This window comes from Elephas maximus, chromosome 16 (assembly GCF_024166365.1).
Source record: "Elephas maximus indicus isolate mEleMax1 chromosome 16, mEleMax1 primary haplotype, whole genome shotgun sequence".
Lineage (NCBI taxonomy): Eukaryota > Metazoa > Chordata > Mammalia > Proboscidea > Elephantidae > Elephas > Elephas maximus.
This window is the reverse complement of record NC_064834.1, coordinates 12,520,194-12,756,484: the sequence shown is the minus strand read 5'-3', so window position 1 is coordinate 12,756,484 and position 236,291 is coordinate 12,520,194. Positions and strand designations below refer to the sequence as shown.

The following is a 236,291-nucleotide window of genomic DNA, read 5'->3' as shown; positions in this document are numbered from 1 at the left end:
CTTATTAACGTCTCTCTCTTTGAAATATCTAAATGAACTAGAACAAGCTACTGAAGATGCTAAATAGAAGAGGTAGGGAGAGACTCTGAGGAAACCCAAACTGCAGCTTATTTGTTTTTTTTTATCAGTAATGTAGCTCAAAAGTAGCCAAGCGGATGGCCAGAGCTTTCCCTGTGTTTTGTTTCACTGGGCTGAGCCTTTGAATGCCAAGATTTAATCTAGAGAGGTTTGTGTTTTTAAAAACTAACAACCAAGTAATAAAACACCTATAAAAGGGGGTTTATAATGGAAACTGTGACAGTTTTGAGTGTAGTGTTACAACTCTCTGCTCCCCTTCTCCTATCCTTTCATCCATCTCTGTGCCCTTTGTCTTTGCTCGTTTCTCACCTTGCTGCCAAGAAGCATATACATGGGGGGGGGGGCCTCACACCCCAAAGTAGCAGAGCATTTTTTAAAGAGTGAAGTGTGTATTCGGTCTTCTGCCTTTGCTGACAGGGCCAGGCTGCTTGTTTTGTTTGTTTGTCTGAGATAAGAACTGAGATAAGTTGCTCTAACAAAGTACCCACCTAGTTTGCACAGTGGTTTCTAATGGGGGGTTGAAGATGCTGCTGCTGCTGCGAAGTGTCCGTGGCATGCAGATACAGAAGTCAACCAGGGCAGGGAGCCTGGGGCCTCCTCTCCCTGGTACCCTGCACCACCCCACCAGGGCCCAAGATCGCCCTGACTTCAGACGCAGACTTCAGTCAACAGGTGGTTTTCCACCCAGGCCACCATGCCTGAAACTTGGTTATTCTTTTTTAAAGCCATAGTTCTCCTCCTCCTCCTGAAGAAATGGCGCTTGGGAAGGGAAACTTCGTGCTCAAACTCTGTAGGAGCCATTTCTTGAGCTTATCTTTCATAATTTCTTTCGTCTCCCCTGCCTGCCTCCCACCCATCTCAGGGAAGAACGAGAGACGATCTCTTCAGAGTCCGGAGGGCGCTGGGAGGCATGTGGGCAGCGTCAGGGTGGCCTCGCCTGGGCGGCCAGAGGAGCCCCCAGTCTCCCTCATCTGGGCCTCAGGAACTCGGGGGGCCCAGGGGAAGCCTGGAAAGCCGAACTTCGCCATCAGCTTTCCTTCGAGCACTGGCTGGAGGAGACGGGGGAAGGGCCCCCCAGCCGTCTCCCCTCTTCCCCCCAGCACCTCTACCATCTGCTGCAACGCCCAAGAGAGCACTCAGGACGCAGCTCGGAGCTCGCCAGCTCCTCGCAGGCCGGGGCGCCCGGGAGGGGGCATCTTGAGGGGCAGCTCCCCCCTCCAGCCCGCGCCTGACATCCCCACTCCCACCCGAGGATGCCGCCGCCGTGCCCTGTCCGCAGTCGCTGAATGTCACTGCTCCCTCTTCCTCCTGGTCAGGGTAGACAGCCCTCGAAGCGCCCTCCATCCCCAAACTGCCGCGCTCACCCGAGGGCGTAAGGCCCGGGTAGAGGGCGAAGTTTGGGGCCCACGGCGGCGGGAGGGGGGCGCGCTGGCGAGGACCGCACCTCTGTCCCAGGCCCGGCGGGGACACTCCCCTCCCCAAACGGCCCAGGCGTCCCCATCCTCCCGCGGACACCGGCATCCCCGCCCTCCCCCGAGGGTGGCAAGCGGAGCCCCCCAGGGCGGAGGCAGGTACCCCCGGGGCGGAGACTGGGGCGGGCGGGGTCCGGGCTGCGCCCCCGGCCGGGCCGGGCGGGCTAGCGGGCGGCGCGGGGGGAGCGGGGCTGGGCGGCGCTGCCTCGGGCTCTGTGCGCTGCAGCCCGGAGCCGAGGAGGAGGAGGAGGCGGAGGAGGAGAAGGAGGCGGCGGCGGTGGGTCCCGGGCGGGGGGAGCGCGGCGCTGCGGACCCGGGCGGCTGGCAAAGGACGAGGCGGAGGCTGAGGAAGGCAGCGGGGAGACCCGGGCTGCAGCAACAAAGGGCAGCAAGCGATTGGCCCGGCTGCAGGCGAGGTTAGCCGGGGACCCGGGTGGCCGGAGGCAGCGGCGAACGGTGCACGTGCTTGCAGACACGGGCGAGTGTGGAGCTGGGGGGTGCACGCCCGGCGGCTAGGGGCTTGCTCCCCCTCGGGATGGGATGGCGAGGAGGCTGCAGCGACATCGTTCTGCCTGCACCCGGCCTGGGGCTTGCAGGGCAAGGGTGTGTGTGGGGGGAAGGATGCGAACCAGGGGGCGGGCGAGTAGTCGCCCGGGACGGGACGGGAGAGAGGGTGGAGGAGGGGGCGGGATGGAACGCTCCGGGCGGCGCGCCCGTCCGCGCGCTCCACCGCGGGAGCTGGAGACTGAGAACCTCGAATTTTAACTTCGCGTGCCCGCCCGCGCGCGCCCGCCCGCGCCCACCCCTAAATCCTGCGGCCGCCGCCAGCGATCAGCTCTCACACAAACTTTAGCTGCGGGCTAGGGGGAGTGAGGTGAGTGGGGGAGGGGAGAGGGAGAAGGACCTCTGATTGGCGTTGTCTCTAGCCAATAAGGCCAAGCGCCTATCCTGCGAGTCGACCCAATCCATTCCTAGCGGCGGAGGGGGCAGGTAGGTGGAAGCAGAGGTGGCGCGGTGCCTGGGAGAGAGAAAAAGAGCTGGACCAATAGGTGCCCGGGAGGGGCGGGCCCAGCGCTCTGTTGATTGGTACTGGCAGTGGACCCTCCCCCGGGGTGGTTCCGGAGGGGGATGATGGGTCGAGGGGTGTGTCTATACGGAGGCAAGATGACCGGCAGGAACGTGCCCCAATGGGCTACAGAGTGGTTAGTGAGTGGGTGACGGACAGACCCATAGGCCAACGGGTGGCCTCAGGTGTCTGCGGTCTCGTCCAATGGAGCAGCGCCGGGGCGGGGCCGCGGCTCGGGTTTAATGAAACTCCATTGGGCTGTAATCAGTGTCATGTCGGATTCATGTCAACGACAACAACAGGGGGACACAAAATGGCGGCGGCTTAGTTCCTACCCCTGGCGGCGGCGGCAGCGGTGGCGGAGGCGACGGCACGTCCTCCAGGCGGCAGCCGCGGCTTTTTTCTCAGGCAGCGGCAACCCCCCGGCAGGCGCGGTGGCGGTGGCGCGCGGCCAGGTCTGTCGCCCGCCCCCCGCGCGTTCCCAAGGGGAGGAGACTGGGCGGGAGGGGGCAGGAAGGGGGGGGATCGGGGGCTTCTGACGCCCCTCCCACAGGCCTCTGCGCGAGGGTCACCGCGGGGCCGCTCGGGGTCAGGCTGCCCCTGAGCGTGACGGTAGGGGGCGGGGGAAAGGGAGGAGGAATAGGCTCCGCCCCCCAGTGGGCCCTCCAGGGCGAAGGGGCGTGGCTCGAGGGCGCAGGGGGCGGGGCGAGATCGGGGTGGGGGCGGGGTCCGGGTAATCGGAAGGCGGGGGCTTGGAGGGGACTTCTGAGTGTGAGTGAACTGGTAGGAGTCATGGGGGTCTGGCGAGTGTTTGGGGAGCACTGGTGAGGGGTGAAAGGAAGGGGAAACTGGAGGTGTGGAAGCAGGTGCTGAAGGGAAAGTAGAGAGGGGTGCAGTTTTGGAGATGTGGAACAGGGACCGAGGGGTATGTGAGGGCAGGTGAAATGATGCAGAAGGGTGAGATTGTAGTTATCTTGGGCAGAGTAAGGATGGACTTGGGTGTGGTGGATGTAAAGTTGAGAAAGGAATGCAGAGTAGATTATGGGTGGGGGAAGTATCGACCCTTGTGAGGAGCAGGTAGGATTGCTTTGGTGGAATAAAACCAAACCCATTGCTGTGGAGTACATTCTGACTTATAGCGACCTTATAGGATAGGGTAGAACTGCCCCATACGGTTTCCAAGGAGCACCTGGTGGATTCAAGCTACTGACCTTTAGGTTAGCTGCTGTAGCTCTTAATTACTATGCCACCAGGGTTTCCATTTAGTGGAATGCGCACGTTGAAATGGAAAGGAGGTTTGCTGGCTTTGGAGCATATGGAGCATAAAACAAACATGGGAGGATGGGACGATTGTGATAGGGAGAGTCTCCAAAAGATATGAAGAAAAGTGCAGGAAGGCAAGGGGGGCTATTTAGAACTTGCAGAAAATCTCGTGGGGATTGGGGATTCAGGGGTTGGGAAAAGGCAGCAGATGTGAAGAAAGATGGGCAACAGGCCTGGGTGAATGTGATTTGGTGGACTGTGCCTGGAGTGAAGATGGGGCAAAGAAGGGTGTTGGTTTGGGAGACAGGCTTGTTTGATAGGCTGGATTTCCTGGGCAATACTTGAACCTGAGACTTGAAGGTGGGGCAGAAGTGGAGCACGGTGTCCCAGGAAGAAGCATGTACACCACTTTGGGAAAGGACATTGGATATTTTTGCATTCACAAGTACTTTGGTATAGTCAGAGTGTGGGGAGTGGTGGGAGATGAAGCTGCAACGGCAGGGGAGGGGCTAGATTACAAATGGCCTCCTATGCTTGGTAAAGGAGTTTAAACCCGACAGCTCAGAGAGGGTGTTGAGATATGATAAAGAGAGTATTAGGCGAGGATTATGAAGGGGTAATGATGAAGAATTACAGTTGTGGGAAATGGGAAAAGGGAGCCAATGAACCAAGTATGTTTGGGGCAGAGGTACCACGAAATTCAAGGTGAACAGCATATGAAGACGCTTCCGTATATGGATGGAGGTGGGAGCAGCAACTAAGAATTAGTTGTGTTGGGGTAGGCCTAGTTCTGTGGTTCTCCAAAGAAGAATGTTTTTGAGGACTGCCTCTGTGTCTTCTACATCCTAGATTTTCTGGGATAGCTCTGAAATAAAAGCACTGCATTCTTTTGTTAATCATAAGTTTATAACACATGTATCAAAATGAATTGGGACAGTACTTTTATGTTTTTAAGAAGGAAAGGATAATTTTGTGTATTTCAAAAAGGGTAAGGTTCTTACCTGGGACCTTCTACTTAGGGTTGAAGGTTGGGAGGTGAAGTGATGGTTAGGGAAAAAAAAAAAAAAGATTTTGATATTAAAGGAGGAATATCCTAAGACATCGTGATTCCAGGGAATGACATGGTCAGTACAAGTTTTGCCAGTTCGCCATACCCAGGCCTCTGAGTAGAGTGGATGTTACGTCATTGCCATTATATTTTATGTTTAACACATACACTGCTTGTGAAGCTCAGGTGCAAACTGTCAGATGTGAGGCAGGGCATGGGAGGCAGTATGGGGGAGTGTTGGAAGCTGGTTGAGGAAGTTTGATAAATAGTTTCACTGTGCTTTAGAAACTCATGGATTTTTACATACCAGAAGACTTAACTGGCCCGGCTCTACTATATGCCATTCTTAACAGGCAACTTTCTCAGTTTCTGAAGTAGTTCTGTACAGTATAGCCTTCAGTTTTGCATGTGCAGACACATACTTGCATTTGTATAAAGTGAGAGAAAACGAACTTGTTTTTTGATGGTAAGGATGTGTGAGCTATAGTAATCAGTCTTTGCTTACAGAATGGTAAATGAAACATGGTTGGGAGAAGTAGGATGAAGTGGTATTTTGTCTCTGTAATAACCTTATTTACATTCCCAACTCACCACCCACCCGCTGCTGTCAAGTTGATTCCGACTCATAGTGACCCTATAGAACAGAGTAGAACTGCCCCATAGGGTTTCCGACTCATAGCGACCCTGTAGGACAGAGTAGAACTGCCCCATGGGGTTTCAAAGGTGGTAAATCTTTATGGAAGCAGACTGCCACTTCTTTCTCCTGTGGGGCGGCTGGTGTATTCAAACTGCTGACCTTTTGGTTAGCAGCTGAGCACTTAATCAGTGTACCACCAGGGCTCCTCCCACATTTCCAAAGGTATGTGTATATAAGCATCTTTTTATAGGACTCCCACAGTCTTTTGATAGGTGTGTACCGGTAGACCCGAGAAAGAGAATATACCATAATTTTGTATCGTCTGTTCTGCTGTTGCTGGATATTTGAGTGGTTTCCAGTTTGGAACAATTATGAACAAAGCTGCTATGAGCATTTCTGTACGTGGTCATCTGGTGCACATGTGCGCAAATTTCTCTAATGTGTATGCCTAGGAATGGAGTTGCTGGTTCAGAGGCAGGGTGACTATCCTGGTTTATGCCTGTTATCCCAGTAGACTTTATATAATCCTTTAATTCTCGAAAGTGTCTGAGTTTGGGTAATAAGTTGTGCGGTTGCCCTTGTCGTAGGATGTGCTTTTCTTCAACTTAACTAGGTGCCAGTCAAGCTGTTTTTCAAAGTTTCGTACCAGGTTCCCTCCCTCCAGTGTTATGAGAGTTCCCATTGCTTCTTGTCCTCTCCAATCCTCAGTCTTGTTAGTTTTTAGGATTTTAGCCAGTCTGGAATATTTTTTATTTACCTGATTGAACAGTTGTTCACATATTTATTGGCCATTTGGAATTTCCCATTTGTGAAGCTCTTGTTCAAGTCGTCCCTCTCACCCCCTCCGACCCGCTTTTTAAAATCGGGCTGTGTCTTCATGACTATCCCCAAGTCCTTTACTTACTCTGGACACATGTTCTTTGTCATGTGTGTATGTTGCCGGTGCTTTCTTTATTCTGTGGCTTGCCTTTTCACTCTCTTTATGGTGTCTTTTAATGAACAGAAGTTCTCAGTTTTCATGGAGCCAATTTATTGGTCTTTCTTTATAGTTAGTGCTTTTTGTGTCTTGCTTTAAGAATCTTTTCCTTCCCTGAGGTCACGAAGATATTCTATTATGCAGTATTAGCTTCTAAAAGCTTTATTGACCTTAGAAGATGTATGAGTAAAATACACTCTTCTTGACCCTGACCATGTCATTACAAATTTATTTTGCTTTATTTCTCTTCTATTCTCTGTCTTGAATTTTTACTTGTCTACCACTATAACTAAGAGCTAGGTGTTGACTTCCCCTGTCTCTTTGGAGAAAATGGCCATATAGCTAGAAGTTCAGTTAAATTAGATTTTACAGGTCTCCAGCTGATTGTACTGCCCTTTTTCCTTTAATGAGCTAGTATTTTTATTGTATTTCTGCTCTGTGCCTGCCATCATCCTTGGCTCTTTGCATATTTGTTATCTCAATTATTCTTAATACTTCTGTAAAACAGGTGTATTCTCATTGTTACAGATGAGAAAACTGAGACTTAGATTGAGTAATATGTCCAGGATCCCATAGGTTAGATAGCTGGCAAAGTGGGGACTTGACCCCTGAACTCCATATATTTCCCAGGGTGGCACACCTATGTATCGAATAAGATTTCAGAAGCCTATTCTTTGATAATATCCGAAACCAATGAGAATAATTTTCTTGCTTTTAATGTAACACGTAGTCCTAATTAAAGCACATGTAGCTAACTCTTTTCAAAGTGGTAAGATGATCAACCTTTCTGTGTATGTTAGAGTACTTAGAGTTGGAGTGACCAGTAGACCTTAAAGGGTCTTTGAATGGGCTTTAGATGTTTTGTAAACCCCTGAAACTGTGTGCAAATGTGTATATGTACATGTATTCATTTTTTAAATAGGTCCGTACTTTTCTTGAGATTCTCAGAGGGGAATCCTATTTTATTTCCAGGCTATATCTGGATATATGGTCTGAAGACTTTTTGTAATAAAGCCAACACAGAATTCTGAAACGATCTGTATTTTCAAAATAACCTTTTAGAAGTTGAGATGTTAGATTTGTTTCTTAATACATTGTCCCCAGTCTTTGTTAAAAACTGACTAAAGCTAATTTGTGATTAGGCAGAAATCTAGGATTGCATAGAAATTTTTAAATGCCAAGAAAAGATACTTCAAATTTAGTTGATTATTTCCTAAGTGAAAGTGCTTAGTTATATCATCATTATTAATCAGTGTGCCCTGACTCCAAAGGCCCCATGACTTCAAATGACTTTTCATCTTGTGTCTAAAACCCTCTGTTTTACAAGGGATCAGATTTCCTGTGAGGTTCCTGACAGTGTGATTAAATTTTAGAGAGTGAAACTATTGAGCACTTCAGTGCAGGGATGACTACGCAAACCTAATTCCTGGGCTTCACCAGGAGCTTTGGGACATGTCGCTGCTCATTTATGATGATGATGTTGAAACTAATCTTTGCTAGGGATTATGGAAGCCATAATAGTTTATGGATGGTTCAGTTATTGTTTGTTCAGGCAGATTTACACAATTATAGTTTAATGACATAACAAGGATATTGTCAACTAGGAAAGCATGACATGAAAAATTAAACTTCCAATTAATATAATATGTATTAGTTGAAATGATAATTTTCATGGTGATTTAGCCTCTTACAAATCCTTGGAAAACATTATTAGCTTATGAATTGAAAACTCTCTATGTTAATGAGTAGTGAGAAAGAACTTAGTATTACTCTAAAAAGATGAGGAATTAAATATCCAAACTAACATTCAGTGAGTGCCTACTCCAGGTTCGCTGCTGAGTTAACTCCTAAATTGAACAAGATTGAGCTGTGGAGAGATGAAATGCTGGTTGCTTCTGTTTACTCCCTCAAACACCCTTCCAGCACATACTGATTAGATACTATTGCCAGAACGATTAAAACTTTCAACAAAATTATGTGTGTGTGTTTGCACTCCACTATCCTCTATCCACTTACATTGTGTCACCTACTCCTGCAGTGGCTTCCTGTTACTTTATCTGTCATGTTCACACTCCTCAGCCCGGCTTTTGCTGTGTCGAATTTATTTTGTATCCCTTTTCCACACATACTTTTTAGAGGCAAGCACGAGGACTCGCTGTCCCTTTTGTTTGACGCCCATTCTTAACTTCTGTGCCTTCTCCTAGATTCCCTTCATTCATTGACTGATATATTCATTTAACCAATAGACATTGAACCCAGGTTGTGGTCCTGTGAAATTTGGGACATACGAAGATGAATCAAGCATGAATCCTGTTCTAATATTTTTATAGTCTAGTAAGGGAGATGAGGTCAGTACATAAATAAACATAATAGAAAGTGAGAAGTGAATGCTGAAATAGGAAGAAAGCTGAAGTTTTTTGTTAGACAAATAGATTTGGAAGTTCTGAGAGGGTGTCCTTTGCACCGGGCCATGAGGGATTTGGCAGAGCGACGGGACAGTTACCCAACATCTACATGGCCTTCCCAGGTACAGTATAAGTCTCATCCATCCTAGGGGTGTTCTGTGCTTCTGCAGTTCATGTGGTTTCAGCAAGGTATAATGCACAGTTTTCAGATGGCTTTTCTGTAATCAGAGGAACCCTTGCTTTGAAGTGAATTTTATGGGGAAGCCCAATATGTAAAACAGTTAAAGTGGTGCAAGGGGTTAGGACAGCCTTAGAGTGTAGCCCACAAGGGGCAGCAGCAGGTGGTCCCTGAGGGACTTTATCACAAAGGATTGAAAGCGACTGGAGGGGGAGGAAAGAGCCTGGGCTCTGGCATCTGAGTTGGAATCCTTCGCGCTAGGTCTCTGAGGCCTGGCCACGTCGAGCCGGTTTTCCTGTTGTAAAATGGGGCAACAGTGCTACCTTATGGGGTTGCTTTACAGTTTTCTGACAGTCTGTAGAAAGTACCTGACCCATAGTAGGTGTCAGAAAATGGTTTGTTGTTGTTGGTTGCCATGGAGTTGACTCCAACTCTTGGCGACCTTTTGTAAAACAACAAAACATTGCCCGGTCCTGTGCCATTTTCATGATTGTTGATATGTTTGCAGTCACTAGAAAAGGGCATAATGTTTGGTAGAGGGTCAGCGAAAATGAGGAAGACCCTCGATGAGATGAATTGACAGAAAGTGGTAGTTAGTTTTACCATAAATTAGTGCTTTGTTATTTCTTAATTGCTTCTTATGTGTTCTGTCTCTCCAACTTAGTAGGAAAATTGGTGCTCACACTTGTTTTGTATTCCCCACAAGCACCTACTACAGGGCTGTGTGCACAGAACATCGTCTCGCTAAATATTTGTTGGCTGTTCTTTGATTAGTATTTATAACCTCAACTCCCAGTTCACATGTTTTGGGCCTCAAGCATTGATTTTAGGGGAAGTAGATGCATCCAGGAGTTGAAAGTTAACAAATATCACCATATGGATGATGTTTGATGTTGTCAGACAACAGATATTTGTTAACTGAGGGTGCTATTTTGAGCACTGCCAGTGTCTGTGCTGGGGGCTTATAAAAGAAAAAGTCAGAGTCCCTTCCCATAAGCTGCTGATGTTCTTTTTGGGAAGGCACTGTTAAGGTTTGTGCATCCCTAAACCCTAACAGAGGGGAGAGGAAGGCTGTCCAGTTGCTTAGTTGTTTTGTGCAGCTTTACAGTGGGCTTTCAGAAAATCCAGGCACTTCTAAGAGTAAGAGCTAAAAATAACTGTTGGTAAGTAAAACTCAGGATGACCAAAGAGTAAACTCTATTATTAATCTTTATTTTCCTAACACTATTTTTAGCTCATCCATGATCTCATGACTCCAGTGTTATGACATTGATTTTGAAACCACACATAGCTTTAGTAAAAGCTTGGAGAAGGCTTCACGTAATATTTATTATCTGGGATATTTTGACTCTTCTCATGCTGACATGAATATTTCTGAATAGTGTTGATATTTATATAATACTAATGAAGCCTAAAGTTCTGTGTTGGACTAAGCATTTCCCTAGATCTGTTTAGAATACTTTGTAATGAATGATGTAAATAGTGTTTTATTATAAGACTGTGTAATACAACCATGTAATTTACCAATATTATTTTGTAGTCTAAAAATAAAATGATTCAAATCTTTAGAAAATAGCATGATTTAGCATGAGTCCCTGAATTAATTTAGAATGATTCTCTTTTTTTAATAGCCTTTTGGTCCAACTTTCAAGTTTTTATGCAAAAAAAAAAAGAAGTGAACTATTTTAGCATTTTAACTTGTGATAGTCTGTCTTACTACATGTGAAATAAATCTCAGCGCTCTCAAAAAGAGAATGATGTGGATAATTCTGAATCTGGGGGAGAAAAGCATTTCTATTTGGCTTTTGAATGAATGATGCATTTTTTTCTTGTGGATTGGTCTTTCTATTTAGATACTGCTTAGACTAAAATAATTGGTTTTCAATCTATTAGTTTATACCAGTTTACACTGGGGCCAGTGGGATGTCAGAAACCACCCAGCCCAAGATTAAAAAATTTGCAGTGGATAATATACAAAGTGGATAATATCTGTGTGTTTAGTGGAGAATTGGCTACAGATAAGAGACTTCTGATTTTGTTCCTGTCCTAGCTGTACTTTCTGTTTTTTTTAAAACACTGTGATTCTGCTTGTTGCAAAGAGCTGCTGAGTTACATCTGCTTCTGCCTAATTAACTCTGTTGGTTGGTGTCAGATGAGAGCTAATTTTGAGATTAAATTGAGGAGTGGGGTGTGTGTCTATGGCCGGGGGAAGGGAGAGGGAGCCTGTAAGGTTGCTTAGTTGTTTTGTTTGAGATCAAAATGTGGCTATTCGCAGTTGTCACTTTTAAATTTATTTTTTGCCTTTGAAGTAAAAATGATCACTACTGTCCTAATATGTTGCCCGGGAAAACACACACTTACTATGGTAGAAACTGGTACACCCACCTTTTAAGTGAGGTTATTGACTATATCTTGATAGTCCAATCAGCACTTAGGTGCCAGGAAACCTTTGGGATGAATAGTGACTACTACCCAGGAAAGGTAGTGCTGACCTTAAAACAACTTTTGACTCTTTTCTTACACCTGCCTCCTGGATAGTAGAGTAATAGTGGGATTTTTTTTTTTTTTTTTCATGATGGAAGCCTTTTTTAGGACTCTGTCACAAACCTGATTTTTAAAAATTGGCAGAAAGGTCTGGCATTAGGGAAGAGAGAAGTTTATTTCTTTAGACACTTTCCTTGGGACTTACATTTCTTGTCCTGCAATCTGAGTTCATAAACACCCTTCAGTGGTCTAAGTTACTGTATCACCCAATCAGTGATATACTAATAAACTGCTTGAAGCTGTTTGTATTGAGTTGTTGTGGAGATCCGTAGATGGTTGCTGCGTTGAAGGGATGTCCTTATGCCCGAATTAACGTTTACTTTTCTTCTTTTAGCAGATTTGCCGGAAGACCTGGACAATCTTCAGTTTTATCATGGACTGTTAAAACGTTTGGAGTTTCAATTCTGGTATTTTCCCTTTTTTATTTTATTTTTAAGAAATAAAGTATCTTACTGAAATGTGTTGGTAATGAATATGAACTGTGATTCTGATTGTGGGTGAGGATTGTGGTAAAAGCTTGTCATGAAGGTGTGTTTTGGGAATTTATCAGCTATGAAATGCGCTTTGTCTTAATATATGTTCATTGGCTTGTGTAACCAGCATGCCTGAAAGCAACTTTGCCGTACTGGGTACTCTTCTGTGACCTCTTCCCTTGCTTCCTGCAGTTGTATTTTGTGCAGTTAAATTAAATTAGTTGTGATTCATCCTGAATAAATGATGAAAGATGAAATAATTACTTGGACACAGTGAAATGTCTTCTAATGAAATTTTGCCCCAAACCATTTTACTTTGGAAAGATCAATTTCCTGTTCTAAACTTACTAACACAAGAATGATTCCTGTGTTCTAGCCTGAAAGTGGCTGTACTGTGAAAGCCAGTGAGTTCATTCCTAAACACACCGTGTTCCAAGTCTAACATTTTTGTCAATGATTTATATAATGACACAAAAGGGAGTGCTTATTAGATTTGCAGATGACATAGATGACAAAGTCAAAATTCAAAACAATCTTTTAACAGGTTGGAAGATAGACACAAACCAACAAGGTGAAATTGAACTGTAATAAATCTAAAATCCAAGCATTTAGAGTTACCCAAGGAAGGGGATAGAAAGACTCAGCTTGACAGCATTTTTGAAATAAAATCTGGAGTTTTTGTTGACTGCATGCTCAGCAGGAGCCACTTGTGTGGCGGAGCTGTTAAGAAAGTTCACGTAACCTTGGGTTGCATTTGTAACTGGATAATGCCTCAAATGCCAGATTTTAAGATGGGCATTATTCAGATTGGTGAGCAACCAAGGGAAGGTGGTACTCAGCAACCATGCGATAGGTGGAAGGGTTACGAAGGTCAGATATGAATGGTCTAAGGTAGAGCTGGAGGTAGAGTGGGATCTGGTTGTTAAGTGGTTTTTGAAAAAAGCTTGTTGGTTCAAATATTTGAAGGCTGTCATATTGACAGAATAGTAAGAATTTCTTGGGACTATTTCAGGGGAACTACGACTAGAGTGGGTAGAAGTAATGGGGAAGCAGATTTTGGCCCCTGTAACCAAGAAATATGTTATGGTTAGAGCTGTTCAGCAGTGGTGTGAGCAGCCTCAGAAAGTGTCAAGTTCGCGACCACTGGAAGTATAAGTAGAGACACAATGGCCCATCTCATGGGGGATATTGAATAAGGGATCTTTTACTGGGTTTCTAGAGGTAGGGTTGGATGACCTCTAAAGTCCCCTTCAGCCTCAAATTTCTCAACCTGAGGGGGGAAAATGGAGTGAATGTACAGTTGACTGATCCCAAAGAGGACGGTCCTTTTTCAGCTGCCTCTTTCAAGCTGTTTGAACAAATATGGTCCAGTGGCCCAATTCTCTTTCAGCAACACGACAGTATTTTTTTTTTTTTTTTAAACTCTAGCTTCTTTGAGAGCAAATTTTATTTTATTCAGTATATCTTTTGAGGAAAGATATAATTTTTGTCCTCTAGGTACAGTCTATCTAAATAAATAATCAGAGGTACCTTTAATTTTGTAATTTATTAGACATTTTCCAAATTGTGGGCATTGCATTTGATGGAAATGATGACAGCAATTATATGTTGAGTAATTTAATCCTTTCAACAGTCCTGTGAGGGATATACTATTATTGCCTACAAGTAAAGTGTCTGAAGCTTATTAAGTCACTTAACCAAGACATTGGCACAGCTGGGATTTGAACCCACTTTGGTCTGACTGCAGAGGCAGTACTAGCTAGAGCAGGCTAGTTCAGGAAAGAAGACTGCTGGACTTAGATTTAGAATAATGGCGTTTGAGCCTTGAGTCTACTACTATTACTTTGGGTGAGTTATATCTTTCCCCAAGCCTCAGCTTACCTACAGTTATCCTGAAGATTAAATGACAAAGGCTATGAACACACTTTATAAACATTAAACCATAAATGAGTTAAGATGTGGATATTATTAGTGGAGAGCAAGATTAAGGAGCCCTGGTGGCGCAGTGGTTAAGAGCTCAGCTGCTAACTAAAAGATCGGTAGTTGAAATCCACCAGCTGCAACTTGGAAACCCTATGGGGCAGTTCTACTCTGTCCTATAGGATTGCTATGAGTTGGAAGTGACTTGATGGCACATAACAGCAACAACAACAAGATTAGAGCTCAGGTCTGGCACCACTGCCAGGTCAGGGCGCTTTCTGCAGGTGCTCTTTGCAGATGTACTCAAGGCCACATTGGAGCTCTGGGATGATTTTTGTGTACACCAGGAGGCTTTCAACAATACCTCTGTCCATCTGGAATCAGATTTTTATGAGTCTGTCTTGTATGGAGCTGTTTCATGAGCTAACTGGGTATTAAGATACTAGAACGCTACATTATTTAAAGGTGAAGGGTTATGTTACTGTATGAGTTTCAGTTTTCTAAACTGTGGGTTAGAGGGTGTCAAGGTTGGGAGGATATGATTCCATAGAGGTGGCTGGATGGGAAATTTTTTTATGTGTGAGGCTTGGGAAATGCAGTACTTAGCTGAAATAGAAGAATGGGGCTTATTAGTCTTTTCTTTTTGAAGTTTAAGATTTCTTGAAGAAAGTTTAATATATTTCCACCGGAATTTTTATGCCATAAAATTATTCTTTGATGTTTACTTTACATATTTGTGATAGTCATATCTTGAACCACTTTCATGTAAGTTTATTTTAATAATGGTGATTCATTAAATATATAACTTAAATGTGGTTTTTCAGTGTTCATGAATCACTTCATATAACAACAAGTGAGAAATCCTAAAATAAAATAAATCCTTCTCAGACTGTGTCCCAGTTTCTGGTTGGAAAATAAGAGTTACTAAGGCCGTGTTACGCAATACCTTCTTGTTGCCTCCGTGGTCATTTCAGGGGGAATTTTTTCTTGCTAGAGTTGCATCTGAAAAAGTAATACTAAAGAATCTTTTAATTTATTTAAAAAAATTCCATTATTAAGAGCCATTCTCCCCTCCCTTTTTTATCCTTCAAGGTCTTGACTTCCTAGTTAAAGATGTTCTTCGCCCGAATGCAGTCGTTCCTGTTGGTAAAATAAGACGACTATCAACATTGCCTGTTTGTCCCCTTTTTAATCTCTTAAGGATGGATGTTTATAAGATGTTGTTTGATGTGGTCTGGAATGCTCTGTCCATTTATTGAATCATAAATGACTTTTAAATGTGCAAGTTCTGTTAAATACAAGGAGAATCTCTATGGGTAACTTTTGTATTGAAGAAGTCATTTGTCAACCATGGTAAAACTTGCAAACCCACTTTATACAGAGTGGATTCTTGAAGCTATACAGAAAATAAAAAAGCAAAAGCAGAGGCCCTCTGAAGAGCGAATCTGCCATGCAGTCAGCACTTCCCATGGGTTGGATAAGAAGACAGTCTCTGAACAGCTGGAGCTCAGTGTTCAGGATGGCTCCGTTCTCAAAGTCACCAACAAAGGCCTTGCCTCCTATAAGGACCCAGACAATCCTGGGCGCTTTTCATCAGTTAAACCAGGCACTTTTCCTAAGTCAACCAAGGGGTCTAGAGGATCATGCAGTGATCTCCGCAATGTGGATTGGAATAAGCTTTTAAAGAGAGCGATTGAAGGACTTGAGGAACCAAATGGCTCCTCCCTGAAGAACATAGAGAAGTATCTCAGAAGTCAAAGTGATCTCACAAGCACCACCAACAACCCAGCCTTTCAGCAGCGGTTGCGACTAGGGGCCAAACGTGCTGTGAACAATGGGAGGTTGCTGAAAGACGGACCGCAGTACAGGGTCAATTATGGTAGCTTAGATGGCAAAGGGGCACCCAAGTATCCCAGTGCTTTCCCATCCTCACTCCCACCCGTCAGCCTTCTACCCCATGAGAAAGACCAGGTAAGTGAAGAGGGAATGTTAAAACATTCTAAATATTGGCCATGTGACTTTTACAGTTTCAGTTAAATTCATTTTTGAGTAAAGTTTGATAAAATCAGAAGTTTTGCATTTGGGGCAAGCTTTTATATTCTAAAATATGTATATCGTTTTACCGTAGAAATTGTTCTACCTTGCTTTACAACTTATTGGTTGTCTAAGAGTTTCATGTGACGATTGTGTTAATGTGATGAGTAAGCTGTAATTGCTAATTGCTAAGTGCTTGAAGGAACCAGGATGGGTAACTTTAATCCTCCTTCCTCAAGCCAGGATCTTATGTATTTCAAAAATCTTAAGACAAGCCATTGTATATCCTTTTCTTCGTTATTTCAGAGAAAAGGCATCTATAGACTTATTTTAATGCCGATAACCTGTGCATTCCTAGAATTGTTTTAATACGTGACCTAAATCCCCTCCTGTTTTAAAGTCATTTATTATTGTCCAGTCCTTAGTGGGTATAATTTGTTGCTGTCGAGTCAATTCCAACTGATAGTTGACCCTATAGGACAGAGTAGAACTGTCCCGTGGGGTTTCCAAGGAGTGGCTGGTGGATTTGAACTGCCAACCTTTTGATTAGCAGCCGAATGCCTAGCCACTGCGCCACCGGGGCTCTTCAGTGGGTGTAGCTGAATGTTTATTCTGTCTCATACGGTATCTTATATGCTTTGATTTCTGTGGGCCTTATGTTAAATTTATGGTCAAATTCTCCTTAAGTTATTGTTACAATTTTAAGTCTTTGGTTGAGTAGGGATTTTCCTTTGTTTTATTTCAAATCTATTGTAGTTATCTCCCAAAACTAAAACCGGACTAGAGCAACAGCAGATTGTTTATAATTCAGGCCCTCCAGCTTATGGGCCTCTTGTCTGCCCTTTAGGTGATATTTGATAGTCATTAATTTTGCATCTCATAAACCATTAACCAAAGTTGATAGAAAAGATGGTTGTATTCATTAACTGCATTTTTAGAAATGATTGAAACAGGTGTTGGGTTTGTTTTTCTCTTTATGGTTACCATGAACCCTGGAGACAGATCCTGTTTCCCTCAATGCTTTATCTGATAGGGAGCCCAGCTCTAGAAACTGGGCAGGACCAGATGGTTTTCTTTTCCATGGACTAATCTAAAGCCTAGCACTTATTTCTTAATCATATTTTTGCTTTGTTAGTCTTCCTCAACATTTATTTTATCCTTTCATGGTAGTCGTATTTGTGTAACCAACCCCCAATTCCTTGTAAGAGAATGTGAGCATAAAGAAAGAAGTAAGTAAATCTCTGAAATTTTTTCATAATTACTCATTAAAAAAAAAATACATAAAGTCACTCAAATCCTAATTCCTGTGCCTGACACAGCCACATGAAGTACCTTTGTTTCCCGTTAAATATTTTTATAAAAGATTATACCAGAAGGAAACTCCTTAAAGGACTGTAGAGCCATTTCTTAATGGATTGGGATGTCTTTGTTTTTAAAATATATACATTGTTCTAAGGTATTTTAAGATTTTATAATTACCAGGCACATGGACTAATTCAGGTAGCTTTAGGCAATTTAATGTTATGTTTTGATAATTTTATGATCCAGGGATTTTTTTTTTAACTCATGATCAAGGTGTCATAAATTTTCCGCAGCTCCTTTCCTATCCTTTCCTTTAACCTTGCCCATCATTGCTTAACATATTTTTTTCATGCAGCATCTGTACAGAAGTATTTTTAGTCTAAAGGAAAATTCGTGTCTGAAAGTGTCTAGGATTGAGAACGGTAATTTATTGCTTAGCACGCAATTGTTCTTGCCCTTGTAATGATGCTGATCTTCAGATTATCCAATTAGCATTATCATGTAACAAGGAAAGCTGAGAAAGATATCCTAGAATTTTTCCTTTTTCTTGATGAGATATGAAGATTAGTTGTATTGAGTAATCATAATAATAATCTAAGCTTAAAAAAGAACAAATAAAAATAAGTATCTGATCAAGTCGGTTTAATTTGGCAGCATGTTTTTTTATGGTATATTTTATAATAGAATTTTTCCTTGAAAAATGTAATAAAAACTACATCCTAATATATTGCCGTTTGAGATAAAAAGTGGTAAATGGTTTGAAACCATGTAAATTTGCTAAGTAAATGTAATAGAAATTCTTAAACTGAGATCCATGAATGAGATTGGAGAGGTAGCCCGCAAATGCCCTCATATGGAATGTAAAGTTATGTGTGTATCCACGTGTTTTTCTAGGATCAGGGCTTAGAGCCTTTATTAGATTTTCAAAGGGACCCAAAATATCAAATAGTCTCTGTAAACATTTTTGTATGTGGAAAATATTTTGAGTTTCTTATACTAAAACCATAATATGGTAATTGTTGGCCTTCGATTATTACTTGCATCAACTGCTAAAGTTGGATTGTGTACAGATTGGTTGTACTATGTGCTCATGGTCCCCAACTCAGAATGAAATGCTACCTGGTCCTGTACCATACCCATGATCAATTGGAGATTGGAACGTTGTGATCCATAGGGTTTTCACTGGTTGATTGTCGGAAGTAGATTGTCATGTCTTTCTTCTTAGTCTGCCTTTATCTAGAAGCTCCACTGAAACCTGTTCAGCATCATAGCAACACACAAGCCTCCACTGATAGACGAGTAGTGGCTGCATGTGCGGCGCCCCGGCCAGGAATCAAACCCACATCTTCCCCATGGGAGACAAGAATTCCACCATTGAATCATCAGTGCCTCCATGGTTGTACTGTAGTTGCGTTTATATAAGACTTTTCCTAGATTATCATCATTCTTGGTGTGCTAGAAATCATAGAGTTTGGATTGTGGGAAGAAATTTATGATATAGTTGGAAATGTCTATTCAGAGATGGAGTGATCTCAATTATAGTTTAGTAAACTAATGTTTTTCATAGACGCTATTCTTCTGGTTACCTTTGCAAAGCAGTTACACTTGTAAATAGTAAAACAGTAACTAACGTTTTTTCTAAATTGTGCCTTAAGTGAAAGTTTATAGCTCAAGTTAGTTTCTCATACAAAAATTTATATACACGTTGTTATATAACTCTAGTTCTCTCTCTGTAATGTGACAGCACACTCCTTTCTACCCCAATTTCCCATGTCCATTCAAGCAGTTCCTGTCCCTGTCTGCCTTCTCATCTCGCCTCTGGACAGGAACTGCCCATTTAGTCTCGTGTATCTACTTGAACTAAGAAGCACACTCTTCATGAGTATCATTTTATGTCTTGCAGTCCAGTCTAGTTTTTGAAGAGTTGGCTTCGGGAATGGTTTTAGTTCTGGGCGAACAGAGAGTCCGGGGTCGTGTCTTCTGGGGTTCCTCCAGTCTCAGTCAGACCACTAAGTATGGTCTTTTTACTAGAATTTGAGTTCTGTACCCAGCTTTTCTTCTGCTCCATCAGGGACTCTCCGTTGTGTTCCCTGTCGGGGCAGTCATTGTTGGTAGCTAGACACCATCTAGTTCTGGTCTGAGGCAGATGGAATATCTGGTTTATGTGGCCCTTTCTGTCTCTTGGGCTAATAGTTTCCCTGTGTCTTTGGTGTTCTTCATTCTCCTTTGCTCCAGGTAGGTTGGGACCAATTGATGCATCTTAGATGAGCGCTTGCTAGCTTTTAAGACACCACTCACCAAAGTGGGATGCGGAACATTTTCTTAATAAACTTTGTTATGCCGTTTGACCTAGTTGTCCCCTGAAACCATGGTCCCCAGACCCCCACCCCTGTTACTCTGTCCCTCGAAGTGTTTGGTTGTATTCAGGAAACTTCTTAGCTTTTGGTTTAGTCCAGGTGTGCTGACTTCCCCTGTATTGTGTGTTGTCCTTCCCTTCACCTAAGATAATTCTTGTCTGCTATCTAGTAGTGAATACCTTCCTCCCTTCATCCCTCTACACCCTCATAACCATCAAAGAATGTTTTGTTCTGTGTTTAAACCTTTTCTGAAAATAGTTCTTAAAATAGTGGTCTCATACAGTATTTGTCCTTTTGTGACTAATTTTACTCAGCATAATGCCTTCCAGATTCATCCATGTTATGTTTCACGGATTCATCATTGTTCTTCATTGTTGCATAGTATTCCATTGTGTGACTATACCATAATTTGTTTATCTATTCGACCACCGATGGGCACCTAGGTCGTTTCCATCTTTTTCTTTTGTGAAGAGTGCTGCAGTTATTATGGGTGTGCATATATCTGTTCATGTGAGGGCTCTTATTTCTCTAGGATACATTCCAAGGAGTGGGATTGCTGAATCATATGGTACTTCTTTTTCTAGCTTTTTAAAGAAGAGTCAAATCAATTTCCAAAGTGGTTGTGCCGTTTTACATTCCTACCATTCCCACCAGCAGTGTATTAGCATTCCAGTCTCTCCACAGCTTTTCCAACGTTTATTACTTTGTGTTTTTTGGATTAATACCAGCCCTGCTGGGTTCCATCTCGTTGTAGTTTTGATTTGTATTTCTCTAATGGCTAATGATCATGAGCACATCCTCATGTATCTCTTAGCCGCCTGAATGTCTTCTTTGGTGAAGTGCCTGTTCCTATCCTTTGCTCGTTTTTTAATTCGATTATTTGTCTTTTTGTTGTTGAGGCTTTGCAGTATCTTGTAGATTTTAGAGATTATACCCTGATCACATGCATCATAGCCAAAAATTTTCCCCAGTCTGTAGGCTGTCTTTTTACTGTTTTGGTAAAGCCTTTTGATGAGCATAAGTGTTTGATTTTTAGGAGCTCCCAGTTATCTAGTTTCTCTTCTGGTGTTTGTACATTGTTAGTAATGTTTTGTATTCTGAATAACTAACATTTCTTAAGTGTTAAATGCTGGCCCTATTCCAAGTGCTTTATATTTATTATCTTCTTCTTGGCTCCTCACAGTTTACAGATGAAAAACTGAGGCTCATAATTAATTTCTCCAAGGTCACTTACAGAGCTGGGGGGTGGGAAGTCAAGATTCTAACCCAGACAGTCTGACTCCAGAGCTCTTTACCACTGGACTGTATACCGGTCAGCAGTGGTGGCTTTTTATTAACAGTAAAAGTATCTCTTCTAGTTCCTCAAATGGTTAGAAGCAGCTTTTTCCCAAAAATAGATTTCTAGCATTTTAAATTTGGTAGTTGCAATGAGCTTATTACAGTTTTTAAAGCAGATGCTATTTATAATATTAGCAATATGGGAAAGCAGTAGGGAAAGTAGTAAATCTGTGTCTAATTAGATTTAATATCATCATCATTCCTATGCACGACTGCTAGGAGGAACACAATGCGAGTTAAAATGGAAGGGCTCCTGCCTTTCTGAGATGTAATTGCACATCTTGTGATAGTCTAGAATTCAAATTGGGTATTACCACATGGGCTCTTTAGCATAACTTTTTTGTATTTATTTAAGAAAGCTCTCTTTGGTGAGGTGATGTGGAAATGAATTAAGCCATTGAAGATAAAACTTTATCTTTGTCTTGGTGAAGAAACTCCTTAAGGATAGTATTAGTGTTTCTCATTAAAAGTGGTAAAGCTCAATTAGGTCAGATTATGAGGACTTTGGAAAGTCAAATATTCTGAGAGACTTCAATTATCACCGCACAGTTTGTAGCATTAAGATTCCATTTGGGCTTTTCATTTTTATAAAATCAGTTCAGTTTTTAACAGATTCCTTGGTATTTTACTTTATTGAGAATATCTTCCTAAAATTTATTAAGTGTCAAATCTTAGTATGTTTTCAGTGCAGTATATAATATGGCAACTCTCATTCTAGGCAGCTGTAGTTGGAAGATGGAATACTTACAATACCAAGTAGGGCTTTTGATGTTTTTCTCTTGAAGAAATGAAATAACTGTTAGAAGTTTATGAAAGCCTTCAAACATAATTACAAAAGCAATGATACTGTCAAAAAGAAAAACGTAAGGATGATTTTAAAAAAGAGCACAGATGATAAAAAGTGGGTCTGAAGAGACAAAATTATGATTAAAAAATTACCGTCTGGGGTTGTTCAGTTGTTTACCATATTTTTTGCAAATAACATGCCCATGTAAATAATGTTTCCACACATATAACATGCAGCATAGTGTGCTTACAAAAATAGGGTGTGGGGGTGTGTGTGAGAGAGAGAGAGAGCAAGGGGATTGCGCAGTTGGCAAAAAAATGTATAATGTGCACGTTATTTGCATAAAATATGGTATTCTATTTGCTGCTCCCCTCCTTTTAGGGGGATATTTTGTTAGAGTGTTGGTAATGTTAACAGTCTGAAATATCACCATAAATAGAAGATAAACGTACATCCTACATTAATTACTTGTGTTCTGTAAATGCCATAAATTAGAGAACTTTATATTTAGCTTTTCCTTTCTTCAGTTTTCTCCACTCTGTCCTCTCCTCCTCTTCAGTCCCACTGTCACTGCCCCAGAGCAGACCCTCCTCATCTCTCGCTGGGACTTTTTCCAATTGCCTGTACTTTGTGAAGGACCATTCACTAGTCCATATTGTTCTTTGATGTGGCAGACTTCCAGAAGTCTCTCAGCCATGGGGGAATTGTTCATAGTCTCAGACTACTCTGGATCTTTTTGGCAGAAATGTGTGTATTTTTTATCTGCTAATTATAGAGAGTCTGAACACCCTCCTCTCTGTTGACCTTCTTAGTTTTCCTTTGAATTGGTGTCCTTTGTATTGCAGATGTCACATTTCTCAAAGAGTACTTGGCTATGTCTATTCAACTGAATGTTGAATAAAGCCCTAAATAACCTTGCTTTTTACAGCTTTGCAAAACAGACTCTTCAAAATAACCTGAATTTTAGAATTGGTATAGATAAAGGTCAATTTCAGAATGACTGAACTCAGACACTGAGAAACCTGTTATAATGTGAAAGACTAGATGGATCAATGCTTGCTGTTCCAGGGTCAGGGAAGGATAAAAATTGTAGTTCATGTTGTTCCTATAATTAAGCTTCAGAAGTTCTTCAGAATAGCAGAGTATCTGAAGACTACTTTTGTGAGCAGATAGTACCAGTTGTTGAGGCATTGTTGAGAGACCACTTCGATTGTCTCAAACTAGTTAGTTGGATCAAGGGAAAGATAAAATGAAGAGTGAAAGAGTCTTGTTTTATTGCGCTCTGAGCTTTTATCAAGGTGGAACTTGTCTAGACTTCTAATGAAATAGGCCTCAGGTAAACTAGAAACATTATGTCAGAGAATTTTTGAGTGTTAAACATTCTTTTTAACTGTTTGGATCTTAGATGTACTCGGTACTATAAGCTGCCTTTCCTACAACACGTGATCCTGTCCTGAATGAGCTAGAGATTAGGCTATTTTTTGATTTCCTAATGATAGTTTTTTCCAAGTGATAAAGCTGCTAAGGGTGTGGTTTCTTGACTAGTTTTGGATATTTTCAGCAGCTTTCATGAATTTACTGTTGTATTCCATATACCCATTTGGCTTATTGTGACAACGTTTGTTATACTTTCAGCGCTAAGAAAATCTGTAATTTATAGCTTTGAAGTTATTCAGCAATTAGGTGCCGTTTGCTGATTTATTCTGATTGTCTTAAATGGCAAAGATTTTATTCATCCTTCCCCTTAAAATTTTATTTAATAAGTGGTAAATCTTTGTTTCTTGGAATGAAGGTCTGTGTTCTTCTTACGTGTTTTGTCTTAGTTATTCCTAGTGTATGAGGAAACGTGATTGGATTTTATCACTGCAGTAGCAAATTTCAGAGATTCAAATAGTGAGATTCATGATTTCTGCACTGTTTATAACCTTCATTTTCTTGGCCTGTACCGTAAACTGCAGATTTGATGAAACTGCTCTTTTCTAGTCACAACAACATTTAAAATGTGAATCCTCCCAGGTACTTTGATCTCTTCAATCTATTAATGTGTCCAAGTACATAAACATCAATTAGCTCACCAACTTAAAGTTAGCAAATGAGTCAGCCATGTGACTTGTTTGTGACATTTCAAGTTAGCAGGGCCACGAGGGAAATATGTTTTTATTTGAGTGTGGGTGCTCTTATCTGAGTGTCTTAGGGTGGTGACGGAGAATTTATACATAGAGTTGGAGTCTTGGCAATGCCCATTGTGAAATGCTAAGTGCTTCTGTTTGAGACGGGACTACTTTTCCAAAGAAGTGTCCAGTAGTTGCAAGCCACATTTTTATTGCTCTTCCTTTAAAAAGTCAACCGTTCATTGAATGAAAAGCAGAATTTTAATGAAGAGTATAAACTTTTTTCTTTTTTTTAGTGAAAGGTAATATTTGAAAAATCTGCAAAATGTGTGATATAGACGAAGTTCTAGAGTGAATGATAATAGATTTAAATGGTAAGGCTGGTCTCCACAAAGATACAAAATTAATACCAATCAGTGGTCTAAGCAGAATCCAGGAAGGATTTGTGTTAATTTGACAAGTGAGTTTAGAATTCTTTAGCTGCCATTTTGTAGAAACCAACTTTGTTCATACATCCTTTCTCTAATTTGCTTCACTTTTGATCTTTAATAAATCAGCTGCAATTTTGTTTCATTAACAAACTTAACTGGTTAACAGATGTTTGCTTTGGCTTGATCGTATCCTTTCTATTAGAAACAGCATAGGCATACATAGAAACCATGCTGGGCCTTTTCCTGTCTGCCCCTAGACAGGCGTTTCAGAAGAGGAACTTCATTTTATTTACAAGTTCAATTTTGTTCCTCTGCACCATTATACTAGGTATAAAACATTTTAGTTCTTGTTCCCCCATCAGGGAGATTGTTGTTAATCTTTCATTTCATAGTCCGTCCGTCATAGCATTGCAGCATCTCAGGGAAAGAAGTTATTGCAGAAGAGGTAATTGAGATATCATGACTCTTCGACAGTTCAAGGGAGGGAATGGGACTAACCTGGTGAATGTAGATAGTTTCTTCCATCGTCTTTGATGTCAGTAAGCTGCCATATGGAAAGCAATGAGGCCTACAGGAAGGAGGTGAGCCTTGGCCTGGGCTGTCTGTGAGACCCAGAATGATGTGGGCTAGCAGCCAGAGGCAGCGATTTGTTTCTGCTGTAGTTGCTGATGCTGCCAGCCCTGCTTTTTGTGCGTGGTTTCCTGCCATGCTGGTGACCCTCTCAGATCATAAATGGGAATGATGAAGTTAAGAAGCACAGGGTAAAGATTATATGGAGTAAGAGAAACAATAGGGCAGAAAAGAATGCAGAAACTAAAATTCAGTATTAAGGATATCAAAAGATGATTCCTATTTGATATTTGACCAGCCTTTTTCCACCAATGGTATTTGACTATCATGTAGAAGCTTCTACTTCAAAACCCAACTCTAGCTATTGAGCCTTGAGGTGTGACTAAAGCAGCAAAAAATAGAATCAGCTGGTGAAGACTGTGGGCTGTTTGAAGAACATCAGCTGTTTCAGTTCAACTGCTGGCAATTTGTGAGGAAACCCTCGGGAAGGTAGGCAGCGGAGGGCACAATGAAGGCATTTCCCTCCTAACTTGGTAATTTGCAAAATTGTATTATTTCAGAAAAGTGGAGAGGACAATGAACCTTGTATTTCTTTCACTTGGATTCATCGGTTATTAACATATTACCACATTTGTTCTTTTTGTCTTTCCCTGTGTATGTATATATGTGTGTTTGCATATATATGTGTTTATATGTGTCTGTAAACGTAGCTGGAGCCCTGGTGGTGCGTGGTTAAGAGCTCAGGCTGCTAACCAAAAGGTCGGCAGTTTGAATCCACTAGTTGCTCCTTGGAAACCCTATGGGGGCAGTTTCTACTCTGTCCTATAGGCTTGCTATGTACATACATGCACATACATATGTACACATTTATTTTTTTGCCAAACTAATTGAAAATAAATGGCAGACATTATGACAAGAACATTCTTCTAAATAACCGCAGTACCATATCTCATTCAAGAAATTCAGCGGTGAAATAAGAGTGTTCAGACAGTCATCTTCCTCCAGATGTTCCCAGAATGTCATTTATAACTTTTGATTTGTGGCCCAGGACCCAGTCAAGGATCATGCATTGCATTTGGTTGTCATGTCTGCTTGAAAAGAGAACAGTGTTCTTTTTTCTGCTTCTCATGATATTGACATTTTGGAAGAGTCTAGGCCAGTTGTTTTGTAGAACTGGTATTTGATTGTGTCCTCATAATTAGATTCAGGCTAAACACTTTTGACAAGAATACTGCATGGTGATGTTGTGCAATTCCTCTTGTGTCATATCAGGAGATACATAATTTCAGGTTGTCTCATTACTGGTGGTGCTTATTTGATCAGTTGGTTAAGGTGGCATCTGCCACCTTTTCACTTTTGTAATCAATAAGTAATACTTTGAGACCACATGAATAACCTTTCATCCAGTCCCTGTTAGTTTGCTATATCTACTGTAACAAATTACCACAAAAAGTTTAGTGGCTTAAAACACAAAGTTATTATCTTACAGTTCTGTAGATCAGAAATCCAACATGGGTCTCACTGGGTTAAAATCAAGGTGTTGGTGCAGGACTGTGTTCCTTTCTGGAAGGTCTAGGGGAGAATTTGTTTCCAAGCCTTTTCCAGCCTTTAGAGGCTGCCCACATTCCTTGGCTTACTTCTCCCTTCCTCCATCTTCAAAGCCGTCTCTCTGACTGTTCTCCCATAGTCATATCTCCCTCTAACCACAGCTGGGAAAGGTTCACAGCTTTTTCTTCTTGTACTTTAAGTGAAAGTTTACAATTCAAGTCAGTTTCTCATACAAAAACTTATGCACACATTGTTATATGACCCTAGTTGCTCTCCCTATATTGTGACATAACACTCCTCTCTACCCTGTATTTTCCGTGTCTATTCAACCAGTTCCTGTCCCACTCTGCCTTCTTGTCTTGCTTCCTGGACAGGAGCTGCCCACATAGTCTTATGTGTCTACTTGAGCTAGGAAGCATGCTCCTCACCAGTATCATTTTATGTCCAGTCTGATCTTTGAAGAGTTGGCTTCGGGAATGGTTTTAGTTTTGGGCTAACAGAGAGTCTGGGGGCCATGACCCCTGGGGTCCCTCCAGCCTCAGTCAGACCATTAAGTCTGGTCTTTCTACTAGAATTTGAGATCCGCACCCCAATTTTCTCCTGCTCCATCAGGGATTCTTGTTGTGTTCCCTGTCAGGGCAGTTATTAGTGGTAACCAGGTACCATCTAGTTCTTCTGGTCTCAGGCTGATGGAGTCTCTGGTTTATGTGGCCCTTTCTGCATCTTGGGCTAATATTTTCCTTGTGTTATTGGTGTTCTTCGTTCTCCTTTGTTCCTGGTGAGTTGAGACCAATTGATGCATATTAGATGATCGCTTACTAGCTTTTAAAATCCTAGACACCACTCACCAAAGTGGGGTGCAGAACATTTTCTTAATAAACTTTGTTATGCCACTTGACCTTGATGTCCCCTGAAACCATGGTCCCCAGACTCCCATCCCTACTACTCTGTCCCTTGAAGTGTTTGGTTGTATTCAGGAAACTTCTTAGCTTTTGGTTTAGTCCAGTTATGCTGACTTCCCCTGTATTGTGTGTTGTCCTTCCCTTCACCTAAGATAATTCTTGTCTACTATCTAGTTAATGAGTACATCCTCCTTTCCTTCCCACCCTTGTAACCATCAAAGAATGTTTTCTTCTGTGTTTAAACCTTTTCTTGAGTTCTTATAATAGTGGTCTCATACTTGTCCTTTTGCAACTAATTTCACTGAGCATAATGCCTTCCAGATTCACCCATGTTATGAGATGTTTCATGGATTCATGGTTGTTCTTTATTGTTGTGTAATATTCCATTGTAGGAATATACCATAATTTGTTTATCCATTCATCCATTGATAGACACCTTGATTGTTTGCATCTTTTTGGTATTGTAAACAGTGCTGCAGTGAACATGGGTGTGTGTGTATCTATTCACGTGAGGGCTCTTATTTCTCTAGGATATATTCCAAGGAGTGGGATTGCTGGATCTTACGGTAGTTCTATTTCTAGCTTTTTAAGGAAGCACCAAATCGATTTCCAAAGTGGTTGTACCATTTTACGTTCACACCAGCAGTGTATCCAGTCTCTCCACAACCTCTCCAACATTTATTTTGTGTTTTTTGGGTTAATGCTAGCCTCGCTGGGGTGAGATGGTATCCCATTGTAGTTTTGATTTGCATTTCTCTAATGGCTAATGATCATGAGCATTTCCTTATGTATCCGTTAGCTGCCTGAATGTCTTCTTAGGTGAAGTGCCTGTTCATATCTTCTGCCCATTTTTTAATTGAGTTATTTATCTTTTTGTGGTTGAGTTTTTACAGTATCTTGTAGATTTTAGAGATGAGATGCTGCTCGAATTTGTCATAGGAAAAATGTTTTCCCAGTCCGTAGGTTGTCTTTTTACTCTTTTGGTGAAGTCTTTTGATGAGCATAAGTGTTTGATTTTTAGGAACTCCCGGTTGTCTAGTTTCTGTTCTGGTGTTTGTACATTGTTAATAATGTTTTGTGTCCTGTATATGCCGTGTATTAGGGCTCCTAGAATTGTCCCTATTTTTTCTTCTATGATCTTTATCGTTTTAGATTTTGTATTTAGGTCTTTGATCCATTTTGAGTTAGTTTTTGGGCATGGTGTGAGGTATGGGCCTTGTTTCATTTTTTTTGCAGACGGATATCCAGTTATGCCAACACCATTTGTTAAAGAGGTTGTCTGTTCCCCAATTAATGGATTTTGGGCCTTTGTCAAATATCAGCTGCTCATAAGTGGATGAATTTTCTTTTCCACTGGACTGTGTATCTGTTGTACCAGTACCAGGCTGTTTTACTACTGTGGCGGTATAATAGGTTCTCAAATCAGGTAGTATGAGGCCTCCCACTTTGTTCTTCTTTTTCAGTAATGCTTGACTATTGGGGCCTCTTCCCTTTCCATATAAAGTTGGTGATTTGTTTCTCCATCTCTTTAGAAAATGCCATTGGAATTTAGATGGGGATTGTGTTATATCTGTAGATTGCTATGGGTAAAACAGACATTTTCACAACTTGAGTCTTTCTATCCATGAGCAAGGTACATTTTCCCACTTATGTAGTTCTGTTGCAGTAGTGTCTTGTAGTTTTCTTTGTATAGGTCTTTTACGTCTTTGGTTAGAGTTATTCCTAAGTATTTTACCTTCTTGGGGGCTATTGTAAATGGTGTTGATTTGGTGATTTCCTCTTCGATGTTCTCTTTGTTGGTATAGAGGAATCCAACTGATTTTTGTATGTTTATCTTGTATCCTGATAATTTACTGAAATCTTCTATTAGTTCCAGTAGTTTTCTTGTGGATTCTTTTGGGTTTTCTGTGTATAAGTTCATAGCATCTGCAAAAGGAGATACTTTTACCTCTTCCTTACCAATTTCCATGCCCTTTATTTCTTTTTCTTACCTAATTGCTCTGGGTAGGACCTTCTAGCACAATGCTGAATAAGAGTGGTGATAAAGGACATTCTTGCCTGGCTCCCTGTTCTCAAGGGGAATGCTTTCAGGCTCTCTCCATTTAGGATGATGTTGGCTGGTGGTTTTGTATAAATGCCCTTTATTATGTTGAGGAATTTCCCTTCTATTCCTATTTTGCCAAGAGTTTTTATCAGGAATGGGTGTTGGACTTTGTCAAATGCCTTTTCTGCATCAATGGATAAGAACATGTGGTTCTCATCTTTTGTTTTATTCATGTGATGAATTACATTGCTTGTTTTTCTAATGTCAAACCATCCCTGCATACCTGGTATGCATCCCATTTGGTCATGATAAATTATTTTTTTGATACATTGTTGAGTTCTATTGGCTAGAATTTTGTTGAGGATTTTTGTGTCTAAGTTCATGAGAAATATTTGTCTGTAAGTTTCTTTTTTTGTGGTGTCTTTACCTGGTTTTGGTATCAGGGTTATGCTGGCTTCAAAGAATGAGTTTGGGATTATTCCATCCTTTTCCATGCTCTGAAATACCTTTAGTAGTAGTGGTGGTAACTCCTCTCTGAAAGCTTGTAGAATTCTCCAGTGAAGCCTCCAGGGCTAGGGCTTTTTGGGGGGGAGTTTTTAAATTACCTTTTTGGTCTCTTCTAGGTTTATTTAGTTGTTCTATCTCTGTGTTAGTTTAGGTAGGTAGTGTGTTTCTAGAAATTTGTCCATTATTTCTGGGTTTTCAAATTTTTTGGAGTACAGTTTTTCATAGTATTCTTTTATGATTCTTTTAATTTCAGTTGGATCTTTTGTGTTATCATCCATTTCATTTCTTATTTGGGTTATTTGCTTCCTCTCCTGTTTTTCTCCTATTTCATTTAATTCTGTTCTCATTTTTATTGTTTGCTTTCTTCTGGTACCTGAGGGCTTCTTTTGCGGCTTTCTTTCTATTTGTTCAAGTTGTAGGGATAATTCTTTGATTTTGGCCTTTCTTCATTTTGGCTGTGTGCATTTATTTCTATAAATTTACCTCAGAGCACTGCTTTTGCTGTATTCCCAAAGGTTCTGGTAGAATGTGTTTTCATTCTCATTTGACTCTATGAATTTTTTTATTACGTCCTTAATTTTTCCCATAACCCAGTAGTTTTTGAGTAAGTTCAGTTTTCATGTGTTTGATTTTTTTCCCTTGTTTTTTCTGTTATTGATTTCTACTTTTATGGCTTTATGGTCAGAAAAGATGCTTTGTAGTTTTTCGATGCCTTGGGTTCTGTTAAGGCTTGGTTTATGGACAAATACATGGTCTATTCTGGAAAATGTTCCATGTGTCTTGGAAAATAAAGTATACTTGGTTGCTGTTGGGTGGAGTGTTCTGTACATGTCTGTGAGGTCAAGTTGGTTGATTGTGGCATTTAGAGCTTACGTGTCTTTAGTGAGCTTTCTGGATGTTCTGCCCTTCACCAAAAGTGGTCTGTTGACTACTATTATTGTGGAGCTATTTCTCTTTTCAGTGCTGTTAGAGTTTGTTTTATGTATTTTGGAGCCCTGTCGTTGGGCGCCTAAATATTTATTATGGTTTTATCTTCCTGGTATACCAAAAAAAACCCAAAGCCACTGCCATTGAGTCGATTCCAACTCATAGCGACCGTATAGGACAGAGTAGAACTGCCCGATAGAGTTTCCAAGGAGCGCCTAGTAGATTTGAACTGCCGACCTCTTGGTTAGCAGCCATAGCACTTAACCACTACGCCACCAGGGTTTCCAGATATTGATCCTTTAATCATTATATAGTGTCCTTCCTTATCCTTTGTGGTGGATTTAACTTTGAAGTCTATTTTGTCAGAAATTAATGTTGCCGCTCTTGCTCTTTTTTGATTGTTGTTTTCTTGATATGTATTTTTTCCATCTTTTGAATTTTAGTTTGTGTCTTTAAGATGTGTCTCTTATAGGCAGCATGTAGATGGATCGTGTTTTTTATGCATTCTTTCCACTCTCTGTCCCTTTATTGGTGGATTTAGTCCTTTTGCATTCGACGTAATTATTGATATATACGAGTTTAGTGCTGTCATTTTGATTTTTTTTTTTGTTTGTTTGTTTTGTTGATAGTTTCTTTGTTCCACTTAATTTTCTGTGCCGAGTCATTTTTCTTTATGTATTTTCTTTTCATCTTTTTCATTGTTGCTTTTGTATTTGCCAAGTCTTTATGTTTTTCTTGTTTTTTATTTTGATGTGAAGGATTGTTAGTTTTCTTTGTGGTTACGTTAATATTTGCCCCTATTTTTCTAAGTTTAAACCAATCTTTCGTTTCTTTATATTGCCTTGACTTCCTCTCCATATGAAAGATCTACGAGTACATTTCTTAATCCCTGTTTTTGTTTTAATGTTTTTATCTTTTACATAACGACATATCTTTTTCCCTGTTTTGAATGTTTTGGCTTTGGTTTATTTTTGTGATTTCCCTATCTGGGTTGATGTCTGGTTGCTCTGTCCTGTATTCTAGCCTTGGGTTGTTATCTGATGTTGTTGATTTTTTAGGAGGACACCCTTTAGTATTTCTTGTAATTTTTTTTAGTTTTTGCAAATTCCCTAAACTTCTGTTTATCTGGAAATGCTGTAATTTCACCATCATATTTGAGAAACAGTTTTGCTGGATATATGATTTTTGGCTGGCAATTTTTTTCCCTTCAGTGCTTTACATAAGTCACTCCATTGCTGTCTTGATTGCAGGGTTTCTGCTGACTAGTCCAAGCTTATTCTTATTGACTCTCCTTTGTAGGTGATTTTTCGTTTATCCCTAGCCACTCTTAAAATTCTCTCATTATTTTTGGTTTTGGCAAGTTTGATTATAATATGTCTTGGTGACTTTCTTTTGGGAGCAACCTTTTGTGGGGTTCATTGAGCATCTTGGGTAGATACCGTCTCATCTTTCACTATATCAGGGAAATTTTCTGCCAACAAATCTTCAACAGTTTTCTCTGTATTTTCTGGTATCCCTCCATTCTGGTACTCCAGCCACTCATAGGTTATTCCTCTGATAGAGTCCCATGTAATTATTGGGGTTTCTTCATTTTTTAAAAAATCCTTTTATCTGCTTTTTCCTCAAATATGTTGGTGTCAAGTGCTTTATCTTCAGTCTCGCTAATTCTGACTTCCATTGCCTCAGTTGTGCTCCTATATGTTTCTATTGAGTTGTCTAATTCTGAAATTTTATTGTTAATCTTCTGAATTTCTGTTTGCTGTCCCTCTATGGGTTCTTGTAGCCTCTTCAATTTGTCATTATGCTCTTCTCTAATCTTCTTAAGTTCCTCTAATGCTTTGTCTGTGTGTTCCTTGGCTAGTTCTGCATTTTGCCTGATCCCTTGAAGAGCTCTGTGTATTAATCTTTTGTATTCTACCTCTGGTAATTCCAGGAAGTTCTCTTCATCTAGAAGATTTTTTGATTCTTTGTTTTGGGAGCTTGCTGAAGCCATCATGGTCTGCTTCTTTATGTGATTTGATATTGACTGTTGTCTCCGAGTCAGCAATAAGTTATTGTATTTATTTTATGTTTGCTTACTGTGTCCTGGTGGCATAGTGGTTAAGTGCTATGGCTGCTAACCAAGAGGTCGGCAGTTCGGATCTGCCAGGCGCTCCTTGGAAACTCTAATGGGCAGTTCTACTCCGTCCTATAGGGTCGCCATGGGTCGGAATCGACTAGAAGGCAGTGGGTTTGGTTTTGATTTACCGTGTCCTGGCTTCTTGTTTTGATATGCCCAAATAGGCTGCTTGTGCGAGCCAGTTTATTGGTACCTTTGAAGCTCTATGTCCTGTCACCAGGTGATTAGAGCAGTTATTAGGTATATGAGCCTAGGAGTCTATTTGTTGTATGGATTCAACTGAGATGTTTAGGTAGTCGGTTACCAAGTATGTGGTGCAGGCTGTCACCTACAGTCTTAGATGAGCAGGGGTGATTCGTGTAGGCACAGGTATCTGGCTGCAGTAGGAGGTCACGCATTGAGCAAGGCAGGGGGACTGACAGCCGCCCCTGAGTGTGAAGAAAGCAGGTCCCTGTTGCCTAGAGTGTGTAGGTGGGTGAGTTTTACAGCCAGAATATGGCACCGAATGCTGTTGGTTGTAAAGACTAGGAGGCACCACTTACCCTTGTACCCCTGTCGTGGGTGGCTAGGTGGAGCCACCAGTCCTCAGGCCCCTGATGTTGGTAGGTGAGGACCCTGCCTAATAGGCAGAGCGGTGTCACACGTCATGAACTTGCCTCTCTACCATATAGCGGAAACAGTTGAAATTAGACTTCAGGTATATACCCTGTTGTACTGTGCTAATGAGGGCCTACACTGTTGAAATGGGCCCACACAGGTCTACGCAGGGGTGAAAAGTTTTCAAAGTATGTGGACCCTTTATGCCTGTGCCTAGGTAAAAGAGCTATTTTCTGCTCTGAGTTCCTGGCTTAGGGGAGCTGGCAGATTGTTTTTTCCCATTTGTTAATTCCTTCCTTCTCTAAGGCGGGGATAATGGCTCAGGGTGTGTGACAGGTCCTACTTCCTGCCCAGGGAAAGTGGCTGTCACTGAAGCTGGCTCAGGACCAGTGCAGAGGGGGAGAGGGAGGGGTCAGGTAAATGGGTGCGAGTTTCTTTGCAAAGGGGTGTTTTTTGGTCCGCACGGTAGATTAAATGCGTGTTCTTTTGCTCAGAGTGCAGCTTTTTGCTGATTCTTTAGGCGTGAGTGGACTCTCCGTGGCTGTCTCTCCTGATGTGTAGAATGTGTCCCAAACGCTACTGCTTGTCTCACCACGCTTGAGCCAGTGGATCTGGCCTGTGGGGTGCTGGTTCCCGCTGGGCCAGGTCTGGCAATGCCTCGCTGCTTTTAAACTATCTCTACCTCCCCCTTCCGCTCAGTCTGATTCCTCAACTTTGCCTTTAATGTTCAGGGCTCCCAAATTGCTATATATTATTGATTCACTTGTTTTTTTTGGGTCTTCGTTGTAAGAGGGACCCCAGGAAGCGTCTGACTGCTTCTCCATCTTGGCCTCGCCTCCAGGTTCTCAGCTTTTAAAGGATTCCTGAAATTAGATTGAGATTATATACACATTAAATGCTTAGGATATGACCTGTTACATAATAAGCACGAAGTGTTTAATATTAATATCTTCTTGCATGTTTTCTATAGCTCCAAGATAATCCAAGATAATTTCGCCACCTCTCTCTCCTCAGTCACATCTGTAAGGTAACATATTCACAGATTCTGGGGATTAAGAAGTGGACATTGGTTTCAGCATACTTGCCTACATCAATTTTTGCATTGGGAGTTCAAACCTTTGAAGATTTTGGGGCTATGGTGTGTAACATGGTCTAAGTCTAGAAAGGAGTGAATCACAATTCATGGGAGTAATTAATGTTAGCTGTTTTAAGGCTGGGAGTGAATAGCCCTGAGTTCTAGGTCTGATTGCATATCCTGAATTATTTCCAGGAGGTGGAATGGGCTGCCTCCTGCTTTCACTTAGTGTCCCTTTACTCACAAGTGAAGAACTGAAGAATGAATTTGGCAGTGATAGCTTTAGATTTTTTTAAAAAACAATAGGAATTTGGATATTCAAAATGTTTTTTGAAAAGTGCATTTAAAGTTGTAGAGAAGGGTCTTTCATTTAAGTGCCCACAGAGGGCACAAAAATATGTAAAGCAATTTATTAAGGTAGGCTTTTTGGTGACATTTTAAAGACCAAGTAACATCTGAAGAATTTTATGTCTGTTGTTTAAATTAGAATCCTCAATTAGAGAACTCTAAACAAGCTGAAAAAGAAACTGACTTTTTTAAAAAAGAAAAACAGACTTGCAGGTTTATGTATATTCTTCAGTTCTTAGTAAAAACTCAGAAAAATAGCATCAAATCAAGATTCACAAAGGCAGCTAACCTCTAGAATCCTTCACATTCCTTCATTTCACAATGTTTTAGCAGAATCTTTGGCAGTAGCTGCAGTGAGTTATAGTGCCTTGGAAATACTGATGGTTCCAGTTGTTAAAGAACAAATGTTTAGTTATCAGCCTATAAATGTGCTCTCTAGAGCTGATAATCTTCACACCTGATGAGCTCTGACCCTCTGTAAACCTTCGAACTTATCTCATTTTCTACCAGCCACCAAAATATAACAAGATGCCAACAATTACATCCTCACAAAGCATTTACACCAACTGAAAAAATCACCTCTTTCTTAGAAAATTGTGTAGTATCTTGATTTCAATTTAACATGCCATGTTTGTTAGCAATAAATTTTGCTAGCTTATGAACACAGCCTGCAGGCAGTTTGGAGAGCACTGATCAGGTGCAAATTGTATGCATTTTTCTACCTTCTAAAAAATTTCAGAGCAAAATGAATTAAAATAGTTTTCATAGAGAACACTGCTTTTTAAGTCACTTTTAAAACCTGACGTAGTGCAGCACCATGTGTATTTACAGAAAGTGCCTTGATTCTCCTGAAATCCATGGTTTGTGTCTGTGACTAAGTTCCCCATTTAGTCTCTGAGATGTAACAGAAGCAGAAGGACAAGGTTAAAACATTTACTTGTGCCTCGGAAGGCGTGCGTATAAGCAGTTGATATTAGAGTTGAAGGAGCTATAGAAAACATGCAAGAAGATATTAATATTAAACACTTCGTGCTTATTATGTAACAGGTCATATCCTAAGCATTTAATGTGTATATAATTTTACGAGAACCCTGAGAGATAGGTACTTTTATTAACTGATTTTTACAGATGAAGAAACAAGCTAGAGATGGTAACTTGCCCAAGAGGACACATTCAGGAAGTATTAGAGCTGATGTTTGATGTAGCACACAGGCTGGAGGACAGCCACTTCACCACCTGTCATGTGTTTGGATGAAGTCAAACATATGTATCTATTGAATTCTTATAATGGGTAAACTACTGTTCTAGGCATGACGGAAGTTACCAGTGATAAACCATGTTCAAAGGTAACTCAGATTAGCACTTGAAACATGCTATGTCATGCTTCTGTGGACTCCTCCTCAACTGCCCAGTGGAGGGGTTTTTGTTTTCAGAGGAATTAAAAATTCCTTTTTTAAAGGAATGAGTTGTAACAGCCAACATTTATATAGTGCTTGGGGCCCTGGTGGCATAGTAGTTAAGAGCTAGGCTGCTAACCAAAAGGTCGACAGTTAGAATCCACCAGCCGCTCCTTGGAAACCCTGTGGGGCAGTTCTACTCTGTCCTGTAGGGTCACTATGAGTCAGAATAAACTCGACAGCAACAGGTTTGGGTTTTTTTTTTGCTGTTGTTCTATGAGGCAGGCACTACTATAAGTGCTTTTCATGTAGTAACCTGTCCATGAAATAGTACTGTTTTTCATTCTTCACAAGTAAGGAAGCTGAGGCACATGAGGTTAAAGGACTTGCCCAAGGTCATATAGCTATTATGTGCTAGAGCCAGGATTCAAACCCAGGCATCCTGGCTGCAGAGTCTATGCACTTAGCCATTAGACTACATTGCCTTTCATTTTTCTCTTTAAAAAGAAGCTTCTTTTAAAAAGAAGGCATCTAAAAGAGTTTCATGCTAGGTTTTTATACTATGGGCCTCTAAGTGTCTTTTTAGTGTCTATAATAGAAATCACTAAAAAAACTGTTAAAATTTATAGTGTGACATTATTTAAGGTAGCTTTTCCCAAACTATGTTCTGAGGAAAAAGGAAGTACTCTTCAAGGTGTTAATAATGTTAATAATGCTCTGAGATTTAAAGTCCCTGAAAAGTTCGGAAATTTAACTTGATGAATCCAGTCAGCCAAGATGATTTGCTGTGGGCCCCTCCCCTCTCCTCTTCCTTTTTTCTCACAGTCCCAACTTTGTGTAGCTCCTACTCATTCTTTAAGACTCAGCTCAGGCATTGCCTTCTCTCAGAAACTTCTTGTGACCTTTCTCTTTGTCATCTTCACATTCATCTTACAGCCTTGTTCATGGCTCCTGCCAAGTGATGTTCATGCATTTGCCTTCCCCAGTTGACTGAATCCTTGAGGATAGGGACCTTGCTCTATTTATCTTTGTACCTTCACACTGTGCCTAATTCTCAGAATAGGCTCAATCAGTGCTTTCTAAATGTTGGGCCTAAAAGATTAGATTTGAGTAAATTTTTTGGTTTTACTCAATTAATACAGGATTATCTTTCATTTACATTTATGGATTATGGACAAATCAGTTTGAGACAATTTCCTCCCAGGGCCTCCAGCTGTTAGCTGGGTTTAACTTTTCTTTTGCCTCCCTGTCACAGGAAAATTAACAAGGAAATTAGAAGTGAACTTGAATATGGGTTGGATTTACAGGAGAGCTTTTTGCACTTTGAAGAGTATTTGAATTGTATTAAATGTATTTTACCTTGTTATGATATTTATATATTCTGGTTAAAAATCTCTTTTCAGATATAGGTTTGCAAAAATTTTCTCCTGTTCTGTGGGTTGTCTTTTTACTTTCTTAATGATGTCTTTTGAAGCACAAAACTTTAATTTTGATAAGTCCAGTTTATGTATTTTTTTTCTTTTGTTGCTTTTGCTTTTGGTATCGTATCTAAAAAGACTGCCTATTTCAAGACCATGGAAGTTTATTCCATTGTTTTCTTCTAAAAGTTTTATCATTTCAGTTCTTACATTTAGGTCTGTGATCCTTTTTGAGTTACTTTTTGCATATGGTGTGTGATGGAGACCATGCTTTTTTAATTTTTCACATATGGATATCTAGTCCCAGCACCATTGTTGAAAAGATTAATAATATTTTCCAATTGAATTATCTTGATTAAAAAAAAAAGAAAAAAACTTTTCTTTCTTTCTTTCTTTTTTTTATCTTGATACTCTTGTCAAAATTCAATTGACTGTAAATATGAGGGTTTATTTCTGGGCTCTTAATTATTTTCTATGGATCTGTATGTCTGTATTCGGAAGCCCTGGTGGTACAGCGGTTAAGAGCTATGGCTGCTAACCAAAAGGTTGGCAGTTATGAATCTGCCAGACACTCCTTGGAAACCCTGTGGGGCAGTTCTGCTTTGTCCTATAGGGTCGCTATGAGTTGGAATTGACTCGATGGCAGTGAGTTTTTTGTTTTTCGGGTTATATGTCTGTATTTATGCCAGTATCATAACTGTCTTGATTACTATAGTTTTGAGTAAGTTTTGATATTGGGAAGTGTTGAGCTCTCCAACTTTGCTCTCCTTTTTTCAAGATTGTTTGGGTCCCTTATATTTCTATATAAATTTTAGGATGAGTTTGTCAATTTCTGCCAAAAACGTATCTGGGATTTTGATAGCGATTATGTTGAATCTCCTGATCAATGTGAGGAATGTTGCCATTTTAACAGTGTGAAAACTGACTTCATGAATGTGAGATGTCTTTCCATTTGTCTTTAACTTCTTAAAATAATGTTCATTGTACAAATCTTTCACTTATTATTTTGTTAACTTGATTACTAGGAATTTTATTCTTCTTATGCTATTGTAAATAGAATTATTTTCTTGATTTGATTTTTGGATTGTTCATTGCTGATTTTTGTATATTGGTTTTGTGTATATTAATTCTAACCGCTTTTTTGTGGATTTCTTATAATTTTCTATGTAGAAGATCATGTCATCTGCAAATAGAGATAGTTTTACTTCTTCCTTTCCAATTTGTATGCCCTTTATTTCTTTTTCATTTCTAATTGCCCTGGCTAGAGCCTTCGATATAATGTTGAATAGAAAAGTAGGGAGAACAGACATTCTTGTCTTGTTCTTGTCTGATCTTAGGGGGAAGCATTCAGTCTTTCACCATTAAGTATGATGTTAGCTGTGGGTTTTTTGCATATGGCCTTTAATTAAGTTGAGGAAGTTCCCTTCTGTTTATTGAGTGTTTTTATCATGAAAGGGTGTTGGATTTTGTGAAATGCCTTTTCTGTGTTTATTGAGATGATAATGTGGTTTTTGTCCTATGTTTTATCTAACATGGTGTGCTACATTGATTGATTTTCGTATGTTGCAACAGCCTCGCATTCCTAGGACAAATCTACTCGGTCATGAAGTATCATCCTTTTTATATGTTGCTGGCTTCAGTTTGCACGTGTTGTGTTGAGGATTTTTGCATCTATAGTCATAAAGGAAGGAGCCCTGGTGGTACAAACGGTTAAGCGCATAGCTGCTAACCAAAAGGTTGGCAGTTTGAACCCACCCAGCAGTGCTGCAAGAGAAAGACCTGGCAATTTTCTTCCATAAAGATTACAGCCAAGTGAACCTGATGGAGCAGTTCTACTCTGTCACATGCCATTACTATGAGTCAAAAACTACTCGAGGGGACCTAACAACAACAGTCATAAGGGATCTGGATCTGTAGCTTTCTTTTCTTCTGATATCTTTCTCTGGTTATGGTGTTAGGGTAATACTGGCCTCGTAGAATGAATTGGGAAGTGTTCCTTCCTCTTCTATTTCTTAGAAGACTGTTTGAAGGGTTAGCGTTAATTCTTTCTTGAACATTTGGTAGAAACCTCCAGTAAAGCCATCTGGTCTTGGGCTTTTCTTTGTGGGAAGTTTTTGATTACGAATTTAATTTTTTTACTTGTCGTAGATCTCTTTAGATTTTCTCTTTTGAATGGATTTCAGTAGGTCCCGAGGTTATATAAATTGTGCTTGATTGCTAACCTAGAGATTGGTGGTTCGAACCCACACTGCAGTACTGTGGAAGAGAAAGCCTGGTGATGTGCTTCTTTTAAGCTTACAGCCAAGAAAACCCTGTGGAGCAGTTCTACGCTGGAACACATGGGGTTGCCATGAGTTGAAATCAACTTGATGGCAACTAATAATAACAACAACAGATTTTCTATTTTTGAGTTGGTTACAGTAGCTTTTATCTGCCTAGGAATTTGTCCAGTTCATCTAGATTATCTAATTTTTTGGTTTTCAGTTGTTCATAGTATTCCCTTATAATCCTTTTGATTTCTATTAGTTTGGTCCTAATGCCCCTTCTTTCACTCCTGTTTTAGTAATTTGAGTTGTCCCTCGTTTTTCCCTCCCCTCTGTCAGTCTAGCTAATGGTTGATTAATTTTGTTGATCTTTTCACAGAACCAAGTTTTGGTTTTGTTGATTTTTCTAGTCTCTGTTTTATTTATTTTCACTCTAATCTTTATTATTTCATTCTTTCTGCTTGCTTTGGGTTTAGTTTATTCTTTTTTTCCTAGTTTGTTTAAGGGAACATTTGGAGCCCTGGTGGCACAATGGTTAAAGGTCGGCACTTCAAATCCACCAGCCTCTCCTTGGAAACCCTCTCAGGCAGTTCTACTCTGTTCTGTAGAGTTCCTATGAGTTGGAATCAACTTGAGGGCAACAGGTTTGAGTTTTTTTTTTTTTTAAAGTGAAAGGTAGGTTATTGATTTGAGATCTTTCTTTTTAAATATAGGCATTTATAGCTATAAATTTCCTTCTAAGTACTGCTTTAGCTGCATTCTATAAGTTTAGTATATTGCATTTTTGTTTCCTTTCATTTCAAAGTATTTTTCAGTTTTTTCTTCAACCACTGGTTATTTAGGAGTGTGTTGTGTGATTTCCACATAATTTTGGTTACTAATAGCATGATACATCTTTTTCCATCCTTTACTTTCAACCTACTTATGTCTTTGAATCTTAAGTATTTCTCTTGTAGACAATATATAGTTGGATTTTTAAAATCCATTCTGCCAATCTCTGTCTTTTGATTGGTGTGTTTAGACCATTTCAGTTAACGTAATTACTAATAAGCCAGAATTTATATCCGCCTTTTGCTGTTTGTTTTCTGTATGTTCAATGTCTTGTTTCTTCATTCTTCAGTTACTGTTTACTGTTGTGTTTTATATATATATATATATATATTTTCTAGTATACCATTTTACATCTCTTATTTCTTTTACTATATAGTTTTGAGTTGTTTTCAGTTAGCATCTTAACTTAAAACAGTCTGGTTTATATTAATACCAGTGTAATTTCGATAGTGTATGAAAACTTTGCTCCATTTCCTTTCCACTTATTTGTGTAATTATTGTTGAATTGCAAATTACATCTTTATGCAGTATAAGCTCATCAATACAGTTTTATATAATTAGTGCTTTATGCAGTTGTTTTTTAAATCAGATAAGAGAATTAAAGCGTTACAAACAAAAATACATTTGTACGGTCTTTTACATATATCTGTGTAGTTACCTTTACTGGCGTTTTTTATTTCTTCATTTGGATTTGAATAACTGTCTAGCGTCCTTTCATTTCAGCCTGAAGCACTCTCTTCAGTATTTCATGTAGAGCAGGCATTGCCAGCAGTAAATTCTCTCTGTTCTTATTCATCTGGGACAATCTTAATTTCTCCTTCCTTTTTGAAAAATAGTTTACCTGGATATAGAATTTTTGATTGGCAGCCTTTTTCTTTCAGCACTTTAAGCATAGCTTCTCAGATTCTTCTAGCTTCCATGATATCTGATATAAGTTAGATGTTAAACCTATTGAGTGTCCCTTGAATGTGATGAGTTACTTTTCTCTTGCTGCTTTCAAAATTCTCTCTTTGTGTTGCTTTTGACAGTTTGATAATGATGTACTTAGGTGTGGATGTCTTTGAATTTATTCTGTATTTCATCAAATTTGGAAAATTTTTGGCCATTATTTCTTCAATAATCTCTCTTTCCGGAACTCCTACCCTATGTTAGCACACTTGATGGTGGCCCATAGGTCTCTGAGGCTCTTTGTTTTTTGTCATTCTTTTTTCTTTCTGTTCTTCAAACTTTATAATCTCAATTGACTAAGTTCACTGATTCTTTCTTTTGCTAGCTCAGATCTGCTGATGTGCTCCTGTAGTGAAATTTTCATTTGAGTTATTGTACTTTTCAACACCAGAATTTCTGTTTGGTTCCTTTTTACAATTTGTATCTCTATTAATATTAATCTGCTTGGTGAGAAAGGAGCCCTGCTGGTACAGTGGTTAAGAGCTTGGCTGCTAACCAAAAGGCTGGTGGTTCAAACCCACCGGCAGCTCCACAGAGAAAGATGTGGTAGTCTGTTTCCACAAAGATTACAGCCTTGGAAACCCTGTGGGGCAGCTCTGTTATGTCCTATAGAGTTGCTGTGAATTGGAATCTAGTCGACAGCAGTGGGTTTAGTTTTTTTGTTTACTTGGTGAGACAGCGCTCTCATTACTCTTTCTGTTTCTTTAGATATAGTTTGTTTTAGCTATTTGAAAGAATTTTTATAGCTAATTTAGTAACTGTCTAGTAAGTTCGACATTTGGGCCTCCTCAAGGACATTTTTTTTTTTTTTTCCCTGTATACGGTCCATACTTTCCTGTTTCTTTGCATATCTTAAAATTTTTTGTTGAAATGTAGACATTTTAAATAATATAATGTGTCACTTCTGGAAATCAGATGATCTCTTTCCCCAGGGTTTGTTGTTGTGGTTGATTGTTCAGTGACTTTCCTGGGATAATTCCGTAAAGGTGTGGGTAGCCTCTGAAGTTGGGTCATTTAGCCTAACTGTCAGCTAATCACTGGAAAGATATTTCCTTGAATGCCTTGAACCAGTATCTTCTGGCCTTTGCTGAGGGGGGCTGTGCCTTTGTGTTGGTCATGTTTTCATTGCTCTGGCAGGTAGTTTACAGCTCTGCTTTAGCCTTCACTTTCTGCGTGTGCAGAGCTAAAGGCCAGCCAGAGGAGAGATCTTAGAACTTTCTCAGGTCTTTCCTGGACTTGCACACAGACCTATATATCACTTTCTAGATTCCCAGGAATATATTGGAGCTTTTCAAAGCCTTGTGGACATCTCATTCCGTAGTTTTTCCTTTTAAATTTTTTGGTAAGCCTTTTGTTAGCCCCAGTTGGTATCACTGCCTGAAGCAGCTGTGATTTTAAACATTTCCTGCTGATTATTTCCCGCAAATGCCTTACAGATAAGGCTGTTAACACAGAGCAAGTTCAGGTCAAATAAAGACAAGCGTTGAGAATGAAGCTTTTCTAGGGAGCTGCCAGGCGGGTGAAATAGTGACATTTTAATGAGAATATGGCTTTTTGGGGAGCTCTGAGCACATTTTATTGTTCCAGTGGCTACTAACCAAAAAAAACCTATTGCTGTCGAGTTGATTCTGACTCATAGGATTTCCAAAGAGTGACTGGTGGATTCGAACTGTCAACCGTTTGATTAGCAACTGAGCTCTTAACCACTGCACCACCAGGGCTCTACCATGGTTGCAGAGTGGTTGGTTTTCAAGGCTACTGTAGAACTGGGTACAGGGGATGGGAATAGGGCAAGTTAAAATGCGAAGATTCACCTGCTTTTCTTGAATAAGCACTCCTTGGATTGTTGTACAATTTTTGTTAATTTTCAGAGTTCTGAACGAATTGACTTTGACAATTTTTTTGCCAGTGTTCTTGCTGTTTTTATGGAAGAATGTATTTTTGGAGGTCCTTACTCTGTCATTCTGGAAGTGCTTCTTGATATAATGTTTAAATGTCACTTTTCTGCACAAAGTTCTGAAAATATAGTATCTTTTTGGTGACCTTTGATAATACGACTGTTTACACTGGAGTCCTGATATTGAGTTTTTTTTTTTAATAAATATAGTTTTATAAAGACAGGTGAAAAAGTGATTTTGTGTCTAAGACATGCCTATCCAGTATGAAAGGTAGGTTAAATTTTAATATTATTTTTTATTAAAATGCTTTTACAAATGCAAATCATACAATTGGATAATTGAAATACTGATATTTTGATATTAATTTTTAAAAGCAAGAAAGCCTTAAAAAGAATCTTGGATGTTTTTTCTTTTGAAATGCAGCTCTTGAATATACCCAATTGTGTACAGGTAGTTCCTGACTTACGATATATTCGAGTTACAACGACCTGCACTGTGACCGTCCATCTTATTGTTAGGAATATGTACTACATACATTGTTGCAGTGTGTAATTTGCTGGTGTCATATCTCTAAGTTTGTATGTAATGTTTCCAACTGCCAAAGACAAATAAAGATTGGATTTGTAATAATAAAAGGCAATAATAATGAAAAAAAAAAAAGTAAATGAGTTATTCGACTTATGTCAGAACCAACTTATGATGGAGTCATTGGAACAGAACCCTGTCATAAGTTGGGGACTACCTGTATATGCCATACAATACCGTGTATGCTTTTTAAAGGTAGAACTTTGATTTGTTAGATGTTTTTGTCACCTGAGATACCTTCTTAAAAGGGGAGAATATTTTGTATGGTTAAAATTTTATGGACAATGATAAAATATATTAATTATTATAAGTGCTTATGGAAAACCATTTATTTGGGAAAAGGGAACTATAATAAATTCATCATCATTAATATCACTGAATTCTGAAAGTAAGAAAGTAACATGACACAAATCTTTTATTTTTTAAATTTAATAAAATATCGGTCCAGCCTTCATGCATATTACAATTCAGAAAAGTTAACTACAAGCCCTGTTTTAATGATTTTGCAAGGAACGGTTTTGTGTAAGACCAACAAGAACTTGCTACTTTAGGGTGGCTGTTGTATAGTGGAGAGAAGACTGACCGAAGGTTTAGAGACCTGGCTTCCAGGGTTGATGGAGCTAGTGAGCATACTTTGCTCGTATGTGAAGGGAATGATTGGGCTTTCATGTCTCCTTCTCCTGGCTCTGAATTTCTGTGGCTATAATCCTGAGTGTAGTTTGAGTCCCTGCAGTACTGTTTAGTATTGTTAGTTGCATTTTCTTTAAATGATGTTTGGACATAGTGAGCTTGGGCTTTTGGGAGCACAATCCAATTTAAAAAAACTGAATTAAAAAAGTTAATAATACAATGCTTGTATTTTGAAAGGATTCTTTTCTTTACAAATAAAATTGTTAGGAGAGTTTCTCCACTATCACCTTCCCCCATTTGATGTTCTTTTTTTTTTTTTTTTTAATTAAACTGATATTTTTTAAAACATTTATTTTGCATGATACAAAATTCCAGAGTTACCAAAGATATATAGTGAAAAATAAGCTGTCCTTGTCCCACAGGCACCCAGTTCCTTTCCCCAGAGGCAACCACTGTCACCAGCTTGTTATGTATTTTCCCGAAGATATTTTGTGCATATGTATACCTTTTAATTATATGAATGACAAATTGTTTTTTTCATTCAATAAAATATCTATCTTGGAGATCAGTCTGTAACATTATGTATAAAGAGATGCTTCCTTTCTGGTGAATGGGTATGTCTTCTGCTGTGGTGAGCAGTGCTGCAGTGAATATCCTTACATGAATGTTAGCAGCTATCTACACATCTATACGATGTGTTTTGTTTCCAGGTTAAAGGGCCAGGTTAGAGGCTATGTGCAATTTAAGTTTAGTTCCACGCCCCCATGCAAATTGATCCTTTATTTCTTTTGTGCCTTCTAGGTTTTGTTTCATGCATTGACCTTCTCTTTTGCAAGATAATAAAAAAGTTTCTTCATATTTTCTTCTAATATTTTTATGTTTTTGTTTTTTACTATTGAATTTTTGATCCATCTGGAATTCATTTTGCTCTAAGGAGTGGGATGAGACTCCAACTTTATACTTTTGGTATTTTTATTCTTCTTGAAAAAGTTCTAATAAATGAAAAGAAAATCCCAAACAGACTCCCCGAGTCTCAGTTATCTGTAAAATGGGAGTAAGAATATATTCTTCATAGGGCTGTCATTGTTGTTAATAGTTGCTGTCAAGTTGATGTTCAACTCATGGAAGCCCCATATATGCAGAATAGAACTACTCCGTAGGGTTTTCAAGGCCTGTCTTCTGAGACACCTCTGGGTAGGTTTGAACTTCTAGCCTTTTGGCTTAGTAGTCCAGTGCTTAACTGTTTGTACCACCCCAGGGACTGTTAATTAGGATGTAATGAGATTATGCATTTAAGCAGCTTAGCACAATACCTATTCAGTGAAAGAGATGAAGTAGATATTTTGAACATGTACCAGCTCTGGAATTTGTAATGAAGAACACAAAACTTTATGGTCTGACAGTGATCTTTGATTTGCTCAGCCTTCTTCCTAGCCCTGTAAAAAAAGGGAAGGTCTTAAATGTTTCCTTTTGTGTAGTTTAATAGCAGAATTCTTATTTCTTTTTCTTTATTATTTAGATTGTTTTTCCCCACCCCCTCGAACTATTGGTTAGTTCAGTGTTTTTTCAAACTACAATGTACCTCCATCACAATTTTGCCAGTTTCATATACTGTATATTAATTATTTTCATAATATATTCTTTCTGATTGCCTCACTAAAGAGGTGTATCAACTAGATACCATGTAGGAACCTTGATTGGGTCTATACCAGCAGAAGAAGAAGGAAAAAAGGCAACAAACTACAAATTAATTTTTGGGGATAATGGAATAAACTTGAATTTGAATCAGATATTAGGGGAAATTATAGCATTAATGGAAACCCTGGTGGTGTAACGGTTAAGTGCTATGGCTGCTAACCAAAAGGTGGGCAGTTCGAATGCCCTAGGTGCTCCTTGGAAACCCTGTGGGGCAGTTCTACTCTGTGCTATAGGGTTGCTGTGAGTCGGAATCGACTCAACGGCAACTGGTTTATAGCATTAATGTTAGTTTTCTTCAGTATGATAATGGCATTTTGGTTATCTAGGGTAATGTCTTTATTCTTTTGAGTTAGATGCCTTCTGAAGTATTTAATGATAAAGTGTCATGATGTTTTCAGTTTACTTTCAAATGATTCAGAAACGACAAAAATATATATGTATTAAATATGTGTATATGTGTGTATAGATAGATACGGTGTTGTGTGCCATTGAGTTGCTTCTGACTCAAAGCAACCCTATAGGACAGAGTAGAACTGCCCCATAGGGTTTCCAGGGAATGACTGGTGGATTTGAACTGCCGACCTTTTGGTTAGCAGCCTGAGTTCTTAACCAGTGTGCCACCAGGGCTCCGTAGATAGATATAGGAATCAATAAAGATATCAGGCAAAAATGTTAACCGTTGGTGAATCTAGGTGAAGTGTATATAAGTGTTCATTGTATTACTCCTTCAACTTTTCTGTAGGCTTGAAATTTTTTTCAAAACGTAAAGTTGGAAAGTAACGTTAAGTAGAATACTCGTTACAATTAAATTGCCTCACTTTCTTTAATAGATTTACTGAAAAATGAAACTGTAGCATTATTTTAAGTGAAAAACAACCATTCCTTGCCATAAATAGAAGGTAACTGTAAAAGTTATAATAAAACAGCTTTATTAAAAGGAGTTGGATAGTCTTGCCTGCCAAGGCTCTAAGCCTGAGGTCTGCTTTCTCACAGGAAGATTAGTAAGCGTTAGAGAGGTGTTAAAGACATATTAGCACCAAGCTGAGACTTTCTTCTTGATTTAATGAAGAGGGTATGAAAGAAAATTCAAAAGGGAAACAGCTTTCTCCCTTGTGTGGTTCAGATCAACTCAAATCATCTCAAGCCTCACCTTAAAGCACCTTGAGTACCACTAGGGATGGAATTCCGTACTCACATATATATTTTGTACCTTCTATATTGAATTACCATAGTTACTATTATTTGGTAGTTTTCATAGCTACAGATACATATTTAGCTGAGCGATGGCCTGGCTTAGGGCAGGCGTCTGATATTGCAGTCTAAATTATTGGTTTCTTGCTTTGTAAATTGCTCCTGTAGCTGTGTTTTTGCAATTTTGTTTTGTCTTTCTTTTTTTTTTCCTGCCCCATTGTTCCCGCTATTTGGAAGGCACTAGGTTATTTTGCTTCTTGAACAATGGAAGGATCCAGATCGTGTCTGTCTCATATTTTGTTATCCCAGTACAAGACTCAATTGAATAAAACATATTATCCATCTGGCCTAGAAATCTCAGTGGCACTCAAAATAACTTACTAACAAGTTGTTGGATCATGGTATCTTGAGATTTTCTGAAAGTTCAGCTTCTTTTTAGCTGTTGCTAAGAGAGAAATTTCATTGACATGAGGGACACGAGGACTTGTCCGCATGCTGCCAGTTGTTTTACAGGCATTTGGCTCTGCCGCCTCGCAGATGGTTAGACTCTGGGAGGTGGGGAAATGTGTGCTGATTATCTTATTGAATTAAGGTAACCTTTTGTCGTTCATTGAATTCTGCAGACCAGTTGGTCAGTGAGCAGCTGCTCTGTGTGGCTTGGTTTGGGTTTTGAAGTACACAAGAGACTATCTTAAAGAGTGGTCAGTCTAACCCAGGTATTCAACAAAGCAGTACTGAAAGCCTTCTTCGTCTCTTGGCACTATTTCCTGTTCTGATGGGAGTGCGTGAACAAAAATGTTTCTACTTTTTGCTCAGTTAATGAAATGATTAAAGCAGTGGTATATTGAATGTGTAGCTGAATGCTTGAGAATCTTTTACCTAATGTTTTAAGTTGAGGAAAGAACATTTTTATACCTTTGATGGCTGATCAGTCAGAAGTATTCTAATTCTATGGCAGAGTCTGTGTTTGAAGATACATGACAAACTAAGAGGTTTGCTGTAGTTCTAGTTTATTTTCACAGATTTTCTGAAAACTAAATGCATGCCTTAATGATATCATCTGCTGGCAAATTCCAGCTGTATAATTTTTGTTTGCAGGGTTAATTTGTTTTAAATCTGCTCATATTTTTACATGATTTTTTTTTTTCTCAGACTTCTGGAAGCTGTTCAGGAAGGCCTTGCTTTTAATAAAAGGGTTCTTAATTGTTTTTAATAAATTGGCTCATTTCTCCTTTAGGGGGATTTTTCTTGGATGAGCTTTTTGGGTTTGCTCAGGGGACTGGTTAGGTGGTCTTAGAGAAAATGACCGTAGACCCTTAGTTGATTTGGTCATTGTCAGACAAAAATCATTTAACAGTGACTGATGAGGATCCGTCTGATTTCTGTAGTTTAGTCTCCTGTTGAGCCCTGGAGACTTTTTTGATTCAAAGCCCATATTTTCATTTGGGTTTCTATGCTAGTAATTATCATAATATCTGCCACTACTTATTAAGCATATATTTTGTGCTAGGCACTGGACTGACCCTTTACATATGTTTTTCATTTAATCCTTACAGCAACTTTATGAGGCAGGTCTTAATATTAGCTTCCTCTTAGAGATGATAAAACAGTCTCCCAGGGAAGTTAAGTAACTCATCCAGTGTCAAAAAGCTAATTAGTGGCCGGGTCACATTGGAGCCCAGGCTGCTCAGACCCCAGGGCCCACGTGCTGTTTGTCCTGCTGCTGCTGAGTTAAGATCAGCCTTGGTGCTGAGCCACAGTTTAGCAGTAAAACTTAAGAGCAAACTAAAAATTCCCAGGTTCTCTTTTAGGGCCTCATATCCTATGTCTATTCTTCTCTTACTAATGTAAGAATAATATGACAACATTAATGGAACATTTTGAAGGGTAGAATACTGTCTATAATCTGACTACCCTAGCATAGCTATTTTGTTTTTCCTCATTCTCTTCCAGGTGTGTCTGTATGCATGTCCTTCTATACAACCATTGTCAAAGTATTTCTGTGGCTATGTAGTCTGCTTTTTAAAATATGAAATATTGTTTCATAAGTATTTTCCATTTTAAATATCACTCTTTAAAGACTTTCTTATTAGCAGTCTATGATTTGTTTTTAACATTATTTATTTTTATTAATTTATTTTTAATATTTATTGGCCTGATTATTCTCTAACCTCTGTTGTCCCCTCTAGATGGAAAAGCTCCATGAAGACAGGGACTTAACTGTTTCCTTACCTGTGTTGAATAAATGCAAGTGGCTGTGTTATTTATTAATTAAAAGTAACTCTCTGCTTCTAGTAAAAAGACCAGACTTAATGGTCTGAGACTGGAGGGACTTCCGAAGACACGGCCCCTGGGCTCTCTGTAGCCCGGAACTGAAACCATTCCCGAAGCCGGTTCTTCAGACAAAGATTAGACTGGACTATACATAAAATGATACTCCTGAAGAGACTGCTTCTTAGCTCAGACAGATACATTAGACTAAACGGGCAGCACCCATCCGGAGGCGAGATGAGAAGGCAAAGAAGGACAGGAGTTGGTTGAATGGACACAGGAAATCTGGGGTGGAAAGGAGGAGTATGCTGTCACATTATAGGGAGAGCAACTAGGGTCACGTAACAATGTGTGTATAAATTTTTATATGAGAAACTAACTTGAACTGTAAACTTTCATTCAAAGTACAATTGAAAAAAAAAAAAAACCAACTCCCCGCTTGTGTTATTGCATCGCTCAGAAGCAGTTGGACAGATTTTCACCAGACTTGGAGGGTTTTTGAGGGTGTGTTTAGGGTGACCTGGAGGCGTAGGTCATGTATTTTGTGGTCCTGTGTCAGAGGAAGCATACAGAGATTTCAAACCGGAGACCTAAATTGAAAGTCGGAAGGGGCGCCTATTGGAATTGCAGACCTTGGGTTGCATTTTAGAGCTGAGTAACTTCTCGCCGGGCTACTGCCTGACTTGATGCAGGATGAGCGGCAACAAGGATCTCTTTATTTAACAATGGCCTATGAATCTCCCAAGCAGATACTTGCTAATGGCAAACAGATCCATTTGAAAGTCTTTTCATTTTGCTTGTTTAAACATAAATTGTCTATTCATTTTTATTGTGTTTTTCTAATTTTCTAATATTTTTATTGTGCTTTAGATGAAGGTTTACAGAACAAATTAATTTCTCACTAAACGATTAATATACATATTGTTTTGTAACATTGGTTGCCAACCTCACGACGTGTCAACACTCTCCCCTTCTCGACCTTGGGTTCCTGATTTCCGTTCATCTAGCTTTTCTGTCCCCTCCTGCCTTCTTCTTATCCTTGCCTCTGGGCTGGTGTGCCCATTTAGTCTCATATACATGGTTGAGCTATGTTTATTATTGTTTGTCTTATGGGCATGTCTAATCTTTGGCTGAAGAGTGAACCTCAGGAGTAACTTCAGTACTGAGTTAAAGTGGTGTCCGGGGGCCATACTCTCAGGGTTTCTCCAATCTCTGTCAGACCTGTAAGTCTGGTCTTTTTTTGAGAGTTAGAATTTTGTTCTAGATTTTTCTCCAGCTCTGTCCAGGGCCCTTTACTGGGATCTCTGTCAGAGCAGTCTGTGATGGTAGCCATAGCCGGGCACCATCTAGTTGTGCTGGACTCAGTCTGGTGGAGGTTGTGGTAGGTGTTTTGTGTATTAATTGTGGAATCAGTAGAGACCAATAGTTATATCTTAGATGGGCACTCATAAGCTTTTAAGACCCCAGACGCTACTCACCAAAGAAGGATATAGAACATTTTCTTTATAAACTATATTATGCCAGTTGAAGTAGATGTCCCCCAAGACCGTGGTCCCCACAGCCCTCAGCCTCACTAATTCAGTCCCTCAGGGAATTTAGATGTGTCAATGAAGCTTCCATTACCTTGCCTTAGTCAAGTTGTGCTGACTTGCCCAGTCTTGTGTACTGTCTTGCCCTTCACTAAAGTTACCACTTATCTATTGTCCAGTTAATGTTTTTACCTCCCCAGTCTTCATCTCCATCAAAGATTGTTTCTTTCTGTGTGTAAACCTTTTCGTGAGTTTTTGTAGTAGTGGTCTCATATAGTATTTGTCCTTTTGTGATTGATTTATTTCACTCAGTATAATGTCCTTCAGATTCATTCATGTTGTGAGATGTTTTGCAGATTCATCATTGTTCTTTATTGCATAGTATTCATTGTGTGAATGTACCATTGTTTGCCCGTTAGGTTGTTTCCATCTTTTTGCTATTGTGAATAATGCCGCAGTGAACGTGGGTGTGCATATGTCTATTCATGTGATGGCTCTTAGTCCTCTAGGATATATTCTTAGCAGTGGAATTGTTGGATCATATGGTATTTCTATTTCTAGTTTTTTAAAGAAGTGCCATATAGTTTTCTAAAATGATTGTACCATTTTGCACTCCTACCAGCAGTGCATAAGAGTTCTAATCTCCCTGCAACCTCTCCAGCATTTCTTTTCTTTTTTTTTGATGCTGCCAGTAATGTAGGAGTGACATGGTATCTCATTGTAGTTTTGATTTGCATTTCTCTAATGGCTAGTGATTGGGAGCATTTCTTCATGTGTCTCTTAGCCATCTGAATATTTTCTTTGGTGTCTCTTCTAATTTTTATTGTAATTTTTCTTCTGTGAAACACTTGTGAGTTAATGAAACTAAGCAGTGTAAATGTTTGGACAATAAAATAAGTGATCGTTGTTACTGTTAGGTGCTGTCGAGTCAGATCCGACTCATAGCAACTGTACTGTGCACAACAGAATGAAACACTGCCCCGTCCTGCACCATCCTCACAATTGTTGCTATGCTTGAGCCCATTGTTGCAGGCACTGTGTCAGTCCATCTCGTTGAGGGTCTTCCTCTTTTTCGCTGACCCTCTGCTTTATCAAGCATGATGTCCTTCTCCAGGGACTGATCCCTCCTGATAAATGTCCGAAGTATGTGAGACGTAGCCCCGCCATCCTTACTTCTAAGGAGCATTCTGGTTGTACTTCTCCCAAGACAGATTTGTTCGTTCTTTTGGCAGTCCATGGCATATTCCGTATTCTTCGCTAACACCACAATTCAAAGGCGTCAATTCTTCTTCGGATTTCCTTATTCATTGTCCAGCTTTCGTATGCATATGAGGCGACTGAAAACAACATGGCTTGGGTCAGGCACACCTTAGTCCTCAAGGTGACATCTTTGCTTTTTGACACTTTAAAGATATCTCTTGCAGCCATTTGCCTAATGCAACGCGTCTTTTGATTTCTTGACTGCTGCTTCCATGGGTGTTGATCGTGGATCCAAGTATACTGAAATCCGTGACAGCCTCAGTCTATTCTCCATTTATCATGATGTTGCTTATTGGTCCAGTTGTGAGAATTTTTGTTTTCTTTATGTTGAGATGTAATCCATACTGAAGGCTGTGGTCTTTGGTTTTCATCAGTAAGTACTTTAAGTCCTCTTGACTTTCAGCAAGCAACCTTGTGTCTTCTGCATAATGCAGGTTGTTAATGAGTCTTTCTTCAACCCTGTTGGCTTGTTCTTGTGAGTTAATGAAACCAATTAAGCAATGTAAATGTTTGGACAATAAAATAAGTGATTACCAAAATCAAACCAAACCCAGTTGATTCCGACTCATAGCGACACTATGGGACAGAGTAGAACTGCCCTATAGAGTTTCCAAGGAGCGCCTGGCGGATTCAAACTGCCGACCCTTTGGTTCACAGCCGTAGCACTTAACCACTACACCACCAGGGTTTCCAAATAAGTGATTATGATCTATCAATTTCTGACGATAGAATTTAGTTAAAAGAGGAGACCGTGTGTATGTATTATACGTAACCCTGTGGGATATGTAGTGATTATTAGGAAACTCTAAAGTAAATCAGAGACGATATTATAGGTGTGTGAGAAAGCCAACTGCCTCGTATTATAAAGATCTTATCCAGATAATCTGTAGATGTGTGCAGACAGAAGGAAATGGAGAGAGTCCAATAAAAACAAAAGGCTTTTTCACTCTGTGACATTTAAAAACTAGTTGTTTTTAAACTAGGAATAGGAGACTCTGTGGAAACTGGAGTTGGAATTGTCCTGCTTACTCCTTGCCCTACTTCTCTAGGCTTTGCTCTGTGTACTCTCTGCCACTGGAGCCTCTTGTTTTTCCTGTAGGCCGAGCCCTCCCCGCCAGCCCTGAGAAGGGATTTTTCCCAAAGCCCGTTCCTCTCTCCTTGCTATCCCATGTCTACTTGCTCTGTGTAGCAGAATGTTTGCCAAGTAACCCCATGCTCTGGAACGTGTGCTGGACATTAAACCGACAGTTAGGCATGCCTCCTGCCCTGGAGATGCTAACACAAACCATGTATGTCCAGCCACAGCCAGAACCAGCAGCCCAAGAAGAAGACTACCAGTAATGGCAGTTAGCTGAGGTTGTACTCCTCATGTACCACATGGCCTTCCCTTCCTGGCTGACCTCCTGCTCTTCTTTGAAGGTCTCCCAGCCTCTGGTAATTTCTTCTCCCCTGAGCTGCTTGCTGCCGCATTTCTTGTCTATCTTGTTCGTTGATACTGTCTGCAGCTCTTCAGTTCTGCCAGCTTGATGTTCTTGGTTGGCTGTACCTTCATGGAGGTAGAGACTGTTTCTTAAACTTATTTTTATCACCATTATGCTTTATAGATACTTGGGACATACTTAATGCTATTTTTAAAAGATGACAGAATCTTAGAGTCAAAAAGGACCTTGAGAGCCATGTAGTTGAGCCTGTGCTTGAACTGCTTCTGCAGCATCCTCGCAAGTGGTCGTGCAGCCTCCGCTCTGGCTGTGCGAGGATGGGAGCCCCGGTGCCGAGGAGCGGCCTCCGCTCTGGCTGTGCGAGGATGGGAGCCCCGGTGCCGAGGAGCGGCCTCCGCTCTGGCTGTGCGAGGATGGGAGCCCCGGTGCCGAGGAGCGGCCTCCGCTCTGGCTGTGCGAGGATGGGAGCCCCGGTGCCGAGGAGCGGCCTCCGCTCTGGCTGTGCGAGGATGGGAGCCCCGGTGCCGAGGAGCGGCCTCCGCTCTGGCTGTGCGAGGATGGGAACCCCGGTGCCGAGGAGCAGCTTCTTTACCTGTGCTGTCAGGGGGAACCTTACACAGGGGTGTCATTTCCATGGCCACTTTTTTGTTGTTTGTGTATTCATTAAATCTTTCAAAAATACTTATTGAGTGCCTACACTGTTCTCAGTGACACCCTACTTTCGTTGAATTTATATCCTAGTGGGAGAGGTGACCATAAGCAAGTCAACCACTTATCAGATCGTGATAAGTGACAGGAAAGAAGTCAAGTGCAAAGACAGAGAGAGTAACCAAATGTGGCTTTACACATGGTGCTCTGGAAAGCCCCGGGGGAGAAACAGAAGGATGGAAAGGGGCTCTCCGAGGACTCAGGGAGGGGTGGGCCGAAGCTGAGGAAACATTAAAATAAGGTCCCTGAGGTGGGAAAGTTCTGTACTTGTGTTCGAGGAAGAGAAAGGTCGCTATTGTGGCTATAGCAGAAAGAACCAGGGAAAAGCAGTGGAGGATTTAAAGTTGGGAAACAATGTGATCTGTGTTTTTAAAATCAGTGAGAGAACATGACAACTAAATGAGATGCGTGATCTTGGATTAGGAAAAAAAAAAAATGAAATAAAGGACTATAAAGCCCCGGGGTGATGCACATGGTTAATGTGCTCAGCTGCAAACCCAGCTGCTAACCTAAAGGTTGGCAGTGAATCCACCCACAGGTGTGTCTCAGAAAAAAAGGCCCGGCTATCTACTTCTGAGAGATCACAGCCATTGAAAACCTTATGGAACACTGTTTTACTCTGACACACGTGGTCACCATGAGTTGGATAAAGGACCATGTTGGGAAAATTGGCAAAATTTGAATATGGACCGAATACTAAATAATAGTATTGCTGTTTTTGTTGTTGTGGGCTGTCGAGTCAGTTCTGACTCATAGTGACACTGTAGGACAGAGGACAGCTGCCCCATAGGGTTTCCTATGCTGTAATCTTTACAGAAGCAGATCACCAAGTCTTTTCTCCCTTGGATTGGAGCTGCTAGTGGGTGTGAACCTTGGACAGGATCTTTCTGTTAGCAGCTGAGCGCTTAATCATTGTGCCACCAGGGCCCCTCAAATAATAGTATTATACCAATGTTAACTTTTTCTTTTTCCTTTTGAGTTTTTTTTTTTTTTTTTTTTTAATTGTGCTTCAGGTGAAGGTTTATGGAGCAAATATACACATAGTGTTTTGTGATGTTGGTTCCCAACCCCATGACGTGTCAACCCTCTCTCCTTCTCGACCTTGGGTTCCCCGTTACCGGCTTTCCTGTCCCCTCCTGCCTTCTCATCCTTGCCCCTGGGCTGGTTTGCCCATTTGGTCTCATTTTGTTTTATGGGCCCGTCTAATCTTTGGCTGAAGGGTGAATCTCAGGAGTGACTTCAGTACTGAATTAAAAGGGTGTCCAGGGGCCATACTCTCAGGATTTCTCCAGTCTGTCAGACTCGTAAGTCTGGTCTTTTTTTGAGTTAGAATTTTGTTCTGCATTTTCTCTCCAGCTCTGTCCGGCATCCTCTATTGTGATCTCTGTCAGAGCAGTCGGTGGTGGTAGCTTGCACCATCTAGTAGTGCTGGACTCAGTCTGGTGCCAGTGTTAAATTTCGTGAATTTGATGACCTGTTGGGGTTATGAAGAGAACGTCCTTGTTCTTAAGAGAAGTATAGGGTCTGGTCTTTGCAACTTACTCTCAAATTGTTCAGAAAAATAATACAAAAGTGGCAAATCGTTAAGGTCATACGGGTTTTGATTGTAATATTCTTACAACTTTTCTGTAGGTTTGAATTTTTTTCCAGAATAAAACTTTTTTTCTTAAGGTCATTTGAGGCTGCTGTGTGGGGGATGAGCGGTGGAGCAGAGGAGAGGCAGGCAGGCCTGGGAGCAGGCTGTGGGGATGATATTGGCATGGACTGGGGTGCGACAGTGGGGCCGAGAGAAAAGGGCAGAGGTGAAATATGTTTTGGAGGTGAGACTGATGGAAGTTGCGGATGGATTGGATGTGGTGGCCAAGGGGAAGAGAGGGAGGTAGATGTTGCTGCTTGGGAACACCCTGATGTTTGCAGACTGAGTTCCATTAGGATCTTCCCCTTCCCAAGGTGCTTTCGGCTCCTCTCTCTTCTGCCACCCTGTGAATAGTTAAAGCCCAAAACCAAACCACGGCTGTCAAGTTGATTCCGACTCCTAGCGACCCCATAGGGTTTCCAAAGCTGTAAACCTCTGCAGGAGCAGCCTGCCACATCTTTCTCCCACGGAGCTTCTGGTTGTTTCAAATTGCCGACCTTTCAGTTAGCAGTCGATCGCTTTAACCACTGCACCACCAGGGATCCTGGATAACTAAAATAAAAACTTGAGATCAGTGTTATTCAAACTGAGCTGCTTCCATTAGTTGACTCTGAAATCATTGTAGTGGGTTGCTATGAGCATTAAGAAGAAACAGAACAAAAAATACCGTAGCTTGTCTCGTGTAGAAAGGCTAAGTAATGTTTCTTAGAACTTGTGTTTTCATATGTATGTATGTATTTCCTAGGTCATGATGTAAAATGTATTTCTTTTGAGTTGCCATCATACAGGGTTATTGTAAAGAAACATTTTGTTGTTACAGAGGTCCTGTGGTCCCCATGGAAATAAGAAAGCAAAAGACAAACTCACTTGTGTGGCTACTGTTGCCTGTCCTGCGTTGTTTATTTCTTCAGTGATTAATGGGCTCTAAGTCAGTGTTTTCTTTAGTTGACTTCATAGTCACCCTCCTCTCACAGTCATGTAGTCAATAAATATTTATTAAGTGCCTGCTGTGTGCCAGGCGGGGCTCTAGGCCCTGGGGCAATAGCATTGAGCAGGACAGACGTGACCCTAAAGGAGCATATGTTTAAACATGTTATCAAATAAAACCCCAAGATTCCTTTAGTTCTATTAAGTGATAGGTGCCCTAAGGAGACTTAGTAGGAATGGTCTGGGAGGGTTTCCCTGAGAAGGTGACATTTGAGTTTAGACCTGAGTGAAACTGAGGATGCAGCCTTGCCTCAGAAAAGAGTGCCCTAAGCAGAAGCAGCAGCCCGGGCAACCTTGAGCAGAAAGCAGGCCAAGGGTGTTGGAGGTACAGAAAGACAGCCTGTGTAACTGTAGTGAGGGATCCAGGGAGAGTGGAAGGAGGAGGAGTTCAGATTTCGGATATAGTATGGAGATAAAGGAAACTCTGGTGGCATAGTGGTTAAGTGCTTTGGCTGTTAACCAAGAGGTCGGCGGTTAGAATCCGCCAGGCTCTCCTTGGAAACTGTATGGGGCAGTTCTGCTCTGTCCTGTAGAGTGGCTATGAGTCAGAATCAACTTGACAGCGGTGGATTTTTTGGGGTATGGAGATAAAGCTAACAGGACCTAATAATGGATTGGGTATAGGGTATGGAAGGAAGGTATGAATGTGGTGGATAGTGCTATTTACTGAGAGAAGGCTGGGCAGTGATGTAGAAATGTGATCTGAGAGTAAAAGAAATTAGTAGTTTTGTCCTGGCTTTAAGTTTGAGAGGCCTGCTGGACATCCAAGTGGAGACACAGGGTAGTTAGTTGAATATTCTTTTTCTCTGTGAAGAGGTTTGGATTGGAGATACAAATTTGATAGTCATAAGTTTATAGCTGGAAAGTGTCTCAGAAGAGCCAGTGGCTGTCAGACCCAGTAAAAAAGGGAGTGTCAGTGAAAAAGGAGGAAATCCATGCAGAAGGGGTGGTTGCTACCGTTAGAGCGGACTCACTCTATTTGAGCATGGACCTGCCACCTACTGGTGGGGTGACCTTAGGAAGTGACTTAACTTGAGAGGTTACTTTTCTATGTAAAGTCTATATATTTTATTTTTTGATACACTGGGGATAATAGTACTCATTTCACAGAGCTGTTAGGTAAATTTAATTAATATACATAAAGTGCTTAGAACAATCCCTGACAAATAATAAGAGCCCAGTAAATGTTAGCTGTCCTGGTGGTGGTTATTATAAGGAATAAATTCAAGCTTATAGTCTAGATTCCAAGTTAATGTAGAGTAGTAGTAGTGCTGGCTGTTCATCTGACCCTATAGGGCAGAGTAGAACTGCCCCACAGAGTTTCCAACAAGCACCTGGCGGATTCGAACTGCTGACCTTTTGGTTAACAGCCATAGCACTTAACCACTGCACCACCAGGGTTTCCCATCTGTATGTGCTGTGTGATAATCAGTTTTATTTAGCCAGTTCTCCAGAGGAGCATATTAAAACAACCTTGAACAATGCGGGAATCTTGTTACTAGATTACCATTAAATGGTAATATCAAGTCACCCTAAAATCAAAGTAATGGAAATTTGTATTTCTTTTTCTCACACATTTAATTTGCTGTTTCTTGATCACACATCAGCCTTTCTTATTCTCAGAGTCAAGGGGGGATATTAACTTTACTAGGCTGCTGCGTGTTCACACAAATTATCGTCTAAAGGAGCTTCTTAGATTTTATAAATGAAATCTGTTTTCATTCCCAGGAGGAATTTGTTAAACCAGTAAAGTTATAAAGTTCTAAATTCTATTTTCTGTTCCTTTCTAGTGTGCACCATTTTATTCATCTCTAGTAAACATACAACCTCAAGCATCCTACAAGGCAAATAGATTCCTTCTTAATTAGAAACTCTATACACAGAATTTTATCATCATGAAATTTATAAACCAAGAAGGGAACAAATATTTACACTTGCAACTTAATGTCAACATTGGCCACTATTTGAAGATCTCTGAAAATATAAATGTAACTCCCATTTTCTTTTTACCATGGCTGAAGAAAAATACGTTTCAGCTTCCTAGGAGCACATCTGCTGTGTTATGTAGGGAATGTGGAAGACACATAAAAGGGTTGTTTCTTTTTGACTGGCATTACTTTTTTTCACACAGACTTTTTTAAAGGGTTATCTTCACTTTATTTATTTTAATACTATTTCTAAGACATCTCCAAGTAAGTGCTAAGGCAAACTTTTATTTTGAGGAGTTATTGCTTTGGTAGTTACCATGCAGAATTATTTCTCAATTTAAGTAGACCGTATATTCCAAAGCCAAAATTAAGCCAACCTCAAGGGTTTCTGGGAGCGAAATAATGAAGAGCTGAGGTTTTGTGTGTCCACGTAGGTAGTCTAATGCTTGACAAAGAACACTTTTAAAGATGTTTAAATATGCAGTGGTTTAAAAATCCCCGTTGAAAATAAAAAGCTTATTACCCAGCAATTTCACTCTTAGGTATATACTCAAGAGACTTGAAAATAGCGACACAGACATATGTACACCAATGTTCATTGCAGCACGTTTCACAATGGCCAAGAGGTAGAAACAACCCACGTGCCCATCAGCAGGTAAATGGGTAAGTAAAAGGCGGTACGCATATACAATGGAATATTGCTTCCCATGACGGGAAATGGAGATCCTGATAATGCTACAGCATGGATGACCTTGAAAACATGCTGAGTGAAATAAGTCAGTTACAAAAGGACAAATATTGTAAGACCCCATTAATATGAAAGGTGCCCTGGTGGCGCAACCCTTACGTGTGTGGCTGCTGACTGACAGGTTTGTGGTTCGAACCCATCGGTCACTGCAGGAGAACAAACCTGGCAACCTGCCCCTATAACTATTACAGGCTAGGAGACCCCGTGGGCAGTTCTGCTGTGTCATACAGGGCGCTGTGAGGTGGAACTGACTGGAAGGCACACAACAACAACAAAAACAAGCAGAGATGGGGGGGAGAGGGAAATGACTGTTCAAGAAGATGTGAGTTTCTGTTTCTGGTGATAGTTTTACAGCGTGATTGATGTAATTGGTCTCACTGAATAGTATACACAAAAAATGTTGAATTGGTAAATGTTGTATTTGTATTTTTACAATAATAAAAAAGTGCATTGAAATAAGTTAGAAAAGGGGGTTTGTCAAGATTTGGGAGATAGGCGTTGAACTTCTTCAAGCCTTTACTGAAGTTTTGGTGCTGCAGAAAGTGGCTGTGCCTAATTTCAGCTGCTTGAATGATGGTTGTGCGATGCCAACATGCAAAAATGATTTGAAGTCATTTAGGTTATTGAGATTTGTTTAATAGACTGATCTATTTTCAAAACATCAAAAACAATTAAGGTGAAAGAACAGACAGATAAGCCCTATGTCTACAATGAGTAATTTAGTCCTTTTTTTCTCTTTTTCAGTATTTTGTTGTGTTTACGGTGAAAGTTTACACAGCAAATTAGATCCCCATTTATTAGTTTCTATACAAATTGTTCAGTGACATTGGTTACATTTTTTACAATGTGTCAGCATTCTCATTATTTCCGTTTAGTTTTTCCATTCCCAGTAATCTAGTTTCCCTACCCTCCTTACTTTCTCATCTTTGCTTTAGAGTAAATATTGACTATTTGGTGTCATATAGATCTTTTTTTTTTTTTTTTAAAGAGGCACAGTACTCCTGCCTAATATTTTTTAATTCGTGAGCCAATTGATTACTTAGCTGAAAGGTGACCTCTGGGAGTAGTTTTGGTTCAAAGATTAAAGGGTTATCTCAAGGCAGTAGTCTCGGGGGGTCCTGTAGTCTCAATCGGTCCAGTAAGTCTGGAGTTTTTAAGGTTCTGAGTTCTGTTCTACATTTTCACCATTCTATCAGGAACCATCTATTGTGTCCCTGATCAGAAAGGTCAGCAGTGGTAGCCGGGCACTGCCTAGTTCTTCTGGCTTAGTAATTTAGTTTTAAACACCCTAGAAGCTAAGGACAAAAGAGAAGGATGTTGGGTTACGAAGTTCTCATTGTCAGATAAGAAAGCATAGCAGTTTGAGGAGAGAGAATTTTTTCCCCGGTTTTCTTGAACTTTAAGGGTAAGTTTTTTTTTAGATTCTTATTCACAGATAATCAACAATGAGTAATAGCATGAAAATCTTTCCTCCCACTTTTATCTTTTCTCCTCCCCCAAAGGAAAATACTTGGTTGTAAAAATAATGCATGCTGGTTGTAATAAAAAGAAAAATTTCAAACAAGTCAGAAAAGAAGATATCGAAATGAAGTATCCCTGAATAATAGTAGCCCCTGTCTAAGTAGATGTTTCTCAGCCCACAGAAAGGAATGGCGTCGGATCACAACTCAGGAGAGACATTTTTTCATAAGGAGCTATGATGATACAGGTCCCTGGGTGGCACAACTGGCATGCTCTTGGCTGCTAACCAAAAAGATTGGCAGTCTGAACTCACCCAGTGGCACTGCTGAAGGAAGGCGTGGCAATCTGCTTCTGTAAAGATTACAGCCAAGAAGACCCTACGGAGCTGTTCTACTCTGTAACACATGGGGTCACCATGTGTCAGAATCAGCTTGAGGGTAGCGGGTTTCTTTGTTTTGGTTTGATGATACTTAGTTTAGCAAACATTTATCAGACGCCAGTATTTCGTTCCTTTTAATTGCCAAATGATATTCCATTGTATGGATATACCATATCTTGTGTACCAATTCATCTGTGGATGGACTTGAATTGTTTCCATTTTATGGTTGTATGAGTAATGCCGCTATGAACATTCATGTACAAGTTTTCGTGTGGACATATGTTTCATTTCTCTTGGGTGTATACATAGGACTGGAATTGCTAGGTCTTCAGGTAAATATCACCCTCATTCTTTAAGAATACTGTGTAGCTTTGATACGTCTTGTTAGTTTTGTAATCTGACTCTTGCTGGACAGAGTTATTTTTCCAAGATTTGGGGGGCATGTGCATCAGAGTTGCCCCGTTGAGTCCACCTCAGCTGTAGGGTTAAAGTGGGGCTTAACCGAGCTAGCTTGTATGAAGTGAGGTGCTAATCCAGATCCTGCATTACTACTCAGTAGTGGCAGCTCCCCTGTCCATAGCCTCTGCCCTTTGCTTTCCCTCCAGCTTCAGATGCCCCAGACCTGTTCTCTGCCACCTTTCCCTCTGTCAAAACACAAGAATCTGACATCTGTGACACTTTCTGATACTTACTGATTATACGAAAACAGTTGTATGTTATCTCACGCAGAATTTACATGTTAAGCCCCCATGTTTCCAGCATTCCACTAGCTGGCACAGCACATGGGTCCAAGTGTGGAGGTTTAGACACCAGAGACCCTTCTGTCACACCAAGCTTACTTTTTAGGCTGACTGTTGTTGTAGGGTAAAAAAAAAAAATCACAAAGTTTAGTAAGGCAAAAAGAAAGTTTTATTTGGCATGTATTCAAAAACGCAAAGGTGGGAAGCGGACAAGCATGTTGCTAGAGCCATGTCTGCCCAAGTCCAAGGAGGTATTACAGGGTAAACAAGAATGGGAAAACGGACAAGCATGCTGCCACAGCCATGTCTGCCCAAGTCCAAAGAAAGTTACAGAGTCATCAGTATGATATTGACATTACAAAATGGGCAAAACCATTGAAAGCTTCACCTTTTCACAGATTGGCTAGAAATTGTGATCTTACATTTTGAATTGTCTTTCTTAATGGTAGTTCGACTCCACCAGGTGCTCCTTGGAAACTCTATGGGGCAGTTCTACTCTGTCCTGTAGGGTCGGTATGAGTCAGAATCAACTCGATGGCAGTGGGTTTTGGTTTGTTTTTAACGATCATTGGTGCAGGTTTCAGTAACCGTCTGGAGGATCTTCCTTGGCCCAACAAATTTCTATTCACTACATGTTCATAGAAAAAGATAAGAATGGAAAGTCTTTCGTGTTCTGGCTTATGTGAAAGGTTCCCTAAAAGATATTTTCCAAGATTATCTTAACTATTGACTTTATACCTCAGGGTCCAGTTGATGTGTCCTTGTGAGCCCAGCTCCAGCTGGGTCACATTCTCTACGCTCAAGGACAGAGAATAATGATTCCAATATTATTTCCTAAATCACTGTCATAGATTGAATTATGTCCTCCCAAAAATGTGTGTATCAATTTGGCTGGGCCATGATGTCCAGCGTTGTGTAGTTCTCCCCCATTTTGTGATTGTAATTTTATGTTAAAGAAGATTAGGGTGGGGATTGGAACACCTTTACCCAGGTTATATTCCTGATCTAAAGTAAAGGGAGTTTCCCTGGGGTGTGGCCTGTGCCACCTTTTTATCTCTCAACAGACAAAAAGGAAAGGGAAGCAAGCATAGAGTTGGGGACCTCCTACCACCAAGAAAGAAGCACCCACTGGGAGCAGAGAACGTCCTTTGGATCTGGGGTTCCTGTGCAGAGAAGCTCCTAGTCCAGGGGAATATTGACAAGAAGGCCCTTTCTCCGGAGCCCAGAGAGAGAGAGAGCCTTCCACTGGAGCTGATGCCCTGAATTGGGACTTCTAGCCTATTAGAGTGTGAGAAAATAAATTTCTCTTTGTTAAAGCCATCCTCTGTGGTATTTCTCTTATAGCAGCACTAGATGACTAAGACATTGACCTTGACAAAAAAAAAAAAAACCCAAACCCATTGCCGTCAAGTCCATTCTGACTCATAGCGACCCTGTAGATCAGAGTAGAGCTGTTCCATAGAGTTTCCAAGGAGTGCCTGGTGGGTTTGAACTGCCAACCTTTTGGTTAGCAGCTATAGTAGCACTTAACCACTATGCCACCAGGGTTTCCACTGAACTTGAAGGCACCCTTAATGTAGACCCTTTATCAGTGACATGGAATGGAAGAAGAGGCTCAGGGAGAATCTTTTCTACCTGAAATTGAGACTTGATTCGATGTTCCTGGAGCCTGGCCTTTGTCCCTTTTTCAAGACTTTCCCTGCTGTTCCCCCTTGCCTGCTTGAACTGAGATCCCTCTTATTTCTCTTCTTTTTGTTAATATTAATCTGGCCCACTGCCTCTTTTCCTTAGCCTCATCCTAAAACCGTCTAATGCATATTTTGTATTTTCCATGCTTGACTTCTAGTTAATATTTAATGATAATTTCATTCTGCAGCCAATCCTCTTAATCTGATACTCTGAAACTCATTCTTGTGCCACTCACTTCTGGCCTCTGATAATTAAGTTTTCTGAAAAAGAAGTGTGACGTTGGGACATATTCTTTTTATTACTAAAGGCATTCCTGTATGTGAGACTAACACCGCACATCTCTAACAAGTTGTTCCACCTCATGAATACTAATGTCATTTACAAAGAAACCTTTCTTTGTTAAAGACTTTTTTTTTACATGGGCCACATGTTCCCAGATCTATTTCATAGTAATTTGTGGTTTTTTAGGCATGTCAATAGAGATGTAGCCAGCATGCTTGGATTCTGACTGTTAGATAAATATTTGTAAGATTGCTTAGTTTTTAAAATTGGCTTTGTTTAAAAAGTCGACTTCTTCCTTAATGTCTTAGCAAAGAAATTTTTAAATTAAAAAATTTAGAAGTATTAAAAAGACCTGATAAATTCTAGTTAAAATATTTTGTTTTGCCTTTTAAACATTTTTATGAGGGTTTAAATGTTAATACTTTTTTGGTTCACATACTTTCTTCTGAATTTTAAGAAACCTCTTTCAGAATCAGTAACATGCTTATAAATGTATTTTTTTTCCTCAGTTCATTTTTTTCCCTAAATTTTATTTTCTTGTTGAGAATATATACAACAAAATATACACCAACTCAGCCATTTCTACATGTACGGTTCAGTGACGTCGGTTACAGTCTTCGAGCTGTGCACTAGTCTCACTCACCTTTTCTGAGTTGTTCTTCCCTCATTAACATAGAATCATTGCCCCTAAGGTTCCTGACTAACCTTCCAAGTTCCTGTTGTCAATTTGATCCCACATAGTTTTTAAAAGAGTGCAGTGCTCAAGTCAGACCTTTTTCACTATTTAGGCTAACTATTGTGTGGTTTTAAGAAGACTTCACGGGATATTTTTGGCTTAAGGTTTAAAGATTATCTCAGGGCAGTAGTTTCAGGGGTTCGTCCATCCTTCATGGCTCCAGAATGTCTAGAGTCCATGAGAATTTGAAATTCTGTTCTGCGTTTTCCCCCTTTTCATCAGGATTCTTTTATAGAATATCTTAGTTATCTAGTGCTGCTGTAACAGAAATACCACAAGTGGATGGCATTAACAAACAAGTTTATTCTTTCATAGTCTAGTAAGCTAGAAGTTCGAATTCAGGGTGCCAGCTCCAGGAAAAGGCTTTCTCTCTCTGTCAGCTCTGAGGGAAAGTCCTTGTCATCAATCTTTCCTGGCTGAGGAGCTTCTCAGCCCCGGGACCCCAGGTCCAAAGGATGGGCTATTCTCCTGGCTCTTGTTTCTTGGTGGTATGAGGTCCCCATGTCTCTCTGCTTGCTCCTGTCTTTAATATCTCAAAAGAGATTGGCTTAAGACACAATCTAATCTTGTAGATTGAGTTCTGCCTCATTAACATAACTACCACTAATCCTATCTCATCAGCATCGTAGAGATAGGATTTATAATGTTTAGGAAAATCACACCAGATGACAAAATGGTGGACAATCACACAATACTGGGAATCATGTCCTAGCCATATTGACACACATTTGCGGGGGTGGGGGCGGGGGGTACACAGTTCAACCCATGACAGAATCTTTGATCAAAATGTTCAGTAATACTAGCTGGGAACCATTCAGTTCTTCTGGTTTCATGGCAAAGGAGGCAGGTGTTCATGGAGGCAATTAGCCACACATTCCATATCCTATTCCTGACTCTTCCGCTTCCTAGGTTGTACCAGGTGTTCATAATATGCCTTTGATTACCATATGGGATTAAAAAAAAAATTAAAAAACTAGCTAAATAAAAATTCCATGAATGATAGTGTGCAAATGGTAATGTATTCCTTATCATTTATATGCTATTGGGAGTGTGACTCATGCACTAATGTTTTCTCTTGAATTCCTGAGAGTTTATAAAAAGATTATAAACAGTTGGCAATGGATTTGAAATATTGAATGTATAAAAAAGAAGGAGAAAAAAAACTTCCTTATTTGTTCTCTTACCTTGATGGAATTTTTACCACTTCCAAAATTTTTCGGTAAGTCAAGATCAGTGTCTGAGATCAGTATGGTTCTGCCCTCTGTGGTCTGAGGGTTTTCTCTCTTGTCACTGAACGTGTATATTCCCAAAGAAGGAAATACAGTTTGATTTCATGATGATAAACAGCTTTCGAAGGGCAATGGTGTCAAGTGTAAAACAACGATCATTGTTTTAGGACTGTGAGATGGTTTGGAGGGGAAAGAGTAAGATAAAAGTTAAAGTTGGTGACACCAAGGTTGTAATTGTTAGTTGCCCCCAACATCTTCTGTCCTACTGGCAGTATTTCAGGGATGTATTTCCTTTGACCTTTAGTAGGAAGTCAGAGGCTTTAGGGATCAGCAGAAAACTCAGCCTGCAGAGTCAGCTGAGAGCCATTTGTGATCTGGTTGAATGGTCCTTTAGGTAGAAGCACACCTCAGTAAGAACTGGTGAATGAACCTGGGTAATTAAAGCTCCGTTTATTGTACAGTGTAGTGGCCAGCCCAGTGGGAAAGTCACAGATACATACTTAGAGATGCATAGAATTCAGACCTGATGCAGTATTTTCTACAATTAGTTTTCCCCCTTACCTTGACACTGTTGAATGACTTGTTATCTTCTACCCCTAGGCTGCTTCTGTCCATCACTATCCCCCTCTGTTTTGATTTTTTTTCATTGTGCACTTATGATCTCTCTAATTGCTTTAGTGTGGGGAAAAGGCGGGGAGAAAACTTTTCTGTTGTGATGCTGGAGTTTTGCTGTCTGAGACTTACTCACGTACTGTTGAATCAGGGTCTTGATATTCCTAGAAGCCTACAAAAGCCATAGAATATCCTTTTTCTCAAACTTCCTTATGTGTGTTTTTTTTCTGTTAAGCAATGTTGGCATTTAGTGGAGATGGGAGAGAGAAAGAAACCCTGGTGGCGTAGTGGTTGAGTACTACAGCTGCTAACCAAGAGATCGGCAGTTCGAATCTACCGGGCACTCCTTGAAAACTCTATGGGGTGGTTCTACTCTGTCCTGTAGGGTCACTATGAGTCGGAAGTGACTAGACTGCAGTGGGTTTGTTTGTTTTTTTGGTTTGGGAGAGAGAAAGATAGCCCACATAGACATTTCCTTTGTTCTAATTTACATACTCACTTAACATATTCATGGACACCTCTGCCTAACTTCAATTTCTGAACTCTTAGAAGACTTAGGCATTTTTGTTTCATATGCGTACATTTTTAAATACCTGTGTTGAAAATTTTCTAGGTGTTTGCACACTCTGCTCAGCCTAGGACATTAAGGGCTTTATAAAAATTGTTCCCTAAATGACAGTTAACCAGAAGTTTTATCTGTTCAGAGAGCAGATTCATGCATCTCCAAGTATGCGTTGCCCTCTGCATAGAATGTTAATTTTGGCAACTGGAGATAGATGAGACTTACGTTGTATTTAAAATTTTCATTGTGATGAGATAAATATATTATTATAAAGGCTTTACTTATCAACGAGAGTGTTTCCTTCTGTTGTTTTAATTAAAGGAGCAGTGATATTTTTAATTTAACTGTGGCACGTTGATGATGTGATATTTACTGGCTGCAAGCTAAGAGTTCTTTGGGTTTTTTGAGATGTACAGTGTATCTAGGGCAGCATTGTCTGAAAGGACTTTCTATGATGATGAAATGTTCTGTGTCTGCGCTGTCCAGTATGGTAACCACTAGCCACCATGTGGATGTTGAGCACTTAAAAAAAAATGTTGTTAATGGAGCCCTGGTGGCCTAGCGGTTAAGAGCTCTGTTGCTAACCAAAAGACTGGCAGTTCAGATCCCCCAGCTGCTCCTTGGAAACCCTATAGGGCACTTCTACTTTGTCCTTCAGGGTTGCTAGGAGTTGAAATCGACTCGATGGCAACAGATTACCGGTTTTTAATGAGACTGAGAAATTAAATTTTTAATTTTTTTTAAATAGTAAATTTAAATGGCTGCATGTGATTATTGGCTACCGTATTGGACAGCGCAGATCTAGAACATGTAGAAAGTCTCCATTTAGCATAATGCATCCTAGGGCTGTCAAGTTTCCTTGTTTTTGGTTGGAAAGCTGATAAGGGATAGTACTGTTGTTAGACCTAAGGAGAGACTTCCTTATAAAGACTCAAGTGAAATGAACTTCTTTGAGAAAATCCCCAAACCAAAACCAAACCCACTGCTCTTGAATTGATTCTGACTTACAGCAACCCTATGGGGCAGAGTAGAACTGCCCCGTAGGGTTTCCAAGGCTGTAAATCTTTATGGAAGCAGACTGCCACATCTTTCTACTGTGGAGTGGCTGGTGGGTTCAAACCGTAAAACTTTCTATTAGCAGCCGAGAGCTTTAACCACCGCGTCACCAGGGCTCCTTCAGGGCTTCTTTGAGAAAAAGGCAAGTATTAATTCCAAAAACAATTACAATATAATTAACAACAAATATTTAGAAAATATTTTCTACATATATAGAACTGTATGTAGTGGAGGACTCAGAGGTGAGTGTAACTTAGGTGGTCCCCTTAAGGAGCTTCCTATTTGAGTCTTGCTCAAGAGGCTTTGGTAGGCCAAGCGGGAGGTTCTTCTGGAGCATAGAATGCCAAGTGACATATTATCAAGCTGTGAATACTAGGATTTGGCTTTAGTGCTTTGTAGAAGATTGGGGCTATAATGCAGGAGGCAGATCCATTTATATCAGGGGACATTAAGATGCCCAGTAATTCTGGGGCTTGGCATGCAAGACTGATTTCGGGAGGTTTGAAGAGGGGACTGGGATTCCCCCAGGTGTGCCATGAGAGAAGTTTTGCAGAGTTCCAGGTATGTCGGAGCTGGAGCAGGCCCTTCGGGTCATCACCTGCTTCTCGGAGGTAGACTTTCCTGGCTCTGGGAAGGTGGAGGCAGAGGTACCTGGATATGGATCCTTACCCCCTCCCCCCACTTCCCCTCAGCCAGGTGAGGAGGAATTGTTGATGATGCTGAGTTTGTTTCAACAACCAGTAGTGTTTAATATATATAAATATTCCCTTAAACAAAAGTACAGAGATTGTTAGGTAAACCAGTATATGAAAAGGCTATAGAAAGAATGCAGCCCTGCCTGAATTCAGTGCTATAGTTGGTTGCACTCTTAGCTGGAAACTCAGAGGTAAAGGAAAAGCCACAGAAAAATAGGCTACTCCTGTTCCTGCTCTATGCAGCCACCTTACTTGCCCAGTAAGTTCTGGATTCTTGTCTAAGTATTTCAGGAACTTAATGTAGCAAAGGGGTGTGTGTTCCCATTAGTCTGTGACTCACTGAATGCTGCTTGGAGTTGGGGAACTTGGGACCTAATTGTCCCGAACCCTCTTTCCTGCAGTTGGGTAAGTCATGAGAACCTGAAGTGTGAAGCTCAGACAGATGGGGTCTGGAGGTTGTAAGAGAGGGAGACTGCGTAAGCAGTGCGGAGCTAGACGCAGAGGAGTTACTGAACCGATCTCACAGTGCAGATGTGGAGGGAGAAGAGCCAGCCCTTTCCCCTCAGCTCTCTGGGGACAGGGGGCTGTGTTATGTAGACCATGCCTTGGCAGCTGGGCCTGTCAGAGCAGGGTCTAGTCAGCAGAGTGCTCTGGGATATGTTTTTGCCAGGCCAGGGATGCACTTCCACAGGCAGTCGGTTATGTCCGAGCCTAAGGGCAAAGGGGACAGTTGGTAGTCTTTTCATAAGGTATGCAGGCTCTCTTCTGGCCCAGGAACTCAGCCATGGGTAGCAGGTGCATGCCTCTTCCAGTAGCCGGTCTTGGTCTCTGGTCTTGGGCCACGACGTCATGCTGGCCCAGTTGGTATAACAAAGACTAGAATGGATTAGGCTTCTGCCTCAGACATTAAGGAAGGGAATTGACTAGTTCTTCCTGAGTTAATAATGCCCACTAGTACTGGCTGGCACCTGCCCCACCTAGAGTGGGGGTCAGGATAGCTGTGTGGAAATTCCCTGGTGTGTGGGTAGTGGGGGTCATATCTCATATCCCTCCAAGCACTGCCAGGCCTGAGCTCAGTGGAGTTTGCAAAGAATGGGTTACATATAAGAGAAAATATTACCTATATGTAAGTCTGAAACCTAGTGGTGCAGTGGTTAAGAGCTCAGCTGTTAATCAAAGGTTTGAATCCACCAGCCTGCCCTTGGGAACCCTATGGGGCAGTTCTACTCTGTCCCATAGGGTAGCCATTAGTCAGAATCAACTGACGGGAATGGGTTTTTTTTTTTGGTATATATGTTATCTTGGCTATAGATAGAAAAAAAGTGAGTAAAATTTGACTATTTAAAGATTTGAAATGCCTGTACCACCAAAGACAAAAACCACAAATAAAATGAAAAGACATAACAGACTGGGAGGAAATAGGCCATATATAACAGACAAGAGATAAATATAGGGAACATAAAAACCTTCTACATTAGCTGGTGAAGCTGCTTCTGTACAACCAAAAACCGTATGGGGTTGGTTTCTTGGTTTGGTGGTTTAAGGTCATGATTTCATGGGTCATCCCAGTTAAATTGGTGTAATAACATGCTTAGTGCCTCTGTTGTACCTCCTTTTTGTGACCCCAGTACAACAGAACGAAATGCTGCCTGGTTCTGCGCAATCCTCACAGTCGTTGCTGTATTTGAGTCCATTGTTGCAGCCACTGTGTCTGTCTGTCTTATTGAGGGTCTTCCTCTTTTTTGCTGACCCTGTACTTTACCAAGCATGATGTCCTTTTCCAGGAACTGGTACCTCCTGATAACATGTCCAAAGTATGTGAGACGAAGTCTTGCCATCCTCACTTCTAAGGAGCATTCTGGTTGTGGTTCTAAGACAGATTTGTTTGTTCTTCTGGGAGTCTATGGTGTAGTCAATATTCTTCACCAACACCATGATTCAAAGACATCAGTTCTTCAATCTTCTTTATTCATTGTCCAGCTTTTGCTTGCATATGAGATGACTGAAAATACCATGGCTTGGGTCAGGCACACCTAAAAGCTTTACTCTATCCATGTCATTAAAGTCAACTCTACTTTTGAGGAAACAGCTCTTTCCCAGTCGTATTTTGAGTGCCTTCCGACCTGAGGGACTCATCTTCTGCCACTGTATGAGATAGTGTTATGCTGGACAGTGTTCTGCTATTCCTAAGGTTTTCACTGGCCAGTTTTTTTTAGAACTAGATCACCATGTCCTTCTTCGCCTGTCTTAGCCTGAAAGCTCTACTGAAACCTGTCCGCCATGGGTAATCTTGCTGGTATCTGAAATACCAGTGGCATAGCTTCCAGCTTCACAGTAACACACAAGCCACCACAGTAGGACAAACTAGCAGATGAATGGTAGATGCAAGTTTAGATTCAATGAAATATGATATGTAAATGCAATGATAAAAGACTCCAAGGAGGTACTGGGATAGAATTGAGGAGATGTCAGTGGAGACTTGACTTCATCTGTATTTGAATTTATTTTTTTTTTTCAGTGAAAATGTACTCACTTATTGGATGGCACAAATGATTAAACACTTGTTTCCTAGCTGAAAGGTTGGCGGTTTGAACCCACTTAGAGGTGCCTTAGAAGACAGGCCTGGCAGTTAGCTTCTGAAAGGCCACAGCCTTGAAAACCCTATGGAGCAGTTCTACTCTGCACAAATGGGGTTGTCATAAGTCAGAACTGACTTGACAGGAACAGCATACATGCGTGTGCGCACACACACACACGCACATTTTTAGAGGAGATAGGGTTGCCTGGATGTCTATCTCATCTGAACTATTTCTCTACATCTGCTAGCAGCTTGGTACTCAACTTCGTCCAAGAACTTTAAGGCTGTGTAACTGAGAAGGTTGTTCAACTCAATTAAGAAGTTAAGTAGCTGTGAAGACCCAGTGAGAGAGAATTGAGAGCTGAAGTCCAAAACAAGGGGAAGCTGGACTCCAGAGCCCAGGGCCAGTTGTTCTGCTGTTAGCTTTACTGTCTGTATGAAGAGGGTCAGTTCTTAGCCTGCAAAGTGGCACCAGGTTAGCTGGGCGTCATTAATGTAGGGTTCACCTTCTGTGATCTAGTTGCCTGGAGCAAGCCTGGTGGGTGCTCTACCAGTCACTGGATAAGGGGATTGCATGGTGAGGCAGAAAGTAGGTCAAACCAAGGAACATTACCTAATGCCTTTGAAAGAAAAATGTGTTGTCTGGGTAGAGAAAGAACAAAGCCTGAGTGGGGAAGAGCCAAATAAGAAGGCATGACAAGGCAGGGAGGAGATGACCTGCTGTACATTAGAGGCTGGGTCTACTCTGCTGCCGGTGGCCTGTCCAGGGAATCCTTGTGTGTAAACCGGGCATGGTGTGGGTGTTTCTCCGTAAGTAAGAGCTCACTATGAAGATAAACGTGGGGAGTTTAGTTGTGATGCTATGAACAAAAATAACTGAGAAAAGATAGAGAGTGTAGCTTATTGTAAGAGGACAGCCAGGGTCGTGGGAAAAAGAAAACACCCCCTGGGAAATCAGGGAAGTCTTCTTGGCAAAGGTGGCATTTGGGGTGGTCATTGAATGAAAGGTAGAATTCGGACGTGTGTGTTTTTTTCGGACGTGTGATTTTAAGGAGGATGTGGGCAGCAAGGAAGGAGGGTAAAGGAAAGGACCTCTGTGCGCAAAGGCACAAAGGGTTAATAGGAGGAACTGTGAATTTTCTTGCAGAACAAGTATATAAAAGGGAAACAGTAGGAAGAAAGATTGATACGATAGGCTAGGACCAGATCATGAAGAGCTGAGAATGCTGGGTTTAGGTTTGAACTTGATCCAGTAGGGCAGCAGTTTTCAGTAGGCTCGTGTGTTGGTTGTCAAGTCTTTTCGTACCATCATTTGTTTGATTTTTTAACATAGTACATACTCCAAGTTTATTTTCTAAAGATTTTATAATATGTGTTTAAATCTTGTGTTAAAGGTATGTAGAACGCTGATTTTTTGCATGTAAGCGATCGCATTACCAAACTACACTCATGCTACAAATCTTTGTTTTTGCTATATGCCTCTCAGCATTTGCAAACAACCACTTCTCTTTCAGAGGAGATCATAGGAGATCCTAGTATTTATCCCCATTCAAGAAAGACAAACAGAGGTGAAATTGAATATGAAAGGTTTACTGGACAAGATTAGTGGGAGATGAAAATGGGTGAACGTTGTTTGGGGAAAGCTGTGATCCTTGTTACTTTTTGCTCTAGTACAATTTGGAACAGTCTCTTTTTTCCTGGCAGTTCCTTACAAGCTTTTCTTTTAAACCTGGCCACCTATCCATTGCCAGCTCAGCCTTGATGTTAGCTGGTGCCGCTGCTTGGAATGTTGCCTTTGGCAGGAGGCCACCAGTTACCTTTCTGTATTCTGGTTTTGGCTCCCCAGGTACCTTGCTGAGATGAGAGGACCTCAGGAATCTGAAATTTGGAGGGGTCAGTTTTGGATAAGGAAATGAGGTAGCAACTCTTGCTTTATCTGCCACGATGCAGTTTATCCGCCACGATGCAGTTTATCCTCTTGTTTTTCCTTAATAGGTATAAGGAGTTGAACTAAATGGTTTTTTCATCTGTGTCTGTGATGCTTCAAAAAAATAATAATCTTACTCACGTGTCACAACATGTTTATCATTTAGCAAGTAGATATTTTAACAGACAGCAATTTACAAATTTAAACGTGACAGTTAACATCATCTGACATTAAAAAAATAATCTGCAAGCTTTGTCATCAGAATTGTGTTAATGATTTGAGCCCTTCTGGGGACTTGCGTTTTTTGTTGACTTTGACTGATAATCTCAGATTATGGTAATGATCAGAGCTGTTTCCATAAATTATTTTTTAGTCAGTACAATAGTGGCATGTAATGTGGCCTGGCAGAAAAAAATACGGTTTTTCATAGCTAGTGTTATTTTGACTCATACTCTGAGTTCTTTAGAGAAGAAGATAGGGACCATTTGTAACAGATGTTTGCTGTTCACTTTAGGCCACCCGTTGGTGGGTGGTGTAGTAGGTTACCTTCTACTTTGGAAGCCAGAGCAGGTCACACAGACATTTCCTGTTCTTTCCTTCAGGAGTTACAGAGGTGGGCTCAGCCTGTTGACTACTTCCATCTTAGAGTTTGAATCTGGAGAAAGTGATACAAATGCAGGGACAGTTAGTGGCGGTAGAATTACTAAAACTACTAAGATTTCCTTTATGTACGCTCTCATGTTAATACAAGTGGATCTTGCCCTCACTTTTATACATTTTGCACTGATACATCTAACTACCTTTTGTGTAAATAATCAGAGCTTTGAGTGTTGGCTGACAGACAGTTAAAGCTATTGTGTAGTGACCCTGCCTGCCAACCAAGAGTTTGGGTTCAGCAGTTTTGACAACTTTTTCTGTATAGCTTATTCGTGCAATAATTTAAATATTTAGTAGAGTCGAATTTAAAATTGTCTTCTGAGGAATCTTAAAACTTTTGTGGAGTTTTCTTGGAAGCCTGATAACAAAGTACCTCAGTTCTGAGCTTAGCGGGATACAGCTCTTATGATTTTCTGTATGTTACCATGAAGTTGTAAGTATGTTAAATGAGAGTTTACCTGTTGTCTAAAGTTTTGGCTAAGGTCCCAAAGCTGAAGCCAATAGGTGGTAAGTACCCACACAGTCTGAAGAAAGGTTCTAGAAGCATCCATTGCAGGGCTTGCTAAGAAGTGATTAAATGGGTCCAGCACCTATTAGCCCCACACCCTGCCACCATAACTCAACCTGTGTAAGAGAAGACTGGAAGTTGATTCCATGCAAGGAACTCTCAGTGAAAGAGAGTGCTTGTCCTAAGAAGTGGGGTCTCCCCTCTCTTTACTTCCTCTCCTCCCAATCATTTGAGAGAGACCCCAAGAGAATAACTCAGAGATTGGGGTTGATTGTAAGATTGGAGATTGACATCTTTCTGAGCTGCAGAATCACCAGCCAGGTGAAAAACATGTAAAATTGTTCACTAAGTAAGCACAAGTAAGCCTGCACTTACCTTGCTTACTGGGTTGTCCATCTCTGACAGCGATTGTAAATGTGAAAAGAAGCTTTGATTCTGTAGGAAGGTGCTGTGGGGGTAGGAGAGAGAAAGATACCAGCCATACCTAGAAGCAGAATCTTTTTATATATATAGTAATTTTATTTTTTTATTTTTATTGTGCTTTAGGTAAAAGTTTACAGCTCAAAAATTTATATGCATATTGTTATGTGACACTACTTGCAATCGCTATAATGTGGTAGCACACTCCCCCTTTCAACCCCGGGTTTTCCGTGTCCATCCAACCAGCTCCTGTCCCTTCCTGCCTTCTCATCCTGCCTCCAGATAGGAACTGCCCTTTTGGTCTTGTGTATCTGCTTGAACTAAGAAACACACTCTTCACTAGTATTATTTTATGTTTTATGGTCCAGTCTAATCTTTGTCTGAAGAGTGGGCTTCAGGAATGGTTTTAGTTCTGAGTTACCAGAGTGTCTGGGGGCCATGGCTTCAGGGGTTCTTCCAGTCTCAGTCAGACCATTGAGTCTAGCCTTTTTATGTGAATTTGAATTCTGCTCCACACTTTTCTCTTGATCCACTAGGGTCTCTCTTGTTGTGTTCCCTGTCAGGGCAGTCAGTGGTGGTAACCAGGCACCATCTAGTTCTTCTGGTCTCAGGCTGATAGAGTCTCTGGTTTCTGTGGTCCTTTTGTCTCTTGGGCTAATATTTTCCTTGTGTCTTTGATGTTCTTCATTCTTGTTTGCTCCGAGTGGGTTGGGGCCGATTAACGATGGGTGCTTGCAAACTTTTAAGACCCCAGACGTGACTCACCAAAGTGGGATGCAGAACATTTTCTTAATAAACTTTGTTATACCAGCTGATTTAGATACCCCCCGAAACCATGGCAGAATCTTTGATGTGGTGAAAAAATGTGAAATTATTCACTACTGATGATCATCTGGCAAGGAAAGTAAGCACTGTGCTTACTTTGCCTACTGAAAAATCTGTCCCTGCCTGTCCCCCACCCCTGTAAGCTCCTGGGTCACCCCAGCATCTTGTCTTTTTATTCCTTTATTCTTGTGGCCTACCACAGTATCTAACTTAAAATGTTTGTATACTTTAAATTATTATGAGTAGAAAGAGCAAATACCTTTTTAGAAGTAACAGGATTATTTTTAATTTTACCAATTTTGCTCCCAAATATCCTTTCTCTTCTAATTTTATCTGGTAAGATTTTGGCAGCTAATTGTAGATTTTGTGAACTTACATTGGGTTGCCTTTGTGTTCTGTTATAAAAGCAATAATTAGAGGAAATGATCCTTTTGAAAGGTTGTTTAATGAATTCTGCTTCTTTTAAATGTACTGCTTTAAATCTCATTTCAAGTAAACTGTGTTAATACCCAAATTATTTTGCTGTAGATCAGTATTGAGCCAAAGTATTATGATGATTAATTTCTTTCTGTTAATTCCCTGTAGTCTTTTCTATCTCTCTCTCTCTGTGTATCAACAACCAAAAAAGAATTTATTGACTTTACATTTAGTATAGTTTACTCTGCTTGATTACATCGTTCAAGTGTGAATTCGTGTGTGTTATAAGATTGTGCTGTATTAGAATTCTATTTTCTGTTAAGCAAATTGCCTTGTGTTTTATTAACTACTGGTGTTTAAATTTAATGGTTTAAGATTTCAGAAAGGCTTTTCATAAAGCATTCAAAAGCTTTTATTATAATCCTGCAGACTAACCCTCTGGTTTCCTTACATCCTGCTCCACCCATGAAGCAAACACAGGCATAGGCACACACTCTAGCACACACCCCAGTGAACCCTGCTTCATCCCCTACCCCCTACCCCACCAGGACAGGAAATGTCTGCCCTAGGAATAATCTGAATTGTATACCTAGAGTAGTGCTGTTTTCTGCATAGGGAAGAATGCATTGGTGTACCCAGAAAGTAGCCCAAATCCTATAGCTATTTGTAGCAACTTTTCCTCTCCATTACCTGCAGCCAGTAGGCACACCTCTTATCCCTCAGTCCCATTAAGTTGTTTAGTTCCTTTTACTAGCATTACATCTTGTGGAAAGGGAAAATACAGTTTAAGTCACGATGACTAGGAGACTTTTTTTTCTTTACCTCCTAACAAGGCGTGTTGCTTGCATCCTACAGAATATATAAAGATGAGTCATGTCTCTTTAGTGTCTTAGCGGTAAACTTCATCCAAGAAGGAGTTGATTTTTAAATGATTTCAACTTACATCATGATTTCTTAAAAAAAAATTTTATTTCTTTGCTGTTGAGAATATACACAGCAAAACATACATACACCAATTCAACCCTTTCTACGTGTATAATTCAGTGACGGTATATTCTTTCAGTTGTGCAAACCATTCTCACCCTCCTTTTCTGCATTGTTCCCCCTCCATTAACATAAACTTACTGCCTCCTAAGGTTCCTATCTAATGTTTCAAGTTCCTATTGTCAGTTTGATCCCATATAGATGGTTCTTTAAAAAAGCATAATGCTCAAGGCAGATTTTTTTTTTTTTTTTACTAGTTAAGCTAAATTGTGGTTTTAAGAAGATTTCAGGGAATATTTTTGGTTTAAGTTTTACAGATTATTTCAGGAGAGTAGTTTCGTGGGCTCATCCAGCCCCCTTGGCTCCACAAAGTCTGCAGTACATGAGAACTTGAAATTCTGTTCTGCATTTTTCCCCTTTTGATCAGGTTACTTCAATAGAATCTTTGATCAGAATGTTCAGTAATGGTAGCCATGGCAAAGGAGGTAGTTGTTCATGGAGGCAGTTAACCACACATTCCATACCCTCTTCCTATTCCTGAATTTCCATCCTCTTCTATTGTTCCAGGCAAATAGACAACAATTGTCATGCCTTGGATGGCCACTTGCAAGCTTTTAAGACCCCAAACACTACACAACGAACTAGGAGGTAGAACAGAAGCACTAAACATGTTATTAGGCCAATTAACGGGGATGACCTAATATGACCTCAAACCTCCAAACCAAGGAACAAAATCCCATGAGGTGTTTGGTTGTATATAAGCAACCTCAGCAGCTACTGTTTTTTTTTTTTTTGTCATTGTTGTAAATATGTCTGTCACACAACTTTTGCCAGTTCATTTTTACAGGTGTACACCTTATTGACAGCACTTAAAATAACTCGCTGTGCAACCCTACCCTTAATGTGATTTTTCCATCACTATTAACCCTATTTTTCCCACTCCCTCCCAGCCTTGGTTACTACTGATAAACATTGGTCTCTATATATTTGCCATTTGTTGTCTTTTCTATAAGTGAGGTCATACAGTATTTGTCTTTTTGTGACTTATTTCACTCAGCATAATGTGTTCAAGTTCCATCTGTATTGTAGCATGTGTCAAGACTTCATTTGTTCTATAGCTGAGTAGTATTCCATTGTATGTATGTACCACATTTTGTTTATCCATTCATCTGTCGATGGGCATTTAGGTTGTTTCCACCTTTTGGCTACTGTGAATAGTGCTGCAATGAGCATTGGTATATAAGTATCCTTTTAAGTCTTTGCTTTGAAGTCTTGAGTATGTTATCTAGGAGTGGAATTTCTGGGTCACATGGTAGTTCTATTTTTAGTTTTTTTTAGGAACTACCGCTTGTATTACACAACGGCTGTACCATTTTACATTCCCACCAGCAATGGGTGTAAGGATTTCAGTTTTCCCACATTCTCGACATTTGTTGTGTGTGTGTATGTGTGTGTGTATATATATATATATAAACAAACATATATACTATATTCTGACTCATAGGTTTATTAATATATATATATAAGTAAATATGTATATATATATTTAGCCATTCTAGTGGGAGTGAAATGACATCTTCTTGTGGTTTTGATTCGCATCTCTCTGATGGCTAATGACGCTGAGCATCTTTTCATGTGTTTGGTGGCCATTTGAATGCCCTCTTTGGGGAAGTGTGTATTCAGATCCTTTGTCCATTTTATGATTGAGTTATTTGTCTTTTTGTTATTGTCAAAGTTTTATAAGTGTCAGCTTTTCTGTTAAAAACCACATCTTAACTTTAAATAAAATTTAAATATATATTCATCATAGTTTACATTCAGTAAATGAACACTATAAACCTATCAACAGGAACCTATGTTGCTTTTTTGAATTATTTTCTTGGCTCCAGAAATTGAAAAACTTGGGGGCTATTTTATTTCTTAAAACTTGAAAAGTCGTAGGAAATTATTAATTTCATAGCAGGTATTTTTAACATGTTAAATCAGGATGTTAACCTTATCAAGAATAACAAACATACACCTAAGTAATTTTGTTCAAGAAAACGCAACAGGCTGTTAGAAATATATGCTGGATTTTTTTTTTGTCAACAATAAATCTATATATTTGTTCAGTAAAAAAGAACAACACAACAAAGTGCTTTAATCTTGTTGTTAGGTGATGATTTCGATTCATAGTGACCCAGTGTGACAGTAGAACTGCCTCATAGGGTTTCCTGGGCTGTAATCCTTACCATGTCTTCCTCCTGTGGAGCCGCCGGTAGGTTTAAACTGCCAACCTTTCAGTTAGCAGCCAAATGCTTAACCATCGTGCCACCAGTGCTGCTTTTAATCTTCTTAACAATATGAAATGCATTTGTAAAAAACGTAAAACTGCCTAGCATGGCTCATCAGTGAGATGTGATACAAAGCTTCCTTGTTCTTCATTTCACTGGAGGCAGTGTTGTGATGAGAAGAATGTGGGTTTTGGATTTATCTGGTTCTTGTATCAGATTGTAACTTCTTAAAATTAACCTGTTTGGGCCTTGTATTTACATTTATAAAATTGAAAGTGAGTTAAATAAGATCATGTTTGCAAGTAATACATGATAGTAACTAATTCATTTTTGAGACAATAACTCATATTTGTGTAGTGCTTTCAGATGATACTGGTGTTTTTTTTTAAAAAACCTCATGGTGGCAGGGGGTGGGGGGGCCTGCACTGCCCTCTTAAACAATGGGTAAGGTAGCCATTACTCTTATTGTGCAGCTAAGCAAACAGGCTCATGAGAGGTTTCATGCCTTGCCTGTCCTTTTCACGTGGCCAGTGACAGAGCAAGCATTCCAGCCTGGAAGTCTCCTGGCTCCATGTCCCATGGTTTTCCCACCAGAATGCTGTTTAATACCGTGCTGGGGCAAAAAAGCAGTATAAAAACAGTTCTCTGCTTATACTTACCTTTATTTTCCAACGTAGTTATATCGGGGGTGGGGGGTGGGGGGGGACGAGGAACCTTTGATTTTACATCTCCCAAATCATTATTTAAAGTCAGTGAATCCAAAGGGGGTCGGGGGGGAGAGCGGGAACTCTTTTCCATATATTTCTGAAAGGAACTGCTCTTTCTATGAAAAATTGGATATCACTATTCTAAATGAATTTTTAAAACTCCACCATCCAACGAAGAGTTCTTGAATAATTCTCCTTAGCCTGAAGTGTGTAATTGTTGGCGTGTGTTCTGTGGCTCAAGGTCTGTGCACTGTAGTCAACCCTTTGGTAACGAAGTTTAGGCTGTACTCCTGAGTAGGTGAGTGACCTATACTGTCCAGTTAAACATCTTTTGTCTTGAAAAGAAAACTGAATATATGAGGTATGGCAGTAACTGCAATGAAACAGCTTCCACAGGTAACACATCAATACCAACATCATTATTTTTGGTCAGATATTACATAACCAGAATTTATTATCCCTACCCTAGTCTAGGAAGCCCTGGTGGCGTAGTGGTTAAGAGCTATAGCTGCTAACCAAGAGGTCGGCAGTTTGAATCCACTAGGCGCTCCTTGGAAGCTCTTTGGGGCAGTTCTACTCTGTCCTATAGGGCCGCTATGAGTCAGAATCGACTTGATGGCAGTGGGTTTGGTTTTTTGGTTTTATGCTAGTCTGTAGCTCTCTGGGTGATACACATGGTTAATGTGCTCAGCTACTGACTGAGAGGTTGCTGGTTTGAGTTCACCGAGAGAGGCCTCAGAAGAAAGCCTTGGTGACTCTGAAAAATCAGCCACTGAAAATACTGAGGAACACAGTTCTATTCTGACACACATGAGATTGCCGTGAGTCAGAACTGAACTTGATAACATCTGTTTTTGTTTTATTTTTGATTCTATTCTGCATTGAACTAATTAAAAATATCTTAGATTTCAGCAGCCTTTATATTGTTTTAAATATATAGCAACAATAGATTTAATAATTTAATTAATTACACATTCGGAATAGTAAGAAAGCAGTACAAGATAAATTTGCTCGGTAATGTTATGTAGTCTAGAAATTCTGTAGAATTTAAGGGAGAGATCGCTAGGATTCTTAGAGGAAGTGTGATTTTAGCTGCACCTTGGGTCAGAACAGCTATTCTTTATTGCTTTATTGCTAATATCTAAACACAGATAATGTTAAAAGTAATTAATGTCAGACTTATCTAGAGACATAGAATGTTTAAAAGAGAAAGTACTTTTAACAGAATATAGTTAACCTGAAGAATAGTCCCGTTGTCAGTTAAATTGTTAAGGGGTAGGTTTTGATTACAAATAGAATAGGATTTGCTATTCTAACCTGATGTGTTCAGAGAGAGCCTTAACACACCCATCCTTAACTTTGAAGCGATATATTAGGTGACAACTTTACTACCTTTAATAGTTATACTTCCAGAAAACAATACCAGCTCTCTCTTGGCAGCAATGATGTGATTGGTGTTTTGACGTTTTCAGTTCAGCAGGGTGCCTTTGACTCATCTCACAGTCGGATTTCTAGTTGTGCTTGTAAACTCCTGAGGGAGTTTTTTACAATCGGAGCATGTTGTGAATCCTGTTTGTGCACTGCTGTACAGATAAATCGAAATTAGGCTGTTTCACCTGCTTCTCTTTTCCTTTTCCCTTCTGTAGGCATAACTGAGTTTATGTAATAACAATAACTAAACTTTATTATGCTTATTTTATGCCAGGCTTTGTTCTAAGCAATTTATATGTATTAACTCATTAGTTCTCATAAAAATTCTGTAAAATAAGTATTATTACTATTATTTTTATTCCCACTTTGCAGATGGGGAAACTGAGGCACAGAGATGTTAAGTCACTTGCTTGAAGTCACACAGCTAGTAAGTGGCTAGTAAGGCTAACTCCAGAGTCTGCTTTTAACCTGTAAGCTGCCTCTCACAAGATCATGAGATACTTTTGAAATTATGAGAATATTTTATTATTTAGGGAGAAAAGGTATTACATTTGATCCAGTTATCACAACTCTTTAAATACCACTCTTTCCAGTGTTGTCCACCATTGGTTTGTATTATAATCATAGTCTACATGTAATTTGTATTCTTGTTTTTTATTTAATACTATATTAAAAATGCTATCTGTGTTTCTTCATAATCTTCATAACTATACTTTAAAGTGAACTGCATAGCTTACCATTTGGTAACTGTACCAGATTTACTAACCATTCCTCTGTAGGCATACTCTTCGGTGTACTGATTGTTGCCGTCAGTTATATTAATCAGGTTGCTTTTGATTGCAAGTAATAGTGACTCAACTCCAAACAGCTTAAAGAAAACTGGGAATTTTTTGTTCTGTAGTGGGAACGAGTAGAGGTAGATCAGACTCAGTTGGCTCTAGTTGCCCAGAGGATGTGGTCAGGGCTGTTTCTCTGTGTCTTGAGCTCTGCTCCCTCTCTATACTAGCTCGTTTTACATCTTGGCTCTCTTCTTGAGATTGGAGAAATGGCTGCCCACACATTCTGCCAGATTAGCAATTCCAGCCCCAAAGGTATCTTCTCTCCCAACACTTACATAGAAACAGCCTACCTGAGGCACAGGCCTACGCTTTAGACCAGCCACTGTCACCAGAGGCGTGGGACTGTGGTTTGAAGGATGTGCCCAGCTGTGTGGCACTGTGACTGACAGCTCTCCAGGATGGGGAGTGGAAGAGGGGTTCTCCAGAGGAAAGGGGCGATGCCCCAGAAGACGAGAAGGGGTGGGAAATGTGCCAGCGACCACAGATGGTAGCTACCACAGTCATGACATAGACAGTATTGCACAGCGATTAAAAACTGTTCACTGGATACAAGTGTGGAGGGTTCAACAGAGAGAAGACCTTTAAGGAATTCTAGACTGTTCTTCCAGGTGTCATTCCCTGGTATAGGAGTTTTCAAAGCAGCAAATCTTCACCTCTACTTTCACCTAATACACTGTGAAAGCATGTGCACTATGTCCCAAGTATTGTGCTTTCGAAAGGGCTTGTGTGTCCCTTTTATATTTTATAGTTGTGCTTTTGTAAGTTAAACGATATAATCACCATGGCCATCTATTTGGATGTGACAGCCCTCCATTTATAAAATAATTACTGTTGAGTCAAAATTTTTGCTCAATGTGTGCTATCAGGTTACTTATCAAAGCCAACTGAATGAATGATGAAAAGGTTCTGATCAAAAGCAGCTGACTTAACTTCATGGAGGTTTTCGTCTTTTAATTTAAAATGTGTCTATGTCTAACTGATTATCTCTCACATTTTCTAAAGAAATATTGATGTCCTGTAAAGTCTGTGGTGACCTCACTTCTGGCTGTGCGGGCAGGCTTCACTGCAGGCCTCTGAAGCATTGATATTCCTGTAACCTTTGAGGCAAGATGTGTGTATAGTGTATTAATGAGCTGGTTGAAATGATGTACAGTAATTTCATCCTTGGGTAAAAACAGATGTGAAAGATTCTGTTTTAATATTTAATCAGGCTCAAAGCCTCTGTTGGCTTGTTTAAGTTGACCTGACAGCATTATACCTGGAAACACTTTGAATTAAACTCTGAGCGCTTGACCTTGTTCAAACAGTTGTAATTTAATAAGCCTGCTGTCTTGGTGAAGATAGCGTGGCTAATAGGCAAATCCTTTTCAGGCTGGCATTGCTCTGTTTGTGAGTGTTGGGGGTGGGGAGATGCGGAGATTCCCACCAGCTTTTGGGAGGAACTGGGTTGTGAAGAACTCAAAAAATCTAAATTGAGAATTTGTCTTAGAGAAGACTTCTAAAAACTTGTCTTTTTAAAAATTTCTAGCCTTATGAAAGTAATTTTTTTTTTAAGTGTTAGGGTGATTTTAGTTGAAAGCAGTTGATGATAATTTGTTAAAAGAGGGGCTGGGAAATTCTCAGGGATGAAAGAAGCCCTGAAAGGACTGTATGCTTCCCTTCTTCCTTCTACCCACCCACCTGTCTATCCACCTCTCCTTCCCTCCCTCCCCTTCCCATACTCCTCACACCTGTTCCTACCTCTCCCTGTCTTTGCCTTCTCTGCACATTGCCTGCTCTGTTCTTTGCTCTCTTCTGTTGGCTTCCTCATTCTCTATTTCATCTCTTTCCTCTATAGCTTCTGTTTACTGGTCATGTATACCCATCATTTCAGTTCTTTCATGTCATCAGTTTGCGTTGGCCCTTATTAGTCTCAACTCTCTTGGGTCCTTTTGGCTCTAGCTCCTGCTATTAACAAGTTTGTTTCCTCCTTCAGATTCCAGATAGTGGGATCTGATAGGCTCTATTGATCTTTTTGTGCCATGTGAAAATTGCCTTGTGCTTTCTATAACAGGGGACTGTGGACAGTGCAGTTTTTGACTTGAAAGAAAGGTTGGTTGGATTAAATGCCATGGCTTACCCAGTGTAAATGCTTATGTATATTTTTTCTGGTTATAAAAGTGCTGCATGTCTATAGGAAAAATGCAAAAATAACAAAATTAATAAAAAAACAAATTTCCTATAATCCCACTATTCAAATAGCCACCCACTTTGATATAGTTCTTCCAGTAGTTTTTTGATTTATTTCTTCTAGTAGTTTTTTTGCATATAAAAATTATATATGCATTAAACACCTAAAAAATTAGAATCATAGTGATAATATTTTAAAGATCTTCATATCTACTTGTCACCAGTGGCATATGTAGGAACACTCTGGCTGTGAGACCTCTATTGAAAGCAGTGTAATTTGGTGTGAATATTTTATTAATTCTTGGCCTTTGGACTAATATTAAGTATGGTACTGTTAATCCTTTTATATTATCTTCTCTTTGACCTGCATTGTTTATCAACTTGTTTGAGAGGGGTTAACTTACATACATTTCCATTTTTCACAGTGCTTAACATAGTGCCTCATACTGAGTAGGTGTTCAGTAAACATTTGATTGGTCTATGCTTTTTGTTTAATTTTTATGAAACAATTGCTGTGAGTGCTCAAAATATATTGATAAAGTTCTGGCTCAGACGAAATAAAAGGCAGCAATATGCAGAGCTAAGGATATAGGAAACCCACCCCCACTGCCTTCAAGTTGATTGACTCATAACGACCCCACAGGGTTTCCAAGGCTGTAAATCTCAATGGAAGCAGACTGCTACATCTTTCTCCCATGGAGTTACTGGTGGTTTCAAACTGCTGACCTTTTGGTTAGCAATCAGTTGCTTTAACCATTGTGCCACCAGGCCTCCTTAAGGATGTGGGAAAGCAAAAGGGAAATATAGCCTAACTGCTTTGACACTAATGGGTATTTTGACAGTGTGTGAGGCGAATGAGGACGTGTTTCCTGTAGGAAGCTGGCTGCTGCTTCTCTCTCAAGAGCCTTCCCAGGGTGACATTCACTGTCTTGTTGAATTTGCCATGGTCCAGTTTTTTTTTTTTTAGTGTGGTAGGAAAAATTCTAAGAATGACCCCCAATTATCCTCACCCTTTGTATCATTCTCTCCACTTTGAGTGTGGGAGGAACCTATGAATGTGATGAGATACCACTCCTGAGATCATATTATGCTGGTAGTGTAGTGGTTAAGAGCTTGGCTGCTAACCAAAAGGTTGGCAGTTTGAATCTACCAGCCACTCCTTGGAAATCATATGGGGCAGTTCTACTCTGTCCTATAGTGTCACTGTGAGTTGAAATCGACTTAATGGCAATGGGTTTGGTTTTTTTAGTTTATATGGCAAAAGGGAGATATCCAGGTGGGCCTAATCCAGCCACATGAGCCCTATTAAAAACAGAGTTCTCCCTGGCTAGTGTGAAGAAAGAGTGATTCGAAGCATGAAAAGAATTCGTCGTGCTGTTGCTGGCTTTGAAAGATCATGTACCAAGGAGTCAGGTAGCTTCTAGAAACAGTGCAGCCCCCAGCTGGCAGCCAGTAGGAAACCAGGACCTCAGTCCTACAATCACAAGTAACTGAATTCTGCCAACAACTTGAATGAGCTTGGAAGTGAATTCTTCCCCAGAGACTCCAGATAAGAGCCGAGCCTGGCCAACTCCTTGATTTCGGCCTGTGAGGCCCTAAGTAGAGAACCCAATTGAGCCTGCCTGGGTTTTTGACCTACAGAATGATGAGCTAATAAATGGGTATTGTTTTAAGGCACTAAGTTTGTGGCAGTTTGTTACAAAGCAGTAGAAAACTAAACATCCAGGGCCTGCCTGATTCTTATCAGATTTTAACCAGATTTTCTCTGGATATCAAGGGTTGAACTTTCTCTCAAGGGCTGACTCACATTAACCTAATGAAAAAGCCTGATGTGTGAAGGCAAGAGGCCTGTATATTTGCCTGAGATGTAATTGTCCCAGGACTGAGGTACTCGGTTTGAATGGTCAGTGCATTATTTCCCTGGAGACAGGCCTGTGCGGGAAGCCAAGCTTGCATTAGTGAGCATGGCATCTGCAGCTTTTTATGGCATCAGACACCCGTCTAACAACAGGGATGGCCTTTCCTATGCCCTGGACAGTGTGTCTAGATGGCACTGCCAGATTAGCCGAAGACTGGCTGTGTTCATTTTCATTGCTACATAACAATTTAGTGGCTTAAAACAACACAAATTTATTATCTCACAGTTTTCCATGGGTCAGGAGTACAGGCACGGATTATCTGGGTCCTCTGCTCACGGTCTCACCAGGCTGAAGTCAAGGCTATCTCATCTAAAGGTTGGAGTGATCTTCTAAGCTTTCTGGTTATTGGCAGAATTTGTTCCTTGTGCTTGTAGGGCTGAAGCCCTCCACTCCAAGAGGCTGCCCTGCCACATGGCCCTCTCTACATCATGGCATTTTCTTCTTCAAGACCAACTGGAGAATCTTTCTCATACTTCCAGTCTTTCCAATCTTTAACCCCTTTAAAAGCCACCCACTTGGTTAATTCACACCCACTCAGGATGATCTCCCTTTCCATTGACTCAACATCAAATGTTTGGGATCCTGACCACATCTGAAAACTCCCTTTACCTTTGTCATATGACATAACCTAACCATGGGAGTGAAATCATATTCACAGTCCTGCCCACACCCAGGGAGGAGGGAATTTATACAGGATGTGTATGTGGGGGACTGGAATCTTGAGGGTCATCTTAGAATTCTGCCTACCACCTCACCTTAGTCTCTGCATCCATTGTCGACTAAGCACTGTTCTGTCTGACACCTTCTTTCTTTAGCTGTGTTAATACATCCAGTCTTTGGAAGCCCAGGCTTTGAAGCCATTTTACATCCCTAAAGTGATTACATAGTTCTGCCCACATTCAGAATGTGTTAGTTTTAAAGTTTAAATTTGTGAAGACAATTTTATTTCCCGTATCTTTCCCCCTTTAGTATCCAGGCGTGGTGATGAGGGGGGAGTGTTTTCACTGTAGTTTCCAGGGTCCTGACAGTGGTGTCCTCTGTGGTTTTATGGTCTAAGGATTTTAGATTTTTATAGAATTTCTGTCCTCACTGGAATTTTGAGGATTATAACTTAACCGTTCTACTTAATAGGTAGAGAAACTGAGGAGAGGAAATGAGTTGTTTGCACACTTAAATTATTAACCAATGAAGACATGTATTCTTTTTATTTATATCCTGCGTATTCTCAATACAGTGCTTCCAATAAAAGGTATGGAAAAAAAAAAAAAAAACCCATTGCCGTCAAGTCGATTCTGACTCCTAGCGACCCTATAGGACAGAGTAGAACTGCCCCATAGAGTTTCCAAGGAGCGCCTGCCGGATTTAGTCTAAAATTAAGGCAATTTAAGAAAAAAAAAAAATTTTATGGGAATTTGGGTAGTCTGTAAGCAAAAGCTTGCAGTGTCTTCGTGAGGTAGATTTTTATGGTTGTCTGTCCATGGTGAGAGATCATTGCCTCAGGCCACAGAGGCCAAGGATGTGGCAGAGTAAACCTGCTCCGCTCTCTAAGGAAAATGTCAAGAAATGGGCAATGAATTAGTAAGTGAGAAGTGTTGTCCATGCTATAGGCAGTCAGTTGTTGATTGACTGATGGAAAAGGTAGGAGGTAGGCTAATGGAAGACGACGTTCAAACTCAGCTGTTAACTCTCTCAGCTGAGTTGAACTGGAGATTTTTTGCTGTCTTCTGCTCATTTTCCTTGGATAGTAGTAGCCTCTGAGTTAAACATGCACACTTGAAACAACCTCATTCCCCCATTTAACTCAGGCTCCCTGAGTCTCTGTTTTCCTGTCTGTAAAATGAGGGTTAAAAGAGAGTCCCTATAAAGCACGGCATACGATGCTGAGCGCTAGCGGTGGTCCAAGGGGAAGAGGGCTGTGGTGGGAGCTGTCAGCCCCAGCAGGGAGGAGTTAGAATTGTTTAGAATTGTCATTGTTGCGGGGTGATAATAAAAAGCAGACTGACTTTTAGTCAGTTTATTATTGTTTTTTAAAATGTGTCTCCTTATTGCCCGTACCCTGGGTACACTCCTCCCACCCACCCTTGAAAAGCTACTGCCTTGCACATATGTGCTCAGAGGTATGTGCTGTTACCGCTCTTCTCACCTTTGAGCTGAGGTATATACTTTCATACAGAGGAAATGCTGAGTGAATATGGTCAATAACATCCATGATTGAGGATTATACAGAAAAACTGCCTTAATAAAATAACAGGACCTTTTTAGCATGATTTGTAAACCATTAAGTGTTGTAAAATCTCACTTGAAAAATAGAGAAAAGGAAGCAACAACTGGTTGATCAAAGAATGTAGGGTTTTTGCTCTGCCTGATTCCTAACCATCGTGATATTTCAGACATGTACGTGAAATTACCCTTTCACTTACTTGATTCAGTCTTCCGTTTCATCTATGAACTGTACTTTAAAGACTGAAGGGAACAAACCTATTAGTGTGAACTCGAGCTTGGCAATCAAACGCTCCACAGTCTTGGCCTCAGCCTACTTGTCCTGACTCTCTGTTCCAGCCAAGTTATTACCATCTCCTGCTCCTGCTCTGGAAGGCCCTCCATTGTGACTGCCCCAGACCTGGCCGTCCTCAACCTACTCGGTTATAGTTTGAATCACTTTAGCTCAGTGAAGCTTTCCTTTGTAGAATCCCTTCCCTCCACTCAGCAGTGTGAAATTCTGCCTTCAGATTTATGGCACTTGCTTATGTGGCTCATTCCATTGTTGCAGCCTGCAGATGCTGGTTGAGATTCCACTGTGATCAAGGCACCATGATCTCTAGGTTCTCCAGAAGGTGGGCGGTGAATGGCAGAAAAGTTCATTTTCTTGCTGTCCTGAATTTCTCTTGTCCCATTCTCTCTTCAGGATACATTCCTTTCACATCTCCCTGTCTTCTTTTACTACAGACTGAACCAAACTAAACCCACCAGAATTTGCTTAGACTAACTGGGCAAGAACTTTCAGAACATTTTAGAAGGATCCTAGAGATGCCCCAGTACAGAAATCTCTTGAGAGGGAGTTAATCCCATTTCAGGACTGCGTGGAGACCTCCTCCTCACAGCCAGTTCTCGATTTGACTGCCCTTGTTTGTCAAAGGAACATCCTTCTTTTGAGCCTTAAAATTTCCGTTCATTCTGGCAGTCTGCAGTGTAGTCCCACCAAATAAGCCAGAGGCATTCGCCTCATGACAGCTTTTCTAAAGCAAAACACTGCACTAGTTACTCGTTTGAACCTTATAAAACTGCTGATATTTGACTGGTTTTGACCTGTAAAAAGAGCAGTTTCACATGGGCCAACCTAATGTATGTAAACTGATTCTCTGCTTTTCCAGTTTAAATATTCTAGTTTACATAGCCTCCTATCAGTTAAATCTTCAATGTAAGTTCTTGGTTCCTTTTTTTCTGTTGTATTTTTTTTTTTTTAGTTTTATATAGGCCCCAGGAACTTGGCCCACAGCAGCTCAGACACTGCCTTGGCTCCTCTTCCCCCAGGTCAACTGCGAATCGTTCCCCAGCTTCTCTCCTTTTTGGACTTGGAACAAAGATTTCTTAATCACAACTTCCCCAGGTATATATATGTGAAGAAGTTGTGGAAGGGGGAACACAAGTTATGGAGACATGAGAAATCCAGAAAGTAATAGTAAGAGATGGTCGTCTTGGCCTTATATAATGTGAATGAGACCAGGCCTGTTCCTACAATCAGTTTTTTTAGAGTTTACCACCTTGGTTATGTAAAGAATTTTGTCCCTGTCTAGCTCTCTATTGACTGGATATCAGGCTGAATTACTCAGATTTGGGTTAACATACAGTGAGACTGGATAATCTTTCTACTTGATGCACAAGCCCCCAGCTCAGCTCCTCTGCTTTGTGGCCGTGTGCTTCTTTCCCTTAGCTTTCTTGCAGTCTGCATGGATACTGACCTTCTGGGTGGTGAGGGGGTTCTGTGGCCAAAGATTCCTTTTCACCTAAGTTAGGACAAGCTCGGGTCAAATTTCCTTCTCCTAAGTTCCTTGTGCATATTTTATAATGCTAAGTGCTTTTTACCTGTTTCATGAGAAATTTTGTGGAGCATTTCTAGTATTTCTAGGATAAGGAGAATGCCCAGATTCCAGGCCCCACCCCAAACCACATAGATCTCAAACCACTTTAAGGGAGTAGGTGAGCATGCTTCTGTGCTTAACTGCCTCTTCTTTCCCCTAAAATTCTTGCTACTTTTCCTTTTGCTTTATTGAGGTCATTTAACACGGTGAGCAGAATGGGTCAAAGGACAGACTCCTGTGCGGTAGTTTTTCATTCAGTTAATGAATTTACCTTTCTTTAAAATAATTTTTCTACCCACCATAATTACAGCAGAAAAGGAATTTGCTTGCCATTTTAAGATCTCAATACTCCTTTGTCTGTGGCATTTTCTGTGTCTCATTGTCAGATCACCTCGTCAGAGGAGAAACGAACTTAGTTACTGAGATTTAGTGCTTAGGCTTGGCTTCTAGAGATTACTTCACTTCTAGGTACCCCAGAATAATCTAATATTTTTTCTGTAGGTTTTGCCGAAGGTAATTGCAGTATTTTCTTGTCTGTAATTTCCTGCGTTTATCTTCCTTTGCCTTTTTTTAAATGTACTTCTTTATTTGCCCATATTGAGTCTTCTGGCTCCTCTCCCACTCTCCTTGACTTTTCAAACGTAATGGTCTGTGTGTAGATCTGCAACTTCAACAATAAGCCCTCTGGGGTTGGAGAGAAAATTTGTCTTGGCCTGCAAATTTGAACTTGTCTAAAACATCTCACCACTCATCTTTTATGGAAGAAGACATAGGATAGATGCATGTATACATACACAGATGCTACGAGCTCTCTTACCATTCCATTCCGGATCTTAGCCTTGAGGCATTTATCTTGTCTGGTCTACCCTTGCCGTTTTCAAGATCCTTCTCTGTGACTCTTGATAGAGAAGAATATTTTCTGTATTTTTCTTCTTTCTTCTATTTAAAAATATATTTTGAGATTGGGTGGTTTATTTTGTAAAACGTCTTTCATCCACAATCCTCAAAGTAACTTTAGCATTCTTCCTTCAGTGTAACTATCTGTCTTTGATTTCTTTGGGTAGCTTGGGAAGTATGATATGAATGAGGATATTTGATAAACAGTGTTTGCATTCTTCTGGATTTCGTACTCTTAAATGACCACATATTTGTGTGTCTGATTCTGTGTGTTGTGTGCGTGCGTGTGTGTGTGCACACATGAATGCACGCCTGCCCAAGAACTTATTTTTAAAAAATTGATTGAACATAGTTTCTTTACCGTCTTCACTCACTTAGACTTTAGTTTACCTGCTGTTTTTATAGTTTTTGTGCCATTTTTATAGAAACTATGTCATTGGTTCCTTTGGTACATCTGTCTTCTCATCATGATTTTTAAAAATTATTTTGTAATTTTTGAGATTCTTATATTCATTTCAAGCTATCTTTTCTCAATATTTTGGTACATGTTTCACATTAACTGTGCATTATGTTCATAATCTGGAAAAAAAACCAATAAGCTTGATTAAATTTTTTATAGCAGATTCTGTACTTTTCCGATATTATACCTTATGCCTTTCTACATTAGAAAGGACCTCTAGACTGGTTACCCTCTAAGCATTTCTTCAGCAGCTATCAAGCTCAATCTGCAAATATTCTAAAATCTGGACTGTTCAAACCCATTGCTGTTGAGTCGATTCCAACTCATAGTAACCCTATAGGACAGAGTAGAACTGCCCCATAGGGTTTCTAAAGAGTGACTGGTGGATTTGAACTACTCACCTTTTGGTTAGCAGCCGCACCACTGTGCCACCAGGGCTGTTAGGGAGTATTACCTGACTGTCTTGCATAAGTGTGATAGTTGAAGGTTAGGGGTTTAGGGTTGGAGGAGAAATTCCAACTCTGCAATAGATTTTCTAATAAACAGTTGTTCAGATACATAACTTCCTGTCTTATACATCTATATGGAGAGAGATTCAGCCATGTCTCTTGTATTTAATTCTCAGCCTGTGTTGTAGAAAAGCCAATTGCCATTGAGTCAATTCCAACTCATGTGTGCCAAAGTAAAACTGTGTTCCATAGGTTTTCAATGACCAATTTTTCAGAAATAGATCGTCAGGCCTTTCTTCTGAGGTACTTCTAGGTGGTCTTGAACCTCCAACCTTTCAGTTAGGAGCTGAGCATGTTAACTGTTTGTACCACCCAAGGATTCCTGTATTATGGAAGGGTTATTTATTATGTGAGCATTTTGCTTTTTTCCTGAATCTCCCTCTTTGTTCAACATCACTTTTAACAGCTGTGAATGCAGTTCATATGAGCAGCCGTATCTAGTTTTCAGGCTGTTGGAATTCCAAGTACAAAGAATAAGGTGATACATTGCCCTGTATTTTGTATACATGTTGGGACACTTTCCTTCATTTCTTTTTCCATGGCATTGCCTAACTACCATCAAGTTCAGTTAATGACCCACGTGGATTTAGTGCTGTACCTGATGTCCAAGTCTCTGTGACGGAGCAGAGGGGTAGTGTTACTGTGCTGGCGTGGCAGGCTCTTTCTAACTTGGTTCCCCAGCATCGGGCCCGGGAGAGCCAGCAGCTGGAGTAGCCGTCTGCTTTTGACAGCAGAGTGTCCTTATTGCTATTGATTGGGTTGTTCAGTCGAGTGTGAAAAATGAATCTAACTGTAAATGGTAGTTATATGATAATCCTGGAGATAAGTAAGTGTCAAGTGAAGTATTACTTGAATCTGGGGTCTGAAGGGGGAGAAGGGGGTGTGTGTAGTTGGCAGGGAGGGTTGTTATAACAAGCTATTCAGTGTAGTTATTTTGTATGCTCAGCAGCTCTGCAGATACCTTTTGTTAAGGATCTAAAGTTAAACATCCCCCTAGTAAACTTGGAAATAGATTTTTAAATACTATTTAAAAGTTCACTGCCTTCGAAGGATTGAATTAGACTTGGATTTTACTAAAGAAGTCTGTCGTCTGACTTTAGTCAAGCAACAACTTGTATTTTAGAAATTTGCCTTTTTGTGAACGCGCAAAGGTGAAAGAAGCTTGTATTCCCAAGGCCCTCTACAGATGTGCTCCGTGGAGGCTCAAAGGGACCAGCAGGGGACACCCCGGGCTCCCCCAGCGGAGAACTGTGGCCCTTGCCTGTGTCTCCTGCTTATCCACCACTCAGGCCAGTACAGTAGACCTGTCGTCAAGCCTAGCATGAGCCTTGAGTGTTAGTTATTTAGCACATCTGTGGCATTGTGTTTGCAGTATACCACTTGTGGTTTATTACTGTTTTAAATTATAATTGGTGAATCCAGAAATTAAAAATCCTGTGACAGAAAACAGATATTCTTCTCATAAAAAAGTGAGAACATTCCATGTCATTTATTATTTAAGTGAATTCTTTTTAAATTGTTCTGTGGGTAGTTTTCAGTATAAGTTTTTCGATATTAGGTGCTTGTTACTAATTTGGATTTGGTTAATTCAGTATTTGTTACTTGTAATTCTTATTTCCTGCAAAGGTTAAGGCAGTTTGTTTCTTCTGGAAAACTTTAGGAACTTATGAGTAAGGGACTTCAGCCAAACTTGGTAACTTTTTGAAGCAGCTGGCTCAAGAAATTAGGAATTTCTTTAATAATGAGCCATCTTTTTTTTTTGAAGCCAACAATTTAAAAGGCCTGCATAGTTAAGATGTGATTTCAATGTACACTTAGTACAAGTTGATACTTTTTACTGTTGACACAGTCTGGTCTGTATTCAAAGTCTAGTTTATAAAGTTTCCTTAAGAGCAAAGAAAAAAATCTTTTACGAATACAGATTTTTATTAAAACATGTTCTTATTATGGCAAAAGAATGTGGTTATTCACAGTGCTAATCATAATGATAAACTATTATTGTATATAGCTTCAGAGAATTAGTTATTTAAAGTAAATTTCTGTGTGTTTTTGAAGATCATCCTGTAGACTGATAAATGCAAGTTCTAGCCCTTCCTACTAAAAATTCTAGTATTTCTATTTTTCCTCGCTTTCTGAATATGCTGTGTTCCATGGAATTTCCACATCTTCCTTCGTGTAAGGTGCACCATCTGCCAGGAACCCCATTCTTAGCCTTTGTCTAGCTGACTCCCACCTATCCTTTAGATCTCAGTATAAATGTAATGCAAATCTGGGAGACCTTATATATCTTTATTGACTGCACTGAACATAGACATACTTGCAAACATATTGAATTTGCACGTCTCACGTAATTTATTTGCTTGGCTTTGCTTTTAATTATACGTGATATGTGCATACATAAATTCATCCTTGGTAAAACTTTAGATAGTATAGTTAGGGCCATGATTCCTTTGAACTCTCCCATTATTTATTTACGTTATGTGTCTGAGCACTTTGTATAAACACTGAACATTTCTTTGTGATGTTTGCATCCTAGCATTGATTATTTGATGAAATAAACCCAGCAAACACTCTTTAAAAATTTTTGTATTTTTAGATAATTTTAGACTTGTAGAAAAACTGCAAAAATAGTATTGAGTTAATATATACCTTTTACCCAGCTTCCCCTAATGTTAACCACTTACATAACCATTGTGTAATTATTAAAACCAGGAAATTAATAAGTATAATACTATTAACTAAACTGCAGCCCATATTTGAATTTCATCAGTTTTTTACCTAAAGTTATTTTTTCCATCTCTGGATCCAGTCCAGAATCTCACATTGCCTTTAGTTGTTCTTTCTTGTTAGTCTCCTTTTATCTGTGATAGTTCTTTTATTCTTTGTTTTTCATGACCTTAGGGAACAGTTTTGGGCACTTACTATATGCCAGGCACTAAGATAAGGAACCCTGGTTAAGCATTTGGCTGCTAACCATAAGGCTAAAAGGTTGAGGGTTCAAAACCACCAGCTGCTGCTCTGCAAGAGACAGATGTGGCAGTCGGCTTCCATAAAGATTACAGCCTAGAAAACCCTATGGGGGCAGTTCTACTCTGTCATTTAGGGTCAATATGAGTCGGAATCAACTCGATGGGAACAGGTGTAGTTTGGTTTAGGCACTAAGATTGGTGCTTGGAGGTAGGGACATAAAAGGATGGATAAGACATGGCCATTACCTTCTAGGTCTAATGAGATAGGCCAACATGTAGACAAGTACTGTCAACGCAATGTAGTACCTTCTGTAAAAGACCTTTGTACTAGCTGAATAGAGAAGAGAGTGTTACTAACACACGAGGTGACAGCGTTGAGGTGGGCTTTTCAGAAGAAAGGACATTTCACCTGGGCCTTTGGAGAAGTGAGATGGAAGAGGAGGATATTGTGGACAGGGGCAGCGGTATTTGGCACAGAAGCATGTGTTTGCTGACTGACAGTCCTCGTGAGAGGAATCGACCATGGAGTGTGTGGAGAGCATAGTGAGAGATGGAACTAGAAAGGTAGTTAAGAACCACCTTTTTTTTTTTTTTATTGCTTCTTAACAAATAAATCTTCCTATTTGTGGGGTAAGTTTTGACATTTTAATTTCAAGTTAACCATACTCATAAGCATTTGATTTATAATCACAGTTTCTAATTTTAGAATGTACAACATTGAGATTTTATTGTCTTTTTGGAGGAACAAAGGGAACAAATAATTGTGTTCAGTTGTTATAGTAGCATCAAATATCTTTTAAATTCTATTAATAATAACAATAAGGATGTGAATTCATTTTATAATATCTGTTGAGCACCATTATGTGCCAGACGCTGTTTTAGATGGGGAGATACAGCAGCAGAGAAAACAGGGAAGAAACTCTGCTCTTGTTCTAATACATTTTAGAGGTGCTAGCTAGTTGTAATGAATTTGTGCTAACATGACAGTCCAGTTCAGGAAGCATTTGTTGATGCCTCGCATGTGCAATGCATTGTATCTGGGTGCTAAGGGGATACAAGATAATGATAAATATGTGATTGGGTCTTGAAGGAGGAAAAGAATTTAAATAAGGAGGAAAGCTATTCCAAGTAGAGAGAAAAGAATGAGCAAAAGTCAGGAGCTCTGACAATACATGGTATGTGCAAGAATTGGTGAGAATTTTGTGAGCTAGGCTGTGAGGACTGTGAAAACTGAGGTTTGAAAATTGATAAGAATATAAAATTCAAACTATCTGAAGTTTGGACTTTATTCTTTTGGGATAGGGGAGCAACAAAATCCTTCCATTTTTTAAAAATGGTACCTTTACTCATAATAATGGTTAAAAATTGACTGAGTACTTACCATGTTCCAGGGACTGTTCTAAACATATTTTGTACTTGTTAACCCTGCTAATCCTTTCAAAAAGTCTACAAGGTAGATACTACTATTATTGCCTCTTTACAAACAAGAAAACTAAGACACAGGTTAAGAAACTGGCCACAGTCTCACAGCTAGTAAGCAGGGTTGTGAATCTCATCAATTTGGCTTCAGAACCCATGCTCTTAATCACTGTGTTATATAGTTAGTGCCTGTCTCCTCGCAGTGCGAGGGTACACTGCAGAGAGGATGCAGGCAAGGAGACCACTGGGGAGGGTACACTACAGAGAGAATGCAGGCAAGGAGACCGCCGGGGAGGGTACACTACAGAGAGAGTGCAGGCAAGGAGACCACTGGGGAGGGTACACTACAGAGAGAATGCAGGCAAGGAGACCACTGGGAGGCATGAACAGTATTCCGGTTGGAGAACAAGTGACCTGAGCCAGGAAAAGACAGTTGGAATAAAAAGAGTGAATTTAAGAGAATTTTTGAGCAGAATTTGATAGGAATCTGACTTACTAGATTTGAATGATGGAGATGGCAGGAGGAGATAAAATGATCCTGCCTGGGGTGATGCTGTCACCACCAACTGAAAACGGAAAGCCAACCGTGCTTGTCAATGAAGAGACAGAGATGTAACGTGAACTTGTCTAAAGGTGTCATACGTGTGAGTGCCAAAGGTGGAGGTAAAGGTCAAGATAAGTGGAGACATAGAAGACTGAGATTAGAACATATTTTATAAGTGCAAAATTTTTATCTCCTCCCTTTGACCAGGGCTTAGAAGGGGCTGGCCCCCTTAGGCACTAGGATTCCTTCTGATCTTTCTCACTAGGTAGTGAATTCAGCCAGGTTAGGGATCTGCTCCGGATTGCTTACTGGGGAGTGCCTAGATCATGGTCTGACCCGTGCAGAAAGGAAACATATGTGACTAAGTGAATTAGCTGGGACATTTGTTAACGATAGCATTTATTAAATGTTTTTTTTTATATTTAATTTAATTACTAATATATTTGGGTTTGAATCTCCCATTTTATCTGCTTTCTTTTATTTTGCTTGTTCTGTGTTCTGGATAGATCGATAGGGTATTTTTTATCATTCTGTTTTTCCCTTCCACTAGTTTTGAAGTTATATACTCTGTTTCTGTTCTTTTTACCAGTTTCCTAGAAATTTCAGTGTGTATTCTTAACAAAACCTAACGTTAATTGATACTTGAGTTAAAGTGTTCTAAGGATCCTTACTCCTCCCAGATTATATAAAGATTTGTGGAATAGTTTAACTCTGCTTACCCTATCCCAGTTCATATGCTGTTGATGTCATGCATTTTAATTGCATCTATCCACCCCAGATTCCAGAAGTTGGTAAAAATCTTGAATTTCTTCATCTTTGGCATTAGTAGTTGGTATGTAAATTTGAATAATAGTCATATTAACTGGCTGTCCTTGTAGGCGCATGGATATTATGCTATCACTGACAGCATTATATTTCAGGATAGATCGTGAAATGCTCTTTTTGGCGATGAACGCAACACCATTCCTCTTCAATGTGTCATTCCCAGCATGGCAGACTATATGATTGTCTGATTCAGAATGGCTAATACCAGTCAGTCCATTTCAGCTCACTGATGCCTAGGATATTGATCTTTATGCATTCCGTTCCATTTTTTAACAACTTCCACCTTTCCTTGATTCACACTTTGTACATTCCACGTTCCGATTGCAAATGGATGTTTGTAGCTGTTTCTTCTCATTTTGAGTCATGCCACATCAGCGAATGAAGGTCCCGAAAGCTTTTCTCCATCCATGTCATTAAGATCAACTCTGCTTTGAGGAGGCGGCTTTTCCCCAGTCATATTTTGAGCGTCTTCCAACCTGAGAGGGTCATCTTCTGGCACTATATCAGACAGTGTTCCACTGCTATCCATAAGGTTTTCACTGGTGAATTTTATTTTCTCCCCTGGAAGTAGACAGCCAGGCCTTTCTTCCTAGCTGGTCTTAATCTGGAAGCTCTGCTGAAACCTGTTCACTGTAAGTGATCCTGCTGGTATTTGAAATACCTGTGGCATAGCTTCCAGCATAACAGCAACACGCAAACTCCAGTGGTGGATTATTTTATGCGGTCTATGTTTATTTTTGTTTACCTATATATTTACTATATATATAATACGTATATATTTACTAAGTTTTGCTCATTTTCGTAGCATCTCTGCCCTGCCATCTGGTGTTATTTTCCTTCTTAAAAATAAATCATTTAGAGGAACCGGGGACCAAGATGGCGGACTAGGTAGACGCTACCTCGGATCCCTCTTGCAACAAAGACTCGGAAAAACAAGTGGATCGATCACATACGTAACAATCTACGAACCCTGAACAACAAACACAGACTTAGAGACAGAGAACGAACAAATACGGGGAAGCGGGCGACTGTTTTCGGAGCCTGGAGCCAGCGTCCCAGTCAGCAGATTTTCTGGAAAAACAAGTTTCCCAGGTCTGATATCTCTGCTTATTCAACAGAGCCCTAACTGACCCACAACAGGGAACTGAGGGCTGAAGCTCCCCCCAGACCACCTAGCCTCTTGCCTTAGGGGTCTAAGGAGGGTGACACCCACCAATCAGTAGAGGTACTTGCATTGGGGGCCTAAGGTACAGCTGCAGTGCCCTCCCACCAAGGTGCTACAGGAATAGAGACACACCTACCTCACTGACACTTGGGGGAAGCCTGTCAGCATCCTGCCCCCCCTGGAGGGTGAACCCCAGCTGCTAATAGAATCTGGTGCACACACCTATCACCACTACTTCTCGAGGTGGATAGGTGTTAGGGTGCAGCACACACTTGATGACCCAAAATGAGATTCTACTCAAGAATAGTGAATAGGCTCAGGCATATATATCTGGCAACAGCCCAAACCAGCTGGTAATAGGTCATAAGTAAGTCAAGGGCTACAACAAACAAGACAGCACAATCTAGAAGCCCATCCACGTATATTGAAAGAAAACAAAACAAGATAAGACTCAGTGAGCAATTACAGAATAAACCACTACTGATGGCTCCGAGACAGCAGTCGATATCAAACCACATAAAGAAGCAGACCATGACAGCTTCTACAACCCCCCAAACAAAAGAATCAAAATCTCTCCCAAATGAAGATACAATCCTGGAATTATCAGATACAGAATATAAAAAACTAATTTACAGAATGCTTCAAGACATTAGGGATGACCTCAGAAACGAAGTAAGGCAAACTGCAGAAAAAGCCAAGGAACACACTGATAAAACAGTTGAAGAACTCAAAAGATTATTCAAGAACATAGTGGAAAAATTAATAAGTTGCAAGAATCCATAGAGAGACAGCATGTAGAAATCCAAAAGATTAACAATAAAATTACAGAATTAGACAAAGCAATAGGAAGTCAGAGGAGCAGGCTCGAGCAATTAGAATGCAGACTGGGAAATCTGGAGGACCAGGGAATTAACACCAACATAGCTGAAAAAAAAAATCAGATAAAAGAATTAAAAAAAAAATGAAGAAACCCTAAGAATCATGTGGGACTCTATCAAGAAGGATAACTTGCGTGTGATTGGAGTCCCAGAACAGGGAGGGGGGACAGAAAACACAGAGAAAATAGTTGAAGATCTGCTGACAGAAAACTTCCCTGACATCATGAAAGACGAAAGGACATCTATCCAAGATGCTCATCGAACCCCATTTAAGATTGATCCAAAAAGAAAAACACCAAGACATATTATCATCAAACTTGCCAAAACCAAAGATAAAGAGAAAATTTTAAAAGCAGCCAGGGAGAAAAGAAAGGTCTCCTTCAAGGGAGAATCAATAAGAATAAGTTCAGACTACTCAGCAGAAACCATGCAGGCAAGAAGGCAATGGGATGACATATATAGAGCACTGAAGGAGAAAAACTGCCAGCCAAGGAGCATATATCCAGCAAAACTCTCTCTGAAATATGAAGGCGAAATTAAGATATTTACAGATAAACACAAGTTTAGAGAATTTGCAAAAACCAAACCAAAGCTACAAGAAATACTAAAGGAAATTGTTTGGTCAGAAAACCAATAATATCAGATACCAGCACAACACAAGGTCACAAAACAGAACATCCTGATATCAACTCAAATAGGGAAATCACAAAAACAAATTAAGATTAATTAAAAAAAAAAATGCTCATAACAGGGAATCATTGAAATCAATATGTAAAAGATCACAATAATCAAAAAGAGGGACTAAATGTAGGTGGCATAGAACTGCCATATGGAGAGTGATACAAGGCGATATAGGACAATACAAGTTAGGTTTTTACTTAGAAAAAAAGGGGTAAATATTAAGGTAACCACAAAGAGGTATAACAACTCCATAACTCAAGATAAAAGCCAAGAAAAAGTAACAACTCAACAAACATAAAGTCAAACACTATGAAAATGAGGATCTCACAATTTACTAAGAAAAACGTCTCAGCATAAAAAAGTAGGTGGAAAAATGAAATTGTCAACAACACACATAAAAAGGCATCAAAATGACAACACTAAACACTGATTTATCTATAATTATGCTGAACGTAAATGGACTAAATGCACCAATAAAGAGACAGAGAGTCTCGGACTGGATAAAGAAACATGATCCGTCTATATGCTGCCTACAAGAGACACACCTTAGACTTAGAGACACAAACAAACTAAAACTCAAAGGATGGAAAAAAATATATCAAGCAAACAATAAGCAAAAAAGAAGAGGAGTAGCAATATTAATTTCTGACAAAATAGACTTTAGACTTAAATCCACCACAAAGGATAAAGAAGGACACTATATAATGATAAAAGGGACAATTGATCAGGAAGATATAACCATATTAAATATTTATGCACCCAATGACAGGGCTGCAAGATACATAAATCAAACTTTAACAGAACTGAAAAGTGAGATAGACACCTCCACAATTATAGTAGGAGACTTCAACACACCACTTTCGGAGAAGGACAGGACATCCAGTAAGAAGCTCAATAGAGACACGGAAGACCTACTTACAACAATCAACCAACTTGACCTCATTGACTTATACAGAACTCTCCACCCAACTGCTGCAAAGTATACTTTTTTTTCTAGCGCACATGGAACATTCTCTAGAATAGACCACATATTAGGTCATAAAACAAACCTTTGCAGAATCCAAAACATCGAAATATTACAAAGCATCTTCTCAGACCACAAGGCAATAAAAGTATAAATCAATAACAGAAAAACTAGGGAAAAGAAATCAAATACTTGGAAACTGAACAATAATACCCTCCTGAAAAAAGACTGGGTTATAGAAGACATCAAGGAGGGAATAAGAAAATTCATAGAATGCAACGAGAATCAAAATACTTCCTATCAAAACCTCTGGGACACAGCAAAAGCAGTGCTCAGAGGCCAATTTACATTGATAAATGCACACATACAAAAAGAAGAAAGAGCCAAAATCAGAGAACTGTCCCGACAACTTGAACAAATAGAAAGTGAGCAACAAAAGAATCCATCAGGCACCAGAAGAAAACAAATAATAAAAATTAGAGCTGAACTAAATGAATTAGAGAACAGAAAAACAATTCATTAACAAAGCCAAAAGCTGGTTCTTTGAAAAACTTAACAAAATTGATAAACCATTGGCTAGACTGACTAAAGAAATACAGAAAAGGAAACAAATAACCCGAATAAGAAACGAGATGAGCCACATCACAACAGACCCAACTGAAATTAAAAGAATCATATCAGATTATTACGAAAAATTGTACTCTAACAAATTTGCAAACCTAGAAGAAATGGATGAATTCCTGGAAAAACACTGTCTACCTAAACTAACACATTCAGAAGCAGAACAACTAAATAGACCCATAACAAAAAAAGAGATTGAAATGGTAATCAAAAAACTCCCAACAAAAAAAAAAGCCCTGGCCCGGACGGCTTCACTGCAGAGTTCTACCAAACTTTCAGAGAAGAGTTAACACCACTACTACTAAAGGTATTTCAAAGCATAGAAAATGACGGAATACTACCCAACTCATTCTATGAAGCCACCATCTCCCTGATACCAAAACCAGGTAAAGACATTACAAAAAAAGAAAATTACAGACCTATATCCCTCATGAACATAGATGCAAAAATCCTCAACAAAATTCTAGCCAATAGAATTCAACAACATATCAAAAAAATAATTCACCACGACCAAATGGGATTTATACCAGGTATGCAAGGCTGGTTTAATATTAGAAAAACCCTTAATGTAATCCACCACATAAATAAAACAAAAGACAAAAACCACATGATCTTATCAATTGATGCAGAGAAGGTATTTGACAAAGTCCAACACCCATTTATGATAAAAACTCTCACCAAAATAGGAATTGAAGGAAAATTCCTCAACATAATAAAGGGCATCTATGCAAAGCCAACAGCCAACATCACTCTAAATGGAGAGAACCTGAAAGCATTTCCCTTGAGAATGGGAACCAGACAAGGATGCCCTTTATCACCGCTCTTATTCAACATCGTGCTAGAAGTCCTAGCCAGGGCAATTAGGCTAGACAAAGAAATAAAGGGCATCCGGATTGGCAAAGAGGAAGTAAAATTATCTCTATTTGCAGATGACATGATCTTATACACAGAAAACCCCAACGAATCCACCAGAAAACTACTGAAACTAATAGAAGAGTTTGGCAGAGTCTCAGGTTATAAGATAAACATACAAAAATCACTTGGATTCCTTTACGTCAACAAAAAGAACATCGAAGAGGAAATAACCAAATCAATACCATTCACAGTAGCCCCCAAGAAGATAAAATACTTAGGAATAAATCTTACCAAGGATGTAAAAGACCTATACAAAGAAAACTACAAAGCTCTACTACAAGAAATTAAAAAGGACATACTTAAGTGGAAAAACATACCTTGCTCATGGATAGGAAGACTTAACATAGTAAAAATGTCTATTCTACCAAAAGCCACCTATACATACAATGCACTTCCGATCCAAATTCCAATGTCATTTTTTAAGGTGATAGAGAAACAAATCACCAATTTCATATGGAAGGGAGAGAAGCCTCAGATAAGCAAAGCATTACTGAAAAAGAAGAAGAAAGTGGGAGGCCTCACTCTACCTGATTTCAGAAGCTATTATACAGCCACAGTAGTCAAAACAGCCTGGTATTGGTACAACAACAGGGACATAGACCAGTGAAACAGAATTGAGAACCCAGATATAAATCCATCCACATACGAGCAGCTGATGTTTGACAAAGGCTCAGAGTCAGTTAATTGGGGGAAAAGATAGTCTTTTTAACAAATGGTGCTGGCATAACTGGATATCCATTTGCAAAAAAATGAAACAGGACCCATACCTCACACCAAGCACAAAAACTAACTCCAAGTGGATGAAAGACCTAAACATAAAGACTAAAACGATAAAGATCATGGAAGAAAAAATAGGAACAACGTTAGGAGCCCTACTACAAGGCATAAACAGAATACAAAACATTACCAAAAATGACGAAGAGAAACCAGATAACTGGGAGCTCCTAAAAATCAAACACCTATGCTCATCTAAAGACTTCACCAAAAGAGTAAAAAGACCACCTACAGACTGGGAAAGAATTTTCAGCTATGACATCTCCGGCCAGCGCCTGATCTCTAAAATCGATATGATTCTCTCAAAACTCAACCACAAAAAGACAAACAACCCAATCAAGAAGTGGGCAAAGGATATGAACACACATTTCACTAAAGAAGATATTCAGGCAGCTAACAGATGCATGAGAAAATCCTCTCGATCATTAGCCATAAGAGAAATGCAAATTAAAACCACGATGAGATTCCATCTCACTCCAACAAGGCTGGCATTAATCCAAAACACACGAAATAATAAATGTTGGAGAGGCTGCGGAGAGATTGGAACTCTTATACACTGCTGGTGGGAATGTAAAATGGTACAACCACTTTGGAAATCTATCTGGCGATATCTTTAAACAGTTAGAAATAGAACTACCATACAACCCAGAAATCCCACTCCTCGGAATATACCCTAGAGAAATAAAAGCCTTCACACAAACAGATATGTGCACACCCATGTTTATTGCAGCTCTGTTTACAATAGCAAAAAGCTGGAAGCAACCAAGGCGTCCATCAACGGATGAATGGGTAAATAAATTGTGGTATATTCACACAATGGAATACTACACATCGATAAAGAATAGTGACGATTCTATGAAACATTTCATAACATGGAGGAACCTGGAAGGCATTATGCTGAGCGAAATTAGTCAGAGGCAAAAGGACAAATATTGTATAAGACCACTATTATAAGATCTTGAGAAATAGTATAAACTGAGAAGAACACATACTTCTGTGGTTACGAGGAGGGGAGGGAGGGAGGGTAGGAGAGGGTTTTTTACTGATTAACTAGTAGATAAGAACTGCTTTAGGTGAAGGGAAGGACGATACTCAATACATGGAAGGTCAGCTCAACTGGACTGGACCAAAAGCAAAGAAGTTTCTGGGATAAAATGAACGCTTCAAAGATCAGCGGAGCAAGGGCGGGGGTTTTGGGACCATGGTTTAAGGGGACTTCTAAGTCAATTGGCAAAATAATTCTATTATGAAAACATTCTGCATCCCACTTTGAAATGTGGCATCTGGGGTCTTACATGCTAACAAGCAGCCATCTAAGATGCATCAATTGGTCTCAACCCACCTGGAGCAAAGGAGAATGAAGAACACCAAGGCCACACGACAACTAAGAGCCCAAGAGACAGAAAGGGCCACATGAACCAGAGACCTACATCATGCTGAGACCAGAAGAACTAGTTGGTGCCCGGCCACAATCCACGACTGCCCTGACAGGGAGCACAACAGAGAACCCCTGAGGGAGCAGGAGATCAGTGGGATGCAGATCCCAAATTCTCTTAAAAAGACCAGACTTAATGGTCTGACTGAGACTAGAGGAATCCCGGCGGTCATGGTCCCCAAACCTTCTGTTGACACAGGACAGGAACCATCCCCAAAGACAACTCATCAGACATGAAAGGGACTGGACAGTGGGTAGGTGAGGGATGCTGATGAAGAGTGAGCTAATTATATCAAGTGGTCACTTGACACTGTGTTGGCATCTCCTGTCTGGAGTGGGGATGGGAGGATAGAGAGAGTTGGAAGCTGGCAAAATTGTCACGAAAGGAGAGACTGGAAGGGCTGACTCATTAGGGGGAGAGCAAGTGGGAGTACGGAGTAAGGTGTATATAAACTTATATGTGACAGTCTGACTTGATTTGTAAACATTCACTTGAAGCTCAATAAAAGTTAATAATAAAAAAAAATCATTTAGAGTTTCATTGAGTACAGGTTTGCTGGAATGAACAGTTTTCGTTTGTATTTATGAATTTATTCCGAAGAGAATTTTTATTAAGTATAGAATTCTTGCTGGTCAGTTATTTTCTTTGAACACATTGAAGATATAATTCCATTGCTTTCTGGCTTCAGTTCTGAATTCAAGATAATTGCTTTATCTTTGATTGCTTAAGAAAAAAAATTTTTTTTTGTTTTTACTTTTAAAGTTTTGCTACGATATGTCTAGATATGGGTTTTTATTATTATTATTCTGCAGGGCTCTGAGGATTGGTGCCTTTCATTAGTTCAGGAAAATTCTCAGTCATAATTTCTTCACATATTATTTCTATTTTATGCTCTTTCTGTTGTCCTTCTGGGTCTCCAATTAAACATGTTAGAATTTTTCACTGTATGCTCTTTGATTTTTACCCACTCTTCTGTATTTTTCATCTTTTTCTTTCTATGAACTGTACTCAAAGTAATTTCTTCTCGATTATAGTTTAGTAATTATATCATCATTTTATCTAATCTGCCATCAGATTCATTCATTGAGATCCTAATTTTGGCTGTTGTATGTTACAGTTACAGAATTTCTATTTAGTTATTTTTCAAATTTGTTTTATAATTTTTGTGTGTATTAGGGCCTCTAGAGTTGACCCTGTTTTTCTTCCTTGATCTTTATAGTTTTTGGTCTGTGATCTATTTTGAATTAGTTCTTGTGTATGGTTTGTGGTGTGGGTCCTGTTTCATTTTTTTACAGATGGACATCCAGTTTTCCCAGCACCATTTGTTAAAAAGACTGCCTTTTCTCCATTTAATGGACTTTGGGCCTTTGTCAAAGATCAGGTGATCATAGGTGGATGGATTTACATCTGAGTTGTTGATTCTGTTCCATTGGTCAGTGTGTCTGTTGTTGTACCAGTACTAGGCTGTTTTGACTACTGTAGCTGTATAGTAGGTCCTGAGGTCAAGTAGTGCAAGCCCTCCCACTTTATTCTTCTTCTTCAGTGTTGCTTTACTTATCCAGGGCATCTTTCCTTTCCATATAAAGTTAATGATTATATAATCCATATAAAATTATATTTTCCATGTAAAGTTTAATGATTATGTAATATCCGGAGTTCTATGGTAGCCATAGCCCAAGATGACAAATCTGGGTGGCAGTGAGTTGGTATCTCTCTGGCCGAGTGACCATGGCCCTTTGGCAAGTGGCAGAGACCTCATACAGGGAAGAAGGATGGCGGGGTGGAAAAGTGTGTATCTCTGGTTACCGGGTACCCTGTCTGCTGTTGGGATCTCCGTGAAGTTGCCTAACCATACTCTTTGTCTGCATTCCTTGGTGGCTGTAGTCCAAGATGGTGAATCCTTGCTGCATTAGCTGGTAGGGGACCTCCATTCCATAACTCTTCTTGTTTTCGGTCAGTTTCTTACTTCATTCAGTGCTTGATCAACTTTTATATTCCTTCATTTGATGCTTAGGGTTCCAGTATTGGTGTTTGTATCTGTCTTAGTTAATTTTTCAGATCTTTGCTGCAGAGAGACGGCATGGTGCATCTGTCTGTAGGACCATGTTGGCTCTACCACTCAAGGAGTATTTTTGATTTAAGGTTTAAAGATTATCTCAGGGTAATAGTTTCAGGGATTCATTCACCCTCCACGGCTACCAGAAGTCTATAGGATCCATTAGAATTTGAAATTCTGGTGTGCATTTTCCCCCCTTTTGATTGAGATTCTTCTATGGAATCTTTGATCAAAATGTTCAGTAATGATAGCCTGGAACCATCTGATTTTTCAGTTCTCATGACAGAGGAGGCAGTTGTTCATGGAGGCAACTAGCAACACATTCTTTATGCTCTTATTCCTGACTTCTCTTCACCCTCTTTTGTTCCAGCTGAGTAGAGACCATTTGCTGTGCTATGGATGGCCACTCGCAAGCTTTTTTGACTTCAGGCACTACGTAAGGAATAGGAGGTAGAACAGAAGCACTAAACACGTTATTAGGCTAATTAACTGAAGTGTCCCATGAAACCATGACCCTAAACTTCCAAACCAAGGGACCAAATCCCATGAGGTGTTTGGGTGTACATAAGCATCCTCAGTTGTGTGTGTGGTAAGTATGTCTATCACATAACTTTTGTCAGTTCAACTTTTTACAGGTGTACAACTTGTTCACAGCCATTAAAATGATTGGCTGTGCAACCCTGCCCTTAATCAATGCAGGTTTTCCATCGTTGTTAACCTTCCCCCCTCTGCCCACCCTGTACTCCAGGTAACCACTTAAAAACTTCATTCTCTCTATATTTGCCATTTCTTGTCTTTTTATATAAGTGAGGTCTTATAATATTTGTCCTTTTATGATTTGCTTATTTTGCTCAACAAAATATTTTTAAGCTCCATCCATACTGTAGCATGTATCGAGATTTCATTTCTCCTGCTGGCTGAGTAGCATTCCACTGTATGTATGTACTGCATTTTGTTTATGCATTCATCTGTTGATGGGCATTTAGGTTATACCACTTTTTGGCTATTGTGAATAGCACTACAATGAACATTGGAATGTACAAGTCTCTTTTTGAGCCTCTGTTTTCAAGTCTTTTGGTTATATTCCTAGGAGTGGAATTGCTGGGTCATATGGTAGTTCTATTTTTAGTCTTTCAAGGAACCACCACATTGTTTTCCACAATGGCTGTAACGTTTTGCATTCCCACTAGCAATGGGTAAGGGTTCCGGTTTCCTCACATCCTTACCAACATTTATTCTTTCCATTTTTTTAAACCATAGCCATCCTGTTGTTGTTGTTGTTAGGTGCTGTTGAGTTGGTTCCGACTCATAGCGACCCTGTGCACAAAACAACGAAACACTGCCCAGTTCTGAGCCATGCTTACAATCGTTAAGCTTGAGCTCATTGTTGCAGCCACTATGTCAATCCACCTCGCTGAGGGTCTTCCTCTTTTCCACTGTAGCAGTGTATTGACAGGGAATAGCCATCCTATTGGGACTGAAATGATATCTCATTGTGGTTTTAATTTGCATCTCTCTGATGACTAATGATGCTAAGCATCTTTTCATATGCGTGGTGGCCATTTGAATGTCCTCTTTGGTGAAATGGCTGTTCAAGTCCTTTGCCCACTTTATGATTGGGTTGTCTTTTTGTTGTCAAGTTGTCAAAGTTTTATATATATGTTGGTTATTAGTTTCCTGTTGGATATTTGGTTTCCGAAGATACTCTCCCAGTCTGTAGCTTGCCTTTTTCCCTTTTTGGTTAATTCTTTTGATGAACAAAAGTTTTTAGTTCTTACGAGGTCCAATTTATTTGTCTTTTGCTGTTTGTACCTTGGTTATTAGATAATCCATTGTTGAAAGCTAGGCCAGATTTTATCTTTTTGAGCAGTGTAAACAATTGTTTTTCAATCTTTGACTTTACTTTCAATATTTGAAGTTTCTGTGGGTCTGATTTTGTAGTCTGTTGATTTTACTAGTTCTGGCTTGTGGTGTGTCTCTTCGAGTGCCTGGTTATGTATAGGTTGGATATTGTTTTTGGAAAAGTATTTCTAGAAATAACTCAAAAGAGAATTTTCATGTACAGTTTAAGACCTCATCAGTCAATGTTCAGGTGTCGCAAGTTGGGCTGCAAATCCATGCACAGGCTGGTTTACTTATATTTCACTTCCCACTTTGTGTGGAGCCAAGATGACAGTAAGAGGTGACCTACTAGAGTCCACACCTTCTTTGGCCACAGAGGCTACCAAAATTTCATCTCCGCTTCTCTTTGTAGATTAGTGAATCTCCTCAGGACAAAAATATTTGAGCATTGGGCTTATCTTCCTGGCCTCCTGTCCCCACTAATCTTAGACTGGTAATTCATCCCTATCTCATTAGCTCTTTTCTGCATTTATGAATATGTATTTTAAATATGTTGTCCAGCTTTTTAAATTGTCTCTAGCGGGAGGTTTGGTCTGAATTGCCCGTTTCGCCAGTATTTACTGCCTAAACTAGACAGTTACGTATTTTAGTTGGATTATTTGTTTCTTATATTTGCTGATCTTGTGTTTTCAACTAGATCGTAAACTTTGTGGGTAAGAGCCTTGTCTGATATTTCTTATTCACGTCACTTAGCGTTTGGTGTAGTGCTAAGTGAATACCTGCTTTCTATTCACAACTATCTCTTAGTTGACTGATTGATTAAAGGGAGAGTCTGACCCCCAGTGATTTCTCTTCTCTGTTCATAAGGCTGCTTTTGTCCCTCAAAGAGAGATTTGTTGTAATTTAAAAACAGCCATGTCATTTTTTTCTCCTTTCCCTTGCTGTTCTGCCCCAAGGTGGGATAATCCTAATTAAAATAACCAGCGAAACCCTGGCCTAAAATGGTAGCCCTGGCAGCATTTCTTAATATAAACTTGTGTGTATTCTAAAACGAAAGGAGCCCTGGTGTCACACTGGGTAAGCACTCAGATGCTACCCGAAAGGTTGGCGGTTCGAACCCATCAGCTGCTTCACAGGAGAAAAATGTGGCAGTCTGCTTCTGTAAAAGTTTACAGCCTTGGAAACCCTATGGGCCAGTCCTACTCTGTCCTGTAGGGTCGCTATGAGTTGAAATTGACTGGACAGCAGTGAGTTTTTTGGTTTAGTTTTCTATATGGAAAGGTTATTTGGAAATCCTGAATTTCAGTAATGAAAATATTTGTATACTTACTTTTTTCTGAGCTTCATTTACTATGGATTTATTTGTCTTATTTTGCCTTATGATCAAATGCTTTTCTAATGTGAACCAGTCACTGTAGTGTATTTATTAAACTCTAGATTTTAAGTTTGCAATTCTTGAGTACTCTCTTTTTTTTTTTTTTTACATCTATCAAGTATGTTCTAACCACTGAGTAAGAAGTATATTACCTAGAAAGTAGGTGTGCCTTTCTTTTTGTTTTGTCATTAGTCAACATGTACTGTATACCTGTTATGTTAAAAATACGCTTACCTATTACATCGTTCTTGCGTTTGAGAAGTAACCCCCAAACCAGGATTGCAAGACCCTCATAATTCCTCCTCACCGTTGGCTTTTCTATACTTTAGCAATTCTCTAATGGCACCTTGAACTATTGATTGTCAGACTGACCTGTGTTTGTTTCACTTGTAAACAGAATAGCCTAAGGCACTGTTGATTTTTGTGGCAGCTCAGTTGCTTAGAGCAAGGTGCTAACGAGACATGGGTCATAGGTCCAGGCTCTGAGTGGGTTGGTGAGCTGTACTGTGGCTCACGGCCACAGACACTGACGGACTCCCCCTTGCCAGCTGTCTTGCACATGCATGCCATGGCTCATTATGGGGACAGGGCAGGGGGTGTAGATAAGACAAGGCAAATCTATCATCTCTGCCTAAAAAGACAACTCCTACTGATAGGTCAGTAACCTTTTCATTGGAAGAACAGCACGTTAGTGTTAGTTTCCGTAGACATGTCAATCTGAGTCTTTTTCTTAAAATAACTCGTATGATTGCAGATGGAAGTTTGTCTGGTGGAAGTTTAGAATACTGCTCGCGTTTTAAAACATATTTGAATGTAAGCATGGCTTTTTAGTTTGTAAAAAATCAATGTTGTCAGTCAGGGATTTTTAGTATCATTCTCTAAAACGGAAAAGTGAGGTTTTCGAAAATCAGATTCAATGAAGAAGTAGAAATGAACTGAATTGCTATCGTAAATTACTATTATAAAGAAACTTACCAAGTTCAGTGTGTCTCATTCTCCTAATACACCCCTTTACTCCCCCTCTAAAAAGGGAGGAAGAAAGGAGGGAAGGAGGGATGAAGAGAAAGAAGGAAGGAAGGAAGATAAGGAAATAGAAGAATAGATGTGAGGAATGATGCTCAGAAAAAAAACTTCCCTAGAAAAGCATATGTTTCTTCTTTATCAGTACATTTTTAGCAGGTAATATTTTGCAAAGGACCAAATAGATAATTGAACAGATTTTCCTTTTTTTATTTATTTTTGAACATTTCACTGTGGTTTAGGTGATAGTTTACAGAGCTAATTAGTTTCCCATTCAACAGTTCATACACAGTTTGTTTTATGACATTGGTTGCCATCCCCTCAATGTGTCAGGACTCTCCCACCTTCTCCCTAGGGTCCCCGTTTCCATTCGCCCAGCTTTCCTGCCCCTTTCTGCCTTCTGAACTTTGTTTTGGGGCAAGTACTGCCCTTTAGGTCTCTTATGGTTGATTGTTTTGGGGACCACGTTGCTCATGGGTATTAGTGCTCACTTTATAGGCCTGTCTGTCGTTTAGCTGAAAGGTGATCGCTGGGAGTGGTTTCAGTGTAAAGTTTGAAGGGTGTCTAAGGACCGTAGGGTTGAAGAAAATCAGAATAAGTCCATGAGAGCCAAAGTATGACCTTGAGTATATTCTGCCTGAATTTAGAGACCATCTCAAAAGTAAATTTGATGCATTGAACACTAATGAGTGAAGACCAGGCAGATTGTGGAATGACATCAAGAACATCATACATGAAGAAAGCAAGAGGTCATTAAAAAGACAGGAAAAAGAAAAGACCAAAATGGATGTCAGAAGAGACTCTGAAACTTGCTCTTGAAGGTAGAGTAGCTAAAGCGAAAGGAAGAAATGAAGTAAAAAAGCTAAACTGAAGATTTCAAATGGTGGCTGGAGAAGACAAAGTACTACAATGACATGTGCAAAGACCTGGAGTTAGAAAACCAAAAGGGAAGAACAGACTCAGCATTTCTCAAGCTGAAAGAACTAAAGAAAAAATTCAAGCCTTGAGTTGCAATCACGAAGGCTTCTATGGGCAAAATACTGAACAACGTTTTTCTCTTGCTCTATCCAGGATGTTCTATTGTCATCCTGGTCAAGGTGATTGGTAGCTGGGCACCATCTAGTTCTTCTGGTCTCAGACTAGTGGAGGCTTTGGTTTATCTGGTCCATTAGTCCTTTGAACTAATTGTTTCCTCGGGTCTTTGTTTTTCTTCACTCTTCTTTGCTATGTATTGGAAGAGACCAATAGTTGTATCTTAGGTGGCCACCACAAGCTTTTAAGACCCCAGACACTATTCACCAAAGTAGGATATAGAGCATTGTCTTTATGGACTGTGTTATGCCAATGTCCTAGATGTCCCCCAAGACTATGGTCCTAAGTCCTGAAGCCCAATGATTCAGTCCCTTGAGGTGTTTGGTTTTGGCGAAGAAGTTTTCATAACTGTGCCCCCGTGTGCTCTTTTATATAGATGGATATATTTCAGCTCATACAAATATGCATGTAGGAATATCTACTGCCAAACTTATATGCTAGTGAGGTACTCACATGTGTCATCTCACACTTGTTCAGCTTTCATATTAACCTGTGTAACCACTTGTAAGTTATTGTTTGTTATTACTAATATTTCAGGGTTTGTATATGCAGTAGTATCTACTTTTGTTGCCTTTTACTCTTGGCGTACCTCTCAGTGTCTTCCTTTGCCTTGATCATGTTGTGTCCTCTCTTCTCCCGTATTGTGTATTGTCTTTCCTTCACCACAAGTAATAGGTATCTACTATCTAGTTAGTGATTTTCTCTCCCTCTCCATTCTATTCCTGGTAACCATCAAGGGCCATTTCTTTCTGGGCGTAAACCTTTTCTTGAATTTTTATAGTAGCAGTCTTATACTGTATTTGTCCTTTTTTGATTGACTTATTTCACTCAACATAATGTCCTCCAGATTCATCCATATTGTATTTTGCAGATTGATCCTTTTTCTTTCACTTTGTGTTAACGTCACTTTGTGTGTATCTATCAAAGTTTGTTTATCCATACATCTGTTGATGGGACACTTAGTTTGTTTCCGTCTTTTTGTTATTGTGAATAATGCCGCAGTGAACATGGATGTGGATATGTCTATTCATGTGACAGCTCTTAATTTCCCTAGGATATATCCCTAAGAGTGGGATTGCTGAATCATACGGTATTTCTATTTCTAGCTTTTTAAGGAAGCACCATATTGTTTTCCAAAATGGTTGTACCATTTTGCATTCCCACCAGCAGTGCGTAAGAGTTCCAATCTCCCTGCAACCTCTCCAACATTTATTATTTTCTTTTTTTGGTTTGTACCAGTAACGTTGGGGTGAGATGGTATCTCATTGTGGTTTTGATTTGCATTTCTCTAATGGCTAGTGATCGCAAGCATTTCCTCGTGTGTCTGTTAGCCGTCTGAATGTTTTCTTTGGTGAAATTCATATTCTTTGCCCATTTCTTAATTGGATTGTTTGTCTTTTTGTTGTTGAGTTGTTGAAGTTTTCTATAAATTTTTGAGATTAGTCCCTTGTTGGATATGCCATTGCCAATTTTTTTCCCCTAGTCTGTAGATTCTCTTTACTCTTTTGAAGAAGCTTTTTGATGCACATAAATTTTTGATTTTTAGGAGGTCCCGATCGTCTACTTTATCTCTTGTCGTTTGTGCATTTTTTAGTTATGTTTGATAGTATATTTATGCCATAGATTAGGGCCCCTAGGTTCCCCGCCCCCCCCCCCCGCCATGGTTTTTGTTTTTTTAGGTTTTACATTTAGGTCTTTGATTAATCTTGAGTTAGTTTTTGTATGTAGTGTGAAGCATGGATCCTGTTTCATTTTTCTGCAAATAGATATCCAGCTTTACCAGCACCCTTTGTTAAAGAGACTACCTCTTTCCCAATTTATGGATTTCAATCCTTTGTCAAAAGATGAGCTCTCCATAGATTTACTTTGGGTTTCTTAATTCTGTTCCAATGGTCTGTGCACCTGTTGTCTTACCATTACCAGGCCATTTTGACTACTGTGGCTGTATTAGTAGGTTCTGAGATCGGGGAGTGTAAGGCCTCCTACTTAGTTCTTCTTCAGTAATTTTTGCTTATCCAGGGCCTATTTCTTTTCCATATAAAGTTGGTGATTAGTTTTTACATCTCATTAAAGAACGTTATGGGATTTGGATCACTTTGAGTAGTCTTGATGTTTTCACAATGTTAAGTCTTCCTATCTGTGAGCATGATATGTTTTTGATTTATGTAGGTCTCTTGGTTTCTTGCAGCAGTCTTTCTATCAGTCTTTTACATCACTAGTTAGATTTGTTCCTAAGTATTTTATCTTTTGGGGGGCTATTGTAAATGGTATTGTTTTCCTGATTTCCTTTTCTGAGTTGTCTTTGTTAATGTAGAAGAATCAGACTGATTTTTGTATGTTGATCCCTTTACCCTGCCACTTTGCTGTATCTTTCTATTAGTTCCAGTAGCTTTACTGTAGTGTCTCTTGGATTTTCTATGTATATGATCAAATCATTTACAAATAGGGGTAGTTTTACTTCTTCCTTACCGATTGGTGTGCCCTTTATTTCTCTTTCTTGCCTCATTTCTCTAACTAGGATTTCCAGTATGATATTGAATAGGAGTGGTGGTAATGGGCATTCTTGTCTGGTTCTTATTGTTAAGGGGAATGCTTTCAATCTCCATTGAGAATAATGTTGACTGTTGGTTTTAAATAAATGCCCTTTATTATATTGAGGAATTTCCCTTCTCTTCCTATTTTGCTAAGAGTTTTTATCAGGAATGGGTGTTGGACTTTGTCACATGCCTTTTCTGCCTTGGTTAAGATGATCATGTGATTCTTTTCATTTGTTTTATTTATGTGATGGATTACATTGATTTTCTAATGTTGACCATCTTTGCATACGTGGTATGAATCCCACTTGATCACTTGATCATGATGTATTATTATTATTATTTTCGATATGCTTTTTGTTGAATTCTGTTGGCTAGAATTTTGTTATCTATATTCATGAGGGATATTGGTCTGTAATTTTCTTTTTTTTTGTGGTGTCTCAGCGTGGCTTTGGTATGAGGTTTATGCTGACGTCATAGAATGAATTCGGGAGTATTCCTTCCTTTTCTATGTTATGAAACAGTTTGAGTGGTATTGACGTGAACTCTTCTTTGACTATTTGGTAGAATTCTCCAGTGAAGCCATCTGGGCCAGGGCTCTTATTTTCTTGGGAGTGTCTTTTTCTTCTTCTTCTTCTTTTATATGACTTTGGTTTCTTTTGTTATTGTTACAGATTTTCTACTTTGGTTTGTATTAGGTTAGGTAGGTAGTGTGTGTGTTCCAGAAATTTGCACATTTCCTCTAGGTTTTCAAATTTATTGGAGTATAGTTTTTCATAGTATTCTTTTGTGATTCTTTTTATTTCAATTGATTCTTTGTAACGTTACCCATCTCATTTCTTATTTGGATTATTTGCAACTTGTTTTTCTTTTGTAAATTTGGCCAGTGATTTGTCGGTATTATTGATCCTTTCGAGAATGAACTTCTAGTCTTGTTGCTTCTTTCTATTGTTTTTCTGGACTTTGTTTCATTTATTTCTGCTGTAATCTTTGTTATTTGCTTTCATCTGGTGACTGTGGACTTCTTTTCCTGTTCTTATTCTGTTTGAGTTGTAGGGTTAATGTTTTGATTTGGGCCCATTCTTCTTTTTTGGTATGCATGTTTCTTGCTATAAATTGACCTCTGGGAACTGCTTTTGCAGTGTCTCAAAGGTTTTGATGTGTTGTGTTTTCATTATTGTTTGATTCTAAGAATTTTTTAATTTCCTCTTTGCTTTCTTCTATTACCCCTAAGTCCTTTTTTGTTTTGATGAACTAAATTTATCTCACCAGGAATTTATACATTTCTTCTTCAAGGACACAGATGATCTGATTTTATTGTGACTTGAGTTCTTAACTTATGTAGTTGGGGGAGTGTATGTGTTTATTTCCTAAAAGTATTAAAGGCCTCATGGTAAACCTTGACTTATATCAGTATATCTCGGACGATTATATATGTACCACTAATGATGGACCATGGACAAATACTTCTTTTCTGTAATCATATTTTTAATGTGTATTAGGAAAAGAAAAAACCCTACTACTTTGATTTCATGAATATTATTGCTTAAGGTGAGTTTCTTTTTGCATTAATTTTTTAAAAGAAAAAAAAAAACAGGTAGAATAGTTATTAAAAAAAAAACAGCAAATGAAGCAAAATCTTGAGGATGGTCTGGGAATGACTGAGGTTTGGGAAACACTGGCTGAAATATGCATTGTGGCAGAGGGACTGCAGGCCTTCAAAAGGAGGCAGAAGTTATTAGAAAGATTCAAACCCCTAATGTTTAGCTAGAAGGTAAGTTTGTTTTTTAAATTCTTGTTTATCTATTGGTTTTAGGCTCAGGTTAGGGTAATAGGTGTTCTGTTTAAAAGAGATCTTTGAGAAATAAAGGTAAGGCAATTTTATTGGTGAGTCATGGACAAACAATTCTGATGTTAGAAATAGTATGAAGAAAGAGTGGGGGAAATGGAAGGGAGAATGTCTGGTATTCATTCATTTATTATTAATTCCACCAATATTTATTATGCTCCTGCTGTATGGCAAGTGCTGTTCTAGGCATTGGGGATACAGCAAGGAACAAAATAAACAAGGCTCTGCCTTCATGGAATTCACTTATATTCTAATGGGAAGGGATAGGTAATAAGTAAGTAAACATACAGCATGTCAGCTGGTGATAAATGCTATGGAGGAAAATAAAACAGAGTAAGGGAATTAGAATGCTCCTTGAGTAGTGCACATGGTTCAGTGCATGGCTATTAACCAAAAGGTTGTCAGCTTGAACCCACCCAGAGATGTCTGGGAAGGAAGACCTGACCATCTGCTTCTAAAAGGTCACAGCCATGAAAACCCTGTGGAGCACAATTCTGCCCTCGAACATAGGGAATTAATTCAGTGGCAACTGGGACTGGAAAGGAGTTAGAGAGTGACAGGTGTGGGGAGGCAAGACTGCTATTTTAAAGAATTTGATCAGGAAAGGGCTCCCTGATAAAGTGACATTTGATCTAACCCCTGAAGGAAGTGAGGGAGCATGTCATGCATGGGGGAGGAGTGTTCAGGATGGAGGGAAGAGCAAATACAGAGACTGTAGACCGGAGTGTGCTTGACATGTTTGAGAAACAGAAAGGCGGCCAGTGTGATTGGGGTGGAGTAAGGAGGAAAGTAGTACGAGATAAGGGCAGCCAGGGGGAAGAATGCCCTGGCTCATGCAGGACCTTAGGAGCCATCTTAAGGATTCTGGCTTTGCTCAGAGTGAGAAAAATCTTTGAAAGGTTTTGAAAAGAAGAGGGATGTGATCTAACTTACGTTTTAAGAGACAGTTCTAGCTGCAGTGTTGAGAATAAGCTGTAGGGCAGCACCAAGCAGGCCCAAAAACCAAACCCCTTGCAGTTGCAGTCAAGTCGATTCCAACTTGTGGCGACCATATAAGACAGAGCAGAACAGCCCCATAGAGTTGCCAAGGCTGTGATCTTTATGGAAGCAGACTGCCACATCTTTCTCATGTAGAGTGGCTGGTTTGAACTGCTGACCTTTTGGTTAGCAGAGAAGCACTTAACCACTGTGCCATCAGGGCTCCTGGGAGGTTATTGCTATATAAATCAAGCAAGAAATGATGGTGGCTTAGGCCAGAGGTGATACTGGAGGTAGTGAGAAGTGGACAGATTCTGGATCTATTTGGAAGTAGAGCCAACAGAATTTATTGAGGAACTGGATATAAAGTGTTAGAAAACATGAGCGTATACTGATTATTGGCTTGAGTGACTGAAAGGATGTAGTTACCATTTACTGAGATAAATGGAGATAGTAGTGGGAGAGAAAAGGGGAGAAATGACACAAGGTAGAAGGTGGACTGTACCTTTAAATGTTTTAAAGTTTTTATTTAAAATAGCTCTGCCCCCTAGCCCAGTGCACACACACAAGGACCTGATTGATACTTGTTTTTATTCTGAATTTGTTACTATAGATTTCCTGGAATACTTTTTCAAAAACTATAGATAAAATAGTGGTAATACAGCTCATTTTGTTCTTTTTTTTTTAACTTTTTTCATAAGCTGTTGGCTTCCAAATAGCAACTTATTCTGCCAATTTGGTGACTAATAAGGTTAGAGGTTAATAGCCAGACATTCTTACAAATATCAAGGGAGTGGTGTATCCAAATGAAAGCTCATATTAGGCAAAAATTCAAAGAATGGGAATAACTAAAACATGTTAAAAGCCAAGTGAATATTAAGAGTTTAACTTTGAAAAGAAGGGGACCTTACCCTTGGAAATAACTATCTTAGTTGGATGTTTCCTACTTAACACTTATGGTGAGGTTTTAGAAATGAAAAGGCATTCGTTACTGTCAAAGCATCAATTCTTAACCATGAAATTGACTAACTTTTCAAAATTAGAAATTCTGTGACTTGGTTCCTACTCTGCTGGTTGAGCATTTGTCCTTTTGCCAGAAAAATAAAACTGAGTTATTTGGCCCCCAACCAAGAGAGCTACTCTTCTCTCTCTCCATCACCGGCTAAATACTTCTTACAGCTCTGCGATGAAATCAGATGAGGGGATCTGTCCATTTGCTCTATTCAGTTACTTTTTTTTCAACTTTGTTTTAATTGAGCCTTTGGGACATAAACTATTTCTTAACATCTGAAAGCCAGAGATCTAGTACTAGAATTTATGGGGTGGTAAGGAGATCTTTTAGCCTCTGTATCCAAACCAAAATGTAAAACCTCCTTTTCATTGTGAAATAATCATTGCACATTCTCCTCCCTCCACCTTCCTGGTTTGGGGGGGAGGGGTGTCTAGGATCTGGCATTAGTCTTGTTCCAGACTTTCTTCGCAATAACATTTCTATAATTCTCACAAAAGCAACGATAATCACAGTGGTTGGCAGACAATAAAGCATTTTGTTAAACCCATACCTGGAAATCGAGTCACTTTTATCACTTAAGTTTTCTTCACAGAATAACATAGTTTCTGTTGGATGAGGATTTGATGTAAAAGCAAATTATTAAGAGGAAGAAACTATCTATACAAGATGATGTGTAGGAGGCTGTCTAAGCTGGATTATTTATTTGCTCCTTTATCTGTGTTTTCAAAGTGCTTGTAACACTTATTTTATTAAATAGTACTGTCATTAATTTTTAGGTGCCATTCTATTCTGTTAGACTGGGAATTCTTTTTTTTTTTTTTTTAATTTTTATTGTGCTTTAAGTGAAAGTTTACAAATCAAGTCAGTCTCTCATACAAAAATTTATATACACCTTGCTATATATAAAAAAAAAATTTTTTTTTATATACTCCTAGTTGCTCTCCTAATGAGACAGCGCACTCCTTCCCTCCACTCTCTGTTTTCGTGTCCAGCTCCTGACTCCCTCTGCCCTCTCATCTCCCCTCTACACAGGAGCTACCCTCATAGTCTCATGTGTCTACTTGATCCAAGAAGCTCACTCTTCACCAGTATCATTTTCTATCCTGTAGTCCAGAATTGGCTTGAGAATTGTCTAAAGAGTTGGCTTTGGGAATGGTTCCTCTCTTGGGCTAACAGAAGGTCTGGGGACCATGACCTCCGGGGTCCTTCTAGTCTCAATCAGACCATTAAGTCTGGTCTTTTTACGAGAATTTGGGGTCTGCATCCCACTGCTCTCCTTCTCCCTCAGGGGTTCTCTGTTGTGTTCCCTGTCAGGGTAGTCATCAGTTATAGCTGGGCACCATCTAGTTCTTCTGGTCTCAAGCTGAGGTAGTCTGTGGTTTATGTGTCCTGGGAATTCTTTTATAACACAGTGCCTGATACACATTCACTCATTCACTGAAAGAATGTATTGAGTGCTTATTATGTGCAGACAGAGTGTGCGTGTAGGAGATGGAACAGTAAACAGACAGATGTACTTCCTACCTCATGGAGTTTATAGCCCATGGTGGCAGAGCAGGAGAGCCAGAAAACAATCACAGATAATCATGAAGCTACAATGGAGATGTGTACAGGGCGTGAGTATGTAATTGGGTACCAAATACATATATTGTGAGTAGTCAATAAATAATCATTTGATAGATAAGTGGTAACTTTGAAGGGTAAGACGGTATTCAATACTGGGGAAAGCCAGCACAACTTGTGCAAGGCAAGGTAATGGACGCTCCATAGACACATCCAGACTCCCTGAGGGACCAAACTGTTGAGCTAAGGGCTGTGGGGACCATGGTCTCGGGGATCATCTGGCTCAACTGGCGTAACGTAGTTTATAAAGAAAGTGTTCTACATTCTACTCTGGTGAGTAGTGTCTGGGGTCTTAAAAGCCTGTAAGTGGCCATCTAGGATACTCTACTGGTCTCATCCCTTTGGGAGCAAGGAAGAATGAAGAAAACTAAAGATACAAGGGAAAGATTAGTCCAAAGGACTAATGGACCACATCTGCCATGGCCTCCACTAGACTTAGTCCAGTAAAACTAGATGGTGGCCTGGGTACCACCACTGACTGCTCTGACAGGGATCACAAAAGAAGGTCTCGGATACAACTGGAGGGAAATCTAGAAGAAAATTCTAACTCAAAAAAAAAAAAGAAAAAAGACTAGACTTGCTGGCCTGACAGAGGCTGGAGAAACCCTGAGAGTATGCCCCCCGGACACCTTATCAGCTAATGAAGTCACTCCTGTGGTTCACCCTTCACCCTTCAGCCAAAGATTGGACAGGCCCATAAAACAAAATGAGACTAAAGGGACACACCAGCCCTGGGGCAAGGACTAGAAGGCAGGAGGGGATAGGAAAGCTGGTAATAGGGAACCCAAGGTTGAGAAGGGAGAGTGTTGACATATTGGGGGGTTGTTAACCAGTGTCATAAAACAATATATGTGCTGTTTAATGAGAAACTCGTTTGTTCTGTGAATCTTCATCTATAGTACAATAAAAAAAATATATATATATAACCAAATAAAAAAATAATTGATTAAACTTTGAATTTAGATAGACATTTGAGTTTAAAGATAGTCAAAAGTAGGATGTGTCATTAAAAATTACCATTATATCTATATTGCTTACAGGAAGAAATGCAAACTATTTAGTTTAATATTCATTCGTTCATTGTCTTTTTTTAAAATTGTTTTTGTTGTGGTTGAGAACATACACAGCAAAAACAAATACCAATTCAAGCTTCTACATGTACAATTTAGTGACATTGATTACATTCTTGCATTGTACAATCATTTTCACCCTCCTCTTCTGAGTTGTTCCTCCCCACCTCTGAGGTTCCTATCTAATCTTTCAAGTTGCTATTGTCGATTTGATCCCATATAGATAGTTCTTAAAAGAGCACAGTGCTCAAGACAGACATTCTTTCCTAGTTAAGTTAAACTATTGTTTGGTTTTAAGAAGAATTCGGGGGATATTTTTGGTTTAAAGTTGAAGGAGTGGTCGCTAGTCAAGGCCCATCCCTTCATATTGGCATATTTATTCTTTCTCTCCTCACACACAATTGTGAGGATCAAATGTAATAATCAGGTAAAAATTAAGCATATTCAATAAGTATAAGGATTCAAGAAATGTAAAGATTGTCTCAGGGCAGTGGTTTCAGTAGTTCATCTACCCTCCATGGCTCCAGAAAGTCTAGAGTCTATGAGAATATGAAACTCTGTTCTGCATTTCCCCCTTTTGATCAGAATTCTAATATACAATCTTTGATCAAAATGTTCAGTAATGGTAGTGGGCACCATTCAAGTTTTCTGGCCTCATGGCAAGGAAAGCAGCTGTTCATGGAGGTAGTTAGCCACACATTCCATATTCTCCTCCTATTCCTGAGTCTCCGTCTTCTCTGTTGCTCCAGACAAATACAGACTAATTTTCGTGCCTTGGATGGATGCTTGCAAGCTCCAGGAACCATACAGTGAACTAGCAGGTAGAACAGAAGCACTAAGCATATTATTAGGCCAGCTAAGTACCATATCCCCATGAAACCATGTCCCTAAACCTCTAAACCAAGAAAACAAACCCCATAAGGTGTTTGGTTGTACATACACAGTCTCAGCAGCTACTCTCTTTTTTTTTGTCATTGTTGTAAATATATCTATTACACAACTTTTGCCAATTCAACTTTTTACAGGTGTTCAACTTATTGACAACAGTTGGATTAATTGGCTGTGCAAACCTACCCTCCTACCCTTAATCAATGTGATTTCACATCACCGTAAACCGAAACTCAGTACTCCATAAGCAATAATTCCCCCTCCCCCTCTGCATGTGGTAATCACTCATAAACTTTTGGTCTGTATACATATGCCTTTCCTTGTCATTTATGTAAGGAGATCATATAATATTTGTCCTCTTGTGATTGGCTTATTTCACTCAGTTTAATATCTTCAAGCTCTATCCATATTGTAGCATGTATGAAGACTTCATTTCTCTTTCTGGCTGCGCAGCATTCCGTTGTATGTATGTACCACATTTTGTTTATTAGGTTGTTGGTTTTTGGTGGGTTCTACCTTTTGGGTATTGTGAATAGTGCTACAATGAACATTGGTGTACATGTCAATTTTTGAGCCTCTGTTTTTAAGTCTTTTGGTTATATACCTAGGAGTGGAAGTGCTGGGTCATATGGTAGTTCTGGAAACCCTGGTGGTGTAGTAGTTAAGCGCTATGGCTGCTAACCAAAGGGTTGGCAGTTCAAATCCGCCAGGCACTCCTTGGAAACTCTATCAGGCAGTTCTACTCTGTCCTATGGGATTGCTATGAGTCGGAATCGACTCGACAGCACTGGGTTTATGGTAGTTCTGTTTTTATTTTTTAAGGAATCACCACACTGGTTTCCACAATGGCTGTATCATTTTGCATTCCACCAGCAATGGGTAGGGGTTCCAGTTTCCCCACATCCTCGCCAACATTTGTTACTTTCTATTTTTTTTTTTTAATTCTAGTGGGAGTGAAATGGTATCTCATCGTGGTTTTCATTTGCATCTCTCTGATGGCTGGTGAAGTTGAACTTGTTTTCGTGTGTTTGGTGGCTATTTGAATGTTCTTTTTAGTGAAATGTCTATTTAAATCTTTTGCCCATTTCATGTTTGGGTTATTTGTTGTTTTGTTGTTAAGTCATTCGTTCTTATTATCCTAACTCAGGTCCATTCTTGGTTCAGGCCTCTGCACATGTTGCACAGGTTCTAGTCTTCTTTACCAGGCAGTGCCCACTCACCCTTCAAGAGCCAGTCTTAATGGCACGTTGTTCCCTCCATGTAATCTTGCAACCCTTTTTGGAAAGGACTGCATTATATGTATCTTTGAAATTCCGGAGTGGGGCTCATTTCACCTGGAGGTATCAGACAGAGGTTTGTTTAACGGATAATTGTATCTGTTTAGGTACCTTCTGCCATGCACACTGGAGAACACCGTTGTGGCTTTCACAGGAAACAGTTGAAGGAGTCAAGTCCCATCCCCTCATTTTGGGATATTTATTTTTTCTCTCCTCACACAGAGTTGTGAGGATCAAATGTAATAATGAAGTAAATATTAAGCATATTCAATAAATGTAAGGCAGTGGAACCATCACAGTCAACATTGTTATTCCTCACTTGCTATATCACTCCTTGGAATTCACATTCCAGAAATACAATTACAAAATCTTACTGAGGACTCCAGTATTCTAGGTTTGACCTAGATGTCATAATAAGCAATTCTGTACCAATTAGTGTGTTGTCCACATATAGGTGATTTATAAGGCCCTTTTCACACTTCTGTACATCACTTTGGCACCCCCTCCCCCACAGTACAGACTGCTAATGAATTAGGAGTCATATATGTCAGCTGGCAAGGGCCTGCATAGAGCAGATCCCTGCGGAGTGAAACCTCGCTGTTGCTGTGGGTATGAAGAAACCTCTCATGAGAGCCTGAATGATTCAGGAAATCTGAACTGGGGAGCCAGTGGCTCAGCAGGAGGCACCTCTACTTGGAAGACTAGAGCCTGCTGCAAGAAACCTTTTTTTGGCTCTGACAGACTCATTGGGAAAATTGAAAATCTCCTTTCTAAAAAATAAAAAAAAAAGTTTGAAATCCTTTCGGATTCAGAATCTCGGCAGGTAGCGATGGCCTAGGTTATTCACTGGTGGTATTGGGGAGTCTGGGAGACAGGGGAAATATCAGGGGACTCCCAGTTATCTCAGCAGGCCACTTCCCCAGCCCTTAGCCCCTTACCATTCCTTAGGCTTCTTCTTACGCTGGCTGAGTGGATACTGCTTTTCTTGCCCAGTTGCCTTTGTTGGTGTCCTTTGCCATTTACAAGCATCCGACACCACAGCCATGTAGTCAGGAGGCTGTTTGGCAGCTTCCATAGTGATCTTTGCCCTTGGACCCTATGCTTTCCAACCCAGGAAGTGTGCGGTCCAAGTGGTCATGTGATGCTTTCCAATGCTTGTAGATGGAGGAGACCCTCTGAGCTGCAGTGTACTCAGGAGAGAAGACTCCAGAGGCTTTTGTAAGTTAACCCTCGTCATGAGTCAGACACGTGAACTCATCAAGAGAGTGCTCCAGGAAAAAGAAATGGTCTACCTGGCATTTTATTATTTGGAAATTTCTTTTAACTAGCAGTTCTATTATAATCACTGTACAATGTAAAAATCAAGGGAAACTAAATTGTGTTGTATATAGTTGTAATATCAGATTTTTTACTTTGCTCAAATTTTTTTTTATTGTTAATCCTACTCTATGAACCGGAATATTTGAATAAAGCAAGTATTCATTGCTTTGCTGCACTAGATGTCAGAGTTTACTTTTCTTCCCATAATTAACTTATCACTTACTCGATAGATAAGAATTTTTTGAAAGCCTCCGATATCTTGAAACAGCATTAGGTCCTGGAGAATAGATATGAAAAGTATAAGACACAGTCCCCTCTCTCAAGAAACTAAGTGGTGTGATTAAATGGGTAAAATTTATGCACATGAAATGGTTAGAGAATGTTAGATTTTTTTTTTATTGTACTTGAGGTAAATGTTTACAGAGCAAATTAGTTTCTCATTAAACAGTTAATACACATTATTTTGTGACATTGGTTGCCAACCCCACAACATATCAACACTTTCCCCTTCTTGACCTTGGGTTCCTCATTTCCATTTGTCCAGCTTTCCCGTCCCCTCCTGCCCTCTCGTCCTTGTCCCTGGGCTGGTGCGCCCATTTAGTCTCATATAAATGGTTGAACTACTTGTGTTATTATTTGTTTTATAGGCCTGTCTAATCTATGGCTGAAGGGTGAACTTCAGAGTAACTTCAGTATTGAATTAAAAGGGTGTCCAGGGGCCATACTCTTGGGGTTTCTCCAGTCTCTGTCAGACCAGTAAGTCTGGTCTTTTGTGTGTGTGTGTGTGTGTGTGTGTGAGTTTCAGTTTTGTTCTACATTTGAGAATATTAGATATTTTGGGTAGTAATCAAATGTAATGGTATGTGGTTCCAGTCTTAAGTGTTATGAGTGCAGGAAGAGAGATGAAAAATAAATATTATTTAGTAAAATCAGCTACTACAGAAAAAAATGACTATTCATGATATTTGCTATTCTTTTGTCCGGAAGAACAATTGGAATCACTGGTTAAATCTCTGGTGGAGATCTTGGCTTTTAGTCTATATCTTGAAATTCTTAGCTCATTTCTGTCATTTGTCATATGAACTTACCCTTTTTAGAGAAACGAATGCTTAGTTTTCATACATAGCTGTTAAAACTTTAAAGGTTTCATAGCCCTTTTGTTGAAAAATTAAGACATCAAGTCAGCAAGTATTTATTGAGCACTGACCTTGGGCCAATGCGTGCACATTTTTTAGTTTTAGACAACAGTAAAGTAACCCTGGAATAATTCCTCTTAAGATGACTTTGATAAGTACAAGATGGTGAGCTGAGCTTTCAGCCAAGAACCTTTGTTTTTCGTTGCTGAATATTTTTCTCTTTTGTTGTGTGGTAGAACTTAGAGCTAGAAATATTCAGAATGTTTCTGCCCAAGCTGCATCCTCACTATTGTTGGGATTTGTTTAGCGATTTGTAATTATTAGAATAGAAATTTGCAAAGCTTTTGGACTCTATACTAGGAAATACCACATAATACAAGGTGGTGGTAGTTTGGGCCTCACATCTTATATCTCACCTGTCTTGCACAATTTGATTTCTGTCTTTTCTTCTTAATGGAATTTGAGAGCAATCATTTATTTTGAATGAAATTGGTTTCTTCTGCCTATTGCTGGGAAATTTAGTTTTCTAACCAGAATGTCTGATCCGTTTTATGTGCCTGCCAAGAAAATCCCAAAATACTGGCTGCTTGAGTTCTGGCTAATGTTTCCAGGAGCTCTGTTTTGAAAACATTCCGTTTCTACCCTGTGTTACAGATGCTTTCGCGTACAGTGAAATACTGTGATAAATATTTTTCACTGAACATAAACTATTTAAAAAATAAACAAATGGCAGTGTTATCATTAGTCATATATTGACCGAGTGCCACCAGTGTATTTATCATCACGTATAGGAAATAGTCCAAAACACAATCCCTACTTAGTGGTTTTATAGTCTATTTATCTGTGAAATGGTCATGTTAAAAAAAAAAAAAAAAAGGCAGCTATGAGTTGGGCAGACTGCTCGCAATTATGATTATTAACCTGCTAATTAATGGAATTAATGGAAAATATATATGGCTCTTAGTGAACTGCTCGCCCACGTGTCTGTCAGTTTGTCGTACTGTGGGGGCTTGAGTGTTGCTGTGATGCTGAAAGCTATGCCACTGGTATTCAGATACCAGCAGGGTCACCCATGGAGGACAGGTTTCAGCTAAGCTTTCAGAATAAGACAGACTAGGAAGAAGGAGCTGGCAGTCTACTTCAGAAAAGCATTAGCCAGTGAGAACCTTATGAATAGCACTGGAACATTGTCTGATATAGTGCTGGAAGATGAGCAGCCCAGGTTGGAAGGCACTCAAAAGATGACTGGGGAAGAGCTGCCTCCTCAAAGTAGAGTCAACCTTAATGACGTGGATGGAGTAAAGCTTTCGGGACCTTCATTTGCTGATGTGGCACGACTCAAAATGAGAAGAAACAGCTGCAAACATCCATTAATAATCGGAACCTGGAATGTACGAAGTATGAATCTAGGAAAATTGCAAGTTGTTGAAAATGAAATGGAACACATAAACATCGATATCCTAGGAATTAGTGAGCTGAAATGGATCGATATTGGCCATTTTGAATAGGACAATCATGTAGTCTACTATTCTGGGAATGACAGCTTGAAGAGGAAAGGTGTTGCATTCATCATCAAAAAGAACGTTTCAAGATCTATCCTGAAGTACAACGCTGTCAGGATAATATCCATAGCCTACAAGGAAGGCCAGTTAATATGACTGTTATTCAAATATACACACAAACCAGTAGGGCCAAAGATGATGAAATAGAAGATTTTTATCAGCTGCTGCAGTCTGAAAATGATCGAACATGCAATCAAGATGCATTGATAGTTACTGGCGATTGGAATGCAAAAGTTGGAAACGAAGAGGGATCAGTAGTTGGAAAATATGGCCTTGGTGATAGAAACAATGCTAGAGATCGAATGATACAATTTTGCAAGACCAATGACTTCTTCACTGCAAATACCTTCTTTCACCAACATAAACGGCGACTATACACATGGACCTCGCCAGATGGAACACACAGAAATCAAATTGACAACATCTGTGGAAAGAGACGATGGAAAAGCTCAATATCATCAGTCAGAACAAGGCCAGGGACGGACAAGTGCTCATATGCAAGTTCAAGCTGAAACTGAAGAAAATCAGAGCAAGTCAACAAGAGCCAAAATATGACCTTGAGTACATCCCACCTGAATTTAGAGACCACCTGAAGAATAGATTGATGCATTGAACACTAGTGACTGAAGGCCAGACGAGTTGTGGACTGACATCAAGGACATCATCCATGAAGAAAGCAAGAGGTCATTAAAAAAACAGGAAAGAAAGAAAAGACCAAGATGGATGTCAGAGGAGGCTCTGAAACTTGCTCTGGAACGTCGAGCAGCTAAAGCAAAAGGAAGAATTGATGAAGTAAAAGAACTGAACAGAAGATTTCAAAGGGCGTCTCTAGAAGACAAAGTATTATAATGACATGTGCAAAGAGCTGGAGATGGAAAACCAAAAGGGAAGAACACGCTTGGCGTTTCTCAAGGTGAAAGTACTGAAGAAAAAATTCAAGCCTCGAGTTGCAATAGTGAAGGATTCCATGGGGAAAATATTAAACGACGCAGGAAGCATCAAAAGAAGATGGAAGTAATACAGAGTTATTATATGCTGGGGTCTTTATACCAAAAAGAATTAGTCGATGTTCAGCCATTTCAAGAGGTGGCATATGATCAGGAACCGATAGTACTGAAGAAAGAAGTCCAAGCTGCTCTGAAGGCATTGGCGAAAAACAAGGCTCCAGGAATTGATGGAATATCAATTGAGGTGTTTCAACAAACAGTTGCAGTGCTGGAGGTGCTCACTCGTCTATGCCAACTGACTGGAAGAGATCCATTATTTATGCCTATTCCTAAGAAAGGTAATCCAACCGAATGTGGAAATTATAGAACAATATCAGTAATATCACACGCAGCAAAATTTTGCAGAAGATCATTCAAAAACGGCTGCAGCAGTATATTGACAGGGAACTGCCAGAAATTCAGGCTGGTTTTAGAAGAGGACGTGGAACCAGGGATATCATTGCTGATGTCAGATGGATCCTGGCTGAAAGCAGAGAATACCAGAAGGATGTCTACCTGTGTTTTATTGACTATGCAAAGGCATTCGACTGTGTGGGTCATAACAAACTATGGATAACATTGCGAAGAATGGGAATTCCAGAACACTTAATTGTGCTCATGAGGAACCTTGAGATAGATTGAGAGGCAGTTGTTCGGACAGAACAAGGGGATACTGCTTGGTTTAAAGTCAGGAAAGGTGTGTGTCAGGGTTGTATTCTTTCACCATACCTATTCAATCTGTATGCTGAGCAATTAATCCAAGAAGTTGGACTATATGAAGAAGAATGGGGCATCAGGATTGGAGGAAGACTCATTAACAACCTGCGTTATGCAGATGACACAACCTTGCTTGCTGAAAGTGAAGAGGACTTGACGCACTTACGCACTTACTAATGAAGATCAAAGACCACAGCCTTCAGTATGGATTGCACCTCAATATAAAGAAAGCAAAAATACTCACAATTGGACCAATGATCAACATCATGATAAACGGAGAAAATATTGAAGTGGTCAAGGATTTCATTTCACTTGGATCCACAATCCATAGCCATGGAAGCAGCAGTCAAGAAATTAAAAGACGCGTTGCATTGGGTAAATCTGCTGCAAAGGACCTCTTGAAAGTGTTGAAGAGCAGAGATGTCACCTTGAAGACTAAGTTGCGCCTGACCCAAGCCATGGTATTTTCGGTCGCCTCATATGTATGTGAAAGCTGGGCAATGAATAAGGAAGACCAAAGAAAAATTGACACCTTTGAATTGTGGTGTTGGCGAAGAATATTGAATATATCATGGACTGCCAAAAGAAAGAACAAAGCTGTCTTGAAAGAAGTACGAGCAGAATGGTCCTTAGAAGCAAGGATGGCGAGACTGCGTCTTACATACTTTGGACATGTTGTCAGGAGTGATCAGTCCCTGGAGAAGGACATCATGCTTGGCAGAGTACAGGGTCAGTGGAAAAGAGGAAGACCCTCAACGAGGTGGATTGACACAGTGGCTGCAATAATGAGCTCAAGCATAACAACGATTGTGGGGTTGGCTCAGGACCAGGCAGTGTTTCGTTTTTTTGTGCATAGGGTCGCTATGTGTCGGAACCGACTCAACAGCACCGAAGAACAAGAGCAACAGTGAACTGCTGCTAGTTTCATATATACAAGCAGTAAGTAAGTGTGTATTCAGGATGACTCACACTAAAAAAAAAAATAACTCTTACTCTGCATCCTAGGTTTAATACTTACATGTGTTTTAACCCATTCAAGAAAAAAAAAAGTGAGCAGAAGTATGTGGTATCCATCATTCTTTATGGTGATATTATTTCAGTCTTAAAATCCAGTCAGTGGGAAATTGTATATATGGAAAATGAATTCTCTTCACAGACTGAATTATCAGGGCAGTATTTATCCTTTCTCAATTATTTTTTTTTATTTATCCTTTCTCAATTATTTTAAGTCATTTTGAAAAATAGTATTTATTTAGATCCCTTTTGTTGTAGATAGAAAATAATTTATTTTGAGCTAGATAAAATGAAAACTTATTAATACTGGGTCTATACAGTTCAAAATTCTGTTTTAATTCAGTATTCAGATTGAAGTTTTGTGGCCAGATATTTAACAAAATTTGTGTTCAGTTTTCTTGCTATTTTGACTCACAAATACTTAGCTGAAATGAGACACAGTGAGTGTAGTATAAAGCTTATGTATTTGAATAGGAATTTTTCCCACGCTTATCCAAGTACAGTCTTTTGGTAATTTTCTTTGGTGAATGATTGTATAGGTCACGTGATTTTGCTGTAGTAGAAGCTCATTTGTCTTATGTGATAGGAATTAGTAGTTGGTTAAAAGTGAGGAGTTAAAATGCTAGATAAATATCTTAAGTATTTTATTAATATTTTAACATGTATATCATGTATGTATATTTGCCAGTTATTTGATGGAGGCTCCAGGCTTTTCTGGGAGCATTGGTTGGAGTTTCCATCTTTTTACTCAACAACTTTCAGGTTCTTTAAAGTGCAGTGAGAATTCATGCACTTGTAAAGCAATCAGAATGTGCAATTTTTGTCACTGTTAATGAGACGTGTCCAAAACATCCAAGTTAGTATCCATAGAGACTATACCTCTTTTCGTATACATAGTTTTTTGAATGTTGGATAACTATTTAATTTAGGTACTTAATTGTAGTAACAGGTGTAACTGACAAATAGGTTTGGGAACAAACACAATTATGCACAGACCTCAAAAGGTACAAGCAGAAGTGAGTGATTGCCCTAGACAATAGCCTGTTAGCCACCAGTTTTGAGCATTTTGTGGAGAAAGAAGCAGCACTGGACTGGTGAGGCTATTACATGGTGGTCTGTTAAAAGAGTTCTGATTTTTTTATTTGAGGCTCTTGCCAAATTGGCTCTTCATCTAAAGGACCTTTATTTCTTTTCCCGTCCCTGCATGAATCCTTGGTCAAGCGCATGAATTTAATCATCACAGCTATCACCCCTCCCTTTTCCACCCATGTCTACTGTCCTTTACCTCTGCTGTTTGTTTTGTGATAAAGAAAAAAAAACTCTCCAACTCTGTTAGAAGAGAATCAAAGAGATTTATTGAAGCCAGTATATCATTTGAATGGAGAACCATGAAAATCACAGAATCTGAAGCTCATGAATTTCAAAGGGAGTGGTACAAATTGCCCAAAGTTATAGGGGTGTGAGAGGAACTATAAACACAATATTCTGATTGGTTTACAGTGATTGAGGTCATTCAAACTCGGGACAAAGCAAAGTGTGATTTTTAATGTTACTGGTTACATTAATACTGCTTAGATTCATTGATTGGTTAAAGGACATAAATACAAGGTATGTGGTCATGGAGGAGGGCTCATGACCAGTCACAAATGATGGCATGATGGATACTTTTGGGAACAAGTTGTTAAAAATTACCTCCCCCAGAGCATAAGATATCCTCGGGAGGTCTGGAACAAAGGGTTTTGATAAGGTTTTGGTTATAGACCCTATGACACATAGTATCCACACTCTTAGCCTGACCACAAAGTAAAGCATTTTCTTAATGATAGAATTGGTTCCTAAGCAGCAGGGTTTCAGTCTGTGTGAAAGGTTACATTCAGCTTTAATGTTAGTTCAGCCATTTTATTTTAGGTCAAATGCCTCTTTTGATTTTATATCCCAAAGCATTCACTCCTTTCGATCAAGGATTTCAAAGAATATTCTTTGATCATATTTACAGACATATTGTCTTCTTCATGGGTTTGCCAGTATGCTGCTTCCAGGTGATGGCTCAACCTTCATGGCTTATGCATTTCTTGTTTCTCATGTTAAGCCCCCTTTTCCCCATGGTCAGGGTATCCCTTCTTTTTGGATCTAAAGAAACCCCCTGTGCAGAAATAATGTGCCCCAAATATATCACTGCTGGTAGTGTAATTATAATTTTTCTTTGGATGCTTTGTGCCCTCTCGTGGCCAGATGCTGCAATAACAGGACACTGTCTTGTAAGCATGGTGGAAACCCTGGTGGCCTAGTGGTTAAGAGTTCCGCTGCTAACCACAAGGTCAGCAGTTCATATCCACCAGATGTTCCTTGGAAACCCTGTGGGGCAGTTGTATTCTGCCCTATAGGGTCACCATGACTCAGAATGGACTTGACAGAGATGCGCTTTTTTTTTTTTTTTTTTTTTTGGTCTTCTGGAAACCCTGGTGGCATAGTGGTTAAGTGCTATGGCTGCTAACCAAAGGGTCGGCAGTTCAAATCTGCCAGGCGCTCCTTAGAAACTCTATGGGGCAGTTCTACTCTGTCCTGTAGGGTCACTATGAGCTGGAATCATCTCGACGGCACTGGGTTTTGGGTTAAGCAAGCTTCCAGTGTTTTAGAACAAATTAATAAGTCATCTATGTACTGAAGGGAGGTGGAATCACTGTCAAATTGTAAAGATTGTAAATCAACATGTAAAACTTGGGAGAAATAATGTAGGACTTCCGTTACACTGGAAACCCTGGTGGCGTAGTGGTTAAGAGCTATGGTTACTAGCCAAGAAGGTCGGCAGTTCAAATCCACTAGGCGCTCCTTGGAAACCATATGCGGCAGTTCTACTCCATCGTATAGGGTCACTATGAGTCAGAATCAACTAAACAGCAACGGGTTTTGTTTGTTTTTTACACCCTTCGGGCATCACCATCCAGGTATGCTATTGATCACTCCAGGTGAAGGCAAATAAGTATTGCTTGACTTTCAAGATGTATCAGCACCCTGAAAAAGGCACTGCAAAAGTCTGCTACAGTAAAGTGAGTGGTCTTGGGGGGATATTAGAGAGGAGCAAGTGAGGGTTAGGAATCACGTGAAACTGTGGGATAACAATACAATGCATTAAGTCCTGTACAAAAGTCCATCCCAGGTACCTGGGTTTCCCCACAGGAAACACAAGAGTGATAAAAGGGCTAGTGCAAGGGATGATAAATCCTTTCGCTAAGAAGTTTTGAATTATAGAATTCAATCCTTTCCTAGCCTCTTGCTTTTAAGGGTATTGGGGAATCTTAGGTAGTGGTTTATAGAGGCATCTACTTGGATTTTAATGAGCTCAGCTGATTGTGTCCAACCAACATCACTGGAGGATGCAGCCCACGGTGTTTCTGATACTGCAGAGAGGCAGCCAAGAGCAGTGGTTGGGGTAAAGCTGTCTTCCTGTAAAGGCACGATAAGCCCCTAGAGGAAACATAGGAAGTCCATATCTACCTAGGGTTCTTTTACCTTGTTTTGGGAAACATCAGGCATCTCTAGAGGTATCTCTTCTTGTCCAGTGAATTGCAAACAATGATTCCACTTTGCTTGAAAAGTCCCCCCCCGCCCACTTACAAATTAACAGGAATATCTGAGCTTGCTAAAAAGTGATTCATATCCTCAGTGAGTCCCAAAGAAACTGTTAGTGGTTGGGAATGAACTAAAGTCTGTTCATGACTTGGAACCTCCACTATCTGAGAGGTTTTTGTACTTCGTGATAGAGGCTTTTGCAAGCTCGTGAGGAAACCCTGGTGGCGTAGTGGTTAAGAGCTGCGGTTGCTAACCAAAAGCTTAGCAGCTTGAATCCACTAGGCGCTCCTTGGAAACCCTATGGGGCAGTTCTACTCGGTCCTATGTGGTCACTATGAGTCGGAATCGACTTGATGGCAGTGGATTTTTTTGTTTTGTTTTGTTTTGTGGTGTTAATTATGGAAAGAGTAGTCCCCATGTCAGTTAACAATTTTTATGATTCACCATTAATTTGAAGGGTTGTCTCTTCTTGCAAGTCAAGAGCTACTTCTGGAAAAGCCTCTAATACATCCCTGGAGCCCCTTCATTCAGGCCTGTGTGATTCTGATGGCAGAACACCAAGCTCGTTCTTTAAATTAAGGCAATCCCTCTTGAAGTGTTCTGGCTTTTTGCAGTAATAGCAAACTCTCTGTACTGTGGGTTGAGGGTTCTTAGATATGGCTCCAGTGTGTGGTTTAAATTTACTGTGACTAGAGGATTGGAGTTGTTGCAGGTATAAAGCCATTGATTTACTTTGCTTGAGCTTGATTTTTTTTGCTCTGGACTCCTTAGCTTTTTGTTCAAGCGTTTCAACCAGTTTGTACACAAAAGTAGTTAATTTCGAAGTGCCACTACTTTCCCAATTTAGGTGGTTAACGTTTAACCAAATCTGCTGGTTTTGGATGGAGGCCACCCATAAAAAGAGACTTAAAGGTGATGGTAGCTTCTTCATTTTTTAAGTTCAAACCAGAGTGTTCCATAAATAATTTGGTTAAATAGTCTCTATAATTGTATACATTCTTGTCACTTTCTTGTTTGCAGACTTGAACCCTGGCCCAATTTACCTTTCTAGGAAACACCTTTGGGAAGGAGTTAATTAAGTTTGTAACAGTTTCCTTGGTCTGGGTTTCAACTCCAAACCAGCAAAATTGGGTTGAATTGGTAATGATGTTTCAGATTCCTTCCATTTGGCCCTTCCGTCCACCTTTGAGCAACCCCAGATTCCAACAGCATGTGTAAGTCTACTACCCTGGGCTTATATGTTTCTGCCAGGAATTTAAATTCCTGGCAGAACTTATGAGGCTCTGTACAAGGGTTAAGAAATTCCTTTACGATAGCGCAAAGCTCCACTTTAGATCATGGAGCAAAGGTGAGTTCAGGAGGACCTCCTCCTGCTTTTGGATATTTAATTTTAAAAGGCCCCTTATTACTTGTTTAGTCTCTCCTGTAGCTATTAATTTGGTTTCTTGTGAGGATTCTTTAGAGTAACAGGGAAGCTCACACACAGTATTATCAGGACAAGAAGGTAGAGATGTATACAGAGAAGCATCTTCCAGAGGATCAGTGAGAGGAGAAGATGCTGTAGTAACAGTAGAGTTTTGGCATTGCAATACTTTAATTTGCTTTGCTTGTCTAGATACATTGTCTTGCAATGAGGCAGATCTATCATTTTGTCTTTTGGAAGCTTCCAAAAACCAATTAAAGTAGGCTTCTCACTAGTTCTGATTAATTTGGGAGTCTTAAGCTTCAAGTTTACTGCGCAAGAAAGGTAAACTTAGCTCAGTGCTCCCCTAAATTGGCCACAAATCCCTGAGGTTTTCGAGATAAGTGCATGCCACTGTCCAAGATATTGAACTGTACTGGAGCCATAATTCTTGATCATAGAACAAGTGGGAATTCTGGAGAGGGGTCTACTATGATCTTTTGAGGTGGCATTGTCCATCTTACCAAAGACCTGTGTGCTGACAACCAGTGTGAAGTCTTGATGCACTCTAAGAGAAACAAAAGAAAAAGGTTTGTGTAAGGAATTATATTTTTTGTCAGCTAGATGGTGAACTTGTCATGCTCAAGATTTCTACAAAGTGTTCAGACCTTTGTTCAGAAACAAAGGACCACAAGCTAAAAAGGTATGCTGAGAACTTCAGTACCTTCTGGGTCTGAGGGGGAAAAAAAAAAACTTACAGGTTTTTGCTGTGGGGTTGGTCTGTGTTTTGCTTGTATTCCTGTGCCCTTTGTTTTTGTGGCTTGTAAGACCCAAAACTAGTTCAGTACACATCCATTTAAATTCAAGTTAGAAATAGAAAACGAAAGAGGAGGGCAAACACACTTAACAAGGTAACAGCAAGTAGGTGGCAACCTTGTGACACCCAAACTGCAGTTAAAAACATAAACCTTCAACAAATTGTTCAGCCGTGAATGAGAAAGTAAAGGAGGCGAAATGGCTGTGCTAAATCCCAAATAGCTGCGCTAAAATGCTCAGGGCTCAATTAGGGAGCACTTACCTCCAGACAGGTCCTAAGGGGTCTGAAAAAGCAGGAGAGCACAAAAGGATCCTTGTTGGTGCCTTACTCATTTTTCAGCTCCTTGGATCCATTGGGGATAGATGTTTCCAAATCCTGCTAAGACTATGCCAAATGTGGTAGAGAAAAAAGCTCTCTAACTCTGTTAAAGGAAAATCAAAGAGATTTATTTAAGCCAGTATGTCATTTGAATGGGGAACCATGAAAACCATAGGGAGGGGTGCAAATCACCCATAGTTATAGTGCCATCTGAGGAACTATAAACACAATATTCTGGTTGGTTTACAGTGATTGAAGTTAGTCAAGGTGCACTTTATACGTTATTGTTTGCATTAATACAGCTGGAGTACATTGATTGTCTAATGGACATAATTACAAGATATATTGTCATGGAGTAGGTCTCATGACAGGTAACAAACAATGGCATCGCAGATGCTTCCATCACAAACGGTGGCATGATGGATTAAAAATTACCTTGCCCAGAGCATAAGATATCCTGGGGAGATCTGGAACAAAGGGTTTTGATAAGGTTTTGGTTACAGACCCCATGACACATAGTATCCACATTCTTAGCCTAATCACAAAGTAAAGCATTTTCTTAATGATAGAATTGGTTCCTAAGCAACGAGGGTTTGAATCTGTGTGAAAGGTTACATTGAGCTTTAACGTTAGTTCAGCCATTTTATTTTAGGTCAGATGCCTCTTCTGATTTTATATCCCATATATTATGAGTTGGAATCGACTCGATGGCACTGAGTTATAGAGTCGCTATGAGTCGGAATCGACTCAACGGCAGTGGGTTTGGTTTGGGTTTATCATTTTCTAAATGAAATATCCCCACACTATCTTTTCAATTTTGTGTCAGAACTCACCTTATGGAAGCCCTATGGATGAACTCTCACACATCTGTTCATCTTCTCGATACTTTATGTTCTATCTATATAAAACCCAAAAGCCCAAACGCACTGCCATCGAGTTAATTCCAACTCATAGCAACCCTATAGGACAGAGTAGAACTGCCCCATAGCGCTTCCAAGGAGCACATGATTGATTGAAACCACCAACTTTTTGGTTAGCAGCTGAACACTTAATCACTGCGCCACAGGGATCCTCTACCATATAGCCTTAATGAAATAAAACTTCAAAAACCTGAATTTTATTTTCAGATATAGTGCCTTGTATATAGTAAATGCTCTCTGATTTCTTTAGCCATTTGAACTTATTTAAAAAAGGACAATTCTTGAAATTCTTAATTTTCAAAACCATTCACCATAACTTTCTTTTAGAAGGGATAGAGGGAAAAAAAAAGTAGAGGAACTGGCATTTTAGAATGTGACGTACCAACTTTTCATAGGTTATAACATCAAAGAGAGTGAGAAGCACATGCATTTGTGGGATTATGTTGCTTGAAAGCATGTTCCTGAGTTGTGTATGTATGCTCTCTCCCCATGTAATTTGTAAACTCTTCAAGGCATGAGTCATATATTCTATTCTTTGAATTGTTTACAGCATAGCAGATAGAATCTATGCTTTTGCACAGATGAAGTAAGTAGCAGATACTAAAAATAAAAAAGTCAATTGACCAAAATATCTACATCAAATACTGTAATGACTCATAACTCCTAACATCTTTTGAGCAGTTACCACATGCCATACGCTGTCCTAAGCACATTATGAAGGATCTCTGGTGGCGCAGTGGCTAAAGTGCTTGACTGCTAACCGAAAAGTTGACAGTTCAAAACTACCTGTGGCTCTGCGAGAGAAAGATGTGGCAGTCTGCTTCCGTGAAGTTTTATAGCTTTGGAAACCGTATGGGATCACTGTGAGCTCGAATTGACTTGACAGCAGTGGTTTGGTTTTGGGAGCACATTATATATGTGATCTCATATAATTGCCACAACTATTGTTATTCCCATTTTACAGAAGTATAAATGAAAACTTAGAGGTGTCTAATACTTACCCAAAATCACACAACTAGGAAATGTAGGCCTTGCAGTCAAACCCAAGGAGTCAGATTCCAGATTCTGTGCCCCTAATTCTTGTACCACACTGTGTGTCAGTAACCCTTCAGAAACTTTCTGTAAGAAGTTCTGAAAACTTAGATGAATATGAATTTTCCCTTAACCAAATTAAATGGAAAACTAAAAAACAATCATTAGATGAAGCAGATTTATGTTAAATAGGAGGCCTCAGGAAGACCTTATTAGAAAATGAGAGAGAGAGAGATTAGGAGACCAAGCATGATATTGTCTGCTACCTAGCAAGAAAAATATCCACTGATGCTGTGAACCCTTTTACTTTATACATGCAGCACCTGAGTGAGGATGGTATATTTATTGAGCTCTCACATCTCATTGCTGGCTGACATCAGGGAGCTCTTTTTTAGGATAGCTGTCCATCTGTTCTCCTCTAGGAACTCCTGGATTTCTGCCACTGCCACTTGGCTGCTGGCTTCAAGAGAGCCTGAATCAGTGAGTTGCTCACACCAAGGAGAACAAACAGGCTCTTCTCCTTAAAGTGTCTGTAATTATATGACAATAATTAGAAATAAAACCTTCTTTATACAATTTGCAGCTCATGAGGAGAGACTTTCTGTTTACACACCATTTTTTTCCCTATTGTCTCACATACTGATTGAGAAATAGGTCACTTGGCCTAATGATAGACCATTAAAATGAGTGGGAGATCCAGATTTTTCCCACCCCCTGAGTTTGCCACATAACCTCAGGTTATCCTTGCCCTTTCTCGGCTTTAGGTTTATAGAGTTATATGATGTGGCTAATAGGGCAATATAGGAAGTGTTTCATGTGAGACCCTTAATGCCTGCTATTGTTGTTGTTAGATGTTACTGAGTTGGACTGATAAGATAACCTGGAGTTAGATAACTGGTGAGTACGGCTGCCAATTTTGGTGGCTTGTGGTTAGAGTTTGAGCTTGTCGTCATTATTGTAAATGGTAGCATTGTTTGGGTGGTTCTACAATGTTCAAAGAGATGGAGGTCACTGTTGATTTTTTCCTGATGGTTTTGAGTTTGAGTAGATGTTGACTAATTATGAGCCCCACCACAGGGTAGATGTTCAGTATTGATTAGCCGTATGCCCCTGGTTGTATGCTGTTAAAAAGGACTCAGTTATGAAATACTCCTAAAGCTAAATTAATAAGCTACTGAAGTCATTTTTCCCTCCATAAATGTTTATATTTTATCCCTTTAACTAAATGAGAAAAGCTCTTAGGAATTTCTGTGTTCCGGATTGTTAAGAAAACTAACTGTATCTTTGGAACACTGTGCTCCTTTGTTAACCATTCCAGGTGAGTGTAAATTATTCATATATACATCTTAGCTGAGGATAACACTGGCTTAACTGAGGTGACAACATAACGATTTCCTTTGGAAAATTACCATTTTTGTACTGGTGACATGGGTAGAGAACTTTGCTCAGAGTATATCCAAATACTAATGAAACTTTCAAGGGCTTTGAGACAGAGGTCCTCACAATGTAAGAGTTTAAAAATGCCTGCAATTTCTGTTACCATCATGGCTGATAGTTGCTAAGCAGTTAGTTGTACTGGCAGAGTCACTAGGAAGTTTTGTGCCTTAGCAATTTTTTCTGAAGACTTTATGGAATTCAGAGCAATTTCTGGCTCATTTTTTCCCCATAACATACAGACTTTTCCAAGATAACACCGGTCTTTATAAAATCATCCTGAGCCCTATTAAACTCAGAGCTTCTGGGCCTGTCTTCCTCCTTGCCTTCTCTTCCAAGCTTCTAGAATGGACTGTTACCTCTTGCTGTGGGAGCTTCCTGACCACACCAACCCTTTGTCACATCTTTATAGTGGTTTCTCCTTTCCTTTTGCATCTACTCTGGTGCTCCCCCCTGCATCGCAGCCAGCAGGCTCTGGATAATCTCATTTCCCTTGTCTATTTCTTAGGCCTCCAGCCTTCTGTCTCCATTTGTTTTAAGTTCCTCTAGGTAGCACCTTCCTTGTTGACTCACTGTGTTAGTCTTTTGAGCTGCTTCCCAAGTACTATCATTCTTAGACTTTTTTTTTTTTTAAACTGGCTTCTTTTTCTTTCTATTCTCAGTAACTGCTGAAAACCCCATCTTAAAAAAGTCTTTCTAAATTAACTAGAGAATTGCCGATGATTTCCTCTTGGTCTGCTCTGGCAATAATAGACCTCCATAGCCTCTTCCTCTAGTATCCGCCCCAGTTACAAACTCACCTCTCTTCCCACTTCCAAAACAAACCTTGCCCTTGACTCTGTGCAATGATAGTATCACATTCCTGTTCTGGTTATTGCTCCTAATTTAGAGATTTACATAGGGGTGAAGAAAGCAGGCTCTGAGGTCAACTGCCTGAGATGAAATCTGAGCTCTGTCACTTGACGCTGTGCTCCTTTGGCCCATAATTTAACCTTTCTGTGCAGCAGTTTCCTCCTCGGTAAGACTGGGACAATGATAACTTCTACCTTAGATCACAGAGTAAAGGTGAACAAAATCCTGGCTGATGAGGCCTGGGCTTAAACAAAGGTGAGAAAGTGCTGAACCAGTTGTTTCTGCACCCTTAGGGAAGATCTGGCATTCATGGGTTGGTCTTTGTTTAAAAGCACCATAGTGCCATATGGGCACTTTCATGCTTTTTCATGATGATGGTTAGGGCGATAGATTTTCCTTAGGAAAGTTTCAAAAGCAGGCACTGGTCCATCCAATTTTAAGTACATGAAAGAGAAATTAATTTTGTTTTTAAAAAGATGGTGTAAAGGGGAGCACTCTAAAATGATTATATTAGAGGGCTATTGAGATGAGTCTGTCATGAGTTTATGCATACCGAAAAAAAACCCACTGCCATCGAGTTGATTCCGACTCATAGTGACCCTATAGGACAGAGCAGAACTGCCCCACAGAGTTTCCAAGGAGCACCTGGTGGATTCGAACTGCCGACCTTTTGGTTAGCAGCTGTAGCTCTTAACCACTATGCTACCAGGGTTTCCAGAGTTTATGCATACCTCCTTTAAAGTCTAATACATCTTCAGTGCAGCCATTTTTAGCATGAGGATGATTTATTGTTTTTGTTTTCCGAGTCTTATTGCTCATAAATGTTGTATTAAGGAATTTTATAAACATACTGAAAGTCATCTTGGGGTGATAAGTATATTTTCTAAATGGAATATTGACTAGCCTTATGTTGATTATTTATATTTGAAAACGCTGACTGTAGATACTGCTTGGCTACTTTTCAAATTTCTCACTTATTGCTGATTTACCAGCGATGTATCAGTGAAACATTTATTTAGAAAATATAAAGAATTTTAGATACAGAAGTGGAATTTTAAAAAAGATAGTATTAAGTGATTTAATATGCCAGTGTTTTTGTGTGATATTGGAAGATCCAGGAGTGTGTGGTGTGCATATGACTTGTTTTTCTAGTGCCATTAGTTGTATCTTAGAAGTTACCACTCTTGTGGGTGTAGAAATGACTTGGACTTCCCTGTTTTATTTTATTTCTGTAATTTTACTGCTTATATCGTTTTACGTTGTTTTATTAATGCTGGGTTTGTAAAATAAAATTACTAGAGGAATTATGACAGAAAGTGGCATGAAAGAGGTGACCAGAGTTGCACTGCTTTGCGTTTGTAACTTTCATTTCTTTTCAAGTGTAGATTTATTCCTGGTGATACAAATTGCTGTTTTTTTTGGCAGGCATTAGAAGCAAGTCTATGTGAAATTATGTAATGTCTGAAAAGTTATATTCATGATTAATTGGCCTATCCTAGAATGGTATTTGTGTGTGTGGAAGAAGGCGATCATGCTTTTTATTTGGCAGTGAGTTAAAGCACCCCAGCTCAGGTCAGGTTACTCGACAGGGCTTTTTGACTGAAAACTGGATGTTTAGCTTGATTTCTAAAAAGCGTAAAATATGGCTTCGAAGCCAAATATGCTAGAATTCATATTGTAACCAAAGTTAATCTTAGGATAACTTAAAAAGTGAGCAGTTCTACTCTGTCACACGTTGGTTAACAAATAAAGCCAAGAGGTTTAAAACAACACCATCCTCTCTGGCCTCTGAAAGCACACCCGTCATGATTATCCAAGAGCAGATTGTATTGTCAAATATTAGTTTTAAATTCTTCCTGGCTTTGACCCAGACCGATCAATTACAGTGACCTTTTTTTTTTATTTATTTACCTAAGCTAGACTTTACAGGAGCTAGAAAAGAAGGCCTTTGAAATAACTGCCCCTTCTTACATGTCAGCTTGGGAAGTGATGACATCTATTCCTAACAGTACAGCGATGGTGAAGTTGATAACCAACAGCAGGATAATGGAGCCGTTCTGGAACCTGACTGCCTTGGGAGAGTTAACTTCAGGTTTTCTCATCTGGAGATGATAGTGCCTATCTTCTGGTGTTGTAATGATTGAGTCCTTACCTGGCTATCTGTTTATAGACCGCCCCCCTTGCCGTCGAGTTGAATGCAACTCATAGCAACCCTATAAGACATAGTAGAACTGCCCCCATAAGGTTTCCAAGGAGCAGCTAGTGGATTCAAACTGCCAACCTTTTGGTTAGCAGGCAAGTTCATAACCACTCCACCACCAGGGCTCCATGTTTATTGTCAGCGCTCTTAAATGTTTGCTGCTGCTAATTACTCCTCCTCCTAACTCTTACTACTGCTGCCAACTACTCTTACTGTTATTCCAGCTCCTGCAGGACCCTGTCTCCGGGGATTTACCCTTTTGGTGAATCCTGGTGTTGAAATGGTAAAACACATCCCAAAGTTAAATATGAGTTTTATTTTTCTTTTTTAATAGTGTCTATATCTTACTATCCATAAGTGGGAACTTGTTAAAAATGCAGCATCTCAGGCCCTATCCTAGATTTATTGAAGCAGAACCTACGTTTTTAATAAGATCTCCATGTGTTTTGTTTGTACATTAAAGTTTGAGAAGCAACAGCCTACATCATTTCTTCCCCTCAACTATCCCCAAAATAACCAGAATAGTTTAGAGATGACTACTAGCAGTGGATTATCAGCAGTAACACTTGAGCCAGACCCTCAAAACAGATACAGGACAGGTAATTGGAAAGATAGCAAGAAAAAGGAAGGCCGGAAAGAAAGAAAACAATACCAGTACAGGTTTCCAAACGAGTCTGTGCTCACTGATTTCAGATTATTTGTTATTGTGACACTGAATATGGAAAAGAATAGTGAAATTTTATGAGCTGGTAAAAAAAAATTTCAATGACCTCATAATTTCAAGTGACCTGGAAACTTCACCGGATAGCTTCCTTTTAACTCGTGGTCTCAAATAAAATTATTATGCACCTTGTATTAAAAACAGCAACAAAACCCACAACAGCGCAGCCCTCGTTATCATGCTTTAATTATCTTTTTGGTGCGTAGATTTTGGTCTTAATGTGCTAATCACAAAAGAACGTTAGATAGGAAAGCAGATATAAATCTCAATTTTGGTTTACTGTTCCTGTGCCCTTTGGCTAGTGGTTCTATCTCTGTGTGGTTGTTTCTTTCAATATGAAGGATATGAGAATGTATGAGAACATTAGGCTTTGATTAACCAGGAATTGTGGATTGTTGTGGTGGGACAGCTTTATTTATATTATCACATTGTAAGGGATGAGGAAAATTACTCCTTTTTGACTTATAGATAGAATTATTTTCTAGATAGGCCCAAAATTCAGGGGAAAAGTAAAGGAAAAAAAAATCACTTTTGAATTAGTTTTTCTAAATTTGAAAAACAAATTCAAGTTAAAATATAGTGCAGTTTTTAACCATTAAATTGGCAAAGAATAAAACATAGATATTGTGTTGGCAACTTCATATCTCGTTGCTGGGAGTGTACAGTGAATACACCTTTTTAGAAATTTAACCTACAGATATATTTGCACATGCAAGTGAACATGTGTACATTTTTGTAGAAGCAATAGAGTGGTAATAACCTCAATCTTGATTAGTATGAAACTGGTCATAATAGGGAGCCCTGGTGGCACAGTGGTTAAGAACTTGGCCACTTGGTGGATTTAAACTGCTGACGTTTTGGTTAACAGCCTGTACTCTTAACCACTTTGCCACCAGGGCTCATGAAACCCGTTGTCGAGTCAATTCTGACCCATAGCGACCCTATAGGACAGAGTAGAACTGCCCCATAAAGTTTCTAAGGAGCAGCTGCTGGATTTGAACTGCCGACCTTTTGGTTAGAAGCTGTAGCTCTTAACCATTATGCTACCAGGGTTTCCTACCAGGGCTCACAGTATGCCTCAAAATTTTTTTTAAGGTGTTAAATGTTTTATATGCCTGGACTATCACTGAAAGGGTCTTGAAGAACCTGCTTACACTGACTTCTTTTGGAGAGGGGAACTGGGTAGGCATGGGAGGGGCACTTACTTTCCCTTCTGTATCTTTGTACTGTTTGGATTTTTTTTAACCAAGTATATGTATTACTTTAAAATCAGCAAAATAGCCCTCACATTGAGGAGGCTGAAGCCATGTCTGTAACATTCATGTAATGTTGTTCTCCCCCTCCCACCACCTTTTAAGCGTATTCGTGTATATAAACTTATTTAAGTCTCAGAGGCCTCAAACCCAGCGTAGGCACTGAGTTTTTGGTGGCCTCACTACTTTGTATTCACTTTGCCACTCCCTTGGACTCTCCTTGGCATAAATTGCCAGATATCCTAATCATTCAGAGCTGTGATTCACCCAGGGTACCATCAGAGTATTGAAGCTTTTTAAAAAATTAAGATGTCAATCCAGTTCAGGACCTATTGAATCGAAAGCTGTGGATGTGGCTTAGGCGTGTGCATTTAAAATTTTAATTAATAGACTTTACTTTTTAGAACAGTTTTAGATTTACAGAAAATTGAGCAGATAGTACAGGCAGTTCCTCCTCTCTCCCCTGCTAAGTTTCTCCTACTATTAACATCTTACATTAGTATCGTACATTTGCTACAATCAATGAACCATAATCAATATTATAAAGCCATAATTTACATTAGGGTTCACTCTCTGTGTTGTACAGTTCTGTGGGTTTTGATGAGTGCAGAATATCATGTATCCACTATTACATTATCAGAGAGAATAATTTCACTGCCCTAAAAGTCCCCAGTGCTCTGCCTGTTCATTGAAAACTCCATGGGTAATTCTAATGTTCACACCTCATTAAGAAGTAGTATCTATGTAGCAATTCTTGGTAGGATTCCTCTTCTACTGTAATACCAGCTGTACCTCCTTGACCCCAGGAGCGATATAGATGTGACACCAGAGTAAAATGAGTTGTCTTTCTAACACCCAAGAAGCCAAACCAGCTGCCATCAAGTTGATTCCAACTCATGGCAGCCCTCTGTGTTACAGAGTAAAACTGTGCTCCATAGGGTTTTCAAGGCTGTGATCTTCCAAGATTCAGATCGCCAGGCTCTTCGGAGGTACCTCTGGGCGAATTTGAACCACCAGTGGTTAGTAGCCTAGTGGTTAGTAGTTCAGCACTTCACCATTTGCACCACTTGGGGCTCCTGTGGCCCCTCTACCTCCAAGGAAAAGGGAGTTTCACTCTGAATAGTCACATGGCTCTCATTTGTACTAGAATAATAATGATAGTGACGGAGATGAAAACAAACAGCTTTCTGCATTCGAATCAACATTATCTGCAGAAAAAGAAAACTACAAGTAAATAAAACCAAAAGAAAAAAAAAAACCCAAACCTGTTGCCATGGAGTCAAGTTCTTTGAAAACATTGATAAGATTCAGAAATTTCTAGTTAGACTGATCAAAAAGAAATAAATAAAAAGAAAGGCGCAAATTATTATGGAGAGAGGGGATATTACTAAAGATGTAAAAAAATAATAAGGAAATATTGTCTGGTTTTGATATCGAAGTTATACTAGCCTCATAAAGTAAGTTGAGAAACATTCCTTCATTCTCTATTTTTTGAAAGAGACCAGGTAAGATTGGAATTGTATTCTTCTTAAATGTTTGAACGAATCCACCAGTAAAGCCATCTGGGCCTAGAGTTCTTTATGAAGATTTTTAATTATGAGCCATTTTCTTAAACTTATCTAGAGTTATTCAGATTTTGTATTTTTCTTACGTTTTGTTAATTCATGTCTTTCAATAAAGTTGTCCATTTTATCTAAGTTAATCTAACTTATTGGCATAAAGTTGTTCATAATATTTTTTGGGATTTGTAGTAATATCTTCTCCTTCCTGATATTGGTAATTTGCATTTTTCTTGATCAGGCTAGGTAGGGAATCTCTAATAAAGTTAAACATAAACCTACCATACAGCCTAGCAGTTAATGAAAACACATATCCACAAAATTACTTGTAAAGGAATGGTCATAGCAGCTTTGCCAAACTGAAAACAATCAATTTATAGAGATTTATACAAATCATTATATATCCGTACAGTACAATATTTACTCAGTAACAAAAAGAAATAAATTACTGCTATATGCAATGATACGGATGAATCTTAAAAACATCATGATTGAAAGAAGTCCTGCACAAAATAATTGTCAGTGTCTGATTTCATTTATAGGAAATTCTCTAAGAAACAGAACTGTACTATGGTGGTAGAAATCAGAATAATGGTTGCTTGTGAGGGTGCAGATTAACTGGGAAGGGGCAGGAAAAAACTTTCTGGGGTTATGGAAGTGATCTGTATCTTGATAGGGTCGTGAGTTACATGAGGGTAATGTAAATGAGTTAATGTAAAGGTTCTGAACGGGCAAACATTTAAAGTTTGTATTTTCTCCCCATAGTCATGTGTTGTTCTTGTATTATTTCTTTTCCTTACCATTTATATGCCAAAGTAAGAATGTAATTTAGAAAATGATGAGAGAATACCAGGTATGAGAAATAATATCACATGCATATATTCAGCAGACATTCATCAAACACCTAGGATGTGTATAGTTCTTTACTATGTGTGGTAATTAAGATAAACCAAACAAGGATTTCCTTCAAAGAGCTCACAGTGTACTTAGCTTTGACTTAAATTATTCAAAAGTCTATTGATTTCACAAAAATAGCTAAAGCGTTTTCATCTGCTTACAGTATACCCTTAGTAGGCTTCTGTAGACCCTGAAGTTCTAGGAACCAGAGCTTGAAAATCCCTTGCTCTGGCGGGAGAAGCTAATCACATCAGATCTTCCTTTTCCTGGCCTTGCTATAGGGTCAGTAAGGGGTGGGGCTTAGGTTTTGTGCTGTTCCCACACCACCTGCAGCCATGTGGTAGCCCAGAGCGGAATCTATCTGAGGTAAAATACCTGACTCGGTGATATTGATCTAACTCCAAAAAAAAAAAAAAGGTCAAAGCTCTTGACATTCAGGTAGTAATTATCCAAGCAACCCTCTTTTCTTATTGCTCAAGAACACTGTAATTGAAAGGGTCAGAGGTAGTCTGGTCAAGAGGAAACAAAAGCACAAAAGTCAGGGCCGTGGATATTCTGTACACCAGGTGGTTTACATGCCGAAGGGCAATTGAGAATTAAGTGTGGTAACGGAACCACACTACTTTTATTGGCTCTGTGAAGACCAGCACTTGGAGTACCAATTATATTCTGTTTGGCATACTTCGGGTGCTAAGTAAATAATGGTAACATATTACGTGAAGCATAGCATCTCAACTGCCCTGCAAATCTCAGTATGCAGCATTGCGTTTAGAGGTGGTGATGATATTATTGAGAAAGTGACTAACTTGTGACTTTGCTAGCTTGTTCATACCCAGCTACCCGTGCTTTGTTTGGGTTGAATTGCACTCAGTTCAGCTGCCTGTGTCTCTTCTGAGCTATTAGTACAGGTTTCTCTTGGTGGGATTGGTAATGAGAATGTCTGTGTTCACATTGTGCCCTTAGGCGCACCATTGTAGGCACCACATCTAGCTTAAAACAGATGCCTTGGGACAACCGAGGAAGCCAGCTGCTCTTTCTTCTGCGGGATGCTCACTTCCACTAAGTACCAGCTATAGCTGGCCTTTCTTTAGATTGCTGTTAGGCCTGTCCTTTAATCTGTGCATGACTGCAATGCTTCTAGCTTTACTTGGAAAGAATTCACATGTCACACAGATGAATTACAGTACAGAATTTCTACCAAGAGCCCCCGTTGCATTTTTTGCTTCCAAAATTTAGCACCAGAGTTTTCCTATTTTATTATTCTTTCCATCTTAAAGATAGAATTTCCATCTACATTCTCGTCAGCTTTCTTATCCTTAAGAAACGTTGGTCTCTAAGTTTGGACCTACTTTAGTCAAGGTTCTTGCGGCACTGAAGCTGTGAATCACTTGAGAGGGAGGCACTTTGTCAGTTTTCTTTTAAACAAGGAACCACTAAAGATCTGTGACACTTGAATGTGAGTTGATTTCAAAATTCCATTTTTCTAAATCTAGACTAGGGTTTGTATTGCTAATATCGTGACATGCTTGCCGAAGAGTAGCTTGCAAATCCTAAGCAGACTTCCTGTAACCATGTGTTGAATTTCCAGCTGTGTTGAATCAGACTTTGATCCCTTTTAAGAAGATAAGTGCAATATCTGCAGTTTCTAATGGTAGGGGTGGAGGAAAGACTTTCAGATGAAATCTTAAAAGCCAAGTCCCTGCCCAGATAAGAAATTGAAGGCCCTGGGGAAGGCAATTGTTTCATTGTCCTTTTTTCAAAACTTGTGGGCTTTATCTTCCAAAAAAAAAAAAAGAACAAATGAGATGCTATTGTTAAATGCACTGTGCAGGATTAGATTCCTTCCTTCCAATAGAATCACTTTCCTTAATCAGCACTCTTATAAATGGCACACCTGCCTAATTAGAACAAGTTCTAGACTACAGGATACAGTGTGAGCATTTCAATTAACTCTGCACAATTGACAACCGTGGATGTTCTTAGAAAGAAAATCTTTTCTTCTCTTCATTTTCCTTTGTGGCTAAGCTTTTGTTATTTCATACTTCAGAATCAGCCTTTGAATGTGGGAATTTCCCAGTATGTGGTCATTGATCATTTTTTTGTTTCTCAGTGATTCTTGAAATGAACAAATTAGTGATGTATTTTATGGATATGTGTAGGGATGATTTTTTAAAGATTTTTGGCTTCTGAGATTTTATTTACTGTGATTACTTTTAAAATACAAGGAAGCCTAATCACTGTATAATATGAAAAGGAGGGAACATGTAGCAGTCACATTCAGGAGCTCCGTACATTAACAATAGTAAATCCTCTTGCCCAGAATGTTGCAGACACTGGATCCAAAGAGCCAGTGGGATGATACAGCACTCCCTCACAGAACCAATTACCCACAGAGAAGCATAATGGCCGGGGAGGCGATACAATAAAATCTACATGGCGACAGTAAAATCATGGTAAAATTGTTGCTCATATAGGGTCTTATAATAACTATTTCTCCAATTAACTTCTGGAAAAACTAAGCATCTACTCCGATCAAAATCCATGATGAAATTACAAGAACAGCCTTAGAATAAAACAAAAGGGGAAATGGCGATAGACATGTTGTAAACAGTCCTTTTCAGCCCCAAAGGATCTGAGGTAAAGCTGGTATTGCTGTGAGAGAGTGCTGGTCACCAGACCTCCCTCCTGAGGGGTGGCGGCACTGACCACGCTTACTGCTGACGCCAGTGGGAGCAAGATAAAGCTCTTAAAAATAAGATGACTTAGATCATCATAGGGAGTCCCTGCTTTTAGAGTTAGTGTCTTTCTAAGGACCACATTTTAAGCAGATTGCTGTGCAGGAAAATCGAGAATGTGCCTGATCTATATCCTAATTAGGAGTGGACTGTTCGCTTTATCTGCTTAGACAGATGTCAGTCGGATAAGTAGGTCAAGTGGCAAGAAATGAAGTCTAGTTCTTTACTAGGTAAGGTACAAATAGAGTGCTAAAAAAAAAAAAGTGGCCAAAAAAAAAAGAAAAAAAGTCAGCATGTTGCCCTAGGAACAATGGGAACAACTTTCAGCCTCTACTGTTGTAGTGCCATCAGTTGTGAAATTTGTGGAGAGAATTTGTTGCCAGTAATAAAGCACCCAAAGTTTATTAAGGATTTTTGTCCCGTGTTTATTTTATTTTATTAATTTGATTTTTAACCATGTTCAAGTGTATGGTTCAGTGATATCAGTTACATTCACCATGTGCTACCAGCACCACTATCCGTTTACAGAAGTTTTTCCTCACCCCAAACAGAAACTCTGTACCCCTTCAGCAACACCTTCCCCCTCAGCCCCTGGTAACAACTAATAAACTTTTGTCTCAATTGCCTATAAAATATTCTCTTTTAAAAATAGATGGGACAGATTTATGTTCTTATAATTTTGTCACACTCATTGCAGTCTATTCATCTTGTATTCTTTCTTGAGAGGGAAAGGATGGGGGGGAGTTACAACTAGTTACTAGCAACTGAGCATGGCCCTAAATCTATTTTATATATAACCTGTAGTGACTATTGGAAACCCTGGTGGCATAGCGGTTAAGAGCTACGGCTGGTAACCAAAAGGTTGGCAGTTCAAACCCACCACATGTTCCTTGGAAACTATGGGACAGTTCTACTTTGTCCTACAGGGTCGCTATGAGTTGAAATCGACCTGATGGCAATGGGCTTGGGTTTTTTTGTTTTTTTATAGTGACTATTAAGAGGGCAGTGATGATTCAGTGGTAGAATTCTTGCCTTCCACTCGGGAGACTTGGGTTCGATTCCCAGCCAATGCATGTCATGCACAGCCACCGCCCGTCAGTGGAGGCTTGCGTGTCACAATGATGCTGAATAGATTTCAGCAGAGCTTCCAGACTGAGATGCACTAGGAAGAAAGGTTGGAAGAACACCTGGCGATCTGCTTCCAAAAATCAGCTGTGAAAATCCTATGGCTCACAATGGTTCACTCTGCAACCGATCATGGGGATGGTGCAGGACCAGGCAGGGTTTTGTCTCGTTACGCACGGGGTCACCATGAATTGGGGGCCAATTTGAGGGCAAATAACAACAACATAGTGACTACTATTAGAAGAGCCTTAATCTCAAGGGCACTGGGTAACAGTTAATTAAGGTATACCATAGGAAATGTCAGGTTTTTGAAGGAAAAGTAAAAACTATAAATTGAGGTTAAACAAATTTACTTATTTAATCAAATATGCTCTGTTATGTTCAGTTATCTTGTGCCAGTGTGATGTTAAAGTATCTGTTCCTCTTAAAAAACTGCCATCTTTTGAGACTGTGAACTGCTCAAATGTTTCAAGTATTTGTGAATCTTTTATTATATATGGAGAGTTCCAGGTGTTTAAAAGGTGGTAATCCATTGGGGAGATGTCAGGTCAGTAAGGTGGGTGTGGCAAAATCTTACAGCCTAGCTCTGTTAATTTTCAAAGGGTGGTCGAGCATTGTTGTGCAGCAGAATTGGTCCATCTCTGTTGACCAGTCTTCGCTGTTTTGAGCGTGACTTTTCATGCATGTGATCAGTTTCCTGACAGTACAAGTTTGCACTGATTGATCGCCCTTGCTGCAAAAAAGAATCATGTATTATGCCTTTTGCACACCACCATACAGTCACCATAACCTTTTTTGGATACAGCGGTTGTTTTGGGTAATGTCTTGGAGTCTGTTCTGCATCTAACCATTGCCCACATCATTTATTATTGTTCAACAGTATCCATTCTCATCACAAGTAATGATACGTGAGGTTCATCCTTCAGCCAAAGATTAGATAGGCCCGTAAAACAAAATGAGACTAAATGGCCACACAGTGGGGCAAGGACAAGAAGGCATGATGGGACAGGAAAAGTGGTAATGGGGAATGCAAGGTCAAGAAGGTGAGTATGTTGACAACCAGTGTCACAAAACAATACATGTATAAATTGTTTAATGAGAAACTAATTTGCTCTATAAACCTTCATCTAAAGCACAATTTAAAAAAAAATAGATTAAAAAAAAAACAATGATACGTTGCAAAAAAAAAAAAAAGGCTCGTTTTTTCCTGTGGGTTAGCAGCGCTGAGAACACCTCTAGATGTTGCAATTTTTGATTTTCAGTCAATTCACATGGAACACATCTGTTTAACCTTTTTAGTTTTCTGATGGCACTCAAATGGCAGGCAACAGCTATAGGAGATACTCCCAAGTCTGCTGCAAGATTTTGAACTGTTTTTCAAGGGTTGCTTTCTACCAATTCTTTCACCTGGTCTTCGTTTATGACAGATTTTGGTTTTCCTCAAGGCTATATTGAGCCTTTCATCTTCATAGTGAAATTTCTGAAACCACCACTCTGCCCATCACTGGCTAGCGACACCCTCTCCAAATGCCAAATTGATGTTTTCCTTGGCCTCAGTTGTATTATGTCCTAATTTGAACTTGTATAAAAAAAAAGTAGTCATGATTGTTCAACAGTCATCCTATCATTGAGGGGCAAAAAATCAATGCTTACAGACAAGAACCACCTAGAAAATGAAGTCAAATGATAATGAAAGGTAGCCTAGTAATACGAATTGGTGTAACCTAATAGCCACTTACCCTAACATGTCTAATCAGGATTTAAAAACGATTCATCCCAAATCTGAGATTTCATGGGGTATACCCTGATACTATAGTGATGAGATCATTTTCCTCACAGCTGATTTTTTCTTTTGGTTTTGTCATGTGAAGTTATGCCTACAGACTTATATAGCAAACACAATGGCATTCATTATGTGTGTCAAGAATGGAAAAAAAGTTCTTCAGATTAGACAATGAGAGAACCCACATTGCCACTGATGGTTGCTTTACACATCATATGTGTAGTCAGTAAAAATATAAAAAAAATATACATGATAATAAAGGGAAAGTAGTGTACATTTTAAAGGAGCCCTGATGGCACGGTGGTTAAAGCGCTTGGCCGCAAACCAAAAGATTGGTGGTTCGAACCCATCACCTGCTGTGTGGGCATTGCTTCCGTAAAGATTTACAGTCTCAGAAACCCTATGGGGCAGTTCTACCCTGTCTTATAGGGCCTCTATGAACTGCAATTAACTCAAGGGCAACAGATTTAGTCTTTATTTTGGGGCCTGTTGAACGAGAGAAACCAGTTTCTAACCTCAAACCAGTTTGTTCATTTGTTTATTCATTTATTCAGTGTACTTTGAGGCTAGGGATATAGCAGTGAGCCAAGTCCTTCCCCTCATGATGGAGCTTACAGTTGAGTAAGGGAGACAAAATAAACAAGTAAACAATACATCATATGTTAGGTAGTGATAAATTCTATGAAGAGAAATAAATCAATGTATGGAGGCTCCAGAGGCATGTGGGTGGAATGCCATTTCAGAGAGAATGGTCAGGGATAGCCTCTCTGATGGAGTGATATCTGACTCAGGTTCAAAAGGAAATGAGGGACAAACGATCAATAAAGGGAAGAGCAAAAGGTTTGGAGGCAGTAAGCTGGGGTCCCTGCGTCTTAGAGCTTTGTGACCATAGGGAACCTGTGAAACGGAGACAGAGCCACCAGGCCTGTGTCATGGGGTTTGGGATTGGCACAAGTGACAACTTTAGAAAAGAATTTTGGCAAACAGCAAACAAACAAAAAACCATTGCCATTGAGTCAATTCTGACTCATAGTGACCCTATAGGACAGAGTAGAACTGCCCCGTAGAGCTTCCAAGGAGCACCTGATGGATTCGAACTGCCAACCTTTTGGTTAGCAGCGGTAGCTCTTAACCACTACGCCACCAGGGTTTCCAAACAGCAAAGCATTACCTAAAGTTGTAAACTTCAAATTCAGGTGCAAAAAGACAAAAGGGGTGCAAAATAAAAGGCCGTGGAAGAGTCTTGAAATAACCCTTTCATACGACTTGTTTTGGAGTTACTGAATTGAGTCGTCTGAGCTAAAATGTAGCGTACATTCTCCAGAGATGAACTGTTTGCCTCTTGGGGGTTAAAGATTTATACTCATCTTTGTTCATTTTTGTGGTATTATTCACTTAAGATTTTGTATTTGCTTGTGTTTTTCTTCCTTTGACATCTTTTACTTTTAGCATTCCTTTTATTAAATCAGTTACAGGCCTCTTGGCTCTCACTGGGGCATTTTCCACCCTATTCCTTTACTCCCTGATTAATCCGTTCTTAAGGAAAAAAAAAATTCCTCTAAGATTAATATTTATCATGGGGGCTCAGAGAATCAAAGTCTTTTATAGAGTAATTCTAAACTTCAGAACAATTCATTTGTGCTGATGCTTACTAAGGACTTGAAGTTGTTTGTTTGGTCTTGTTTTTATAGCCAAAGTGGATTTTGTAGTAATTGTAACAATATTTGAATAGAACTTTATAGTTTACAAAATACTTTCACACACCTACTCGCATTTAAACTTCTGCAGCCCTGGAGCTGGACAACGTGGGCATTATCGTGCCCTTTTGCAGATGAGGAAACCGAAGCTCTGTGAACAGAGTTTAAATCCAGGTCTTTCCATAATGCAAGTGTGAATGTGGGAATAAAAAGTGCTTGTTCGCTTTGCACCAGTTGCTGTTGAGTTGGTTCCTGGTTTGTGTTAACCGCTTGGAATTGCTGAATTGTATGTTTTGTAAGTGGCTTCAAGAAAGTTGCAGATGATTCAAGGGGGTTGGAGCCACAGTGGGGATTATGGAAAGAGAGGGATATCCCTGATCATTGTGAATGGAGACCATTGTCAGGAAGAGGATGGAGCCTGGGTACTCCTGGTTCTGATCTAGTACATGAGCATTCATTTTTTTTTGTCTAGTTGCCTAGACTAAAAGACACTGATGTTATTTCCTTCAGGGCAGGAAGCAAAAATAACCATAAACAAAGGTAAAAAAAAGTAAAGCTTCTTAAAAATACAGTGTCCTGGGTTTAAAGAATGTTTCTTCAGAAAGTGCTGTTTTATTTTGAGATCGAAAGTCCTGAAAGCTCTTAAAATGTCTTTGAAGTATGATAGAATCCATAAAAAAAATTAGAGCTAGGAAGATCCTTAGAGACCATCGAACCATTGAAAGATTTGATCTGCAAAAGACCTCTGAAGTACCCCAAACCCCCAACTTGTGCGAAGCTACTTTCCACACTGTGGCGTCCTTACCATCCTTGTGGGGCCCGCCCAGCCTCTCCATGATCACTTCTGATTCCAGAGGCCTTTAGCTGGTTCATGTCCATTGTTGGGCAGCTCTGTTAGAAAGTTTATCTGTCTGCAGTAACCCCTATGGAGAGCAAATTGAGCCCTTCTTCCGGATAAAGACATCCAGCTTGCCCTCATCCTGCAGACTCCGTCACTAGGTCACAATGTTTTTGTTTTGTTTTACAGTTTGTTTGAATCATGATCAAGATAGGGACCCTACGTTGTGATTGGCCAATATGCCTTTTAAATCTCTCTTAATCTATTGGTTCCTCTTCCATATCTATTTTCTTCCTTTTCCCCCTCCACACCCTATTTATTTGTTGAAGAAACTGGGTCATTTGTCCTCTAGAGTTTTGGTGCTTGGATTCCCCTGCATATATAGATTAACATATTCCTCTGTCCTCTGTATTTTCTGTGAATTGGTCATTGAATTGAGATACTTTGTTTTATAAATGTTTATAATCTACCTGTATAATTTTTCATTCTATGTCTATTTTGAGAGTAGAAGGGGTGCTATTTTATTTTACCCCAACTTTTTATTTGGAAAAGTTTTAAATATGCAGAAAAAAATATATATATATAATGAACACCCTAACCCTTTGCATAGATTCACAAACTGTAACATTTTGCCACATTTACTTTCTTCCTCCCCCTCTACACACACACAGAGTTTTTTTTCCTGAATTATTTAAGAGTAAGTTGCAGGCATCTTGGCACTTTACTCCTAAAGATGTTAATACATACCTGCTAAGAAAAAAGATGTTCTTCTATATAACCACGATCGTGTACACTCAAGAAATTTATGTTATGCCCAATTTATGTATTATCTAATACAAAAAATATGAGTTGGAATCGACTCGACGGCACTGGTTTTTTTTTTTTTTAATACAAAAAAATTATCTGATACATAGTACATATTCAGATTTCCCTCATTATCCCAATAATGTCCTATATAGCCATATTTTGAAAAATCTAGCATCCAATCCAGGATCGTGAGTTGCATTTCATTTTCATGCCATTTTAGTCTCCTCTAGAACAGTGGCTCTGCCCCTTTTTGGGTCTTACATGACATTAATGTTTTTTTTTGAAGACTCTGGGCCAGTTGCTTTACAGGACGTCCCTCCGTTTGGATTTGTCTGATTGTTTCCTTACGATTAGACTCAGGTTAAATGTTTTCGGTAGGAATGCTGCGTACATAGTGCTGAGTCCTTCAGGAGGCGTGTGATGTCAAGTTTGATCACTTGGTTAAGGAAGTGTCCACCAGATTTTTCCCCATTGTAAAGATACCCTTTCCCATTGTAATCAATAAATAATCTATAGCATATTAGTGGTTGTCTTTTTTAATAGTTTTAAAAACATATGCCATTGGTCATGGGAGAAATTGGATAGAAGAGATTATGAGACATTAGTGGACTCATTGCCATCAATGGAATGATTATTTTTAAACATTTGTTCTTCTGAGAGGAGAGTCTAAGAGAGAAGGTGGCAAAGGTGAGAAATGAGCTTTAGAGAAGACCCACTTGTATTTGAATCCCAACTCCACACTTGAACCTGTTCACCTTTAGCAAAGTTACCTAACTTCTCAGATCCTTTATTTCCTCCCTAAAATGGGGATGATAATACGCCTACCTCAAAGGATCCTTGGATTAAATGAGAGCACCTGTGAGCAGCCTCTAGCCCAGCAACTGGCCCAGGGCCATGGCCTAAGCAGGTGAGGGGAGGTGCTTCCAGAGCTAGTTGCCGTAAGTCTGCTGGATATTTTCATGTTTAGGCCAATCCATGAGCACTGATTCTTGGAAATAGTTTGAAGTATTCAGGCATATCGATAGTGCGATCAACAGGTTAGGTAGGTGCCTTTGTGAAATTTCAAAGAAAGGAATTAAGAATTTGGAGATTTTTCGTTTCATTTTCAGACCTCTTAAATAATGACTTGTCTGTAGTGGATTTATACAGAATTAAGTTGCCAGTTACTCATACCTCTTTCTACTGCAGTCCATTTTAATCTATTACCAGGGATTATTTTTTGAAATGGTTTTATGTAGTCTGATTGAGAGTAATGAGTCCTAATAATTCTGTGATCCATTTACATGCATTACTGTAAAAGTTTCATTTCATACAAGTGACAATTTTTTAAAGTTAATTAGACTCAGCTACACTGAGGCTAGCAAAAAAGTGCTTTGAATTATCAATAATTCAGCAGGGCAGACATTTTTGTATAATGCAGTGGTTTTATAGAGTACGGTGAGATAGTTACCCTTAAAATAAATGGTTGTGAGCATAGATCATTGCGGTGGGGCTCACTTGAATGTAGTGTGAAGTGATAGCATCTATGCTTTCCGTTATTGGGCAGAGTGCAGGACATCAGTCTTTCTGGCCATGAACTACTAGCAACCTTTGTCCTTTGTGTTACCTTTAGTTAAAAACGAAAAATGAGCATGAATGCTGGCTAATGGCCATGTCTTTTTTAAAGCTAAAAATTCATCTGGGAACGAAAAATGGGATTGCAGATTGGGATTTGTTTCATTGCATGAATGATACGTGACATTTTGTAAATTATTTATCACTGCAAGGATGGCAGCAATGGCTTGAACATTGTTGCAGCAAATGAAAGCAGGAATTCCATTAGTACAAGGACTGGGTTTTACCTAGAATCTATCAGGGGAATGTTGTCACTTTAAAACCAGATTGCTCTTTTAATTGCTATTTAAAGGAACAAAAGTGCTCCCAAGGTAGTGCGGTTGAGCAGTTGCAGCTATACCTACGGACCCATAATTAGGCAGTGCTGATTATCCGGCATTCAGAAACCTGTGGCTGGAGTCAGTGACCAATTGTTGTAGCTTGTCTTTTTGGGGTTTTCTAGCACAATGGGTTTTATACTCTGCTTTTTAACTGTGGCTACAAAAATACATTTGCATAGCGACTTCAGAAAGTAATGCCTGTGCGTATTAAAAGAACAAATTAAGTTGAAAATAAGGGCAAGATAATGAAGGCTCATAGTGTAAAATAAAATTAACAGTCATACTGAACACTTCTGTGAATGCGTGGTCATAAGATGAATTCTGGTTTTGATGACATGTTGTCACAGTGAACTGAGACATTTATTGAAACCATTATAACCATTTGAAATATTACCTTAGAGATGAGGTTGACTTGTTTACATTTTAAGCTAGCATATGTTCCTTTCATTTATTCAGTTAGCAAATATTTCTTGAGTACCTACTGTGTACCCAGGCAACATTTTAGGACTTTGAGATAGGGAGAATGAACAAATGAGGTGTATGTTAGGGCTGTGGCTTATTCTATACTCATATGTATTTAGAAAGTTAGACGTAGTAAAATCTTGTTTTTATTTTATACAACATTTCTGATTTTGCTGGGCTTTCCTGCCCTGAATTTTTGATTCATGAATTCAGATATGACGACATCACAGTAACATTAAGATGGCTAGCAGACAACATGTCTGAAGGCTTGGAATAAGCCGTGAAATTTTAGTTCACATGGAGTTTGGCTGTTCAAAATAATGTGACCGGATCTGTAGACACAGCCAACTATTCGTATGGGTGGGAGCACTAGTGTTGCTGGTAGTAGCAAATAACAATGGAGACATGAAAATGTATGCAGATTTATACATTGTTAAAAGCAATTTCCACAGTGAGAATAAAAGGGTGTTAGGGGTTTAGACAAATGTTTTGTTGTTTCTTGTATAAGGTGGTAATGTCAAAGATGGAGAGTTTATCTCCCTTTGTGTGGCATGGTGTGGTTTACTTTCGAAGACTTTGGTGCCAGAAAGGCCTTTTTAATGGTCTTTTGATCTTCTCAAGTGATCCCACTGAATTTTAAAGTTCTTGCATAGCTCTAACTCTTATTATTATGTCACCAAAAAAGTATCGATATTTTATGTTAAATATTTTTATTAGGTGAATGATTGTTACCTGCACTGCAACATTTGATAATATTTAAATAATTCTGACCTGGAAAATAAATAAATAAATAAGCTGTGGGTGTCCAGTCGATTCCAACTCATAGCGACCCTACAGGACAGAGTAGAACTGCCCCAAAGGGTTTCCAAGGAGCGGCTGGTGGATGTGAACTGTCGACCTTTTGGTTAGCAGCTGAGCTCTTAACCGCTGCGTCACCGGGCTCCAATTCTGACCTAATGATGTTAATCGTGGACTGTATTGCTGAATAGATTAATCAATTTATTATAGGCATATAGATTGTGGGAACAACTGAGATGTCAAACGAATCTTTAATAATGTTGATTTCAGGAAGACTGTATAATATAGAAATGGCTTAGATTTTATGGGTTTAATAAAAATTACTTATAATTTGAATCTTCTACACCGCTCTTAAATGCATTAATTGGGGATACTTCAGGATCAAATCATAGAAGAGTTTTTTTTAACAGAAAATGTTGATTTGAATACCTTATTCAGCAGTTTTTCTTTGTTAAAGAAATATGCAAGATGTGTTTGATATTAATGTTTTTCATTTTGAAATGGGAAACCAACTTTTTTTTTTTTTTAATCTTCGCATAGCCTCGTGCAGATCCCATTCCAATATGTAGCTTCTGTCTGGGGACTAAAGAATCAAATCGTGAGAAGAAACCAGAAGAGCTCCTTTCTTGTGCAGATTGTGGCAGTAGTGGTAAGTTGGTGTTTCTTGTGTCTTTGTGCAATGCCCCGTTATCATCGCTTCTATCAAAAAATATATCTATTTTCTGAAACAATGATATGATAATAGCATTGGTTTTCAATTTAAAAAGTAAGAGCAGGTACGGGGAGGGGAAGTTTGAGTATTAGCTCTGGTATATATTGATACTATATATGTTTATATAATACTATAAAGGAGCCCTGGTGGTTTGGTGGGTTAAGCGCTCGGCTACTAACCCAAAGATCAGAGGTTCTAACCCACCAGCTGCTCTACGGAGAAAGATGTGGCAGTCTGCTTCCATAAAGATCTACAGCTTGGAATACCTATGGGGAAGTTCTACTCTGTCCTGTAGGGTCACTATGAGTCGGAATTGATTCAGCAAGGGGTTTGGTATATAATACAATATATTAATATTTATAATTAAGCTTTGATTTCATACCAACATTGGCTTAATTATAGCTAAACTCTATATAGAGAATTCTAACCTTTCCAGCTGAATACAACTAGAGTCACTTTTGCTTTCTATAACCTGAAGCCTTGATTTAAGATATTTGAGTTGGAATGTATAATGTTTCAGGTCATGACACCTACTGGTGAAGTGTAACATTACAGCCCAGCTCTGGGTGACTCAGAATGAAATGAAGGGACAACAGTATTCTGGAAACTGTAACATTACTATCAAGAAATCACTGGGCATGAAAGAAAATCAGATTGCCTGGAGTTGGATAGGAAAACAGTAGTCTGTACAGAAGATGATGTTGAAATCAAGGAGTTGCTGGGCAGGGACAATACTCAAAATGCTTTCAAGGTAGCTTTTAACCTCTGCCTTTTTCTCCTCAAAAGTTTTTAAGACTACCTCTGGTTTTATAATGGAAATTAAAATACAATTGTGCTTAAATAAAAGAATTTTTTTTACTAGCAAATTCTTGTTAAGCAGATGATACCTGCCTAGCTGATATCTATCTATATCTGTGTCAACAGATTGAGTGGTAGGCATTGGACTTTAAAAAATTAATCACTTTATGTTAATGTTTAAGTCATCTTCTTATAGCTTACTGAAAGTTTCCCCTGAAAGTATTCTGTTAAAATTCATGATTGACTATTTCTTTAGCAACAGTCATCTTAAAAGAACAACAGGCCTGCAAAACACCATAGATACAGCACTCTCATTTAGGAAGTCAGTATAGTATAGTGATTAAGAGCAAATTTCTATCCTATATAAGCCATATCCTGGCTCCCCTACCTTGAGTTGGTTACTTAACCATTCTGTGCTCCAGTTTTCTCATTAGAATAATGGAGATGATGGTAGCACCAACCTCTCGGGTTTTATGGAATTAAATGAGGCATCACAGGTAAATAGTCTAGCACAGGGTCTTCACAGCTATGGTAAGTATACAATAAATGCCAGCCATTGCTATTATTTGGCACGTTTGGTATTGTTGTCCCTGATTGCTGTAAGTCATTTAAAATCTTATCACCACTTACGACAGCTGCTTGGTGGTTGGATAAAGGCAATGCTTCAAATTCTGTGGAATGACAGCGTTGTGCGGTGATTCTTGCTCTAAGTGAAGGTTTAACTTGATAGGTCCTACAGGGTTCAGCCGCTTTCAGGACCTGACTAGGAGAGCGAGAGCCTTGGAAACAAAACATTTCATACCCTGCTTGAGAAATACATTCTGACAGTCTTTTTGATGGGCCTTACAGGTTCATTCGAATTCTTTTACCTGGCTGTGGTATCATGAATAGTGACAAAAGGGCATGGAAACATTATCTGTATGTTCCATTTAATAAATTTCAACCCTACAACCTCCCTGTTTTATGCTGGTGAGGTAGTGCTTCACTCATCAGTTCTGACTCTGTAGTTATCTTTTGGGTTTTCTCATGAGACTCATTCTGAATGAATTATTCTTTTGTGTAACTCACTGATAATTTAGTGGTGTTCATTTGTCTAGGGTTTACCCTTTGTGATTTTTAAGATGGTATTTTAAAAACACCCTTCACTATTTTGTTTCTTTAGTATCTATTTGTCTGGGCACCTAGACAGATTAAAAACATACTTAAATGTAGGAATTAAAGTTCCCTTTATATATTTTCCTACCTTTGGTGATACACTTACTTGAGATGACAAGGAATTCAAGATCATTATCTGCTAGATCACAACTTCAGGGCCTCCTTCACAGGGTATAAAGTGCAATTCTAAACAGTAGACCTTAGGTTTTCTGATGTAATCAACCTCCCTTCGTCTTTTCAAAGCTGAAGACCTGCCAGAAGAGAGTTTGATCTCCTTTATACTTTGAGGTCACTGAATTTTTTTTCTACCTGAAGTTTCTAAGTTTTCTTTCATTCTGTTTCAAGGTTAGCTTAGTGATGTGTTGGTATAGTGTTATATTTTGTCTTTTCAAAAATATTCTCTTGTTTTCTCTTTTAACAAATGGAGAAGCATAGATTGAAGATACTGCCCAGAAGGTTTATATAACTGGAGTCATTTTGTGAGCCTCCCTTCAGGTAGACAGAGCCAAAGACTTCAGAGTCAGCCATGTGTCACAGCAGAAATTCAAGCCTCAGGGTCGTCATGTCCGTTTGTTGGAGGTAGAGAATGGCTCACAGTGCTTCCCTGGCCTCTCACTGCAATCTGGCTCCAGGGTCGAGGTTTGCTTAATCTTCCCCTGAGTATACTGTGCCCTTCTGGACTTGGCTACTTCGGTTAAAAAAAAAACAAAAACAAACTATTGTTCCTAACTCAGGAAAATGTTTTGTAGACATTTACTTCATGATTGGATGAGTGGACTTTGTTGTTGTTTCTTTGTCTTTAAACTGAAGGATCAAAATAATGTATGGCTCATTTGAGGGAGCTTGAGAATCTTGCAATTAGAATGTTTTGTTGTGATACCTTGGTAGCTATAAGGAAAAAAGAACTTAATAGACTGGCATGGCTCAGCAGTGCCAGCTAATACTGGTGGGAATCCTGACATCACAGTCCAGTCCAGTTTCTCAAGTGGAAATAACAGGTTGGTTGGTACCCTTAGTTGACTTTGTGGACATGGTGGCTTTCTCACACTCAGAAGAGTCCATTGGTTCTAAAATTGAATTGAGATTATGTATAATGATCAAAGGGATCCCTAACATAAGATGTTTATATGAAAAAATACTTAACAGCAGTATAAAGTCAGAAAATGGAAATATAGATGGCAGCCCATAAGGAGGATCATTCTTAAATGTGTTTCCCATATGTTTCTGATGCTTTTTAGTAATCTCTATCTGAAGTACCATTTGTATGATATCACATTTAGAGTCTGCTTAGATTTCGTGTTGTTGTTAGGTGCCATTGAGTCGGTTCCGACACACAGTGACCCTGTGTACAACAGAACAAAACACTGTCCGGTCCTGCACCATCCTCACGATAGTTGTTGTGCTTGAACCCATTGTTGCAGCCACTGTGTCAGTCCATCTCGTTTACGGTCTTCCTCATTTCTGCTGACCCTGTACTCTGCCAAGCATGATGTCCTTCTCCAGGGACTGATCCCTCCTGACAACATGTCCAAAGTATGTAAGATGCAGTCTTGCCATCCTTGCTTCTAAGGAGCATTCTGGTTGTACTTCTTCTAAGACAGATTTGCTCATTCTTTTGGCAGTCCATGGTATATTCAATGTTCTTCACCAGCACCACAATTCAAAGGCGTCAGTTCTTCTTCAGTCTTCCTCATTCATTTTCCAGCTTTCATGCATACGATGCTATTGAAAATACCATGGCTTCAATCAGGCACACCTTAGTCTTCAAGGTGACATCTTTGCCTTTCAATACTTTATAAAGAGGTCTTTTATCCACCTATGAACAGCTGATATTTGACAAAGGCCCAAAGTCCATTAACTGGGAAAAGGCAGTCTCTTTATCTTTAGCACATGATGCTGGCATAACTGGCTATCCATCTGCAAAAAATGAAACAAGACCCATACCTCACATCATGCACAAAAACTAACTTAAAATGGATCAAAGACCTAAGTATGAATCTAAAATGATAAAGATCATGGAAGAAAAAATAGAGACGATGCTAGGAGCCCTAATACATGGAATAAACAGAATACAAAACATTACTAACAACGTGCAAACACCAGAAGAGAAACTAGACTACTGGGATCTCCTAAAAACTAAAAACTTACGCTCATCAAAGAGTAAAAAGACAACCTATACAGACTGGGAAAAAAAATTTGGCTGCAACAGATCTGATCAGTGTCTAAAATCTACAAGATACTGCAAAACCTCAACCACAAAAAGACAAATAACCCAATTAAAAAATGAGCAAAGGATATTAACAGGCACTTCACCAAAGAAGATATTCAGGTGACTACGAGATACAAGAGGAAATGCTCACAATCATTAGCCTTTAGAAAAATGCAAATCAAAACTACAGTGAGATATCATCTCTCCCCAACAAGGCTAGCGTTAATCCAAAACACACAAAATAATAAATGTTGGAGAGGTTGTGGAGAGACTAGAACACTTACATACTGCTGGTGGGGATGTAAGACACTTTTGAAATCAATTTGGCGCTTCCTTAAAAAGCTAGAAATAGAAGTAACATAGGATCCAGCAGTCCCACTCCTTGAAATATCTCCTAGAGAAATAAGAGCTTTCACATGAATAGATATATGTACACCCATATTCATAGCAGCACTATTCACAATAGCAAAATGATGGGAACAATCTAGGTGCCCATCATCGGATGAATGGATAAACAAATTATGGTATATTCACACAATGGAATACTGTGCAATGATAAAGAACAGCGATGAATCCATGAAACATCTCATAACATGGATGAAGCTGGAAGGCATTATGCTGAGTGAAATAAGTCACAAAAGTACAAATATTGTACGAGACTACTATTATAAGAACTCAAGACAAGGTTTAAATACAGAACAAAACATTCTTTGATGGTACAAGGGAAGGCGAGGGGTATTCACTAACTAGATAAAAAAACTAGATAGTAGGTAAGAATTAGCTTAGGTGAAGGGACAGACAATACACAATACAGGGAAGCCAGCACAACTGGACTAAACCAAAAGCTAAAAAGTTTCCTGAATACAACCAAACACTTCGAGGGACAGAGTAGCAGGGGCAGGGATCTGGGGAACCATGGTTTCAGGGGACTTCTGGGTCAGTTGGCATAACAAAGTTTATTAAGAAAATGTTCTGCATCCCACTTTGGTGAGTGGCATCTGGGGTCTTAAAAGTTAGCAAGTGGCATCTAAGATATATCAATTGATCCCAACCCACCTGGAGCAAAGGAGGATGAAGAACACCAAAGACACAAGGAAAATATCAGCCCAAGAGAAAAAAGGGCCACATAAACCAGAGACTCCGTCAGCCTGAGACCAGAAGAACTACGTGGTGCCTGGGTACCACCAATGACTGTCCTGACAGAGAACACAACGGAGTCCCTGATAGAGCAGGAGAAAAGTGGGGTGTAGAACTCAAATTCTAGTAAAAAGACCAGACTTAATGGTCTGACTGAGACTGGAGGAACCCCAAAAGACATGTCCTCTGGACTCTCTGTTAGCCCAGAACTGAAACCATTCCTGAAGCCAACTCTTCAGACAAAGATTAGATTGGACCATAAGACATAAAATGATACTCGTGAAGAGAGTGCTTCTTAGCTCAAGAAGATTCATTAGACTAAATGGGCAGCCCTGGTCCACAGGTGAGACGAGAAGGCAAAAAGGGGCAGGAGCTGGTTGAATGGACACTGAAAATCCAGGATGGAAAGGAGGAGTGTGCTGTCACATTACAGAGAGAGCGACTAGGGTCACTTAACAATGTGTGTATAAATTTTTGAATGAGGAACTAACTTGAGCTGTAAACTTTCATTTAAAGTGCAATTAAAAAAAAAGAAAACTTAAAGATTATTTCAGTGGCCAAAAAAAAAGAAAAAAATTTTTTTAAATGACTTTTGACAACTCTTGAAAAATAAATAAATAAAGAGGTCTTTTTGCAGCAGATTTGTACAATGCAGCGCATCTTACGATTTCTTGACTGCTGCTTCCATGGGTGTTGATTGTGGATCCAAGTAAGATGAAATCCTTGGCAACTTCAGTCTTTTCTCCATTTATCATGGTGTTGCTTATTGGTCCAATTGGGAGGATTTTTGTTTTCTTTAGGTTGAGGTGTCATCCATACTGAAGTCTGTGGTCTTTGATCTTCATTAGTAAGTGCTTCAAGTCCTCTTCACTTTCATCAGGCAAGATTGTGTCATCTGCAGGTTGTTAATGAGTCTTCCTCCAATCCTGATGCCCCATCCTTCTTCATATAGTCCAGCTTCTCATAACAAATTATGGATAACATTGAAAGGACCGGAATTCTCGAACACTTAATTGTGCTCATGAGGAACCTGTACATAGATCAAGAGGCAGTCATTCCAGCAGAACAAGGGGGATACTGCGTGGTTTAAAGTCAGGAAGGGTGTATGTCGGGGTTGTATCCTTTTACCATACTTATTCAACCTGTATGCTGAGCAGATAATCCAGGAAGCTAGACTAGACTTCATAGACGTGAGTGATACCTGTTTCCTTTATCATTAAGTAAAGCCAATTAGAAATTTTCTGTTTTCAGGATGTCTCAGTGCGGCAAACGGACAATATTTTAACTATTTTTTGATTGCTGTTCTTGTTAGTTGCCATCGAGTTGGCTCCAACTCATGGCAGCCTTATGTGTAACAAATTGAGATGTTGACCAGTCCTTTGCCAGTTTCGCGATCATAGGTATGTTTGAGTCCATGGTTGCTAAAAGTTATGTAAAAAAATTTTCCAGTTTCCATGTAGTGAAAATGTAAGGTGAGGTTGCATAGTGCCAGGAGCCCCAAGTATGGTGTCCCAGCCCAGTGTTCAGTTTTCCTCCTCTGCCTGCTGGCTGTGTAATTGCAGTAGATCTGTAGACAGAGGGTGGTACTGGCTGCAGCATGCATTCGCAGGGCTGTTGTGAGGATCCAGTGAGATAATTATATGAAGATTATCAGTACCTATAAAATATTAGACAAACGTGAAGGATTATTCTAACCTCTAATAACATGAGTGTGGGAATCATCAGATAGTCTACAGGTCTGTGGAAATGTCAGGACTAGGAATTGATTTTACTTGACTTTCATGGATCAGCCTACTTTGAAATTAACACTGTCATATTCTCTTTGCCTCATTAAGACCAAATTATCTTTAATTAGCTTCACATAAGTATTAGATATTATACCAAATGAAATTTTGTGTCTGCTACTCAGATTGCTGGGTGGTTAAATCTTACTTACAGATGAGTTGTGTGCCTGTGTGTTTTCAAATTAGCAAATCTAAGATAAGTGTACAGTTCAAAATTACAGCATCATTCTAAGTGGAATCTCATTGAAACTTAAAGACAGAAGAAAGGGTGCTGTGATGCAGCTGGGAGAGTTGAGAAAAATCACCTTTGTATAGTACAAGAAGCAAGAACTGTGGGGTAGACTAGCAGTCTGCCTGTAGGAGAGCTGTAGTCTTTCCTGAGTTTGTCTTTATTGTATGTTAACGCTGAACAATACTTGCCTGCCTTCTGCTCCCAAAGGGAGGTCAGGGTGCAGTAAATGAATACAGAGGGATATAAAAAAGATTGCTATTAAGGTCACTGCAAGGAAATGCCCCAGGAAAGGTGGTTAGTTAGTTGTCCTTTTTTACACTGGCTAGACACTGATTGAATAATTAGATTGGGAAAGAGACCCTTGGCTAAAAAGAAGCCTAAAGATAGACTCCAAAGAGAATAGTGGCCAGGGGAGGAGGAAGGATTGGTGAGCCCCATCACGTAAAAGCCCAAAGTAGGACTGACTATGCAAGGAAGGAAGCAGGAAGCAGGAATCTTGCTTTTGGCTTGCTATTTCACTGCAACTTCACTTGTCAGGGTTATCAGTGATCTCCATGTAACAGTCACTTTTCAGTCTATCAAAATCTGATGGATATCTTTCAATCCTCACTAAATACTCTTCTGAGCCGTATTTGGCCTTGTTGAAATTTCTTTTTCTTGGTATGTTATCTTCTGTGATACCATATTCTCCTTGTTCTTCTACTACCTTCTTGTACATCATTTGTCAGCCCCTTGTTCTCTGTTCACCCCCTTAATCTTGCCTCAGGTCTCTGTCCTTCGCCCTGCGTTTCTTACTTTGCCTCATGGCTTCTCCCAAGCTCCAGATCCTTACATCTAAATGCCTACAGAACCTGTCCACTTGGATACCCCACATGCTTCTCAAAGTTAATACCAGAAGTGGTTCATTATCCTTGCACTGTCCCCTCTCCTCTCCGTCCCCCCCGCCCCCCCCCCCCCCGCAAAAAGCCTTCTCCTCAGGAATTTTCCGTTTCAGCAAATGGCACACCATCGGCCACTCATTCAGTTTCACAAGCTGGCAATTTGAAGCCACCCTTGACTCCTCCCTCTACCTCATTCTTTCACACCAAGCGATCGCCAAAAATAGGTTGATTTACATCCGAAATATATCCATAAGGTTTGCCACACACACCACCAGTTCTGCTCAGATCTGCTATTGTAATAACCTAAGTCTAATCTTGACCCTCTTTCCCTGCATCCGTTTTCCATACTGAAGCCTAAGTTACTTTTTAAAATTGTAAACTGATCACAGAATTTTTTCAGTGCCTACCATTCACCCATAGGAAAAATCCAACTTCTTTAATATAGCCCAAGATTCTTCTGGATTGGGCTCCTGTTAACCCCATCCCCCATCCCTGTCACCTTTATGTTTACACTAGTTATATTGAACTTCTTTCCTCTCCTTGGATGTACCATGTTCCTCTCTCCCCCTGAGTCTCTGCATAGATTGTCTCCTCCCTGCCCCACCCCTCTTCTACTCCCAACTAATCCCACTCATCCTTCAGGTCTCTTCTTTAGAAAGGCCTTCTCCTGACCCCCAGCTAGATCTTCCCATAGCCCTGAGCCGCTCTCTATCATCACATGTTAATTTTAATACTTGCTGAATGTCTTTTTCCTACTGGACTACTGTATTTTTATACAAGCAATGTGCACATTGTATGTTTTTTTGTCAACTGGTTTGAACATACTATGCCAGAATTATTTTACTTAATTTCATCATTTCCACACACTATATGTGTGGGCACATTATTTATGTGGGCACATTATTTGCGAAAAATACAGTGTACTGTCTGAAAGAGTGGGAACCATGTCTGTCTTTTTCTTTATTGTGTCTTCAGTGCTCGTTAAGTATTAGTTGAAGGAAGGGACAGATGGACCGATGGTTGGTCAGAATAGCCAGTCTAAGGGGCCTAAGGTCGTTAATTGTTTTCTATAGCTGCTATAACAAATGACCACAAACTTAGTGGCTAAAACAACACAAATTTATTATTTTACAGTTCTGTTTCAGCTCAGAAGCCTGACTCGGGTCTCACCAGGTTAAATCAAGGTGTCAGCAAGGCTATGTTCTTTCTTTTCTGGAAAGTCTAGGAAAGGATCCATTTCCTTGCTCATTTGGGTTGTTGACAGAATTCAGTTCCTTGTGTTTGTAGGACTGAGATCCCTGTTTTCTTGCTGACTGTCAGGTGAAGGCCGTTCCCAGTTTATAGAAGTCATTCACATTCCTTGACTTGTGGCCTCCTTCCTCCATCTTCAAAGCCAGCAACTGCGGGCAGAATGAATTCCTTATGTGCTTTGAACCTCTCCTCTTCCTCCTTCCGTCTCTTCTCTAACCCATCCATTAAAGGTTCCCTACTTTTAAGAACTCATGTGATTAAATTGGGCCTACCCAGATAATCCAAAATAATCTTCCTATCTTGAGGCCTGTACCCTTAGTCACATCTCCAGAGTCCTTTCGCCATGTAAGATACTATATTTACAGATTATGGGAATTAGGGTATGGGCATCTTTGGGGGCATTATTCAGTCTACCAAAGAGCCCACGCTTTTTTCTCCTATGGTGCTTCCTTCAAAAACCATTTCTACTTGTTGGTGGTCCCACTGGTACTTGTTTAATTTTAAACAGTACTCTTTTGGTTTTGATAGATAAAACATACATAAGCTACGTACATATGTAATACCATGTACTTGTAATAAGACTGAATAAGTGGATGAATACATATGATGGGTTTCCAATCTGATAAATCGCAAACTACAAAAGTAAAACAGACTTCAGAAAGACAAACCGCCATGAATTGAATCAGCAGAGAGAACCAGAATTTTAGAGGGAATGTTTATGTTTATGGAATGGCTAAATGGGAGGTAAGGAACTGCCGTATCAGTAGCACTGTTCTCCTTTAATTACTGAAGATTGTATAGTAGTGTATCAAGACTCAGTTACAGTCTTTTATGTTATTTTAAAGTTGACCATGAGAAAATGAAAGAAATGGTTCTTCATCTATCAGCATCTTTTACAGAATCATAAAAATTTTGAGCTGGAAGGGATCTGTGTCCATTTCTCTTGGGCTAAATAAAGGTAAGATTGGTGCCTGAAGGAAAGATAGGCTGAAGATTTTAGAATATGATAGGGTAACTTAAAGAGTAGTAGTTGAAATATAATATTGCTTAAAGTGGGAGAAAGCAGTAAGAGAAAGAATATCCCTTGCCCTTGATTGAAAGTGGCTGAAATTCACGCATTTTGAAAACATAATTATGAAAAGTTGTGTCTTTCGTAGGGGGTATGCGAGCATAAGTAGTGAGTTGTAATGTCATGTGAATTCCTTCAGTTACTGAACATCAAGCTACAAAAGCAGATGTTAATATAGAGGGAAATTTAGTGCATGAAGTTGCGGCCATATGTGCCAGTGATACATGACTTACAGGAAGTAATAAAAGGGGAAGAAAAGAAGTAAATGGTGTACTTTTAAGCTGATGGGACCCATTTTAAGGGTGGAATTTAAATTGCTCTACTTTAAAAGTTGAGTCTCTCCCCACCCCCATTATGAGGGGGGGAACCTGATCAAAGTAGACCTCTCAGGATCTTCTTCAGAGTATACTTCTGAAAGTCGAGGAGCAAGCTTTGTCTGCTGTTCCTGAGCAGAAAGAGGTGATTGATACCGTTTGTATACATTTAAACTCCCCCTTTCCCTCTTGTATTCATCTGAAGGAGAGAAGCCCTTGTAAAAAGAATGGTGTCCGAGGTTAAATGCATCTGCCTGGGTGTCTCTCCTGCCTGAGATCTAATCCTGTGACAACATTTTATTCTCTCGACATCTTAAATACAGATGTTTAGTTGTTTTCTTTTTTTTTTTTTAACTCAGAAATCATGTGCTTTTATTAATGGTATTGATGATTGATTTTGAATGTTTTTACTTCAAAAAGCCAAATCTCCTGGTGGGTGAAATTTTATGAAGCACCTGTTAAGCTTTAGGGAGGAGAGACTTTTTGGCAACAACCCAAAATACATATTTAAACAATGAGCCTGCCAAAGTCAGGAAATTATAAAACAGTTTTGAAATTGCAGAATCTGCTTTTTTATTACCCCTTAGGTTTATTTTGCAGCTTGGTTATATATTCTTTCTACATGGGATTTACTAATGTTCTTACTGTTTAAAGACCAGATTTAGAAAAACAAAATCCAGGTTGGAGATCTCCTCAGGTTTATGTGATAAAAGGCCAGTAGAGTAGAACCTGAACTGCCTTCCAAAGAGTCTAGACTCACCCTCTCCAAAACTTTGGGAGAAATGGACCCCTGGTGGTGCAGTGGTTAAGATCTTGGCTACTAACCAAAAGGTCAGCAGTTCGAATGCACCAGCTACTCCTTGGAAACCCTGTGGGGCAGTTCTTCTCTGTCCTTTAGGGTCACCATGAGTTGGAATGAACTCCAGCAATGGGTTTGGCTTTTTGTTTTTTTGGTTACTTACTCAGTGTAGCCTGACTAGGTTCTTTCAGTGGTGATGCCTCTCAGGTCTCCAGTTTTCCCCTGTGAAATGAGCAAGACTTGGTATGTGGAGAACTGCTAGGTAAAAACTGTGCTCAAAACTGTAGAAAAGCTGAATACTCAGGAAAATGGTGGGAACTTCATGAGGGATTGCTTTTTGGAGAGCTCCATTTGATCTGAATCTTTCAACCGCATACCTCTTCCTCGGATTCACAATTACTGCTCCTCCTTCCAAAATTTAACTCAGGGAACAGGGACAAGATGGCCCAACAATGGGATATTCTTTGTATACTGTTGGATTTTCTTTTCTTTCCTCTTTTGCATTTCTAATTGTATTACCTTAACCAGCCTCCCCCCGCTCTTGTTCTAAGTTTTCTAATTTCATCATGAGCAAGAATTGCTTGAACTTCAGTACGCTCCCCACAGACTGGCAGACCAGGAAACTCTGGGTAAATAGTGGTTGATGATGCTGGCACAGGAGTGAGAACATGATCTGAACATACGCTATTTTCACGTTTCCAAAGACTTGAGATTGGAATCAGTGTACGTTTTCCAGATTTCTCTTAGGGAAACAATTTGTATCATCATTCCAGGGAACAATGGCTGAAAGAAATGTCTATGGTTGGATTCTCTGATATTTTTGTATTTTCAAGTTCCTGCAGTTCTTTGGCTGGCAGCATCAACTTTTCTATGAAATATTAGGGAAAGGAAGTTTAAAGACTCTAAAGCACCATTACCATAAAGCAATTTGCTTTTTATTCTTATAGGACACCCATCTTGTTTGAAATTTTGTCCTGAATTAACAACAAATGTAAAGGCCTTAAGGTGGCAGTGTATCGAGTGCAAGACGTGCAGTGCATGTAGAATCCAAGGCAAGAATGCAGTAAGTATGTCTCTCAGTGGTCAATCTCTAGGTAAAGAGTTAATTTGCAGTGTTAAGGATTTTCTTTTTTAAGTTTTAAATAACATGTGATGTCAGACCTCAGCAGGGATCTTGGTGTTTCTTCATTATATTCCGCTGTTGCTGATATGATAACATAAGAATTTTTGGCCTTTTACAGTTGGTTTCCGTCTCACTCAGTCTCTAATATATTATATTACAGGACAATATGCTTTTTTGTGACTCTTGTGATAGAGGATTCCATATGGAGTGCTGTGACCCACCGCTTTCCAGAATGCCAAAAGGTGAACTCTTAAACTGTATTAAAAATGCATTTTTTAAATACTTGTTAAGCTTGTCCTGATGCCTGACAGAAGTACACAGGTTCCTTAAGCATATTTTCATCTCTGCTGCCTCCCCATACTTGTGAGTTTGGCACCGGCTGAGAACATTTTTGGGGAAAATATATATAACAAAGACTCTGATCCACGCACATGGATAAAAAAGACCATGCCTCTCCCCAAACCACTCCCCTATTAAATTGTTGTTGTTGTTAGGTGCCACCAAGTTGGTTCTGACTCATAGTGACCCTATGTACTACAGAACAAAACACTGCTCCGTCCTGTGTCATCCTCACAATCGTTATGTTTGAGCCCATTTTTGCAGCTACTGTATCAGCCCATTTCGTTGAGGGTCTTCCACTTTTTCGCTGACCCTCTACAACTTTAGAGTAGGTTATAAAATTTAGAACACTCTTCGTATATTCCGTAAGACAGTGTTTGGAGGTATGAAATTAGGTATTTTTGGTGATGGTGATGATGACAACTCCATAAATCCTACAACAAGAAATCATCACGTTTTTCTTGGCTATCAGTTGGTATTTTGACTTAGAAAAGACTTAGAAAATACAAATAGGCGAAAAGGAATAAAAAGAAAAATCATTTGGAAATTCCTTCACTGCTCAGACCACACCCTTTAAAAAAGAAATGGAACATTTTATGCGTGTTTTTGTAACTTTATTTTTTCGCCTCTTAATAATGGATTGTAACTTTCCCACATCATTAAATGTTCTCCTAAACATAGTTTTTAAGGAGTATGTAGAACTCTGTGGTATAGAGCAGGAGTTCCAAACCGGGCTGTGGGCCACAGATGTGCGTTGTTGGCCCAATTATTTTTTAAAAATTTGAATTTGAGTCCTTAAGGTAGGGCGTGCCTGCTCCGATTTGCCACAGTCTCACTACCTAGCTTGCTCTAGTCACATATGTTACACCTAGGTGGTTCCTGAAGATATTTGATTTTGCAACCCCATGTTTAAATGAGCCATAATTTAACCAGTCCCCTATGGTGGACATGACAAATGTTTTCAATCCATAATTATTTCCTTAAGATAAATCCCTAGGGGAGAAGTTCCTGGATCAAAGGCTGTGTACATGAAAGGCTGTATCAGTTTGCCTACCAACTGCTAATGTATGGGAGCACCTGTTTTCTTGCACTGTGGCCAACACTCACCACTCCTATAGTTCACAGAGCCTACTTCTAAGACATATTTTTTTCATATTTTTTAAATCAGATGTATCTTTGATTCAATGAAATACAGCATTAATACTTTTTTTTTAATTTTAACCAGTTTGATAATAGAAAAAAGATATCTTTGACAATTTCTTTCTTTGAGTAGTGAGAATATTTTTTCATATGTTTATTGGCCATTTGTATATCATCTTTTGCCAAGTGCCTGCTTTTATCCATTGGTCATTTTTCTATTAGGGTTTTCACCTTTTCTTACTAATTTGCAGAAGCTCTTTATATTTTTATGTAGTCAAATCCATGAGTCTGTTTCTTTATGGCTTCAGTCTTAAATGCCAGTCATGCTTAGATTATATAAATATTCACATATTTTTCTTGGTGCTTTTAACATTTCATTTTTTTCATATTGTAATATTTCATCTGCCTAGAATTTATTTTTGTAAAGGATAGGAAATAATTTTATTCCTTCCAGATGGCTAGCTATTTGTTCTATCACCACTTGTTGAACCATTTTATCCTTTCCCCACCAATTTAAAATACGACCTCTTTGATATCCTAAACTTTTCTATAGGCTTAGGTCGTTCTGGTCTTTCAAATTCGTATCCATTGATCTATTTCCCTATACCAGATCTAGTTTAAATTATTGTAGCTCCATAGTACTTAAATTTAAACTTAAAATTTTAAAGTTATATTTTATAGTGATAATTTTTTTAGTGCTAAAATGTCCAGAAAGATGATAAAACAAACATTTTTTCCTAGATGTCCCAGAAATTTACTGAGTTGTGAATGTCTCCCCCAAATCAAAATCCCTATATCTGACAGGAACAGGTTTCCATGTGTGTTTTTGTGGAGGGTGGAGTCTGGGGACCTGCTGGGAACATGGGTTCTGAGCTAGGGCAGCCCAGCCCGTCCGCGCTCACCTTGACCTTTATTGGCCTCTAACGGTGGCTTTCTCAGGAGAATGGAAAAGGGATGATCCACTTTCTGGAGTAGAGTTCCCCGTACAAACATCCTTGGATAGCTTATTAAAGTTGCAGTTTATATTTAATATCTTCTCCTAAAATGAACATTAAAATATTTTTCTCATATATATATCAACTCAGGGATGTGGATTTGCCAAGTCTGCAGACCAAAGAAAAAGGGAAGAAAACTACTTCATGAGAAAGCTGCACAAATAAAACGACGATATGCAAAACCCATTGGACGACCGAAAAATAAATTAAAGCAACGATTGTTGTAGGTTGAGATCTTATCAAAAGAATTCTTTTTATCTTGTGCTTTAACATATAGGTGATTGTAAACCCCCTTAGATTCCTTGAGAGCTTTTTAGCATCATTTTTACAAACTCAAGGGATGAGGAATATTTCTCCTTTGCATAAGCTGTGACAATTTTTTTTTTAAACACATTTTTTATTACAATTGGCATTTTGGGGTCTTCTGTTGCCAGCAGCTGTGATACTAAGTGGCATTTTTCAAGCAGCGGGATAGAAGCAAAATGTAAGAATTGGAAACCATCATTCAGTCTACTTTATTATTGTCTAGACATTAAAAAAAAAAAAGACATTAGAAGAGCTTAATTATACTATTTTCATGGGGATTTTAAAATAAGGGAGGGATTTGTCCATGTCTATAGTGAATTCCTTTTGTAGCTCCAGATCGTATTTTAGAAAGATACCTCACTTTTGATGCTCATTTAGTCTTACAGCTTTTTTAAGATCCCTTTTATGAACTAGGAGGTTCTGAGAAACCTGCAAACCTGTCCAGGAGCATTTGGCACATGCACATGTGTACAGACATACATACGAGATAATGTTTGCAGTGGCTTGCAGATCTACCTCGGGACCCCATCTCCACTATCCTTTTACCATATAAACCAAACCAAGCCAAATCTGTTGCCGTCGAGTCGATTCTGATGCATAGCGACCCTATAGGACAGAGTAGACTGCCACAGCTTTCTCCAGTGGAGGGGCTGGTGGGTTGGAACCATTGACCTTTCGGTTAGCAGCCAAGCACTTTAACCACTGTGCCACCAGTGCTCCTTTTGCCATATCCAAACTCATTGCCATTGAGTCAATTCTGACTCATAGTGACCCTATAGGACAGAGCAGAACTGCCCCATAGGGTTTCCAAGGAGTGGCTCATGGATTCAAACTGCTGACCTTTTGGTTAGTAGCCAAGCTGTTAACCACTGCACCACCAGGGCTCCTTTTGCCATATAGTTGCCATTAAAGCCCACTCGAGTATTTAGCAGGAATTATCTGATCAGAGAAGTAGAGAAAAGATGAGAGGTGACATGGATGTATATTTTTAACCTGTATAGAGCATAGATTTGACCATCAGCATTAAATAAGGTGTTTCCAAATGAAATCAGTAGCCTTGCATATCTGGAGCAGTTCTCTCAATAGATCTTCACCAGGCCCTTTAGACTTAGTGAAAGGGGTCTTTGTGCTGTAAGAATGAACAGGTGCTCTGCAGGCAGTGTGGACAATGACCGAGAATCTTACTCACTTGTTTTTTTTCCCCTGAAGCAGTTCATTATATTTACCTGCCCTAAAAACTAGTATCCGCCTGCATCTTTATCTCCGAAAGGAGAAACAGAGAAAGCAGACTCCTTTCTAGAGTTTTCTAAGAAACTTTATAAGACCTCTTTAATTAGTAGACATTTTAAAATGGAATTTTAATTTCTAGAGGCAAACATAAAACATATTTGTGAATAAAATCTCTCATATTAGCATCGTTTGAAGTAGAAATTATATGCTTTTGCATTCATCCTGTGTAAGCATTGTTCTCGAAATGGGACTGTATCCTCAGGGCCCAATTAAAAAAAACTAAATTAGGATGTAAACTTTCTAAACAAAGGACACAGCTGAAAATTGCATCTGGCATCAATCCTAACTTTTTGTTTGTCCAAAATTGTCCTTTGAGCTTAGGAATTTTTAAGACAGTCTAGGGAGTTTTCCTTTTTACATGCTTTATAAGCATATTGTCCTTTCTGGGCAATCGATTCCAGATACGATCCAAATGCAGCATTCTGATGCAAAACATTTTAGACTGGATGAGTCATTTATTGGTAACCCTCACTGCGTCTCCTAGTGACACCAGACATCTCCAGAGTTAACCTGATTTGGCTGAATCAGGGACTTCAGACAATGGCCAGCCCCTGGCAGCTGAGCCTACCACTCTGCCCTGTTTATCTGACTGCTGAAATTTCTTCATTAAATCTTTATGTTCAAGAGGACCATTAAAGTGTGCTATTCTGTTTCTAATACTGAAGATATTTTTATAATTCAATATCATATCTTCAAGATCCCACTTCTTCAATATTAAGCCTTCAGCTAAATTGATAATTTAAAAACTACATTCTTGGGCCCCAGCATTGCCATAATTCATATGCAAATGTCTCCATTGTATAAAATTCCACTGCGAAATGGGTAGCTTTCCAAACCCTAGCCTGAGGTGAAGGCAGTCAGCTGCTGTTCATATACATACACAGCTGCCTCGGCCCAATGACCTTCTGTCTCTCTGACCACATGCAGTGTGGGCAGAGGCGAGCATCAGATGGACTGAAATATTAGTCAGAACCACTGTATACAGAGTCCGACGCCAAGTGTCTGATAATGGCCATGGTAAATGTGCTGCTTCTTCACCAGACTTTCCATGTCATGTCTGACCCGCTGTAGCTTTTCTTTAATCATTACTTCAGTTTTTGCTATCGTTGTCCTTTTTTCAGCAATATTTTATGCTGTAATTAATTGTCTTCTCTCCTAAGAGAGTATTATTGGCTATCTTATTATTGTAAGCATAAACTGCTGAGAGGGAGAGAGTTTCTTTTAATGTTTTCTCTTTGTTTTTGTTTTTAATACAGACATACCCAAATTCTATTTTTATAAATTGAGTTAAAAATGCTTTCAACTAGAGATTAGATAAACTTAACTAGAGATTAGATAAATTTATTCTTTTGCTTCTGGATAACACGTTTGACTTAACTTCCTTTAGAACTTTAGAAAAGGGACTTCAGGAAACCTAGTTACTTGTGACGATGCAAGGGGTAACTTATTTTTATTTAATTATACTTAAAGCGTTAGGTGTTCTTTAGTCTTTTCGATTTTTTTTTTTGTTTGTTTACTTATATTTTCCTGGGTCCACCTGAGCTCTTCCAGTACCTGTTGGATGGGTGCTGGGAGAATCATGACATGCAGATTCATTTGCTGCTACCTTTTTTTTTTTTTAGCAGAGAAACACCTAGATGGTGGCCTACACACAAAAGCAGTTCTTAGGGCCACAGTGAAATCTCTTTAATTTTAGCACATTGAATGCATCTAGTTACTGTAAAATTGCTTTTAGACACCGTGTAATTCTCCTAAATGCTGATGCTGTTCTCTAAATTCTTGCCTAGGTCTGTAACCAGTGATGAAGGATCCATGAATGCATTCACAGGAAGGGGGTCACCTGGTAGGGGTCAAAAGACTAAAGTCTGTACCACACCTTCATCTGGTCATGCTGCATCTGGGAAGGACTCAAGCAGCAGATTGGCTGTTACAGACCCCACTCGGCCTGGTGCCGCCACCAAAATCACCACCACCTCCACCTACATTTCCGCCTCTACACTTAAAGTTAACAGGAAAACCAAAGGGCTCATTGACGGCCTTACTAAGTTTTTCACACCCTCACCTGATGGTCGCAGATCACGAGGTGAAATCATAGACTTTTCAAAGCACTATCGTCCAAGGAAAAAGGTCTCTCAGAAACAATCATGCACTTCTCATGTGTTGGCTCCAGGTACCACACAAAAGCTAAAACCGCCACCTTCTTCACTTCCCCCCCGAACCCCCATCTCTGGTCAGAGCCCCAGCTCACAAAAGTCCAGCACTTCCACTTCCTCTCCCTCTCCCCAGAGTTCTTCCAGCCAGTCCAGCGTGCCCTCCTTTAGCAGTCTTACTAATAACAGCCAGCTGAAGGCACTCTTTGATGGACTTTCTCATATCTATACCACTCAGGGACAGTCTCGAAAAAAGGGACACCCAAGTTATGCACCACCCAAACGTATGCGTCGTAAAACTGAATTATCTTCCACAGCAAAATCTAAAGCCCATTTCTTTGGAAAAAGAGATATTAGAAGTAGGTTTATCTCTCACTCCTCCTCCTCTAGCTGGGGGATGGCTAGAGGACGTATTTTTAAAGCAATTGCTCACTTCAAGCGAACGACTTTCCTTAAAAAGCACAGGATGCTAGGCAGATTAAAATATAAAGTGACCCCTCAGATGGGGACCCCCTCACCAGGGAAGGGGAGCTTGGCAGACGGAAGGATTAAACCTGATCAGGATGATGGTAAGCAAAAGGTCAAAGCTCCAACCAAATCTGCGTCCCGTCCCTTTCTCCCCAACCCCCCAAAAAATATATATAAATCAATTCCTATTTGTCACATAGGTCTTAGCTATTTTCTTGTTCTCACTTCACTTTCATACAGAAGCAGTGAAACTTTGACCTTTTTCTAATGCTGACTAAACCTCCAGAATGTTTTTCCAACTAATACTCTCCCACCTTTTATTATTTATTTCCATCCGTAGTGACACTAGGACCCCCAGATGCCTTCATAGCGTTGCTTATGGCTTTGTAGTCCCGCATGAGTAGCCACTGTCATGCTTCTGCTGTGTCTTTTCCCATGCTGCCTCTTCAGCCATGGTGCTGTGTGGTCGTGTGCTGTCGGTGCTCTCAGCAGGGGGTGTTCAGTGTTTCATATCCCTCTGCTCCATTGCTTTCTCATGACAAAGTTCATCCTGCTTCAGTCTCAGCAAAGCCTGATCTCTGATTCTGTGAAGTGTGCTTTTGGGTGTGAGTGTGTTTGTGTGTGTATCCAACTTAGGAAGAAAACGGTTTCATAGTTTCATTTAACAAATTGGCCTGTTACATTTGCTACCTTTTGAAACAAAAAACAAAAATGTGTCATTTGGACAAAGCGGTAGATTTGAATACCTCAAAGCCAATAATGGAAATTCTACGATTAGACATTGATACAACTTCTCGTCTTGGTGGAAAAATATGATTTTGCTTTGTTTTGTACTTACTTTCCCTCATATATTTGTCGTAGCTATAAAAAGATGACAGTGATAAATCCAGAGAAAAATTTGGGCATAGCAGGGAAACGGTGCTGCTGGATCTGTGAGCAGTGCTTAGATGTAAAAAGCTAACAAAGCTGAAAAAGATGATCCCTGCTTGTCCACTATGCTGATTTGGTACCATTTGGTAATATAAGGTGCTTACTGGTGATGCAAGTCAGTGAATACACTTTCTGCTGGTTTTAAATGACAGATACTGAAATCAAAATAAGCATCAAACAAGAAAGTACAGATGTAAATGTGATTGGAAACAAGGATACCGTTACCGAAGAAGATTTGGATGTTTTTAAGCAGGCCCAGGAGCTTTCTTGGGAGGTAAGGCCGGAATACCGCGTTACGGCAACAAGGATGATGCGTGACTCTTAACTGGTAATCTGAGATAACGGCTTTGGTTTATGAAGAATCCTCCTCGGAATCCTTCCTTTAACTGTTATGGTGTACCTTCTTAATGAGTGACATTCAAAAGCAATGACTTTGGAGAACTGTCTCCACTCTTAAAAGTAGATGAGGACTCAGCTGCTCTGACAGAGTAGACTAGAGTAGCAACAGTTGAGGCAGATTTTGAAAAGCACGTCTACATGTGAAGGAATAGAGTTTTGGGTTTGTTTTTGTTTTTGCCTAAATTTAGAAAATGGCAGTTTTAAATTCTCTAACAAAAAGAAGAACATTGCTTTTAAATTTATTAATGCTTCTTCTAACACAGATGGCTGACCATATGAAAACCGTCTGATATTTTTCTCACTTCGGCATTGGTGAAGGCAATGTTGTGTTTCATGATCAGTTGTAGTCACTTTTATTTTCACTGGCCGGTATTTTCTTTAAACCGTTCCATTTAAAATACTAACTCTGCTTAGGTTATTGTCACCAAAATGTTGAAAGGTAAGGCTGTTGGACTTCTTAAAGATAAATTTATTGCAAATTGTGAATTTCTTATGTCAGTAGATTGCGTTTGACTTCTGTATGGCAGTATATTTAGTTAGAATCCCTACCTTACTCTACTTACTTTTGGAGGGTGGGGGTTGTCTGTAGCCTCTTAAGCTTTATTTTTAGTAGCAGTCTCTTCGGTTAATTACGTCTGATGTTTTCCACCTAGAGACTATTGGGTATTTTCATAGTTCATTCTGTCCTTGTCAGGATGCTTTGCATTGTTTTTCCTTTGGCTAAGACAAGTGTCAAAAATACCCCAAATCATTAAGGTTCCAAGTCTTTAAATATTTCATTTTTTTTTTTTAAGCCTGCTTCTTACATTCATATATAGATATGATGCTCCGAAATCTAAAGACCTTTCTTTCCAGCATGGCAAACTAGCTTTTTTATTCAAGAAATATTTCTTGTTATATGTCAGGCACTGTCCTAGGTGCGTTGGGGAGACCACAGGAACCAGGCAAGCAAAGCTCTTAACCTCAGGTAGCTTACTGCAGTCTGACAGGGAAGCAGACAGTAAACCACAGATTTCACGATTGATTACTTAAGCACAGGTGGGGTAAATATTATTTAGTGGAGGAACAGGGACTCTAAGAGTGTATAACTACCACATCATTTTATAATCTCATCTTCAGTTTTAATACAACAGATGGTTAAACTCATTTTAATAGACACTTGTTTGTATTAATATTGTACTCATTTCCTGTCTTTGTAATTCTGTTTCTTAAGGTAGTAGTTAGTTTATATACGTCTTATACAAAGACAATCATTATTTCACAAGGGCTATAATGTTTTTTAATAACATGAAAATTCACAGTAAAGATTAGAGTTCTGGTCTTGATAGGTTTTTGTAGTTCCTGATGGAAGAGCCAAAGAGTAAGTAGAGTTTACATTTTATGTTGTTTTTTCTCTGACAGAAAATAGAGTGTGAAAGTGGAGTGGAGGACTGTGGCCGGTACCCTTCTGTAATAGAATTTGGAAAATATGAAATCCAAACCTGGTACTCCTCGCCTTACCCACAGGAATATGCAAGGTAAAGGAATAAGTTTGGCAGATGTATAACCTTAATGTATGTGAGGAAGGAAAAATCTGGATTCTAAAGTAGAAATTAGATGATTTTAGGAAATAAATGTTGGTAATTTTTTTTTTTTTTAGTTAATTCTGAGTGCCTCCAAAACTGTTACTTGCGCCAGCCCCTTTTTATATATTCACTGTGCTATGTAAACACTCCCTAGTTACACAGGCATTGTAAATTTGCCTTTTAGCTTCTAGACCATGCTTTGTCTCTTTGGTTAATTGGGCAAACACTGGTTTCTATGAAACCAGATTAGAGAAAAAATTTTTTTTAGCCATTACAAAATTCTTGATAGACTTTCTTCTCTAGTTGCCTTTTTTTTTTTTCCGTTTTCTCAATGAGGCCTCTCATTTTTATCTCTGATTTATGGCATTTTGGTTTCAAGGTGTTTTTTACCAAAATACAGCAAAAGAAGGAAAATGGGAGAAAGTAGGGGGAAGCGGGTAGCCTTAAAAGACCCTTCCACAAATATTTACACTTAGAGCCATTCGTGACTGAATTGTTAAAAATGAAGAGAAACTGGCATCAGAGTTTTCATTTGTCTTGAACTTAAAGTAACTGTGAGAATATAGAGACTGCAAAAACAGGTATGTTGTGAATAAATTTCTTCCTTTGGGTACATCAAAAAAAACACTTTATTATTCTCAATTTTTTTAGCCTGCAGAGTTTCCAATAATCACAAACTCACTTTTCTTCAAAAACAGATGTTGTCATTTTCTCTACTCTGTGGGTCTCTGTCCAATTATCCAACTGAGGAAAATGGGGGAGGGAGGTTTTCCAGAAGTTGAGTGGCAAACTAAGAGTCGAGAGTCTTCCTTCTCTTCCCAGCTTATACCACTTGGCCACGTGTTATTGAACAATTTTTTTAAAATGCCTATGAGCTTCAATTTGTGCAGGTAGTCAAATTATGTGCATTGAGAGCTTTGAATAAAATTTGTATGTAAATGAAAGTATTTGAAATAACTATCACCTGTACCTGTCTCATAGAAGCCCTGGTTGCACAATGGTTGAGCACTTGGCTACTAACCAAAAGGTCAGCAGTTCGAATCCACCAGCCATTCCTTGGACACCCTGTGGGGCAGTTCTCCGTCCTACAGGGTTGTTGTGAGTCAGAATTGACTCAACAGCAATGGGTTTTTTATGGGTGCCTATCTCTCCCCAGAACCCATCTTCCATTCTTGTACCTCAAAGACATTTAAAGTGCTTCCAAGCATTTTTGTTGTAAGTACCAGCAGTGTCTGTTTAAGCATGGATAGAGTCCCAGTAAAAATGTTCTAGTTTTTAAAGGGGAGGAAAAATTAGAAGGGAGGAGAAAGCCGTTTATCCATTGTTACTCAATCAGTGGAACTGGTAGAAAACGAATTGGGTCTTTTGTCTTTCAGTCCTGCATTTGCCACATTAGACTATGACATACTATGATGATAACTTTAAAGTTGTCCCATCCAGAAGTGGAAATGGAAACTACTAAGTTCCAGGGCCTCTGTGCCTCATGAGTATGCACCTCATCAAAAAAAAAGTCATAAATTCACTTCTCTGTGAATAAAAGATTATTGCAGTCATACCACTGGCCATGTGTGTTGTTGAAAATATTGACATTAAATCTCAAATTTGAGAAATAAGCATGGTCACCTGACATGATGCCACCCTTATTGTTGATTTTAAGCATGGTGGTTCCAAGTCTGAAAACTTTTCTTTCAGTGTGACATTTGTAAGGAAACAAATGATCTGTTCACAAAGTAAAGACAGAATGTATTATTGATTTATATTGAAAAATAATGTAAAGTTTCAATATTCTCTTTACTACTGGCTGCTGCTTGTTTCTAATACAGTATTTTACAGGTTTCTTATGATTTAGGGGAAAAAAAGAATAATATTTTACATTTTCTCCCTTAAAAATATAATCAATCTGATAGATTCTTTCATCTTTAAACTTTAACAGATTACCAAAGCTTTACCTGTGTGAATTCTGTCTTAAATATATGAAAAGTAAAAACATTTTGCTAAGACACTCAAAGAAGTGTGGATGGTTTCATCCTCCAGCAAATGAAATTTACCGAAGGAAAGACCTTTCAGTATTTGAGGTAAGCATGTGTAAATAAAACTCAGCTTTTTGAAACCTAGTATTCCTAATTATTGACCATGTACTGATTTCTTTCTAGAGGCTTCAAAGTATATTTAACTTTGGCACTGAAATTCAGACTGCTTTTTAAAATACCTCCATCTTTTGGAACATGTATCCAGCCACGTTAAGCAACCATTTAGATTGATGAGGAATCCCTGCTTCATCACATTAACTTTTTTGTCTCTCCCCAAATCCCTGTCTACACCAAATATATTTACCGGTGAATTTATGATCTCCTCAGCTCTTTGTAAATTCTACTTTCTTTGGCAGGAGAAATTAGCTTTGTTCAGCAGCTAGAGCCAGTGTCTGGCAGGTGCTCTTTCTTCCAGGGAATTGAGCAGCTGTACATATCTCCTCGATACACAACCACCTGTGTTTCCATCCATTTCTTGGCAGGATGGATAATCCTTTTGGTGAGATCCCAGCAGATGTTGGAACTTCCCCTTTCTGGGTGGATGCCACCCCTGGAGAACTCTGCTGTTCACAGAAACCCCTTGTGGCCATGTGTCTGTCATCATGGGTTTCTTGAAGACATTTTGTGTTTTCAGAATTGATTTAGTAGCAGAAGGCCTTTGCCCCTATATAGTCTCATTGTTTAAACATGTTTCTATTGTCAGTTTCGGAGATCCAGTTTAGCTGAGTCAGTTGTACCTTGAGGACACCATGTTTTTGTTTGCTGTTATTGCCTGTTCTTGGGGCTCCTTCATTCCTTCCTTTATGCTCCTTATTCCAGTCAAGCACTTCTTACTGTCCTGCCTTGTTTTCTTCTCTTTTGCCCATTTTGATGCATTGTTTTTCATCCCTGGATGAACAGAACAAGCCTTCCTTGCATGGCAGATATAATACCTTCTTTCTCTGAAATAGTTTTACCTCAGGAGTCTTTTTTTCTGAATGTTTAGACTGACCTTTATGATTCTACCCCACAGTTCTCTTGATTTCTGACCTGTAATGTCTTGTGTTATATTTAGTGTAGGGACGCTCATAGGTTTCTCACATGGACTGGGCTCCATCTCTCAGTCAGGCTTGGGCCCGCTAGTTTTTCCCTAGATTTATTTGGTTCAGAAATGGAGAACACAGGAGACTCCGCTGTGTCTTAAGGTCTTTTAAAGCTCCTTCTCCTGGTTATATCAGACCCTTTTGGCAAGTTTGAAGGGAGAAGGATACTGTTGCTGGGAAGATTTGATGGTATCTTAGTTCTTGCTATAGGCACAGGCTTTCTCACCCTGGACACTATTGGCATTTCAAGCTGGATAATTCTTTGTTGTGGGAGCACTATCCTGTGTATTGTAGGATATTTAACAACATCCTTGGCTTTTACCCACTAGATGTGAGTAGCAGCACCCCCCTCTAGTTGGAACAATCAGAAAATGTCTCCAGACCTAAAACCAAACCAGGTGCTGTAGAGTTGATTCCAACTTATGGCAACGCTCTGTGTTTCAGAGAGTAGAATTGCATCCAGACATTGTCAGATGTCCCAGGGCGGGGGAAGTGGAGGGGGGAAATCACCCCAGTTTAGAACCACTGGGCTAGAGGGAAAGCAGAATGCAAGTTGTCTGTCCTTCCTGTTGTTAGTTTTACGGTGCCACCCAGCCAGCCTCAACCAGTTGAGACCTACAGAGCTGCTGTCAGTTGAGGCTTAACTGCTATTGTCACAAGTTTGACTTTCCTGTTGGCGCCTTCCTTGATGCCTTGATCCTTTCTTCTAACCAAAGTAAAATGGATATCACTGTTTTATTGTTTCCCAAAGGGCAAAACACATTGTTAGCCTTAACTAATTGTTAAATAAATCAGTGTGAGTCTGTGTGTGGAGTTGAAGTGCTCATAAATCCAGGGAGAGAAGTCCTCCTAGGGTAATAAATGGTCTACTATTCCAGGGCAGGTGCTTTTGGACCATACAGAGATGAGAGGGGGAAAAATCAGAAGCAAATTTATAAAATTTATTTGTTAAAATAATTGAAGGGGTTGGATTTGGTAAGTGCCAAGGCCCCTATTCTAGAATCTGAGTTAATATTTAAGAGTACAGCATGTAGGGAACTTTTCTGTAGGCAGTTTCCTAAATTATGAACTAAGCGCATAATCACAGATTAATCCTTTCCTACCTTCTCATCTGTCCCTCTTGAAAGCACGCCGTGTTAGGACTTCCACAGCCTGGAAGAATTTCGCTTCAGCTTTATGCCATCTCTAATTGTTTTTCTGGTTCACAGAGACATACATCTCTGTCTTTCCTTTTTGTAATGTACTACCATTTCCAAAAAGACCGTAGTCTCAAATACATAAAATATTCCTTTAATTAAAGAGAGAATTGTATCCTCTGTGCCCGTTGCCCGTGTTTGATTGTGTTGCTATGTGTGGGACCTAGGTTTCATCCAAGGGAAATAGTTATATGAAGTCTGAAAATAATTTGTGCAATATGAAGAACCAGTATGGTCCACAGGAGACTCGAGAATGGTCAAGTTCATTGTTAAGGAGCTCTGGTTGGCATATATCCATTTCCCCTAAGAAAAGTGCTAGGGAAATTCTTCTTGAATCTGCTGTGCTTTCTGTTTTCAACAAGTAATTACATTTGATCAAAGAAATTGGTATCTGTGCCTGGCCTCCTGTCTGTAGCCATCAGTGTCACAGCTTGATTCTTTTATTTTGAGCAGAAGTAGACTGTACTCATGGTACTTATTGTAGGTTGAAATTCGTCTCACTTTCTCGGTAAGTATTCCCAACACAGATATTTTATCTTGTCCAATTATATTTAAAATGATGCTTAGGATGAAGCCTCTTTTGCTAATCCACACTTCTGGGGAATCAGAATAATACAGTTCATTTATTTTATTTTTGTGTGAAGCCCTTTTGAAAACGACATAAAGATTAACTTACTTGTAAAGTATTTTAGTCTGCTTATGTTTCCTTTAATTCAGATGTATTTGGTTCAGATAGAGAGGACATGCCTAATTATTTTTAACTCATAATAAATTGCAAGTAAAAATTACTCCCTTGCTAGTGGCTTGACCTTTCTTCGGGTAAAGAGAAAGTACAAAAGGTAGAATTTTGATTTGCCAAATAACAGCTATTTTCTGGTTAACTGTATGCATGTTTAATGAGCGTTTTAATCTTTCAGTTCAGGATTTGGAGATAAAATGACGTATTTTCCAAAATAGCACATAAAAGCAACAATTTTACATTAAGTGGCATTTTTGTGTTAAATAATGTTGTCTGCTTCTTTTGCTAGGTTGATGGGAATATGAGCAAAATTTATTGCCAGAACCTTTGCTTGTTAGCCAAGCTCTTCCTGGACCACAAAACATTGTATTACGATGTCGAGCCATTCCTTTTTTATGTCCTTACAAAAAATGATGAAAAGGGCTGTCATCTGGTTGGATACTTCTCTAAGGTAAAACATGAGCCAGCATGACCTTCATTTTCTTTTTCAAAATGTTTTTGGTAGAGCCCAGTTCTTTGCACAGGGCTTTTTTGTGACTATAATTTGAATAAATGACCCATGTTTTTGAATAGCTCAGGTTCTTGTTCAGAGCTCATTAAAAAACAAAACCACCGCGCCTAGGAAGTGTGTCAAGGGCCTAGGTGCTATTTGCTGTCTTGACTCTCAGCATCCATGTAATGTTATAATGGCTGCCTTGCAGACCACCTAGCATCTTTGATTTTTTTAATGTTAAGATGGTTTTGTTCGTCCCCTAAGCAGAGTCAGCTTGAAGGTTTCAGTGTAATGTAGCACTGAGGAGAGAATTCTCATTTTCCTTGTTGCATGCCCTGCTATAGTCATCAGTATCTCAGTGAGTTAGAATGTCGGCATTTGGACAGTCAAGCATATGTAATGACTCGTTTATATTTTCATCTCTTATTCTCTGTACCGTTTGAAGTTCTGAAGCAGTCTTACCTTTAGAAAGCCTAGATTTCTCAAGCAATTAGCACAAGGAAGACCTTGACGTATTGGGTAGATATCTTGTCTTTTTCAGTGGTTCAGAGTGATCTCTCCCGTTCTTCTGCACATGGGCTTCTGAGAAACACTAACTCATATACAGTAAGGAAAAACTAGGTTTGTCGATCTTTACCAGGTTATGACCTTAACCTTTTTAGGCATCTAGGAAGTGGTTTAATGTACTGGAATGACATATAAGGAGGAAGGTAACTATGAGTCTTCCAGGCAGAAGCTAAATTATCTGAACCTAGTATTTTGTTTATTTTATAATATATCTTTTCATACCAGATGATAGAATTAATGAATTTTAATGAATCTTCTCTTGTGTAATATAAAAGGAATGCTTCATAGAAGTATTACTTTCCTGGAGGATCAAAATATAGAATACATATGAAGGTACATTGCAAACTGTTGATGTTGTTCCCTGCCATTGAGTTGCCCCTGACTCGTGGCCACACCTTGCGCAAGGGACCTAAATGCTGCTTGGTTTTACACCATCCACACAATCGATTGGGGATCAGACCATTGTGATCCATAGGGTTTTCATTAGGTCATTTCTAGAAATAGATCACCAGTCCTTACTTCCTAGTCCATCTTAGTCTGGAGGTTCCACTGAAACCTGTTCAGCATCATAGCAACACTGCTCCACTGACAGACAAGTGGTAGCTGGGCATGAGGTACATTGGCCGGCAGTCAAACCCAGATCTCCCACATGGAAGGCAAGAAGCAGAATATTACCATTGTTATTCTATATTTTAAGAATCAACCCGGAGACTCATAAACAAAAATACCAATAAGTGACAGCAAATATGGAAAATTACATATGTGGCAGAGCTCTAAAATGACAAAGAAGAAAGTTAAGGTGTACATTATAGATTCAAAAGATGATAGAAAATTAACATGGAATGAAACAATGAATAGGAGATTCTTTTATGTAATTTTTAAAACATCTTGCCTTTTATGTTTGTAAAAATCATTTTCTCCAAAGAGTTCAAGAGAGTAGTGATTATGATTGTCCTTCCTGTTAGAAAATGGTGTTTGTTTAAATGTATGTGAGTTCAAATGTAGAGCTTAGCGGTACCTGCTGTCCTTGTCCTGCTGAGCCTTCATGATGCCTCTGGTTAGGACCCATGTCTGCAGTTGATGGGGACTCTAGCTATTTGCAACTCTGTCTCTCTTCCTCCCAGGTTGCCCAACGTTTGTACTCACAAGCTAAACTACTCTCATTTTGTCACAGTTTCTTCTGTAGTATGGCAATAGCTACTGCTATTTCTTATTACACCTGAAAATCTAATATTCTTAGGCAGTGTAGAGAAACAAAAATTAATCTAAATAATAACTGTGTTAAAAGACTAGATACAAATTAAATCATATTATGACATGCAAATTGGAATATGGAAGACTGTGCCCTTTGGGTTTAGACTTCAACCAAATTCTAGAGTTATTAGAAACACAGTTCAAGAATAGCCAGAAAAAGGCCAAGATGACTTAGAAAGGTTCAGTGCAAATCATTATGCATACAACTTTTCTGGCCCGTAATAAAGAACTCTAAACAGGAAGGAAAGAAGGAGCAGTTATCTATGGGTTAAAAATTGGCTATAGTAACGTGTTAAGGAAAAAAGGGATCACTGTTGGATTGGATTCCACAAAAACCTCCAAAAGGTGAGAATAGTTTTGGGCAAAGAAAAGAATGGCCTCAAGAATGAATTCTTTTAACCCAGTGTAGTACATCTGTTTTTAGATAAGAGCAACCCCTTTGCCTGACTTTGCAGAGTAGGCGAGTTACTTGACCCTTCGGCACTGAGGTGTACATCCAGTGATGGCAGTCCATCTGCTTAGGAAACCGACACGCTTTTTCTTCCTCATTTTTTAAAGACTCCCAAGACAGCTATGTGACTGTGCCAAAGTTGGGAGTATTCTTTTTCACAAAGAAATCTTTAATTCTGCCCTGTAGGGCTTTTTTTTCCACAACCGTTTCCTGTCATCTTTCAAATAGGTTCATTAAAGATCTGGGTGTTCTGAAGTAATTCTTTGATGAGGTTGGTACCATTTGTGGTCAATCCTATTTGTGGTTTATTTTTGGCCAGGGCATTTACAACCTCAAAAGCCCCTTTCAGATCTTGTCTGTGTAGGTTTTGGCAGCTTCTGTGTACTCTGAATAAAATGTTGCTGCTCTGATGCCACATCCCAAGAAAATGGCAAATTCTTCCTTAACTAGAAGAGCCATTTCCCACCATATTCTTCCCAGTCTTCCTCTTGGCTTCAGACTGTTGGTAATATTTTGGCCTCACTTTTGTGTAGAGGCTTTGGAGTTCCCTGTTGTTGTTGTCTTTTTTGTTTTGTTTTGTCATCCTGGTTTGAAACGCAGTTGAATTATTTTTCTAGCTTTTTACTTTCACTTTTTTATTCATAGGAGAAATGTGTTTGCATAAAAGCTACCCACACGTGTACTATTTTAGTTTCACTGGGGCATTTGCTCAAAGGCAGAAGACAGATGGCTGTTGCAGCTCTGTAAGTTCTTTAGCAAGGTAGCTGGCTAAGTCCTAACTTACCCTGCTTGGTGACTGTGTCTGGACATTCTTCTCTCCATCTCCCAAGTTGTTTAAACAAGGAAAACATTTCTTCCATACTGTCTTTATTCTCTTTCATTCGGTTTATATATTCTTGACTTCTCTATTCCTATTTTATGGTGCAGGCTTCCAAGAATAAAGACATAACTGAGAGAGGTGCTTGGATTGATGGTTTGTTGTTAGTTGATAGTTTGATTGATTAACACGGTAGGATTATTGAGCTTGATCCTGACCTAACACACTGGCTCACCTTAGTGGAATATTTTACAAGGACAGTAGCAGGCGCAGGGAATTGCCCACTTCAGCAGAGCTCTGACATCCTTGATCTGTTTCTCCTTCCCTCAGGAAAAGCTTTGCCAGCAGAAGTATAATGTCTCCTGCATAATGATCATGCCCCAGCACCAAAGGCAAGGATTTGGACGGTTTCTCATTGATTTCAGTAAGTGAAGTGCTTTATTTACTTTCCTGATCCCCAGAGCTGATGGCCGTTCCGGGAAACAGTAACACATAAAACTTTATTTAACCTACTTTATTGTTTTTATCAATAGATCATGGGTTTTCTATTTATATTTGCATAGGTTAGAAAATCTTCCTCGAGAGACAGATTTACTGCTGCTCAGTTACTGTACTCTAGGCAATTGAGACCAGGTCTCAGCAGCATCACTAGCTCACAGAGTCATTACACTGAGTGGACTAGTGGAATTACATTCCATTCGGTGGTGCTTACGCTCATTAGCACCAGAAGAGGCAATTACTTGCGATTAAAGCTAACGGAAGTGTTCTTTAAGAGGATTTCCAGCTTTCTAAAATTGTGCCTATGATCTTGTACTGTATAGGGCAGAAAAGAGATATTTCCATTTAGAAGAACAATTCTTTGGGTAGCCAAGCCTTTGAGCTTCTCTCGTAGAAATAACTCTGTCTTGTTTTGTTAGTTTTCCTTTTGTATTATGGAAACCATTACAATGTTTGTATCTAGAGGTTTTTCAGGAACCATTTGTTTTATATACACTTGCATCTTCTGAGCCTCCTCAGTTAAAATCAGCATAAAATGTAAAAATATGCACAGAATAATGTAAAAGAAAATATTGGTAGGTTTTCTCCTCCTTGTTTCTGTTACATTGGATGTGTAAAATGTAATGTGAATTTGGACAATTATTCAAAATAACTTGAAGGCCACATGTCCCACGATACCAGTCATTTTTAGCCATAGAAAAACCTGTCAGTAGGTACCATGTTCTAATAGATTATCATGAAATACATAAATGTGAGAAGCGCAGTGTAAACGTGCTCAAGGAAAAGCATGAAGAAGTATGTTGCGTCCAAATCTATATTTTTAGACATTGAAATCTGAAAAATCTGGGTGTAAAATGTACAGCAATTTTGGATTGATTTGTATAATTTATTGACATTGAAGGATATTATCTATTATTTTTTATTGAGTATTTTTATGTTCTTAGGTAGTGTTTCCAGTTATTAATTCATTACTGATTGTTCTCTCCTGGCTAAGTATCCAGGAAACTAGTTACCCCTGAGGAACCATCTCGCCAGAAGTTCACCATTTTTATTTTACAGAGTCCTAGCTCAGATCACTTTTAAGGGCAAAACCAATTAATTGTCTTTGTCTTGCAGATTTCTGTGGCCACCACTCATAAGTTGTTCATAAATATTATAATAACTTTCTGGTATGCATAGCAGCCTTTCAAATTTTAAATTTTTTATACTAAATGCATGCCTACAGAATAAGGCAAACTCCTTAGCTCAGTATTCAAAGTCTTCCAAAACCTAGTTCTAGCCCCATCTTTTAGGCTTTTTCATCCGTTTATCTCCTTTTCCCTCATATCTTCTAAGCATGTTCTTACACCTCCGTTCTTTGTCCGTAAGGTCCCCTCCCCTGAGACGACCCCTCCTTCCTCTCCCCTCTCTGTCTGTTGAAAATCCATTGTAAGACACCAGCTCAAATGCCTCTTCTTTTCGATTCCACCTCCTGGAATTTCATCCCCTTCCCTTCTTAGCACCATATCTCTGTATTATTACACTTAATTATATTCACTCCTTTATGGAAATTATTGATCTGAGTGTCATATTTCCAACTCATTATAAACTCTTTGGATTCTTCTTTGCATTTAGTAGGACAGTTCACTCAATAATCTGAATTTGATTTATTTTTGTCCATTTGAACTGAATCCGCAGAATGATATATGGTCACTGCCATCAGTAATTTTATACCTAAAATAAAAAGGGACTAGTGCTTGCCAAAATGCAAGTCTCTGCAAACAATAGCATCTTTGTGCAGCATGATCTCACCTGGAGTCTTTCTATGTAAGAGAATACCCAGGTAACAAAAGACGCTCCCGTTCAGATGCAAAATCTTTATTTTAACCATTTTTGTGAAAACCATATTAGAGTCTACCCTATATTTTTAAACATGAGCTATTGAACAAACGTAGCCTTTTCTGAATGGCTCAGGGCCATCATGATGCATGCCTTCCATCAGTGTACGTCCAGGTGATACTGCGCTGAAGGTGTGATTAGATTTTCTCTTTCCTGTACCTTTGGCATGGTCCTTATACTAGAGTGGGTTTGGGAGTGTGGTGAGTGATTTAATAAATTATTTGAGTGAAGTTGAAAGGGAATTGGAATTATTCTCCCAGAGTAGAGAGACTAGAGGGAAAATTATATAATACTCAAAGAAAATGGGAACTGGTGTAAACCCAATAGAAATTCAATTTAAAGCCAAAAGAATTTCTTAGCTACAGAGGTTTTAAAGAAGATAGAGTAGGCTGCTGAAAAAATTGATAGCATCTCCTTCTTTGGAGTTACTTAAAATAAGGGCAGATAGATATCTTTCTAGAACGATTTAGATCCAGCAGTCTTTTGCACAGGGAGAGGATGAACACAGAAACCTCTCGTAATCCTTTTGAACCTCATAATTCAGAGCTCCGGGCAAGAAAGATAAACTAGAGTTACAGGTTTTCTAAACTCTGCTCTGGTTTTTTAAAGGACCTTTTAACAGTAAGATTTATTTTATTTCTATTTTGTACATGAGCCTGAGGGCCTTTTGGTCAGGGGGCGCCTTTTCGGCAAGTCAGATAAAGTTGTGAAGCAGGAAAATCTTTATTTTGTGTATAATAATTGCTGGTTTGGCAAGCTGAAACCAGATGCCAGCAGGGATAGAGCTGTAGCTGACCAGCTGCCCACTTGCACACTGAGACACAGGTACGGGTGAAATATAATGCGCTGTGTATACATAGAGAACTGCAGACACAAGGCTTCGAGCACTGTTCTCCCAAGACTGTATCGGCTGGCCAGAAGAGATGAAGCGGTCATCCACAGAACCAGACCCTGCCCTTGGAACAAGTTGTTCATCTGTCTCTTCCTAGCTTGCTGGGGTTTGTCACAGCAGGTCGTTTTTTTTTTTTTTTTTTTTAAATAATATTTTGTTGAGTTTTTGGTGAAAGTTTACACAGCAAGTTAGGTTCCCCTTTGGCAGTTTCCACACAAATTGTTCAGTGATATTAGTTATATTTATCACAATAAGTCAACATTCTCTTTAATTGTGTTCTGTTTATTCCCTTTCCAGTACTCTAGTTTCCCTGCCCCCTTATCTTTTCGCCTTTGCTTTTGAGTAATTGTTGGCCTTTTGGCCTCATATTGATGGCTTCTAAGCAGGACGTGGGACTTATGAGTAATAGCCCTTATTTTGTGTGCTATTGTAAAGCTGGTCATTTGCTCAGCTCAGCCAGAGTGACAAAAGGGTACCAACTCCCATCTTGCTTATAAACCATCTCTTGGGTTTTTGTGACTCTCTCCCCAGAACCTAAGTGGGGTGGAGAAGGGAGTGACTGTCCTGGGTGGAAAGCTGATGTCACATTCCTTTCGCCTGGACTCTGAGAAGGCACCCTCTCTTCCTCAGTGAGAAAACGTTGAAGTCCTCTCCATCTCTGTCTCCACGTACACACTCCCACACCACCCTCCATGCTCACCAGACATCTGAGAATCCCCCTTCCCACAAAACTTGTGTGATCCCAGAGTCACGGCCTCCCATGGGCAAGGCAGGTGGCTGCTGTTCCTCCCAAGTACCAGGGTGTCAGAGTTGCTGCCACATCCTGGGCTGTTCTGCTGCCAGCGCTGCCTAGCTATTCCTTAACCAGTTCACTCTTTGATGATCTCTTGTAACTTTTATCTTGAAATAATTTCAGACTTAGAGAAAAGTTCAGAAAAAAATAGCACCAAGAAGAATTCTATATCCTCTCCTGTCCAATTCCCCAAATGTTAACATTTTATCATGTTGGCTTCATTATTCTCTCTCTCTCTTATATGTAGATATATATTTTTTCAAATCATTTGAAAGTAAATTGCAGACATGTCGCACCTTTACCCCTAAATATATCAATATGTGTTTTCTTAAAAACATAGATGTTCTCATACATAACACAGGACAAATGATCAAAATCAAGGAATTAATATCGATTCAGCTCCATCATCTAATCTGCACACCTTGTTCCAATTTCCAATTTTGCCATTTCACTTATGTCCTTTATTGAATGAGTGAATACGTTTTTGCAGTCTAGGAGCACATGTCACACTTAGTTATTGTGTCTTTTGAATCTCCTTTAATCGGAACAGTCAGTCATTTTTTTTTTTTCATTGCCTTGATATTTTTGAAGTGTACAGGTAATCTTATTTTGTACAGTATCCTTTAACTTGGGGTTGTCTGTTGCTTCCTCATGATTAGATTCAGGTTATTCATTTGGGGCAGGAATACCACAGACGTGACGTTTCCTCAGAGCATCTTAATGGGATAGCCATGATAGTTTGTTGCATTCCTGGGTGAAGGTGGTGCCTGCGAAATCTCTTCGTTATAAAGTTTCCGTTTTCTTCTTGGTAATCGAGTACTTGATGAAAAGATACTGTGGGACCGCAAATACCTATTTCTCATCCAATTTTCATTTAGTAGTTTTAGCATTCCTTGATGATTCTTGTCTAAAATATTACTGTGGGGGTCAACAAATGATGATTTTCTAATTCCTACTATAAGGAACTTTGCTTACTTAGTCATTCATTCATTCATTTGTGGACTCGTGAATTTTTATTTTATTATACGGATTATAATTTGTTGCCAACATTGTTTATTTTGATGTTCAAATTGTCCCAGATCCATTCAGTGGGAACTGCTGCAGACTGACTCCTGTGTCCTTTTGACGTGTCCCCATCCTTTGAAATCTTCCTTGTTTTGTGGCACAACACGATGTCCCAGATTCATCTTGTTCTTCCTCCAGTCTGGCCCTGGAATCACCCATTTCTCCTAAGAGCCTTAGTTCCTTATAGTGGAGAGCAATATTTAGAAACCAAGATCTGGGCACTTAGGTGTGCTCATTGCTACTGGGGTGTCACTGCTTCTAGGCCCTCTCAGAGGACAGAGCTAGGAAAGAATATATATATGTGTTTGTGTATTTGTGAGTGTTGTATAAAGCACACACGCATCTATCATGAATTCATACTGTAACCTACCGTTTCAGATTAGCAACACCACGGGGTTTTATTCTATCTTTCCATATTTGTAACTCCCTTTTCTTGTAGGGAGAAACATAACTGCCATTATCTATAATTTATTTAATGTGGTCAGTCCTGGAATACATGTTACAGTTAACTGAAAAAAATAAAACAAACAAATAAGCAAGCAAACATCCAAAAGCTAGAAGATATAAAACTGTTTATCTAATCTGTGGCTGGTTAAAGACATCCTAAGCATCAAAGCAGTGAAAGAAACCAAAAAAGAATATACAGATGGCCTTAACTATCTGAAGATTTGAAACTTTTATATAGTAAAAAGTATTAATATTTAAACAAACATAATGGGAAAGATGTTTGCAGCAAATGTGCTAAGAAAAGGTTTGATATGTGTGATATTTACACAGGAGAGGTCTGATAGTGCTAAAATGTAAGCACTGATAGAAAAGTGAGCAGAGGACGTGAACTCAGAATGCACAGAAAAGGAAAATCAAATCAGTGGCGGCAGCAACATTGCTAATGTTTACCGAGTGCCAGGTGCTTTTCTAAAGTCCTGCGTGTACTGACTCATTTAATCCTCACAACAACAGATGAGATGTCTGCTTTTAACCCCATTCTACAGGCATAGTAACAGAAGCACAGTTACACAACTCATAAGTGGCATAGCAGTGATTTAAACCCAAGCACCCTGACTCTTAATCACCCTACTGCATGGTGTCTCAAATACTGATGCCTAATTTAAAGTATGAAAAAAAAAAAACTTATCAGTAATTTAAAAGTGCAATTTCGAACAACTCCTAAATAGCAATTTTTTGCCTATCAAATTTAGCAGAGACTTTAAAACTTAACTCAGCTCTAACTAAGTTAACATGAAATGAGAACTGTTATATTTACACTGGAGAAAGTGTAAATTGGTAGACATTTTTTGGAACTTTGACAGTGTGTATCAGAAGCCTCTAACTTTTTGAAAGGAATTTATTCTGAGAAAATCAACAAAGTGAATTAAAATTTATACTTCAAATTTTTTTTGTTCTGCATTATTTCTTTTTTAAAAGTGAGCTTTTCCCCCGAGTTATTATAGCAGTATCAGCTTATAGTAGAAAGTTAGAAACACATAGACATGATACCAGGAGAAAATAAAATCCCTCACAGTTCTCTCATGCAGAGTTAATGTTTTGGTACTTTTGCCTTTCACATTATCATCTATAATAGGAAAAAACCGGAAATAGCCTTGACAATCAAAAGTAAGAGACAGCCCTGAGAAAATTATGGAACATCCATATAATGGAATATTATTAGCCATGAAGAATTATGTTCTGAAGAACTTTTAGTAAGATAGGAAGAAAATTCTTATGATGAATGAGTGGCTTTCAAAACTGTATATACAGTGAAACCCGTGAGAGCTGGAACTCAGCAGGAGTGCATTGTTTTCCCAGGGTCTCGTCAGTTTTCCGCCTTTGACTGGGTGCAGTCTTACCACTTTTCTGTTGCTCTCTATTAGTGGAAAATATTTGCGTTGTCTTTCTCTGACAGCTTTCCACCTTACACAGGTTCTGGCTTTCACAGGTTTGACTATATATTCTCAATTATATAAAAGTGTATGCACAGAAAGGAAGGAAATATCCTTCCAGATTATCTCTGAAGTTAGAATTACATTAAAATTTTTAAAATTTTATACTTTGGCTATAATTTAAAAGAAAATTATTTTAAGAAGCAAGAGTGAGTGAAGGCTTGACCTAAGGCAGTGGCAGTGAGGAAACACCGAGATGAGGGCAGGTGTTTCCGCTGTTCTTCATTACCTAGAACACAGCCTGGCACATGTTGGTGCTCAATAAGTAGTGGCTGACTGCGTCAATTAACTAAGCTTGTCAAGGTAGTGAGGGCAGCTTTGGCCATGTTGCATTCACCGTGGGTTTCAGACATCCACATGCAGCTGTCCGTGGAGTCCAGAGCTCAGCAGAGGGGTCTGCAGCAGAAGGAGCAGCCTTCGAGTCACGAACATATGGTGATGGTTGGAGCCATGGGTATGGGTGAAGACATGAGGGGAGAGAGTGTGAGGAAAGAGGGCTAAGGGTGGAATCCTTGGAGTTGCAACACTTAAGGGGCTAATAGAGGAGAGAATCCTATCAAGGAAACTGAAAAGGTCCAGCAGTAAACCAAGAAAAAAAACCAAACCTATTGCTATTGTGTCGATTCCAACTCACAGCAACCCTACGGGACAGAGTAAAACTGCCCCATAGGGATTCCAAGGCCATGATCTTTACAGAAGCAGACTGCCACATCTTTCCTCCTGTAGAGTGGCTGGTGGATTCAAACTTGCCAGCCTTTCGGTGTGCCACAGAGTGCTTAACCGTTGCGCCACCAGGGATCCTTAATGTTCTTTATTCTAGAACACTTTTTTTTTTTTTCCTTTCATGATGTTGACATTTTTGAAGAGTTCAGGACAGTTGTTTTGTCTGGATGTCTCTGAGTTTCGATTTGTCCAGCAGTAGGAAAAAAAAGTCAGGAGAGAATGGTGTCAGGGGAGCCAAAAGAGGTGTTTCAACAACAACGGAAACAATAACTAAATCATACCTGACATTTCTGACGCTTGCTATGTGTCAGGCACTGTCACCTGAATTATACACATTAACGTGTTTAGTCCTCACAAAGACCCTGTGAGGTGGGTTACCATTACCATCTCTTTTAGTGCACAGAGGCACTACGAAACTGGCCGAAGATCACCCTCCAGCTAGTGTTCACTGCCCAAGGGAGAAGGTTAAGATAAGGTGTAAGATGAAGATGTGTACTTTGGAGGATTGTGGTTTAAATGGAATTTTAAAAAGTGGGCGGAAAAAGCTTGACTATCAAGGGCTGGTGGCACAGAACCTGGTTGGTGTTGTTTTTAAGACAGAGAGATGGGAGCATTGGTATGTATCAGTAGAAGGAGGAGAGGAGAGTGCTCTTAGAGACAGATTGAGGAGAAAACAGGAAGTGCTATCCAAATGGGGCTTTTACTACAAATTCAGAAAAAACATTTGATGAAATTTAGCATTCTTCATTAAAAAAAAAAAATGCTAACTAGAATATAAGGGTTCAAAATCTTACACTTTTCTTCAGCCTTGGCTTAATTTTAGGTGAGGGACATGTAACTAAAGGGTAGATGACAATTGCATCTAAAAGTCTGCAAACTTATATCTATGGCTCTTTGAGACTAGTATACAAATGGCAAGTTTATCAGTTATGTATAATATCAGAATTATTCATTCAAGCATTTAAAGAATTAATATCTGCTTATTTGTAGAATAATCGTAATAACTTACAAGCAGGTTCCTCTTTTGGCTCTCTTTATTCAATAATAAAATATTGTGCAGTGTCTCAGGGTTGTCCTTTATGGATGAGGACTATAACTATAGAAAGTAGGAGTGATTGAATGAATTATGTACTCATGTCAGGAAATCCCCTTTGCTGGCATTTTCTGTGGTCTCATATGTTGAGGGTTTCAACCTTGGCTTTCATGAGGTCTGTATACTGTTTAAAAACTGAATGTATAATTAATGTGTGCTACTAAAAGATGGTTGCAGATGACTCAGTTTTGTGCCTGTAAGTTATGAACTTGGTTCATGTCATAAGAGTGGTTAGAAGTGGCCTTCCACTTGTTCTCTTTTCTTAAAAATGGTACTTACACATACATACACCCCTTAAGAAAAATAGGAAATAGAATAAACTTTTAAGGAAACATACTTCTCAGTACCATTTAGTACCTTAATTTCTTTCTCACTGAGTATTAACTGGTGTAATTTTCCACACCTTCGTTCTTCCCCTCTTCGGGTTCTAATGACAGAGATCTCTTAGGAGTTTTCTTGGGTGCTTCGACCACCTGACACACATACAGATTACCAGGTTTGTTTACTTTAGCCATTTTGTAGCTTCTTGGCTGATTTCTTGAGGAAGCACCACTTAGGAAGAGAAAAGCATCTTCTCCCTGGTTCCTTGCTTCCTGCTTCTCTGCCCTTCCGAATCCATAAAGCAGAATTAGAAAGTCACACTCTTGATCTCTACCTGGGACATGGGGGGGAGTACTATCAGGAGGCTGATCATGAAGAGACATCTACCCTCTTTCTCTGTATCTTAGATCTACTGCTGGCTTAAGTTTTATTATATGATACCTAAATACAGGAATACATTCTATAGTAGTTCAGGTTGCCAGCTAGCACCTTGCAGTTTTAATGGCTTGTCTTTTAATAGATGGCTTTGTTTAAAAGAGCTTCTGCTTAACAAACTTTTTAAAACACAGTTTAAGTAAAACTTAAGAGTGCTTTTAAGCAGAGATTTAGAGTGCTTTCATCCAACCTGAAAATAGTTTTTTGGAATATTTTTTTTATATTGACTGGTCCATCTTCTATAGAAAATAGGTTAGAGCTTAGGAATTGGATTCGCTGAGGTCCAGTAGCAAGGTTTTTCCTGACTGTTGATACACTCTAAGGAACCAGGATAGAACGAGTCACTAGCTTCTCTCAGAGGCATTATCAGGGTGAGCAGATTCTCCTCAGAAGCTGAGTCCTGACCGACCCTCACAGGCCCTGGTGAGATATCACTCCCCTCCAGTGAGGTTCTCTGGGCATTTCTGCACTGCTCTGGTTGCCTTAAGGCAGTACTTCCCAGTAGGTAACCTGAGAATGGGTACAGGTGATCAGAGAGATTACGCCCCTCAACCCTAGGACATCGAGAACTTCTGGTCCTTTCACCTCACCCCAAGCAGCCTCATCCTTTTACCGCAGTGAGACATGTGAACTCTGTCATATCCATGGTGAGGAAGAGGTCAGGAAGCACTCGCTTGGAGCATAACCTCTTTCTTGGGTAGGCTGAAGGGTAAATATTTCACTTTCCCCCATTTATGAGTCCCATAAGCCAACCATCAAAAGTGTATTTTGAAGGACCATGACAGTGTCTCTTAGGGACATGGTATGTGACTGAAACACTGATTCCCTGAGAGGAGTTACACAAATTAAATGAATGAATGTGGGGTTTAGGATTAACTTGACCCAAATAATTTGGTCTTTGTCCTTGGTTCCTGAGAGATAACCTCTAAAACCTTGGGCTTTCCGCAATGATTGAAGTATCTTTAATGAGGACTCCAGACCACACCTAAGGTTTTATGACTCATGTTGGGTGAGGGCTGACTGTGCCAGAAAGATCCACCGCATATCAACCTCATGATGTCGACCAACCTCAGGGAGAGGGGCTAGAGTTTGAATTATCTAATGAGACCCCCAATAAAGCTTCTGAACACAGAAGTTCCAGGGGCTTCGTGATTGGTGAAAGACATCAGTGCACATAGAAGGGTAGCACATGCCTTTTGGGGACATGGATGCTCTGTGTTGGGAACCCTCGCAGACCTCACCCTATGTGCCTCTTCATTTGTGTCGTTTTTGCTATAATAAATCCGTACCTGAAAGTATAGCACTTTCTGTGAGTCCTTCCAGCAAATTATCAAACCCAGCAGAGTAGTGGGAGCCAGCAGGTCAGAATTTAGGGGGACCCCTAGGCTTATAGGTGGCGTCCTGAGAGGGTAAAGGAAATCCCCAAATTTGTAGCCAACAAGTCAGAAGTGAGGCTGACATAGGGACCCCCAAGCTTATGGCTTGTATCTAAAGCCATAGACAGACTGACTGTGCCCTTTAACTTGAGATCTGACCTAGCTCTGGTGGATAGGGCCAGAGGAAAAAGTACTGTACGGGTGGTGGTTGTCAGAATGGGACAGAAGTGGGACAGAACTGGTAATGAATTGAACTGAATTGATCCTTACAGTTTGGTGTCAGAAAAGCGGGATTTTGAGTTTTCCACTCAATGAGCTGCAAAGTTGACATGTGATATTTACTTACTTATGTAATTTTTATTTAATAGCTTCCCCTTTTCAGTGGCACTAACCATTAAAAAAATAAATAAATAAAGTTTTAGGCTGAACAAGCTGAGTATGTCTTTTATATATTTATCATTTGTTACCCATCTCCTTCACCAAAAGTTGCTTCACGAGGGCGGAGACCTCACTGGCTGCTTTGTTCTCTGCCATCTTCTCAGCTTCTGGAAGAGCCTGGTACTTAGTCGGTCCTCTTTATTTGTTGAATGAATGTGGAGTGAATTACCAGGAGAAGAACTTTTCTAACGTGCTTTCTCTTCTCACGCGTGGTTCTTAGAAAGAATTTTATTTTAATGCACATTAGAATGGAATCATTCAGCTGTGGCTTACTTACTTCACATATGCCCTGCCTTCCTTTGAGGACTGGTCTTTTATCCCTGATACTCCTGCCATTAGGCTCTTCTGCAAGATTGCAGCATCTATTTTAAGATCATTTATGTTGCCTCTGAAAGAAAATTATCATTATCTACTGTAAACCTTGGACAGAGAAAGGAGAAGTGTGACTTAATTCATGTTTACACACAGTTGGTTGAAGAGACACTTATCTTTTCCTTATTTTTCTTTTGTTGGATAATTTATTCCTTGATACATTTATTTTGGAAGGGAAATTCCAACTCTAGTCATAAGAACCTGTTAAGAAAGCTTCTTCTCTCTTTGCTTTGCTTTTCCAGCAGCTATCCTCCATGGCTGAGTACAGTCAAGCAATCATTAAAGAATACTAAGTTAAGCCTTTGAAATGGTGCTCCAGTCCTTCATAGCCTTTTCTAGTATGAGGAACCCCTCCCCTCCCATGCTTCACCATGACACCTGTTGGAAGATAGGACCAGTAGCTCCACCCTGAGGCTGTTTGTGGGTTTTAGAAGATGTGTTTTGATCTGTGTAGTCATGTATAATGATGACATATGTTGTAATAGGATTCTAGTATATAATATAATAAGGCAAATGGCTGTTTTTCCTTATTTTCTCATTATAGTATGTCGCACTAAAAGCCTTTGTCATTACTGTTTTATTACATTGGGCTGAAATACAATATATTTTAATATGCTAAAGATAACATCAAGGTTGAAAACTGAGCTCTTGGTGATTTATCCAGAGGTTGACTGTTACTGAATGCATTGAAATGTATAGCTAACGATCTATTTGTGTATCTTTTTTTTTTAAACTAAGCTTGTCATAAATAAGAGCAAATAAATAGCTCTTGTAGAATTGTTTGTATTCATTGCTTCAATGAAAACATTGTAAGTATGAAACATATGGTTTGCAGTCTTCCTCATTTTTTCTGAAAGCTGCCATTCTGCCTTACATAGCTTAGGATTTTTTTTTTTTTTTTTTAAGTTTTGGCATTCAAGTAGATTTTTTACAAATCTTTTGTCTGTTTGGGTTTCTACCATTGGCCTGGCATTTGCAGTGGGTCACTGTGAAACCCCCTTTACTGGGAGGATTTCATTCAGATCATTAGTATCAGAATTTCCCAGACTTCAACAATAAATGGAACCACTTCATCACAAGGGCAGGGGCTTTTTCACTGCGGAGCTCAAAACCAGGAGCAGAGTGCCCAGCACATAGTGGGTACATAATAGGTTTGTTGAAGGAGTGAATAAATAAATGAATGCCCACATCTACATGCTGTTCATCGTGGCAATGAAAAAACGTAGCAGATTCACCCAGCTGGCTAATGACAGAATCTCAGATCTCTCCGCCTTTGGTTTTTTTCTCTTATTTATCCCTCTGTCCCTTCCTTCAGCAAACATGTTTTACATAGACTGTGCCAGGGTGGCCTAGGTGATGTGGAGGTAAGGACAAATGACCCAGTTCTTACCTGTAGAGTCGTGGAGGGGTCAGACACAGTACTTCCAGCCATCTAGTACTGGGTGTGCAAGGTATGTGTGAGGTTCTGGCAGTGCAGAGGAGGACATGTTCCCAGCTGACTTTTCCATTTTCCCAATTAAGATAGATGTAAGGGAAGCATTTGTCCATTGTTAAAACAAGAACAAGAAAGATTTTCTTCTGGTTGGTTGACATTAGTGCTAAACCTGGTCCTGGTTTCAAGGGAGCTATTCCCTTGAACACATTTCCAGCTTGTAGTAGAGACATAATATTTGAAGTAGAACATTTTAAGATACAAGTTTGCTAAGCCCCTTTCATGATGGTATTTCTAAACAATGGGTTTATAATTTTAGCTAGTTGTGAGGTAGTATTTTTTTAAACGTCAATTCAGTTTGTTTTAGTTAAAGTAAAAGATTTTCTGCAACTTGTTTAGAATTCTGTTAGGGAAATACCAGTTAGGAATTGTTTTTTTGTTTTTTTTTTCCTCCCCCATAGATTTGTGGTTAACATATTTTACTGTAATATTCGTGCTATGTTTTCATGCTTACCAGTATAAAACCTCTGTTTTGTAATTATTTATATTGAATCCTGCTTTGGGTTACGATTATAGAGGAACTATTTTTTTTTTCCACAAAATTGTTTTAAATTAACATTTATAGCGCTTAAAAGTAGTTGAGTGAATTAAAAGCAATTCATTTATGCATGTAACCATTTGTTCATGTTGTAAAAAATATGCAGTGCCATTACATAGCAGAAGGTATTGAAAAATGTTGCTGAAATCTTGAAAAAATATAATAACAAGTGGACCTCACTTATACCATAGATTTACATATCATTTTCTTGGCAAATTGAGTCATCATTTTTAAGTGAAGTAAAAGAGTTCTTTTTGTTTAAAAAAAAAAAAAAAAAAGTGCTCCTTCTTTTCATAGTAGATGCAAAGAAGCAAAGACTATTAGGGTCATGCCAAAAGAACTCAGGAGTCAACTTGAAGAGGCTCCCATGAGACAATAAATATAATAATAAGAGTAACAATTCAATTGATTGAAACACATCCAGTGTTTAAATTTGCAAGTTCATAATGATATTAAGAAACAACCTAATTTAGAGGCACTTTTTTTTTTAGGGGACTAGTTCATTGTCTTGAAAACTGGTAAGTAAAGCATTTAGCCTGCCTTTCCTATATGAACTGTACCAGTAGGTAGCCAAATAGTAAATTAGGGGGAACATCTTTTTATAAAAGTATCCCAGCTAATAAATGAAAATAAAATGATAAAATATCACCATTTTGCAATGCGCCGCTGCCCCCCATGAATTAATAGCTGTAGACACTAAACATCAACAGCTGCAAACAGTACATAAGAGAGACCATCACAAATTATGTGCCCTCTGGTCAGGGAGCATACTACCACCTATAACCTTGCCTAAGGAACCAAACACAACCAGGTTTGATAAAGCCTCAGGATCCAGCTGCCTTTCTCTGAGGAAATACAGAAGAACATGTTGAATTGCATTCTGAGTATGCAACCAGCAAAATCCAGACTGTGGAAGGAAACTCTACAGGCCAGATGGTCCTGGTTCCTCAACAGATAAATAGTACAGAAAAGAAAGGGATAGGTTAAAAGAGACTTAAGGATATCTTTTTTTTTTTTTTTAAACGGGCAACACTATACTATAGTGCGTGGGGATGTTTTGTTAACACATAAAAGAAACACAAGGGATTCCTGTAAAGTCAGGATAGCGGTTACTTGTTTGAGGGAGAAGAGAGTGATAGGGTGGGACAGGTGGAGGGTTTTCTGAGGTAGCTGGCAAAGTTCTATTTCTTCATTCTAGGTGATGTTTACAAGGGCGGTTGCCTTATAATCCATTAAGGTATGTATTTGTATAGTTTTCTTTTTTGAGGAGGGGCTGTAGCTTTTGTTTTTGTTTTGTTTTTAAAGAAAATGACCTTCTTACATTGGGAAGGTTATACTCTATGGTATCTTAGACGACCCTGTGGTCTTAGAGCTTGAGTTTTTGTAACTGCTAAAACTGGAGAACTTTTTGATTTATTGGTGGCATTGTATTCTTGATGTTTCACAAGAGAGCAGATGCCATTTTTCACCTTCATTGCTTTCATAGAAAATTGTGAGCACACGAGTATCCGGTATATTGGCCTCAACTCCATGTCAGCCTAAGTAAGCAAAACTTGCCTGAAGGAAATGTGGTGAAAGTTACTAGAAATTATGTCCTCAAGTGTTGAGTCTAGTCCATTAGAGAGCAGCTTTCCTATAAAGTTTGCCTCCATTCTTAAACCTAAAAAGCACTAGTTGCCATCGAGTCAACTCTGACTCATGGTGACCTCATGTGCATCAGAGTAGGACTGTGCTCCATAGGGTTTTGAATGCCTGATTTTTCAGAGTAGATTGACAGGTTTTTTTCTTCCATGGTTCCTCTGGGTGGACTCAAACCTCCAACCTTTCAGTTCGAAGCCAAACACATTACCTGTTTGTACCACCCAGGGACTCCATTCTTAAACCTAGAGAAACATAATTAGAGGGTTGTGCGTTAATAGAATGGTGATGAAATGGAGGATTGAGACAAGAAATAGCCATGCAGCACTGGGGTGGACTGAAGAGAAAACATACAATGGAGAAGCCAGAGAGATAAAGAGACACTACAGCATTGGAACTTTGTTGTTCTTTTTTTGTTTTTCCTTTCCTTTTTTTAAAATCCACATCGAGGGAAAGCAATACCGGCAGACCTTGCAAGTCTGTATAGGAAATTATCCTTCCTTCCTCTTAGAATGTTGGGTGCTAAGCAGTTCTGAAATTTGGGGCAGATCTTACAGTACTACCAACAGTGCTTACAGAAGAGAAAAGATGCCAAAGGTCAGATTTTACGAAACGGGGGAAAAGGCTAGAATGTCTTAAAATCTGTGGAAACTAGGATCTGCTGATTATTTATTGCAAAAACAGGCTTCCCTCTTCTTCAGAAGATGGTTTTCTGTTCTTAGATCGGAAGTCCTGCCCTGTGGTTTGCCCAGTGTTGGAGCTTTCCCCCTGAATTTCGGGAAGTTAATGAGACTTTTTCCTACCAAAGCTGAAGATGCGGCTGAGGACTGACAGCCTGCCACCCAGCTGCTGTTCCGCTGCGTTCACTTAAAACCTCGCAGACCAAAATGAAGGTGTTTGAAGAGGAAGTAAAATGAGTGAAGCCTGTGAATTTGTCTTAGACGCTGTTTATTTTACCAGATAATTCAGATAAATTGTACTTGAAGAGGGAGAAAAATCACCAGGTTTCATTAATAATCCAGCACTTTTCAGAGGATTGCTTTGAAATCCTTCCCTGCCACCTTTCCCTAAGTCGAGTGTAAACTTTTCTTCAGCCTCATCACACATAATTAAGCAGCTGTTAAAGGGTTAACACAAACTCAAAAGCGATTCTCTATCTCTTTCTCCATTCTCCTGCAAAATTACACAGGAAGTTTGTTTCAGTTCTCAAGTACGGTAATTACAAGAGACTGTTACATAATTTACAGTTCCAGTCCACTCGTCCAAAATCACACACTTCCACCTAGTTGTATATATCCCCATATGTGTATCTGCGTATACTTTGATTTGTAAATGATGATTGCAGTGTGATTGATTGCTTGCAATGTAGCATATTGAATTGATTTTTTGAAAAATGAACCTTAACTGTTAACATGTCTACTTGAGTTCCTGGTATTTACGTAATTTGTGGTTCTTGCGTTCAGCAGTTGCATACTAGTTAAATTAAATTCCCAGAGCTTTTTTTGTCTTTAAATTTGGAAAATGGAGTATCCGTACACAACCTAGGAGCCCTGGTGGCACAGGGGTTAAGAAGTGATACAGCTGCTAACCAAAGGGTCAGCAGTTAAAATCCACCAGCTGCTCCTTGGAAACCCTATGGGGCAGCTCTACTCTGTCCTACAGGGTCGCTATGAGTCAGAATCGACTCAACAGCTACAGGCTTGGTTTTGGTTTTATATATAACCTAAGTAGAAGAGTGCCTAACACATAGTAGGCACTTGAGAGCTGTAGAACACACTACTAAACTGTTCCAGTCCTTCGAAAATTTAATAGGAGTTCTTTGATTAACAGTGACCATGCAGTATAAAAACTCATGGGGATAATATTTGTGTATTGTGGCTAAAGCTGTGCTGATATTAATATATTGTTACTGAAGTCTCAACTCTAGCCACTGCTGGTATTAGGGAGCCAATCTCAACAGTGGACAGAATGGCGGCTCACTCCAGGGGTTTAGAGAAAAGTCTCACCTACTAACTCAAGGGGAGAGTACTGATACATTAAATACTGCCAGTGACGGTATTGCAGATGTCTTTGGTTTCCAACACCTAACATCTGACCCTAGCCAACTTGAACTTTAAAGTCTAGATGCCTACACGACACCAAATCCACTGGCAAAGCAGCCGTCACTTAATTAAACACCCTGCCTACCCCAGCTCCCACCACCAGCATGGATGTGTTGCAGGTCTCTCAGAATGCCTCACCAGTAACCCTGTGGGCACAACCGTTTATTGCCTGAGGCTTTCTACCTCAAATCTTGTTCGAAAGCATATGGGAGATTAATAGGTAGTAAGAGAAAAGAAAACTTCTCTCCAGACTGATGAAGTAGGACTGTCTGGATAACCTGAGTAAAACTAGAGATAGTTTTTCTACCTTTTGTTCAACATTAGTTGATCAGTCAGATTGAGTGATTAGAAAGTTATGTCAAAGGCCGACAGATTTCCTTTTAAAGAACACTTTGAAAACAAAGGATATTTTTAGAGATTTATATTTCCACTTTTTTTCCGAAGTCTTGTGTATTTGTGTTTGCTGTGTGAAAACTCATCACTGAGAATTGGAATTACAACATACTTTGTCCTGATTTAGAAGTTACAGCTGATACACACACATATGCATATATAGTATTTTAGTGGGTTCGTGGGAGAACACATGGAAAGGCAAATTGCTCTCCCAACTGTCCTGGTTCTGAGATCGGTGGCAGTGTCACACTGGTGTAAATATCCCCTATCCCCCGTGGATCTGTGGGCTGGCATTACACCAGATAATTGGATACTTAGAATGAACTCTCTCATCTGTCCCCACAGAACCTCAAATCTATAAAAATGGACAAAAGAAATCCCAGCTTTTGCTTACAGTAATTTAGTTAAGGAAAGTTAAATTGCCTTTTTTTTTTAGCAGCAGGAGAATGGTCTTACAGGTGAAGCATTGTAAGTACATATAAGTAAGTTTTTTGCCTGGGGCAGATACTTTATTTGAAGCATATATGTATTTAATGCAGAGTTTAAAATCTTACACCTTTTCAGTGGTAAATCCTTCCCCCAGGACATTGGAACTTGGATGTGAAAATGTTATCCACAAGCCCAAAGGGCAGATGAAGGTGCTTTTTTTTGCAGTTGTAAACTGCAGAATTGTTCTCTGATATAGTTTTTTCAGACTGTATTTCTGTTGTGGACTTTTGCCTATTCATAATATTTTTAAAATGTAGAATTACTTCATCTTATTTTTTAAAAAAAACAAATGTGCTTTTCCTAAAACAATCCAGAATTGAAAAGTGGAAAATCAAAAAAAAAAAAAAAAAAAAGGGTCAAAGAGGAAGGCATGACACTGGTACTTCACCATTAGCAAACCAGAAATACCCCTCTGAATGACCAGTCAGAGCTCTGGTTAGATTTGTGATAGGTAATGGGCTTCGTGAAGAATTTGATTACTTACCAAGTATTTTTAAATAAAAATATATTTTTTAATTTTTGCCTTCCCCAAATTATTTTAGTTCAGGAATACAGGATACTGATAAGTATAACATCTCTCTTTTCTTGATAGTCTCAGGCATATTTGTTTACCTTTCAAATCCATCTCTGTGTCGGGGCACCTCATTTTCCTAGCAAGAAAATTGAAGGACTGAATCTATTTCCATAATTGTTCTTCTTAGAAAGAAAAATTATATTCTAATACACCAGACCAGGACCTTTCTTGTGGTGACGTGCCGTGCACAAACAAATATCCCTTAGCTGAATGATTTAAAAAATGAAATCTCTGTGAAGTGTTTCACAGAGCTCTACTGTGTGACCATACTCCTCCCTAGCCTCAACTCTAGAGGTCTCTGGTTTCCTCAAGATTTACTTTCTGTTTGAATCTCTCATTATGTATCACAGCTACTATCACAGCCTTTCTGGGTGGCAGAAATGGAAGAGGTGGGATTGATGCACCCCTTTTAACATTCTGGCCCAATATAGTCCCTAAGGCCCCTTCCTTAATATAATCCATAATATATCTGAGACTAGTAGTTTTTAAAAGCTCCAAAAAAAAAAATTTTTTTTTTTTAAGTGATTGTTACGTGCAGTCAGGAATGAGAACCACTGGGTTAGACTAAAGGATAGAAAAAGGAGAAATAAACATTCTCATTGAATTAGATTATTGGTTATACAACTACCACTGATTCATCTTCAGCCTGTGGCCATCCCACAGGGGTCTGTCTCTGGCCCTCAGGCTGCTCCATGTAGCAGGTGCTGTCCTGGCCACCCCCAGCTAAGGAGCGCATTCAGAATGTTCACGCTCCTTAACCCAGAGGTGCCTCAGAGGGAGGGAAAGCCCCTTTCCTGGCTGCTTGAGGTCCTGTTTATGAGTTCATTTTCTCTCTAAGCACCTATTTTTTCCCTGCATGACTGACATGCAGAATGACCACCTTCTTCGTGGTGGTCCACAGTTACCCACAGAATTGTGGAATCCACCTGGTAAATCCTGCATGATCTAATCTGTAGACTTGTACACATGGCATCAGGGGAGTCATGCCCCTACTGTATACCTTCCACAAGGAAGTTGAAGGACACCATTCCTCTCCTGAGTTGACTTGGGGAGACGTTCAATAAGAGATATCAGTGGCTGTCTCCATATAAGGGAGGAAGAGCTCAGCACTAGAGAGGTCTACGGAGGAACTTGTAGGATCTTTGAGGAGAGAGAGCTAAGAAATAGGCTTGGAGAAACAGACCAGTACGTGATCCCAGGCAGCTAGCTTTCCTTCTCCAGAGACCCACTGTCTCCATTCTCTGGGTTTCACTGACTCAGGACATTTCTTCAGGTAGACGCTTCAATCTTCTTGAACATTTGGGTCTTTGTCTCATCTTACCTGACACCATCCCTGGGTTCTGCTGAAGCCATGAACCCAGCCAACCCACTGCTGTGAGTTGATTCCAACTCACAGTGACCCCATAGGGTTTCCAAGGCTGTAAATCTCTACGAAAGCAGACTGCCACATCTTGCGCAGAGCTAGAGCCCCTGGTGGTTTCAAACCGCTGGCCTCTCGGTTAGCAATCAAATGCTTTAACCACTGCACCACCAGGGCTCCTTGAAGCCATGAAGCAGTCATTGTTTTGGGGGTTTGATGGACTTGCTTCTTCCTGGGGGTAGTCCTAAAATTAAGGACTTAGGGGCCAGAGGGAACTTGGTGGACACAGAACTCTGCTTGCTTCGGACTTTGAACGGCAAGTTTCTTGAGATCATTCCTGGGCAACATGTGTTTCTTTATGTCCTCTTCCATTATTTAAATTTATATTTAGGCAGTTAACTCTGTGTGTGACACACACACAGAGAAGGAGGGAGGAAAAGAGCAGGGAGAGCTTCTGTTTGAGGCAGTGGGATGGTTTGTAGGTACCTCAGGCAAAAGTGGGGAAAAAAAAAAGGTAACTCTTCTCGATCTGACTCTAGAGCAGTCTATCTCCTTCCTTCTGTCCAAATTTTCTATCCCTGAACATGAGAATATTTAGTCGCCCAAATGATCACTTGAAATTTCATTTCATTCATTCAATATGTTGAATAATAATAACTAACACTTACATAGGGTTACTCTAATATGCCAGCGCTGTTCTATGTGCTTTGTGTTAACTCCCTTAACTCTTACGACAACCCTAAGGGAAAGGTATGGTCATTTATCCCTATTTTATGAATGAGGGACCTGAAGCACAGGGAGGTTAAATAAATTGCCCAGCGTCTCACAGCTGGTACATGGTGGAGCCAGGGTTCCATTCCAGGGAGTCTGGCTCCAGAGCCCATGCTCTTAACCACCCTTTGTGTACTGCCTTTCATGATCCTCTCACACTGTATTCAGTAAATGCCATACTGTCTTAAAATACCCGTGGCCTTGTTGCACAACTTTTTAAAAATTCTTTCTTTTATTTAAAGTGCGTGGTCTCAAAAGTGTGGTCCAGGGACTCCTGAGGATCTTTGGGACCCTTGCAGGGAATCTGCAAAGTCAAAACGATTTTCAAAATAATAGCTAAGATACTATCTGTCCTTTTCACTCTCATTCTTGTGAGTGTACATTGGAATTTTCCAGAGATTTCATGATCTTTGCTGTCTCAACAGGTTGAATACTCAAGCAGATATGAGAATCTCTTAAGCCAGACTTTAAAGAGATTTGCAAAAAAATGCAAAACAATGTCACTCTTCTCACTATTCTTTTTGTATTTTTAGAAAACGTAGATATATTTCCATTTAAAAATTATGTTAGTACATGAGCTTTTGTAATTTTTTTTTAATGAATTAAATATTTTTCAAATTTCTCAGTAAAATCAATGGATATGATCCTTATAGACAAAAAAGGTCTTCAGGGTCTTAAATAAATTTTTTTTTAAATGTCAAGCATCCTGAGACCAGAAAGGTTCGAGAACCACTGATTTAACATGTAACCTCTTGCTATTCAAGTGTAGAACGTTTTACAGATCCAGAACCTCAGGCCCGACTCCAGAACCAGTGAATCCAGTGAATCAGAATCCACGTTGCAACAAGAGGTGACTTGTTTGCATAGTGAAGGCTGAGAAGCACAGGCACAGAACGTAAGGTCGGGGTCACCTGACAATGCAATGCCCTTTCCTTCCATTTTGGTCCGGAGGGGCTTCGAAGATGTAGCCAACCCTGACCCCAGCTCTCCACCACCAAGGAGCTAGGTTAGCTCACTGTCTGTTCAGTGGCTCTCTGGGCTGCACAGGGAGATTTTTACATCCTCATCACAACCAGCAGCTCCGTAGCAGCATTTATAGTGTCCCCAAACTTGAGTGTGCATCAGTCACCTGGAGGGCTAGGCCCCTTCCCCAGAGTTTCTGATTCAGTAGTGGAATCTGGATTTCTAACAAGCTCCAGGTGATGCTGATGCTGCTAGTCTGGGGACCACACTTTGAGAACCACTTTGGGAAGTAGACTGGGATCTTAAGAAGCCAAGCAATATTTACCTAAGTTGTTATATAATTATTTCTGCTTGGTAAAGTAGGGGTCAGCAAAAAAGAGAGAGACCCTCCATGAGATAGATTGACACAGTGGCCGCAACAGTGGGCTCAAACATAGCAACAATTGTGAGGATAGTGTAGGCCCAGGCAGTGGTTTGTTCTGTTATACATAAGGTCACTGTGAGTCAGCACTGACTCTGGCACCAAACAACAACATAATTACTTCAGGCCCATAGGACTATAGGAGTTGTTGTTATTAGTTGCCATCAAGCCAATTCCAACTCACGGCAACCCCATGTATGCAGAGTAGAACTGCTCCATAGGGTTTTCAAGGCTGTGACCTTTTTGAAGCAGATCACCAGGACTGTCTTCCAAGGAGCCTTTGGGTGGGTTGGAACCACCAACCTTTCAGCTAGTAGTAAGCACTTAACCATTTGTGCCATGTGGGGACTCCTAGGACTATAGGAGCCAAAGCCAAAAACCAGACCCACTGCCGTTGAGTCAATTTCTGACTCCAGCGACCCTATAGGACAGAGTAGAACTGCCCCATAGAGTTTCAAAGGAGCACCTGGCAGATTCGAACTGCCAACGTCTTGTTTAGCAGCCGTAGCACTTAACCACTACACCACCAGGGTTTCCGTTTAAAATATAAACTCTCTGAAAAATACAAACTTTGCAGTTTTGCTAATAAGTGGAAAGCAGTAAGATTTCAGGCAGGTCATACGTCACTTAGAACCCTGCTCTCTTGAAAGAGTGTGCAAGCCAAGGCTCAGCTTCTTTGTGCACTAATTGCACAATTACCACAAATGTTAAATGAGACATAAATAGTCTGTTAGATTCATTTATCACAACTTAGACTGATAACATACCATTCCTCCACTTGCTCATAGCGCTGCCTAACCCCAGAAACAAGTAACAGATGAGCGTGAGTGTAGACCAGTGCATCTCCGTCCCCAATCACGAGATACATAGTTAGAGTTGTCAGATTTCCCTCCTTCAAGAGCTGCCATAAATCCCCTCCTTGGTGTCAGTTCCCAGGCTTGCAAACCTGGTGCTGTCTACTACTATGGGCCCTTCAGCTGAGTTTGCCGAGTTCAACAGGTGTCTGATGAAAGGTGTGTAATCCTTGAAGATTATCTTCCCCTAAAAGCAGCCAGTGACCCCAAGCTCACATAATCCAGACAGATGGGAGTTGGGTCTAGCCTGCCAACAGTGACACTTTTGTGTTTGAGGAAATGTGTATGGTTTGGTTCCAGGTGGTAGAAGATGGAGGTGTACAAGGGTGAGGGGTGGCTGCCTTTGTGGGAGTATGTGCTTGGCTATGTCCACACCCTTGCCCATGAGCATTACGCCACTTCTGGTTCAGTCTGCAATCTTGAAATATTATCAGTTTAAAAGGAAGGAGTGTTTTGTCTTAAAAGAGAGTTACTCTTATGATTATTATGTTGGGAGTTAAATTAATTTTGGAATTTGAGTCTGCAAAAACAAATCTTGACCTTGTCTAGATAATTCCTTCCTTATCCTAATGGATTGATCTACATGAAGGCAACTCCACCACTTTTTCTCTCCCCTGGGAGGGAGTGTACCATTTCAGACATAGGGGATCAGGACTAGTTAACATGAGAATTGATTCTCCTACTAACTACTGGTCGGCCAGCCTTAATGGGAAGAGGGTAAATTTGGGTCCCATGCAGTACAGTTCAGAAATACTTACATTTCATAGACAACACATTGTTCTTACTTTTCCTTTAAGCAGGCATCTTTATAACCCTTTGAATTAAGCGTGTGGCCCATGCATGAAAACTCAGACCTTCTCTTCCACTGGGTGAGTAGTTCCAGTGAAGCAAGAAAGGAAGCCAGGCTTCTCTAGTATCAGGATATCTGATGTGGATGAGAGGGTTTATGGGCCAGTCAGCTTTCAGTTACAAGCCTCCCCATCACGGGTTCAGCGCTGTTCACCAGCACCTCTGGCTCCACAGTTTGAAGGGAGTAGTGTACACCAGCCATTAATTCTACTGCAGCTTCTGGGATCTGTCCTCCAAACATCACTTTGTTTTTGGTCTAGCACAGCCAGGTTTCTCCAGGGATAATTCAGGTTTTCTGGTGGAAAGTGTCCTGAGTTAAGGAGAGGTGTTAGAACACCGAGGGAACCTATTCACAGGGGTGTATTGTACTTGTTTCAGATGCTTCAGGATAATACACCAGCTTCCAAGATAAGTGCGTTTTATTTCCCTGCATCTTAGATCAATTATTTGGAATCTTTTTGGTAAGTGAATTAAAGAGCTGTAACTTAAACCACACCTCTCTAATCAATTATCCAATAACTAAGGTGTCCTTACCAAAAATTATTCAGCATCGGGCTGTAGAGCAGTTATGACTTGAGGAGCCTAGAAAAGGTAGAGAGAAACAAAAGGTGGCAAGAAATGATTGCGAACATTCCATATTGTGAAGGTCAGAGTAGTGAAGTGCCACCAGCGACAGATTTTTGAGGGCAAGTGCCTGCTGCAGGTAAAATTTAAATAATAAATTGCATCCACCTAGTGCACAGCTGGAGCGGACGTGACACACAGTTTTCTTCTGAGCTGTTGGTTTTAACATATTACGAGTGATTTCACTTACCTGGCTCTGAATCAGAAGTTTACCCTTGGTTATTTGGATTGTTCAGATGGATCCCATTGAAAATGTCTCCTTGAAGAGGAGACTTTACAGCCAGAGAAATGGCTCTTGGCCTAGGGGTAAGTTTCTTGCTGGTCTCATCAGTCAGGTAGGAGGAGAAGAGATTAACAGCAGGCAATGTGATGACACCTCTGGACAGTGGCACTTTGGGGTCTGTGATGTGGGTGCTCGTCATCCCTGAAAGCTGCTTGGTGTTTTCTGGTTGGAGTTTTGGTTTGGAGTTTTTCCTCCTCGGCACCCAGGAAAATACCGCTTCCTGGCAGGTGTTAGCAGCCTCCCCTGGGCCATCACCAGCAGTCTGGGGGCGTTTGCTGTGAGGGGCAGTAGGTGCTGTGCCCATGCTCTTCAGGGCTGGTCACCCTGCTGCTGCCTGTCCAGGGGAGCCTCCCGGGAGACGGCTACCTACCATGGTAGGAGTAGCAGGTGCTAAAGGGCCTGTGCCTGAGCACTCTCCACAGACCCCTAACTTGCAGTGGCCTAACTCATCTAGGCTCAGGCCCTGATACGGTGTATCTGTATTACCTCAGTGTGTGCAAACATGAGCAGCTGTGTAAAATATGCTTTTTCAGGAGTCTGGCTGCTGCCCTGTAGCCGGAGTAGGAACTGTGGGAAGGGAAGACAGAACAAAGAAATCTGTGTGTGTCCTGGGTTAGGTAGTCCATCTCGGTGGGGGACATAAAGTAGGGAGGGCACATACCACCTTCTGAACCCTTGGGTTATACAGAAATCCTTCTGTTAGGCTGAGGGGGGGCTTCCTGTCCCCATCTGTGGGGTTCAGATAAGAACCAGTGGGGGCCTGGGGAATTTCACAGTCACTGCGGGGCGCTTTTAATTGAGGGATCTCATGGACAAAAGGGAATAGTTCCATATCCACGCTTCTACGGTTCTCTCCCCCCAGGAGTGCAGAGCTGGGACCTCCAGCCGACTGAGTAAATTTCTCAGCATGTGCCAAGCACTTAGGAGGCAAATGACGGATGTGCCAATTATCTGTGTTCTGAGGTTTGGGCACCCTTCGTACTCTGGCAGCAGAGAGCTCTTCTCCATATTGACAGGGCACGATACGGGCTGGATTCAGCACGATGGCCGTCACCGTTAGCGTTCCTGACACACTGCTAGCGAAAGCCTCTGCGTGCAGCCAAATGACATGTCGACAGCGGTTTGACTGTAAAATTTTGTGGTGCTTGTTTGCATTCAGTCAAGTACCTTGCCCTTAAACATGAGTTAAAGGGACAAATAAGTCAAAAGACTTCAGCAGAACCTTAAAGTTGAATTTATGCCTATTCTTCATAATGGCATTCAGATTAAAACCCTCGAAATGCAAAACGCTGTGATTCTACCCCTCTGTGATTCAGATTGGATTTCTTATTCTCTATTTCTGCATTATTTTCAGTGATTTTGAGAGGCACAAAAGTGTATGGGAAGCATCTGATTTCTCCTTGTAACAAAAAATCCAAAATTGAGAACATTCCTGAGAATGCAGCCATTTTGGAAATGTGTAGATAAAGAAGAAAAACACTGAAGATTTGGGTGGTTTATAGAGCAGTGTGATTTTGTAATTGCTGCCACCTACTGTATGTGGTTGACGTTTGTTTAATTTTAAGAAGTTCACGAAGGTGAGGCTGTTGAAATAGATAATTAGTGCGAGGGTAGACATCATTAGTTTATAGCATTTCTTCTCTGCTCCGTAAGTGGCTCTTAATTACCGAGACAGCCGCCAGCTCTCATTCATTACCTTCAAGTGGAATTAAAGTTTTTCTCATTTTAAACTTCTTCTGCCCGGGAACCTCCACAGCAGTCTGTAGAATGCACGTTCAAAAGCTTAGCCTGCTCAGGGACTTTCTGAATATACGTGAAGCCGTTTGTTTTAAGGGGGCTTTTTTTTGTTGTTTTGTCTTTTGTTTTTTACTATGTAGGAGCAGTGTTCTGGGGCTGGATTATAAATTAATTTCCACAGAAGAGGTCAAAATAGAGCTGGTGGAGCTGCCATGCCATGCAGCAGTTGACTTAGAAGACATTGTCTTATTAGTCCTGAAACAAAGCTTCACATCAGCCCGCTAGTTCAGTGTAACAAGCAATATAAAATCTGAGCCAACAGAGGCCCTTCTCTTTTTATTAAGACCCAGCTGTCAAAGGGTCATTAGGTCCTTCCTGTGGAAAACAACTTGCCCATTAATGTTTGGGGTGGTCCCTCAACAGGATTTCTGAGTAAGTGTCTGATGTTTAGTTTTTGAAAGAATCTAAAGCTGGTGGGTAGACTTGGATGTTGAGACTTACCAGAAGCAATGTCTCCAACCTTAGCTTTTAGTCCCTTTTAAATATGCCATGATGTACTTTTGGAATGCTGCTGCTAGCTGCATGAATTGACGTATAGTGACAGTATAAAAGATTTAGAAGCGTAACCCTCATGGAGATGGAATCGCTATAACCGGGAAAAGACTACGTACATAAAACTGCCGCACTTCCCTGATACGAGGATTTTACCCTGTTGCTCCTTATATTCTAGCGGCCCTGCTCCAAGTTCTCGAGACACCACAGTGAGATGGACTGTTGCTTTTTTCTGCCCTAGGCTATTTGCTTTCTAGAAGGGAAGGCCAAGCGGGGTCTCCTGAAAAGCCGCTCTCTGACCTGGGCCGCCTCTCCTACCTGGCCTACTGGAAGAGCGTCATCTTAGAATATCTCTACCAGCACCACGAGAGGCACATCAGCATCACGGCGATAAGCAGGGCTACCGGCATGTGCCCACACGACATCGCCACCACGCTGCAGCACCTCCACATGATTGACAAGCGAGGTGGCCGGTGAGTCCTGGGGCCTGGGCGACACGCTCCCCACACCACAGAGAGCCTCTGGAGGCTAGGTCGAGTCATTCCAGTTAAAGATGAAACCCGTTGCCAATGAGTCAGTTTGAACTCATGGCGACCCCGTGTGTGTCAGAGCAGAACTGTGCTCCACAGGGTTTTCAGAAGTAGATCATCAGGCCTTCCTTCTGAGGTGCCTCTGAGTGGACTTGACCTTCCAACCTTTTAGTTACCAGCTGAGTGTGTGAACCGTTTGCACCACTCAGGGACTCCAGTTAAAAAGAAGAGGTTCCCTAAGGGTATTATTTAAACCTTTTTCTAAAAAGATAACATGTAATGACACTTTTTTTGCTGGTTGAATATCAGTTTGCTGTACCTTTTCATTGGTACATTTTCTGATTTTTTCTAGCCTAGGTAATAGTAGTGCTAACATATGTCAGTATGTGAAGGTGAAATGAAATTTCAGCTTTTGATTGCACTTTATTCTGCCTCATCACATTACAGATTTGTCATCATTAGAAGGGAAAAGTTGATATTGAGCCACATGGAAAAGCTGAAATCCTGTTCCCGGGCCAATGAACTTGATCCAGAGAGTCTGAGGTGGACCCCAATTTTAATTTCTAATGCTGCGGTTTCTGAAGAAGAGAGAGAAGCTGAAAAAGAGGTAATGGTTGGCTTCATCAGCCTAAGTTGTGTGACTTTATCTTGTCACATTCTTAAGCTAAGAAAGTCATTAACATCATTGTCAAAAGCTTGGTTATGTAGAAGAGAGCTTGTGAAATGATATGGCACTAATTTATCCTAACCGAGGTTGCGTGGTAAGACATGATAATTTTATTGAATTGAGTATGAGAAATGAAACATTTATCATTGATCACAAAGCAGCATTTTTCACTGCTGACAGCATGTAATCAGATCAGATTTGGTGCTGAGCTCCAAGGCTGCAATGTCAATCGATTCTTTGTGTTTATGAACTTGCTTAAAGTGCTCCATGCCAGTGAGCATGTAATGTAGTGATAAAGGACTCGAATCAATTCGCTGCATCATTAATAGTGCTAAATATCCCATGAAACCCAGTCTTCTTTGATTTGTTATCCTACTGATGCAAAAGGGTCCTGAGATGATGCAGCTGGGATGTATCTTGGCTGGCCGGCTGTCCTGATCAGAAACGACTTAGAGAGCGTTTGCCATCGATCCTTCAGCTGTAGTACTGCCCTCTCACTGGCCCACTGTTTTGCCCCCTCCCCGCTTAGGCTGAGCGCCTAATGGAACAAGCTAGCTGCCGGGAAAAGGAGGAGCAAGATATGCTGTCATCTAGAGCTAACAGTCGGCAATCACCTGCAAAAGTACAATCGAAAAACAAATATTTGCATTCCCCTGAGAGCCGGCCAGTGACAGGGGAGCGAGGGCAGCTGATGGAGCTGTCTAAAGAGAGCAGTGAAGAAGAGGAGGAGGAGGAAGAGGAGGAAGAGGAGGAGGAGGAAGAAGAGGAAGAGGAAGAAGAGGAGGAGGAGGAGGAGGAAGAGGAAGAAGAAAATATTCAAAGCTCTCCCCCAAGATTGACTAAACCACAGTCGGTGGCAATAAAGAGAAAGGTATGTGCCAGTTTAGACTGTCAGTTTGTGAGTCAGCTTCGATCAAATCTTATTTGTCATTGCAGACATTCGATTAGGATTTGTTTCACTGCCTAGTCCTCAAATACAGTTTATGTGTATCCAGTCCCACTGATCATGGATCATAATTGTTTATCTTACAGTCATGATGATGTTTACCTTCTGAGATTGGTTAGTGCCCTGACGATGAAGCCAGTGACAGATCAGCTTCCTACTTTAGTAGTTACTGCCACCTGCTGGTTGGCAGTAGTAGGGCAAATCAGGTTATGGGAACAGAAGGGGGCCTTGGAGATCGAGTAAACACCCTTCAACAAATTTTGATTAAAAAAACCAAGGCCTAGAGAGGCCAGGAGACTTATCCAAGGTCACACAGCTCATTAGAGATGGAGCTAGGACCAAGCCCAGTGCTCCAGGTGCTATTTCCTTTTTTTATTCTTGATGTAGAATTGTTAGAAGGTATTTTAGGCCCTAGATTTTGATGCTGATACATTGTATTTATGGTCAACTACACGTTACTGAAATTTTCCATTATCTTATTAGACTGGTAGTTTCTTACATATACCCCCATCATCTCCAGTGTTACAAAGAAAGTAAAAAATTGATTTTGTCTTTAGGTAATGGCTCAACCCAGATCTGGTGTCTATGTCCTCAGTATCCATCTGTGATATAGAGAGCCCAGATCTTGTTAGTATAACCAAGACCAGCAGACACAACGAAATAGAAGTTAAGGCTCTGCCCCAAGGCCACCCTATGTGCTATCTGTCAAGGAACTTGCTGTTCTGACTCCCAGCTCAGCACTGTTTCTTCTAAACCTGGCAGTCTTCTAGTCCAAGGGCATCTGTGGTAAGGTGTTGGAAAGGACCATCCCATCAAAGGGGACTTCAGGCTTCTATATAACATTTTAATTTCTTACAAGGACAATGTATTCATGTATTATGTAAATAACAAAAGAAAATTGTTTTTAAAAAACAGAACCTTCCAAGGTATGTTACAGACTGCCCTCATATAAATGGCCTTGACCTAAAGAAAACCAGTTCTTTATATTTGGCTACACTCATGTTTGGGAAAACTTGAGTGGATTAGGGAGGACAGGCCGACTGGGGAGTTAATAACCATAAATGTTAGAGTACAGGCTGATACGTGCACTTCAGTGAGCATCCACAGAGTTGGAGATGTAAGACAAGAATTCTGGGATACAGTTTACCTAGAGTTTGAGTTTTGACCAAACAATATTGAACCCTTCTTTATATTATATTTGCAACAATTTTTTGTACCCACTGTTGACAGATAACATTTTATAGCAAATCTACCTATTATTATTCCTGTATTTGTATCGTTAAACAGTTTTTGCTTAAGAAAAAATATTTTATAACTTAATTATGGAGAGCTATTTGTACCAACCTTTAATGCAAGTAGAAAAAAAATTATGTAAGTAAGACAGATCATATGTGTCTCAAAATTTTTTAGGTACCTTCTATATTAAAATATTTTGCAGAATTATCAGCTGCTCAAATCCCAGCATGTATTGGTATACATGACACCGTTAACACTGTAAACAGTAGAGTAAGCCTTTCTTCTTAAGTACCCTTTCCTCTCTCTCATTTGCATAGATCCCGAAGTCCTGTGAAACTGGGAACGAGTAGGCTAGTGCTTTGCGTGTAATAGATCTTCCTCAAGTATTAAATGAGTGACCCAATGGCTAGTTAATGATTGCATCATTTATAGGAACATTGGTGTCCTTGATGACCTTAATATCTATGATGTGCTGCGGGAGACCTTAGATATTGAAGCCAGAAAGTACCACTTGGAAGATATATGATAGAAAAGCAGAGCTTAGCCCTTAAAATCTACAGTTAAGCTGTTAGGACGTCACCTCGCAAAGCATTTGCTTGAGTAAACAACTTTTATTTGGAAAATACTTGCCCATGTACTTGGAGCCGAGAGGGATGTTAAACATCAGATGGAAGGTTAAGTACAAAGGCATTACAAAAGTCTTTATGTGTAAGGTTCCCAGACATGCATTCAGTACGTGTTTGCTGCATAGCAACTCAACCACTTAATTTCTCATGAGCTCTTATGTATTATGTTTGGAATTAATTTCAGAGGCCTTTTGTACTAAAGAAGAAAAGGGGTCGAAAACGCAGGCGGATCAACAGCAGTGTAACAACTGAGACCATTTCTGAGACTACAGAAGTACTGAATGAGCCCTTTGACAACTCAGATGAAGAGAGGCCAATGCCACAGCTGGAGCCTACCTGTGAGATTGACATGGATGAAGATGGCTTGAAGCCAGTCATGAGAAAAGCATTCCAGCATCAGCCTGGAACGAAGAGACAAACAGAGGAAGAGGAGGGAAAAGACAATCATTGCTTTAAGAATGCTGACCCTTGTAGAAGTAAGTGGAAGAATTTTAGAAATCTTACCCTTATGAAAGCCTGTATATGACTTGCTGCCAAAAAGCAGACTCCTGGAGTTGTACCCAAAGGTGTCTGTGGGATTGTACTGACTCATCTGAAATAAGTGCTCATCTGTCCTTGCTCATTCATAAAAGGTTCTATCCCTTCTTGAAATTGGATTCAAGTTAAACAGCTTCTAAGGCCAGAACATTCCTCTAGGTGTGTTAATCTTACTTTCCAGAAATTGACTTGTCCCTGAAAACTTTGATATCTGCCAGTAAGAAATGCACTGCATTTCCTTGATTCTAATATCTACTTTTTTCACCTTTAATATTTCTGAAATCAAGGGACATATTATCAGTGTGAGCATTGAATATGGTGGTTTCTCTTTTCCTGGAAAACAAATACTAGGAAACTGATGGTGTATCTTATAATCAGTATTGTCTTAGGTATATTACTATCTAGAATTATTTAAACTTAGCCACATCATCAGTATTACCCAGTGCTGTCTAGTTGATTCTGACTCATAGCCACCCTATAGGACAGAGTAGAACTGCCCCATAGAGTTTCCAAGGAGCACCTGGAGGATTCGAACTGCTGACCCTTTGGTTAGCAGACGTAGCACTTAACCACTATGCCACCAGGGTTTCCTATCATCAGTATTAGCTTTAAAAATGTTAGGATTTTGAAAGAAATCAGGAGATTGGCCTTCCATTTTAATTGTTATTTTATAGTTTGCACTTAACAGGGACACGCCGACCCAATCCTCTAAAAAAATAGTAAGCCCTGTGAATTGTCTTTGGTGCCCTGTATGAAAGCAACCATCCCTTGCCCTGGAGGTTGGGGATTTGACTCCCAACTGAATAACAAGCGTTTGTAGGAGGCTCTCTGCACACTCTACAGTTGAAATTACTTCATTCAAAAACTAACTTTATTCCAGTCTGGGGAACAAGCCATCTTATTCCCTGGTAACCATAGTATCAATCTAGCTTTTGAAAAGCCACAATTTTAAGGGCATAATCAAGAAAGAATCTTCTTGACTTTCTTAATTAACGGGAATACTATTCCCCACATACTGTTTTTTTACATACAGTATTTTGCTAAGAGAATGACATCTTTACCCCAGCTACAGGGAGACCAAGCCTTGTTCCTTAATTTCTTTAAACAAACAACCAACAACGAGAAATTGCAGAGATCATTTTTGTTGTGGAAATTGAGTCATATTCCCCCTTCATGGCTGTCTCCTTGGGAACCTACAATGGACTATCATGGCCTTCATTCTCCACTTGATGCCATTTGTCTTTAGAAATTCTGAGTAACCTTCCAGGATCTTCTTTTTCTTAAAAATAATATTCAGAAAACTCATCTTCTGATTTAGGGAGGAGTGTTCTGTAGAGGCTGTTAGGTCCAGTAGCATCTGGAATTTTGTAGAATCCAGAGCCATTGGCATGGTTATTACCTTTCCATGTGAATAGAAATAAAACAGTTTGAAAGTCTTGGAGATGACTGTCACTCAGGTATTGTACTTGGCACTTCCGAAGGAATCATTCTACATGTATTCATTCTTTTCACCTAGCCAACCAATATGAATGTAGTAAAGGTAAGTTTATATGTTACCCTTTTATCGTGTAAATGAGCTAGGAGCTTAACCTGCTGAGCACTGATTGAATTGCAAATCACTGCATTCTGGCAAAATGATATCTCTCCCTCATTGATTATTAGATCTCATTTATGTTCTCCAAAATAGAGTTTCGAATAAGGCGGCTGCTCCTTGTAAAGCGACCTCTCCAGGAAATCAGTGTGGTCTTTGATTTTTAAAGATTTTAAGAGTTGGGTGTTTTATGTGTGTATTTATATATTTATTTTTGCTTCTATTTATATAAATATATTTACATATTTGTTTACTTCTATATTAATATGTACATGTACAGTACAAATGAGGCTAGCTGAACTAAAAGGAACTTCACAGTCATGGTTTGTTTCTAGTTGTCTTTACTATTCAAACCTTACATTTGAGCAGCAGATAACGATGTGGACAGAATTAGTGATAAGAATACAGATATTTTTAAATGTTCAATAATTGTCATGGTGAATACCACGCAGGTTGAGTAATGCAAAATGATGGTCCTGCAGTAGATTACAGGTGCGTTTGTGTTTGGAGTATTTCATTATTTGTTTCAGATATTATTTATTAGTTTGTCCCACAGATTATTTTTTATTTGAGAGCATTTGAATTGAAGTAAATAATGTCATTTGCGATCATTTAAACACATCAGATGTCCACACACAGAAGTGCACTTTCTCAGGGCAGATGCATAAGTCAGGCTTCTAGTCAGTTCTCCAGTACAGCGGAACTCCAGGCTTTTACATCAGAAGAATGTCTATTAAGAATGTCCCTTAAGTTCAATATAGTTGCCTATATCCTGTGCTCCCAATAAAAAGCCCAAATTTCTGTTCAGAGTGTGTGTATGTGTGAGAGAGAGAATTATCTTTCCAAGCCTAGGTTATTTACTTTGTTTCTACCACAATATTATTCTGCATTAGTCTTGGTTATGTCTTTACCATCAGCTCTTAAAATGCTAAATTGAAGGCTGTGTCTGCTGATTAATTTAAAGGAATAAATTCAGGTTGTTCGTGATTATGCTTTCTAAGACTTTTTTTTTTCTTTCTCCCGCTCTTCTCTCTGTCTCCTCACTAAGACAATATAGATGATGATGCAGATAACTTGAAAGAAGGCAGTAAAGACAATCCTGAACCTCTAAAGTGCAAACAAGTATGGCCAAAAGGAACAAAGCGTGGTCTATCTAAGTGGAGGCAAAACAAAGAGAGGAAGACTGGATTTAAACTGAATTTGTACACCCCACCAGAAACACCCATGGAACCTGATGAGCAGGTAACAGTGGAAGAACAGAAGGAGACTTCAGAAGACAAAGCCAGCACCACTCCTGCCAGGATTGAGGAGGAGGTCAAGGAAACTGTGGACGCCCTGTTGCCTCAGGACGAAACCGGAAGGGAAGAAACATGTGCCCCTATAAGTCCAAATAAATCACCAGGTGAAAAATCAGAAGATGATCTAAACAAACCTGAGGAGGAAGAAGAGGAGGAGGAGGAGGAAGAGGAGGAGGAAGAAGAAGGGAATGTAGAAAAAGATCCAGATGGTCCTAAAAGTGAGGAAAAAGAGGAACCAGAAATCTCCATGGAGAAAGAAGATCCTGTGCGTTTGGATGATCACGACGAGGAGGAGGAAGAGGATGAAGAGCCATCCCACAACGAGGACCATGATGCAGATGATGAAGATGACAGTCACATGGAATCTGCCGAAGCGGAGAAGGAAGAGCTCCCAAGAGAAACCTTCAGGGAAGTACTAGAGAACCAGGAGGCTTTTTTAGACCTTAGCGTTCAGCCTAGTCATTCAAATCCAGAGGTCTTAATGGACTGTGGCGTTGACCTTGCAGCTTCGTGTAACAGTGAACCTAAGGAGCTTACTGGGGACACGGAAACTGCACCTGAATCTGATGAGGAACCCCCAGAAGAGCAGGCACAGAAGCAGGACCAAAAGGACAGTGAAGAAATAGATTCTGAGTTCAAAGAGGGAAATACAGCAACCATGGAAATCGACTCTGAGACCGTCCAGGCAGTTCAGTCTTTGACCCAGGAGAACAATGAACAGGACGACACCTTTCAGGATTGTGCTGAGACTCAAGAGGCCTGTAGAAGCCTACAGAACTACACCCGTGCAGACCAAAGTCCACAAATCGCCGCCACTCTGGATGACTGCCAGCAGTCAGACCACAGTAGCCCAGTTTCATCCGTCCATTCCCATCCTGGCCAGTCAGTACGTTCTGTAAACAGCCCAAGCGTCCCTGCCCTGGAAAACAGCTATGCCCAAATCAGCCCAGATCAAAGTGCCATCTCCGTGCCATCTTTGCAGAACATGGAAACCAGCCCTATGATGGATGTTCCGTCCGTTTCAGATCATTCGCAGCAAGTTGTAGACAGTGGCTTCAGTGACCTGGGCAGCATCGAGAGCACAACTGAGAACTACGAAAACCCAAGCAGCTATGATTCCACTCTGGGCGGCAGCATTTGTGGAAACGGCTCTTCACAGAACAGCTGCTCCTATAGCAACCTCACCTCTAGCAATCTGACACAGAGCAGCTGCGCCGTCACCCAGCAGATGTCCAACATCAGTGGGAGCTGCAGCATGCTGCAGCAAACCAGCATCAGTTCTCCCCCGACCTGCAGCGTCAAGTCTCCTCAAGGCTGTGTGGTGGAGAGGCCTCCGAGCAGCAGCCAGCAGCTGGCTCAGTGTAGCATGGCTGCTAACTTCACCCCGCCGATGCAGCTGGCCGAGATCCCCGAGACAGGCAACGCCAACATTGGCTTATACGAACGGATGGGTCAAAGTGATTTTGGGGCTGGGCATTACCCGCAGCCGTCAGCCACCTTCAGCCTTGCCAAACTACAGCAGTTAACTAATACCCTTATTGATCATTCATTGCCTTACAGCCATTCCGCTGCTGTAACTTCCTATGCAAACAGTGCCTCTTTGTCTACACCGTTAAGTAACACAGGGCTTGTTCAGCTTTCTCAGTCTCCACACTCTGTCCCTGGGGGACCCCAAGCACAAGCTACCATGACCCCACCCCCCAACCTGACTCCTCCTCCCATGAATCTGCCACCACCTCTTTTGCAACGGAACATGGCTGCATCAAATATTGGCATCTCCCACAGCCAAAGACTGCAAACTCAGATTGCCAGCAAGGGCCACGTCTCCATGAGAACCAAATCGGCATCTCTGTCACCAGCCACTGCCACCCATCAGTCACAAATCTATGGGCGCTCCCAGACTGTAGCCATGCAGGGTCCTGCGCGGACTTTAACAATGCAAAGAGGCATGAACATGAGTGTGAACCTGATGCCAGCCCCAGCCTACAATGTCAACTCTGTGAACATGAACATGAACACGCTCAATGCCATGAATGGGTACAGCATGTCCCAGCCGATGATGAACAGTGGCTACCACAGCAACCACGGCTACATGAATCAGACGCCCCAGTACCCTATGCAGATGCAGATGGGCATGATGGGAACCCAGCCATATGCCCAGCAGCCAATGCAGACCCCACCCCACGGTAACATGATGTACACAGCCCCCGGACACCACGGCTACATGAACACAGGCATGTCGAAACAATCCCTCAACGGGTCCTACATGAGAAGGTAGGCAACAGGGGCAGGCAGTCACAGAACCCACTGGGCATCACTATTGGATTGATCTGCACAAATACCTTTGAAGAGTACGATTTCAAAACCAGCAATTGGTGTGAATGCAAAAACATTTGTTGGCACCATTTATTTAAAAAAAAAAAAAAGCTGTATGCAGCAGAAAGCCTTATACAAGTTTTTTTTTTTTTCTTTTTTCTTTTCTTTTTTGGTATCTTTGTTTCTGTTACTTTTATATGAAATTCTCTGCAAAGGAAGGCCTCTCCTTGGACTACGGTTTGGGGGCAGCCGCTTGTGCCTGCTCCCGTTAAACAGTGTGGATATCAAGCCCCCAAAAGATCTTTTAATACTGAACCTAGAGCTTTTTTTTTTTTTTCTTTTCTCTTCCCTGTCCACTCCGTGTAAATGCCTTTAGCATTTCAGTTATTGTATATTTTGTTTAAGGTGACACTTGAGCATGCCGCTAATGTCTTTGTTAGTGACAGTGCGTTTTGTAGTACTGTACACGTGTTGTGCTAACAGTAAGCCATTTCTTAAGTTTTTTGCCTTGATTAGGGTGCCCTGAGTTGAGGGTGTTTAAAAAAAACAAAAAAACTCTATTTTTGTTAATTATAAAACTGTAAAGAGCTATAAAAGCTATTCCCATTTGGTTAGTCAAAAGGGTTTATTGCTAAATGTTTGGTGTAAAGTTGAGACCCTTTTCCATTTTGGTGACAGATTTCTTTGGGGAAAAAAGGCAGCTTTCTGTTTTCTAAATGCAGACTTCTGTTTATTGAATGAAGCATATCTCAGTGTTTATCTGTCAGGTTTTGAAACATTTCATATATGTCCAAATACTTGGCAGGATTTAAAAAAAAAAAAAATAGTGAATTTGGTGTAAAGTTGCTATTTTATGGAAATGCCTCTAACTTTACATTTTCATTCCATCTGTAGATTTTTCTATCTTTATAAAATATTGGAGTTATTTTTTAAGGAAAAATAGAGAAGTAGCTTGTGAATAGCTCAAACTAAGCTTACAAATCGCATGTAAAAAAGCAAAAGTTATTTGTGTCTGTTTATATTGCTTCCTTTTTTGTAGCCTTTGTACCTGTACAGGGTGACTGTAAGGGCCAAGCAGAAGAGGTGTAACCCTTGTATAAAATAGGAGCCAGCGACACTCTTGTATTTATCTGTTCTCTTTTTAGTCAGTCACTTCAAAAAAAAACAAAAAAAAAAAAAAAAAAAAACAAAAAAAGCTGTACATTTTAACATAAAATAAATTATGATGAGCCATTTTTAGCCTCTTGTGTCCTGTCATATTATCATTGATAGAGAATGACCAACTGAACTGTATCATGTCTCACCTCTCAGAACACATACACATTTTGGGAAAATAAATTATTTAGTGTAAATTGGAGTTACGAGATTTTCTGATTTGTTTTGACTTTGGGGGAGGGGGTTGGCAATAAATAAAAGAGTAATATCTAATAAAACCATCACATATACCAAATACCTATTTAATAAATTAATTTATAATGGATTTTAATGCTTTTCATGAAAGTTTTATTTTATGCGAGTGCATACCTTCTGTATGCCAATCATTGTCTTTAAAATAAAGTGAATTTGTTTTTTTCTTTTGGACTTTGATCTTCATTTGCAAGGAATCCCGCACAAACACCAAGTTGCCTCTGTTTGCACCGTCTGTATAAACACCCCTCAGGGCCTAGTATAGTGGTAGCAAACTTTGTTTTTATAGAGAATAATATGGAAGAACACCCAATCTGGGATTGTATGTTTGAAAAATCATTTTCTTTCAAGAGGTGAGCAAGTTTTGCGCTGCTGTGAATGACTATGTTTTCTTCAGAGTCCAAAGTTTAGACATTAAAAAAAAAGTTAATGTTCACAGACGTTTATTTTATGGCGTTCAGAGAAAGTTCTGCCTGAATGTTAAAATATTTGATCATTCAAGTGACAGGTCTAGAAACAAATGCTTAACTTGGTGCCCATCTGAAACCAGCCCATTTAGACTCTCAGTGGGTTTAAACGGGTGCTCACAACCCTCCTGGGAAGCAGGTATATACTTTTATGTCTCTGGGAGGAAAAAAAGTTACTTTTTCACTGATGGTTCAGCACACAGGCAAACTCAGGTGTTGCGCGGGGCATAAACACCAACCTTCAGGTGGACTCAGAACTCTGCAGAGACAAGCGAGTAAGTAAACAAAGGCAGGGAAGGCCCCTGTGGAGGGAGGATGCTCAGCTGGTGTGTGCCTGTGCTCTTGCCCTTACCTGTATTTTTCTTTCACAGTTACGAAGTAGATTGGGTTTAGTGTCAGGATTTTATCATTTAGTTCCTTCCTTGTACAGCTGCAGAGTCGATGGGGGGATACCTGCAGTGGCTGAGGGAAGGCTTCAAAGAAGAGACTTCTCAAGGGCTGTCACTGCAGAGGGGACAAGAGAACCTTTAAGGTGCTGGGCTGGTAGGAAGGGAAACCTCTCCTTCATCTCAGGTGGGAAGTGATGAACTTCAGCCCCCACGTGTATGGGATTCAGGTGCTGCTTGCAGGAATCAACTGCTGCATCATTTCAGGAGCAGCCAAGGATCTGGGCAGCCCATCGGGTCCACACATCAAGCAAGAGGCTGCCTGAGCCCAGGAGGTGGGGTAGGGCAGGGCTTGCTCAGGAAGCCTCTCAGAACCTCCACAGGTTTCACCTCAACTCTTGAAGGCTGAGCATATTCTTTTTCCTCCTGGGTGAGGATTTCTTGAGGGCAGTGATTCCACTCTGTTCCTTTAGCAACAGTGCTGATGTGTGATGTCTGGGCTCCATGGCTCCCACACCCTGCCTGCCTCACGGTCCTCTAGGGGGCATGGGGACAAGCCCCAGTCACTACCCCAGACTTGCCAGACCAAATCCAGGAGCAGTACCTGGGGGTCCTTGTGTCCCCATTAGGTTGAAATTCAATTAGGCCACATCTTTTAAAGCCAGTAATGTGTTCTTTGAACCACCCATCTTTTGGTTAGCAGCCGTAGCTCTTAACCACTACGCCACCAAGGTTTCCAATGTGTTCTTTACTTTCTAAGAGCCTTAACAAGTGGTTGTCAGTTGCCAGCCTTCACTTTTTAATAGCTGCCTACTCAGGTGTGAAGGAGCCCTGGTGGTGCAGTGGTTAGGTGCTCGGCTACTAACTGAAAGATTGGCAGTTTGAACCCACCAGCCGCTCTGTGGGAGAAAGATGTGGCAGTCTGCTTCTGTAAAGATTACAGCCTTGGAAACTCTATGGGGCAGTTCTACTTTGTCCTATAGGGTCACTGTGAGTTGGACTTGATGGCAATGGGTTTGGTTTGGTTTATGCAGGCATGAAGGCATTGGTTCCCTCCAACATTCTAGAAAGCTTGTTACAGGAATAATGGCTAACAGTACTGTCAAAGAGAGTTTTCACAAACAGTCCTCCCACGTGATCTCTACCACCACCCCGTGCAGGCCATGGGGCAGTTGTCTCCCATATACAGGTCAGGAGACTGAGGCTCAAAGAAGCTAATGTAACTGCCTAAACTCACCTATCTGACACGTGTGGACTGAAACCCCATTCTCTCCAAATTGCAGCCCTTTTTCCTAGAACCCTCTGTGAAAAGGCCATAACTTGTCGCTCTGATTTAAAGCCTTAACTAATGAGTACGTGACACCCTAAAAACTGTTAAATGCAATACAAATACAGGTTGCTTTGTTCTTACAAGCCACCCTTGGTCTCCAGTTAGTCTGAGACACTCAAAGAACAAATACTGTTCTGTTAGGAAGGAGTATCTTCAGTCCTTGTATCCAGGCTCTACAATTCACAGTCCTGGTGTTCTTTCCCTTCTTTTCCCACTCCCCTTGCCTGGATCTTCCTCCTCCACCCAGGCCCATTCTAAATGCTGGTGTTCCACAGCTCTCAGGTCTGGCACATGGTCTCTTCCTCTCATCCAGTACCACTACTTCAAATTCCATCTCTCTACAGGTAACATCCAGAGTTATACATCTCCAGTCAAGAACAGTCCTCTGAACTAGAGCCAGAGGTTCAGTCAAATGACTTGGGACACCTTTGCATGCCTTACAGACATGACCTAAACTGAACTGGTGATTTCCTGTCCCTCTCCCATTCCTGCCCTGGTCAGCCCCACCACAGTATTAAGCACCATCGAGAAACCGGAAGTGTTCATTTCTCCCTCTCAGCAGCAAGTCCTGTCGATGAAGATAACTCATCCAGGATAAACCCAGGATGGTCTTGAACACTAATCCCCTGGAACTCTGTCCTCCAACAGCCTTCTAACTGGTCATCCTGCCTCCTGTCCTAACAATCCATTCACCATACTTCAGTGGTTTGTTTTTCCAGACTGATCGGTCATCCTAGTTCCCTGCTTAAAACTCTTCAGTGAGTTTTCTTTGCCCTTGGAATAAAGTCTAGTCTCCCCGCCTATCTCCTTTCACTCTCCCCTCACTCACAGTTCCAGCCTCACTGATCTGCAGTTTCTCAGACATCAGCTCTTCGCCACCTCAGGCCTTCACCTGTGCTGTTCCTCAGCCTAGAACTCCCCCTCCTCATTTGAAAGCCTCACTCCTTCAAATGACAGCTTACCTGTCTCCTCAGAGAGGTCATCCTTGACCACCACGTCTGAAATGAGTTTCTCTCCCACTGTTCCCCATTGTTGTCCACCTCAGTGCCTATTCCCTCATTGCACTTTATCACAACGTACATTTTTGTCTGGTTTTACTTTGGGCCTCCTGACCCAGCTCTTGGCACATGATAGGTTCTCAATAAATACTTGTTGACTGAGAGAGTATTTTACTTCTGAAGATGTTGGAGCACTTTTACAAAAACTTCTGTTCCTCCTTAGTCCTAACTCCAGCTCCCAGGAGTCATCTGGAAGAAACCCAACTTGAAAGATCTCTGATTCTGCTGCTCTCTGCAGGCCCCCAAACCCCACAGAGAAGTGGGGGCAGGGAGGAAGGTATAGGGATGCTTAGGGAAGCACCAGCAGTGGACCTGTAGAGCTTCTAGCCTTTCCACAAATGGATTCATTGAAATGTAAATATACAAAATATAATAGTTCATTAAAATAGAAATACTGATTTCTCTCTGGACAAAAAATAGATCAGACCTAGGAGGTAACTGAATTCAGAGGAGGCTATCAGGATCCCATGATAGGAATGTCTAGGTAGGGGCCACTCTGACCCCAGAGTCCCTTTTGATCTGCATCTCTTTCCCAAGAGCCTGTGCGTGACTCCCCTCACATCCAAATCTGAGCCATGAAGCACTTCTGCTGTCCACTGGCGTTGCACCGTTACAGTGCTCTTCTCCTCCCTCACAGCCGTGCAGGCTCCAGCATCTGAACTGGATTCAGTGCAGCACTGTCATAATTTCAAAGGAAACATTTTCCCTTTTTCAATCTTAGCACCAAGATAAACCAATTTACTGCACATTTATATTCCCATTTCATCCTAGACTTTTTGCTTTGCGACCCTTTATGATCATGTTTTGGGTTTTCAAATTTATTAGAAGACCAATATTCTTAACACAAGGAAGTCTCAGAGAATCCCTTCTTGTACATGTGAATATGAGGAGCTAGACGACTCCTGAGCCAAGGTGACCATCCCAGAGCACGCCCAGGCTCTCCTACAAGCCAGGCCCAGCCACAGAGCCCAGGGCTCGAGTCCTCCATTCTGGCCAAAAGCAAACAGCTCCCCAAAGGTCACAGGTGACTCTCCGTGATTTTACACATCTGTGAGCCCCTAGGCACTATCCTACCTCCACCAAGAACCCTGCTTTCATTCTGCTGAAAAACCACCACCAAGGTGGAGAACTGGGCCCTTCTCACATTTCCCCAGTAGACCTTGATCTTGCTCTTTTTGGTTTCTCCAGGTGGCTTCTGCTCCTTGACTTCAGGCCTGTCTATCAGCATCTCTTTTGGTTCTGTCTGGTTTAGGCCTCCTTGTTCCAAGAGCCATTACTATCCACTCCATGACTGCTACTGCTCTCTCCTCAAGAACGAACATCACACAGCCATAGTGACTGACGTGGCTCCCAGGGAGAGGGCCTCCACAGCTGAGCTCACATGGTGCCCTCAGCTCTCCCAGGCCACAGCCAACACACTGGGAAACACTCTCTGGCTTGACGGAAAACGAGCCAGTGTTGCTTTGACTAGAATTAAAGTGGAAGATGCTTAACAGGGTTCTGTTTTCCTAAAGACTGTCTCCTCCCTCTTTTTTCTGAAATTGTAAAGTCAAACACTATTATCCAAATCTATCATACTTCATTTAACTTTTCTGGGT

At 39.9% G+C, this 236,291-nt stretch overlaps 1 protein-coding gene across 10 annotated transcripts; it reads left to right on the top strand.

Annotated features, from left to right (window-relative positions):
• Positions 1 to 1,490: 1,490 nt before the first annotated feature.
• KAT6B (lysine acetyltransferase 6B) lies at positions 1,491 to 231,595 on the top strand. 10 transcript variants are annotated; one of them, XM_049855892.1, is made up of 18 exons: positions 1,491 to 1,649; positions 12,002 to 12,074; positions 15,153 to 16,031; positions 161,700 to 161,808; positions 174,448 to 174,563; positions 174,784 to 174,865; positions 177,188 to 177,320; positions 180,481 to 181,412; positions 182,394 to 182,515; positions 184,042 to 184,157; positions 186,139 to 186,280; positions 189,542 to 189,703; positions 193,165 to 193,258; positions 220,540 to 220,771; positions 221,276 to 221,435; positions 222,025 to 222,366; positions 224,488 to 224,779; positions 227,480 to 231,595. In XM_049855892.1, exons 3-18 carry the CDS (start codon positions 15,411 to 15,413, stop codon positions 230,005 to 230,007), a joined length of 6,183 nt encoding a protein of 2,060 aa, XP_049711849.1. In that variant the 5' UTR covers positions 1,491 to 1,649; positions 12,002 to 12,074; positions 15,153 to 15,410; the 3' UTR covers positions 230,008 to 231,595. The 10 variants fall into 10 exon arrangements, with proteins under 10 accessions (XP_049711849.1, XP_049711847.1, XP_049711845.1 ...); XM_049855890.1 differs by lacking the exon at positions 1,491 to 1,649 and adding an exon at positions 1,838 to 1,966 and having other exon boundaries at positions 12,005 to 12,074; XM_049855888.1 differs by lacking the exon at positions 1,491 to 1,649 and adding an exon at positions 1,838 to 1,966.
• Positions 231,596 to 236,291: the final 4,696 nt, after the last annotated feature.

Excerpts from the sequence above, each read along its gene's own strand:
- KAT6B (XM_049855892.1), top strand. The coding sequence starts at position 15,411 with ATGGTAAAACTTGCAAACCCACTTTATACAGAGTGGATTCTTGAAGCT. Across the intron at positions 193,259-220,539 it reads ACGGTTTCTCATTGATTTCA|GCTATTTGCTTTCTAGAAGG; the intron begins GTAAGTGAAGTG and ends TTTCTGCCCTAG. Across the intron at positions 221,436-222,024 it reads AGAGAGAAGCTGAAAAAGAG|GCTGAGCGCCTAATGGAACA; the intron begins GTAATGGTTGGC and ends CTCCCCGCTTAG.